Raw genomic sequence first — 288,358 nt, 5'->3', positions numbered from 1 at the left:
GATAAATATTTTTATATAAATACCCAATCTCATATGACCTACCACAACTTATTATAAAGAGTTTTTTTTTTTTTTTTTGAGGTGGAGTCTCACTCTGTCGCCCAGGCTGGAGTGCAGTGGCATGATCTCAGCTCACTGCAACCTCTGCCTTCTGGGTTCAAGTGATTCTCCTGCCTCAGCTGGCTGAGTAGCTGGGATTACAGGCAGCACCACCACGGCCAGCTAATTTTTGTATTTTTAGTAGGGACAGGATTTCGCCATGTTGGCCAGGCTGGTCTCAAACACCTGACTTCAGGTGATCCACCTGCGTTGGCCTCCCAAAGTGCTGTGATTACAGACATGAGCCACCGTGCCTGGGAAGAGTGTTCCTTATTTACTGGGTTGTAGTATCAGCTTTGCCAGCTTTCAGTGAACTGCAAACATGTGATTCCTTTTGGGACTCAGTACTGTTTCACTGGATTAATTGATTATCGTGTTTATACATCATATTATCTTAATTGTTGTAACATTATAATAAATCTTTTTTTGCTTCAAAATTGTCCTGGGGCTGGGCACTGTGGCTCACACTTGGCAATTTGGTAGACCAAGGCAGGCAGACTGCTTGAGCCCAAGAGTTGGAGACCAGTGTGGTCTCCAACATAGTAAAACCCTGTCTCTACAAAAAATACAAAAATAAATCAGGCACAGTAGCATGCCCCTGTAGTCCCAGCCACCTGGGAGACTGAGGTAAAAGGATCACCTGAGCATGGGAGGTCAGGGTTACGGTCAGCCGTGACCACGCCATTGCACTCCAGCCTTGGCGACAGAGTGAGACCCTGCCTCAAAACAAACAAACAAAATTGTCTTGATTTTCTTAGTCCTTTGAAGTTTCATATATATTTAAGAATTAATATGTTGAATTTTCCTACATTCTAACACAAAAACATGCTGAAAATTTGATTAGGATTGAACTGAATCAATCTAGGAAGGACTAACATCTCTACGACACTGAAACTTCTAATCAATGACCATGGTATATCCCTTTATTTATTTCGGGCTTTTAAAATTTCTCCCAACAATGCTTTGTAATTTTATGTGTAGAGGTCTTACATAATTTAGTTGAATTTATTTTTATAAATATTGTGTTTCTGATACTATTATTAATAGTACCATTAAAATTTATTTTCTTTTTTAGCTAGTATGCAGAAATATAGTGTTTATATATTTACTCTACTAATTTTACCTAATATGTCTAATAGTTTACTTATGAAGATTATTTTTGAATTTCTATGTTCAATATTGTGTAACTTCTGAATGAAAGATTTTTTACTTATCTTTAAGCTCTTATTTTTTTCATCTCTCATTGCACTTACATTTAGACATTGTATCCTTGACTCATTCAGTATCTCAAGGTAATTGCTTTCAGTCTTTTACCATTAAGTAGAATATTTGTTTAAGTCTTTTTAGACATAGATTTTGTCAGAGTAAGAAAGTTCCTTTGCATTTCTTATTTCCTAAAAGTTATTTTTTAAAGCATAAATATGTGTTGCATTTCATCAAATGCTTTTCCTGAATCTAATGAAATTATCATGTAATTTTGTTCCTTTTTGTTTTATTATAGAAATTTAAATTAATTGATTTTTGAGTATTTGTAAACAAACTTCATTTTTCAAATGAAACCACTTGGATATGATATATTATCTTTTAGATCACTGGTTTTACTTTGATAATTTTAAGATTGTGTATCTTTCTTTATGAGAGCTATTGGCCTGTCAGTTTCCTTTTTTGTCATATCTTTGTTCAGTTCTGTTATCAAAGCTATGAGGAACTTATAAAATAAGTTGGAAACGGTACCCTTCTTTTAAAAATATTTCTTGAGGAATTTGTGTAAAGTTAGTGTTATTTCTTCTTTAACTGTCTAGAAATATCCCCAGTAAATCTCTCTTGGCTTGGAGATTTCCCTGCGGGAAGATTTTTCCAGTATAAAATAAATTTCTTAAATAGAATTAGACAATTCAGGTGTTCTACTTATTTTTGTATCATTTTTATAAATTATATTTTCAAGTAACTTGTTCATTTCTTTTTTTTTTTTCTCATTAAACTTTTTTAATGGGTCTCAAAATTCTGTGACAAATTTTTGGTCAAGTTGTTTCCATTTAAAAAGTACTGATTTTAAAAACTAATAACTTAAAACTGCTGCATGCGAAAAAGAAAACCAAAGTGGTCCACAAAACATTCTCCTTTCCTTCTGAAGGTTTTATGTTGCATTATTATCATTAACCAGTCTTTTACTACTAAACTTAAATGGCCAATTGAAACAAACAGTTCTGAGACCGTTCTTCCACCACTGATTAAGAGTGGGGTGGCAGGTATTAGGGATAATATTCATTTAGCCTTCTGAGCTTTCTGGGCAGACTTGGTGACCTTGCCAGCTCCAGCAGCCTTCTTGTCCACTGCTTTGATGACACCCACCGCAAGTGTCTGTCTCATATCATGAACAGTAAAGCGACCCAAAGGTGGATAGTCTGAGAAGCTCTCAACACACATGGGCTTGCCAGGAACCATATCAGCAATGGCAGCATCACCAGACTTCAAGAATTTAGGGCCATCTTCCAGCTTTTTACCAGAACGGCGATCAATCTTTTCCTTCAGCTCAGCAAACTTGCATGCAATGTGAGCTGTGTGGCAATCCAATACAGGTGCATAGCCAGAGCTTATTTGGCCCGGATGGTTCAGGATAATCACCTGAGCAGTGAAGCCAGCTGCTTCCATTGGTGGGTCATTTTTGCTGTCACCAGCAACGTTGCCACGATGAACATCCTTGACAGACACATTCTTGACATTGAAGCCCATATTGTCCCCAGGAAGAGCTTCATTCAAAGCTTCATGGTGCATTTCGACAGATTTTACTTCTGTTGTAACGCTGACTGGAGCAAAGGTGACCACCATACCAGGTTTGAGAATACCAGTCTCCACTCGGCCAACAAGAACAGTACCAATACCACCAATTTTGTAGACATCCTGGAGAGGCAGGCGCAAGGGCTTGTCAGTTGGACGAGTTGGTGGTAGGATGCAGTCCAGAGCCTCAAGCAGCATGGTTCCACTGGCATTGCCATCCTTATGGGTGACTTTCCATCCCTTGAACCAAGGCATGTTAGCACTTGGCTCCAGCATGTTGTCACCATTCTAACCAGAAATTGGCACAAATGCTACTGTGTTGGGGTTGTAGCCAATTTTCTTAATGTAAGTGCTGATTTCCTTAACAATTTCCTCATATCTCTTCTGGCTGTAGGGTGGCTCAGTGGAATCCATTTTGTTAACATCAACAATTAGTTGTTTCACACCCAGTGTATATGCCAGAAGGGCATGCTCTCGGGTCTGCCCATTCTTGGAGATACCAGCTTCAAATTCACCAACACCAGCAGCAACAATTAGGACAGCACAACCAGCCTGAGATGTCCCTGTAATCATGTTTTTGATGAAGTCTCTGTGTCCTGGGGCATCAATGATAGTCACATAGTACTTGCTGGTCTCAAATTTCCACAAGGAGATATCAATGGTGATACCACGTTCACGCTCAGCTTTCAGTTTATCCAAGACTCAGGCATACTTGAAGGAGCCCTTTCCCATCTCAGCAGCCTCTTTCTGCAATTTTTCAATTGTTCTTTTGTCGATGCCACCGCATTTGTAGATCAGATGGCCAGAAGTGGTGGACTTGCCCGAATCTACGTGTCCAATGACGACAATGTTGATATGAGTCTTTTCTTTTCCCATTTTGGCTTTTAGGGGTAGTTTTCACGACACCTGTGTTCTGGCAGCAAACCCGTTGTGAAAAAGCTAACTTGTTCATTTCACATAAATTACATAATTTATTAGATACAATTTTTAATAGTTTTTTTATCTTTTTAATGCCTATAGAAAAATTTTATTTCTGTCCCTATTTTGTCTTCTGTCCCCTTTTTCCAATTTCTGCTTTCTTTTATTTCCCATTGTTCAGCCTTGTCGAGTTTTACTAATTTATCTAGTCCTTTCAAAAAAGTTGTTTTTGACTTTAACTTGGTCTGGGCCTACATGTCTGTTTAATTAGGTTTCTCATGTTTTTGTGGTCCTAATATGCCCTTTTTTGAAACGAGCATATAAGGACCACAAATAATATATTTTCTTTCTTTTTTTTCTTTTTTTAAAGAAGTGGAGTCTTGCTATGTTGCCCAGGCAGAAATTGAACTTCTGGCCTCAAGTGATCATCCTGTCTCAGCCTGTCAAAGTGCTGGGATTACAGATTTCTTTTACATTCCAATTGTTTTATTTATTTATTTATTTATTTTTATTTATTTATTTTTTGGGACCGAGTTGCCCAGGCTGGAGTGCAATGGTGCGATCTTGGCTCACCGCAACCTCCGCCTTCCAGGTTCAAGTGATTCTCCTGCCTCAGTCTCCTGAGTAGCTGAGGTTACAGGCATGCTCCACCATGCCCAGCTAAGTTTTTTGTATTTTTAGTAGAGATGGGGTTTCTCTATGTTGGTCAGGCTGGTCCTGAACTCCGGATCTCAGGTGATCTGCCCACCTCGGCCTCCCAAAGTGCTGGAATTACAGGCATGAGCCACCGCGCCTGGCCCTGTTTTATTTTTTTTAATGCCTCCTTATCCTTGACACTGTTATTCTTTCTGTAATTCCTATTCTTTTCTTAATACACCTGATTTGATCCTTTCAGATTTGCCTTTCTCTCTCTGTCAAGCCATTAAGACTACTTTTACTACTCAAAGGAAAATACAATTTTCTCTCTTTTATACCGTATAACAATCTGTCTACTCCACTGCGCTAAGGGATGCCTGAAGGTAGGAACCTAGGTACATAGCAAATTGCCCCATACCCTAGAGAGATAAAAAACGTGGTGTATTTAATAGAGTTTAGTTATCCTTATTTCTATCCTATTTCTTTTTTCTTTGAACTTTCTTTCTAAGAAACTGTATCTGAAATATCAAGCAGAAGGAACATGGTGAGAATTGACAGAGTATTTAGATTCTTATGTTAATAGCACACAAACCACAGTTAGCAAAATTTACAGGAAAAAAACTCTGTCAGTATTTATAAAATTCCTGTGCTTGTTCAGCAGCATGATCTAGACAATTGTATTTGGCTAAGGGCTTCACAAAAGCAAGGCTTCTAAGTCTGCACAGCGACACCCTAGTTCCTTGAATACTGTTGCTTAATTACTCATTGAGAGAATTCCCACATTCCTTACAACTGAGAATCCTATCACTCCTGTACTCTTCTGGAACTTAAGGGCATGTGCATGGATAGAAGTACATGGTGTTACAAATTCAGGCTGTGTCAACCTTACTAACTTGAATTCTAGCAAGGAATAGAGGTCACAGTCAAATTATAACATGTGGAGAGTTTAGTAGGGACTATTTACAAAGCTTTGGTAAGGTGTAGTGCAACTACAAGAGTTCATGCCATACCTTGGGAAAGTATAATGGCAATATTCTCTTACTAACTTTGGAGATAGGTGATAAGAGGAGACAGTGATTGCCTGAGTGACAGACAGGGGTGGCTATTTGGAGAAGGCTGTTTATAGGAGCTAAGACATTTGGCTTACAGATTGGACACAGTCTACCCATGATAACTGCTTGGAAGGATCTAAGGGACTAATACTGAGATGTTACTTTTCTTCCTCTCGCCTTTCCATCTGTCACTCCTCTCCCCTTCCCTCCCTGCCTTCCTCCTTCCACATCTCTTGCTAGGGTTCCCTATTGGGTAAACTCAATGGTAAGTCAAAGGATGTTGCTGTCTTCCAAACAGATCAGCCTCCCAGGGCACATAGCAGAGCCTGGGAGATTGGAGAGTGGATCACACTGAGAAAAGGCATCACTCCATTTTCCAAAAGTGAACGAAGAATTTTCACTTGAGGGGATAAAGGAACCCAGATGTCAGGAGCTGCAGTAGATGAGGTCAGAGGTTAGGGAGACTGTGTTCATCCTGAGGCAAAACAGAGAGTAGAAAGAGAGCCTGTGTCTCATTCTTTTTGTTTGCTGTCTCAGGTATGGTTTTGTTTCTTCTGCGTGTCCTGCAGTTTCTCTCCTATGACAATAAAAGGTGGGTGTTACTATTAGCATCGGCCCAATTACACAGAGAAAGCATTCTAACACAAGGAAACAATTGTAAACAAAGCCCAGTTAATTATACAAAACATTCTTGGCTGCCCTAATTAAGGCATAGTTCAATACTACTATCTGTGTAATTTAAAAAAAATTGTGAATAGATTTGGTAGGTACTTGTCTGGTGAACAAATAATGAGATCAGTGTTGCAGAAAGAATCTGATTAAGAAAAATTATTCACCAATCACTCGTTTTCTGCTGCTTTAGAGAACTCCTTCTCACTATGGCACGGAAAGAGAAGAATATGAATTTATTCTCCAAAAAGCCTGAAGCCTAAATTACAGGAAACTAGGGGATGTTTAATTCATTAAGTGGGAAGGGCTGAGGAATGGAGGATGATCCCACAGGGACATGTGTATTCTTTGTGCTTCTGTGCCTTTTCTGGCTGGTTTCTTCCCCAGAGAAGTTTCTAGATTTCACAGCTCCCATGCAGATGTGAACCATGTGACAATGTGAAAAGTGGGTATCCAAAACCTGTACTTTCTTTTTGTTCACATACAATAATAGAAGTGTAAAGAATAGTCAAATACCTAGTTTTATAGACCCTTTAAATAGTTTGGAGATCTAGGATATAATAGTATAAAACTGGACTTTGGACTTTGGTGTCACATAAAAGTACAAGCAAGTCCCTGGCAAATAAATACTTTTCCTGTATGAGTTCAGGCAAGTAGCTAACTTCACTGGGTCTTTAGGTTCTTTTCTGTAAAACAGGAGTTATAGTTGACTTTTGAACAAGGTGGGTGCTTGGGTTGCTGACTTCCTGCACAGTAGAACTTCATGTATAGCTTTTGGCACCCCCAAAAGTTAACTACTGATAGTCTACTGTTGACCAGAGGCCTTACCAATAATATAAACAATCAATTAACACATATTGTGTATGTTGTATGTAGTATATATAAGCATATAGTATATTCTTAAAGTAAATTAAGCTAGAGAAAAAATGTTATTAAGAAAATCATAAGAAAGAGAAAATTTATTTAATATTCATGAAGTGGAGGTCAGTCATCATCAGCCAGGCGCAGTGGCTCATGCTTGTGATCCCAGCACTTTGGCAGGCTGAGGCAGGCTGATCATTTGAGCTCAGGAGTTTGAGACCAGCCTGGCCAACATGGTGAAAACCCCGTCTCTACCAAAAATACAAAAATTAGCCGGGCATAGTCGTGTGCACCTGTAATCCCAGCTACTCTGGAGGCTGAGGCAGGAGAATCCCTTGAACCTGGGAGGTGGAGGTTGCAGCGAGCTGAGATCACACCAGTGCACTCCAGCCTGGATGACAGAGCAAGATTCTGTCTCAAAAAAAATAATAATCATCATAAATATCATTGTCTTCATGTTGAATAGAATGAGGAGGAGGAGGAGGAGGGTTTGGTCTTGATGTCTCAGAGGTGGCAGAAGTGGAAGATAGTCTGCGTGTAAGTGGGCCCACACAGTTCAAACCTGTGTTGTTCCAGTCAGCTGTCTATATTTCTCATGGTACATGGTACATACATAAATCTTAGGGTTTCTTTTTAATTTGATTTTCATTTTGAGAATTAAATGAGACAACACATGTGGAGAACGTTCCCATTGTCAGGCATTTGGTAGATGTGTAGTCACTCATGCTTTTATACCTCTTTGGTTCTTTCTTCTCTAATAACCCGTGTATCTTTTGTCATCCAAACGTTCGCATTGTCTATGTAGGGTACCTTGTAAATGAGATTTTTTTTTTAAGGAGAGGAAAATATTACTGAGCTGAGATGAGTGTGGAAAGAATGGGAATGCAAATTAAAATGTCCTATACTTAGAGTTTTCTTCATATTATGTTCTCTTACAAAACATTTTGGTTAATTTTAATTTCCTATTTTTAAGCCGTTAAGCATGTTCTGTAAGTAAACAAATGAGTTGGCAATTATGCAGTAAGTATAGTTTATGCTAAATTTAGATAGTGACTAATTTAGTACTTGAGTTTTAATGTACAGATCCAATCCAGAGGAGATAAAGGGAAATAAAGGGTATTTTAAAAATAAATTTAATTTACTCACAAAGGCAAATTCATCCAATTTATATATTTTCCTATAGGCATTTTTAGCAAGATGACCATCAAGTATCACCCTAATCAGTTTCTGATTCCTCTCAAAGCTATCTGTATTTCTTATACCCAATTTTGGTTTTCTGTCCTCTTGGCAGGATTGAAAGATGGCAGAATTTGTATTTTAGAGAGATCACTGTCTTATGGGGAGTGGATTCATGGAGGTGAGTTTGGAAGCACTGAATCTCCATAATAACTAACATTATGGTGCTCTACTCTATGGCCAGGCTGTCTTCAGGCCTCTCTACCTGATTTCCTTCACTGCTTATAACAGCCCATTTGGAAAGTACTATTAGTATTTACTACTTACTATTAATACTATTAGTATTTACCATTACAAGTGGGAAGAAGTGAATTTAGATTAGTTATCCTCTACCAGATCACACAGCTAAGAATTAGTTGCAAGTCTGAGACTTGAATGAAGGTCTACCTAATTTCAAAATTTGTGTGACTAGCCACTGTGTTCTGGAGTGGCCTAAGTGAGAAATGATGAGTCTGAACTAGGACAATGTTATTTAGGGTAGGGATGACAGCATGGATCTATAAATTACTTAGGAGGTAAAGTTTTCCAGACTTGGTAAAGCACTGAATATAGAAAATGAGAAAAGAATAGGAGTCTGGGATGATTTGCAGTGCTCTTTTCTGACAGAATGATGGTGCCAGTTACTGAGAATAAAGTAGGGAATGAATTGGGGTTACAGGAAGGATGGGAACAAATTACAGGCTAAAAATTAGGCAAGTGATAAAATTCGGAAGTGAACAATATGCTTTAAAGTTGTAATGGGATTGTGTAGCAGGAGCAATGCAGGCAGCGGACTAAGGATGGAGAATGCCAACTTTAAAAGAGAGGCAGAGAAAAAGGATTCAAGATAGAAGGTTGGTGTGGAGTAAGTAAGTGGTCAAAGAGGATAGAATCACTACAGGCAGTAGCAAATGTCAAGGAAGACACAATCAACAGTGTAAAATGCAGCAGAGAGGTATTAATTACCATATTAATTAATACATATATTAATTAGGGTAACATAAGGTGCTGTAACAAATACCCAAAGTGTTGTAACATAACACACTAAGTTATTAACCCTAATTATTCAAGTTGAATAATTCTGATTATCAGTCAGCTTTCCTCCTCCTGGTAATTCAAAGATGCAGACTCTATCCATTATATGGCTTGGCCATCCCCTAGCTTTTTGGAATTCTTGCTATCTGTCTAGCAGATGGGTAAAGCGAAGGTGCTGCACACTTTCTTCTGAACCGCATTGACCTGAGGTATCACACATTACTTCCACACAAATTCTATAGGAGAGGACTAACAAACACATGGGTCCTCTAGATGCAAGGGAGGCTGAGTATGTAGTTCTTGGCTGGCAGCCACTTCACAGAAACTATTCTAAATCTGGGAGATGGGGCACACATTTTTGATGGATAGCCATCTCTGCTAGGGTAGGATTAAAACTGAAGTGTCTATTCGAATTGGAAATGTGGAGATTGTTGGTGATGTTTGCCAAGTGTTGGGAGTGGGAACCCCTTATGTAGATAGACCCATTCTTGAAATAATCCCTAACTAGCCCTACCACTAGCATGCCCAAATGTGGGTCCAGTTAGTTGGTGTCCAAACTAAGCCAACATGTTGCACATAACTCAGGTGTCCAACTCAGAGTTAGTATCCTAAACTCCAGGGCCTGGTTTCAGTAGTAGCTGTTTGGTGTCAGAGTGCCCAAACGTGTTGGCATTATGGGAAGTGTAGTAGAAAACTGTTTTGGGGGAGTTTGTTTAAATAAGTTAGCAGAGGCACTGGTACCTCATACACACTTTCATCTTTTTAGGTAGGTCTGTTAACCTATCTAGAAAAATTGAGTAATATTTTGAACAAAGAGCAAAGAGAATGTTTGGCTTTGTAGGAAGTCTATTGAGGATTAAGATGGCAGATAGGAGGCAGGACTAGGTTGCAGCTCCCCCTTGGACAGACAGAGCAGTGTGTGGAGACTCACATTGTGAACTTTTTCTCCAAGAACAACGGCAGGAACATACCAGGAGACTCTAGAGAATCCACAGACCCTTTGAAGGAACTGAATCACCCCTGCAGGCTCCCTGAGATGCTGAAAAACTGACCACAGCTGATGCACTCTTGAAAGCATCACCTCCTTGATGGAGGCCAACCAACACGAAACCAGCACACTAAACAAACACACAACCAAGGCCCCTCACAGAATCCACCTCATTCCCCTGCTGCCTCCACCGGAGCAGGTGCTGGTATCCATGGCTGCAAGACCTGAAGACAAATAACATCACAGGACTCTGCAGACACTCCCCAGTACCAGGCTGGAGCCCAGTAGTTCCGCTGGATGGCTAGACCCAGAAGAAAAAAACAATCACTATAGTTTCACTCTCAGGAAGCCCCATTCCTAGGGAGGAGAGAGAACACCACATCAACGGAACACCCCATGGGACAAAATAACCTGAATAGCAGTGCTTGAGTCCCAGATCTTCCCTCTGGCATACTTTACCCAAATGAGAAAGAACCAGAAAAACAATTCTGGTAATATGACAGAACGAGTTTCCTTAACACCCCCAAAAGATCATACCAGCTCACCAGCAATGGATCCAAGCCAAGATGAAATTTCTGAATTGCCAGAAAAAGAATTCAGGAGGTCAGTTATTAAGCTAATCAAGGAGGCACCAGAGAAAGGTGAAGTCCAACTTAAAGAAATCAAAAACATGATACAGGATATGAAGGAATAAATCTTCAGTGAAATCGACAGCATAAATAAATAACAATCACAACTTCTGGAAATTAAGAACACACTTAGAGAAATGCAAAATGCACTGGAAAGTCTCAGTAATAGAATTGAACAAGTAAAAGAAAGAACTTCAGAGTTGGAAAAAGATCCAAGATGGCCAAATAGGAACAGCTCCAGTCTGCAGCTCCCAGGGTGAGTGAGGCAGAAGATGGGTGATTTCTGCATTTCCAACTGAGGTACAGGGTTCATCTCACTGGGGCTTATCAGACAGTTGGTGCAGTCCACAGAGCAGGGTGGGGCATTGCCTCACCTGGGAAGCGCAAGGGGTCAGGGAATTCCCTTCCCTAGCCAAGCAAAGCTGTGACAGACAGCACCTGGAAAATCAGGACACTCCCACCCTAATACTGCGCTTTTCCAATGGCCTTAGCAAACGGCACACCAGGAGATTATATCCTGCATCTGGCTCGGAGGGTCCCATGCCCATGAAGCCTCGGTCACTGCTAGCACAGCAGCCTGAGATCCAACTGCAGGGCAGCAGTGAGGCTCGGGGTGGTGTGGGGGAGGGTGTCCGCCATTGCTGAGACTTGAGTAGGTAAACAAAGCTGTGGGCAGGGAAGCTAAAACTGGGTGGAGCCCACCACAGCGCAAGAAGGCCTGCCTGCCTCTGTAGACTCCACTTCTGGAGACAGGGCATAGCTGAACAAAATGCAGCAGAAACTTCTGCAGACTTAAACGTCCCTGTCTGACAGCTTTGAAGAGAGTAGTGGTTCTCCCAGTATGGAGTTTGAGATCTGAGAACAGACAGTCTGCCTCCTCAAGTGGGTCCCTGACCCCTAGTAGCCTAACTGGGAGACACCTCCTAGTACGGGCCGACTGATAGCTCATACAGCCGGGTGCCGCTCTGAGACGAAGCTTCCAGAGGCAGGAATAGGCAGCAACATCTGCCGTTCTGTAATATTTGCTGTTCTGCAGCCTCCGCTGGTGATACCCAGGAAAACAGGGTCTGGAGTGGACCTCCAGCAAATTCCAACAGACCAGCAGCTGATGGTCCTGACTGTTAGAAGGAAAACTAACAAACAGAAAGGACATCCACACCAAAACTCCATCTGTACGTCACCATCATCAAAGACCAAAGGTAGATAAAACCACAAAGATGGGGAGAAACCAGAGCAGAAAAGCTGGAAATTCTAAAAATCAGAGCGCTTCTTCTCCTCCAAAGGAAAGCAGCTCCTTGCCAGCAACGGAACAAAGCTGGACAGAGAATGACTTTGACGAGTTGAGAGGAGAAGGCTTCAGATGATCAGTAATAAACTTCTCTGAGCCAAAGGAGGATATTGGAACCCATCGCAAAGAAGCTAAAAACCTTGAAAAAAGATTAGACGAATGGCTAACTAGAATAAGCAGTGCAGAGAAGTCCTTAAATGACCTGATGGAGCTGAAAACCATAACACAAGAACTACGTGATGCATGCACAAGCTTCAGTAGCTGATTTGATCAAGTGGAAGAAAGAGTATTAGTGATTGAAGGTAAAATGAATGAAATGAAGCAGAAGAGAATTTTAGAGAAAAAAGAGTAAAAAGAAATGAACAAAGCCTCTAAGAAATATGTGACTATGTGAAAAGACCAAATCTACGTCTGACTGGTGTACCTGAAAGTGATGGGGAGAATGGAACCAAGTTGGAAAACACTCTGCAGGATATTATCCAGGAGAACTTCCCCAACCCAGCAAGGCAGGCCAACATTCAAATTCAAGAAATACAGAGAACACCACAAAGATACTCCTCGAGAAGAGTAACTCCAAGACACATAATTGTCAGATTCACCAAAGTTGAAATGAAGGAAAAAATGTTAAGGGCAGCCAGAGAGAAAGGTCGGGTTACCCTCAAAGGGAAGCCCATCAGACTAACAGCGGATCTCTCGGCAGAAACCCTACAAGCCAGAAGAGAGTAGGGGCCAATATTCAACATTCTTAAAGAAAAGAATTTTCAACCCAGAATTTCATATGCAGCCAAACTAAGCTTCATAAGTGAAGGAGAAATAAAATCCTTTACAGACAAGCAAATGCTGAGAGATTTTGTCGCCACCAGGCCTGCCTTACAACAGCTCCTGAAGGAAGCACTAAACATGGAAAGGAACCACCAGTACCAGCCACTGCAAAAACATGCCAAATTGTAAAGACCATCAATGCTAGGAAGAAACTGCATCAGCTAATGAGCAAAATAACCAGCTAACATCTTAACGACAGGATCAAATTCACACATAACAATATTAACCTTAAATGTAAATGGGCTAAATGCTCCAATAAAAAGACACAGACTGGCAAATTGGATAAAGAGGCAAGGCCCATCAGTGTGCTGTATTCAGGAGACCCATCTCACGTGCAGAGACACAAATAAGCTCAAAATAAAGGGATGGAGGAAGACTTACCAAGCAAATGGAAAACAAAATAAAAGGAGGGGTTACAATCCTAGTCTCCGATAAAACAGACTTTAAACCAACAACGATCAAAAGAGACAAAGAAGGCCATTACATAATCGTAAAGGGATCAATTCAACAAGAAGAGCTAACTATCCTAAATATATATGCACCCAATACAGGAGCACCCAGATTCATAAAGTAAGTCCTTAGAGACTTACAAAGAGACTTAGACTCCCACACAATAATAATGGGACACTTTAACACCCCACTGTCAACATTAGACAGATTCATAAGACAGAAAGTTAAAAGGATATCCAGGAATTGAACTCAGCTCTGCACCAAGTGGATCTAATAGACATCTACAGAACTCTCCACTCCAAATCAAAAGAATATACATTCTTCTCAGCACAACGCTGTACTTATTACAAAACTGACCACATAGTTGGAAGTAAAGCACTCCTCAGCAAATGTAAAATAACAGAAATTATAACAAACTATCTCTCAGACCACAGTGCAATCAAACTAGAACTCAGGATTAAGAAACTCACTCAAAACTGCTCAACTACATGGAAACTGAACAACCTGCTCCTGAATGACTACTGGGTAAATAATGAAATGAAGGCAGAAATAAAAATGTTCTTTGAAACCAATGAGAACAAAGACACAACGTACCAAAATCTCTGGGACACATTTAAAGCAGTGTGTAGAGGGAAATTTATAGCACTAAGTGCCCACAAGAGAAAGCAAGAAATATCTAAAATTGACACCCTAACATCACAATTAAAAGAACTAGAGAAGCAAGAGCAAACACATTCAAAAGCTAGCAGAAAACAAGAAATAAGTAAGATCAGAGTAGAACTGAAGGAAATAGAGACACAAAAAACCCTTCAAAAAATCAATGAATCTAGGAGCTGGTTTTTTGAAAAGATCAACAAAATTGATAGACTGCCAGCAAGACTAATAAAGAAGAAAAGAGAGAAGAATCAAATAGATGCAATAAAAAGTGATAAAGGGGCTATCACCACTGATCCCACAGAAATACAAACCACCATCAGAGAATATTATAAACAACTCTACGCAAATAAACTAGAAAATCTAGAAGAAATGGATAAATTCCTGGACACATACACTCTCCCAAGACTAAACCAGGAAGAAGTTGAATCTCTGAATAGACCAAAACAGGCTCTGAAATTGAGGCAATAATTAATAGCCTACCAACCAAAAAAAGTCCAGGACCAGAAGGATTCACAGCCAAATTCTACCAGAGGTACAAAGAGGAGCTGGTAACATTCCCTCTGAAACTATTCCAATCAACAGAAAAAGAGGGAATCCTCCCTAATTCATTTTATGAGGCCAACATCATCCTGATACCAAAGACCGGCAGAGACACAACAAAAAAAGAAAATTTTAGACCAATATCCATGGTGAACATCGATGCAAAAATCCTCAATAAAATACTGGCAAGCTGAATCCAGTAGCACATCAAGAGGCTTATCCAACATGATCAAGTGGGTCTCATCCTGGGGATGCAAGGCTGGTTCAACATATGCAAATCAATAAATGTAATCCATCATATAAACAAAACCAAAGACAAAAACCAAATAATTATCTCAATTGATGCAGAAAAGGCCTTCAACAAAATTCAACAGCCCTTCATGCTATAAACCCTCAATAAACTAGGTATTGATGGGACATATCTCAAAATAATAAGAGCTATTTATGACAAACCCACAGCCAATATCATACTGAATGGGCAAAAACTGGAAGCATTCCTTTGAAAACTGTCACAAGACAGGGATGCCCTCTCTCACCACTCCTATTCAACATAGTGTTGGAAGTTCTGGCCAGGGCAATCAGTGAAGAGAAAGAAATAAGCGGTATTCAATTAGGAAAAGAGGAAGTCAAATTTTTTTTGACTTCTGTTTTGACCCTGTTTGCAGATGACATGATTGTATATTTAGAAAACCCCATTGTCTCAGCCCAAAATCTCCTTAAGCTGATAAGCAACTTCAGCAAAGTCTCAGGATACAAAATCAATGTGCAAAAATCACAAGCATTCCTATATACCAATAACAGACAAACAGAGAGCCAAATCATGAGTGAACCCCCATTCACAATTGCTTCAAAGATAATAAAATACCTACAAATCCAACTTACAAGGGATGTGAAGGACCTCTTCAAAGAGAACTACAAACCACTGCTCAACAAAATAAAAGAGGACACAAACAAATGGAAGAATATTCCATGCTCATGGATAGGAAGAATCAATATTGTGAAAATGGCCATACTGCCCAAGGTAATTTGTAGATTCAATGCCATCTCCACCAAGCTACCAATAACCTTCTTCACAGAATTGGAAAAAACTACTTTAAAGTTCATATGGAACCAAAAAAGAGCCTGCATTGCCAAGACAATCCTAAGCAAAAAGAACAAAGCTGGAGGCATCATGTTACCTGACTTGAAACTATACTACAAAGCTACCGTAAGCAAAACAGCATGGTACTGGTACCAAAACAGAGATATAGACCAAGGGAACAGAATAGAGCCCTCAGAAATAATATCATACATCTACAACCATCTGATCTTTGACAAACCTGACAAAAACAAGAAATGGGGAAAGGATTCCCTATTTAATAAATGGTGCTGGGAAAACTGGCTAGCCATATGTAGAAAGCTGAAACTGGATCCCTTCCTTACACCTTATACAAAAATTAATTCAAGATGGATTAAAGATTTAAATGTTAGACCTAAAACCATAAAAACCCTAGAAGAAAACCTAGGCATTACCATTCAGGACATAGGCATGGGCAAGGACTTCATGTCTAAAACACCAAAAGCAATGGCAACAAAAGCCAAAATTGACAAATGGGATCTAATTAAACTAAAGAGCTTCTGCACAGCAAAAGAAACTACCATCAGAGTGAACATGCAACCTACAGAATGGGAGAAAATTTTTGCAATCTACCCATCTGACAAAGGGCTAATATCCAGAATCTACAAAGAACTTAAACAAATTTACAAGAAAAAAACCAAACAACCCAATCAAAAAGTGGCCAAAGGGTATGAACAGACACTTCTCGAAAGAAGACATTTATGCAGCCAACAGACACGTGAAAAAATGCTCATCCTCACTGGCCATCAGAGAAATGCAAATCAAAACCACAGTGAGATACCATCTCACACCAGTTAGAATGGTGATCATTAAAAAGTCAGGAAACAACAGATGCTGGAGAGGATGTGGAGAAATAGGAACACTTTTACACTGTTGGTGGGACTGTAAACTAGTTCAGCCATTGTGGAAGACAGTGTGGCAATTCCTCAAGGATCTAGAACTAGAAATACCACTTGACCCGGGCATCCCATTACTGGGTATATACCCAAAGGATTATGAATCATGCTGCCATAAAGACACATGCACACGTATGTTTATTGTGGCAGTATTCACAATAGCAGAGACTTGGAACCAACCCAAATGTCCATCAATGATAGACTGGATTAAGAAAATGTGGCACATATACACTATGGAATATATGCAGCCATAAAAAAGGGGTGAGTTCATGTCCTTTGTAGGGACATGGATGAAGCTGGAAACCATCATTCTGAGCAAACTATCGCAAGGGCAGAAAACCAAACACTGCATATTCTCTCTCATGGATGGGAACTGAACAATGAGAACACTTGGACACAGGGTGGGGAACATCACATCTGGGGCCTGTTGTGGGGTGGGGTGAGGGGGGAAGGATAGCATTAGGTGATACACCTAATGTAAATGACGAGTTAAGGGGTACAGCACACCAACATGGCACATTTATACATATGTAACAAATCTGCACATTGTGCACATGTACCCTAGAACTTAAAGTATAATAATAAAAAGAAAAGACAAAAAACTTCAGAGTTTGAAGACAAGGCTTTCAAATTAACCCAATCCATTAAAGACAAAGAAAAAAGAATGAAAGATAATGAACAAAGCCTCCAATAAGTTTGGGACTATGTTAAACATCCAAACCTAAGAATAATTGGTGTTCCTGAGGAAGAACCGAAATCTAAATGTTTGGAAAACATATTTAAGGGAATAATTGAGGAAAAAGTCCCCAGCCTTGCTAGAGATCTAAACATCCAAATACAAGAAGCTCAAAGAACACCTGGGAAATTCATTACAAAAAGATCATTGCCTAGGCACATAGTCATCAGATTATCTAAAGTCAAGATAAAGGAAAGAATCTTAAGAGCTGTGAGGCAAAAATATCAGGTAACCTATAAGGGAAAAACCTATCAGATTAACAGCAGATTTCTAAGCAGAAACCCTACAAGCTAGAAGGGATTGGGGTCCTATGTTTAGCCTCCTTCGACAAAGCAATTATGAGCCAGGAATTTTGTATCCAGCCAAACTAAACTTCATAAATGAAGGAAAGATAACAGTCTTTTCCAGACAAGCAAATGCTAACAGAATTCGCCACTGCAAAGCCATCACTACAAGAACTGCTAAAAGGAGCTCTAAATCTTGAAGGAATTCCTCAAAATACACCAAAATAGAGCCTTCTTATGGCATAAATCTCACAGGACCTATATAACAACACAACAAAAAAAAACTCACAAGGCATTCAGGCAACAAGTGGCACGATGAAGAGAATAATATCTCATATCACAATATTAACATTGAATGTACATGGCCTAAATGCTCCACTTAAAAGATGAAGAATGGCAGGTAGAATGGATAAGAACTCACTCACCAAGTTTCTGCTGTCTTCAGGAGATTCGCCTAACACATAAAGACTCACAAAAACTTAAGGTAAAGGGAGGGAAAAAGACATTCCATGCAAATGGACACCAAAAGTGCAGGAGTAGCTATTCTTATATAAGACAAAACAAACTTTAAAGCAATAGCAGTTAAAAAAGACAAAGAGGGACACTATATAATGATAAAAGAACTAGTCCAACAGGAAAATATCACAATTCTAAATATATATGCACCTAATATTGGAGCTCCCAAATTTATAAAACAATTACTAGTAGACCTAAGAAATGAGATAGATGGCAACACAATAATAAGTGGGGGACTTTAATACTCCACTAACAGCACTAGACAGGTCATCAAGACAGAAAGTCAACAAAGGAACAATGGACTTAAACTATACCTTACAACAAATGACTTAACAGATACTTACAGAACATTCTACTTAACAACTGCAGAATATACATTCTATTCATCAACACATGGAACTTACTCCAAGATAGACCATATAATAGACCACAAAACAAGTCTCAGTAAATTCAAGAAAATCAAAATTATATCAAGTACCCTCTCCGATCATAGTGGAATAAAATTGGAAATCAACTCCAAAAGGAACCCTCAAAACCAGGCAAACACATGGAAATTAAATAACCTGCTCCTGAATGATAATTGCGTCAACAATGAAATCAAGATGGAAATGAAAAGATTCTTCGAACTGAACAATAATAATTACACAACCTAAAAAATCCTCGAGAATACAGCAAAAGTGGTGCTAAGAGGAAAGCTCATAGGATTAAATGTCTACATGAAAAAGTCTGAAAGAGCACAAATAGACAATCTATAGTTACACCTCACAAAACTGGAGAAACAAGAACAATCCAAACCCAAACCCAAGAGAAGAAAAGAAATAACAAAGATCAGAGCAGAACTAAATGAAATTGAAACAAAACAATACAACAGCTAAATGAAACAAAAAGCTGATTCTTTGAAAAGGCAGATAAAATGGATAGACCATTAGCAAGATTAACCAAGAAAAGGAGAGAGACGATCCAAATAAGCTCAATTAGAAACAAAATGGGGGATATTACAACTGATATCACAGAAATACAAAAGATTATTCAAGGCTACTATGAACATATTTGTGCATATAAAATAGAAAACCTAGAGGAAATGGATATATTCCAGGAAATATACAACCCTCCTAGATTAAACCAGGAAGACATCTGAATCTCTGAACAGACCAATAACAAGCAGTGAGATTGAAACGGTAATAAAAAGTTACCAACAAAAAAAAGCCCAGCACCAGACAGATTCACAGCTAAATTCTATCAGACATTCAAAGAAGAATTGGTACCAATCCTATTGACACTATTCCATAGGATAGAGAAAGAAGGAATCCTCCCTAAATGATTCTGTGAAGTCAGTATCATCCTAATACCAAAACCAGGGAAGGACAAAAAAAAAAAAGAAAACTACAGACCAATATCCCTGATGAACATACATGCAAAACCCCTCAACAAAATACTAGCAAACTGAATTCAACAACATATCAAAAAGATGATCAAGTGGGTTTCATACTAGGGACGCAGGGATGGTTTAACATATGCAAGTCAATAAATGTGATACACAACATAAAACAAAATATTTTTAAACATCACATGATCATCTCAATAGACACAGAAAGAACATTTGACAAAATCCAGCATCCCTTTATGATTAAAACCCTCAGCAAAATAAGCATAGAAAGGACATACCTTAAGGTAATAAAAGCCATCTATGACAAACCCACAAGCCAACATTATACTGAATGGGGAAAAGTCGAAAGCATCCCCTCCAAGAACCGGAACAAGACAAGGATGCCCACTTTCACCATTTCTATTCAACATAGTACTGGAAGTCCTAGCCAAAGCACTCAGACAAGAGAAAGAAATAAAGGGCATCCAAATCCATAAAGAGGAAGTCAAACTATCACTGTTTGCTGATGATATGATTGTATACCTAGAAAACCCTAAAGATTCATCCAAAAAGCTCCTGGAACTGATAAATGAATTCAGTGAAGTTTCAGAATACAAAATTAATGTACACAGATCAGTAGCTCTGCTATACACCAACAGCGACCATACTGAGAATCAAATCAAGAACTCGACCCTTTTCACAATAGCTGCAAAAAAATAAAATACTTAGGAATATACCTAACCGAGGACGTGAAAGACCTCTATAAGGAAAACTATAAAACGCTGCTGAAGAAAATCATAGATGACACAAACAAATAGAAACACATCTTGTGTTCATGGGTGGGTAGAATCAATATTGTGAAAATGGCCATACTGCCAAAAGCAATCTACAAATTCAATGCAATTCCCATCAAAATACCAGCATCATTTGTCACAGAGCTATAAAAAACAATCCTAAAATTCATTTGGAACCAAAAGAGAGCCCTAATAGCCAAAGCAAGACTAAGCAAAAGGAACAAATCTGGAGGCATCACATTACCCGACTTCAAACTATGCTATAAAGTTTTAGTCACCATAACAGCATGTAACTGATATAAAATATGCACATAGACCAATGTAACAGAATACAGAATCCTGAAATAAAGCCAAATATTTACAGCCAACTGATCTTTGACAAAGCAAACAAAAACATAAAGTGGAGAAAGCACACCCTATTCAACCAGTGATGCTGGTATAATTGGCAAGCCACATGTAGAGGAATGAAACTGGGTTCTCATCTCTCACCTTATACAAAAATCAAATCAAGATGGATCAAAGGCTTAAATCTAAGACCTGAAACCATAAAGATTCTAGAAGATAACACAGGAAAAACACTTTTAGACATTGGCTTAGGCAAAGACTTCATGACCAAGAACCCAAAAGCAAATGCAACAAAAACCAAGATAAATAGATGGGACTTAATTAAACTAAAGAGCTTCTGCACAGCAAAATAAATAATTAGTAGAATTAACAGCCAACCCACAGAGTGAAAGAAAATCTTCACAATCTATACATCCGACAAAGAACTAATATCTAGAATCAACAAAGAACTCAAACAAATCAGCAAGAAAAAATAAACAATCCCATGAAAAAGTGGGCTAAGGACATGAATAGACAATTCTCAAAATAAGATAAACAAATGGCTAACAAGCATATGGAAAAATGCTGAACATCACTAATTATCAGGGAAATGCAAATCAAAACCACAATGCAATACCACTTTCCTCCTGCAAGAATGGCCATAATGAAAAAACCAAAAAATAATAGATATTGGCATGGATGCGCTGAAAAGAGAGCACTTTCACACTGTTGGTGGGAATGTAAACTAGTACAACCACTATGGAAAACAGCATGGCAATTCCTTAAAGAACTAAAAGTAGATCCAGCAATCCCACTACTGGGTATCTACCAAGGGGAAAAGAAGTCATACGAAAAAGATACTTGCACACATGTTTATAGCTGCACAAATTGGAAGTGCAAAAATATGGAACCAGCCCAAATGCCCATCAATCACTGAGTGGATAAAGAAAATGTGATATATATATATACACCATAAAACTCTACTTAGCCTTTAAAAGGAATGAAATAATAGCATTTGCAGCAACCTGGATGGAATTGGAGACTATTATTGTGAGGTAACACAGGAATGGAAAACTAAACATTGTATGTTCTCACTCATATGTGGGAGCTAAGCTATGAGGACACAAAGGCATAAGAATGATACATTGGACTTTGGGGACTTGGGGGAAAGGGTGGGGGGTGGCAAGGGATAATAGACTACACATTGGGTACAGTGTTCACTGCTTGGGTGATGGGTGCACCAAAAACTCTTTAATCACCACTAAAAAATGTATTCATGTAACTAAACACCACGTGTTCCCCGAAAACCTATTGAAATAAAAAAATTAAAAATAAAAAAGAAAGTCTATTGAGAAGGCAGTAATTGTGCCACTATTGTTGGCTGCTCCATAAGTCATTAATAGTGCCCTATGCTGTTGATGTAATTGTTTGCAAATATATAGTTGCTGTTTTAATTTAGTGATACTCAATTGTCTACAATTTATGATTATACAAGGGTATACCTTATATTTTTAAACTTAATGTGGGCTATAATTGCAGGCATTAAATAATAGTAAAAACTATCTAGAGGAGGAGAAAAGTATGAGGAACATTTTTAGTTCAGTTCCACCAGTATCTATCAGCAAGCTGTACCAGATATTGTTGTGGGGATGAGCGGTGGGCAGTCCACAAAAGGATAATATGGGGCACTCGAATTCAAAGAAATTAGCTTGTTTTCAAGAAGAAAATACATAGTCACCTAAAATAAAGGGCTGCTGCTATCAGGCAGTGCCTGATTGTGTGCCAAAATGCAATGTGCAGAAAAGAAATTCCGCTAAGCACAAAGAAAGGAAAGACCCTTCGAAGTGGAGGAGCTGAAAAGGCTTTTGGAGAAGAGGGAAATAACATACATCAAGTGCCTACTTTGTGTCATAAATTGTTAAGCTTTTGCTTGTTAGCTCATTAACAGCCTTTGAAGGTAGATACTGTTATGTCAAGCTTAGGAAAATAAAGTTAAAAAGATTAAATATTCTATATTCCTTGAATACCAGAGCCAAGATTCGAACCGTCTCCTGGAATCACTCCAGTAAGGTTTTGGCCACATTGGGCTGAATTCTTTGGAAGACCTAGAGCTCATTATATTCTTGAGAGAATTTATGCTACCTATTTTCTACAGCTTCTCAGATCCAACTAGAGCATTTGTTTTTCAAAGTATCATTAGCCCTGCAGAACTTAGTCATCTGATATCTTTCCTGGAGTGCAGTAGGAATTGGCAATGCTGAGAATCACAGTTTGGATTATACTTCTGGGAATAAGAAGGGTTTATTATAAAGAATTTCAAGTTGAATTATCAGGGGCTTCTCCACTTTGCTATATCTTTTCAAAAATTTCTGCATTTTGAGTCCCTTAAGTTGGGAAATCAGGGTGGGCAGGGTACTTTACTAGGATTTTCTTACTGTCAATAGTCATTTCTTCTCCAGACAGACTCACAGCCATGATAATTAATTACTGAGTTTCTTATATTTGCCTGGATGGTAAGCAGGTCATACACTACGGTAAATAGCAGTTTGATGAAGAACAAAGACGCATCGGGGCCATTAAAATATGCTCACTAGCTTTCTGACATAGGAAAACAAATTATACAGCAGCAGTTATAAACATCAAGTTTGAAACATCAAGTTCTCACCATTGAGAACTGGTGGCTTTATCATATACATATCACAGTCCACAGGAAAGTTTCCCTGGGAATTAATTAGGCCCATTAGCATAATATATTGTGAAAATATTTCACAGTCATAAAACAGTTGAGTTTGAAATGTTAAAGTGGCAGAAGAGATTTAAAATAATTAAGACAAAAGAGAGATGGAAAGAAATGCATCAACTTAATGTTGAGCTGGGGCCTGCCTTATTGGAGATTTGATTTGAAACTCCAAAGCAGTGACCAAAACCAAACCCAAGACATTTGTTGTTTAAATGAGCCATAGCATGTGTTTGCAGGTATTTCTGAAGGTAGTTTTATTGAAATATGGTTTTTAACACCTGCCTGGAAAGTTTTACGGTAAAAACAAACTTAAGACTGGTTAGAAACATACATAAACACTCACGCACAATTTGGTAAATGCAGCTAAATGATTTGTGTTTGGAATAGTTCTTTTATAGTAACGGATGATAAATGATTCACTTTTCTACTTTTATTTTGAGGAGTGTAGAAATAGCATTAGACTTAAGGAAAACCTAGTTATGAGTGCTGGAGTCACTTATTCACATTCAAGAAATTATTTTGATAAGCCTTCAAACCAACCAAGAGAATTTATTCCCCCAATGATCAGGACTATTAAAGCAAGGTAGGAATGGAACGCTTACACCTGTGAATAGTTAATCTAGCCACTAATTCAAAGAGTCCTGGGTTGCCACAAAACGGCATTAAAATGTTGATTATTTTATGGCTTGTCCAAATGCCCAATTCCCGAAGCAATTGTTATAATTTACATAAAAAAAAGAAAGCTCAGGGAAAAGAATATCCATCTTTTAACATTATCCACAAGGGTCTGGTTCTGACTGCAGACGTAAAACAAATAGAAGTATCTAGCTCAGGCAATTAAAATGTCCTTGTTTTCCATTAAACAAAAATGTGTTCATTTGTGAGTGACTCCAAAAGGAAGACTTAGAAGTAATTGTCATAGTTTGCTTTGGTAAGAGCCCTAGATTTAGTAATGATATTCCAATAACTCTAAGAACAAATCTTCTGCAACTGTCATTTTTCCAATCCATTTACTATCAAATATTCACGAAATGTAAGTAGTAAAAATGTATCAGTATCAGCAAGTAAAATTTGCTTTTTATTTGCTGACAGGTGAAATAGGTAAAATAGAACCACAGAAACTAGCAGAAATATTAGAACTGGGATAATCTCAGAGATTCTCATTTTAAAGATGAGAAAACTGAGGCCCAAAGATGTTAAGTGATGTTGGTTACGTTATACTGCAAATTACAAACAGAACAAAAATTAGCACCCAAGATTTCTGACTTTCCATCTACTGTGGTTGTCCCTATGCTGGGCTGTTTTAGCATTAATAGTTCATGGCCAGAACTTGTTAGTTTTGGCTTTAGGAAGCAATTGGAAGTTCCTACAGGGAAAGAAGGAAAAGACTGGTGAAACCAAAGTGACTCAATGACTAGATTTTGTACCTTGGTTAAGAATCTATATTCTGAATATTCCGTTTCTAGTATCTGAACAAATTTGAAGTCTTAAAGCTTAACCCACATTTTTTCCACCTAATGAATAAATCAGTGAGAAAGATCAGTGGGTCCCCGGGCCCCACTGGAAATTCATCTGCTGTCAGAAAACTGTATTGTGTGCTCGCCTCACCTGCTATGTGCCCTCTGTAATCCCTGCTCTTTGCCCTGTCTCTCTGCCTGCCTTGTTTTATCTGCTTTCTAGTTTCAAAACCTTATGTGCAGCCCAGCATGAGAGTTTTCACAATCCATTCTACCTCGATCAGATTCTGTCCAGCAAGTCATTTATCTCCTGATGTGGCAACAAATCCTGCCACTGACCTATATTCAGTGTCATGTTCTCATAATGATCAATACCAACATTCACAGCTGGAAGGAACATCTGCCATGGAAGTAGTATTGAAAAGGTCAAGACTTATTCTTGGGAGACCTATTCCTTTTACTTTTTTATTTTTGTTTTTTAAACTAGTTCACTGTGGTTGTTTCTAAACAAGTGTGAGCTTCTTGAAGGCAGCACTCACAATTTTTTGTTTTTGTTTTTGTTTTTTTTTTTAGTAATTTAATGGCAAGCACTGAATGAGACATCTACTATCTTCTAAGAATTGTTTTTGAATAAATTTTCAGGAGATGTGAGTAATGAAATAATACAACCACACAGAATCCTGGATGATGAGGAATCCTTGGGCTGTTTGAGTGTAAATCTCACTTTTATTTTCATACCAAATTTTTGGCATCTGTCTTAAGAAATCTCTGTGGTAAGTCGGAACATCTGCAGCACAACCTGGCCAACAACAGGAATTTTCAGAAATTTCTTACTGGGAGAAAAGCCACACTTATTTTAACCTACTGTTTGCTCTTTAAAGAGTTTCCATTTTTTCCCTTTGTTTAAATAGCAATAAGTCTCTACACAACCATAGATTATTTGACCAAATCTGGTTATGAATTTTATGCTCACTTCTGACTTTGAAATGTATTGAACAATTTAGGAAAGCTTTTAAAAAAACAAGTTACCCAATATATTGTAACAGGACATATGAGGAACAATAAAATCTGAGACCAGCCAGGTGTGCAATTTTTAAACATAAAATTGAAGAGATATTAAAAATAAAAAATAATTCATATGGTTATTTAAAACTAATCAATCAAGATTTTTATTAATTTCTTATTTTTTATTTTTACTTATTTAATTTTTGAAATTTCATATTTCTTGACCTAAAATATTATAGTATTCTGTCTCTGTTTGCATACAATGAGATGCTTATGAAATACTGTCTAGTCTAAAGATTTCCATTCATAGTAATAGTGGTCAGCTTCTGGACATGTGCAGAAACCAGTGTTAATGAGAGAAAAAAATAAGAAGGGTTTTTTTTTTTTTATATTAACAACAATACATTTAACCACTTGGTCTTTGGAGGATGTAGGATGGAGGGAGGCCATCTATTAGTATTCAGGGAAAAGGACAGGTATATAGCTTCTAATTTTTCCTTTGAGGTTGTCTGCCAGACTAATTAATGTTAGAGGCAGAAACAGGGTAATAGCCCTAATAGAGAACTCACCATAATGGATGGGGTGGTTTGTAGGCTTATCTGTAGATCATAGAACTCTGGAAGGGAATGTGGCTGGAACCCTCTGCTAGCCAAGTCACCCTGTGAATTAAACTGAAAGTGCTTTATTTCTAAAGGATGACAATAACTAGGTTGCTATAAAAAACCTTTCTGAATGTGATTTTGAGAGAGGGCGTATATTACCTCATTTCTAGAGAAATGACTACAGGCCTAGGTCAATTGACTGAGGTCAGTAATGGTGGTAGCAAGAGACAAGAATAGGACCAGCCAAAGAAGATGGCCAATTCAGTTTCCATTTTTGCACAGTGCAGAGTTTCAGCATTAATATCAGAAATACTGATGATCCACCACTGGCATGGAGGTAGTACTGCTAAAGACAACAGCCCCTGGCCAGAAGGCTTCAGAGTTACAATTTTTTAACTAAAGAAAATGTGAGCTTATTTTGTAGTGACAGTATAGAACCAAATATGTCCACGCATAGTTCTCTAGTCACTCTTCTCCTGCCATAGTGACTGAGGAAACCATGTGTTCTAGAATATGCAACTAAAAGATGAGGCTCTGTCATCTTGAGTCCCCAAGGGACTATGTAGAACAAAGATCGTTGATAACCTGAAACATACATAGAGTATAAGTAAAAAATTAATCATTATGTTAGACCAGTGGAATTTCCAGGCTAATTTATTATGCAATATAGCTGAATTTATCCTGCTAGTAATAGATAGGTAGGTTCAAAACTGAATATACTCTTTGATTTGCTTCTTTTCATTTTCCAAAGTATTGTGAACATTGTTCAGTCTCTCAAAATATTGATATGAATTATTCTTAGATTCAGACAGATACAGAATATTTTAGTATGGCATGGTAGAAAAATATAAGCCATTGAGTTAATGTGTGTGTTTTTACTTATATTTTTGTTTCATGCTGCATTTCAATATCCATCAAGCGTGAGTTAGATAAATTTATCTCGAACATCAGCTTGGAAAAAGCCAAATTTTATAAGGTGTTAAGTTCTATTTTATTTTGGGGAGAAATTTGTCTGTAATACTTAAAGTTTACAAATACATAGCCTATTATTCCATAAATCTTAACTGCACACAAATGGTCAAGGGAAAAAGTTCAAAAATGACCAATGCAGTTTATGTTTTAGCCAAAAATGTTGGAGACCACCTAAATGCCTTTCAATAGAGAAGTAGCTTAGTAAAGTATGCATATGCATTTAGCAGCCAATAAGAAGAACATGATTTATATAAATATATTGAAATGAAAGATTGTTCATGATATATGTTGTATAAATAAAGGAAGTTATAGGACAACATATGTTGTATCATCTCATTTTTCGCTAAGCATTATAAATCGTGTTTACACATGCATAGAAGTGGTTGAAAGGATACACATCAACATTAAAAGTGCTTACGCTTGGTGAGTGGGTAGGAAGAATTGATAGAGATTGGCTTTTTACTTCACATACTTCTATGTCATTTTATTTCCTCTTTACAATGATCATATATTCTTTATGTGAAACAAAGCAATTTAAATAAAGACTGGTTAATTCTTTTTTTTGTGACACTGAATTCTTTATTTAAAAAATTTTTTGAATACACAGTACCTCCTCTTCTCTTCTATTTTTAGGAATAAGTTATAATGAGTTTTAAATATCTCAATTCTCAAAAACAATAGTCTTTTAAAAAATAAGACTTGATTACCAGACACAAGTAATAGGTAGTTACGTAACCATTTTCATATCACTACTCATACCCATTATTTACCAATTCATCTTTGATGTGATTTGGAAATAATTAAGCAGTCACTAGACACCTGTTTTAGAATCTGAAGAAATTATCCACCACAGGAGTCTAATGATATATATATTTGCATATATTTAAAATTTCATAAGGGAAAAAGTAATAAACTACTCTAGTTACTTTATACCAAATATTGATATTCCTAGTCTAAACAACAAGGATTAAGATCTTTCTCCAGGTGAACTGTTGACTATATAAAAGCTATTTCCAGCGCTTTCTTCTGGGGATTAAAAATGCTTTATTTCCCTGCTGGCTAAAATGATAAATTACATATTACATATTACAAGTAAGTCCTTCAGAAGTGAATATTAATTCCTTAAGAGAACAACCATAAAATGTATTTTTTAAAAATTATCTTAAAAACTGAAAACAATCCTTCTCTTTAAAACTTATGGCATTAATCCCTACTTGACCAAAAAAAAAAAAAAATCAGAAGGCCACGATTTTCAATGATCTAAGCATGCATAAATAAGGAAGTGAATGTATCACCATCTTAATAGAATTTGGCAAACCAGAAGAATGACCTAAAAATAAATAAATAAAAAAGAAGAGTATACATTATCTTCTAAGTATGAAAGTCTAATTCTGTAGGTCTATGTAGCAAACAGTGCCCCACGAGGGAAGGAGGAGGCAAGCAGCATATTCCTATATACATTTTCTTGATATTCTAGTTGTCTTTCAACAATACCTTATACATTACAGAGAAATATTCTTTTTTCTTTTTTTTTTTTTTTGAGACGGAGTTTCGCTCTTGTTGCCCAGGCTGGAGTGCAATGGCGCAATCTCAGCTCACTTCAACCTCTGCCTCCGGGGTTCAAGCGATTCTCCTGCCTCAGCCTCCTGAGTAGCTGGGGATACAGGCATGCACCATCGTACCCGGGTAATTTTGTATTTTTAGTAGAGATGGGGTTTCTCCATGTTGGTCAGGCTGGTCTTGAACTCCCAACCTCAAGTGATCCACCTGCCTCGGCGTGAGCCACCGTGCCCAGCCGAAGTATTCTTTTTATTATTACAAGCCATTCATTAATTGCCCTCTGTAGAGCAATGACTCAGATAAATGCCTTATGACTTTTAATAATGTAACTTACATATAAATTAAATCTAAGTGCAGGGAGTTTTTAATGATTCCCAGATTCAAGAGAGTGCTGTTAATCTGATTATGAATTTTGAATGTTTGTGCTCCTATATTTTAGGATATTTCATCTTACTTTCTTCTCTTTAAGCCATAAGATGTACCAAAATTATTTCATTTTCCCCTACATTCCTTTGTTTCATTTAGTTTACTTCATGGTATTTGTATGTAGAGAGAGAGGTATGTTAAAATATTGTTATAAAAAACTCAATTACTGTATAGTATAGCATTGTTAATCTTTGACCCAGTACATTAATTCCTTTGGTGAATAAATGTCACCAGTCATTTCTTTATAAAAGCATTTCGGTAAGAGGACCAGCAATATGGAGAGAGATTTCTCTCTAACCCCCGGAAAAAGATCAGGTCAAACAGTAGTGTAGAGCAGTTATGTAAAATATGAAAATACATAATTTGCAGCTGCAATTTTTCATATTAAAAGCATTTTAAAACTATGAGAAATTCAAAGACTTTCTGTCTTGGTTAAACAGGCCAGCTAATAAAACTGACAGAGATACTGTGAGAATTTATGTATATCTAGTCAAGATAGAGCAAAAATGTTATAATTTTTTAAAAGTGGCAATTGTTAACTAGCAGTATATAAACAGTGTCCACAATTTGGTGGTTGGCCACGGCTTTATTTTTTTTCAAGTTATTTCTATAGCAGACATATTTTTGAAGTCTACCCACCCATGAGTTCAGCAATTATACTTTTAGAGTGTAAAATTATATGCCCTTAATTAACAACACATACAAAGCTACAAAATGTCATCTATACAGATTAAAAACAATTTTAAAGTATTATTTACCAATTATTGATTGAATGGTTTTACTGGGGTACATATTTCAAATGTTTCAGCCAGCTGGCTTTTAGTTTTAAGCCCAAATTGATTCATAAATTCACTGCAGGGTATTTCAAAAAGAGTGCAACAATAAGGCATGAGTAAAAATAACATTGTAGTAGGAACAGATTTTGCATATGTGAAAAGGTAATTTACAAAAATACATGAATCACTTTTTAAAAAGAACTTAGTTGTAGTATTATTAACTCACATGGTACTGAGAATCGGACCTTTCAACAGTTTTTTTTCTATAGCAAATTTTATCTAGCTGTAAGCAAAGTCTTTTCAACAACAACAAAACAAAACACTCCAGGAAAACCTATATGGCTGTGTGAGACAAATAAGCAAACATACCATTTGATAGCGATTTTTGCCTAAATTTTAAAATAAAAATGTCCACACTCTTTCATTAAAACATTAAGCCTCTGTCAAAAATGTATTTCTTATTTTTGGGTACAGGATTAAAGGATAAGATGATACTTACAAGTAAAGAAAGTTTACAAGACAAAACTTAACAAAAGTTTTTCAATAAAAGTATTTTAACATTCAAACTTGACTTATAACAAAAGAAACAAGATTGCAAACAAAAATGTTTATGCATTTTCCAAACATAAATAAATGAAATAGTGTTTAGGCAGTAGGGCTCATGCTGACGGCTAGCAGGAAGTTAACAAAGTGTAACCTACTTGGAAAAAAATCTTTAATGTACAAATAACAAGGCCAAATTATGGACTGCACTAATTTATCATCACTGCCATTTTTCTTACTTCCAAAATAAAGCCTTGATTAAACCATTCATACCCTATATTACTCATACCTTTACTTCAGAGATTGAGGAACTATATACAACAAATGAATTTATTTTCACCATAGGGATAACATAGTGTACCTCTCTGCCAGTGTTACTTGAAAATCTTCCATGTCAACTTGACAGCAGATATAAACTATTAAATAAATAAGCAGTGATCTTTCATTACAGTCCTTTAAAGATGCATGATTATTCATGCTGTTAACCTTAGGATCACAGTGCACAGAATCCAAATATAAACAGTTGGGGAGGCTTTTAGAGTAATGTTGGATCCCTCACTTTATTTATATTCCCACTGTAACTGATAAGTTCATTTCATAGGCCCTATCATGCATTAATCCTTGAGTGGCAGGAGTTAATGAAAATTGTTCCTGTTACAACGTCCATTGCCGGCAATAAACGTACCAAAACCGCCAAGGAAGTCATTGTTATTGCACAATACGTGAGGACCTGGAGCTTTTCCAAAAGCTTAAAAAATAAAAATAAAAATGGAATTATATTTGACATTCCCTGACACCTGGATTAATACTGTATGACTAATAAAAGCATGTCAGTTGCCTGGACTGAATCAGCGATCAAAATGTGCCCAGAATGCACACAAGTAAAAATGCAGTAAAAGGATGTAGTCTTCATTGCCTATAGGTCACTTCCAGTCAAAGACTGAATGATCAAAGTGCTCATTTTCTCAATAGGACTATCTTCTGTAGGAGGATCATAACAGTGGCATCAACAAGCGTCTTCATGATACCACCATTTTGTTTTCTTTGGATTCTTGTTACGTGTTCGCACATAAAAAGAATTATCTGGTGGTCGTCTCTTTTCTTTGCAGCTGGAAAGCATGCTAATAATGCTAAGACAAACTGATTGGACGGAGAGCGCTGGGAACCAGTCTTCTGTTAGAATGGATAAACAGGTATGACCATTGCTATAATCATGAGGATGAACAGGAATATTTTCACTGGTAAACATGACTGTGTAATTGAATTTTGAACAGTCTTTTCATTTAAAGTCATCCCAGGAGGTGGGTCATTTTGCAAAGCCAACAATTATTTCTGTAGTCATTGAGACTGAAATAATTCTTCACCAACAACAGAAACGCAACACTTTGGCGTAACATACCTCAGTCTAGAAATAAAAGATATTGGTCTGAAAAGAAAATTATACTGCCTTTTTTTTTGAGACGGAGTCTCACCCTGTTGCCTAGGCTGGAGTGCAATGGCATGATTCATTGCAACCTCTGCCTCCCAGGTTCAAACGATTCTCCTGCCTCAGCCTCCCGAGTAGCTGGGACTACAGGCACACACCACCACGCCCGGCTAATTTTTTGTATCTTTAGTAGAGACAAGGTTTCACCATGTTGGCCAGGCTGTTCTCGAACTCCTAACCTCGTGATCCGCCCACCTCGGCCTCCCAAAGTGCTGGGATTACAGTGCCCGGCCTTAGATTTAAAATTTAATGCAGGAATAGAAAACCAAATGCTGCATGTTCTCCCTTATAAGCGGGAGATCAACAGTGAATACACACGGACATAAAGATGGAAACAATGCTGGAGCCTTCTAGCGGGGAAGGCAGAGAGAGGAGCAAGGATCAAAAAACCACCTATCAGGTACTATGCTCGCTACCTGGGTGACGGGATCATTTGTATTACAAACTTCAGTGACATGCAATTTATCCATGTAGCAAACATGTACATGTACCCTCTGAAATGAAAAAGTTGAGAAAAAATATTTATGATTTAAGGCCAACTGGGGGCCAGAGTTGAGGGTGACTAGTAAATGTCTGCTAATTATGGCCTCTCTAAGCTTAACCATATATACAAATGACACTGTGTTGGTAAAGTATTGATTTGGAAAATAAAGTGAGTCATAGGTAAAATGAATTTAAAATGATAGCCCCAAATGAAATAATATTATGGAAAGCAATTCCATAAATCTAGCTTGTTCAATACTTTATAATGTGAAATAGAATACTTAAAACAGCCACAGTCTTTGATACAATCAAATAACCAACAAATTCTGCCAATTTGGGCTTCCTAAAATTCTCCTGGGGGCCAAAATCATCCATTTTGTATGGTCATGTAGCTATACAGTTAATGCCAAAGATCTGGGGCTTTTTTCCTGCAATTTTTTACTTTTGGTGACTGAAAGGAAATGCCACTCACTACTCTTTGCAAAAGGAAGATTTTCATGGATATCTTGCTCTTTATGATTTCAAGAAGCAGATAAATATTCTTCACGAACTGTTTTAATGATATAGCAATCCAGAATAAAGATTTGGTATCACAAAGAAGTGATTCTATTCTAAAATTTCATTTTGAATTTTCTGGTCACAGTGTTGTAGGGAGGCATGGTTAAGTATTAAAATGAAGCACTTGCTTAAACCAAAGGGGATTTCCTAATCAGAAGTGAAAGCCTCCTGATACTCTGCTGCAGGCGTGTGATACTGCAGCCCTTCTCTAAGTGCATATCTCACATTCAAAGTCATTTCTCCATGCCTGTCAAGTGAACTGAACCCCCTGATTGTCTGTCTAGGACAGGGATCCATTTCTAATGTATGAGGCTACAGTTTTTGAACTCATAAACTGTAAACTGTATTAAATAAACTGTCTCCTGATTGATGAGTGCTGCTCTTATAGGCTAATTTCTCATCTAAACAGTGATATGAAAATTCTTGCTAAAGGGTTGGTGACAGGACTAAACGGGGGTAATAGCAGACTTAATCAAGAAAGACAAATGGGATTCATTAACAACTGGCACTCAGCAGACAGTCTTCAGAGACTTCTCAGCACAATCTCATTGGTCCAATCGAAAATAATTGTGTGCTGCTTTTATCACTGAATGCAGAACAAGGCCAATGAAAAATTCTATTGCTGATATTAAGTAGAATTCAAATTCGGATTGAATTTTGTGCCAGGCAGCCCATCTCTGGATGAGAGGAATGGAGGGGGAAAAATCGTGGCTTTCATGCTGGGATTTTTTTTCTCTGATTGATCAGTTTTCCCATATTGCTCATTCCACTCCGGTATCTTAATCAACTGGATCTTGCCCTAACTGGCAGGGATGTCTATGCCAGAGGCATCTGGTCTCTGGCTGGCTTAAGAATTGGCACATGGTTTATTTTGTCCAAGCTTGCTGAGCTCCACTTCCAGTAATGCCTGTCTTATTGAGCTGTTTAGATTTGGCTTGTGCGGTAGAGATGACTAACTCTCTACCAGAGCATGCTCCCCTTCCGCAGTACAGAGATTTTCCTAGGAAGTTCCTTCTAAATCAGGATCTATGTTTCCCAGTCCCCCTGCATTTACGTGAGGGAAGTGTGACTAAGTTGTTGCCAGTGGTTTCCAGGCCAAAGAAATGCGTGCCATTTCCAGACCTGTCATGTAATACTTTCACACTTAGTCTTTCACCCTCTATTTTTCCGATCTGTCAGCCAGAATTAGAGGATCCAGCAGATCCAAGCCACTTGTAAGTGATGAAGCCACAGACAGAAGGAACATGAGTCATATGTGGGAAGAGTAGTGGATTTTACATGAAGGAGAAATAGTTCTCACGTTACACCACTGAGAATTAGGGGTTTATTTGTTGTGGCATCTAACTTTACTTTGATTGAGGCAGCTAGTTTTAGGTCTGCCTTTAGGCCTATTGGCTTTGGTGACCTTACTTCTTTTTTTTCTTTTTTTCTTTTTTTTTTTTTCCCGGAGTCTTGCTCTTGTCACCCAGGCTAGAGTGCAATGGCAAGATCTCAGCTCACTGTAGCCTCCGCCTCCTGGGTTCAAGCGACTCTTCTGCCTCAGCCTCCCGAGTAGCTGGGATTACGGGCACCCGCCACTAAGCCCAGCTAATTTTTCTATTTTTAGTAGAGACAGGGTTTCACCATGTTGGTCAGGCTGGTCTTGAACTGCTGACCACGTGACCCGCCCGCCCTGGCCTCCCAAAGTGCTGGGATTACAGCTGTGAGCCACCGCGCCCGGCCATGACCTTACTTCTTCTTCTTCTTCTATTTTTTTTTTTTTTGAGACAGAGTTTCGCTCTGTTGCCCAGGCTGGAGTGCAGTGGTGCGATCTCGGCTCACTGCAAGCTCCACCTCCTGGGTTCAGGCCATTCTCCTGCCTCAGCCTCCAGAGTAGCTGGGACTACAGGTGCCTACCACCATGCCTGGCTAATTTTTTGTATTTTTAGTAGAGATGGGGTTTCACCATGTTAGCCAGGATGGTCTGGATCTCCTGACCTCGTGATCCGCCCACCTTGGCCTCCCAAAGTGCTGGGATTACAGGGGTGAGCCACTGCGCCCAGCCCTTACTTCTTAACTGACCTCCTTAGCTTTTGATTTTGTGTACAGTTGGGCTTTAAGGCATGTGTACCCTTCTGGCTTGGGCTTGTGAACTCTAAGCTCCATTTTTGGATGAGGATTTCCCATTGGCCTGCTTCCCCCCTAGAGCCCATTCTCAGGTACCCAGGTATAACGTGTGCCCCATCCCACCCCAAACTGTCAGTGAGAAAAATGAGATTGGACACACATAGTTGAAGCCAATTAACATCTTGTTTTTAGTTTTTTTTTTCTTTTTTTAATCTTTAGCATCAAGAGGTTATACAGGAATTTTATAGAAATAGCTATCTGGTCAGATTAAGGGGAAGCAGCAACTGCGGCCCAGAAGTTTTAAATGCTGCTTAACCCGCTCTCCTCTAGGCTGCACTTCTGGGGTTATTGGGCTGACAACAGCTGGACCATTCTGAGACACTTACTATGGCAGATGCTGTTGTGGCCTGCCCATATTCTTTCAACTCCCACTGTTCCATTACACATCAATGGTGTCTACTGCAAGATACTGCTATGCTCCTCCTAGGCGTTTTATCTTGACAGGTCTGAAGTGCCACTGAGGGCAGGCTGTAGCCCATGACAGATGAGGGTTAGGGGATTAAAAACGCAGCCTCCTTGTCCCTCAGCAGTGGATAACTCTGAGGCATGCTCTACGTTGTCTCTCGCAGTGCCTAGTGGGGCTGAGCCTCAACTGCAGCCAGCTATAATGCACATGTCATGGTCTCCCTTCCCTTCTACGTTTTAGTTCCCTGTTTCTCTACTGGGGCTTCCTAAGATTACCACCCAAATGAACTACTTGTGCTCAGATCCTTATCGCTAGATCTGCTTTTGGGGAATCCAGCCTAAGACACTGACAGTCTTCCTTTTCATTTTAGGGATTATGACATCAGCTATTTTTGAACATGAGCCAATCAACTGATGGGAAGTAGCTGCTGATCTCTGATGTAGTGAATTATAATCTGCTAAATAGGAGAAGTAAAAACAGCTGATATATAAATTTGATATGTAAATTAGTATGCTGCATTAAAGCTAATTAAAGCTGAGAATTATATAGAAAATAATTTTTTGGTGTATGTGGACACTGTGAGAGCTGTAATCACAGATACACTTCATCTAGTTGAAGCAACTTCAGGAAATGTGGTCACTCCATCTGTTTTTTCTGCTCTCTTTTGAGGGTTCAACTGTATTGTTCTAGATATGACATCAAGGGACATTATGGCGACTCTACACTTGAGGATGAAAATTTCCATTTGAAGAACAAGTTACCTGCACCTGGCAGGTGCAGTGACCTGGCAGCTGCCTCAGAAGTGGCAGCTCTTGCTGCCAGCTCTGCTCTGATCTATGCTTCTGCAAGCCATACTGCCTAGTGGATATGCCAGTGTGGCTGGGTAACGGTTTTTATCTTTCCTACAATCTCTCAGGTGCCTTATACCCCCAAATAAATACCCAATCTTAATAACAATTGTGTGCTTCTAGGATAATATATCAAGTCATTTAACATAAGTAAAAAAATAAACATAAAAACAAGTGAAAACATTAGGCTTGTTATCCACTGCGGTTTTAGCTCAAGTCCATCTCTCCATCCACTTTCTGCAGATAGCTGCTGTGAAGCCCTTCCGAATAAGAAATTCTGGAGCTGTTTCAACTCTAGGTACAAATACAGCCACAGCATGAGTGAGTGGCATGAACAAGTTTTACCCTAACTTCGTGCCCTCTCCAAGATCTTTGTGCTTTCAACTGCCCCTTCCCACACATTTGGCAGCCTCCCTCCAAGGCTTTATGCGAGCCGTATTTCCCATGCCTCTCCCATCACTAGATGATTGTGAGAGTGAAATATGAGTCTAGCCACAGAAGATAACATAATCTTTACATTTTCAGCAAAAGCAGGTGATAGCATATATTTGCCCTTCAGACACCTGAGGCGACTCTAGCCACACCCCCCTCAACTTCTCTAGGACCCATAATAATGAGTAAGTCAAGTGGAGATCGCAACTTTGAGGGTAAACAGCCAAACACCCCTCAGCACCTACTGATGCCTGTGTTATCGCCCTGAAGGATTTCTTCAGGTTTTGAAGAGCGACGTGAGAGAGTTTTCTTGCATTGATTCTAGCCCCTGAGTTGTTGGAAGGGACACTTCTCAGTATGGCAAAGTATTTCATTCCCTGAAGCTAAGGCTTAGCAGATGTCTCCTGATGAAAGCCACTAAGCAAAGGCTTGAAAAATCACCTAAAACTATAGAAACACCGGGAAGGTGCTAATTGAAGCAGGAGAGCCTGGGCTTCTAGTGAAATTCTCAGAAATAAAAAAAACAAGAATGTGATTAGAGAAGTCTCACTGGATGCCATGGGATAAATAACATGTATATAATATATGAGATGTGTATATATATTTATATATTTATACACATCATGCATAGTATATGTATCTATATCCTTTTATTTAAAAAATGATGGTACACTATACACTGTTATGTACACTGTTTAGCCACTTAATGCTAAATCTGGGGGACTGTTTCATAGCTCTCCTTATAGAAAAGTCTTGTTATTTTCTACATATATAAATATAATGAATTTATGAATATGGTTATTAATGTTACAAAAAGGTTATATCATTACTAGATTTGATCTCTGACATGTAATCATTGTTCCTGCAGTTAATCATAATGCAACTTCAAGCCAATTTAGTAATTTTCAAGTATTCATATTTTCTAAAGCACCCCAAAATTTAATTAAATATGAGTTTTAATGGTGAGACGAATGTGGAGACTGCTGATACCTCATGTATCTTTTAAAATAGATGTTTAGAACTCAAAATATTGTGACCATTAATAACGTGACTTAAAAAATATTTAGAATCAATCATTAGTAAGAAATCACATATAGTTAAAGTGAGATAATATGATTAAGTAGAACTCTATAATTTGTTAACAGGCTTTTGTGTTTGCCTAATATGACTAAGGAGTTTACATTAGAAATTTGAAGCTATTTGATTGAAAAGGCAAATTTGCACTGCAATTTTGAGTTTAGATTACTTTTCCTAACTTCTCTTTATACTTATACCTTGCTGTGGTAGAACCCATAATAATTAAAAAAAATTTAAAGAAAGAATTAACCGATGTTCTGGAGAGTGCGTAACATGCACATTTTGCCATGGTTTTTTTCATATGTAAATTGATATCTTATCATGAAGCAACCTACAAAAGATGATTTCTATTAATATGTTTGATGTATATTTTTTCCCACAGGTTCTCAGCTGGTGTGTGTTTTCTTCCTCTGTGGATTCTGCCCACCATCAAGTACCATGTCTCGCATATCATAGACACAGAGAAATAATAGTCGCTGAATTATACCATGCTAAATCTGATATTAAAAATCATTCTTTATTCGTGAACAGAAATAGCTTCCTATCCTCTAGGTAACAACGACAACAAAAATTCAAAGAAGTTTCTTTCTTTGGGGTTGCAAGTAACAGGAACTGAGTGAAACATGGTACCAAAATAGAAAACTATCTAATAGTGATCACTAAGTAGAAATGACACTTTACATGATTTTTGGGTCTGACTCATTGCTTTTGGGAAACTGGAAACTTTATTGAAAAGTCTGATCTTTACAGCATGACAAAAACTCCTTGGGAAATATGTAACAAAAAGTCCCAGAGATAATTTTGGCACTGAATAGAGAAAAATTTACTGGAGTGGGAAACCAGGAGTGCAAAATCGGAGATGGCCGTTGCGCTGAAAAGGGACAAGCAAAGGTCCATGTGGAAAACATCTCTCTGTCTTCTGTAATAGAAAGGATACTTTTAGAGAAGTATAACTGAGGCTGCAAAAGTAGATACAACTTATATTTGAGACCTATGATAATTCCCTTATCTTGGGGAAATTATTTAACTGGTTAGTTTCTTTATGTATAAATTGGGGATAAATATCTACTTATTTATTTAATCGTGAGGATTAAATGAGAGAATTTGTGCAAACCATCTAGCTGTTCTAGCATACAGTAAGTGCTCATCAGTGTTAGATATTGTTATTACCTATTCTATAAATGAGAATGGGGAAATTGTCCATTTGAGTAGGTTCCTGGCCAGACTGTGGAATGGTCTATTTCTAATCAGCATTCCAGCTGTCAATAGGGAGGGCAGTTGGCCAAACACTGCCTTAGGACAGCAAATGATGAATGATTGCCTTTCTGAAGGAAAATCAGATCCTCCTCCTGTTGATGCCACTGAAACACAACAAAGCATGCCAAGAGGGCCTCTGATGCTGTTGTGAAAGCAGAGGTATACAGTGATAGGTTCGAGATGAGTATGTTACAGCACCATGAGAGTCATTAGGACCTCTAAAACGAATCCTTAGGCTTCCCAGGATACTATGCAGACCTTCGCTAGTCTATCTAGTTCTTAAAAGGAAACACCAACATCTGTTCTACCTCTGTAGCATGGCAGTGAGCAATCATACAGAAGTGATAAAGAGCAGTTAAAGCTACAACTAGTTAATCCATTTCTCTCTCTATTTATGTTAATATAGGTTGACAGACTGGAATGCCAACCAGTGTGTGGACAGTAAAGGACATGCTTTAAGGAGGGGGTTGGCTTGAGTCCACTGGGTTGTGATGTGCCCAGAAGGGATGCCCATAAGAATACACAAGAATAGAGGTTCCAAGGCTGCCAAATTAAGCTCATTCATTACTAATGGAACTTGGGAATTATCAACTGTGAATTAGAGCTGGATGGTGCTAAGCATAAGCAGAAATGGAGGAGGAGGAGGAGGGTACGCCATAGAGACATCTGGTACTGAGAAGAGATAAGAGCTGAGGCCACAAATACTGATATTCCCTACCCGAGGTCAGGAGTTCGAAACCAGCCTGGCCAACTTGGCAAAACCCTATCTCTACTAAAAATACAAAAATTAGCTAGGTGTGGGTGTGTTTGCCTGTAATCCCAGCTACTCAGGAGGCTGAGGCACGAGAATCGCTTGAGCCTGGGAGGCTGAGGTTGCAGTGAGCTGAGATCACGCCATTGCACCCCAGCCTGGGTGGCAGAGCAAGACTCTGCCTCAAAAAAAAAAAAAAAAAAAAATGATATTCCCACACCTACCCGGGAAAAGGCAGGTTCTAAAAGAAGAATGTCAAATTGGGCAGAGACAGACTGACTGTCAGAGATTTCCAAGCAGTGCCCCTCAAATTCTGGATACTCTACAAAGGGCTAGAGGATAAAGGGACATTTCTTCTCCCCAGACACTCTGCTAAAATTTGCCCCCACACTGAACACTTGCTCATTCAGGCACTTCCCACTTGGTAAATGAATGGGAGGCATCAGACCCATTCAGCTTCGCCTGGACTGATATCTGGCATGTATCATTTCCTTCTTCCCTCAATTTTCCATTGTCAAATCATCCATTAAATTGGATTGAGTCTGCCTAAGCCAGCCTGTCTTGGAGTGCTCAGGGGAGATTACTTTGAAAGGAACAAGACCTTGGCTGTCAGGCAGGTTAGCACAAGCTCTCACCGCTTGGCTTCTCACCTCGCAGAGGTCCTGTGACATCTCAGAGGGCTCCAGCCACCTAGCATGATTTCTCCTCTCAATGCCCTTCTTTCCCTGGCTCAAAAACTGTGATTACCCTCTATTCTAGCCTCAAGACCTTTTTGTTTTCTTTTTTAAAGGAGACGTTGATAGGACAGAGGACAAGTAGAGAGCAGAAAATGTGAGGCATCCTTTGACGTTTTATGTTCAAGTCTCACTATGTAAACTTCTGAGATAATCTTCCCAACAGGTGTTAGATAATTTGGGAAAGAATTTTAACTATGAGACTTCAACTAGTGTTTCTGTCAAAAATCATTTGTTTAAAAATTGGAAAAGGAAAGTGGCATCAGAGCAAGATGAATTAGCTCCCTGCTTTTAGAGACAACTGAAACACATTTTTCTTTTACTGATCACTTTCCAGGGGAAGGTGTCTTCTCACCCAGGGCACGATGGCAGCATTGTGGTCAGTAAGCATGAAAGGCGTGCCAACTTCAGTGAAATGGAAAGCTGGCAGCTTTCATGATCTGTCCTTGGTCACACTCCGTGTGGGTGACAGAGCTGTTGCACTTCAAACAAGAGCCCATAACCATCAGGTACTGAGAGTTGGAAGGGATTGGTAGGAAGGCTTAGGGCAAACAGACACAAACTAAAAGCATGTATCCCAGTGTCGTAGTCCTGCTTTGGGTCTAGGAAAACTTTGTTTGCAAATTCATCTAGAGTCTTTTTTTTTCCCTTAAATATTGATATTGTAGTTTCACGAGGTTGAAGAGGTGATGGTTTCGCCTGTCTCAAATCCAAACTTAAAATTCACAGGATTCACAAATTACCCTATACTTTCATACATTTGTTATGCCTTTTAAAACTAGTTTCTATAACTCCCTCTGCAAACTAAATCTTAATAATATTTTGAATATGTCTAATATGTGTTTGGTCATAGTTGCCCTAATCTGCTCCCCTTTCTCATCTTTACTGTCTTCGTTCAGATTGTCATTATCACTCAGTTGTTGACATGATCTCTTAATTGGTGTCCCTACCAACAATCTTGTCCCTGCAAACCACCTTCTATAATGCTGAAAAAAAATGCAGTTTTTCTCCAAAATGAAGTTGATCATGCATTTTTCTCTTAAATATCCTTCAATCCCTTCTCATTGCTTATTATCTATTATACTAGACTTCCTTTGAATGAACACAAGCCAGTGCAAGCCAGCTTAGGGATCCCATGAAAAGTTACCATGAGCTGCTCTACTCCACCTCATGAATCCTTCCTTGGTGTTTCCTTACACCTGCTCTTTGGATTCTCTGCTTTGATTCCCTCCTTGGCCCTCCCTCAATCTTGTTGCTTGGATTGAAAACTCAGTTTTAGATATATTAACCTGGCTTCATAGTTGAACTCCCTCCAGACATAACTTCCCATACTGCAACTAGTTTCATGCACTACAAAGTTGCATACATTCATTTGTCCATCCATCCACCTATTCATTCACTTAAAAAATAGTGTCAAGCACTATATTAAACATCAAAAATGTTGAACGATATACCTTGCTCAACTTAAATTGCTTACACTGTGGTAGAAGATGAAGACAAATTGTATGGTATCAAAGGACATTCTCAGAGGAAATGATATCTAAGGTGACAACTCAATGATAAGCGGAAGGTAGGCAAGAGAAGAAAGAGGAAAGAGTGTTTCATAGTGTAGCAAGGTCTTGCAGAAGAATTCTCCAAGGGTAGAAACTGTATCAGAGAGAATAAATGGCAAGAGATGAGGCTGAATAGCTAAGCATCATTCACATCATGAAGGGCCTTACATACTGTGAAGGGATAGGACTTTATTCTGAGGCCAATGAGGAGTCATTGAGGCTTTCAAGAAGGGGAGACATTCATTCATTTGAATTGCAGGAGGATTATTCTAGCTTTGTATATAGATTGATTTGAGGTGGGTAACACTGAAACCAGGGATAACTGGTGAGTGTAAAGCACTGTGGTGAGCACTACCAGTAACTTAGGCTAGTATAGTAGCAATCTTGGTGGAAATGATTGCATGGATGTGACAGATATTTAGGAGACAAAATTAAAAGGATTTGGTGGCTGATAAGAAAAGGAGAATAACATAATAATAAAAAATTATAATGACTAGCATTTCTTGAGTACTTACATGTACAAAGAACTATTTACCTGTTTTACGTACATGATCTCATTTCATCCTCACACATTTTTTGGGGTAGATACTATTGTTATCCCTATTTTCAGATGAATAATCTCAGGCACAGGGGAAGTACATGACTTGACCAAGGCCATGAAGTCAAGAGGGAGAACTAGGATGCAAACTAAGGTAGTTTACTATCAGAGCCTGCATTATATTATTTTTATAGATTCTTCAGAGGATACATATGAAGGTATGTTACACAGATATATTGCATAATGGTTTGGATTTCTAGTGTTTTCATTACCTGAATAGTGAATGTTGGACTCAATAGGTAAATTTTTTACTCTTACCTTCCTCTTATTCTCCCTGCTTTTGGAGTCCCCAGTGTCTATTATTTCCCTATGTATGTCCATGTGTACCCATTGTTTAGCTCCCACTTACACGTGAGAATATGCGGTATTTGATTTTTTTGTTTCTGAGTTATTTCACTTGGGATAATGGCCTCCAGCTCCATTCATGATGCTGCAAAAGATATTATTTTATTCTTTTTTATGTCTGAGTAGTATTCCATAGTGTATATGTACCACATTTTCTTTAACCAGTCATCCATTGATGGACACAGGTTCATTCCAAGACTTTGCTATTGTGTATAGGGCTGCCATAAACATACAAGAGCGTACAATTTCTTTTCCTTTGGGTAGATACTCAATAATGGGATTGCTGGGTCAAATGGTAGTTCTACTTTTAGTTCTTTGAAAAATCTCCATACTGTTTTTCATAGGGATTGTGCAAATTTACATTCCCACCAACAGTGTCTAAGCATTCCCCTTTCTTTGCATCCTTGCTAACATCTGTTTTTTAACTTTTTACTAATAGTCACACCGACTGGTATGAGATGATAACTCATTTGGCTTTAACTTGCATTTCTCTGACGATTAGTGATGTTGAGCATTTTTTCCACATGTTTGTTGGCTGCTTGTGTGTCTTCTTTTGAGAAATGTCTGTTCATGCTCTTTGCTCACTTTTTAGTAGGGTCACTTGTTTTTCTCTTGCTGAGTTGTTTATGTTCTTTGTATAAAAATACGTAGAAATACATTTAACCAAGGGGGTGAAAGATCGCTATAAGAAGAACTAAAAAACACTGATGAAAGAAGTTGTAGATGACACAAATAGGAAAACATCCCATGCTCATGGATTAGAAGAGTCAGTGTTGTTAAAATGATCATATTACCCAAAGCAATATACAGATTCAATGCAATTTCTATTAAATAACCAACACCATTTTACACAGAATTAGAAAAAACAATCTTAAAATTCATATGGAACCAAAAAAGAGCCCAAATAGCCAAAGAAGTCCTGAGCAAAAAGAACAAAGGTGGAGGCATCACATTACCTGACTTCAAATTCTACAATAAGGTTATTTTAAGTAACCAAAGCAGTATGGTACTGGTATAGAAATAGACACATAGATCAATGGAACATAATACAGAACCAAGAAATAAAAGCCATGTACCTACAACCAACTGATCATTGGCAAAAAGTCCACAAAAATACATAATGGAGAAAAAACACCCTATTCAACAAATAGTGCTGGAAAAATTGGATAGCCATATGCAGAAGAATGAATGTAGACCCCTATCGCTCATCATACAGAAAAATTAACTCATGATGGATTAAAGACTTAAATGTAAGAACTGAAATTATAAAAATCCTATAAGAAAACCTAGGGAAAACTCTTCTGGACATTGGCCTAGGCAAAATATTTATGATTAAGACCTCAAAAGCAATTGTAAACAAACAAACAAAAAAAACCACCATGAACAATAACAAAAAAAAAACCCCAAAATAGAAAAATATAACCTAATGAAACTAAAGAGTTTCTGAGCAGCAAAATAAACTATCGATACAGTAAACAGACAACCTACAAAATGGAAGAAAATATTTGCAAATTATGCATACACTGAAGCACTAATATCCAGAACCTGCATTCTTGGCCACTATACTAGATTGCCTTAGGAAGATTAGCGATACCCACTCTTAACTCTGGGGCAGGCTGGCCCATCTCTCTTTCATTACATACTAGGTGCCAAAGTACTGGATATTTATAAATTTGGCTGGAACATAGTTTCTCAGGGGGACCATGGTGAGTGCTTCTTGGCAAGGCTCTAGAAATACCAAGTTTTATATTTTTCTTAGAAGAGGCCATCTGCTTTGCAATCTATCAGGTTGTGCTGGAATTAGTAATCGTTTGGTTTCAAGATACAGACATTAAGGAGATGGATACTCCATTTACCGTGAGGTGATTATTATACATTGCATGCCTGTGTCAAAAAATATCTCATGTACCGTATTAATATATACAGCTATGTACCCGCAGAAATAAAAAGTAAAAAATTAAGCAAAGTAAAACAATCAAACAAAAAGAAACAGATATTAATCTACACCACCTCAAGTAATCATGAGCCTAAATTCAAGGGACTCAATTACCAGGAATAGAGCTGAACCTAGACTAGGAACTGGAAAATCAGAAACAACTTTGGCTTCTCTCAGTCTCCGTGGACATTTGTCTCTTCTTGTAACATCAAGTTACTGGTTCTCATGCTTCTTTCCCTAAACCTATTATCTCTGCTTCTCTCAGTATATTCATGGATAAAAATGGCTTCCAGCTCTAAATCTATATGACCAAGGATGACAGTCTCTACCTCCCCAACCTCTGTACTTCTTAGAACAAATTCTAAAGAAAAGAAGCCTATTGGTTCACTTGAATCATGTATACAGCTCTCATCTCAGCTGTGATACAAGCAAGACCACACAGAATCACCATTTCAGAAGGCAATGAGGGTGAAGGTAGATTCGCTTAGAAGGAAGTGTGGGCAAGAAGGGAAAGATGGTGTTTGTTAGTTTAGTCTTAAATATTTCACTCTTTTTGCTTTTTAGGTGGGAGCATGTTGTTGGATGTGGTGATGTGGCCACATCTCTTCTTTATCTGTATTGTTCCTCGTGCAAAGCTCCCACTTATGGTTCTAAACAGTTCCATGTCTGACTTCTGACACATACTGTAGTATGTCATTTGACATAGCTGCCCTCTCCTATCTCTATAGTCACTGATTTAATTCTATCCCTTGTTTCTAACTGTATTACCATGAGAGCTCCATGACTGATCTCTTTGCCTTCAATTTCTCTTGACTCTAGTTCTTTCTGTTCTTCCTTCATATTGCTACCAAAGTGATATTTCCAGGACACCAATCGAATTATGTCATTTTTTTCATTTTAAAAATAGCTTTTACAGAGGTCTAAGAGAACGTGGCAAAAAAGGCCAAGAGGCAATTGCATGTGATTATTAAGCATTGCATGCCTGTATCCAAGTACCTCATGTACCCCATAAATATATATACCTATGTATTCACAAAAATAAGAAGTAAACAATTAAACATAACTATTTATTCTCTTCTACACTTTCCTAATGAGGCTACTTGCATTCCTTTTTGGGCATATTCTCTTACTACTCTGTACATATAAACAATGTGCACTTTTTCTTTTTTTGACTTGGGGTCTTGCTATGTCATCCAGACTGGAGTACAGTGACATGATCATGGCTTACTGCAGCATTGACCTCCTGGTGTCAAGCAGTCCTCCCACCCCAGCCTCTCACGTAGCTGAGATTACAGGTGCACACCACCATGCCTGGCTATTATTTTTTTATAGAGACAGGATCTCACTATGTTGATCAGGCTGGTCTTAAACTCCTGGCCTCAAGTGATCCTCCCACCTCAGCCTCACAAAGCACTGAGATTAAAGGTGTGAGCCACTGCACCCCACCCACGTATGAACTTTTAAACAGCAAAATTTCCCCCTTATCTTCCTCTTCATCCGGACAACTGCTACTTAATCTCAAAATCTAATTCTTATGTGATTTTCTTAGAAAAAAATCCTTGCTAGTTTCTCCTTAACATTAATACCCCTCACCTTTGCCCCACCCTATCCTAAGTTAGGTCTAGAAAATTTTGATAAAGACGCTCCCACCCACATTGAATGGGATTTTCCATCTTGCTATGCCGGTGACAGCTTTGAACAATTAAAAAAAACTTCCTCTATTGGATGACCTAATGAATGTGTCACTGTTAATAGATACATTTGAAATGACCTTGGCATTATCTAGTTCAACTCTCTCAGTTTGTAAGTTAGAAGGCCCAGAAAACAGAAAAGTTATACATTATTACGGCTACATGGAGAGCAATACCAGAACCAGAACTACTTTTTTTTTTTTCCTCCTGGCTCATCGTCATTTTCTTTCTTTCTTTCTCTTTCTTTCTTTCTTTCTTTCTTTCTTTCTTTCTTTCTTTCTTTCTTTCTTTCTTTCTTTCTTTCTTTCTTTCTTTCCTTTCTTTCTTTCCTTTCTTTCTTTCTCTCTTTCTTTCTTTCTTTCTTTCTTTCTTTCTTTCTTTCTTTCTTTCTTTCTTTTTCTTTCTCTTTCTTTCTTTTTCTTTTCTTTCTTTCTTTTTTCTTTTCTTTTTTTTTTTTTTGCTACAGAGTCTTGCTCTGTCACCCAGGCTGGAGTGCAGCAGCTCCATGTCGGCTCACTGCAACTTCCACCTCCTGGGTTCAGGTGATTCTCACGCCTCAGCCTCCTGAGTAGCTGGGATTACAGGCGCCCGCCACCATGCCCAGCTAATTTTTTTGTATTTTTTTGGATTTTTTAAAATTTTTAGTAGAGATGGGGTTTCACCATGTTGTCCAGACTGGTCTTGAACTCCTGACCTCAAGTGATCGGCCTGCCTCGGCTTCCTAAAGTGTTGGGATTACAGGCATGAGCCATTGCACCTGGCCCTCATCATCATTTTCACTACAACAATGCTGGCTCAAATGCCTCTTTACCTGTAAACTCTTCACTAGTCTCCACTCCACCAACCAGTCTCTGTCAGTGTTACCATAGCTCTTCCTCTTATTTTTGGCACTGGCGTTGGATTTCAGAATGCGGAGGCTAGTGCTCTGGTTGAAACTTCTCTATGAGATTTCAAGCTTTAATGACAGACATCCTGTACTCGGTATCTTCTTATTTCCTTCAATGTCTAGTGCAGTGACAGGTATATGGCAGGTCACCATAAAACTTGGCTGAAAAGTCAAAGATCATTGACAATTGGGAGTATGTGTTGGTGTTAAACACATCTGTAGACATGTAATAAATCAATGTGTATGCATGTGTGTGATCAGTGCAATTTCAATGACCTCCTTTGATTTGGAATTCAAGTGCCATGTGTTCTTTAGGCAGGCACTACTATCAATCCCCAAAACTCTGATTTTTGGAATCTTTGGAAAGCTAGCACTATTTATTATTGTTAGTATCATTCTAATATATTTTTACTATTATGGTCTTTTCACATTTATAGGGTACTTTTTATAACATACTGTATTATCTTGCTTATCTTTGATTCAGTCAACCACAGACTTAGTTTGGGAAAACCCCATTTCTAATATAAATCCTAGCACTAAATTATTGTATAGAGTACCACTAAGAATTAATTTGTCCATATTTTCATTGTTTTCACAATGAAAGAAATGCTGGGAATGCTAAGCAAATATTTAGTTTTTATTTTACTGGTGAGTGGTTTAAAATGGTTTGGTTTTGTTAATGTCAGAATTCAACAGCACATCTGTTGAGGGTGAATTTGGAGCTTCAGAAGTCAAGGGAAAAAAAGCCCCACAAATTATGACAAAAAAACTTAAAAAAATTATTTTCTTAGTCATTTACAGGTATTTCTTCATGCATTCCTTCCTTCTTTTAAAAGATGAAATTCAGTAAGAGAACACATCCAACAGCTAAATAATCCAGTGTGTGCACCTTCAGGGCCTTGTGCATGTAATAGAACATCTTGCCATGGTAAAGTGGCTCCTTCAGAACATACTGCAAAAACATTAAAACTTTTTATTGCATTATGTAGATCCAGATTGTGTAGAAAGCTCAGCTTTTAAGTAGTTCTTCTCTCCTTAAATCCCATTTTCCTCTCTTGGTAGTAGAAATTGTCTTCATAACCCTGGTTAAAATATCTGATATTCAGTGGGAAATTCTCCCCTCATTTATGGTTTCTTGTCATCAAGATTGGCTCTGGTGAGGCCTGCATGTGTCTCTTTCAGCCTTAGGGCATTGGAAAGTTCCTAACCATACCTGAGCAAAACAGGCCAGAAATGTTCCAGGTCTGAACAATGCCCTTTGTCCTGCCCTCAGTCACCAAGACATACCCCACTCAGCCGGCCTTATGGGGATGGGATTTCAAAGCTGCCATGGCCACGATAGAACACAGGACCCCACACACCATGATTTGTGATCATTTTCTTCTCTACAAATGCCGGTTGACTCATCCATTTTTGTCCCAGTGACTTTAGAGTCACACAAAGCTTCCTAAATTCAGTCACTCTAGAATATTAATAGCTAATATTTATTGAGTGCTGACTATGTAATAGGCACTGTGTCCAACATTTTACATAGATTATCATCTTTGATCTTCACAACAAACCTTTTTTTAAATAAGAGCTTTAATGAGGTTTAATTACATATCACAAGATTCACCATTTTAAAGTGTAGAATTCAATGGTTTTTATTTACAGAGTTCTGCAACCATCATCACCATGTAATTTTATTTTTTTAGTTTAATGATTATCTTGTTTTATTACTTAAATTGCAATATGCAAGTTGTAGCTTTTCCTTTTTAAAATTAATTAATTAATTAGTTTTCTATTGCTATTTAATAGCTGTACATATTTTTGTGGTACATGTGATAATTTGATACAGTCATATAATCAAATTAGGGTAATTGGGATATCCATCACATTAAATATTTAGCTTTTCTTTGTGCTAGAAACATTTAAATTATTCTCTTCTAGCTATTTTGAAATGTATAATAGATTAGTGTTAACTACAGTCACCTTACTGATCTATTGAACACCAAGTCTTATTTCTTCTATCTAACAGTGTATTTGTACCAAATTAATCAATCTCTCTTTATTCTCTCCTCTCCCACCCTTCCTGGCTTCTGGTAGCCACCAATCTACTTTCTATCTTCATGAGACTCTACTCTCTATCTTCATGAGATCCACCTTTTCAGTTCCCGCATGAGTGATTACATGCAATATTTGATTAAACATGAAATTTTTTTTCTGTGCTTGGCTTATTTCACTTAATATAATGGTCTCAAGTTTTGTTGTGAGTTATTTGAGAAATCTCCAAACTGCTTTCCACAGAGGCTGAACTAATTTACATTCCCACCAACAGTGTATAAGCCCTCCCTTTTCTCTACAGCCTTGCCAGCATCTGTTGCTTTTTGACTTTTTAATAGTAGCCATTCAGACTGGTGTTAGATGGTATCTCATTGTGGTTTTGATTTGCATTTCTCTGATGATTAACAGCATGGTACTTGTACACAAACAGACACATAGACCAATGAAACCCATTAGAAAGCTCAGAAATAAAGCTACACCTATAATCATCTGATCTTCAACAAGGCTGAAAAACATAAGCAACAAAGGACTCCCTATTCAACAAATGGTGCTGGGATAACTGGAAAGCCATGTGCAGAAGAATGAAACTAGACCCTTAGCTTTCACCACATACTCAAGATGAATTAAAGATTTAATTCAAGATTAACTCAAGATGAATTAAAGATTTAAATGTAAGACTCAAACTATAAAAGTTTTAAAGGAAAACCTAGGAAATACCCTTCCCAACATCGGCCTTGGCAAAGAATTTATGACCAAGTCCCAAAAAGCAATTGCAACAAAGCCAAAAATTAATAAGTGGGACCTAATTAAACTAAAGAGCTTATGCACAGCAAAATAAACCATCAATAGAGTAAATAGACAACCTACAGAATGGGAGAAAATATTCACAAACTATCCATCTGAGAAGAACTTAATATCCAAAATATATAAGGAACTTAAATGAGCAAGCAAAAAACAAATAACCCCAGTAAGAAGTGGGCAAAGGCATAGAGACTTCTAAAAGAAGACATACAAGCAGCCAACAAAAATGTGAAAAAAATGCTCATCTATGTCTTTTAATTAGAGAATTTAGTTCATTTACATTCAGTGTCATTATTGATAAGTAAGGACTTAGTACTACCATTTTTTTTTCTGGTTTTCTGGTTGTTTTATAACTCCTTTCTTCTTTTCTTCCTTTCTTACTGTCATCCCTTGTGGCTATGTAATTTTCTTAGTTGTAGTATGTCTTAATTTGTTGCTTTTTATTTTTAGTGTATCCATTACAGGTTTTTGCATTGTAGTTACCATAGGGTTACATAAAACATCTTATAAATATAATAAATTATTTAAAGAGATAACAACTTAGATTACAAAAAAAGAGTAAAGACAAACAAACAAAAAACCAAACCAAACAAAACAATCATGCACTTTAACTCCATCTCCCCCACATTTTGACTTGTGGTTGTCTCAATTTACATAATTTTAGATTGCCTATCTCTAAACAGGTTGCAGTCTGGTGATAATCTCAGTGTTGTATATATATATATTTTGGTTTTCTGTGTTAGGGAATGAATCCAGCTGTGTCTACATTGCCATTTTGAAACCATAAATCTCCTAATTTAGAATGCTTTCATCACCCCTAAAAGAAACCCCAAGCCCATTACTTGTCACTCCCTTTCTCCTTTTCCCCCAGCTGTGACAACCATTAACCTTTCTGTTCCTATACATTTTTTCATTCTGGCCATTTTATATAAAAAGAATCATATAATATATGACTTTTTGTGACTGCCTTCTTTCACTTAACATAGTGTTTTCAAGGTTTTTTTTTTTAACGCTGTAACATGAATCATACTTATTTTTCATCTGGCTCCTCAGTAGTTTCTCAGAAAGCCCAATCCCATAGTCTAATGTATAGTATTACATCCAAGTTTAAGAGCAGAGAGCAATTCAATGAAGGCAGGTAGTCAACTAAGAGAGAGATACAAGGCAGTCAATAAAATCTGAGAAACCACACAAAGTTTGTGTCCAAACCATAGAGAGATTAAAGCTGCTTAATTAAACATTTATTTTTTAACTGAAGATGTGTTACATGTTCAGTATGAAAAATATAGAATATATAAGGAAGCAAAAAGAAGAACATTTAAAAGATCTGTATTCTTTTCTCTTGTAACTCATTTCACCTTTTTGTTTTCAGTTTACAGTAGTCCTCCATTATCCACAATTTTGCTTTCTAAGGTTTCAGTTACCTCTGGTCAACTGTGGCTTGAAAATAGGTGAGTACAGTGCAATAAGATATTAAGAGAGAGAGAGGGAGAGAGAGAACCTTCACATAACTCTTATTACAGTATATTTTATTGTGCCTAATTTATAAATTAAACTTTATAATGGGTAGGTATGTATAAAAAAAAACATAGTATATATAGCATTTGCTACTATTTAAGGTTTTGGACATTCATTGGGGGTCTTGGAGCATATTCCTCGTGGATAAGGGGGGACAACTGTATTTTCTTCTACATGTGTACATATATCTTTTTACAGTATATACACATTTATTATTTATAATGGCATTATGCTATACCCAATTTTAATTGTTTCCTTTTTTTTACTAATTATATCATAAAGTTCTTAATTTTATTCAGTATTATTTTACCACCTAATTTTTACTAGTAAGATGGTATATAAGAATGTGCCATATTTTTTGATAAATCTTCCATTTCATGGTACATATATAGTAGTGTGGTGAACATTCTCATTCCTTTATTTATAAAGACTTCAGTAATCTAGGTTTTCAGCTGAATTTCCTGGAAGTGGGTTCGTGCTATATAGTATGACAACTTTTAATTCTTTTAATCCATGTTGCCAGATTATATTCTAGAAAAATGTTGCTAATTAATGCTCCAAGTAACAATTAATAAGAGGGCCTATTTTTATGCACCAATCCTAAATATTATTATTAGAAAGTCTTTTCTAAGTTGGTTGATGAAAAACAGTATCTTACTGTAATTTTAAAGTTGCATTTATTGATTACTAGTGAGGATGAGTATTTTATATACATTTCTAGACAATTTGTTATTCTTGTGTGAATTGCCTGTTTGTGTTCCTCATAATAATTTTAATTTATGAAGATTATCGGTGCTTTGAGGGCAGAAATACATCTCATTTTTGCTGGAGCCTGTTTTCATCAGTGTTGCACCCTGGATCTAGCCCATGCTGGGACCTAAAAGTATTTGTAGAGTGAATGAATGAATGATAATCCACTATTATATTTTTACTGGTTATTAATAGAAGGGAATCAAATTAATTTTACACACATTTATTTAGTGAGCAAAGAATGCCATTTTCTCCAAAAAAAAGTTTTTCTCTGAAGAAATTTTAACTTCTTTTCAACAATAACACCATTTATAGCCTGAATGGATAAATACAAGATTGGACAGATTTGGCTATTTTCATGTTTTTTTTTTCTTTTTTTCTCAGTAACTGTCAGATTTTTCTATTCTTGCTAGCTATTTTGGAATACTAAGACGCAAATAGGGATTTGTTATCTCATTTCATTATAGAAAATGAAAGCACCAAAATAAAACATTTCAAATACTCGTCATTTCTGGAATATTCTACAAATTTGTGCTTTCTCTGGATTGCATTCCACAACTGAGACAATACTCAAACTTTTTTGAGCTTAATTGTACTTAAACTGATCTGCTTTTTTTTCTCCAGAATATTTTGTTTTCAGCACAACTTCTATTTTCATTGAATCTAGGGATATGAAAGTGACATATTATAGATGTAGAGTCTTTCCCACCATTGCAGTTACATATATATGAGTAGGTGTATGTATACACACAAACATACATATATATATATTTCTTTGGGCAAATTATTTTTCTTGTTAACTTTTCTCAAAAATCCTGTTACGAGAGAAAGAGGCCACAATTTTCTGAGGCAGCTGCTGGTGTCATACATACAAACATACTCTCTGATCTGCATTGTTTAAAAAACCCTTGTTTACCCTGCATCCCACTTCAGTTTCTGCTCCAGCTCCGCTCCTTTTAAAAGAAAGCTGATCTCCATTTATCACCCTTACTTCCCATTTTCTCCCCAAACTATTCCAAGTGGGCTTTGGTTTTGGCATTGCTACAGAAGCAGTTTTTCTAGATCTCCTACTTCTTCCTTTCCAGAGCAAGCGTAGAGCTAGTTAACACTTTTCCGGTGTTCCACAGCCTCTCCTGGGACTCTCTAGGGCTGGGAGCAGGCAGAATTAGCAGGCCGTGTCACACTGGTCAGGCACATTTGAACCCACTCACCAAAAATTCATCATCAGCCTGGCCAACATGGTGAAACCCCGTCTCTACTAAGAATACAAAAATTAGCTGGGCGTGGTGGCACGTGCCTGTAATCCTAGCTACTCAGGAGGCGGAGGCAGGAGAATCGCTTGAAACCATCCAGGAGGCGGAGGTTGCAGTGAGCCGAGATCGCGCCACTGCAGTCCAGCCTGGGCAACAGAGCGAGACTCTGTTTCAAAAAACTCCCCCAACAACCACAACAACAACAAAAAAATCATGATGTAGACATAGCTGTGGACTCTTGATTTCCATAGTGGAATTTGAGAAAGTGCTCCTGGTATTTAGTGAGCAGGGGCCAGGGATACTAAACCATTTGCAATATATAGGACAGTTTCACCAAAATAATAGATGAAATGGAGTTATCCTGCACTGTTATCAATTATACCCTCCTTGAAAAACAATTATCTATAGGAAGAAACTAATTCCCTAAAAACAAAAGTTGAGATTGCAGAAATCAGAAGACTGGACAGAGTTAAAGGGGAAAAGCAGATATTACAACCAGGAAAGACAACTGGGAAAATAATATATACCCAAATCTAACTATACTTAACAAAGGAATTAGAAAAGGGGAAGATGCTTTGTTGTTATTAGATCGGAAACTGTGGCAGTGGTCCAAAAAAATCTTGGGTAGAAAGAGAGGGGAAGATATGTGAGAGCAGACTGAATTGTCTGTAGACCATGCTGAGAAGCAGGATCCAAAAAAAAGCTGTTGAGAAGTAGCTCTTAAAGCTGAATGTGAAAAATTCATAATATAGACAATTGGGAACCCACTATCTTAAGGACTGAGACTGCTATTTTGAGTAGTTACAAACATTCTGGACAGATTATAGAGAAGAGTAGGAAGATCAGTAGAAAATACTGGAAGAATTACAAGGGAAGTATCAATATGACAGTTTTGGGTGAACTTCATGCTGGATAAATAAATGGAATAGACTTCTAAGGGAAGACATAGCAATAATGAGGCATATTATGGGGAACCAGGCAGGAATAGAAGAGAATGAGTCCTGTTTGATGGGGGACAATCACTTGAGTGGGATTGTTCTACTCAGAGAGGAGAATGTGAACAAACTATTTGAACCCTGCATTCAGATTGGGTCTCTGAAATCTAAAGCTATAGCCGTGATCAGAGTCTATGCAAAATAACAAATCCAGAATTAACCTGAAGCCATGTGTTGGGAGTAATTCTTATGAGATTATGGATATATGCTTCATGGGTCCAAGAGCCTATTCCCTCCACAGCACCACCCTTGGCCTTGAATGATGAACAAAATAAATAGAATTTTAGGCAGCTTATCCACATTGTCTCCTATGCCTGGCACACATTTTTAAAGCTAGAAGCTTGCATACACTAAAGCTCCCACAGAACTTAGCATCAGTTTATAATCCTGGACTGCAAGCCTGACTGCAAAACACAGAAAAACTAAAAAATAAGTTTAAATCCCTATCATCTAGAAGGCCTGTATCAAACGAGACTATTGTGGCCAACTTCTGTACGTTGAATTTGCCCCCTCTCCCCACCTTCCTCTCCCCGGCACATAGGCTGATGCCTGGAGTCCCTGTCTGTGTAACAGCTTCTTACCTCTGCATAGTGCTACCATAAGCAGATGTGAAATGAACAAGGTCAAAATCCCAAATGACCTACAGTTTAAGGTCATTCACTCAGACCATAGCAGGTAAAAACCAAACTCACATGGCATAAAACAGGTCACGGCCAGTCTCCAAGCTTAAAACCAAAACCAAGTTGTACCACAAAATCTTAAATTCCTCACATGGCCTAAATTTTTCATGGGCAATTTACTCCCCAAATTGCATTTATCTTTGCAATGCTCTTAACTGATGCACCAGATGTCTAGTATATACACGTGGTCCCAGGTATGTATTTCCCTGCGGTAGTTTCCTTGGGTATCTGGTTTTCATCCATTCTTTTAAACATGGCTCTTCTGATCTCCATCTCAGGAATTGTTTTTGATTCTTGAAAAAAGAGAGTTGAAACATTGGGCTGTTTTGACAACTTACATAGGATCCTCAAATTCTAGAACCACCATTGTTACAGTACTTTTCTAAATAAAGCCATAAATAATTAAAGCCAAATATTAAGTATATAATTTGAAAGCACATCATATAGAAAGAATACCTGTAATTCTATCATATGGAGATAGTAGTCAATAACCATTTATTTTCTTTAGAGATGTATAGACACATTATGTATATGTGTGTATGTATATACATATATTTTATAAAATTGTAATAGTTGACAATAGCATGTATTGACATTTTCTGGTTTTAAAATAAGAATATATTATTATGGTGTAAAATTTGTTAACAACCAGATGTTATTTATATGATATTTTCCCTTATTTGATATTTAGGCTGTTTCCCTTTTTAAAACAATTATTATAAACAACTCTTTAACATTATTTTTAATTCAAGGGGACAGTTAGTTCCACCTGTAGATATTTATTTTTCTATCCCAAAATTGTTAATCGTATTCTATTGAATAACCAATCCATCATATATGCACTGATTTGAAATATCTTTATCATGTACTAAATTCATATTTGTGTCTGGAATTTTTATCAGATTAGTGTTGTAATAAATTCATAGTCACTGACTTCAGCCAAGTCCTTATTACTTATTTGTATATCTTCATGCTTGGCTTCCACTTTTATTCTCCTCAGGTATTAGTTTGGAACTTCACTACAGTCAACGCTCCCTTTTAATCTTGGTGCTAGTCCTTTAACTTCATCATCAGTAAGATAAAGGCCACAGTGTGATCTCTGCAACACCTTTGTACTCATTTCCTAAGGCTGCCATAACCAAGAACCAAAACCTTGGTGGCTATGACAACAGAAATTTATGCTGTCACAGTTCTAGGGGTTAGAAGCTTGAAATCAAGGTATGAGCAGGGCCATGCTCCTTCTAAAACTTGTAGAGGAGAATTCTGTCTTGCCTCTTCCTAGCTTCTGGAAGCTCTTGGCAATCCATGGTCATTCTTTAGTTTGCAAATGCAACATTCCAATCTCTGCCTCAGTTGTCATGGCCATCATCCCTCATGTGTCTTCACATTGTCTTCCTTTTGTGTGTGTGTGTGTGTGTGTGTGTGTGTGTGTGTGTGTGTGTGTCCAAATTTCCCTCTTTTATAAAGATTGCAGTTGTATTGGATTAGGGGCCCACCAAACTCCAGTACATCATCTTCACAAATTACATCTGAAGCAGCCTGATTTCTGAATAGGTCACATTCTGAGGGAGTGGGGCTAGGACTTGAATATATATTTTGGGGGAACACAATTCAACCCATATAAATCTCTCCTCCAACCACACACTACCCACATCCGCTTTCATTTCACTCTCCTTCTCTGGTATCGAAGGATGATGCCTTCTTTCTGTTCAGGTTAATTTCATGTTTTTGTTCTTTATTCCAACGCCTTCTATGTGTTCTGAGACTTTGCTCTATCAACCAACCACTTTTTTTGGTATTTTAATCTTCTGCCTTTCCATTAAAAACTCCCCTGCATTCTGACAACACGTCACTCTTATGTCCCTTTCTTATCCCTCTCCTATTCAAAATACCAAAGTTATCCTTTCCTTGAACTTGAACCTCTGTTTAGTCATAATTACTTCTTTCTCTTATTCTTTATACATTAGGTCTCTTCACTTCTATCAAGGGCATTAATGCTTAGGGTTTTCATAAAGAATTGCCGCTGTTGTCTTTTGACATGAATCATTGCGTGTAGAGGGCAATTAAAGAAAATCAAGACTGAGTTAAGATGTAAATATTGATTCATTTTGATTTGATTTTTCTATATGGTGAGACATAGAGTCTAGTTTTATTCTTTTGCATATGGTTATCCAGTTTTCTCAGCATCATTTATAGAAGAGGCTACTCTCTCCTTATTGTATTTTCTTCCAAAATGGGTTGGCTGTAAGTGTGTGGATTGATATTTGGGCTCTCTATTCTGTTCCATTGTTTTTATGCAGTACCAGCTGATTTGTTGTCAGGTAGTGTGAGGCCTCCAGTTTTGTTCTTTTCGTTCAAGATGTCTTTGGCTATTTGGGGTCTTTTGTGGTTTCATATTAATTTTAGTACTTTTTTTTCTATTTCTGTGAGGAATGTCGTTTGTATTTTTGTAGGGATTGCACTGAATCTGTAAATCGCTTTGGGTAGTATGGTCATTTTAACAATATTGATTCTTCCAACCCATGGGCATAGAATATATTTTTATTTAAAAATAAAGCTACTACTAGACAAAAAAGCTATGAAGCTACTAGAACAAAACACTGGAGAAATGCTCCAGAACATTGATCTGGGCAAAGATATTTTGAGTAAGCCTCAAAAGCACACGAAATAAAATCAAAACTAAAATGGGATTACATAAAGCTCAAAAGCTTCTGCACAACAAAGAAAACAATCAAAAACTGAAAAGACAACCTACAGAATGAGAGAAAATGTTTTCAAACTATCCATCTGACAAGGAATTAATAACCAAAATATATAAGGCACTCAAACAACTCAATAGTAAAAAACCAAATAATTGAATAAAAAATGGGCAAAAGATCTGAACACATTTCTCAAAAGAAGACATACAAATGGCTAACAGATATATGAAAAAATGGTCACCACCACTAATTATCAGAGAACTGCAAATCAAAACCACAATGAGATATCATCTCACTCCAGTTAGAATGACTTTTACAAAAAAGACAGAGAATAGCAGATACTGGTGAGAATGTAGACAAAGGGGAACCCTTGTACACCATTAGTGGGAATGTTAATTAGTACCTTCTTTTTTCAAAAAGACATCTGCACTTGTATGTTTCTTGCAGCACTATTCACAATAGCAAAGTCATGGAATCAACCTAAATGTCCATCAATGGTAGACTGGATAAAGAAAATGTGGTATGTATACACCATGGAATATTACACAGCCCCCAAAATGAAATTATGTCCTTTGTAGCAACATAGATGCAGCTGGAGGCCATCATCTTTTAAAAACATAACTAGTGAGATGGCTGCTGATGCTGCGAAAAGTGCTGCTGTGATTATCATCCTGATTCCAATAGGAATATTTTGGTTGAGAACAGTAAGGGTTGAAACTCAACCACAATTACCCCAATTTCATATGCCTGGAATGCATGTACAGCAAACTAACAAATATAGACGAAGAAGAATACAAAGAGTCTGAATGAACTGCCACTCCTGAAAGCTCCATAAAGTGATCTGTACCAACAGACAAATTAACAAGGAGTAAAAAGCAAGAACCACAGGATACTCAAACTAAAATCAACCACTCTTGCAAAATCAACACAAAACCAAGACAAGCATCTGAAGATATTTAGAAATAGTGTTACAGCATGGAACATCCACAAGTAGTATATAAGCTTTACTGTCTTTTGGAATTCTATAGGAATGTCAACAGAAAAATCCTGATAGAAACAAGGTTCTATAGGAAAATTGCTAAGAAGAAGTGGCCAATTATTTTTTCTACCATGTTGAGTGAGGTTTTGCATTTCTCATTCCCGATGACTAATTCTGCATCTTTTCTTTCTACTTCTTCCTGGTGTTTAAGTTCAGCTTGGGCCAATGCATGTTTTTTTGCAATCAGCGTATAAACTGGATGTTTCTCTGTTGGTTTCATTATTGCTGGTTGTGTATTGGGTATGTTAGGCATCCTCACACTGCCTGGTGGAGGCTTGAAGGGACTGTTGAGATCCACTCCAAAAGAAAGGAAATCAATATATCAAAGAGATGTCTGCACCCCCATGTTTACTACAGCACTATTCACAATGCCCAAAATATAGAATCAACCTAAGTGCCAATCAATGGATAAATGAATAAGTAAAATGTGGTATATAAACAATATTATCTAGCCATAAAAAGAATAAAATCCTGTTATTTGCAGCAACATGAATGGAAGTGGAGGGCATTATGTTAAGTGAAATACACCAAGCACAGAAAGACAAATATAGCATGTTCTCACTCATATGTGTGAGCTAAAAAGGTGGAGCTCATGGAGATAGATAGATTTCCAGAGGCCAGGAAGGGTGGGAAAGGAGGGAATAAAGAGAGATTATTAATGGGTACAATTATACAGTTACTAATAGATAGAAGAAATAAGACCTGGTGTTTGATAGATCAGAAGGGTGACTATAGTTAACATTAGTCTATTAAACATTTCAAAATAGCTAGAAGAGAATAATTTGAATGTTCCTAGCATAAAGAAAAGCTAAACATTTAATGTGATGGATATCCTAATTACCCTGATTTGATTATATGAATGTATCAGATTATCACATGTACCCTGAAAATATGTACATCAATTATGTCTCAATAAAAATAATTTTTAAAAATATGTAAATGTTGGATAGTTGGCTCAAATCCTTCTTGAGTATCCAGTTTTTTTCCCCATGAACCTGACAGCGTTAGGTTAATATTCATGAATCAGGAGAATCATGATGGTGTGCCCTGGATGCTTGGAATGTCCTTAAATTGTGGTAACAGAGAATTTTAGATACATTATAAATAATTGTCTTGTCACACTAACCTTAAGCTAACAAAGATTTGAGAACTGGATTAAGTTATCTTTCTATCCCCAGGACCTAGCAAAGTTCGGAACCTATTAGGTGACCAATAAATATTTTTTGATGAACGGGATCATGGATAAGCAAATGATGTCTATTCTGAGATAGCTGGTGTTACAAGATGATTTGTCCATATAAAGATCTGTTTCACACATTGATTTCATTAATGCAGTACTTTAACCAGGAAACAGGCCATTCAAGGTAAAAGTTATATAACACAAAAGAAAATGGAATTTTCCAAACAGATATTCTGTGAAGCATTGTTCATATACTATAGAAGGTAAAAATAAATTACTTTTAAAAAAAGTGCTGTGTGCAAATAAGTTTGGGAAGGACTGAGCTTTTTTACCCCTTATTTATTTAGGTCTTTCACATCTTTATTATTTTATTAATATTATTTTTAAATTGATAGATAAAATTGTGTATATTTATGGTGTACAATATACATATGTTGTGGAATGACTAAATCTAGCTAGGAAGGTTTTTCTTTCAGTGCAGAAATTCTTAGAACTCACAAATTATTTAGATTTGCATTTGGCTGCATGTGACAGGGATCTGATTGCAAAGATAAAAACAAGTAGGAGTTTATTTTTCTTATGTAGAAAAATAAATGCAGACACAGTCATCCAGAATGGAATGTCAGTTCCAGGATGCCTCCAGTACGCAGTCTCCTTTCTGAATTCTCCTGCAGCCTCCCTGGCATAGTGTGGGGCTTTCTTTCTCATGCTCATACGGTGGCTGCTGCACTTCTAGGCAGGAAACACCTGAAAGAGTCCAGGGTGGAAAGTGGAGAACAGGAAATATGTTCCTTTATTTCTGGAAAGAAATATATTTTTCTCAGTTGTCCACTTAGTTAACTTGTGCTTATGTCTCACTGCCAGGAAATAATAGGTCATGCAGCTATCACTAGCTGTAAGTGAGTCTGGAATAAGCAATATTTTTAATTGATGCATTGCTGTCCTAAAGCAAAATCAAGGCTCTTTTAGTTAAGAAAGGAAGAGGGAATGGGTATTGGTCTGCCAACCAACAGTGTATAAAACTAAGGTGTATTGTGACTTCCTAAAAACGGGAATATAGTCTTATGTGTTATTTCTTCACCTTGTTTTTCAAGATCTCCTTTGAGAAGGCTTTACAGGCATTCTGGCAAGAATATAATTGACATCATGACCGGAAGGTGGCCTGTCACTGACTTTAACCTTCCCAGCATATAATTCTGTCCTCTCTTAGGTAAATAATCAGAGACATTAGCTTTTTTCAGACTGCATTTCTGAAGAATATGGGCCTTACTTTTCTTAGGTTACAATACTCTAGGAAGGTCTAGGTCAACTGATAAGGATGCTCCCATATCAGGGAATGATCTCAAGCAGGAACACATAAGGATCTATTTAAAGCGAACAAACAAACCCTAAATAGAGGTAATCCCTGCTCTGTCTGGCTTCTTAATTCTCACAGTGAACGAAGTAAGTAAACTGGAAAAAGTATCCGCCAAGATAGTTTTTGTCCAACTGAGGTGGGATTGATGGTGGCAATGGTCTCGATTTGCTTACTCCTTCCATTAAAGACACTGAGTCTATACTAGCCTTGGCATAAATCATGTGTGGAACCAACAGTGTGCCAGTTCTGAGCCCAGGTCTTTAGAGGCCCTGTGTTTTTCTTCTTGTTGCCTCTTGCTGCTCTCACTTTGCCATGAGAATAAGGCTGGATGAGCCTGCTGGTGAGCAGTCATGTGGAATAGAGCAAGATGGCACACGCTTGTGAGCAAGTTCATCCAGGGTTGACTGTTTAATTGCCCTACAGCTGGCAATAGACACATAACTAAGTCTTGATGAGCTCAGCTTCGATCAATAAAATGCTTAGTCAACCTAAAGACTTGTGAGTAAGAAGAGTTTATTGCCATATGCCAGGGGGATTTTGTGTTTTCTGTCATGGCTGTTACACGGCATTACTGTGGTAACAGATAACTGATACACTAACCCAGCTGAGAAGGGGTGTTGAACAAGTTGTGAATAAATTGGAGTGTCTGGAATACCATTACTGCTATTGTGTCTCTTCTCTGCATTTCTTGCCTGAACTTGTTTTGAAAATTGCATCCTAACTTGTATATGAATCTCCTGAATACTCTTTGCTCTTTATTTAGTATTATCTTTACCACATCTTTTGAATGTTGTAGGTAACATTACTCTTTTAAAAATAATTTTTATTTTCAAAAATAAATATTTTAAAATCATATAATAAGCACTTCTGTCTCACCACACAGAATGAGTAGTTCTTAACATTTTGCTATATTTGCTTCAAGTCTCCTGTTTTATGACAGCATAATCCTACATGTAAAGTTGTGACCCTCTAATCTCCCAACTCCCCAGTCTCATAACCCTTCTCATTCCTGGAGTCAGCCATTTGACAGATTTAGTGTAAATCCTGCCAATGCATTATAAAAATACATTAACATACTATGTTTATAAATAATTATTTTAAAATGTAGGTTTTATTATTATTTGGGTATGGTGAGGCCAACAGATCAGGACCCAACTGCCATTGAAAGGATAGTTTATTACAGTTCCCAAGGGGAGGGCTATACCTCACCATGCAGGGGCTACAAGGGGAAGCACCAAGGTCAGTCAGAAGTCAGAGAGAGCTAGGGGAAAACACGGGCAAAGTCTTTATTGTGGGTTCTGCAGAAAGAAACAGGTGAGGCAGGGTGAATAGGTTTAACATTGACTAATTTGAATAATTTCAGCTGGCTCAAGGGTATAGGGGTTTTCTCTAGTTGTCTGGTAGGCCCTGGGGTGATTAGGGCAGGGGAATGGTGGCCCTGAGTGAAAGAGCCCTATGGGGGCCATATAAAGGAGGTGACGGTGGGGGGTCTGGGCTCTGGATTGGTTGGTTTGCAAAGGAAAAGTACACTCACAGGAAAGTCTTTTACTGTCTCTAGCAACTAGCTAGCCCTAGGAGGGCCAGTTTCTTCGGGGTCAGCAGAGCCCCCATCGTGTCATAGCATCAGAAATATAGAAAATAAAAAAAAAAGGATTACTACAACATTGCATATCTATAAATAAGGTATTACATTCCATGCATTTTTAATAGACTATTTTTAGAGAAGTTTCAGGGTCACAGAAAATTGAGTGGTAGGTATAGAGACTTCCCATATACCTTCTGTCCTCTACAGGTTCATCAACTTCCACATTATTAACATCCCCTATGAGAGTGGTATGTTTGTTACAATTGGTGAACCTACATTGACACATCATTATCTTCCAAAGTGTGTAGTTGACATTAGAGTTCCCTCTTGGTATTGTACATTCCATGGGTTTGAACAAATATATCATGATGTTTCCACCGTTGTAGTATCATACAGATTAGTTGCACTTTCCTAAAAATCCTCTGTGCTCTGCCTATTTGTCTCTCCCTCTCCGCCTCAATCCCCTAACAACCACTGATCTTTTTATTGTCTCGTAATTTTCTCTTTTCCAGAATGTCATGTAGTAGGAATTACACAATATATACCCTTTTCACGTTGGCTTTTTTCACTTAGTAATATGCTTTTAAGATTCTTCCGTGTTTTCATGGCTTGATAACTTGTTTTCTTTTAGTGCAGATAATATTTCATTGTCTGGATATACCATCTTTTTATCCATTCACCTTTTTAAAAACCTTTTGATTGCTTCCAAGTTTTGGCAATGATAAATAAAGCTTCAATAAACATTTGTGTGCAGGTTTTTGTGTAGGCATAAGTTTTCAACTTCTTTGGGCAAGTACTAAGGAGTGTGATTATTGATTGTCTAGTAACTGTATACTTAATTTTGTTAGAAACCACCAGAACGCTATCCAAAGTAGCTGTACCATTTTATATTCCCACTAGCAATGAAGGAGAGCTCCTGTTGATCCATATCCTCACCAGCCTTTGTTGTTGTCAGTGTTCTATATTTTTGACATTTGAATAGGTGTGTAGTGGTATTTTATTGCTGTTATAATTTGCATTTCCCTGGTGACATGGGGTGTAAATCATCTTTTGAGATGCTATTTAGCATCTGTATATTTTCTTTAATGAGGTGTCTCTTAAGGTCTTTGGCCCATTTTTAATTGTGTTGTTTCTTTTCTTTCTTATTGTTGAATTTAATGAGTCTTTTGTGTTTTTTGGTTAACAGTCTTACCAGATGTGTCTTTTGCAGATATTCCTTCCAGTCTGTGGCTTGTCTTCTTAGTCTCTTAACATTGTCTTTTGCGGAGCAGAAGTTTTTAATTTTAGTGAGGTCTAGCTTATTAATCATTTCTTTCATGAATTGTGCCTTCGGTACAATATATAAAAAGTTATTGCCATACCTGACGTCATCAAAGTCTCCTACATTGTCTTCTGAGAGCTTTATAATTTTATACTTTACATTTAGGTCTATGATGCATTTAGAGTTAATTTTTGTAAAGGGTGTAAGGTCTGTGTCTAGATTCATTTTTTTTTCTTTCTGCATGTGGATGTCCAATTGTTTCAGCACCATTTGTTGAAAATTACTCTTTGCTCCATTGTATTGCCTTTACTCCTTTGTCAAAATCAGTTGACTATATTTATATGGGCCTATTTCTGGACTCTATTCTTTCCCATTGATTTATTTGTCTAGTCTTTAGCCAGTACTAAACTGTCTTGATTACTTTAGCTTCATAGTAAGCTTTGAGGTTGGGTAGTGTCAGTCTTCCCAATTTGTTCTTGCGTTGTGTGCATTTTAAAACCTTATATACCTTTTTCCTTTTGTTTAATTCAAAGGTAAAAACAGTATGTTTTTTAAGAAATTTTTTATTTCCATACGTTTTTAGGGAAACAGGGGTATCTGGAACATACAATGTTTGGGTTTCCATTCCTGGAGTTACTTCACTTAGAGTAGTAGTCTCCAATCCCAACAAGGTTGCTGTGAATGCCACTAATTCATTCATTTTTATGACTCAGTAGAATTTCATCATATATATTTACCACAGTTTCTTTATCCACTTGTTGATTGATGGGCATTTTGGTTGGTTCCACAGTTTTGCAATTGCAAATTGTGCTGCTATAAACATACATGCACAACTGTCTTTCATATGATGACTCTTTTTCCTCTGGGAGATACTCAGTAGTGGGATTGCTGGATCAAATGGTAGTTCTACTTACAGTTCTTTAAGGAATCATCACACTGTTTTCCGTAGTGGTTGTACTGGTTTACATTCCTACCAGCAGTGTAGAAATGTTCCCTTTTCAATGCATCCATGACAATATTCATTATTTTTTTATTTTTGGATTATGGCCATTCTTGTAGGAGTAAGTTGGTAGTGCATTGTGGTTTTAATTTGCATTTCCCTGATCATTAGTGATATTGAGCATTTTTTATGTGCTTGTTGGTCATTTGTATATCTTCTTTTGAGAATTGTCTACTCATGTCCTTAGCCCCCTTTTTGAGGGATTGTTTTTTTCTTGCTGATTTGTTAGAGTTCCTTGTAGATTCTGGATATTAGTCCTTTGTTGGATGTATAGATTGTGAAGATTTCTTCGACTCTGTGGGTTGTCTGTTTACTCAGCTGACTGTTCCTTTTGCCGTGCAAAAGCTCTTCAGTTAAATTAAGTCCCAGCTAGTCCCATCTATTTATCCTTGTTTTTATTGCATTTGCTTATGGGTTCTTGGTCATAAAATCCTTGCCTAAGCCAGGCTCTAGAAGGGTTTTTCCAATGTCATCTTCTAGAATTGTTATAGTTTCACATCTTAGATTTAAGTCCTTAATCCATCTCAAGTTGATTTTTATATAAGGTGAGAGATGAGGATCCAGTTTCATTCTCCTACACGTGGCTTGCCAATTATACTAGCACCATTGGTTGAATAGGGTGTTCTTTCCCCACTTTATGTTTTTGTTTGCTTTGTCAAAGATCAGTTGGCTGTAAGTATTTGGCTTTATTTCTGGGTTCTCTATTCTGTTCCATTGGTCTATGGGCCTCTTTTTATACCAGTACCATGCTGTTATAGTGGCTATGGCCTTATAGTATAGTCTGAAATCAGGCACTGTGATGCCTCCAGATTTGTTCTTTTTGCTTAGTCTCGCTTTCGCTATGAGGGCTCTTTTTTGGTTCCATATACATTTTAGGATTGTTTTTTCTAGTTCCATGATGAATGATGGTGTTATTTTGATGAGAATTGCCTGAATTTGTAGATTGCTTTTGGCAGTATGGCCATTTTCACAATATTGATTCTACCCAACCATGAGCATGGGATGAGTTTCCATTTCGTTCTGTCCTCTGTGATTTCTTTCAGTAGTTTTTTGTAGTTTTCCTTGCATAGGTCTTTCATGTCCTTGATTAGGTATATTCCTAAGTATTTATTTTATTTTTGCAGCTATTGTAAAAGCTGTTGAGTTCTTGATTTGATTCTCAGCTTTGTTGCTGTTGATGTATAGGAGTTACCGATTTGTGTACATTAATTTGGTATACTGAAACTTTGCCGAATTCTTTTATTAGTTCTAGCAGCTTTTTGAATGAATCTTTAGGGTTTTCTAGGTATATAATCAAATCAACAGCAAATAGTGACAGTTTGACTTACTCTTTACTGATTTGGATGCCCTTTATTCCTTCCTCTTGTCTAATAGCTTTGGCTAGGTCTTCCAGTACTATGCTGAATAGAAGTGGTGAGAATGGGCATCCTTGTCTTCTTTCAGTTCTCAGAAGGAATGCTATCAACATTTCCCCATTCAGTATTATGTTGGCTGTGGGTTTGTCATAGATGGCTTTTATTATATTGAGATATGTCTCTTGTATGCTGATTTTGCTGAAAATTTTAATCATAAAGAGACACTGGATTTTGTCAAATGCTTTTTCTGTATTTATTGAGATGATCATGTAATTTTTGTTTATAATTCTCTTTATGTGGTGTAGCACATTTAGTGACTTGCATATGTTAAACCATCCCTGCATTCCTGTTATGAAACCCATTTGATCATGGTGGTTTACCTTTTTAATATGTTGCTGGATTCAGTTAGCTAGTATTTTTTAAAGAATTTTTGCATGTATGTTCATCAGGGATATTGGTCCGTAGTTTTCTTTTTTGGTTTTGTCCTTTCCTGGTTTTGGTATTAGGGTGATACTGGCTTCATAGAATGATTTGGGGAGGATACCCTTTCTCTATCTTGCGGAATAGTGTCAATAGGATTGGGACGAATTCTTCTTTGAATGTCTGACATAATTCAGCTGTGAATTTGTCTGGTCCTGGACTTTTTTTTTATTGGTAATTTTTTTATTACCATTTCAAACTTGCTGCTTGTTATTGGTCTGTTCAGGGTATCTAATTCTTCCTGATTTAAGCTAGAAGGGTTGTAACATTTCAGGAATTTATTCATCTCCTCCAGGTTTTCTAGTTTATGCATGTATAGGTGTTCATGGTAATCTTGAATGATCTTTTGTATATCTGTGGCTTCAGTTTTAATGTCTTCCCTTTTGTTTCTAATTCAGCGTATTTGGAATGTCTCTCTTCTTGATTAATCTTGGTAATGCTCTATCAGTTTTTTATCTTTTATTTTATTTTATTATTATTATACTTTAAGTTTTAGGGTACATGTGCACAATGTGCAGTTTAGTTACATATGTATACATGTGCCATGCTGGTGTGCTGCACCCATTAACTCATCATTTAGCATTAGGAATATCTCCTAAAGCTAGCCCTCCCCCCTCCCCCCACCCCACAACAGTCCCCAGAGTGTGATGTTCCCCTTCCTGTGTCCATGTGTTCTCATTGTTCAGTTCCCACCTATGAGTGAGAATATGCAGTGTTTGGTTTTTTGTTCTTGCGACAGTTTACTGAGAATGATGATTTCCAATTTCATCCATGTCCCTACAAAGGACATGAACTCATTATTTTTTATGGCTGCATAGTATTCCATGGTGTATATGTGACACATTTTCTTAATCCAGTCTATCATTGTTGGACATTTGGGTTGGTTCCAAGTCTTTGCTATTGTGAATAGTGCCGCAAAAAACATATGTGTGCATGTGTCTTTATAGCAGCATGATTTATAATCCTTTGGCTATATACCCAGTAATGGGATGGCTGGGTCAAATGGTATTTCTAGTTCTAGATCCCTGAGGAATTGCCACACTGACTTCCACAATGGTTGAACTAGTTTACAGTCCCACCAACAGTGTAAAAGTGTTCCTATTTCTCCACATCCTCTCCAGCACCTGTTGTTTCCTGACATTTTAATGACTGCCATTCTAACTGGTGTGAGATGGTATCTCATTGTGGTTTTGATTTGCATTTCTCTGATGGCCAGTGATGGTGAGCATTTTTTCATGTGTTTTTTGGCTGCATAAATGTCTTCTTTTGAGAAGTGTCTGTTCATGTCCTTCACCCACTTTTTGATGGGGTTGTTTGTTTTCTTCTTGTAAATTTGTTTGAGTTCATTGTAGATTCTGGATATTAGCCCTTTGTCAGATGAGTAGGTTGTGAAAATTTTCTCCCATTTTGTAGGTTGCCTGTTCACTCTGATGGTAGTTTCTTTTGCTGTGCAGAAGCTCTTTAGTTTAATTAGATCCCATTTGTCAATTTTGGCTTTTGTTGCCATTGCTTTTGGTGTTTTAGACATGAAGTCCTTGCCCATGCCTATGTCCTGAATGGTAATGCCTAGGTTTTCTTCTAGGGTTTTTATGGTTTTAGTTCTAACGTTTAAGTCTTTAATCCATCTTGAATTAATTTCTGTATAAGGTGTAAGGAAGGGATCCAGTTTCAGCTTTCTACATATGGCTAGCCAATTTTCCCAGCACCATTTATTAAATAGGGAATCCTTTCCCCATTGCTTGTTTTTCTCAGGTTTGTCAAAGATCAGATAGCTGTAGATATTCAGCGTTATTTCTGAGGGCTCTGTTCTGTTCCATTGATCTATATCTCTGTTTTGGTACCAGTACCATGCTGTTTTGGTTACTGTAGCCTTGTAGTATAGTTTGAAGTCAGGTAGTGTGATGCCTCCAGCTTTGTTCTTTTGGCTTCGGATTGACTTGGTGATGCGGGCTCTTTTTTGGTTCCATATGAACTTTAAAGTAGTTTTTTCCAATTCTGTGAAGAAAGTCATTGGTAGCTTGATGGGGATGGCATTGAATCTATAAATTACCTTGGGCAGTATGGCCATTTTCACAATATTGGTTCTTCCTATCCATGAGCATTGAATGTTCTTCCATTTCTTTGTATCCTCTTTTATTTCATTGAGAAGTAGTTTGTAGTTCTGCTTGAAGAGGTCCTTCACGTCCCTTGTAAGTTGGATTCCTAGGTATTTTATTCTCTTTGAAGCAATTGTGAATGGGAGTTCACTCATGATTTGGCTCTCTGTTTGTCTGTTATTGGTGTATAAGAATGCTTGTGATTTTTGTACATTGATTTTGTATCCTGAGACTTTGCTGAAGTTGCTTATCAGCTTAAGGAGATTTTGGGCTGAGACAATGGGGTTTTCTAGATATACAATCATGTCATCTGCAAACAGGGACAATTTGACTTCCTCTTTTCCTAATTGAATACCCTTTATTTCCTTCTCCTGCCTAATTTCCCTGACCAGAACTTCCAACACTATGTTGAATAGGAGTGGTGAGAGAGGGCATCCCTGTCTTGTGCCAGATTTCAAAGGGAATGCTTCCAGTTTTTGCCCATTCAAAGAAAAGAGAGAAGAATCAAATAGATGCAATAAAAAATGATAAAGGGGATATCACCACCGATCCCACAGAAATACAAACTTCCATCAGAGAATACTACAAACACCTCTATGCAAATAAACTAGAAAATCTAGATGAAATGGATAAATTCCTCGACACATACACCCTCCCAAGACTAAACCAGGAAGAAGTTGACTCTCTGAATAGACCAATAACAGGATCTGAAATTGTGGCAATAATCAATAGCTTACCAACCAAAAAGAGTCCGGGCCCAGATGGATTCACAGCCGAATTCTACCAGAGGTACAAGGAGGAACTGGTACCATTCCTTCTGAAACTATTCCAATCAATAGAAAAACAGGGAATCCTCCCTAACTCATTTTATGAGGCCAGCATCATCCTGATACCAAAGCCGGGCAGAGACACAACCAAAAAAGACAATTTTAGACCAATATCCTTAATGAACATTGATGCAAAAATCCTCAATAAAATACTGGCAAACCGAATCCAGCAGCACATCAAAAAGCTTATCCACCATGATCAAGTGGGCTTCATCCCTGGGATGCAAGGCTGGTTCAATATACGCAAATCAATAAATGTAATCCAGGATATAAACAGAACCAAAGACAAAAACCACATGATTATCTCAATAGATGCAGAAAAGGCCTTTGACAAAATTCAACAATGCTTCATGCTATAAACTCTTAATAAATTAGGCATTGATGGGACGTATCTCAAAATAATAAGAGCTATCTAAGACAGTTTTTTATCTTTTCAAAGAATCAGCTTTTTGTTTCATTTATCTTTTGTATTTTGTTTGTTTGTTTCAATTTCACTTAGTTCTGCTCTGATCTTGGTTATTTCTTTTTTTCTGGTGGATTTGGGTTTGGTTGGTTCTTGTTTCTCTAGTTCCTTGAGATGTGACCTTACATTGTCTATTTGTGCTCTTTCAGACTTTTTAATATAGGCATTTAGGGATAGGAACTTTCCTCTTAGCACCACCTTTGCTGTATCCCAGAGGTTTACATAGGTTGTGTCACTATTGATGTTCAGTTTGAAGAATTTTTAAATTTCCATCTTGATTTCATTGTTGATGAAATGATCATTCAAGATCAGGTTATTTAATTTCCATGTATTTACATGGTTTTGAAGGTTCCTTTGGAGTTGATTTCCAGTTTTATTCTACCATGGTCTGAGAGTACTTGATGTAGTTTCAATTTTTAAAAAATTTATTGAGGCTGGTTTTGTGGCCTATCATATGGTCTATCTTGGAGAAAGTTCCTTGTGCTGATGATAGAATGTATATTCTGTGGTTGTTGTGTAAAATATTCTGTAAATATCTGTTAAGTCCATTTGTTCCAGGGTGTACTTTAAATCCTTTGTTTCTTTATTGACTTTCTGTCTTGATGACCTATTTAGTGCTGTCAGTGCAGTATTAAAGTCCCCCACTATTACTGTGTTGGTGTCTGTCTCATTTCTTAGGTCTAGTAGTAATTGTTTTATAAATTTGGGTTCTCCAGTGTTAGGTGCATATATATTTAGGACTGTGATATTTTCCTGTTGGACAAGGTCTTTTATCATTATATAATGTCCCTCTTTGTTCTTTTTAACTGCTGTTGCTTTAAGGTTTGTTTTGTCTGATATAAGAATAGCTACCTCTGCTTGCTTTTGGTGTCCATTTGCATGGAATGTCTTTTTCCACTCTTTTACCTTAAGTTTATTTGCGTCCTTATGTGTTAGATGAGTCTCTTGAATGCAGCAGATAGTTTGGTTGGTGAATTCTTATACATTTTGCCATTCCATATGTTTTAAATGGAACATTTAGGCTATTTACATTCAGTGTTAGTATTGAGATGTGAGGTACTATTCCATTCATCATGCTATTTGTTGCCTGTATACCTTAGGTTTTTTTTTTTTAATTGTATTTTTGTTTTGTAGGTTCTGTGAGATTTATGCTTCAAAGAGGTTCTATTTTGATGTGTTTCCAGAATTTGTTTCAAGATTTAGAGCTCCTTTTAGCAGTTCTTGTAGTGATGGATTGGTAGTAGCAAATTCTCTCAGCATTCGTTTGTCTGAAAAAGACTGTTATCTTTCCTTCATTTATGAAGCTTAGTTTTGCTGAATACAAAATTGTTGGCTCATAATTGTTCTGCTTAAGGAGGCTGAAGATAGGGCCCCAATCTAGCTTGTAAGGTTTCTGCTGAGAAATCTGCTGTTAATCTGATAGGTTTTCCTTGGTTACCTGATGCTTTTGCCTCACAGCTCTTAATATTATTTCCTTTGTCTTAACTTTAGATAACCTGATGACAATGTACCCAGGTGATGATTTTTTGTAGTGATTTTCCCAGGTGTTCTTTGAGCCTCTTGTTTTTGGATGTCTAGATCTCTAGCTAGACTGGGGAAATTTTCCTTGATTAATCCCCCAAAGATGTTTTCCAAACTTTTAGATTTCTCTTCTTCCTCAGGAATGCCAGTTATTCTTAGGTTTGGTCATTTAACATAGTCCCAAACTTCTTGGAAGCTTTTTTCATTTGCCTTATTCCTTTATCTTTGACTTTGTTGGATTGAGTTAATTCAAAAACCTTGTCTTCAAGCTCTGAAGCTCTTTCTCCTGCTTGTTCGATTCTATTGTTGAGACTTTTCAGAACATTTCGCATTTCTCTAAGAGTGTCAATATTTCCTGAAGTTTTAATTGTTTTTAATTTATGCTATCTATTTCACTGAAGATTTCTTCCCTCATTTCTTGTATCATTTTTTTGATTTCCTTAAATTAGACTTTACCTTTCTCTGGTGCCTCCTTGATTAGCTTAATAACTGACCTTCTGGATTGTTTTTCAGGTAAATCAGGGATTTCTTCTTGGTTTGGATCCATTGCTGGTGAGCTAGTGTGATTTTTTTAGGGGGCTGTTAAAGAACCTTGTTTTGTCATGTTACCAGAATTGTTTTTGTGGGTCCTTCTCATTTGGGTAGGCTCTGTCAGAGGGAAGGTCTAGGGCTCAAGGCTGCTGTTCTGACTCTTTTGTCCCACAGGTGTTCCCTTGATGTAGTACTCTCCTGGCTTTCCTAGGAATGTGGCTTTCTGAGAGCTGAGCTGTAGTGATTGTTATCTCTTTTCTGGATCTAGTCACCTAGCAGGTCTACCAGGCTCTGGGCTGGTACTGGGGGTTGTCTGCACAGAGTCCTGTGATGTGTACCATCTGCAGGTGTCAGGAACAAAATGAACTCTACGAGGGTCCTTAGCTTTTGTTGTTTAATGCACTATATTTGTGCTGGTTGGCCTCCTGCTAGAAGGTGGTGCTTTCAAGAAAACATCAGCTGTGGTAGTATAGGGAGGGTCAGGCAGTGGGTAGGGCCCTAGAACTCCCAAGAGTATATGCCCTTTGTCTTCAGCGACCAGGGTGGGTAGGGAAGGACCATCAGGTGGGGGCAGAGCTAGGCGTGTCTGAGCTCAGACTCTCCGCTTGGGTGGGTCTTGCCACAGCTGCTGTGGGGGATGGGGATGTGGTTCCCAGGTCAAAGGAGTTATGTTTTCAGGATGACTATGGCTGCCTTTGCTTTGTCATGCAGGTTGACAGAAAAGTGGGAAAAAGCCGGCAGTCACAGGCCTCACCCAGCTCCCACACAATGCAAAAGGCCGGTCTCACTCCCACAGTGCCCCCACCAATAGCACCAAGTCTGTTTCCAGGCAGTGCATGAGCAGGGCTGAGAATTTGCCCAGGCTACCAGTCTCCCAGGTGCAAAAGCAAGCAGGGCTTTCATGCTTCCCCACCTGTGGAGTCTGCACACCAGAGTCACACCCTCCCCCAAGCTCAGGCCAAGAGACTTCGTGTTTGGGTGGAATTGTTACAAAGTTCAGGTGGAGACTGTCTTTTCCCTGTCAACCTTTCCCAGTTCCTCTGGCAGCCCTCCCTAGGGAACCCTGTGAGACAAGGCAGAAATGGCTTCCCAGGAGACCCAGAGAGTCCACAGGACGTTTCCCACTGCTTCGTTAACCCTGTATTTCCCTTGGCTCTCTAAATTGACTCAGGTCCAGGTAAGGCCAGAATCTTTTCCCATGATCTAGACCTTCAGGTTCCCCAGTGAGGGTGTGTGTTCAGGGATGGACAATTCCTCTTTCCTATTTCCACAGCTTGGGCACCCACAATATTTGAGATGTCTCCTGGGTCCTGCAGGAGCAATCTACTTCCTTCATAGGGTCTGTGAGTTCTCTCAGCTTTTCTGGTTTATCCCTGCAGTAGTTCTGGAGCAAAAGTTCATGATGTGAGTTTCCACACACTGCTCTGTTTGCATGAGAGCTGCAGTCTAGTCCTGCCTCCCATCCACCATAATTCCTCCAAATTCCCCTAACTTTATTATTTCATTCACTGCCATATTCAGTGAAACAAGAAATATGCATGTTAAGATGCATATAATTTACCTACCTATTTATTTTTCCTGCTGAACTTTTATGTCATGTTCCAACATAAAAATATTTCTCATTTTATTTATATGTTTCTTATTTTGGACGTTTGGATGACAGCTTTCTTACTCCTTTAAGGCTGCTATAATAAATACCTTAGACTGGGTAATTTATAACAATGGAAATTTATTGCTTATAGTTCTGGAGGCTGGGAAATCCAGGATAAAGGCTCCAACAGATTGGGGGTACTGGTGAGGGCCTAGTCTCTGCTTCAAAGATGGCAGACACCTTCTTGCTCTATCCTCACATGGTGGAAGGGGAGAACAAACTCCCTCAAACCGCTTCTATAAGGGCACAATCCCCATTCATGAGAGCTTTGGCCTCATGACTTATTCACCTCCCAAATGTCTATCTCTTAATGCTATCATACTGGCATTCGGTTTCAATATATAAATTTTGTGGGGATACAAACATTCAGAACATATCAGGAGGTAATGAGTTTTTATGTTACCAACAAGGTTGTGATGAGCATCCTTGTACTTGCCTCTTTGGACCTGTGTCTATAGGTATGCTGAATCGTAGAATGTGGCACCCAGAACTCTAAGATGGCTCCCACAATTCCTTGTACTCTAGTATACACAGCCTGCATCAACCTCTCCCCTTTAGTGTGACTGAGACTGTGACTATAAAGGATTTCACTCCCATGGTTAGAATACATTATAAGACAAAGATGAAATGAGTTTCAGATGTAATTAACATCCAAAATTAGTCGAGTTTGATTTAATCAAAAGAGACATTATTCTGGGTGGACCTGACTTATTCAGGCAAGTACTTACAAGGAACTGGACCCTTCTTAAAAAAAGAGATCAGAAGCATGAGGGAGATTTTCCTTGCTGGCCTTTAAGAAGCAAATTACCTCATTAACTGCTTATGGAGGGGGCTGTGTGGCAAAGACCTGAGAGTGGTCTCTAGAAGCTGAGAGAGGTTCTTGTTCAGCAACCAACAAGAAAATAAGAACTCAGTCATACAACTGCAAGGAATTCAGTACTGTCAACAACCAGTTATCTTAAAAGTGATCTTGAAACCTTACATCTAATCTACTTTCTGTCACTACAGATTGGATTTTATTTGCTATAATTTGTATAATAGAACTTTACAATCTATACTCTTTTTTTCTGGCTGTTTTCATTCAGCATAGTTATTTTATGACTCATCTGTGTTGCATGTATTAATAGTTTATTACTTTTATTGTGTAGTAGTATTCTAGTTTTTCTGTCCTTGTGAATATTTGATTTGGTCAGTCTTTTAAATTGTAACCATTTGATTTCAGCCTGGTGAGACCCTAGCAGAGAATCCAACCAACCCATACTCAAACCTCTGATTCATAGAAACTGTGAGATAATATGCTTGTGTGGTTTTAAGGTTATCTGTGCCCCAATTCTCCACAAAGGAACTTGATGAGGCCCAGATGTTTACGTGCATGTGCTAGGGTTTGGCACACAGGAGAAAAACCCTGAAATCATGAGACTTAGTGCTATATTGGGCAGCTGGTACATGTACCCCTTCTCCCACTAGAAAGAGAGACAAAACTTTACTCTGTAAACAAATCTCAGCAGAAGGGAGAGAATTACTCTGGATTGTAAGCAAATATCTCTGGAAGAAAGGGGTAAGTTGTTTCTGTTTATTACCCTTGGGATGTAAGCAAATGGCTCCAGGAGAGATATATCTCTAAACTGTATCCAGAGCAATTTGTGTTCTCTAACTTCCAAGGCATGTTTACCATTCAATCATGAAGTCTGGGTTATACAGAAATAGAAAAATATTCACGCAGCATTGCCTATGATCTATTTGTTAAGTCAAATGAAATGGCACCATAGGTTATATACACATGTACGTGTGTGCCTGTGTGTATATGAGTGTGTGCTAAAATCAGTGGTCCTTTTCCTTACTACTTCTATTCCCCAGTCCTCTCAAGAAGTAAATGGCTTCAACTCTTTCAGTCATTGCTTCTGATTCTTACCGCTATGTCTCTAAATAATCTGCATATCATATATTTCTTGATTTTGTAGTTTTATGGTTATCTTTTGACTTCTTGTTATAGTCTATTAAGATAATTAACTCTCTTAGATGTTCCTCCAACCCATCCGTGTTCCAAGTCTCCCTTTTCCTTTTTCTAGAAAAAGCCCTATCATAATTTGGGTTAAATAAATATTCAGATTTATATTTCCATAGTTATTGAAATATTCATTGGTGAATCAAATAGTGTACTGTGATAATAGCTTCTTTCTTGTATTACTTTTTGAATTTTTTGGAGTTTACTATTTCCTGAATTTTTCCTTTTTCTTATATTCTTAAATACCTATCAATGTTTAAACAATGTTAAGATATAATTGACATACAATAATTTTCAAATACAGTTGATAAGTTTTGTCATATGTATCCTACACATATGAAATTATTACCACCAGAAAGATAATGACCATTGGCATCAACCTCCAAGGATTGCTTGGGACTCTTTTTAATGCCTTCTTCCTTTTTATCCCTACCTTCTTCCATTTTCAGGAAACTACTAATCTAGTTTCTGTCATTACGGATTGGATTTTATTTGCTAGAATTTGTATAATAGAACTTTACAATGTGTACTCTTTTTTGTCCAGCTGTTTTCATTCAGCATAGTTATTTTGTGACTTATCCATGTTGCATGTATTAATAGTTTATTACTTTTATTGTGTAGTAGTATTCTAGTTTTTCTGTCCTTGTGAATATTTGGTCAGTGTTTTAAATTGTAACCACTTTAATAGGTATGTAGTAGTATCTCAATGTGATTAATTTTTATTTTCCTAGTGACAAATGATGTTGAATATCTTTTTATGTGCTTATTTGCTATCCACACATGTTTGCTGATGAAGTGTCTACTTAAATCTTTTGTCCATTTTTTAAATGATTTTTTTCAAATTACGTCTTGAGAGTTATTTACATATTGTAGATACACATCCTTTATCAGATAAGTAATTTGCAAGTCACTTTGTTTGTGATTTACAAACATTATCTTTTGGTCTGTGGCTTGTCTTTTTTACTTTCTTAATAGTGTTTTTCGAAGAGGGGAAGTTTTTAATTTTCATAAAATCCAATGTACCACTTTTTGTTTTTTGGATTGTGACTTTGGTATTGTATTTAGGAATTCTTTTTCTAAAATACCATCACAGAGATTTTCTTTTATCTTTTCTTCTTGAAGTTCTATAGCTTTCGGTTTAACATTTAGGTATATTATTCATTTTGAGTTACTTTTTCAATATTGTGGATAGGAGTACTTACTTGGTATATGGATATCCAATTGTTCTGGCACCATTTTTTGAAAAGACTATTCTCCAATGAAAATTGTTTTACACCTTGATTAAAAATCAATTCCTCATGTATCGATCTATTTCTTGACCCTCCATTCTTTTCCATTGTTCGATTAACCTTTGTGTCAATATCATGCTGTCTTGATTACTACATTTTTATAGTAAGTCTTGATATTGCAATGTCCCTTCTCACTTTGGCGAATCTCTGAAATTCTCTTACTTGATAATGCTTGCTTCCACTTGGCTGACTCTGGTCCAAAGGTGGGATGATTGCAACTCACAATTTTTTAAGGTTCTGATATCAGAATGATAGACCAGAGAATCAACAGCCCTTAGATAGCAATATTTCTCAAAGTGTGGCCTGTGGACCACTCACATCAGACATAACTTTGAAGTTTGTGTGTATGATATTACCATTTACATTCCTGTGTGTTTATGCCTGATCTATTTTTTTGTTGTTGTTGTTGAGATGGAGTCTCACTCTGTCGCCCAGGCTGGAGTGCAGTGGGGCGATCTCGGCTCACTGCAAGCTTCGCCTCCCGGGTTCACGCCATTCTCCTGCCTCAGCCTCCCGAGTAGCTGGGACTACAGGCGCCCACCACCACGCCTGGTTAATTTTTTGTATTTTTAGTAGAGACGGGGTTTCACCGTGTTAGCCAGGTTGGTCTCGATCTCTTGACCTTGTGATCCACTCGCCTCGGCATCCCAAAGTGCTGATCTATTAAATCAGAATCTTTAGGTAGGGGGCTCATGAATCTTCACATTTAGTAAGTTTACTGAGTGATTCTTATGGACATAAAAGTTGAAGAATTGCCTATGCTGGAAAAAAAAAACCCTTCCTTGTGTATTTTTCACATTTGTTACACAGATGAGTAAAACAGTAAAATGGATGTATTTAGTTAGGTGGAAATAAAGAAAATGCTTTAATTTACCTGTTCATTTATTTACTCACTCACTTTTTTGTTCAAACGTGACGAAAGATAAAGTATAAAATGTAAAATGTAAAAATGCAGGCCGGGCGCGGTGGCTTACGCCTGTAATCCCAGCACTTTGGGAGGCCAAGGCGGGTGGATCACAAGGTCAGGAGATCAAGACTATCCTGGCTAACAAGGCGAAACCCCATCTCCACTAAAAATACAAAAAATTAGCCGGGCGTTGGTGGCGGGCGCCTGTAGTCCCAGCTACTCGGGAGGCTGAGGCAGGAGAATGGTGTGAACCCGGGAGGTGGAGCTTGCAGTGAGCCAAGATCGCGCCACTGCGCTACAGCCTGGGTGACAGAGCAAGACTCCTTCTCAAAAAAAAAAGAAAAAAAAATGCAAAAACACAACTTGAAGAATTCATGGAATCTATTTTCAAAGACAGGATATGTTTCTCAAGTATTATTTATGCCTGTCAGATGATGACTCAATGCTCCCTGCAATCAGGAAACAGAGGAACACTGCGCTGGAAGAACTGCCCACAGGCATCCCCACTCCCAGGCTTTTTGCAGATTTCTTTTAAACAATCCCAGACTAAAACAAAACTAACTTATCCTTAAACCTCTTTAGGATGGGAAATTTTATAGCCTCCTTCAAACATTAGTTCTAGTGCGAATAATACCACTTCCTTCAATACAAGTTCCTGAGTTAAAACAGATAAAGATTCTTTATCATGGAAAATGCAAGGAAGTGGGGGGTGGGGGGGGGGGGTGCTGTACAGCCCATCCTGCCCTGAGAAATATGAGAATTATTAAGAGGCTGATCAAGCTGGTTCACTTTGTTTTTACTTTGGTCTCCTTCAGTGGTATGTCCACATCAGTATCATAATGTTTTCTTTGGTTCCCTATAACTCCCAATCCCTGCTAAGGATATGTTCTTGAAAACTCATTCACATCAATGGCAAATGATAGATAAATGCACAATATCTTACACTGTAGAACTGAAGTGTGGTACTTCAGATACTGTTAGTGGCAGTGAATCTGCATGGGTCTGCAATCACCTCAATTCTTGCCTCCTCAGAAGAAAGAATTTGACCAAGGGCCATAAGACAGAGTGAGAGATGGAGGCAAGTTTTAGAGCAGAAGTGAAGGTTTATTAAAAAGCTTTAGAACAGGAATGTGTGAAAGGAAAATGAATCTTGGGGCCCCCCAAATCACTAAGCTAAAGGGAAAAGTCAAGCTGGGAACTGCTTAGAGCCAACCTGCCTCCCGTTCTATTCAAAGTCACCCCTCTACTCACTGAGATAAATGCATATCTGATTGCCTCCTTTGGAAAGGCTAATCAGAAACTCAAAAGAATACAATTTTCTCTTATCTACCTATGACCTGGAAGCCCCCTCCCGCTTCAAGTAGTCCCGCCTTTGCGTTGAATTGTCCCGCTTTTTCTGGATAGAACCAATATTCATCTTATATATGTGGATTGATGTCTCATGTCTCCCTAAAATGTATAAAAACCAAACTGTGTTCTGACCCGCTTGGGCACATGTTGTCAGGACCTCCTGAGGCTGTGTAACGGGCGCACACCCTCAACCTTGGCAAAATAAACTTTCTAAATTAACTGAGACCTGTCTCAGATACTTGGGGGTTCACAAATGAAAGGAAGTAAAGTGCACTTCGAAGAGGGCCAAGCAGGCAACTTGAAAGATCAAGTGCACAGGTTGACTTTCCCTTAGGGTTTGGCATGCTTCAGGGGTCTTGTGTTACTTCTTCCGATTCTTCCCTTGGGATGGGCTGTCCTCATGCACAGTGGCCTGCTAGTGCTTGTTGTGGGGGCATATGCACAGGCATTTACTGGAGTTGTATGCATGTTCTCTTGAGGCTTTTCTTCCTCTTACCAGTCAAGTGTTCCTGTAAGGTTACATGTATCAGTTAAACTCTACCATTTTGCCTTAATGCACATGCTTGAGCCCACTCACCCAACTCCTGAGATCTTATTGGAAAGCTGATCAATAGTTTCAGGTTTTTCTTTTTTCTTTTTCTTTTCTTTTTTTTTTTTGAGATGGAGTTTCGCTCTTGTTGCACAGGCTGCAGAGCAACGGCGCAATCTTGGCTCACTGCAACTTCCACCTCCTGGGTTCAAGTGATTCTCCTGCCTCAGCCTCCCAAGTAGCTGGGATTACAGACATGCAACACCACACCCGGCTAATTTTGTATTTTTAGAGAAGACGGTGTTTCACCATGTTGGCCAGGCTGGTCTCGAACTCCTGACCTCAGGTGATCCACCTGCCTCAGTCTCCCAGTGCTGGGATTATAGGCGTAAGCCACCATGCCTGGCCTCAGGTTTTTCTATTGGGGGACTGCTTTTCCTTGGCACTGGCTGAGGCTAATTCTTATTTTAGAGAGATAGTTTAACAACTGCCTGACCATCACCTGATGGTGATTGACATTCCTAGTGCGGGGCAGGTGGGCCCTCTCCTGCCCGGCTCATGTTTGATTAGCAAACTACTGTGACAATATCAGAGCTGCATAAGATTGGTACTTTGTTGGATCCTCTCCCGTGTTTCTGAAATTAGTTGCAAAAAGCATTTTGTTATTCTGCTTTCTCATTAGACAGTCGTGGAGACTGTATGATATAAACTCTCAAAAGGGCCGATAGTTAAGAGCAGTCACAAAAAATGACTCTGTATTAGAGAATAGATATCACATCTGTTAGGTTTGCAAGATAGAGGACTTAGAGATCAAGAGAAATTTTACTTTCAGAGAATAACTGAGCATGCTAAAAGTTGGGAGGGGCCTTAATATACAATCATGCAAAGAAATTATCTGAGAAATGCATTGTTAGACAATTTCATCATGAACATCATAGAGTGCACTGACACAAACCTAGATTGTATAGACTGCTTCATACTGAGGCTATATAACATATAGCCTATTGCTGTTAAGCTACAAGCCTGTATAGCATGTTACTGTACTGAATACTGTAGGCAATTGTAACACATTGGTAAGTATTTGTGTGCCTAAACACATATAAACATAGAAAAGGTCCAGTTAAAAGATGGTATATTGGCCGGGCATGGTGGACCACACCTGCCATCCCAGCACTTTGGGAGGCCAAGGTGGGAAGATAGCTTGAGGCCAGGAGTTTGAGGCCAGCCTGGACAATATAGTGGGGCTGTATCTCTACAAAACATAATATAAAAAAAAAAAAAAAAAACTTAGCTGGGCATGGTGGCATGTACCTGTAGTCTTAGCTACTTGGAAGGCTGAGATAGGAGGATCACTTGAGCCCAGGAATGCGAGGCTACAGTGAGTTATAATTGCGTCACTGCACTCCAGCCTGGGCAACAGAGATAGACTCTGTCTAAACAAAAACAAACAAACAAACAAACAACTAAAAGGCAATATGAAAAACAAAATATGATACATCTGTATGGGGCATTTACCATGAATGGAGTTTGTGGGACTGGAAGTTGCTCTGGGTGAATCAGTGAGTGAGTGGTGAGTGAATGTGAAAGCCTAGGGCATTACTAAACACTACTGTGGGCTTTATAAACACTGTACACTTAGGCGACACTAAATTTACAAAATTCTTTTTTAATAATACATGAACCTTTGCTTACTGTAACTTTTAAACTTTATCAACTTTTACTTTTTTAAAAACATTTTGACTCTGGTAATAACACTTAGTTTAAAACACAAACACATTATACAGCTGTACAAAAATATTTTCTGGCTTGGCGAGGTACCTCATGCCTGTAATCCCAGCACTTTGTGAGGCTGAGGTGGGCAGATCACTGGAGGCCAGGAGTTCCATACCAGCCTGACAAACACAGTGAAACCCTGTCTCTATTAAAAATACAAAAAATTAGCTGGGCATGGTGGCACACGCCTGTAATCCCAGCTACTCTGGAGGCTGAGGCATGAGAATCACTTGAACCCAGGAGGTGGAGGTTGCAGTGAGCCGAGATTGCACCACTGCACTCTAGCCTGGGCAACAGAACCAGACTCTGTCTCACAAAAAAGGAAAAATTTCTTTATATCCTTATTTTTTAAGCTTTTTTTCTATTTTCAAAGGTTTTTTTTGTATACTTTTTAAGCTTTTTTGTTGTTGTTGAAAACTAAGACACAGATACACACATCAACCTAAGAGTATACAGGGTCAGGATCATGATTATCACTATCTTTCACTTCCATGTCTTATTCCACTGGAAGATCTTCAGGGGCAATAACATGCATGGAGCTGTCATCCCTTACAAAAAAGCCCTCTTCTGGAACACCTGCTGAAGGATCTGCCTGAGGATCTTTTGCAGTTATCTTTTTAAAAAATAAGTAGTAGGAGTATATGCTAAAATAATGATGAAAAGTATAGTACAGTAAACACATAAACCAGTAACACAGTTGCTTATCATCATTATCAAGTATTATGTACTAACCTATATTTTTGGCTGGCAGCACAGTACATTTCTTTACACCAGCATCACCATGACGATAGAAATTTTTCAGCTCCATTATAATCTTACGGGATTACTGTCATAAAAGTGGTCTGTTGTTGACCAAAATGTCATTATGGGGTGCATGACTGAACTGGCCTCATTATATAGATGAGGAAGCTGGGTTCCAGGGAGGTAAAGTGATGCGAGCTAAGTCACATAGATGACTAGGGACTATCTGTAATGTGGAAATCAGATACAGCAGCCTCTACATTACTTTGGTAACATAATTATCATGGGCTTACTAATAACCCAGAGCAAGTAAAGAGCATGCTAAATACCTTCTTGTTTCATAATCATGGCAAGAGCTCTGCAGTACAAATGCAAGATAATGTCCTCTGAGTCCAATCCTTTGTGGGAAGAGGCAGAGTATAAATAAATAAGCAAGTAAGCAAGTAACCTCCAACTTACACTCCCAACAATGAAGAGTTTTAATTTTTTTTTTAATGAGTGCATCCGTAGGGGTATGTATGTATATTAACTTATATTGTGTACTGACTAGAAAATGATCCACGATCTCTCGGAAGACCCATTCCCTTGATTAGTGGTAAGTTAGGTTAGTTAATTAAGGTTACTTTAATACTAATTAGTCAGGGCTTTAATTATGCTTTCAGAACAGGAACACAGGACTCATATGGTTCTTAGTGACCCAGTTAACTAAAGTGATAGGATTTTTGTCTTTCATCTAATAATGATTCATGATAAGGAACAGACGGAGAAAAGCTGATCCTAATGGGATTATAGAAGAATTCTTTAACCAGAGACAACCAGAGAGCAACAGAAGGTCTGAGATAAAAAAGCATCCTCTGTAGCTTCTGGAATAGCTCTGCAGGGAGAACAGCCAAGGGGCTGAAGCATGGCTGACTTTGTCATGAAGAGCTCCCAAAAATTGGCCCCAGTCTAGTGAGTCAATGGATTGTAGAGTATAAGCAATAAATGACGGCCTTAATTGCAGAAGGGGTGTCATGACAAACAGAAAACTAAGTGGAAAAAGCCTTTTCCCAATCATGGTAGTGGGCTTCACTTACTGAGTGCCCTTTGTATGCCAGACCATAAGACTTGCTGGAATTATGGAAATGAGTGTGTCAGGATTCCACTTCTCAAGGCAGAGATAGTCTGGTGGGATGGACAGATTTGCAGACAGATAAACTATGCTGCAACATGCTAAATGTGCTATTGGCAAATCTGTCCCTCCCACCCAAACTGTAAACAGACTGGAATGCATCCAATTTTCCATCAAATTCAGCATGAAAATGTGGTTAACTTCTTGCCAGTCCCAGTACTGTCTTTTGGTAGCTGCAGCCTCTTGTATTCTTGGATAACGTAGTAAGAACAATGTCCTCTAACTTGTTTAAGAAGACTTTTTGAATTCAGTGTCCTTTAGAAATGGGAATAAGCAATGTGACAACTCAAGACTGACTTGAAGAACTAAATTTGCAGCAAGTCATTGGATCTGTACGTGTTTGTGGTTTTAATGGATTATATCTATTTTCCATATTTGCAGAATACTTTGCAATCCCCATCCAGTAAAGCCATTTCCCTCTACCATAGAAATGGTAGCAGGATAATCTATAAAAATATTAATTTTTACTGTAACCTTCTTTCTTTTGCATGTATTTTCCTTCCTATATACCAAGTCTTTGTGATTCCCTGTCTGGGAGTCTTTTGTACTGTGGGCCAAAAAAAACAAACTAGTTTTGTTTTTAAAAGCCCAACCTCAATATTGTACTGGATCTTTGCTGCAAGGAGCCATAATGCAGGCGAAGTCAAGGCCAAAGCTTGGAGGTTGAAACATCATTATGGAGAGGGGTGGGGGCAAAGGGGAGGCCAGCCCTGGGCTTTACAGTTTCTAAAAGAATTGCACATTTTATCTGCTTGGGGTGGCTGTGGAATCTTTGATGAAATCTGTGGTGCAAGTGGAAATTTTGGATACTTTGATCTTGACAAAGACATATTGGAGTCCCCATTCTTAAAGAGCACCTGTTGACTTGAACAGTGAGCATACAGGCAATGAACTTCATGAACAGGAAACAGGCACTGGGCTTGGCTCTGGGGATCTCAGAGTCTGTGTAGCAGATCTTAGAGTCTGTGTAGCAAACTCAGTGATAACAAAGATTGAATTTATTGCCAGCTTTTTGGAATAGGAACTCAAAACACATATAATTTGTTTTAGGAAATTATAAGTAAAGTTGACATTAATCCTGTGTTGTGGCTTGCAAATTCTTACACATTACCCCACTCATATTCCATAATAAGCAAATGCATTCTTTGCTCCTGAATCAGGAACATATGTTCTCAGCAGTCTCATTTCTGTGTTCTTAGGACCCTTGATACCTAGTGCACAAAGCTCCCCTCCATTACCACTGGAAGACCCCCCTTTAGAATCTACATATCTGGCTAGAAAGAAGCTTAGACTAGTATTAGTTATAATGTGAACTCATTTCATACGTACTCGGAACATTCATGAATTCAATTCTACCTGCTAGTATTCTTTGGTACAACCACAGCTTTTATCTGGTACTCGACCACAGAACTAGTTTGTATTAATGCTGGAGCAAAATCAGTCTTCTTTGGACTTCTTGAGAAATTTGTATCTGTATAGGGTTGATATACAAAGGTTTCTGCTTTAGATGGACAATTTGGAAGATTTTCAAGGATAATTTTTGATTACTAAAATTTTGCCTTACCTTTTTTTTAATTCTAGAAACTAGGCTGGCACAAAAGTAATTGCAGTTTTTGCCATTACTTTTAATTGCTTATTGTCCAATTCCACATTGAAAGTAATGGCAAAAACTGCAATTAGTTTTGCAGCAACCTAATAGCTCACTAATATGACACTTCATCATTTTACATATATCTTTCTCAAATCACACAAATATTACTCATTAAATAAATAAATTCTAGTTTTTTCAACTCTATCCTGATGATATTACTGTAATCACAAAAGGAGATGCCACAGAAGTCTGAAAGTGAAAGGGAATGCAGATGACAGCAGCATCTTCAAGGAAAGGCATGGAGGATATTCAGGAGTTATAAAATCACAGATTAGAGAAGTTATAGGAAGAAAAAAGATAAGTGCAGATTTGACAAGTTTTTTTCTGGCTTTAGATCTCTGTTATTTAAGCTCGGTGCCTTATACAGTTCACGCCATTCTTGATAAGCATCCCCTTAAGTCTCTCTAAAAATCATTAATATTATCTTGCAAATAACACTCCGTGAGATTGTGAAACCTTCGTTTGCTTCTCCAGATCTCCCTCACTTATTTCTGGGACTGTTTCCATTACTGATATTCTGATGGCTTCTGAACTTAACTCTGTAGCCATGACCTCTCTCCCGACCTCCAGACTGTTTTTTAATCCAATTGCCTACCTGACATCTCCTCTGAATTTCTGAAAGGTCACAAAATAAATAGCCCTCTCCCTGAACCTATTCCCAGTTCTCTCCCCTTTTCAATAATTAGCCATTTCTCTAAGTGTTGCTTCAGCTAGAAACCATGCAGTGTTTTGTTTGTTCATTTGTTTTTGTTTGTTTCTGTTTCTGTTTTGTTTTGTTTTTTCTTTTGAGGTGGATTCTGTCACCCAAGCTGGAGTGCAATGGCACGATCTCGGCTCACTGCAACCTCCGCCTCCCAGGTTCAAGTGATTCTCCTGCCTCAACCTCCCGAGTAGCTGGGATTACAGGTGCCAGCCACCATACCTAGCTAAGTTTTGTATTTTTAGTAGAGATGGGGTTTCACTATGTTAGCCAGGCTTGTCTTAAACTCCTGATCTCAAGTGATCTGCCCACCTCAGCCTCCCAAAGTGCTGGGATTACAGGTGTGAGCCATTGTGCCCGGCCCCATGCAGTCTTTTTAATTCTGTTCTTTTCTCCACCCCAACATCCAACATGTCAGCAAATCCTGTCTACTGTTATTTGCAAAGTATGTCCCAAGTCAACTAAGTATTTTTCTGTTTCCAGTGCTGCTATCTTTGTCTCAGCACCCACCATCATTTTCCTGAAGTGCTGCCATAGTCTCTAGACTGATCTCTCCACTTCCCCTTCTGCTGCCACTTCCCTCCACATTCCAGGCTCTACAGAACAACTATGGTGAAGCCACAAAAACAAAATTCAGATCATGGCAATTCCTAGCTAAAACCTTCTAGTAGTTTCCTATTGCACACAGAATAAAGTCCAAATGCCTGATGTGGTTTAACAGTTTCTCCATGACTCAATGCCTACTCATCTTCATGAATCACCCTCTACCACTCTTTCACTTGCTCACACACTGTGGTTTCCCCTATGACCTTCTCTTGGGTTTTTGAAATGCCAAGCTTATTATGATCTTCAGGCCTGTGCCCTTGCTGTTAATGCTACCTGGAATGTTCTTCCCTCAGGATCTTCATAAGGCTGATTCTTTTTTGCTTTTCAAATCTCAGCTCTAGTAGCATCTTCTCAGTGAGACCTACACTGACTCCAGCTCTCAATCACATCAACGTGTTTAATTTTTTATTAAACTCATGGATACCTAAAACGCCCTTTGGTTTTTATTTGTGGGCTGGTTTATGATCTACCTTCACCTTCCTATGTCTGTCTTATTCTCTGCCATGTCCTTGGGACCTGGTAGGATGTAGTCACAGAGTAGACCCTCATGAACAAGTGGTAAATGAATGGATGAAGGTCTCTAAGGTGTATTTCATTTGGGTTCATTAATATGGTTTTTTGAACTAAAATGTGGCAATCTCCACATTTTTTTTTATCTTGCTTTATTTCCCTTTTGGGATGCCTGCTGCTAAAACCTCTTCTTGTCCCATAGCCACAGGGATGAGTTTCTGCAGCCTAACCCTTCTTCCCTCCTCACTTCCCCCACAGAGGGGCAGACAATGAACATTTCTAGCATGACCATTTCTAAAGCTGCATCAAGCTTTCTAGAGCTAGTTCAATGAATCCAAACAGTAATGAAACTACTTCTATATGAACCTAAGGAAAGTGCCTTTTGCTTTTCATGGCTGTGCCCAAACAATCTGTGCTCCTGTTTTTAGTGGCCCACTGAGCTCCCAATGAGATAGTTTTTTAGTATATATATTTTTTGCAGCCCTCATTCCCAAGGATTCAGATAGGAGTTTAGGGCTATTGTGGACCCGGGGAAATATTTGAGGAACAGACCCCATTTGTGCATAAAACATTTCTTCTCACAAAACTGGTTCTGGTCAGTGTCTGGGCCTGATACTTTCAAGGCCCCTCGTTCCTAGTGCAAATAGCTTCTACAGATCTTTCCGCTCCAGGCTGCCAGCCTTGCCTGGATATAGCTGGATCCCACCATGAACACAGCTTAAGCTCCAGCTGCTATCCCCAGTCCAATGCCAAAGTGATATTATAATCCTGACACAGGACTAATTAACCATGCCTAAGTGGTTAGGAAAGGATTCATGGAGGACAGAATATTTAAGCTCATTTCAAGGCGTAAGTTGAAGAATGTAAGGCAGAGAGGGAAGTGAAAGCAAAAAAAATGACGTATATATGTAAGGACATAGAAATTATACAATCAGGTTCTTAAGAGGAATTTAGTAGTGTTAGAGTAGAAGAGGAGGGAGAAAGGGCTGGTAAGGGAAGTTGGAATCAGGTCATTTAGGCCTTGCGGGCCCTGACAAGGAACTGAGTTTTAATGAATAGGGGAATGTCACTGAATGCATTTTTAAGCAAGAGACAGATGTCATCAAAACATTCTTTTATAAATATAACTCTGGTAGGAGCATATATAATAAATTAGTGTGGGGAGATTACTGGTAGAGAGATCAGAGAGGGGTCTATTACCAGGGTCAGGCAGGAGAAAAATAGAAGCATGGACTAAGGGGATAGCCATAATGGTAGTGGGGAAAGAATAAGAAGGATCTGATTTCAGGTGCATTTCAGAGAGGGCATAGACTTGATACTGGCTGATTGGCTCTGAGGGATTATGGAAAATAAGTTTCAAGGGTGATTAACCAAATTTTACTCTTGGAAAATTGTGAGACTTAATATGGCATCAATTGAGATAATTAATCCAAGAAGAGAAGGAATAGAGAAGAAGAGAGAAAGATGTTTGCCATGCTTCACTAACACAGCCCAGAAGAAAAGTCTTACATCGTAGATACAGTATTTAAGGTTGGGGTTGTAGTGCTACCAGGACAGGAAGATAGGCCACCCCATTGATATTGTTGATGGAATGGAGGGGTAATCTGACACATGTGGCATATTAGTAGTTTGTACTAAGGATTTTGATCTGTATTGAAAAGGTAAGTGATCCTCAAAGAGTCACTGATCCTTGTCTGACATTTACCCATTCTCTAACTTCCATTAGCAGTCTGTTGGCATTCTCGCACTGATATATACAGAGCTCTTTGCCTTTTCAGTCTCATTGCACAAACACTGAATCACTGTGCTGTAGGAAGGAGAAACCAATGTTTTGGTTTTTGCTTTTTAAAATTTGTGGTGCTTAAAGCAGAGAGGCATTAGAATACAGAACTAGGAGTCAAAAGATTTTGCTTCTTTTCCTAGTTGCTCAAGTTAGGTAGCCTTTCCTTTTTTTTCTTTTTACTTCCTTCCTTCCTTTTTTCCCTTCCTTATTTTTTAAAACTTTGGTTTCATCATCTGTAAAATGGTGATGAATGGTGGTGGTGGTTGTAACATTTTGGCTACTTGGCAGGAATCAAATGTAAGGATCAAGTGGGATAATGTTTACAATGATTCAATGTGTTGCTATTTACTTAAAGTACAGTAGCAGCAAATATTAGCCAATGAAATTACCTGGTATGTTGTACAGAATGCTCCATGATGCCTGGAGAAGATGACCACATTTCCATACCAGTCACTTTTGTGTAATAATAGAATAGTGATTGAGAACAGAGGCTCTGGAGCACACTGTGGCAAATGGAAGTCCCAGTCAGCCACTTTTCAGTGGAATGATCATACACAAGTTATTTGGACTCTTTAAATCTTTCTTTCACTATCAATAAAATAGAGAAAGTAATTCTTATTTCACAAATTTTATAGGATAAAGCAGATGATACAAGTATTGAGGATATTGATTTTATCCTATCACACTTGGGTGTAAGAAATGTCATATGATTCTTCTAAATAAAAACTAAATCTCACTATGAGCAGCCATTCACCAGGATAGTCAGACAGCTATTATCATTCATATTTGTTCTTTGCCTCTAGCCACAGATAGTTGTTTCCAAAGAATCTAGGAGTCTTATATTGTGTCTTGAAGGAAAACAATTCTCAACTCCTCAACCCATGGTAGTTGCTATTAGATGCTTATAGTTCAACTCTAATAGCAGAGGCTCTGCTAGTTCTGTGTCAAGCTTGGGTGTAGGGGCCTTTGCTAAGACTGGGAGGTTCAGCTTTTAGTGCCCCTAGCACAGCACACAGCCATTCACTCCAAGGCCTTGTATCTTCTGAGAGAGCAGAAACTGAATTAGGTGTGGATCTTCACTACCTGCAAAACCAGTCAAAACCCCCACCCCTTCCCAGGTTTGGGGTATCTCCCCGTCTTTCAGGTTCAGAATATTTGGCCTCGCTGCTTACAAACTTTCTCCACTCAGCCTTGGCATTTCCCAAGCAATTTCTCCTCAAAGGATCTTTAAAAACAATGTTGCTATTTCTTTCCTGGGGGCGTGGTGAAAAGCATATTTACCCAGTTGAAGTTGTCATGTGAAATCCCTGTTTTATGCATATAGATCACTTATCATACTTCCTAGCATGAGGTAAGTGCTCTATGAATGTGATGGAGAGCTGCTGTCTCTCCTGAGCCATCTTCCAGCTTCCTCAAGCTTTACAATCCTGCTCTGCGCCCAGGAGGCTGACATACAGGATGCATCATTGAGTTCCCATGTTCTCTGGCTTCTGGTTAGGCTCTGTCTATAGGGGGGATGAGAGACAGGGAGTACAGTTAGGTTGAGGAATTCATTCTCCTGGCTGCTCCCTGTGGAGTCACATGTGGCTGCCTCACTCTGTGGCAGGCTACAGCTTTTGCTGGATGGCCCATGCTTCATGGTCTTTTCTCTTCTTTTCCTGCCTCTTCATGCCTTAGATGTGGTGACACCTCCTGTGGTTACCAGCTCTAGAGTATTACCCCATCCTTTGTTGTTTTCCTCCTTTGGTAAATAGCTCCCATCCTCATTATTCTTAATATATATATATATTTTTTTTTCCCGAGATGGAGTGTCGCTCTGTCACCCAGGCTGGAGTGCAGTGGCGTGATCTTGGTTCATTGCAACCTCCATCTCCCGAGTTCAAGCAATTATCCTGCCTCAGCCTCTTGAGTAGATGGGATTACAGGCACGTATCACCACGTCCAGCAAATTTTTGTATTTTTAGTAGAGACAGGGTTACACCATGTTGGCCAGGCTGGTCTCAAACTCCTGACCCCAGGTGATCTACCCACCTCGGCCTCGCAAAGTGCTGGGATCACAGACATGAGCCACCACGCCCGGCCTCTTAATAAAATCTTTATTTTATTCAAGTATTGGGTTCTTAAGTGCTTCCTGGATCACTCTCAAAACTAGAGGAATAAATGTTGAGGCCAATCATAATCATTTTATTCCCATGTCAGCAAAAGATGGTCATGTGCTGCACTGCGGTCAGTTAAATAAAAGAAAGAGGGTTCCTGGGAGTACCTCAGAAGGTTTTCTTTACCCTTAAAAAGAGACACCTAATAAAAGCTTGTGCTTTTTATCTTTACATGTTGTGTGTATGGAAGTGATAGTTGGAGCCATTGGAGCCATCTTGTGACCATGAGTGAAAACCAAGAGAAAATCATAGAGAAATCGGACATTGTTAAGTTGCTGAATTAAGTCCAGAATTTCCTGCTGTCAAGCTTTTGTTATGGGATATAATTAATTTTCGGCAATTTAAATGACTTTAGTTGGAGTTTTATGTTACCTGTAGCTAAAAATAGCCTGGGGGATTAATCCCAATCTCTCTTTACACTTATTTGTTTTTAGTGCAAAAACAATTCCTAACAGAAAAATAATTATTTTCAATGTTTGGTAGCTGCTATTTTTTTCTATTGCATTGTATTTTCAAGTTAAGGCCATAAAATAATAAAGAACATTTGAATCTCTTTAAAGTGAAGACTTCCAGCGGTATAAAATTTTTGTATCATCTGAGAATTGGCACACTTCCGAGATGAGTGGGATAGGAAGTGGGAAATCTACAATTTCAACATATGTCTAATAGGGGTTAAATTTTTCTTGAGAGAACAAACAAAAAAAATAACATCTATAAGATTACAGAAAAAATGTTACCTTGCTTTTCTTAGAATTTCAGTTTTACTGTGGAAATTGTGGAGTCTGAAAAGGAAAAGCTATTTGCTTACAGAGTTAAAGGATAGACTATCCTGGAGACTCTGGAAAACTTTAGTATCAGCCATTCTACCAGTTACTGATTTACAATTTGCCAAATGCTTGGAAATTTCCTGGCCTATTGTTACCATGATGTAATTATTTGTTTAGCATATTTTCCAGCAAGAAAAGAGAGGTCGAAGACAGAAGTGGTAAGTTTTCAATTTCAGATACAGGTCAGAGGTAAAGGAGTCATATAGCTGAATTTTCCAGGAAAGACTCCATTTCTAATATGGATCAATTCATTCAGTTCTACTTCAGTGACTCAAGTATCACAGAACGTAAAGACCATAAGTCATATGAGTCATCTCTTTCATTTTTTTTTTTTACCAGAAACTCTATCAGTTGACCAGAAATAATTACAATTTCATAAATCCCCTACCTTCCTTAGGGAAGGTACATTTCCTTCTTTCTAATGCCTTTGTCATACAGAGACAGAAAATAAGGAAAAGATATCTGGGGATGGGAAAATGCTACTATCAACATTTATTCTGTTTCCTTCCTCTTTACTCCTTATTTTCAATTTTGTGTGCCAACTCAGGTAACCATCTTCCCACAAACCTAGACTGTGGTGGGGAACAAGGAGGGGGCAGATGTTGGCTCTGATAAATAGCTGCCCCTCTTTCTGTGCCTCTGCTACAAGGTACTTATTGATACAAAAATAAAAAAGTACTAAACATAGTAAACATAGTATCCAGTTTTTCTGTGTAAATCCAAAAAAGACATTATTATTGACTGGGTTCTATATCAAGTCTGGGCAAGTTATCCACAAACAGGATAAAGATAATAAACTCTTTGGGGCATCAGTATACCATACAGCAATCTCACTGTTCCCTAGAGCTGTGGAAGAATTCATTTACCTCACATAGGTGAACCTTTCTCTTCCCCAGAGAGCATTTTGTTCATCTTAGCTCACTACAAGATCAGATCCATTGTCAGCAGTAACAATTTGTACCTTGTTTTTTTTTTCCCCACTGGGTTGAAACTTAAAGCGTCTCTGAGTGGAAAATAACTGGCAATAGCTGTATCTCAATTTTTACAAAGGGGTCGAGAAGGAGAGAGGGAGAACCTTAGATTAAGATGTTCTTCTGAAATTACAGGTCCATCCAATCAGCGATAAAGCAAGAAACTAAAGCCAGACCTCAGAAAAACCAGTCCATTTATTCCCTAAAATCTTGTTTTCTTATTTGTTTCAGGTACATGGTAATTCTTGCCTCACTAGCACTCTTTCAAAGACAGTGAAAGGTCCGTTAGCATTTGGAAATAATTTTATTTTGCGGAATTTTGGAGCTGGCCTTGGCTGACTCTCTATTAATGTTAAAGAAAAAGTCAAATAACATGATTTTTCTATTAAAGCAAAGGTTTCTACATTAACACTGAACTTCAGGACACCACACAGAGCTGAAGACAGCAGTTGGAGTGACAGTGACACAGAAATGAAATGAATTAAAATTGCCACTGACAATGAAGCAGGAAGAGGTGGGAGGCGTAAAGGCTTGTCCCTGAAAATTTTACAGCATGGCTGATGCTGGAAGGAACAGTAATTTAAGACAGTTATGGACCTTAAAAAAAAGCAATAATGTTGAAGTCAGACCCAGTCTGTATGGAATGGTTATTATTTGGTTTAAAACTGTGAAGAATGCATTCACTACTTTGGTAAAAAGAGATACTGACCTTGATGCAGTGCAAATTTGATATGGGATTAGAGGTCCTTGTTCTTAGATTGCTGCTAAAGACAGGGGAGCAGCAGTAAAACAGCATCCTGGCGCTGAATAGGCACATGTGGGTGCAGCTCCACTTCAGTCAGGGCTTAGAATCAGCAGACGCTTGCATTTTAGGGATATAGTCTCAAAGCTCTGAGAGGACTGAAGACGTACTTTAAGAACACATATGCATATGCTCCCTCCGAGGGAGGTGCCCTGTTCTATTTGGGATCACTGTGCATTATGCAGGAAGTTGGTCACAGAATAAGGAAACGGGATTCCCAGACAGCACATCTGCATACCGGTCAGATCATAGCTCTCCTTTTACTGCCTGTGTTATCCTGGGCAAGATATATTCCTTCTCTGATTTTCAATTTTGCCATCATATGGGATTATAATTATATTTTGTTTATAATGTTAAGTAAATGAAGATACTTTTTCAATGTTGAGCACTATATAAAAGCTGAAAATTGTTCCCACTAGATTGGACTGACAAGGGAATGTAGGTTTCCCTTTTATTAAATATATGTGCATATTTTCATATACGCATTTGATATCAGTTGCTATCTGAGACTTGGACAAAATTGCAAAGAAGACAGAATTTGAATATTTCTAATTTTCCTATGAGCAACTTATCTACCCATTTCTTTTTTTCCCCTTTCCAGAAAACTAAGTCAGAGCAGAAGGAGAATTGAAATGGTGATGAGGTGAGTGGGCAAAGGTAATGGCGTGTAGGCAAAGTGTCAAGGGCGTACAAGATTTCAAGAGCTACAATGAGGTGTGAGACTTCAAAAAATAATTCTGGCTTCACTGAAGCTTAGCCCAACTTATACAAAGTTACTATACTATGTATTTATTGTATGATGTGGGCAAATTTTAATATGTTTTATATTATGCCAATTATGTGCCTAGAATTTTAGAAGATCTTAAAAGAACTTAGTGGGGATGATAAGGAAAGACCTGTTTGCATGGTAAGACCAGCATCTCACCATGGGAGAAAATGTTCAGCTGGACCAATAATCGGTGTACGTGTGTGTATGTGTGTGTTTGTGTGTGTGTGTGTGTGTGTGTGGTGGGGGATGAGGTGAGCACGCATCACTCAGCAGTAGCTAGGGGGACATTTTAAAAATTCACACATTTCTGTCTCTCCATGCAGGACATAAGGTAAGATGTGGGAAGTGACATTCCAGGCTATGACAGTTTTTTCTCCTCAATGTATTTCTAGCTCTGGCAAAGGTCTTAGCACACATTAGGCTCTCAATAAACACTGAGTGGATAAATGAATGGGTGGTCTAAGTCAGGGGGTACCTGGTGATGCCAGAGCAGGTAGGAGTAGAGGGAGGATGGTGTTAGGGTGTCCTGAGTCAAGCACTATGAAGTGACTAGCCTGAGAGTTACCCTGAATGAGATGAGGCAGCATGGGAAATTGGGTTTTTGGAAGGGATACTAAATAATAATAATAATACATTAACAATGACATTTTGAGTTTACCATCTGCCAGGTGTTATAATAAAAAACTTACATTCAGTATCACATTTTCTTATTATATCAGCTCTATAACACAGGCAGTATTACCATAGCCATTTATGGATAAAGACATACAGAAGTCAGGTTAGTTACCCAAGGTCACAGAACTAGTATGTGACAGAACTGGGAGTTAAACCCATGTTGGTCATACTTCAAATCTGAGCGCTCTTAATGACAACAATGTAGGAATCTGTAGGGCATACAACAAGCATACAAATAGAGCTCCAATTGTAGAGGGTGCTGGAATAGTTATTATAACACAGGTTATTGAAGCAGAAAACTGTTTTGAAGGGAAGGTGTCGGAAACTCATTTTATTAAATAGAAGATAAGGAAGAGACTTAGTTATAGGAGTAAGAAAGGAAACTGATTTGGAACTGGGTTGATTCCAAAGCTTAGACTGGAGGTCCTAGTTAGGAGATCAGAGTCACTAGTTGTAGAGAGTACTGGATCTCACATTCAGGGCACTCATGCTGATGTTGAGTTGTAAAGTTCTGTGTCTTATTTGAACCTGTCCTTTCTAAGTCTAATCACTCCTCTTTCCTTACAGAGGAGTCTCTCTAATGGGTCTAGACTATTTCTGGTTCTTAGCCAGAAATGCTTACAGAAGTACCTGAGTAGTTCATGAAAATATCTGTGTTTGAGCTTCACCTCAGACCAGTAAAATAAGACCTCCTGTGGGTGAAATCCTGGCATTATGGTTTCTTAATAGTTCCTATAGTCAATTTAAATGTGCAGCCAAGGTTAAGAACCGTGGTTGTAGGTTAACATTTCTGATCAAATTAACCACTATTCATGTAAATTTGGTTCATAGTTCTTGGGTGGCATATATGTATGTATTTGTATAGTTATTTATGCTTTTAAATATTTTTTCTAATTATAAAATTAAGACAAATTTATAGAACAATAAATATTTTCAAAAGAAGAGATATTTATTGTTTCCTGACAATGTGATAGAAATCCAAAAGACTCATGTACAAGAGCTGAAATTGCTATCAAAAAGCTCTTTTGAATAAATACAAGGAGGAATTTCTGAGAAATCAGCAGAAATTGCCAGAAATCAAACTGAAAAGAGAGTTGAAACACACATTTCTAGGCTTATGTTAATACTACGGATGCACTGGGGCCAGGGTTGGGTGATAATGGCCCAACGCCTAATGGAGAAAATGTCCTAGGACTGTGGAAGATGAAGGCTTGGAACTGAGACCCCCTGGAAAAGACAGGCACTTGAAAGCCTATTGCCTCAAAGAAAAGGTGAGCTAGGGGCCAGGGGGCTGGGTTGGGGAAGGTGAGTTGTCTATATTAGCCTGGGCTCCAGATAGAAGAAAATTCCCCTCTTGCAATTCATACCTTTGACACAATGCACTGGACACAATTTATGTACAATCTCATATTTGGCTGATCTTTCTCACCTCTGGAGCCTGGTGGCTGCTTCCTCGTGGGACTCCTGGCTGCTGCCTCTGTACCAGGCACAGCTGCCACCACCTTATCTGCCAGCCTCTGTTATGATTACTACACTTTCCATGGGAGCCGTAGCAGCTCTGGAGACCAGGCCCAACCAATTGCACCCAGGGAGACTTGGCTCCCTTAACCACTTCTGGATTCAAATAAAACACTATGACAAATTGTTTGGGAAATTCAAGTTAAAATAATTAACATAATTTTGTTCATAACACTCTGGCAAGCCTGATGAAAGCAAAGAACAAATCTCTTTTAAGAGAACCCAGATAAATTCAAAACCCAAATCTTGCAAGAGTCTCATAAATAAATTATGCAAAACATAAATTCACAATTAAACAACAACAAAAGAAACACACACATACACACACACACACACACACACACACACACACACACACACAGTAATAAGCCAACAAAAGCATGAATCAAGAGGGAAAAAAAACACAGCAAATGTACCATTCAGGAGTATCATGTAAAGGGAATATCAAATGGTGAATGTAAAATAAAATTTTTGTTTCCCTCCAGAAGCTAACTGCAAGGGAAGGATTCAAATGCAAGTAGTTTATGTGGTAGATGGTCCCAGAATATATCAGTAAAGGATTGGGAAAATTAGACAGAAAAGAGAAAGAAGTCAGTAGATGATATATCATCAAATGAGTTTCTACTGTGGACAATTGAATCTCAGTATCACTGGGAATGTTGCTAGCAGAGGTGGAACATGCTTCAGAGTTATCCTAACTAAGATACAAGGAAGCTGGGGATGCTTATTTATCAATTTCTTATCCATCATTAAATAAAGGATGCTTCTGGAAACATTAGGTCATTCACCCTTTGAATTTTCTTTGTGCCTGGGCTGAGTGTGCCCTTAGGATCAAGCAAAAAGTAATCAGGCAGAGAATAGCAAGATCCAGCTAACAGATTTTGGCATGTAGGGGTGAATGTCAAAGGGTTAGGAGCAAGAATATGAGGATTTGATAACTAAGAATGTTTGAAGAAATAAAGACTGCTATATATATATATTATTAAAATATATAAAATTATTAAAAGATAGAAAACTTCAGTGTCAAGAATCCTTCCCAAAATTCAAACAGGAATAATAAGAAATCTCCTTTTGAACACACAATCAGGCCTATCCCAGAGACTATAGAACATTAGAGACAAACAAGAGGTATTACAAGTGGTCGGAAAGAAAAGACAAATTACAGCAGATTTCTCACAGACAAAAGAAGGACAGAGCATAGTGTCTTCAAAATACTTAAAGAACATGCTGTCAACCTAAAATTGCATTCCTTAGCTAAACTTTATTCAAAGAAAGAATAAAATAGAAAAATTTTCAGACAAACAAAAATAGAGTTTACCACCAACAGAATGTGCCATATCTCACAAAGATATTTCCAAAATGCTTCAAAAAGATGAAAACCGACCTCGAAATGAAGATCTCTTAGATCAGAAGTCAAGAAACTATGGCTTAGAGATTGAATCCAACCTACAGATGGATTTTGTAATTCCTGTGAGCTAAGAATATTGAAAAAAATAACTTTATATTTTATAACAATATTAGATTTAGAGAAAAATCAAAGAGATAGTACAGTGGGTTCCTATATATACGCTTTCCCACCTCTGATCTAATTTGTTCTATTATTAGTTCTTATATTCATGTGGTACATTGGTTAAAACTGATGAAACAATATTGACAGACACATATATATATCTATACATATACATACACATTACTGTGTGTACATACAGACATACACACATATGTATGTACATACTTCTACCAATACACACACACATTATGGATTTTAATGTCTTCTTGGAGAATGACCCCTTTATCACTGTGTAATGTTCCTTTTTATTCCTGTTACAGTAGTTTCCCTTGAGGCCAGGGCTTTGTTAAGAAAAATGAAATGCTCTGGGCATATTTCAAAATGTTTACTTTTTCTCTCCTCCTGCCAAAAAATGGGAGAGGATTTTCCTCCAGTCTGGGCCCCTGAAAATAAAACTCACAAAGGTATAGGGATCTCCCTAAGACTGGATCCCCAGGAATTTTTAACTCTCAAGCTAGTCCACACTCAACCTCCATCAATTCGTCAATTACCATTTAAGTGTTCCTACCAGTTACCTGCTGCAGCTCCTGGTAAGTTGTGATTCTTATATTGTCCTCCCTCTCTAGTTTTCCAGGTGGTGGTATGTTCTGTGTCCTCAATTCTCTGATGGATCTAAAAGGAGTTGTTGATATTCAGTTTTTTAACTTGTTATGAGGTTGGGAGTGATGACTTTAAAACTCTTGATATGTCTCATCTGAAATAAGAAGTCCTCTAAGAATGTTTTTTATGTTTTAAAATGGTTGAAATAAAACAAAAGATGAATATTTTGTGGTACATGAATATTACATGAAATGTAAATTTCAGCATCAGCAAATGCAGGTTTATTTGAGTTATGCTCATTCTGTTTTTTTTTTTTTTTTTTTTTGAGATGGAGTCTGGCCGTGTTGCCCAGGCTGGAATGCAATGGCACGATCTTGGCTCACTGCATCCTCCGCCTCCTGGATTCAAGCAATTCTCTTGTCTCAGCTTCCATAGTAGCTGGGACTACAGTCACATGTCACCATGCCTGGCTAATTTTTGTATTTTTAGTAGAGACGGGGTTTCACCATATTGGTGAGGCTGGTCTCGAACTCCCGACCTCAGGTGATCCACCCATCTTGGCCTCCCAAAGTGCTGGTCTCATATCTATTGACTCTGGCGGCTTTTGTGTTACAAAGGCAGAGTACAGTAGATTGTGACAGAGACCATATGGTCTGCAAAGCTTGAATATTTACTCTCTGATCCTATACAGAATAGTTTTGCCATGGGAAATCTCTGTGTAGTTAAACAAGGAACAGTGACATGTGGATAAATATAAACAACCATTGACAGCATAAAGCAGAGTCATGAGCGGCCTCTGGAGCCAGGTTGACTGGCTTTGAATCCTGGCTTTACCACTTAATTAGGGGGTCACAATTGGGTGACATAAGGCAAGTTCACTAACTGCTTTCTACTTCAACCTTCTCATATCCAAAATATAAGGAGAACATAATTCCTATTACATAAGTGCTAAAACTTCAGGGGGTGGCTATGAGGCTTAAATGACCTAATATTGATAAAATGCTATAAACGGGGTCTATTTGTATAAAACTAAATACACAGTAATAATAAGTGATTTGATAAAATTTAAAAAACTAAAATACTGAAAAAAGTGATAATTTGTAAAAATGGAGGCAATGACCAAAGTTAAAACATTCTGAAAACCTTATAATGTTTGGGTAGAGGTAGAGATTTGAAAACTTCAGATTTGGTTAAATATGCTATTGTAGACATGGCTAGCTATCCACCAAGAATTTGTTCTCAGACATAGTATAGAGTTGATGCTGGGAGGGATGCCTGTCCACCAAAGACTATTATTCTATCCAGTAAAATATAAAAGGTAATGATGTTGGTCACCCAGTGGCCATGGCTCTTAAGAAGGGACTCAGTCTTCTTACTCTGTTAAATGAAGAGATCACCTACATCCTGGGGATGATGAAGGTACAAGAGCGAAAGGACCTTGATTCTTATTTTATCCTATAAAGAAAAGCCATTTGCTGATTAGGAACACTTGCATTGGGCTGACAGGTGTCTAAGGAACACATTTACATTGTATTAAGCAACTGAAACAAGAAGACTAGTTACAAAAGCTAGTTTTATACTACCCAAATGCATGTATTATATAACTACCTAGCCATTGGTGGAGAGAAAATAGAATGTAAAATGCCTGATAAATTCAAAAGCAAGCAGGAGAGGAGAAAAGAAAAAGAAGCAGAGAAATAGCCAGATAAACATAAAGCACCAAGTAAGTGGTAGGAATAACTCAAAATATACTATTAAACACAATAAATGTTAATGGAGTAAACATGCAGGTCAAAATATAAATATTCTCAGTTTAGATAATTAGTAAAATCTAAGTATATGCTATTTTTAAAACATACCTGTGCATTAGACACATAAAAGTTCCAACTTAAAGGTTAAGTATGTTAGGCAAATACTAAACAAAATAACCTGGTATAGCTATGTACATATATAGATCTCTATTACAGAAAATTATCTTCAAAGTAAAAACTTCCTTTTGGGAGGTAAAGAGTGCCAATATTTAATGATGAAAGGTACAATTCTCACAGGAAAATACAAAAAAAAATCTAAATTTATAAGTTCCTAAAAACACAGTCTTTATATCTATATATACAGTTCTCCTTCAATATCCACAGGAAATTGGTTTGGTTCCAGGACCTTTGCAGATACCAAAATCTTTGCATAATCAAGTCCTGAAGTTGGCCCTGTAGTACCTGCATAAAGGAAAAGTTGGGCCTTCCTATCCATGGGTTTCGTAACCCACAAATATTGTATTTTTGATCATCATTTGGTTGCTGATTCAGAACCCACAGTTAAGGAAGTTCAACTGCATTTATTGAAAAAATATCTGTGTATAAGTGGATCCATATAGTTTAAACCTGTTTTGTTGTAGGTGTAATATATTTTATATATATATATATATAAAAAATGGATGAAATTATGAGGAGAAATTAATGGATTAACATTCATAAGAAATCTTTAACTTATTCTTAATATGTAATAGAGAAAGCAGACAAAAACATTAGTAAGGACATGGAGGATTTGAACAACACAATTAACAAGTCAGATCTAATGGGCACCTACAACTCTATGCCCAACAATTAGAGAATGTATATTCTTCACAATACACATGGATCATTTGTAAGAACTGAGTATAATCTAGAACATAAGTCAGGTATCAAAAAATATCAATTTTTTGTTAAATATATTATCTTTTCTTTAAAAATGTATTTAGGCCAGGTGCAGTGGCTCATGCCTGTAATCCCAGCACTTTGGGAAGCTGAGGCTAGAGGATCGCCTGAGGCCAGGAGTTTGACACTAGCCTGTGCAACAAAGCGAGATCCTATCTTTATGAAAAAAGTATTTAATTTAGAAATGTAAAATGATAACTTAAAATCTATTTAGAAATTATAATAAAATACACTTCCAAATCATTCCTGGTCCTAAGAAAAAACCATATTGGACATTAGAAAATATTTTAAACTGAAAATGCACAAAAACATTACATTCTAAACAGTAGGGGATATAAGTAAACCATTACTTAAGATAGTTTTAACACCCTGATTATTTGTATTATAAATAAAGTTTGAAATCTGGTAATCTAAGTACCAAAGTTAGAGGAGTTAGAAAAACAACAGAATAAACTCTAAGTAGAAAGAATGATATCCTAACAATAAGAAAATAAATTAATTAAATAGGAAAAAACAAGAAATAAAGAGAGTCTACAAAGCCAAACACTCACTTTTTGAAGAGTTTAATAAAATAGACACCCTCTGGCAAGTCTGAGTAAGAACAACAAAGAAAAAGAGAATCCATTAAAGAATACTAACAGTGAAAAGAGTAGTGTCATAACCCCAGAAACAGAAGAGCAGGTTTTTTTTTAAGAAGATATAAAAATTTTAAGCCATTAAAATTGAAAACAAGCAAAATTTTCAATTTTTTGGAGACATATAGCTAGGTGACTCAAGAAGAAATTACAAACCTAATTCTTAGTGATGAAAAAAAACAAAATGATGGTGAAAAATCTCACTCCCCGAACCCCCATTCAAAATTGGATATCTAAGCCAGTAAAATAAGACAAAATAGGGCAAAATTTCAATCAGAATCCCAACTTTTTTTTTCCTCCTTGTAACTTGACAAGATGATTTTAAAATATGTGAAAGTGCAAATGGTTAAGATAGTCAAGATAATTTTTAAAAACAAATACAATATAAGGAGGCTCCTCTAATATATACAACTACTTATTATAAACTATAAATGATATAAACCCATAAACAATAAAGACAGTGTGCATTGTTCTAGGAAAGTTAAGCTTATGGAACTGAACAGGGAGATGAAATATGGCAATGCACAGGTGGAAACTTGATATATGGCAAAGGAGACATTGCCCACCAGTGGTGAAGGATAGGCCAATGATCAAACAGTGTTCAGACCTTTGATTATACATATGAAAGAAAAAATTGTGAATCCCTGTCCCCAACCAAGCACCATAATTAATTCTATGTAGATTAAATATTGAAATGTGATAGCAACAGTTTAAAATATTTTGAAGGAATTACAGGAAACTATGACATCAGAATAGAGAAAGTTAGATATTTTAGTCAATCATCTGTTTACTTTGTGATATGAATCCAAATATTAGGATTGCCTAGTAATTTTGACCAATGAAATAATTTTATACTATCATTATTATTTTCCTGCCCTGGTTGGTTCTCTATTATATATACAGAGCATTGGTGGATCACATTTATTCTTCCCTTGAGTGGTTATTGTTTAGAAGAATCAGTAACATTTCATAGTTCAAGCCAAGTAACTTGACAGCAAAGTTTAAATAGAATTCTTTAAACTTCACATATTAAAGTTTTCCTCTAAAGCAGGGTAAATATGAGTCAGAAATATACCTTAAACTAATAGGAGGAAATATTGTAGCATTTAATTTTGACTTTAGAAGAGTAACAAAATTTGTGCTTTTAATAAACTTATTTTTAAAAATGCAATTTATTGACTAAATCATATGAATGATGAACCAGAATATATTTATAAAGTCTGCATTGCAGTGGTATAGTTATTTGGAGCAGAGTGTTACAGAATATTTATAGTGATGTACATTACTGTTAATCCTTTTTTGATCTAGTATAGCACTTATAAATACAAATTTGAAAATTGGCATACAGTGCTTTTTATATCATACTTTTGCCAATGAAACATGATGATCGTATATTTTTATAAAATTGTTAATGACAAACTTGACTATAACATGATTTAAAAGTAAGATCTATTTTTATATAGTCTAGTTTTACAGTTTTCTGTTCATCTGACGGCGCAAAGGAAGCAAGTGTGAATGCTTTGTGCGTTTAAAGAGACAAAGCCAAGATAAGAGTGCAATTTGTAATAGTCCTCCTTTCACCCTTTTAAGAAACAAAGCAATTTCATTAATGCACTTATTTGGGAGTATTAGTAGTTTCAAATATTCTACTAATTAAAAAAATGTGAAAACTATATTTTTCATAGATGAGTGTGATAAATCAACATATTTTCACTAATATTTTTCTGTATCTGTCTTAGGAACACTAATCCTTTAACACACCTGCAGGTTTTTGGCTGCAATAAAGAAGTCAAGTAACTTTAAATGCTGTTTAGTCATCCAGGAAAAGGGGCCATCTATAGCATGCTACACCATAGTTTTTTCTTTTTGATTAGCATGGGTACTTCTGAGTGACCCTTGCATATTTAGATATGCAAGGAATTTGAATGAAAGATGGGAACAGACAATATATTCAGTGCACTGACTTTGCATGCTAATTTTCATTATCACAATTTCAAGGCTTTAATTCATTGTGCAGTATAGGGAAATAAAAATATTCTATTGTTATTTTTTGTTAATTCAAAGATGAAAATAATATAAGGTAATCAATAAGACTTCTGGTCTTTAGAGAGTGATTTTGATATCATAGTATAGGATGGTGCCTGGAAATCATTTTGAAGGGTATTTTTTGTTGCCTTTCTGGCATGTATTCTCTCTTCCCCTTACTATTTTTTTTAAGCCAAGAATATCTTTTATTATTACTATTATTTTATTTTATTTTACTTTAAGTTCCAGGATGCATGGGCAGAATGTGCAGGTTTGTTACATAGGTATACATATGCCATGGTGGTTTGCTGCACCTATCAAACTGTCATCCAGGATTTAAGCACCTCATGCATTAGGTGTTTGTCCTAATGCACTCCCTCCCGTTGCTCCCCCTACAACGGTCCCCGGTGTGTGTTGTTCCCCTTCCTGTGTCCATGTGTTCTCATTGTTCAACTCCCACTTATGAGTGAGAACATGTGGTGTTTGGTTTTCTGTTCTTGTGTTAGTTTGCTGAGGATGATGGCTTCCAGCTTCATCCATGTCCCTACAAAGGACATGATCTCATTCTTTTTTATGGCTGCATAGTATTCCATGGCGTATATGCACCACATTTTGTTTATCCAGTCTATCATTGATGGGCATTTGGGTTGGTTCTGTGTCTTTGCTATTGTAAACAGTGCTGCAATTAACATATGTGTACATGTGTCTTTATAGTGGAAGGATTTATATTCCTTTGGGTATACACTCACTAATGGGATTGCTGGGACAAATGGTATTTCTGGTTCTAGGTCCTTGAGGAATTGCCACACTGTCTTCCACAATGGTTGAAAGAGCCCGTATAGCCAAGGCAATCCTAAGCAAAAGGAACAAAGCTAGATGCACCATGCTACCTGACTTTAAACTATACTATAAGGCTACAGTAACCAAAACAGCATGGTACTGGTACCAAAACAGACATATAGACCAATGGAACAGAACAGAGACCTCAGAAATAACACCACACATCTACAACCATCTGATCTTCAACAAAGCTGATAAAAACAAGCAATGGGGAAAGGATTCCCTATTTAATAAATGGTGCTGGGAAAACTGGCTAGCCATATGCAGAAAACTGAAACTAGACTCCTCCTTCCTTACCCCATATACAAAAATGAACTCAAGATGGATTAAAGACTTAAATGTAAAACCCAAAACCATAAAAACCCTAGAAGAAAACCTAGGCAATACCATTCAGGACATAGGCATGGGCAAAGACTTCATGATGGAAACACCAAAAGCAATTGCAACAAAAGCCAAAATTGACAAATGGGATCTAATTAAACTAAAGAGCTTTCTGCACAGCAAAAGAAACTATCATAATAATTAACAGGCAACCTACAGTATGGGAGAAAATTTTTGCAATCTACCCATCTGACAAAGGTCTAATATCCAGAATCTACAAGGAAATTAAACAAATTTACAAGAAAAGCAGCCCCATCAAAAAGTGGGCAAAGGATATGAACAGACACTTCTCAAAAGAAGACATTTATGCAGCCAACAAACATATGAAAAAAAGCTCAACATCACTGATCATTAGAGAAATGCAAATCAAAACCACAGTGCAATACCATCTCATACCAGTCAGAATGGCGATTATTAAAAAAATCAAGAAACAATAGATGCTGGTGAGGCTGTGGAGAAATAGGAATGCTTTTATACTGTTGGGAATGTAAATTAGCCAATAATATCTTTATATTTGAGGGAGAAATTTGCTCCCTCCACTTTTGTAATCAAGCAATTTGGGAAAGACTGAATATATGACTTGCTTTAGGGGTGAGCATTTGTTGTCCTAAAGCCAGTCCAGAGTATTGTAACTTTGTTGCCATAGTTATTGTTTCAAGCAAAGGCTTGTGGTCCAATTCAGGCCAATGAGAGGAAGTGATTCCCAGGACATATACAGCAGCTACTACTGTTAAGAGACTCTTCCCTCCCTGAGAGCTTTTCTGTGAGGGTCTGACATCTGGAGTTGCTACAAAGATTTGCAAAAATTCAGGAATACTCTGGAACTCTCAGGGGACTACCAGGGCAGTGTGGTAATACAGCTAATGGAGAAGCAGAGTAGAATGACCATGAGATAGAAGGTCCTGGGAAATCTTATTTGAGGTGGGAAATCAAGCCTCATTTTGACTTTTCAGTAACATAGGTTAATATTCCCTTTATATTTTAAAGTCATTTTGACTTTAGAACTTTTAACTTAATTTCATTTTTTGTCACTTGTTACTGAAACATTCCTATTACAAATGATATATGAATATTTTGACTTTGAGGAACTAGTGAGGGAAAGACATCTTGATTGTTATTCCAGGATTCTTTGGTTGCAAATAATGGAAAGGTACAAACTGGAGAATAAGAATTATTGGAAAGATTTGTAGACATATGGAACCAAACTGCAAAAACCAACCAACCAACCAAACAAAAAACCTAGCTTTTCGCCATATTTAATGGGATCTCAAGCTTCGGTCTCTCTCTGTCTCTCTATCCCTATCCCTTTCTTTCTTCTTCATCACGTGCACATACTCATGTCCTTTCTCTGGGCATGTCTACTCCAACTTTGGTGCTCGAATTCAATAGGCCTACCTGAATATCCATGATCTTCTTTCTCTAAATCTTCCACCACAAACTACATCTCCAGTGTTCTCTTATCTGATGTTGGAGCAACCATACATCGTTACACTAAACAGAAGATTTTCAGTTATTTTTATTTTACCTTTCTCTCAGCTTTAAGCACATTCAATACATTACCAAGCCCTGTACTTTTTTACATCCAAAGTAATTTTCAAATTAATCTATTTCTATGCCACTACTGCTAATACCCCAGGATAATACTAATCATCTTGAGCCTTGTCTATTACAATAGCCTCTTTTCTATTCTAATTTCTACCTTCAGTCCATTTTCCACGTTGTAGCCAGGGATAAATCAACCACCTTTAAATAAGTATCTATTATATTTAGAATATCGTTGAAACTTCTTGCCATGGCCTAACAGATTCTGAATGATTTGGTCATTCTGAAACTATGCCAGATTCTCTCCCATCTTGGGACATTTACACATGCTGCTTCCATAACTTATTTATTATTTATTTTATTGAATTTTCCCTGAAATCTGCAAATTCCTAGAGTCATTGCATTCCCTGAAATTTTGTCCAATATGTAAGAGCTTTATTGAGATAAGATTCAAATGCAGTGACACTCTTTTCGTCTGTTACATGGCATAAAGAGCCCCAAAAGTTCAGAAGGTGATCTTAGCTTTAATTCGGCTCTAACTCTGTTTTCTGGTGGAAGAATTCTTCTAGCTGGCTCTAATACCACCTGAACTACTGAATCTAAGTTTGAAGAAAGGGAGGAAAAGCTTTCTCTAACAGTTTATTTGGAGTAATAATGAGAGGAATCATTCTCAGCTCTATAACTTGATTCCCAGACCTGTTAATTCTGGCTATAGGGTAGTGGCACTAACTATCAACTGCTGGTTTAGGAATATACTTTATCCTTTTAGTTAGATCCCTGGTTTCCCATGATGTTGTTTTCTACTCAGTGCCCAAATTGTGGCTTCAGCAGTACATTTCACCATTCCGTTTAGCCATCTGTTTTCTGGGTGATGATGGCATATGGCAAGGGCCAGTCAGTTACGTGAACAGAAGTCTACTGTTACACATCCTTTTCTGTAATATATGTAGCCCATTATAAGGTTATTTCTGTGGTATACCATGGCTGAAGATGATAAGGTATTTGGAAGGGTGGTATCGGCAAAAGTGCTGTCAACAGTTAAGGTACTTATGCATCCAAAATGTGTGTCTATCTCTGTGAGAACAAATCACTGTCTCTTCCATGATAGAAAAGTTTATTGTAATCAACTGTCACCAGGTAGCAGGCCAGTCTCTGCTGGAGAATGGTGTCATATCAGATTTCTCGTGGCAGGTTGGCCATTTGGCATGGTGGCAGCAAAATCAGTCTTTATGAGGGGAAATAGAAGGTGTTGAACATGTGAATAGCCTTCAACTTTACTCCCCACAAATACTCTGTATGTAGGTCATTTTAGCAACCACTGGGGAAGCAGGAGAATGAGGCTAACTGAGATAGCCACAGGAAAGAACACCCTGACAACCTGATTATTGAAAGCATTCTTTATAGTGGATTTGTTCTGGTGGGCATTTATGTGGAAAAAATATTTTCACACTTTGTACTCTTTCCAGGAAGTTCTGTTGAAACTGTCTCAGAAGACACCACTCTTAAAATTTTATTCTTTCCATGTTCCCAATCATTTAGACAACCTGGTGGCCACTATTTATAAATCAGTATGGTCCTGAACCTGAGACTATCTTTCTGTGTAAAACAGGCAATCAGATGTGCTACCTCAATTTCTGACCACAGGAACTATTTCCTCACTCTATTTTATTTCAAGGCTTTCTCTGAGTTGGACTACATTGCAGTGACTATCAACTTCTGATTTAAATGAGCATATTAAGCAGGTCTATCTATAAACCATAGCCCTGTTTTTCTTTCCCCATTTATTGGTCACAGGGAATTCCCATGAGGTCACATGTGTGGGTTGTGGGAGTGTCATAGTCTGTTTTCTGCTGCTTATGACAGAATACCTGAAACTGGGTAATTTGTAAGAAACAAAATCTATTTCTTACAGTTCTGGAAAATGAGAAGTCCAAGGTCAAGGGGGCACATCTGGTGAGAGCCTGGTTGCTATTGAGAACTTTCTGCAGCATCCTGAGGTGGCACAGGGAATCATGTGAGGGGTGAGGGGGATAAGCATGGTCACTCAGGTCTTTCTTCTTCTTCTAAAGTTCCCATGAACTACTTAATTCTTGAATTAATGGGTTATCATGGAAGTGGGACTGGGGACTTTATAAGAATGGGTTAATGGATTAATGGACCTAATAGCATTTTAAAGGCTCCACCTCTCCATACTGCCACATTAGAGATTCAATTTCAACATGAGCTTCGGAGGGGACTTATGTTCAGTCATTGCAGGAAGGGGTGGTGAATTTGCAAGCTTGCACACAAAAAAACTAGAAATCTGTACAGGTTCACATATATGGTTTATGTTGCTTCCCAAACACAGAGAAACTTACCAAGAATTGCACTTTTGTGTGTGTGTGTGTTTGTGTGTGTGTGCTCTCAGTACAATATATAGCAACTTGTCTTTTACTAAGAAGAGGATATACTGACAGTCCTTGGACTATTAGATCTTCAGAATATAATATTCTCCTGAATTTTTATAGGCCTTATTTTCTACTTTCTGGCATGCACATGTCTCACCAAAGCATCGAAAATGCTTGCCCTTCCTGTTCATTAGATCCAGTTAGCAAAATGTCACAAGTGTAATGGACCAGGGTTATGTTCTGTAGGATACCAAGATGATCAAGGGGCCCTCAAGACTATATTATGACACCACGGGAGAGGTGCCATAGCTTTGAGGCAAGACCATAAATGTATGCTGTGGTATCTGTGAAGGCAAATTCTTGATTATCTTTGCTTAAAGGTATAGAAAAAGAATTCCAGGTTAATTAGGTCAATAGCTGCATGCTAGCTGCCAGGGATTGGGCTGATTTCCTTCATTAAAGACATCACATGCAGAAAATTCACTTGTTATTGGTATTTCCCCCTAATTAAGTCTATAATAATCTACTTTCATTTTTCCATGACCCATTTGGTTTGTGAACCAGACAAACAACTATGAGAAATTGGAATATTATAGATCTTACATGAATGTTTAAAGTATTTAAAGATTTTACTAACCTCTATAATTACTCCAGGAATGCAAAATTGCATTTGGCTTACTTTTCTTGACAGAGGAAAAGAGAGGAGGAAGGTGGAGAGTTCTATGGGTTTTCATGTAACATTTTCTACCTGCTATGTTTCCAAACCTTCCTGATCTGAATGTTCCCAAAAATTGTATGTTGAAACCTAACCCTCAAGGTGATAGAATTAAGAGATGGAACCTTTGGGAGGTAATTAGGTAATGAGACCAGAGACCTCATGAATGGGATTAGTGCCCTTATAAAAGAGGCCTGAGTGAGGGAGCACTTTTACCTTTTCACCATGTGAGGACTAGCTAGAAAGTACCATCTTAGAAACAGAGTGAGCCCTCACCAAGTACTGAACCTGCTGGAGCCTGGATCTAGCACTTCCCAGCCTCCAGAACTTGGGTAATAGTTTTTAAATTACCCAGTATATTTTGTTATAGCCACCAGAATGGACTGAGACACTATCAAAATAGATTTAACTCAACGGTTCTCCTTCTTCCCACTACTAACCTGATTTTAGCACAGGGCATTTAAGCATCTAATCTGTATTGCCATCATATAACCCTTTAACAATCAAGTTTTGGGCTTGGTTGGCAGCCGTTATCTTCCCTGTGATGACAATAGATGAGAGGTCTCTCAGAGCTGCCATTAAGGCTTATGATTTTTAGCTCAGATCTTGAGTTAGAAATTCACAGCCTTCAATTTTTTCTTAGGTAATCTCTGTAGGATCATCTGAAACATTCAGCTGATGTCATAATCACTATAATCATTATTGCTGTCACAGTGATCAATTAACATAGCCATTTGTTCTCCCAGTGTCTTGTTCTCCTGCGGTACTTCCTCTTATGCTATCATTAAAGTCCCTCTGGACTAGTAAGGGTGGGGAGGCTGTTACTACTCCTCGGCCTAAAAGGGTAATAAGAGGGAATTTTTGCTACAATTAGAAAAAACAACTGTACAGAGAAAGGCAACTGACAGGAGTTATAGCCTTTAGTAGAAAGGCTTAATAAAACCCATGCCTTAATAAAACAGAAATAAATAAATAAATAAAACAGAAAATAAATACCTAATTTATTTTTCTCCCATCCTATAACATCCTTTATCCATTGGCCAAATTCAACCTGAAGTCAGAGGTAAAGGCAACCCCATTAACAAAGTCCATGTGAGTCAGCTTTCTGCTGCACAGAGCAGAGAGAAGGGTGAATTTGGTAAGACAAAGAGAAAATATCTACAACCCAAATCTTCAGTTGGCTAAGTCAACTCACCTTTTGTTTCTTAGCTCACATGTTATTTTCTCATAGCTTTCCTAAAGCCCTAAATACAAAATTGTGCATCAGCTGTCTTTACTCTTAGGACATCGTTGTTTATCTTTCTAGGTCTTGTTACATTATCTAACTATATATGATTTAGTTGGGTCTATAGGTTAATTTACATAATGACTCACTTCTTTCTCTCTTCTTTTAACTTTTATTTTAGGTTCAGGGGTACATGCACAGGTTTGTTATATAGGTAAACTGTGTCACAGAGGTTTGTTGTACAGATTATTTCATCATTCGGGTACTAAGCCTAGTACCCAATAGTTATTTTTTCGACTCCTCTCCCTCCTCTCACCCTCCATCCTCAAGTAGACCCTGTGTCTGTTGTTTCCTTCTTTATGTTGATGAGTTCTCATCATTTAGCTCCGACTTATGAGTGAGAACATGTTGTATTTAGTTTTCTGTTCCTGTGTTGGTTTACTAGGGACAATGGCCTCAAGCTCCATCCATGTTCCCACAAAAGACATTATCTCATTTTTTATGGCTGCAACTAGGGACAATGGCCTCAAGCTCCATCCATGTTCCCACAAAAGACATTGTCTCATTTTTTATGGCTGCATAGTATTCTGTCTTATGTATGTACCACATTTTCTTCATCCGATCTGTCATTGATGGGCATTTAGGTTGACTCCATGTGATATAATTTGGCTCTGTGTCCCCACCCAAATCTCATCTCAAATTGTAATTCCAACATGTTGAGGGAGGGACCTGGTGGGGGGTGATTGGATCATGGAGGCAGTTTCCCCGACACTGTTCTTATGATAGTGAGGGAGTTCTCATGAGGTCTGATGGTTTTAAAAATGGCAGTTTTCCCTTCACCTTCTTTCTCTTCTGCCACCACGTAAGACATGCCTTGCTTCCCCTTCACCTTCTGCCATAATTGTAAGTTTCCTGAGGCCTCCCAAGCCATGCAGAACTGTGAGTCAATTAAACCTCTTTTGTTCATAAATCACCCAGTCTCAGATTGTAACTTTATAGCAGTGTAAAAATGGACTAATACACCATATTTTTGCTATTATGAATAGTGCTGCAATGAACATTCACATACATGTGTCTTTATGGTAGAATGATTTATATTCCTCTGGGTATATAACCAGTAATGGAATTGGTGGGTTGAATGTTAGCTCTGTTTTTAGCTTTTTGGGGAATTGCCACACTGCTTTCCACAATGCTTGAACTAATTAACACTACCCCCAACAGTGTATACAAAGTGTTCCCTTTTCTCTTCAACCTTGCCAGCACCTGTTATTTTTTGTCATTTTAATAATAACCTCTGTGACTGGTGTAAGAGGGTATCACATTGTGGTTTCGATTCGCATTTCTCTAATGATCAGCAATATTGAGCTTTTATTCATATGCTTGTTGGCTGCATGTATATCTTCTTCTGAAAAGTGAATGACTCACTTTTTTATTTCACGTTTTTCTCAGTTGTATTGCAGTGACTACGTTGGTGTCTTACACACAGTAGATGCTTGTTAAATGTTTGTTGAAAAAAAAGAATAAAATAATTAGACCCATGTGGATTGGTCTGTGGCCTCAACCTTCATAAATAATATTATCTCTTCCAGAAAATAACTTCTGAAATGTAAATCATTGGGGATTTATGTGAAATCCATAAAATTCATGTAAATTACAAATCCATGAAATTTTTTTAAATCTATGAAATTTGTAAAGTTTGAATCTTTCTAAATTATGTTTAATGTGTGTATAGTTTATACCCAACCTCATACGGTTGCTAAAAAATTTTGTAGCAATTTCTGTGTCCTCATTTATTTTTAAGTTCTTCCCAGAATTGTAATATATCTGACTTTCCATAGAGTCTAGACAAGTATTGATAAAGTGATTTTATTTTTTGGCAAATTAATTAACACATCTAGAAATGAATAAATGTTTCTGAAATGATGAAAGACAGCAATTTGACCCATCGTGGGAACCCAGAAAGAAATGTGGACTAAATAAGAAACTAACAATTAAACATTATAGTATTTGCCAGACAGGATGCTTAACACTTTGCATGGTTAAATTTAGGACCACAGCTAGTAAATAGATGATTTTATTCCCATTTTACAGATTGGAAAATAAAGGCTCAGAGGGGTTAAATGGTGGAAGTCCTTCAGTATACTGAAAAAAGGAATTTTCTTTAGAAGCACATATCTTCCCCTCTTTTCTGGTTGGTCTCACTGAAGCATATGCCAATTATCACTATACATTTGTATGCCAAGAGTAGATATATTTTTCTCAATTTTTTTTAATTTTTGTTGATAATTTAGCAACGTGTAGAAAACTGAATCCCTCTCAGATGACGCCCTCTGTTTTATCAAATAGTAAAATACATTCTTTAAGAGGGAAACATGATTCACAAGAATCAGCTTAGTGGGATCAAACTAAGAGCCAAATAATTTATCATGTGTAAAATATAGAGGTTTCCTGATTACATTCATCCAGATCTTAAAAATCGTTATTATTGTAACACTTCAAAGTTATTTGATACCAACACCGAATGCAGCTTCTCTAATGGGAGTTATCTGGTCTGTGAGGCTCTGTTATGCAATGATGTCAGTATCTTCTGTAGTTTTAATTTCATAAGGACCTAACTTGAAGTAGTTTTCTTTTGTGGTTCTGACATACATATTTCAAAAAGATTAACATTATATTATTGTCCATGCCACAGAGCCATGGTCAGCCTTTGACAATGTTGAAGCATCTTACATGCATAATTTAATGGTGGCACAGTTCCACATATGTGATTAGTACCTGCAGACAATGTCCAGTATAGTATAATTCAATAAGAGAATAAGATGTGGCAATAAAAAAGCTTTGTGCAAAATACTCCAACTAAATATATTTTAGAGGTTCAAAACATTGACAAGTTGAGCTTTAGCTAAATGCACATAAATTCTTTAGCACTAAAGCATTGTTCTAAACAAAGGTCAGAAAACTTTTTCTGTAAAGAGCTTGTGGGTCATATGTTGTCTGTCACAACTAATCAACTATGCCATTGTAGCGTGAAGATAGTCCTAGACAATATGTAAATGAGTGAGTGTAGCTGTATCTCCACAAAACTTTATTTGTAACCCCTGAAATTTGAACTTCATATAGTTTTAATGTGCCAGAAAATATTCTTCTTTTTCCCACCATTTATAAATGTAAAAACCATTTTTAGTTCATCGCATATAAAAAACAAACAACAGGCTGTATTTGGCTCATGCATAGTTTGCTGATCCTCCAATCTGATTGGGACAGGTTTTGCCTTCTTTTATGGTCAAACTTTAGTTTTGACAAAAATAGCTAAATGTCCACCAATAATTTGTGCTGTTTCTTCTATTATAGCTGGGCTTGGAAAGAAGCTGCCCAGCGAAGATCTCACTGTCCCCTCCCACTGGACCTACACCCCTGCTTCTATTTGGAGCAATGTGGTTGGTTCTGGATGTAAGTGAAAGCAATGTGTGTCACCTCTAGACCACAGCACTTAGTTGGTCATTGTGCCTTCTCTGTTTTCAATTTTACTTCTGCATGGATCAGAGGACCATAAGACCTTAGGGAATGACACAGTCACAGCAAAAAAAGGAATGGCACAATCCTGAAGTCTTGAATCACAGTATGGGGGAAAGATGCCTGTAGTTCAGGACACCTACACCGAAGTGTTATGTGAGGGAAAAATAAACCTATTTTGTTCAAAACAATGAAATAGGCTAGGTGCGGTGGCTTACACCTGTAATCTCAGCATTTTGGGAGGCTGAGATGGGAGGATCACTTGAGGCCAAGAGTTCCAGACCAGCCTGGGCAACATAGGAGAGAACCTATTTCTACAAACAAACAAGCAAGCAAGCAAACAAACAAACAAACTAAAAAAGTTAGCTGGGCATGTTGGCACATGCCTGTAGTCCCAGCTACTCTAGAGGCTGAGGTGGGAAGATCGCTTAAGTTCAGGGAGATTGAGGCTACAGTGAGTCGAGATCATGCCATTACACTCTAGCCGGGGTAACAGGGTGAGGCCCAGTCTGAAAAAATATAAATAAATAAAACAATGAAATAGTGAAGTTTATTTTTTATAGCCACTAGCGTTACACCAATGAATGCAACAATAATTGTATTTAACACCTGCAGGGTACAAATATTTCCCTAGAAGTGAAAGTTGATTTTTTTCTGTCTTTTATTACACAGTCACAGGTGGTAGGATGAATGCTGTGCTGGGAGAAGGCCAAGAGGACATACAAACATTTGGTTGTACTATGATCTTCTGTCCACTTTGACTATTTTACGTCAAACAAATATTTTCTGTGGGCTCATTTCTTAATATAGGCCATCGATCATGGCCCATCAATAGTTTTCCTCTAGAATTTCTCCAAAATTCAGCTAGAATGAACTTCAAAGAAAAAATTCTGATCATCATGCCACTGGCCATCCTCCTTAAAATATCTAAGTGTGTATTTATTGATCGTTTAGATTAAATCCCAAACTGTTTTGATTTTGCAGGTCTGGTTTTCATCCTCTTCTCCAGGCTCATTTCTACATCCATACTCCTCATTTTCAATACTTCAGACTTATTTTTCTCTCATTAGTCACTGGGTTTGTATATCCTGTTTCCTTGTTGAGGAAGTTCTACTCTTTCTTCAGTTGACTTCTAATCTTCCTTTAGATCTTATTTCCATGAGCACCTCTCCAGAGAACATTTTGCGTCTCCCTAAGCCAGATTCTACTATTGTTTATCATATCACCTTATACCTTTTATTTCTGGCATTTATTAAAGATGAGATGTTAAGCTTAACATGTAAATCTTTAAATATATGTTTTAAGTTTCATGAAGATGTGGCAATGACTTTTTTTGTTAAGTCATAATCCAAGCACATAGTCTATCAGAGAAGAGGTGATCAAAAATTTGATGATTATTGATTATCAGGGAAATGCAAATTAAAACCATGATAACATATTACCTCACACCTGTTAGAATAGCTACTATCAAAAGATGAGGAATAACAAGTGTTGACAAGGATGTGGAGAAAAGGGAATCCTTGTTCCATGTTGATGGGAACATAAATTATTACCAGCATTATGAAAACAGCATGGAAATTCCTAAGAAAATTCAAAATAGACTACCATATTTTTCTGAAATCGCACTTTTGGATATATAGCCAAAGGAAATGAAATCAGCACATCAAAGAGATACCTGCATTTCCACATTCACTAAAGATTATTCACAACAGCCAAGATATAGAATCAACTTAGGTGTCCATCAATGGATGAACAGATTTTAAAAATGTGATATGTATATACAATACTATTGACCCTTAAAAAAAGAAACAAGTCCTGCCATTTGCAACAACATGGATGAACTTGGAGGACATTATGTTATGTGAAAGAAACCAAGCACAGAAAGGCCAAAACCACATGATCTTACTCGTATGTGGGAGCTAATAAAGTTGAACTCATAGAAATAGTAAAATTATGATTAGCAGAGGCTGGGAGGAAGAGGATTGAGGAGATGTTGGGCAAATGGTATAAAATTTCAGTTAGAAAGGAGGAATAAGTTCAAGAGATTCATTGTATATTGTGGCGACTATAGTTAATAACTATATATTGTATACTTAAAAATTGCTAAGAGTGGATTGAAAGTGTTCTCAACACAAAAAATAAGTATGTGAGGTAAGGTAATGCATATGTCAAATAGCTTGATTTAGCCATTCCATAATGTATACATGTATCAAAACATTATGTTTTACACCATAAATATATACTATTTTTCTTTGTTGATTAAAAATAAAGAAAACAAATTGTTGAATAAATGAAAGAATGAATACTAAGTTCCAGATATTTTGTATTACAGGAGTCTTCCACTTGCAGATAAATTTGTGTTTTGTACAATGCTTGATATCTATTTTCTTACTTTACTTCATAATAGCCTTACAATTTATGTGGACCTTATTTTTTAAAACTGTGGAAGCTGATGCTCAAAGAAATTGAATGCTTTGCCCAAGGTCACTAGCTACCTAAGTTCAGAGCAGGACTCGGCTTCTGATTATTTTTCCCTTTAATTATTTCAAATTTCATGCAGAGCCAGGTGTGTACAAGCCATAAAAACAAAATGAGCATGATCTGTGTTCAATATAAAAAGTAAACCAAATGTCTTATGAAATTAATCTGACACGCTTAAAGATATGCATAAATGTTATTGTGTTGCATAGTGATTAGGTACAGATTCTAAGACATTTGGATAAATTACAATAATTAGTATTACTTTTCCTTAGACACAGCCACCAATTGGGACACTTGGGTACCCCAACAAACCCATAATCATATTCAAGTGACAAGACCTGCTGTCTAAGACTCCTCAGGAGACAAACACTACAGATAGCTTCCCTTTGATAAGACAAGTGACAAGAGAAAAATACCTGTAGGAAGGGCTTTTAACCCAGAATCTCCTGGAATAGATTCAAAAAGAGGAAAGAAAGGGATGAGCTGTGAGGGGAGGTGCAATAGAAGAGGGATAAAGGGGGCAGTGTTAGGTAGGGAAGTTTGGGTCTCCAATTAACTCTGTGTATGCTTAGGAACGATTAGCTTTCTCATTTTGAACCTGTCATATCCATCATGTCTTTGGAGTCAAGACCGATTTTGAAATTCAATTGCAAGGACAGGCTATTCCCCATCAAATGAACCGAATTATATGACCTACAAATTTTTGTAGCTCTGAGGGTTAGTGAGAACTATGCTTATGGTTGCTTGCTCTTCATTACTTTTTAACATCCGTTTTTCTGCCATTTGATTCACTTAATAAACAATTACAGTATATCTTATTTCCCTTCATATTTCCTTCTCCTTTTCTTTTTACTACCATAAAAATGGAACTCGATTACTACCTGTCATGTAGGTTCTATACTGTGACCTCCAGGAGTTCAAAGTGTAAAATAGGAATTATTGATGCAGTAAAAATAGATTAGGAGCATATGTTCATTCATTAACAACTAGCCCAAGAACGACAGAAAATGGAACCAAGGTACACATACTATATAGCTATAGATATTGCATAGAAAACTCTCTCTACTTTATTAGGAAATACATAACTTTTCTTTCTAAAACACCAGCACCTGAATAATAAGGCACAATTTTTTTGTGAGAATATTGGTATAATAGATGGAATCTGTGGTATATATGTAGGAAATTACACTCCTTTCATTTTTCTACTTACCTCTCAGTGATAATGCATGTATATGGCAATGTCCTCTTGCATTTTTAGCAGGTGCTTGGATGAACACAGATTCAGGTGAATAAGTTTATAAGTTATTTTTAGATATTATTATTTTAACTATATTTACACATATTTATATATGTATATGTTTGTGTATGTATATATGTATACATATATCTTAATAAGCTTTAAAAATTTGGTTGTTAAATTTGTTACAAACTATTGCAAAATGTCAACAATAGCAAATAAAATAATAGTGAAATGAGTACAGACATTATCAAAATGAAATGAAATTCAGATGTGACTAAATCTTATTTCCAAAGTCTACTTTTATTTTGTCCCAAGATTCAGCTGTATGGTTTTAATAGTTGTACATTTTATGAGCTCTAAGTGGTAGTGGTTAGACATGATGAAATAAAAATAGCATTCATATATAGACTGGATAATTCTTTTACCTATCAGAGAATAATTCAGCTCTAATATATGCATGGCACCATATTAGATATTTACTCAAAGAGATATAAGTTAAATTTACAAGTGACATAAGAAACATCTTATTCTTTGAAAAATTATGACAAATTCAACATTGATTAAATATCATGGACAATTAAATGCAAGGTAATTTGGGAAGTAATATACCATAGCCACACACACACACAAACACACACAAACAAGCCTGTTAACAAAAATAAGCATTGCATTAAGCCTTATTATGTCCTAGAAACTTTGCTAAATGTTTTACTGCATCATCTCATTTAATCCTCAGAGAGACTCTATGAGGTTTTATCTCCACTTTAGTGATAGGGAAACGGAGGCACAAATAGGCGAAGTAACTAACCCAATGTTATACAGGTTTGTCGACCCAGGATTCAATCCCAAATCTTCCAGACTTCAAAGTCCACATAGGACTCAGTGGGTCATGCTGCCTTCTCAGTGCACTGCAGCTTACACAAGTGAAAACGACACATGCAAGACTTGAGGAGAATGGACCACCTTCCAGGTAACAACCTAAGATTAGTTTGTTCCTTGTTTCTAAGAGAATGGAGCCTTTTATGGAAGTGGATTTGAACTGCACTTTGAGAAAAGTCATAGATGTGGAATAGAATCAATGGTGAAGAAAAATTTCCAGGAAGATGGCCATGATATGAGATAATGCATCAAGAAGTATGAGAAATGAGAAGTTACAGCAAGGACCTGGAGCTAGTGTCAGTAGCCAGGTAGGTCAGAATTAGAGAAAAGCATGGGGCAAGTTAGGATAATGTGGTGGAAGAACTTCTGAAATGAGGGGTCCTGGAAATGAGGGACTGGGGAGAAGGGTGTCAGAGTGGATCATGTCTGCACAGGGAGTCTGTGAGGGTCAGGACCAGGAGCTGGAAATCGAGAATACTGGAGGAATGTGCTGAGCCAGAGTCAGAGAAGAAAGCCATTAATGCAAGTTACAGGGTTATCACAGCAAAGCAAGTGTTAAGTATAAAAAAAAACACACACAAACACACAAAGGGAAAGAAAGAGAAAGAACTAATGTGTATTCAGTACCATCCGTCTTAGATTTTATGCTAAAAGCTGCTAAGGCATTATATCACAATTGTTATATTATTTGCTCCTTACATCAAATTTTCAACATATATATTGTTATTTGGAAATGAAGGAAATCAACATCAGAATGCTGAAGTAACGTGGCAAACACTTATATGTCTAGTGTTTAGTGATATCAGCATAGGCCCTCAAGCCTGTGTGCTTACAAAGCCCACATTTTCTCAAATAACAAACGTGTATTAGAATATTAGCAAGGGGCTTCCTAAACACTTCGGGGAATATAAAGATGAGAATGAGTCACTTCCTGCCCTCAGAAGATAAATGAGCTAACCGCACAACTCAAGAAAAAATGTCAGAAGTTCAAATCTTTCTTCTTCCATGTACTGAGTCCTTGTGTGGGAGGCCATTAACAAATATTTGCTCACATCATTCAGATATTTCTACATAAAATGTTTTCTTTTAAACATATGTTCTATGAAAGGTGGTTACATCCATTTTGGTAGATGGCTTCCTTTTTTAAATTTGCAACTTCTCCAGTGTATCTCATTTTGGGTGGCAATCAGCTTCTGTTTTGTGAAGTTGTTCCAGAGGCTTCCCCACCCACTGTCTCCTGGCAACTTAGTAATAGGGTTGATATCTGCATCATTTTCAATGATTACCACAATCAAATGTATTAACATATCCATCACTTCACATAGTTATCATTTTTTTGTGCTTGGTGAGAACATTTAAGATTTAATTTCTTAGCATTTTCAAGTATACAATACATTATTATTAACTATAACCACCCTACTGAGCAATAAAACACCAGAACTTATTCCTTCTATCTAACTGTCACTTTGTACCCATTGACTCATCTCTCTCCATCTTCCCATTCCCCCTCCCCTCTCCAGCCTCTGGTAACCACCATTTTACTCACTACTTCTATGAGATCAACATTTGTTAAAGATCCCATGTGTAAGTGAGACCATGTGGTATCTATCTGTCTTTTTGTGTCTGGCTTATTTTTGTGTCTGGCTTATTTCACTTAACATAATGTCTACCAGGTTCATTGATGTCACATATGACAGGAGCTCCTCCTTTTTTATGGCTGAATAGTATTCCATTGTATATACATATTACATTTTCTTCATCTACCACTTAAGTATCTTAAAGAGATGAAATACTCCATCTCAGCATTGACTAATAGCCTCATTTTTTCACTCAAGTGGGTAAGTTTTATAAGCCCATTAAGCAAAGCCCTCAATATATTTACATCTCTGACTTCTTTGTGTGTCACAAACACATACACAGTTATACACAGGTACTGCATACTCATTTGGAAATCGTTCACTTTGAAAGAGCTAGTCAGAGAAAACTGAGGTCATTTAGCTAAAAGTCTATTATCTTTCTGCTCTTCCATCTGCAAGTGCATATCCATTCGTATTCTTTTTTTCCGTCTTTTCTCCAATCAGTGAAAGATAAATTCTTTCTTCTTTACTCTGTGAATCACCCTCCTATACCTACTTCGAAAAGATCTTACTTCATTAATTATTTCTTCCCTTTTCCCTCATCTCTCCTTCTCTCTACTGACATTTCCCCGTCAGCATGTGACCTTCTGAAACCCCTTTCTCTCTAAATCTTTATGATAGTACTTTCTCAGAGTTTACTATTGCCTTTGGCTTCTTAGTCTTTTAATTTTGACGCTGACGACTTGTCCTATAAAATGTTGGAGCTCTCAAATGCTAGGTCCTCAGCCCTCAGCTGTCCTCTAGACATGATTCCTTAATCAGCACACTCACACTCAAGGATTCCACCACAATTTATTTGTCAAAGACTGCAAATGAATATTCCTGTGACTGGCCACCCAGCGGAGGCCCAGAGCTACACGATGCAATTGATTACTAGGCATCTCTACTCAATTGTTTCACCACCATTTCAAATCCACCATGACCAAACTCCCCCAGCATTTTTTATATCATATGTTCTCCATTATTGCTAATGTACCAAATCTTAGCTTGGTAGCAAACTAGATGAACTTAGGAAAGTTATTTCTCATCTTTAAACCTCAGTTTTTTCATATGTCAAATGAAAATAATAGTAATCGCCATCAGTTTTCCATAAGGTTTTAAAATTGGCTATTATATAGTCCACGATCATGAATGCTAACTACATAGAAGGCACAAGTGAATGAAGCAGGCACTAATACTGTCCTTATTTTATAGCTGAGGAACTGAAGACACAATGTGCTTAAGTAAATTGCTCCAGGTTACTTAGCTAATCTGTGATGAAGCAGCTTTTAAATGAAGTCTGGATTCAGAGCCTGGTCTGTTAATTGCTGCACTATCCTGTTTGTTACAGCAGTACAATATCATATACAAAGCACATGGCATGATCTTTAGTACTTATTAGACACATCAAAATCACAGCGATGGGGAGGGGCACTTTAAATGCTCTGGAAATATGTATTTTAAAAAGCTCCCTGGCACATCTAATATTCAACTTGGGTTAAGAACCAACATAGTAGACTCTCAAAAGTATTTGTTCCTTTTATCCAAATGAAAATAATTGAATCAATTTGACCCTGGGAACACTTTCACAAATGTTATAACCATTAAGCCAAAAGTATCCTTTAGAAGGGCTCTGTTAGAAATTCTTTTCTAAAATGACAATAGAAGAGCAATAATAAAGACATATATATAAAAGCCCTCGGTGTTAATGCAACCAGAGGCATTTAATACATGCATTGTGTTTTCATTTGCATTGCATGATTTTATCCTTAGGAAAAAGAGCTCTAAAAATATTAGGCTTGTATATAACTCAGAAAAATCACTTTCTCTTTTTTAAAATTAATGGAGTGTCTCACTTTGTTACCCAGCCTGGAATGCAGTGGTGCAATCTCAGCTCATTGCAGGGGTGCAATCTCAGCTCACTGCAGCCTCGACTTCCTGGACTCAAGTGATCCTCCTGCCTCAGCGTCCCAAGTAACTGGGACTACAGGGACGCAACATCACACCTAATTTTTTTTTTTTTTTTTTTTTTTTGTAGAGATGGGGTTCTGCCATGCTGCCTAGGCTGGTCTTGAACTCCTGAGCTCAAGTGATCCACCCGCCTTGGCCTCCCAAAGTGCTAGGATTGCAGGTGTGAGCCACTGTGCCTGGCTAAAAAATCACTTTATTAAGATCATTATGCTCCTGGGTAAAATATTCTATCTGGGCTGGGTTTGGTGGCTAACACCTGTATTCCTAACACTTTGGGTGGCTGAGGCGAGAAAATCGCTTCTCTTCTAGCTATCAACACTTCTTCCAATTGTTTCTTATACAATTAAAGTAGGATATCTCATCTTCAGTGTATATATCCAGAAAAAACAAAGAGACCAAAAGGACATGAAAGAGAAAAAGCAATAAATTCTGTTCTCTTTTACATGAGTTCTGTGTGTGCGCATATATATATTTGTGTGCATGTGTACATGTATAATATACTCATCTCTAGTACAGAATTTCTTATTGGCATATAAGCTATTTTTTTTTGTTTGTAAGTAACAGGATATAATGTTTTTTAACAGAAGCAGAAAGAGAATTCACTAAGTTGATTTGGGGTGGCTCACTTAAATAAAGAAATGAGTATATAGATGTAGAATCCAGATAGAAGGGGAACAAAGAAGCTATGGAGTCTATAGCTCACTAGCGGGCTATAGGAATGAATCACTCCAACCTTTCCTTCTAACTTGGTATCATTTGATTTAATTTCAAATTCTAGAGAGAATCTCATTTATTTAACCTAGTTCCCATGCCCGGCAATTAGGTAGAGCACCTATTGGTATTTCCACGAAGGCTGCACACAGTGGAGTAGAAGTGAGTCTTCCAAAGGAAACTGAAGATGCTTCTAACCAGAAAAAGGAGAATGGATGGGGGATTCTCCAAAGCTACAGATGTCTCCTCTAGTTAAATATATCACAAATAGTGTTGATGTAAAAAACATGTAAAAAATATATTGATTTTATTTCACCACTGTCTTCTAATTAAAGTTTTTAGGTCATTACTGAATGCTTCCAAATAGCTTTTTTTTTTTTACAAAAATATTATCTTCATATGTTTTTGACAAATAAAAATTGTAAATATTTATGGTATACAGCATGATATTTTGATATATTGTGAAATAATCACCACAATCAGGCTAAATAACATGTCTCTCACTTCACATTGTTATTTTTATGTGTGTGGGGAGAACATTTAAGCTCTGATCTCAGCATTTTCAAGTATACAATACATTATTATTAACTATCATCACCATGCTGTACAATAGATCTCTAGAATTTATTCATCCTAATTGAAACTTTGTACCTTTGACCAAAATCTTTCCATTTCTCCCCACACCGGCCACTGGCAATCACCATTCTAATTTCTGCTTCTGTGAGTTCAACTTTTTTAGAGTCTACAGATAAGTGAGATCCTGCAGTATTTGTCTTTCTGTACCTAGCTTATTTCACTTAATATTCTCCAGGTTCCTGCATGTTATCACAGATGACAGGATTTCCTTCATTCTTAAGGCTGGATAATATTTTATCGTGTGTCTATACCACATTTTCTTTATCCATTATCTACTGATGGACACTTACATTGATTCCATATCTTGGGTATTGTGAGGGATGCTTCAGTGAACATGAGAGTACAGATAGGCCACAGCTGATTTTATTTCCTTTGGCTGTATATCTAGAAGTGAGATTCAGGATCATGTGGTAGTTCTATTTCTAATTTTAGGGGGAAGTTTTATACTATTTTCCATAATGGCTGTAATAATGTATATCTCTACCAACATTGCACAAGGGTTCTCTTTTCTTCATATCCTCACCAATACTTATCTCTTTTTTGATATTAGCTTTTCTAACAGGTGTGAGATGATAACTTACTCTGGTTTTAATTTGCATGTCCCTGATGGTTAGTGGTGTTGAACATTTTTTCATATACTTGTTGGCCATTTGTATGTCTTCCTCTGAGAAATGTCTACTCAGATTCTTTACCTATTTTAAAATCAGATTATTTGTTTTCTCGCTATTGAGTCATTTGCATTCCTTCTATATTTTGGATACTTAACCCCATAACTTAGGTGTATGGTTTGAAAACATTTTTTTCTCAAACCATGGGTAGTGTCTTCACTGTTGACTGTTTCCTTTGCTGTGCAGAAACTTTTTAGAATTTGTTTTTTTTTTTTTTTTTGGTTACTGTGTTTTTGGGTTCATATCCAAGGAATCATTGCCTAGACCAATGTCATGGAACTTTCACCCTATGATTTTTTTCTAGTATTTTTATACCTTCAGGCCTTATGTTTAAATCTTTAATTCATTTTTAGTTGATTTTTGTATATGGTGTGAAATAAGCATTCAATTTCATTCTTCTGCATGTGGATATACAGTTTTCCCACCATCATCTATGGAAGAGACCATCCTTTTCTCATTTTGTGTTCTTGGCAACTTTGCTGAAGATCAATTGACCATAAATGCATGGATTTATATCTGGGCTATCAATCCTGTTCCATTGGTTGATGTGTCTGTTTTTATGCCCATACCATGCTATTTTTATTACTATGGTTTTGTAGCATATTTTGAAATTTGGTAGTGTGATGCCTCCAGCTTAGTTTTGTTTTGATTTTTTGGTGTTTTTTTTTTCCCCTAAGGTTCCTTTGGCTATTCAAAGTCGTTTGTGGTTCCATAAAAATTTTATGATTATTTTTCTATTTCTTTAAAAAATACCATTGGAACTTTAGGGATAGCATTGAATCTGTAGATCACTTTGGGTACTATGGATATACAAACAATGTTAATTATTCCAGTCCATTAACACAGGACATTTTTCAATTTATTTGTGTTTCTTCAATTTCTTTCACTAATGTTTTAGAGTTTTCATTCTATAGGTCTTTTCTCTCCTTGGTTAAATTTATTCCTAAGTATTTTGTTTTTAAAATGCTATTTGCCTGATGGTTAGCAATATTGAACATTTTTTTCATATACTTGGCCATTTGTATGTCTTCCTCTGAGAAATGTCTACTCAGGTTCTTTGCCTATTTTTATTTTTATTTTTTGAGACAGGGTCTCACTCTGTCATCCAGGCTGGAGTGCAATGGTGTGATCATGGCTCACTGCAGCCTCAACCTCCCAAGCTCGAGTGATCCTCCCATCTCAGTCCCTTGGGAAGCTGGGACTACAGGTGCATGCCACTATGCCTGCATAATTTTTGGATTTCTTATAGAGATGGGGTTTCGCCATGTTATTCAGGCTGGTCTTGAACTACTGAGCTCAAGAATCTGTCCACCTCAGCTTCCCAAAATTACAGGCATGAGCCACCATGCCCAGCCTCTTTGACTATTTAAAAATCAGATTATTTGTTTGCATTCCTTATATATTTTGGATATTAATCCTTCATCAGGTTAAACGATGAGATTATTTTCTTGCTTTCTTTATCAGATAGGTTGTTGTTAGTGTATGGAAACACTGCTGATTCTATGTTGATTTTGCCATTTTACTAAATTTATTATTTCTAACAATTTTTGGTAGAGGCTTTATGATCATGTTGTCAGAAAGCAGATCCAATTTCATTTCTTTCTTTCTTATTTGGATACATTTTATTCTATTTTCTTGTTTAATTGCTCTGGCTCAGATTTTCAGTACTGTATTGAAAAGAAGTGGTAAGAGTGGGCACTTCTTGTTGTTTTCTTCCTGTTCACATGAGGATAGCTTTCAGCTTTTCACTATTGAATATAATATTAGCGGTGGTTTGTCATATATCAGCTTTGGGCTTTATCATGTTGAAGTACATTCCTTCTATACCTAATTTGTTGAGCTTTTTTTTAAATTATGAAATCATGTTGAATTTTGTTAAATTCCTTTTCTGCATCTATTGTAATGATTGTATAATTTTATCCTTCTTTCTATTAATATCATGTGTCACATTTATTGATTTGTGTATGTTGAACTATCCTTGCATCCCAAGGATAAATCCTACTTGATCAGGGTGTATGATACTTTGAGTGTGCTATTGAATTCCATTTGCTAGTATTTTCTTGAGAATTTTTGCATGTATGTTTATCAGCAATATTAACTTGTATTTTCTTAACTTGTAGAGTCCTGTCTGGCTTTGATATCAGAGTAATTCTGGCCTCATAAAATAAACTTCTTCATTTTTTTGGAAGAGTTTGAGAAGTAATCATGTAATTCTTTAAATATTTGGTAGAATTCACTTGAGAAGCCATCAGGTCCTGGGTTTTTCCTTGTCGGAAGGTTTGTAACTACTGATTCACTCTCCTTACTCCTCATTGGTCTGTTAATATTTTCTGTTTCTTCATGATTCTGTTTTGGTAGGTTGCATGTTTCCAGGAAGTTATCCATTTCTTCTTGGTTATCTAACTCACTGGCATGTAATTATTCATAGTAGTTGCTTATGATTCTTCATGATCTTTTGTATTTCCATGGTATCACTTGTAATGTCTTTTCTTTCACTTACAATTTTGAGTCTTTTCTTTTTTCCTACTCTTGCTAAAGTTTGTCAATTTTGTTTATTTTTTCAAAAGAAATGATTAGTTTTGTCGGTCTTTTCTATTTGCTTTTTTCTCTATTTCATGTATTTCTCTTCTGATCTTTATTATTTTCTTCCTTCTGATAACTTTAGGCTTGATTTGTTCTTGTTCTAGTTTCTCGAGGTGTAAAGTTAAGTTGTTTATTTGAAATTTTTTTTCTTACGGTAGGCATTCATTACTATAAACTTCCGTTTTGAAACTGTTTTTGCTGGATCCCACGATTTTTGGTATGTTGTATTTCCTTCTTTATTTGTATCAGATTTTTAAAATTTTTCTTTTGATTTCTTCTTTGACTCATTGGTTCTTCATTGGTGTGTTGCTTAATCTCCACATATTTGTGAATTTCCCCTCTGTTACTGATTTCTAATTTTATAGCACTGCTGTCTGAAAAGACACTTGATATAATTGCACTCAAATGCATAAAAACTTGTTTGGGGCTTAACATATCACATATCTTGGATAATATTTATGTGCACTTGAAAGCAATGTTTTCTGCTGCTGTTGGATAGGATCTATGCAATATGTCTGTTATGTTCATTTGGTCTAACATGTTGTTCAAACTGCTGTTTCTTTATTAACTGACTGAATGGATGATCTATGCATTATTTGTATTGAGGTATTAAAATTTCCTACTGTTATTATATTTTCTCTATTTCTCGTTTCAGTTTTGTTACTATCTGTTTTATATTTTTAAGTGCTCTGAAATATGTATTTCCAATTGTTATATCTTTTTGAAAAATTGACCCTTTTGTCACCATATGTTGACTTTCTTTGTCTCGTGGCCATTTTTGGCTTAAAATCTATTTCATCTGATAGAATTACAGCTACTCTTACTCTTTTTGTTTATATTTTTATGGAATATCTTTTTCCATCCCTTCACATTTAGCCTCTGTGTTCTTCAAGCTAAAGTGAGTTTCTTATAGGCAGGATATAGTTGGATTTTTAAAATCCATTCAGCCACTGTATGCCTTTTGATTAGATGATTTAATCCATTTATATTCAAAGCCATTTTTGATAGATAAGGACTTACTACTGTCATGTTGTTAATTATTTTCTCTTTTTCATTTCCTTTATTCCATTCTTCTTCTTTTGCTCTCTTCCCTTATGATTTGATTATTTTTATAGTTGTATGCTTTTATTTTTTTTCTTTATCTTTATCCTCATGGCCTTGTGTTACCTACTACAGGCCTTTTGTTTTTGTTCATTTACCATGAAGCTTACCTAAAACATTTTGTAAATATAATTAATAGTCGATGTTAAGTTGATAACAACTTACCTTTGAATACAAAAACTCTGTGCTTTAACTTCTCTTCCCTCCATATTTCATATTATTGATGTAGCAATTCATATCTTTTATATATCATGCATCCATTAAGAAATTACTGTAGCTATAGTTATTTTAATACTTTTGTTCTTTAACTTTTATACTACAGTTAAAAGTTATTTATGCACCACCATTACAGTATTAGAGTATTCTGAATTTGACTATATTTTTATCTTTACAATGAGTTTTATGTTTTATACTTTCTTATTTTTTCATGTTTTTAATTAGTATCCTTTTATTTCAACTTAAAGAACTCTGTGTAGTTTTTTTTTTTTTTTTTTGTAAAAAGGAGATACAGTGGTGATAAACTCCCACAACTTTTGTTTGTCTGGAAAATCATTATCTCTCATTCATTTCTGAAGAACAGATTTGCCAGGTATAGTAATCTTTGTTGTCAGGTTTTTTTCTTTCATCACTTTGAATGTATTATTTCACTCTCTTCTGGTCTGCAAGTTTTCCACTGTGACATCTGCTGATAGTCTAATGGGGGTTCTCTTACAGTTAATGAGTTGCTTTTCTCTTGCTGCTTTCAGAATTCTCTTTTATGTTTGATAATTTAATTATAATATGTCTCAGTAATAATTTTCTTATATTTAATCTATTTGGAGTTCTTTGGATTTCATAGATCTGGATCTTCATTTTTTTCTTCAGATTTGACAAGTTTTCTGTCATTATTTCTTTAAAGAAGATTTCTCACGCTTTCTCTTTCTCTGCTCCTTCTGGAACTTTTTAACTTAATATATTGGTTTTCTTGATGGTGTCCCATAAGTCCTACAGGCTTTCTTTACTCTTTTTCATTCAATTCACTTTTCTTTTTGTTCCTCAGACAGGATAATTTTAAAGAAGCTATGGTCTCACTTTTTTGTGCTGCTATAACAGAATACCTGAGCCTGGATAATTTAGAAAGAATAAAAATTTTTTCTTACAGTTCTGGAGGCTGGAAGGTCCAAGATCAAGATGGCAGCAGGTTTAGTGTCTGATAAAGATCTGATCTCTGTTTCCAAGATGGTACCTTGAACACTGAAATTTCCAGAGGGGAGAAACACTGTTCCTTACATGGCAAAAGATCAGAAGGACAAAGAGAGGGAACCCACTGCTAAAAACTCTTTTTTTTAAAAAGTATCCAGCCTACCCATAAGGGTGGATCTCTCATGATCTAATCACCTTTTAATGGTCTTACCTCTTGAAAATGTTTGCAATAGCAATTAAATTTCAACTTGATTTTTGGAGGAGACATTTAAACTATAGCAGCTGTCTTTTAGCTCGCAGGTTCTTTCTTCTGCTTGATTGAGTATGCTGTTGGAGCTCTCTGTGGAATTTTTCTGTTCAGTTCAGTTTATTGTGTTTCTTAGCTTCAGAATTTCTGTTTGTTTTTTTTTTTATTCTCTGATATCATTTTTGAACTTCTCATTTTGTTCATACATTGTTTTCCTGACATCATTTTGTTGTCTGTGTTCTTCTGTATATCACTGTTTTAAAAACAATTATTTTGAATTATTTTTTAGATTTGTAGATATTCTTTCCTTTATGGTTGCTTACTGGTGCTTTATTTGTTCCTTTGGTTGTGTCATGTTTCCCTGATTATTCCTGATCCTTGTGGCCTTGTGTTAGTGTCTGCGAATTTTAAGATATAGACACACCTCTTTTAGTTTTATGAACTGGCTTCATTGGGGAAATCCCCTCAACAGTCAGCCAGCCCAGAGATTCTCAGCAGCCTGTCTGAAAGGGTTTGTTGATGGGATTGCTGCTGGAATCCTCAGGCAGGCTGACCTAGTGTCTTGGTCAGTGAGTGTGCCAGATTGGGACCGGGGTCCATAGGGCCAAGCCTGGATCCTGAGTCCATAAGTAAGGGTTCTGGCCTGCAGCCTGGAGATATAAGGGCTAACCTGGAGCCTGAGGCTGTGGGGACTAGCCTAGTGCTGAATTTTGCTGGTGTTCCACAGTGAAGTTAGATACTTACTTCATTCTTACTTCATTCTCTTTTTTCTAGGTGAAGAGTATCTTCTTTGTGCTACCTGGGTTCAGGGAATTGGTGATGTGATAATGTGAAACTGTTCTTACTCCCATCAACGCCTCTTTTTTTTTTTAATTTCTGTGCTCCACTGAAACAATCTAACCTCTCACCTGGATTCTTTAGCTACTATGAAAACATTTTCATGCATGGATAGTTGATTGAATTTATGTTTCTGCAAGGGGATGAGTGCTAGAAAGTCTTTCCTCTCCATCTTGCTGATGTCACTCCATCCTAATAGCCTTTAATAAGATGTTTATTTATTCCATTTATTGTGTCAGACCTGTCCTAGAGATAGAAGAGCAGAAGCACAAATGTTGCCTGAGTCCAATATGACTATTGAGCTGCCATACCAATGGTGAAATATTTACATCAAGACTTTTAAGTGAGAAAGTAATAGATGTTTATCTTATTTAACCCATTTTATTTTGGGTATCTATTACATATGACTATGTATTATAACTAACAGTCACTTAGCATTACTAATTTCACTATAATGTAGTATATGTATATATACACATATTAGATATAACCCTGAACAAATGGTATTGATTCCAAAAACCATAAATAAAATTGAATCCAATTTATTCTTTCTCACAACATGTGTGGGACTCACTGTATGTATGTTACTGTATTTATATTTTCTAAGCCTGTACCCAAGACTGTTTTGAAATCGTGGATAACAGAATCCAGAAATTAGCATTAACATTTTTAAACTGCAGTTTTATTCCTTAAGAATTATATTTTAAAGCACACTACTCCTTTGATATGAAAGATCACCTTAACAGACTATTTCTGCAGAGAAAATTGCAATCCTATGTTTTGTTACAGAGGTTTAACCCCATGGTGAAAAAAGTGCTTTGCATGATAATACTGAAGTGGTCTTCAGTTTGAGTGAAATTGCATCCATGGAGATTATGTATCACTAGAGAAATGGTTTCTAAACATAAATACGTGTGTACCCATGTTTAATCACTTACCATCTACAAACCTAGGCAGAAACCTGATGATGAAAAAAACATGAATTTTATATTTCTCTCATGGTGGCAGAGACTCTAAAGAGGATAAGAGTGAGAGTGTTAGAGCTCAATTTGTACTATTCTGATAAACACATTCTTCAAGACCAGGAATTGTCAAACTATGTCTTGCTGGCCAAATCCAACTCAAGGCCTGTTTTTGTATTGCTCATGAGCTATGAATAATTTTTAAATCTCTAAAGGATTGAGAAGAAGAAGAAACCCACAGATTACAAAAAATATTTGCAAACCATACAGCTGATAAGGAGCTAATATCCAAAATATATAAGGAATTTTAATAACTCAAGAACAAGAAAGCAACTCGCTTAAAAAATGAGCACAGGACCTGAACAGACGTTTCTTAAAAGAAGACATACAAATGACCAATAGATTAATTAAAAAATGCTCAGTATTCCTAATTATTAGGAAAATGCAAATTAAAACCACAACAAAATATCATCTGCACCTGTTAGAATGGATTTTATTAAAAAATGAAATATAATAAGTGTTGGCAATGATGTGGAGAAAAGGGGATCCTTATATACTACTAGTGGGGATGTAAAGTAGTACAGCCATTATGGAAAACGATATGGGGGTAGAACTACCATATGATCCAGCAATCTCACTTCTGGGAATATATCCAAAGAATTGAAATAGATATGTTGAAGGGATGTGTAAATTTTCATGTACATTGCAACATTATTTACAATAGGCAAGATATGGAATTAACTTAAATGTCCATCTAACTGATGAAGAAAGAAAATATTTAAAAAATATATATACACTATGGAACACTATTTAGCCTTTAAAAAAAGAACAAAATCATGTCATTTGGAACAAACCAGGCACAGAAAGACAAATATGTACTTTCCACTTATCTCCAGTTTTGCTTTTCAAAATTTCAGTTATCTAGGCTCAACCATGGTCTAAAAATATTAAATGAAAAATTTCAGAAATAAACAGTTGATAATTTGTAAATTGCATGCCATTCTGGGTAACATGATGAAATCTCTTGTCTTCCTGCTTCATTCCACCTGGGATATCAACCATCCTTTTGTCCAGCAAATTAACTTTGTATACACTACTTGCCCGTTAGTCACTTAGTAGCCATTTTGGTTACTAGACCTAAATAACTTAGTACACATAAGGTTCAGCACTATCTGCAGTTTCAAGCATCAACTGGGGGCCTTGAAACATATCTTTTATGCATAAGGGCGGACTGCTGTACTGGATGATCTCACTTATATATGGAATCTCAAAAAAGTTGAATTCACAGAAATAGAGAGTAGAATGATGGTTACCAGAAGCCTGGTGTGGGGGTGGGGAGGTGGGTGGGAAGGCAAGATGGGTTTGAGGACTGCTGGTCAAAGGGACAAAGTTTCAGCTAGACAAGAGGAATGTTTTAAGTTTTGGTCACACAGGGTGACCATAGTTAATAGTAATGTATTATATATTTCAAAATACATGAGTAAATATCAAATGTGTCATCACAAAAAATGTTAAACAAGTAGGTGATGAATATATTAATTAGCTTGATTTAATCATTCCACATTACATATACATGCCAAAATATCACATTGTGCTCCATAAATGTAATATATTATGGTTTGGCAGTTAAAAATAATATAAATTTTAAAAAGCAGCAGCAAGAGATATATATGTGGCCCCCAATGTCTAAAATATTTACTGCCTAGTCCTTTACAAATAAATCTGCTAATCCCTCAGACTCAATAACCCAACAATATGGAATACACTGAAGTTAGTGTGTATTATATAGATCGTCCTTGCATATAGTAGAATCGTAATGTTTGATAATAAATGAATTAATTAGTGGAGGGACACTATTTTTTCAATGATGGTAAAGGCTATGGACTACACATCATTTATGCACCAGTGTACGCCATGATTTGGTGTGTTATGTAGCAGGTAAAAGCAATGGAGGTTTAAGACATACTTGAAAATGGAGGGAGTTGTTTTGTTTACATTTAAAGCTATAGGATAGGGTTTATATAATTTCATCAAATAGCATTGTTTTATGGTTTATATTCTGATTGGTGGTTGGCATTGTGTCTATAGCAAATTTGGGCCAAATTTGTAAATTCACTTGGCACTTTGCAGTGTCTTGTATATAGCACATTTTAATGTTTGTTCAATAGGTAAGTGAATATTTAATACTGTTATTATACACATCATTCATTCAAAGATTACTGGTGTTTTTTCCAGTGAAATATTAACCTTGGAAGTCAGTCATTTTATGCCAGATAGTTGCTTTTTCTTCTCTTCATCTAACAAATATTTTTCTCATATATTTTCTTAATTTCAAAATTCCTTTAAAAAGATGACAACAACAATCAATTATAATTGACTTAAGAATAATTTCTCTGTTGTGTGAACCATAAGGCCTATGTGACTTAAAGGAAAAATGTCGAAAAATGATCAAGACCATAGGTGTTGGCATTTCTCAGGGTGATAATGAGACATGCCTTTGCTTTCCCTATGTTGGTGCAATTGTCTAGTGCATACTCTTTTTTCAGAGGGATTTCAAGAGATGATGTAACACAAAACTCAGGCTCATGGGCAGGCTTTGTTCACAGACTTCTTATTTATGATAAACTTTAAATATTCATGATCCTTTTCCCTTTCCCAGTGATATTTCCCGCTTTAACCTATAAAGTAAAGGGAGGCTGCACCTGGAATGGAATTTAAATAAGTTTTTAAAAAAATCTGTTATGACCAAAGCATTCCCTAAGAGATACTTCAGTCAATTTCAGGAGTTTGAGCCTAAAGGAGTACTTTCTTCAGAGTAAGGTCAAGGCAGAGAAAAAAGAAACATCACAGCTGTGCACTGCTCTGCTGTCCAGATAGAGTCTTTGAACATTTTCTTCTCTTCATCAAAGAACAACTGGGAAGGCAACACAGAAAATAAAATCCATGAGACCTTGGCAAATGTTATGAAAAATGAAGATTAGGATCAAAAGTTTAAAAGGACAATCTAGGCTTAAAAGAAAAATATGAAAAAACTTTCACTGCCTTCTGTAGCATATGAGAAGGTGTTTAAATTGTTTGGTCTATTGGTCTACAGACACCTGGATGATACTTGTATTATGAGTTCAGCATAGCAGAAACACACCTGACCGATACAGATCATTTATAATCTGCTTCTAAAATAAACTCAATGGCAAACACAGCTTACTGAAAAAAAAGAAATACAACTGGCTCTTAAAACAACTAGTGGATTTTTTTAAAATTTTTGAAGATTTGATAAGTTGAAATCTGAATAAAGAAGTACTTGTGAAAAGACAACATTAGATAATCAATAGTAATAAAGAAGGTAAAAATGAATTATTTATTTAGTCATGTAGCGAACACTGATTGTCTCTTATTAACCAAAAACTGAGCTAGGTGCTGACATAAAGAGATGAACAAAACAAAAAATTACTGGTTTCAAGGAGTTAAAAACATATTAACTGGATAAGGAAAATCTACAGATTCAGGTCTCATTTGCAATAGCTTAACTTCTTCCCCCTGCCATGGGTCTTTGGAAATAAATTTTCATTTCATCTCACTGAATTAACAATTTTGGTTGTATGCAATTAATTTTGCATTTATCCACCAATGCAATTAGATACCTTGTGTGGGAATATCTCAAGGCTGGGGAATAAAGATGAGGAAGACATTTCTCTCTATCAGGGAATCTAGTCAGGTACTTATGTGCTTAAATAACAAAGTTTTTAATAAAAAATGCCATAATATTACTAAAACTATTACCAAAAATATCTAACCCTTATGGAATGCTTATGTGATTTATATCCATTATCTCATTTAATCTTTATATCAGTACTGTGACATAAGTACAAATATTATCTCAATCTTATAAGAAAACTGAGGCAAAAGGAAGTTAGGTAACTTGTCTAAAGCCATGGTGAAGGTTGATTCTAAAAGCTCCATATTCTGTGCTCTTAATCACTACATTCATAAGAATTTAGTTGAGATAGTGATTTTTTCTGATGAAAGAATAAGAAAAAAAGCTTTATGGAGGAGTTATTATTAACATAGGATTATAAAAAGTATCTTGAACTTTATATTCCCAGCTAAAAAGAAATAGATCGTAGCAGACCACCTTCTCAATGAGAGCAAAAATAAAAGCTAGATAAAAATTAAACCTGTTTGAACCCACCAGAAAGTAATCAAGGCAACCAAACTTGGAGACCCAGGATTCCAAAGAGAAGGAAAATTTGCTAAGAGTATTTTTCTTGGCAGCTTTTCCCTTTGAGTCATTAGTTAGTGCATATGCAATGTGGGTAGAAAGGCTCAGAAGCTAAAAGAAGGCAGATGGATGCTAAGAGGCAGAGAATTTCAGTGCTGTTTGGAGATTTTTAAATGAAGTTCAAAGCCCAGCAAGGGGGAAAACCACAATAAACTTTCTAGGTATTTCTCTAACTCTCCTAAAATAGCATATACTAGAAATAATAGCAAATTAGAAGACCAGGCCTAAAACCAGTTATAAATAGCTTAATATCTAATTGTATTAAAGTGACTGACTTTTACACTAACTGGCTATCAGAGAGTTGCAAGACAGAGGATTAGTGATTTTGAAAGATGTTAGTAAAAAAAAAATACAAAATAGGATGGCAAACACAAAAAGGATAATATGACTTGTATAATACATAGAAAATACATATATGTGACAGACTCTCAGGACTGCAAAAGAGACCGAATAAAGGGCAAAAATTACCCAAAACTGATTAAAGACATTAAGCCACATATTCAAGAAACACTATAAAGCCCAATCAGAATGAGAACAAAGAAATCATTTTCAGGCACATTATGGTAAAGTTAATGAAAACTAATGACAAAGAGCAAAATCTTAGAAACATCTAAGAAAAAGATAAATTACTTTCAAAGAAACAATTTTATAATTATTAACTTGCTTCTCAACAAAGACAATAGCAGTTAGAAAAGACTGACATGGCATCTTTAAAATGCTGAAAAAAAATAGTTGTTATAGTAGAATTCTCAGAGTAAATATTCTTCAAAAATGAGAGTAGAGAGATTTCCTTATAAACAAAAACAAAATATATATAAAACGACAACAATAATAATAATGTATTGTGACATTTAATCAAAACACATGACAAAATAACAAATGGAAAAGGGGTAACTGAAGTGTTGTAACATCCTTGCCTTACCTAGGGATGCTAATTTATATGAGATTTAGAAGTGAGAGATCTACAGGAGAGCCACCAAAAGGACAAATAAAAAAAATTTTAAAAGTGAATTAATATAACTTAAAACTTAATAGAGAAAATATGATAACAAAAAAATACTCGATAAACCCAAAAAACGAAAAGGAGAGAAGTCTAGACCAAGTGGAAGAAATAAAATAAAGCATTAAGATGGTTGATTTAAATCCAAATGTATCAGTAATTACTTAAATTAATAATAGTTATTAAATTTCTATTAAATTATCCAATTAATAGTCAAGATTTTCAGAATAAAAACCACTGCCAATTATATACAGTGGTTTTTAAAAGAGATAAAAACTTAAATAACTACACAAAAATTGTAAAGTCAAATAAAAGAAAAAAGGTATAACATTCAAAGGATAATCAAAATAAACATGTAGTTATGCTAAGATAAGAAATAGTAGACTTTAAGACAGGAAGTATATTAGAGGTAAAGACGGGACATTTTGTAATGATAAAAAGATCAATTTAAAATTTAAAATTTTTATGCAGCTAATTACATACCTTAGAAATCAAAACTGAAAAAAATTAATGAATAAATAAGTACGCAAATACGGTGAAAGATTTTTAACACAAAATTCACAAAAAGTCGTAGGATAAGGCACGTAAAAAAATCAGTAAAAATATAGAATACTCAAAAAGTAAGATTAATAAGCATTGGCCTAATCGATCATATAGAGCACTGCATTCAACTGTACAATATACAGGAGTACACATGCAATATTTCTCAAAATGTTTATATCCTGGACTATATATGTACATGAGGCAAATCTCAACATATATCAAATAATTGAAATAATACAAAGTGTGTTTTTTTACTACTATGGAATTAAATTTGAAATTAGTGACGGTTAACCCCCTAAAGTATGAAAATTAAATAATCCATAATTTTTTAAAGAATCAATAAAATAATAAAAAATATTTTGAAGCAAAATATAACCAAAAAAGAATATATAAAATTTGTGGTATGGCGTTACAGCCATTTTATAGCCTGCAAATTATATATTTTATATAATTTGCAAATTTTATTTTAATATAAAATATTAAATATAATATATAATATATAAAATATTAAATATAATTATATTAAATATAATTAATATAAAATATTAAATATATAAATTATATATTTGCAAATTTTATAGCCTGCAAATTATATATTTAAAGATAAAAACCTGAAAATTGATGACCTGTGTGTATCCATTTGAAGATGTTAGCAAAAGAGCATAAGTTTAAACCTAAATAAGGCGGAATGAAGAAAATAATAAGGAATCAAATTTAATAAAATAGAAAACAAGCACACAATAGAGAAAATCAGCAAAATCAGAAGTTGTTCATTTCAAAAGCCAAAATTTGATAAATACATATGAAGACTAACCAAGACAGTGGAGCAAAAAGGTACAAATTACCAATACTAAGTAATAAAAGAAGGGGTATAACGATAGAGCCTAGAAACATTAAAAGATATTCAATGACTATCATGAACACCTTTTTTCCTCAAAATTAAAAATTTAGATAAAATAAATGAGAATCATATCTGTAATTTGTTTTCAAAATGTGCAAAAGGAAAAACAATTTTCAACTAATCTTTAAGGCCAGCATAACATGATACAAAACTTGATAAAAACATGTTACTGGTCAATCTTTGTTATGAACATTGATTAAATATCTTAAAGTGATATTAGCATTCCAAACTCAACAATGTATATAAAGGATAATATATCACCACCATGTTGAACATTTTGTAGAAATGCAAATTTCATTTAATATAAAAAAATCAAGAAATTGTTAAGTCTACAGTGGAAAAGCTTGGGAGACCCCAGTTTAACCAAGTGATCACAGTTAATGTTGCTATTACTGGGAAAGGATATACCATGTTTAGAGATTGAAAGATCCAATATTTTAAGATGTCAATTCTCTGTACATTGATATATAGACTAAAATTCCCCAATTGTGTAAAGTAAAATTATTATTCTAGAAATTACAAGGAAAATTAAAGGACTCAAACTAGCCTCTCTAAGATGATAAAGTCGCAAAACATATTACCACATATGAACATTATAAGCCCACTGAGATTACACAAGTGTTATTGAAATTAAGGACTGAAAAACAGATTAGTGGATCAGAACAATTTAGAAACGAAACTACATGGTCACTTGATTTATTACACATAACCCTGCAGAACAGAATCTTTTCAATACATGGTGCTGGATAAATTTAGTGTCCATATTAAAAAAATAAAACTGCCAGCCACTTCCCAATTATAAATAAATTCCTCATATAGATTTAAATTCAAAAGATAAAAAAATTAAAGTATCTATATAAAGCTGCGCTAGTCAATAAGGTAGCCATTAGTCACATGGGTATTTAAATTTACATTTCAATTAATTAAAATTAAAAACAATTAAAAATTCAGTTCCTTAGTTGTATTAGTCACATTTCAATTGTGCAATAGCTAGCTTTTGCCACAATCCTGTGGCTAGCAGCCACTGCATTGAGCAACAAAGATATGGAACATGTCCATCACTGTAGAAAGTTCTGTTGGACAGTATCAGCAGAGGTTTACATAAGATACCATCTTTATGACTAGGGCTAGGAGAAAAGAAACCAACCATAAAGGAAGAACTGACAATATATATAGAACTCTTAAAAACTGACAACAACAATAACAAAAAAGAAAAATGGACAAAATCATGAAATGTTTATAATAAATGATACACAAATAGCTTTTTAATATATAAAAGAAATGCTTAATGTTACTCATAATAAGAGAAAAAATGATAAAAGTACACTGATGTATTATTTTTAACTGTCAAATTACTGGCCAGAAGATTGGCCACAGGCTGTTCAACAGAGGTGGGGGAATGGGCACTCTCCTAGTGGGGGTGCAAAATGGTACAGCCACAGTAAAGGTAAACTTGGTAATATATATGGAAATTATATATTCTTTGCCACATGACTCAGCAATCCCACTTCTAGGATTTTAGTCTGAAGATACAAAAAAAAAAAATTTGGTACAAGATTACTCGCAAGTAAAAATTGGAAGCAACCTAAATACCATATAGAAAGTCAAATACGCTCTGGCACATTCACACATTGGAGTACTATGTAGCTGCCAAATATTAATTAGTAAAATAATCAGTACAAGCAATGATAAAAAAATCTCTTTAATATGACATTAAAGAGATTTAATTTGACATTAAAAATCTCTTTAATGTGAGTGATTTCTAGGATGCATTGTTATACGAAAAAAGCAAGATGCAAATGAAAAACCTACAATATGCTACCTTTCTTCTAAGAAGCAAGAGGAAATTAGAATATGTATGTCTATACTTGTTTAATTTCACTGAAACAAATACAGGAATAACGAACTAGAAAGTAATAAAATTGATTACCTACAGGGTTGTGAGTTAGGTGGAAGGGGTATAGATGTGAGTGTGATTTTTTTTGCATATATATTTGATATAGTTTTCATTGTGAACTATGCTTTTTTTAAAACAAATTTTAGAAAATTAAATCAACAAAGATGAAGAAAAGAAACTTCAAACTGGAGATAAGCAGAAACAAATAAACTGAACTTTGTAGCTCACTAAAAAAAACTACAAAAAAGAAAAAAAGAATTAATCCAGGTAATTTTGGAATGCTGTATTCTGACTATACAGCCTCAGAGGGATATATTCTAAGGACTAAAAAAATGCAAAGAAATTCCTGACTTTTATGACAAGGTTTGTTTTGCTAAGCGGTATGGATGTAGCAATTCTGAAATTATGTTTTATATATTATAGGATAGAGCAAATATGTTAACGTTGTGGGCAAGACAGGATGTACAAATGGTACAAGTCAGAAACACAGGGATGAAGTACAAAGTCATGAAGCAGATGAGATTGCCCAGGGTATAGTGAGAGGAAAAGACTGTTTTTAAGAGGTGGGAGAAATTCCTACATTTCAGCAGTGGACCGCTTTTGAGGAACTCGTGGTGTGTTTTTTCTCTTCCCCTTTTTCTTGTCAGGTTGAATAAATGTGTTATAGACAAAAAATGACCCTTTAAAATGCAAAAAGTCCGGGTGCAGTGGCTCACCCCTGTAATCCCAGCACTTTGGGATGCTGAGGCAGGCGGATCACCTGAGGTCAGGAGTTTGAGACCAGCCTGGCCAATATGGCGAAACCTTGTCTCTACTAAAAATACAAAAAAATTAGCCGGTTGTGGTGGCGGGCGCCTGTAATTCCAGCTACTTAGGAGGCTGAGGCAGGAGAATTGCTTGAACCTGGGAGGCGGAGGTTGCAGTCAGCCAAGATCGTGCCACTGCACTCCAACCTGCGCAACAGAGCGAGACAACACCTCAAAAAAAGAAATTGCAAAAAACAAAAAAAGAGAAACCTCTTGATGGTCAGGCAATGTCTTTTAATATAATGTGTAAGATACAAAAAAACTCAGTTCAGGGTTTTATTATGAATATTTTTGGAGATACTGAGCAGTTTCTTGAGGCAATATATTTTTTTTTAATTAGAGACTTCTGACGACTCAAGTTTTAAAAATAAGCTGTACATTAAAAGATATGAATGAAGAATATTATTGATTTAAGTAAAAAAGTTCACTCAGGTTCATAAAATGGAACAAGATCATGTCCTTTGCAGGGACATGGATGGAGCTGGAAGCCATTATCCTCAGCAAACTAACAGAGGCACACAAAACCAAATACTGCATGTTCTCACTTAAAAGTGGGAGCTGAACAATGAGAACACATGGACACAGGGAGGTGAACAACACACTGGGGCCTGTCATGGGAGTTTGGGGGAGGGAGAGCATCAGGATAAAGAGCGAATGCATGCATTAGCTATTGATAGGTGCAGCAAAACACCGCGGCACATGTTTACCTCTGTAACAAACCTGCATATCCTGCACGTGCATCCTGGAACTTATAAAATAATAAAATAAAATAAAGTATTTTAAAAAGTTCACTCAGGATCAAAATATGCATACACATTGGCTTGATTGCAAATACAGAAAACACATTTGCCTTTTCTGAAGTGCCCTGTGATCAGTGCATCATACGTTTTGTGGGGTCGTCAGGCGGCTTGGTGGGAAGTCAGTCACCACATCAACAGGCACAAACATTTTGAAAAGAATTCTTGGGGTTTTAGAGAGTCAATGAATAACCATCTTCTCTCCTGTATTCTAGTTTTGAAAACAATGAGAAATAACTGACCAAAAATGAGATAAAATTTACACCTTTATCATTGGTAAACATTTGATTGGCAGTAATGGGCCCGCGGTAGTTCAATGGTCCTGCAGCACTCTCAGTCCTTGGTGGTCTAGACACTCACCTAAAGGAACGTGTGGAATGGAAGAGGTGACACACTCATTGCTGAGTTACATCGGTCAGGGTTGGAGATGGAAGAAAACATAGAAATAAATCCTTGGTCATTTTTTAATAGATTTCCCAATCATTCAATGTGGACACAAGAGTCAGTAATTTCACTTTTATTTCATAAGAAACAATGAGTAAGAAAATGAGACAAGATACCAGGAATGTTAATCTAGAAGCAGTCCCTCTCCTTGGAAACATGAATAGGAGCAAGAATCATTTTAAATTCTTGTGGTTGCCTTTGGACTGCAAATATCAAGAATTAACAAGTATCTGTTTAATGAATGTGACCTAGTTTCAAATAAAACTGATTTGGTTAAAAACCAAAACTATTCATTAAAAAGCGATGATATTTTATAAATACAAATATATTTCTTAGAATTACTGCAAAGTTTTTGGCCTTAGAATTATTGTGAAGTTACTGTAAGCAACTTTTACATCTCATGGGCTTTTGAAAAATACATTTTTTTTTACTATAAAACTGGTAAATTTGGCAGTATTCATGATGTAAAGAAGAGTCAGAATTGTGATATTCCAGGGCTAAATGTATCTTGCAAATTTTAAGAATGTTTGAGTAGTCATGTAGAATGACACCCTGCAATAATAAGCCTCTCCATAATATGAATTTGGAGATACAGTAGCACAATTGGAGCTTGACTCCTATTCTTCACAGTAAGCTCATCTAGGCCATTTCATTAGCCTCATGATTTCATGATCCTGAATTTTTTGTAATCAAAAACGGTTCTGGTAGAATTTAATTATATGTATTTATCAAAATTATATATTGACCAGCATTAGGCCTACAATTCTGCATCATTTATGGCTAAAATATATTTATTATTGTTTATTTGTTTTGTTTTTTGAGACAGAGTCTTGCTTTGTTGCCCAGGCTAGAGTGCAATGGTGTGATCTTGGCTCACTGCAACCTCCGCCTCCTGTGTTCAAGATATTCTCCTTCCTCAGCCTCCTGAGTCGCTGGGATTACAGGCACCTGACACCAAGCCCGGCTGATTTTTGTATTTTTAGTAGAGATAGGGCTTCACCATGTTGACCAGGCTGGTCTTGGACTCCCAACCTCAGGTGATCTACCTGCCTCGGCCTCCCAAAGTGCTGGGATTATAAGCATGAGCTACTGTGCCAGGCCATTATTGGATAGATTAACTAAGCTATATTTCTCTGTGATAGGGTTACATATTATATATTGTTTTCTGATAAAGTAAATGATTAGTGAAAATATTTCGATGTCCCTAATCAAAATGGCAGTTGTTGATGATGACGTAGATTGAGCATTGTATCAGGATGTGTCTAATTATGCCTCATGTTAACAGAATAATAAACCTACTTAAGGAAAAATATCTTAGTTTGGGATTTCTAGAAACAGTGCCTGAGATGAGGGTTCTTATGAAAGTGATTTATTAAGGAATACTCCCAGGGATTTATTGAAGGGAATGAAGATAAAGAGGAAGAAACTAAGCAAAGATACAGTTTTAGCAGAAGTACAGACTCAATCAGATCACACTGCAAGTGCTGAAGAGTACATCACATTACAGAGTTTGGTCCACCCAGAGGCCAGGAACTGGGCTTTTAAAGACCCTGCCAAGCAGTGGTCACGCGCCAGGGTAAATCCCAGGCGTCTTCCAGCAAGGCAGCGCCTATCAACTAAGGGCAATTTTCGGCAGAAGGTGCAGATGTGATGATCCTTCGCAGCCAATGCCTGCAGAAGTAGGGGTATAGACTTCACAGGCTGCTAAAGGGAATCTGGGTGAGTACCCGGGTAATTTTTAATTATTAATAATTATTAATTATCTTGACTGTATTATGTTATATAGCTAGAAATCAGCTCATCTCCCTTACCCCTCATTTGAATTTCTGAGCTTTGCTCTTGCTTAAGACTTATTTAGAAACACCTACGCTTCCTTTTCTGTATCATGTTCATTGGGCACAAAGTGCGATCTGTTTTATCCACTAGTAAGGAGTTGCACAGCAACTATATTTTAAAGGTGCATGTCTCCTTTTGGATAATGCAAAGATAATACTTGAATATAAAAAGTTAAAGAGTTTTGAATCCACTTGGATAGTTTCTCCACTGATGGGAAACCTGCACCTCTGTTTACGGTTACTTTGGAAATCTGGAAGGTATGTGTTTAACAAAATGGATTTTTCACATAAGTGGAAATGTCATTATTTATTCAGGCTCACCACCTTCTCATTGGTTCATGGAATCTTAAAATTGTTCTCACACGTTTTTAGATGTTATCCATTCTGGATAGGAAATATAAGCTGAAATTCAGCCACGATGTATGCAGAATATGGCTGGTTATTTTCCAATTATCTACTCTTCCCTTTCTCTATTTTAATAGAGCTCCTGAATTTTACATGACCACCCAGAATAAAGATTATACATTTCAAGTCTCTATTGCAGTTATGTGTGGCCACATGACTAAATTGTGGTGAAAAGGGTTTGATTGGAAATGATAATTTCAACTTCTGAATCCTGACCTTCAAAGGATGCATGTCTCTCCCCCACCCCTTCCCTTATCCTTTCTCCCTCCTGCCAACTGGAACATAGATATAGTGGTGATTCCTCTTGGATCAATGGATATAAAGCAAGTTTCTAAGGATGGCATGGTAACAAGATAGAAGAAATCTAGTCCTAGACACAGCAGAACCTGCATACCAGCCTGAGATACTTCAATCTAGTTTGTTACATGTGACAGAAGTGAACTTGTATGACATTAAGTCACTTTATTTTGGGTTTCTGTTTCAGAAGGATGTATCCTCTATCCAGCAAGCCTTTTTCAATAAAATCATTATGTACTCCACCTGCAACAAGGTAGGAATGAATCCCTCTGATATTTTAAAAGAATAACTACAAGCAACATTTTGACCTATTGCTTTTATTTAAATGCTTATTTATTACTTGAAATTGGAGATAAAGCAATGACCCACAAAAATATTTTATTAACAGATATTTAATCCACAGTTTGAATGAGAATCAACTATTGGTATACTGTGTTACAAAGGGATATATATTAGTTCAGGTTTATGAAAAGCTCTGAAAATGGTACACACATAAAAGCACAAGGTATATATCTTAAGAAAATGAATTATGCTGAGAAAATTTATCTAGAAAGAAAGAAGAAAAAATATATATATAAAGAAAATAGAAGTGAATGTTAAATGCTATTTCTACAAATTATCTCTACACACCTCAAAGTCACAAACTATTGTTAGGAAGCATTATGGTCTCACGCTTTATGAAATGAGGTGTTTGAATTTAGGATGTCTATTAGACATCAATTCTCAATAGCAACAAGATCTTTGAAAAAGTAGTATTTATTTATGTTTATTGCCCTAAAGCTAGGACATATACCAACACAGAGAAAGAAATTAACTTTCTCAGTAGAAACCTCAAGTTCGTTAAAGTACAACATTTTAAAAGATGCTGTCAAGACTAGAGGTTGCATTTTAAATAGGTTGAATTTAAAATATTTTTTGTTATACAACAACATAACCTCCTCTTTAATATACCTGGTTTCAGGAAAGAAAACAAAGTTCCGTGAATAACTAAATCATCATAATGAAGCAAAACGATAAGCAGAAAGCAAGAGTGTTTTGAAAGGTGAGCTGAATTATTAACTTCAGACGATCTTTTTTTAAACAGCATATAACATGAACTAGGTATTTGTTGTGTCAATAATTCACCCTAGAGTAATCCAATAGCGGAAAGAAAGCAATAGTTTTAGTAATTTCCCTGTATTAGAATGTGAGCTAAAACAAAATGATTAAGTGTAAAAAAGAAACTGCTCATACTATGTTCTCATTTTATGAAAATTGTTACTTAGGTATCAGATCATTCAAATATTTAGAAATTACTTTTTTTTTGCATTTCCATGGACTGAGTTTCTGCTAAAGTTTATGAATGTTTTGAGCCATGACTATGTTCCAGGAGCTGAGTAAATCGTAAGAGATAGAAAGATGAGTGGGACAAGATGCTTCCTTCAAATCTATTGGAGGGGTGAAGACACACAGTGGGGGTGTGTAGACTGGTACAGGTATTTGAGAGGGCACTGTGTCAGTAGTCAGCCAAATTAAAAATACAAGCATTATACAAACTAGGAATGTCTCTCCTCCTTACATGTTTCAGGGAAAATTTTATGTGCCCATTAGAAAACATGTAGTAGAGTATTCACTACAATATTTGTAGTAAAAGAAAGTTGGGGGCAATTTAAGTAACTGTCACTAATAGTGAGTGTTCACTATAAATGCTGTAAAGCAGTTGAAGGCAAAGGAACAGATGCGTATAGATATATAGACCAAAATGATAGACCACAGAAACATAACTTGAGTGAGAGAGTAAAAATCAAAAGTTTAAAGTGTAATAACATCAATGTCAGGTAAAACATACACATGCAAAATAATATTGCATGTTTTACAGGGAAACCTAAAAATGAAAGAAGAGACCTTAAACACTTTCAAATAAATGACCATTAGAAAAGAAGAAAAGTGAAGTGCAGAACGAGAATAAGAGGAGAGAAATAAACTAAACAAACAAAATAATAAATAAATGAAAAAGAATAAACAAACAAGAAACTCAAAATGAGGGTCATTCATTGGAAAATGACAGTATTTGATCATGAGCTAGTTGAAGTGAATAAACTCTCCACCACTAATGTAAATATAACCCTGAAATTTAAACAACTATGAGATGGATTTCTGAAAATAGGTAGTCTAGATATTCAGAAAAAATTTTATTACCAAACAGTTGAAATTGCCAAACTTGAAAATCAAAACCCTAGATGAATTTGCAAGGAAAAGAAAAGTAGGAAAATACTGAAGAAGGACATGTCTATCAATGTGATAAACAGAAACTGATGTTGAACTTACTTTGAGAAGCAGAAACCTGTTTTTCATTTTGTTTTTGTTTTTAATGTAATAGCTATATGGGGAAGCAGGCAAGGCCTTGGACCCACCTGAGGTAGTGTTGGAACTGAGAATATCATTAAAAAGCCCATATCTTTTTTTCTTTTTTAAATTTATTTATTTTTTTTAAATTATACTTTAAGTTCTGGGGTACATGTGCGGAATGTGCAGGTTTGTTACATAGGTATACATGTACCATGGTGGTTTGCTGCACCAATCAACCCGTCATCTACATTAGGTATTTCTCCTAATGCTATCACTCCCCTAGCCCCCCACCCCCCGACAGGCCCCCGTGTGTGATGTTCCCCTTCCTGTGTCCATGTGTTCTTATTGTTCAACTCCCACTTATGAGTGAGAACATGTGGTATCTGGTTTTCTGTTATTGTGTTAGTTTGCTGAGAATGATGGTTTCCAGCTTCATCCATGTCCCTGCAAAGTACATGAACTCATCCTTTTTTATGGCTGCATAGTATTCCATGGTGTATATATGCCACATTTTCTTTATTCAGTCTATCATTGATGGGTATTCGCATTGGTTCCAAGTCTTTGCTATTGTGAACAATGCTGCAATAAACGTAAGTGTGCATGTGTCTTTATAGTAGAATGATTTATAATCCTTTGGGTATATACACAGTAATGGGATTGCTGGATCAAATGGTATTTCTAGTTCTAGATCCTTGAGGAATCTCCATACTGTCTTCCACAATGGTTGAACTAATTTACACTCCCACCAACAGTGTAAAAGCATTGCTATTTCTCCACATCCTCTGCAGCATCTGTTGTTTCCTGACTTTTTAGTGATCACCATTCTAACTGGTATGAGATGGTATCGCATTGTGGTTTTGATTTGCATTTCTCTAATGACCAGTGATGATAAACATTTTTTCATGTTTGTTGGCTGCATAAATGTATTCTTTTGAGAAGTGTCTGTTCATATCCTTCACCCTCTTTTTGATGGGGTTGTTTTTTTTTCTTGTAAATTTATTTAAGTTATTTGTAGATTCTGGGTATTAGCCCTTTGTCAGATGAATAGATTGCAAAAATTTTCTCCCATTCTGTAGGTTGGCTGTTCAACCTGATGATAGTTTCTTTTGCTGTGCAGAAGCTCTTTAGTTTAATTAGATCCCATTTGTCAATTCTGGCTTTTGTTGCCGTTGCCCTTTGTGTTTTAGTCATGAAGTCTTCACCCATGCATATGTCCTGAATGGTATTGCCCAGGTTTTCTTCCAGGGTTTTTATGGTTTTAGGTCTTACATTTAAGTCTTTAATCCATCTTGAGTTAATTTTTTAATAAGGTGTAAGGAAGGGATCCAGTTTTTTTTTTGTTGTTGTTGTTGTTGTTGTTTTGAGACAGTATCTCATTCCGTCACCAGGCTGGAGTGTAGTGGCACAATCTCGGCTCACTGAAACCTCTGCCTCCCGGGTTCAAGCGATTCTCCTGCCTCAGCCTCTCAAGTAGCTGAGATTACAAGCGCGTGCAACCATGCCCAGCTAATTTTTGTATTTTTAGTAGAAACGGGGCTTCACCATGTTGGCCAGGATGCTCTTGATCTCCTGACCTCGTGATCTGCCCACCTTGGCCTCCCAAAGGGCTGGGATTACAGGCGTGAGCCACTGCACCCGGCTGAAAGCCTATATCTTCAGGTAATGGAGAATTTGTAGCTATAGTGCTATCCTTATGTGGGTGTGCCTGAGTGATACAAAAATCTCAAGTGAAAACATTATTTTAAAGTAGAATTAGATTTTTCATGCCCAGAGTGCCTGGCAGTAACAAGCACACAGCCTCTCTAGAGCACTATACCTCAGTTCATACTCCAAATATTTCACAGATTCAGTTACTCATACAAACCAAAATTAAAATCACATGAGGAAATAAGGTATGAGAAAGAATTGAAGAAAAAAATTATATAAAGAATAATTAAACTCCTCCAAAAGTTTTATATTTTAGAATAATTAAGCAAAGAATATAAAATGACTATATTAAAAATGATTAAAGAGACAAAATGTGGGTTCAAAGCATAAGTAATGAAAAAAATACCATAAAAATGATTAGATAGTACCTTCAGAAAAAGTACTGCATGTAACTCCTAGAAACGGCAATATATATAGAATGATTGGAATGAATTTGAAACCAATGTTGTAGACAAAAGAATACACGTGGTTGAAGAGTAAATTTGTTAAGTGGTAGATTAATCAAAAGAAATTGTCAAATGAAGTACAGAAATAAAGGAAATGGAAAATTAGAAAGATGTTAACAGGCATAAAGATAAGAATAGTTATTCAAAGATACACCTAATTAAATTTTTAAAGGGAAAAAATAGAGAGAATGGAGGCAAGACAACAATAAGAGAGAATGAAGATTCCAGACTGATTAAGTGTAAGAATTATCAGATTCAAAAGGCAGAAATGAAACCTCAGTAGATGACTGCAGGAGACCAGACAACCAGAAAATCTTAAATTTAGCCATCAACAATCAACTATACTAGAAGGTGACTTTCTCATAGTAATGATAAAAACCACAAGAAAGAAAAATAATAGCTGATGGACAATGACTATCAACATAAAATTCTTTACCCTGTAAAATTATCAATCCGGGATATGGTTAAAATAAAGTCATTTTCAGATGAGAATTTGTCAAGTATAGACTTAAGGAAATTCTCAAGGTGGTAGTTAAGGAAAAAAGGAAAATAATCAGGTTATAATGATGTGAGATATAAGAAAGCATGGTGAGTGAATAACTTTAAAAATCACATGTATCATTCTTAACAAATATTGGCTGTGTAAACAGTAATATTAATCTCTACATAAAATGATAGAGACTAAAGATGATATTGACTACCCATGACAGACAATACGAAGTTGGAATTACTGGAGTTAAAAGAGTTCTGAAATATGTGTATTATACTGAAGTGTAGAAATGTTAACTGTAGATTTTAAGTATACTATATTAAAGGTTTAGAAGTAAGAGAATATGAATACAGTATATAATTTTTTAAAATAAAGAATAAAAATAAAATGAAACATCAATTTAAAGAATGCAGGAAAGTTAGATAAAAGAAACATGGAAACACAAGGGAAATATAAAGCTGAAAAAAGATGGCAAACTTAATTCTAAAGATATTATTAATCACATAAATGTAAAATTACTAAATTCATCAGTCTAAAGACAGAGTCATCAGACTAGTTAAGAAAATATCTAGCTAAAGGTATGTTTTAAAAGACACACCTAAACAAAATTATAGAAAATATGAAAGTAAATGAATGGAAAAAAGTAGAAACACAAACACTAACCCGAAGAAATGAAGGGTAGCCATAAAAGTTTTAGAAATATGCTCCATAAATGAAAAAGGGTCATTAGTAATAAAGTAAACAACTACACAATGATAAGAATGTTATTAATCTGATGAGGAGTAACATTGAATCTTTTATGTATTTTTTTTGGCTACAGGCAAATATTTTTGTACTATCTATTCACATATATTTTCTATTTTTATAGGTTTATCTTTTTATTCTTGAGTTATATAAATCTTTTTATATTTGGATTCAAGTCCTTAGTAAGATACATGCATTATAAATATCTTCTCTGTTTACGACTTACTCTTTTAATTTTAATTTTTTGGAATAATTTCAGATTTTCAGTAAAGATGCAGAAATAGTACAAAGAATTTATTATATTTTTCACCTAATTTCCCCAAATGTTAAAATTTTATCACATTTGCTTTCTATCTTCCTTCTCTCATGTACATACATATGTAGTATGTATACATACATACTGAGAGAATATTGTGCAGAAAAAGTTCTTTATCACTACATAATTCAGTACGTTTTCACTAAAAACAAGGACATTGTCTTAACTACAGCACTATTATCAAACTCAGAAAATTTACAATGGTATAATATTACCATGTAGTCTATAGCTATTATTCAAATATTGCAAATTGTTCTGCTAGAGCATTATATAACAAAAGAAAAAAAATTGCTGTGATCAAGAATTAATTTTATTTCTTTGTCATGTTCCTTTAGTATCCTTTAATCTAAAATAGTACTTCCTTTCTTTGTCTTTCATGACCCTACATTTTTGAAGACCAGTTATTTTTTGGTAGAAAAAGCACAGACTTGCACCCGCCAGGGCCATGCCTCCATGCTAATAACATCACCAGTGTGACCATGTGCAGTCACCAACGAGGGCTCCCTTTCCCTGCAAACTGTGCTACCTCCCCCGCTGCCGTAAATGCCCACACAAAAGCAGGCACCCTGGCCCTTGCTGTCACCTGCTGCAGCTGACAAGCACGTACCCCATTACTCTGCTGCTGCTGCACCACTCATTGGAGTGTAGTGACCAGTGGTCTGGGAACACCTTGGTCACCTCAGCACAATGGATTCCTAATTGCAGGGAGCCAGAGAGCTAAGTTGAGGCCTGATACAAGATCCCCAGTGTTAGAGCATACAGTCCAGGAGTTGGGAGATGAGCCTTGGCCACCTAAAATCTTCTAGAAACAAAGCTAGTTGAATGAACCCACCTTATACCACAATCGAATCCTCAAAATCATCAAGTAGGCTAAAAGTAAAAAACACCCATCCAAAGGACAGCAGCTTCAAAGACTGAAGGAACACCAGCCCATATAGATGAGAAAGAACCAGTCCATGAACGCTGACAACTCAAAAAGCCAGAGTGCCTTAATTCCTTCAAACAACTGCACTAGTTCTCTAGCAAGGGTTCTGAACTGAGCTGAAATGGCTGAAATGACAGACATAGAATTCAGAATATGGACAGAAATGAAGATCATCAAGATGAAGGAGTACTTTGAAACCCAATGCAAGGAAGTGAAGAATCACAATAAAATGATATACGAGCTGACACACAAAATTGCCAGTATACAAAATAATATAAACAACCTGATAGAGCTGAAAAACACAGAAGAATTTCATAACGCAATTGCAAGTATTAATAGCAGAACAGACCAGACTGAGGAAAGAATTTCAGAGCTTGAAGACTGGCTTCCTGAAATAAGTCAGACTGACAGTAATAGAAAAAAAGGAACAAACAAAACCTCCAAGAAGTATGATATTATGTAAAAAGACCAAATCTACAACTCACTGTTGTGCCTGAGAAAGATGGGGAGAATGGAAGCAAATTACAAATAATGTTTCAAGATATTCATGAAAACTTCCCCAACATAGCTAGAGATGCCAACATTCAAATTCAGGAAATGCAGAGAGCCCCAGTAAGATACTTCACAAGAAGATCATCCCCAAGACACATAATCATCAGATTCTCCAAGGTTGAAATGAGGGAAAATGTTAAAGGCAGCTAGAGGGAAAAGTCAGGTCACCTAAAAAGGGAAGCCCATCTGACTAACAGCGGACCTCTCAGCAGAAACCCTACAAGCCTGAAGATATTAGAGGCCAATATTCAACATTCATTAAGAAAAGAAATTCCAACCAAGAATTTCATATCTGGCCAAACTAAGCTTCATAAGCAAAGGAGAAATAAGATCCTTTTCAGACCAGCAATGCTGAGGGAATTTGTTACCACCAGACCTTCCTTACAAGAGCTCCTAAAGGAAGCACTAAATATGGAAAGACGATTACCAGCCACTACAAAAACACACTGAAGTACATAGACCAGAGACACTATAAAGCAACCACACAAATCTGCATAATAACCAGCTTAACATCATGATGACAGGATCAAATCCACACATATCAATACTAACCTTAAATGTAAAGGGGCTAAATCCCCCAGTTAAAAGACAGAGTGGCAAGCTAGATAAATAATCAAGATCCATTGGTATGCTGTGAAGAGACCAATCTCACATGCAATGACACACATTGACTCAAAATAAAGGAATGGAGAAATATCTGCTAAACAAATGGAAAACAACAAAAAAAAGCAGGGGTTGCGATCCTAATTTTAGACAAAACAGACTTAAACAAAGGTCATAAAAGACAAAGAAGGGCATTACATATGGTAAAGGATTCAATTCAACATGAAGACCTAACTATCCTAAATATATATACACCCAACACAGAAACACTCATATTAATAAGGCACGTTCTTAGAGACCTTCAAAGTGACTCAGACTCCCATAAAATATTAGTGAGAAACTTCAACACTCCACTGACAGTAGTAGTCAGATCACTGAGGCAGGAAATTAACAAAGATATGCAGGGCCTGAACTCAGCACTGGATTAAATGTACCTAATGGATATCTACAGAGCTCTCCACCCCAAAACTACAGAATATACATTCCTCTCATTGCTACATGGCACATACTCTAAAATCAATCACATAATCAGACACAAAAATACTCCTCAGTGAATTCAAAAGGACTAAAATCATAACACCCACTATGACTCTGACTCCAGAGGAAAAAATTAGAAATCAAAACTAAGAAAATCACTGAAAAACATAAAATTACATGGAAATTGAATAATCTGCTCCTGAATGACTTTTGGGTAAAAAATGAAATTAAGGCAGAAGTCAAGAAGTTCTTTGAAACTAATGAGAAAAAAAGATACAACATATGAGAATCTCTAGGACAAAATTAAGGCAGTGTTAAGAGGGAAATATACAGCACTAAATGTCCATATCAAAAAGTTAGAAAGATATCAAGTTAACAACCTAACATTACAACTAAAAGAACTAGAGAACCAAGAGCAAATCAAAGCTAGCAGAAGACAAGAAATAACCAAAATCAGAGCTGAACTGAAGGAGACTGAGAAACAAAAAAACATTCAAAAGATCAATGAATCCATGAGTGGATTTTTTGGGAAAAATTTAATAAAATAGATAGACTGTTAGGTAGACTAATAAAGAAGAAAACAGAGAAGATGCAAACATACACAATTAGAAATGATGAACCGGGTATTATCAATGACCCCCAGAAATACAAATAAACATCAGAGAACATTATGAAAAACAAATAACGATCAGAGAATATCATGAACACCTATAGTTTGTGTGCTCATAAGCACACAAATCTAGAAGAAATATATAGATTTCTGGATACATACACCCTCCCAGGACTGAACTTAAAAGTGATTGAATCCCCAAACAGACTAATAATCAGCTACAAAATTGAATCAGTAATAAATAGCCTACTAACCAAAAAAAAGCACAGGACCAGATGGATTCAAAGCCAAATTCTACCAGAGAACACAGAAGAGCTAGTACCATTCCTATTGAAACTATTCCAAAAGTTTGAGGAGGGACTCCTCCTTAACTCATTCTATGAGGCCAGCATCATCCTGATACCAAAACCTGGCAGAGATAAAACAAAAAATGAAAATCACAGGTCAATATTCTTGAAGAACATCTATGCAAAAATCTCCAACAAAATACTGGCAAACTGAATCCAGCAGCACATCTTTTTTTTTTTTTTTTTTTTTTTTTTGAGATGGAGTTTTGCTGTTGTTGCCCAGGCTGGAGTGCAGTGGTGCGATCTTGGCTCACCGCAACCTCCGCCTCCCGGGTTCAAGCAATTCTCCTGCCTCAGCCCCCTGAGTAGCTGGGATTACAGGCATGTGTCATCACGCCTGGCTAATTTTGTATTTTTAGTAGAGACGGGGTTTCTCCATGTTGGTCAGGCTGGTCTCGAACTCCCGACCTCAGGTGATCCGCCTGCCTTGGCCTCCCAAAGTGCTGGGATTACAGGCATGAGCCACCGCGCCTGGCCCAGCAGCACATCAAAAAGTTAATCCACCACAATAAAGTAGACTTCATCTCTTAGATGTGAGTTTGGTTCAACATATGCAAATCAATAAATGTGATTCATCACATAAACAGAACTAAAGACAAAAACTATATGACCATCTCAATAGATGCAGAAAAGGCTTTTGATAAAATTCAAACCCCTTCCTGTTAAAAACTCTCAATAAACTGGGTATTGAAGAAACATACCTCAAAATAATAGGAGTCATCCATGACAAACCACAGCCAACATCATAGGGATTGGGCAAAAGCTGGAAGCATCCCCTTGAAAGATGGTACAAGGCAAGGATGCCCTCTCTCACCATTCCCATTCAACATAGTATTGGAAGTCCCGGCCAGGGCAATCAGGCAAGAGAAAGAAATAAAGGGAATCTAAATAGGAAGAGAGGAAGTCAGACTATCCCTGTTTGTATACCACATGATCTATAGCTAGAAAATTTCATAGTCTCAACACAAAAGCTCCATAAGTTAACAAACAATTTCAGCAAAGTCTCAGGATACAAAAATCAATGTACAAAAATCACTAGCATTCCTATATACCAACAACTGTCAATCCAAGTTCCAACTTAAGGGAACTTCTTTAATTCTCAAGGGAAGCCTATTTTCCCTGACTTTCCAGAGGCACATCCTTTCCTCTTTCCTTCTAAACACCTAGCATGAGTTCCTCAATTACCAATGGCATTTGGAAACAAAAGCCAGGGAAGAAACTTCATGTTAGCCTATTTTTTCCTGTCACAAACTTCTCCTAGGGCATTAATGAGAAAAGGGAAAATATAACATTAAAAAACTAAATTAGTATCTTAAAATATTATCCTGCAAAGTCTCATCACCACCTCTTTTGGGCTAATTTGTTTATTGCCTATCTCCCTCAATACACTGGGAACATTATGAGGGGAGGGATTATCTCTGTCTTGTTTATCACCTATCTTTGGTGCCTCCACATATAATAAATGATCAGTAAGCATCTGTTGAATGCATGAGTTAATGTGGTATGTAGTATCATTTATCACCTTTCTCAATAGACTGTTAAGTCTATGGTGCTACTTTGCATGTGGCCAGGAAAGCTTGCTAAAATTAAGTGACCTGGAATCTTTTTTTTGAATCATGAAAGATTCAATGGTTTTTCAATAAAAAGAAAATATATCCACAAGAATTGAAACCTGAATCTGTTACTAATGTTTTAGCAGAATCAGTATATGTTGATCAAGGCAATGCCTTATAGATAAGGGGTACAGAGTAAGCACCTACGAGAAAACAAGGGCTCTGAAGAGAGGAGAGAAGCCTGAAGAAAACAGTTCTTTCCAACAAAGCACTTCCCTTATGCTTGAGCCCTGGGCAATCATCAGGAGGGACACCCCTCTCCACTGCCCACACACACAATCATCAGCCAGAACAAGAGGGTGTACAATGAGTACCCCAGTGTTAGTAGGCCTTTTTTGCAAAGGACAACATAATCAAAGCTAGTTATTAATATAAAGTAACCAGAAAATGCAAGTTAAGAGTAGAATTAAATGGATTCATAGATGATTATAAGGCCATTCATAAACAACATTAATAGTTGATTGATGTTTCCTTGATTTTTATTACTGAGAACTACTCTGCTTTGGTCCTAGCCTAAAATATATAAAGTGTTGATTATCATATTTGAATATCACATAAAGGAAAAGTATTAAATATAAAACACTTCCTATATTCTAGGCAATGTGCTTGGAATTTTATATATGCTGTGCTATTTAATCCTTTCCACAGTTCAGGTCAAAATTTTATTTTCTTTATTTTATATTCTGTGCACTCAGCAAAAGCACAAAATGATTGCCAATATCTTGTTGACCTTGTACTTTGAGAAAGTTAAGAAAAAGCTAAACCCAAGAAGAAGGATAATTGGATTAAAATGAAAATGTTACACATTCCTTCAAAATGACCAACTGTACAAGATTAGAATGATAGAGACCTGGATTAGAGAACTTCATTCACAGGTGACCTAGGGGTTTTAGTCAACTATAAACTCAATATAAATCAATAGTGTTACGAAGCTGCCAAAAAATGAATGTAAATGTTGTTGCTGTAATGGAAAATTGGTGTCTCATAAAGGAAGGACATCATCCCACTGGAATCTGCACTACTTTGTCCACATCTGTTATGACCCATAACATTCTGGACACTCTGTTACTAGAGAGACTGTTATAAACTGAAGTGCAGGGACTTGAGGGTAGCCAGGATGTTGTAGAAAATTTTGTATAGGCCAGGCACGGTGGCTTATGCCTCTAATCCCAGCACTTTGGGGGGCCAAAGTGGGTGGATCACCTGAGGTCAGGAGTTTGAGACCAGCATGGCCAACATGGCGGAACCCCATCTCTACTAAAAATACAAAAATTAGCCAGATGTAGTGGTGCACGCCTGTAATCCCAGCTACGTGGGAGGCTGACGCAGGATAATCCCTTGAACCCAGGAGGTGGAGGTTGCAGTGGGCCAAGATCGTGCCTGGGCTATAAAGCGAGACTGTGTCTCAAAAAAACAAACAAAAAAAAGGGGGACATTTTATGTAGTTAATTATTGAAAGACCTAAGAGTTGTTTAACTAGATTTTTTCTTTTTAGTGTTATTTACCTGGCACTGTTTTAGGTTCTTTACATGTTTAATTTTATCTAGTCATCATTACAACCCTGGGAGGTTAGTGCTATTTAAAGATCTGAAAGAATGGTTCCATTGAAAGATTTAAAAAAGAAAGAAAAACCAATGGGTCTTTGAGGGATTAGGTAATTTACCTCAGATCTCAGATTTCAAATGTTTGATGATTTGTTTTACGAAATCAAGTTAACCTTATTCTTTAGCCTGTCAGGGCATGTTCTGACTCCAAGACTGGCGGAGAAAAGATGAATTAACAGAGAAAAAGATTTTGGTTTGATTTACAACAAACAACAAACAATAATATTTTCACAATTATAAGCATTCAAGAATGGAGTGGTCTTCCTTTTGAGACAGTGAATGCCTCCTCCCTGAAAGTCACTTGTCAAGTATGTTAGAAAAACTGAGGTTTGTTTGTTTGGGAAGAATAAAATACAAATGGTCTCTGTGGCCTCTATAATCTAGGAGGCAAAAGCACATATAAAATTCTAACTATGCATTTATTCCAGGGAGATTTATGTACTGTGTGGGTTTTCTCACATAAAAGACAAATCCCAGAGTATCTCTCTTCTTGCAGAGTTCTAATCTGTACTTTCTTTTCATAACTCAGCCCCTCGGTCATTTACCATTCATTATGCTGCTATTTGGGGTCTCTGAGAATTCCAACAGTTCCCTGGCCTCAAGTAGCTCACACTTTTGATGAAAAACTGACACATGTAGACAGTTGTTCTATAGTGCTGTGAGTTCCAAGAAAGAAGTAGGAAAATAATTCTGAAAGAATACAGTGGAGAGCTCATTAGTATCTCCCAGTAAGTAGGCTACAGGGAGGACAAATATTCACAGAGGAGAGTTTGAATTTATTATGGAAGGGGAGTAAAAACTTGCCAAGTGGAAAAAGAGAAATAAGAAATATCAGCCACACTTTAGCTTCTGGATTTGAAAACTGCATAGATTTAACAAACCACAAATAATTTAGTATGACTGGAGGACAAAGACCTATGGAAACAGAGAGGTCACAGATCACAAGGGGCACATTAAGAATTATTGGACTTTATCCTATAGTTGATGGGAACAGTTGAAGAGTTTTTAAGGAGAGAAATTATTCAAAATTATGAAAGTACATACTCTGGAGACAAATCATAGAAGATATTTCTAAAGTCAAAAAATTATTTTTTTTACCATTCTCTCAATTTGGATTGTTTACCCCATTGCTGTTCTCTGTTAGTGCATATAATTGAGAATCAACTTGAGTACATTTCTAGCTTCATGATCATCATTATTCTGAGGAACATTCATCATATGAGAAGTTTCAGAAAATTTCTTGTGACCTTACTTAATTTTGTTGCTAGTTATAGATGCTTATTGACAGCAAAAAAAGGAAAAAGGCAAAGTGTGTTTAACCAGGTTAAAATGTTAAACTTTGTAAATGTTATTATAGAAGCATGACTTCTTCAGAGAGGAAAAACGTTACAGACAACCTTTAGAAGTTTCAGTGTACATCATTTCCATAATAAGGCTCCATTGTCCTTGTTTGAAATATTCATTCTGCCCACACTACAGCCTGCACACCAGGCAACCCAACAGGGCTTTGTTTCATCTGTGTTCTTGGCCCCCAGTTCCTAGGAGGCTTCTCAACCCATTGATCAGAGTGCTGCCTATGTGTTTGCTCTGCAGCCCCACTAGGGAGTTTCCCAGTGACTTGCTGAGGATTGCACTGCAGTAAGCAGGGAAACTTTATGAGGCTGACCCTTCATGTAAACCTCTAACATAACATTAACCTGCCCACTGGCCAATATGACTGGTAAAAAAGAATAATATTCTTTTAGGCTTCTCAGAAGAAATTACTACTATAATTTTCACAAAATGCTCTCTGTCATCTAATCGTGCTATTCTCCATGCTCCTGCCTTCCATGAGAAGTATCAGAAAAGGAGAGAGAGCAACATGGCCACTAGATGCAGACAAATGGAACAGCTCCCACACAGGACTGAGACAACTGGTGTACTCTGAACAGATGTTCAGAGGGAAGGTTCCAAGAGTGGACAGAGGGAAGACACAGAGAGTGGGCTGAAGCAGGAGAAAGCTGGGAACTCTGCATGGGCTACCACACACTGGGACCCATTTTTGAACCACAACAGCTCCAGGGTAATGGGTGAGTTGAGCTGGCAAGGAGCAACCTGCTCTTGCTACAGGCCTCTGGAAACCCAGCAAGAGGGGACCTCTTGACCACCATGGACACTTTAGGTGGCAGGGAGAGCTGTTTAAAGAAATGGTAGCAGCAGCAAGCCAGCTGATGTAGAGTCCAGAAGATTTGGTGCTGGAGCATCTATAGTAGAGAGCAGCCAGGGAAGGCCATCTCCCTGGGCTCAACTTGCTCCTATAAGAGACTTTAGCCCTAGGGAAATTATTGGACCTGATTGCTGCAGAGCAGTCTTGCACATCAGATGGGGCTAGTCCAACCCATGTATCCTTTGGTCTGGTGACCTCTCCTGGGGCTCCAGCCTGGCCATACCTGCTCACAGGGCAGTCTCAAGGGCCCTGGGGGCCCACATCATAGCTTCTGTGCTGGTGGACTGTGCCTGACCTGTGAAGAGCTCCAGCAAGGTGGCTTCTATGGCCATGCATCAGATCTCATGCTCCCTTCACATACTACAGCTTCCGCCAGGGTCCGTGGCAACTCCCCACATCACTTTGTGGGCACATGTCTGCATGAGTAGGTTTTTCTTTACCTACCAACATGAGGGAGTACAGTTTACCCCCCATCCCCCTTCTGACTGCCATTGCAGAAAGAGCTTTGGTAGCCACAGACCCAGCAAGCCATGCCTCTACCAGTGCCCGACTCTGCACTAACACTAGGCAGAGAAGAGTGGATCCTCCCACACCCTAAGCAATCACTTCTGCTTGCAGAGCACAGAGAAGGCACCCAGACCTGCACCTACCAGTACTCTGTTCCCAAGCCAACACCACCTCCAGTGCAACTGCTCATGCAGTCTCCAACAGGGGCCCCCTACAGCCCCACTCTCACAGTTCTGTTGCCTCCACCACTGTGGTGAAAGTCCACAGGGAGGCAGGCAGCCCTGCATCCACTAGCACTCTGCTGCTGCTGCTGCACCTCAGCCCACCACAGCGCAGCAGACTCCAAACCTTGAGGAGCCAGAGAACAAAGTCAGGGCTCAATGCAAGTCCCCCCATGCCAGAGTTAGAGTATGCAGTACAGGAGCTGGAAGCTGAGTATTGAACCCCTAAAAATCTTCCAGAAACAAAGCCAGTTGACTGAATCCACATTGCACCACAATCAAACCCTCAAGGTCATCATATAGGATAAAAGAAAAAAAAAAACTTATCCAAAGGTCAGCAATCTCAAAGATTGAAGGTAGGTAAGCCCACAAAGATGAGAAAGAATCAGTGCAAGAATGCCAAAAGCTCAAAAAGCTGGGGTGTCTTCTATCATGCAAACCAGCAAATCACCTCTCCAGCAAGGGTTTGGAAACTGGGATGAACTGGCTGAAATGAGAGCAATAGAATTCAGAATATGGATAGAAAGGAAGATCATTGAGCTACAAAGATATATTGAAACCCAATGCAACGAAGCTAAAAATCATGATAAAACAGTGCAGAAACTGACAGACAAAATAACCCATATAGAAAAGAATATAAACAACCTGATAATAGAGCTGAAAAATACACTATAAGAATTTCATAATGCAATTGCAAGTATTAATAGCAGGATAGACCAAGTGGAGGAAATAATCTCAGAGTTTGAAGATTGCCTTCTGAAATAAGACAAACAGACAAGAATAGAGAAAAAAAAGAATGAAAATCAACTAACATACCTCCGAGAAATATGGGATTATGTAAAGAGACCAAATCTATGACTGATTGGTATCTCTGAAAGAGAAGGGGAGAAGGGGACCAATTTGGAAAACGTATTTTAGGATATTATCCATGAGAACGTTCCCAACCTAGCTAGAGAGGCCAACATTTAAATGCAGGAAATGCAGAGAACTCCAGTAAGATAATTCACAAGCAAATCAGCCCCAAGACACATAATCATCAGAAACCCCGAGGTCAAAATGAAAGACAAAATGTTAAAGGCAGCAAGAGAGAAAGGTCAGGTGACCTACAAAGGGAAGCTCATCTGACTAACAATGGACCACTCAGCAGAAATCCTATAAGTCAGAAGAGATTGGGGGCAAATATTCAACATTCTTAAAGAAAAGAAATTCCAACCAAGAATTTAATATCTGGCCAAACTAAGCTTTGTAAGCAAAAGGGAAATAAGATCCTTTCCAGACAAGCAAATGCTGAGAGAATTTGTTACCAACAGAGCTGCCTTACAAGAGTTCCTAAAGGAAGCACTAAATATGGAAAGGAAAGATGATTGCCAGCCACTACAAAAATACACTGAAGTAGAGAGACCAATAACACTATAAAGCAACCACATAAACGAGTCTGCATAATAATCAGCTAACATCATGATGACAGGATCAAATCCACACATATCAATACTAACTTTAAATGTAAATGGGCTAAATGCCTCAATTAAAAGAGATGGTGGCAATCTGGATAAAGAATCAAGACCCAATGTTATGTTGTCTACAAGAGATCCATCTCTCATGCAATGACACCCATAGGCTCAAAATAAAAGAATGGGGAAAAAAAGTCTACCAAGAAAATGGAAAACAGAAAAAAGCAGGGGTTGCAATCCTAATTTCAGACAAAACAGACTTTAAAGCAACAAAGATCAACAAAGACAAAGAAGGACATTAAATAATGGCATAGGGTTCAATTCAACAAGAAGACCTAACTATCCTAAGTATATATGCACCCAACACAGAAGCACCCAGATTAATAAAGCAAGTTCTTAGAGATCTTCAAAGAGACTTAGACTCCCACACAATTACAGTGGGTGACCTTAACACCCCACTGACAATATTAGACAGATCATTGAGACAGAAAATTAACAAAGATATTCAGGGCCTGATCTCAGCACTGGATCAAATGTACCCAATAGATATCTAAAGAACTCTGTACCCTAAAAATACAGAATATACATTCTCATTGCCACACGGCACTTACTCTAAAATCAACCATATATTTGTACACACAACACTCCCCAGCAAATGCAAAAGAACTAAAATTATAACAAACAATCTCTTGGCCCACAGAGAAATTAAATCAGAAATCAAGACTAAGAAATTCACTCAAAACCATACAATTACATGAAAATCAAATAACCTGCTCCTGAATGACTTTTGGGTAAAAAAAGAAATTAAGGCAGAAATTAAGAAGTTCTTTTAAACCAATGAGAACAAAGATACAACATACTAGAATCTCTGGGACACAGTTAAGGCAATTAAGAGAAATTTCCTATTAAGAGGGAAATTTATAGCACTAAATGCTCACATCAAAAAGCTAGAAAGATCTCAAGTTAACAATTTAACATTACAACTGAAAAAACTAGAGAACCAAGAGCAAATCAACCCCAAAGCTAGCAGAAGACAAGAAATAACCAAAATTGAAGTTGAGCTAAGGGAGATAGAGACATAAAAAAACATTCAAAAGATCAACAAATCCAGGAGCTGGTTTTTTTGAAAAAATTAGTAAAATAGATAGACTGCTAGGTAGACTAATGAAGAAAAGAGAGAAGATACAAATAAACACAATTAGAAATGACAAAGGGGATATATCACTGACCCCACAGAAATACAAAAAACCATCATAGAATATTATGAACATGCCTATGCACATAAACTCAAAAATCTAGAAGAAATGGACAAATTTTTAGACTCATACACCCTCTCAAGACTGAACCAGTAAGACATTCAATCCTTGAACAGACCAAAAATGGGCTCTGAAACTGAGGCAGCGATAAATGGCCTACCAACCAAAAAAATGCCCAGTACCAGATGGATTCACAGCTGAATTCTACCAGATGTACAAAGAAGAGCTGGCACTATTCCTATGAAAATATTCCAAAAAATTGAGGAGGAGGGACTCCTCCTCAACTCATTCTGTGAGGCCAGCACCATCCTGATATCAAAACCTGGCAGAGACAAATGGAAAAAGAAAATTTTAGGTTAATATCATTGATGAATATCGATGCAAAAATCCTCAACAAAATACTGGCAAACCAAATCCAGCAGTGCATCAAAAAGCTTATCCACCACAATCAAGTAGGCTTTACCCCTGGGATACAAAATTGGTTCAACCTACACGAATCAATACATGTGATTCATCACATAAACAGAACTAAGAATAAAAATCACATGATCATCTCCATAGATACAGAAAAAAAAGTTTTATATAAAATTTATGTTATAAACTCTCAATAAACTAGGTATTGAAGAAACATACCTCAAAACAATAAGAACTATATATGACAAACCCACAGCCAACATTATATTGAAGGGGCAAAAGCTGGAAGCATTCTCCTTGAAGACTGGCACAAGACAAGGATGCCCTCTTCTACCACTCCTATTCAACATAGTATTGGAAGCCCTGGCCAGGGAAATCAGGCAAGAGAAAGAAATAAAGGGAATCCAAATAAGAGAGAAAGTCAAATTATCCCTGTTTGCAGACAATATGTGCTTCTACCTAGAAAACCTCAGTCTCAGCCCAAAAGCTCAAGCTGATACACAACTTCAGCAAAGTCTTAAGATACAAACTCAATGTGCAGAAATCAGTAGCATTTCTATATACCAACAACCATCAATCTGGGAGCTAAATCAGGAATGTAATTCCATTCACAATTGCCATAAAAAATACTTAGGAATACAGCTAGCTAGGGAGGTAAACAATCTCTACAATGAGAGTTACAAAACACTGCTCAAAGAAATCAGAAATCAGAGATGACACAAACAAATGCAAAAACTTCCATGCTTATGGATAGGAAGAATCACTATTGTTAATATGGCTACAGCACCCAAATCAATGTATAAATTCAATGCTATTCCCATTAAACTACCATTGAAATTCTTCATGGAACTAAAACCAACCAAACAAACAAAAAGCAAAAAAAAAAAAAAACCCTATTTTAAAATAGTAAAATAGTTAAAAAACTATTTCAAAATTCATGTGAAACGAAAAAAGAGCCTGAATACCCAAGGCAATCCTAAGCAAAAAGAACAAAGCTGGAGGCATTACACTAACCGACTTCAAATTATATTACAGGGCTACAGCATGGTACTGGCACAAAAACAGACACATAATAGAGAATTGAACAGAATAGAGAACCCAGAAATAAGGACACATGCTTAGAACTATCTGATCTTTGACATACCTGACAAAAAACAAGCAATGGGGAAAGAATCCCTATTCAATAAATGGAGCTGGGATAAAAGACTAGCCATAGGCAAATGATTGAAACTGGACCACTTTCTTACACCATATACGAAAATTAACTCAAGATGGATCAAAGACTTAAATGTAAAACCCAAAACTAAAAAACAAACAAACAAACAAAAACCCTGGAAGACAACCTAAGCAATACTATTTAGGATATAGGCACAGGCAAGCATTTCATGATGAAGACACCAAAAGCAATTGCAACAAAAGCAAAAATTGATGAATGAATCTAATTGAACTAAACAGCTTCTGCACAGCAAAAGAAACTATAAACAATAAAAAGGCAACCTACAGAATGGGAAAAAATTTTTGCAAACTATGCATCTGGAACAAAAGTGTAATATCAAGCATCTATAAGGAACTGAAATCTACAAGAGAAAAACAAGTGACCCCATTAAAAAATGGGCAAAAGACATGAACAGACACTTTTCAAAAGAAGACATACATGTGGCCAAGAATCATGAAAAAAGCTCAATATCATTGATCACTAGAGAAATGCAAATCAAAACCACAATGAGATACCATCTCACACCAGTCAGAATGGCTACTACTAAAAAGTCAAAAAATAGCAGAGGCTGGAGAGGTTGTGGAGAAAAAGGAATGCTTATATACTTTTGGTGGGAGTGTAAATTAGTTCAACCATTGGAAGACAGTGTGATGATTCTTCAAAGACCTAGATAGAAATACCACTTGACCCAACAATCCCATTACTGGGTATATACCCAAAAGAATGTAAATCATTCTATTATAAAGACACAGGCATGCATATGTTCACTGCAGCACTATTCAGAATATCAAAGACATAGAATCAACCTAAATGCCCTTCAGTGATAGACTGGGTAATGAAAATGTGACATATATACACCATGCATACTATGCAGCCATAAAAACAAATAAGACCATGTTCTTTGAGGGGACACGGATGGAGCTGGAGGCTGTTATTCTTAGCAAGCTAACACAGGAACAGAAAACCAAATACCACATGTTCTCACTTATAAGTGGGAGCTAAATGATAGAACACATGAACACATAGAGGGAAACAACACACTGGGGCCTAACAAAGGATGGAGGGTAAGAGGAGGGAGAGGAGGACAGGAAAAATAACTAATGGGTGATAGGCTTAGTACCTAGGTGATGAAATAATCTGTACAACAAACCCCAATGACACGAGTTTACCTATGTAGCAAAACTGCACATGTACCCCTCAACTTAAAATAAAAGTTAAAAAAACAGAAAAAAAATCCATCCCTTTTGTTTTTTATTCCTAATTGGCTTCCATATCATATAGTTCCATCCTGCTTAGACTGGCTCCTATATTTACAACACAAAATTCTGCCATCAATACTGCCCATGCTCTCTTGGTTAAAATCTTCCCATTGACACTTGAAAACAACTCGGTCACAATGTAGATTTGATCCACATAATATTTCAACACCAGTGTTTCTGAATATAGAGCAGTTCTTTTGTTTGGATGCTTACCTGCCAAACCCACATTTACATGCTCGAGTTTGCTTTAAAATCTCCTACTATTTGTTTTACTTTTCTGCAAACCTCAGAACTATTACTTAGAGACCAAACAACTATAATTAAAGAAAGGCTTTCAAATAAATAGTTTTCCAGTTTCATTGTTGGAAATGTGTGTGACAAGTCTCTAGCATTAGCAATAGTGAAACCAACCTTAGAGATGAACTTGTCAGGCCACCAACGGGGTGGGAAAAGGAAGACACCTTGGTTAGTTGTATATTTGTACTCAACATAGAAAACATTCAAGAACACTAGCCAACATCATCTCTAATTACTGTTGTGATTAGTATCAAAGAACTGGGTCCCAGGAGGCTTGCTTTTCTGAAGAAAATACAGTGCCATATGTTGTGACTTTTTTTTTGTACAATTCTCTTGCGTTAGTAAGGATTTCTCTGTCCTGCAATTGTCCTTTCAAATTTTTCTTTATTTGAAATATATTCTAAAGAGCAAATTTTCCCGGTTGCTTAGAGTTGATCTTTTTAAAAAATAAACTGTCATTTCATTAAAAAAAAAATTTCAGTTTTATTCTGGAGGTGTATAAGCAAAATGTAGCTCATTTAAAGACCAAATAGAAGAAAAAAGAGAGTTTGATAGAAGCCTCAAGGTCTTTTCTCAACATGGAGTCTGCTTGTCAAACAATGTTTCAGTAATTAATACAGTTTAGTCCTGCTGACCAAAATATTTTCTGCTGAAAAAAATATTTGTTGTAAGTCTTTCTATTTAAATATGAGATCAAAGTTTCTCAAACATGAGGCAGCATGACTTAGTAAAAAGCATACAGTACTGGATACTAGGTCTTCTGACAACTATCTTATAGATATGTTTTATCTTTTAAATAATATACCATATATAAATAGTACAGTGTCCAGTACATATTAAGTGTAAGGATTTATCATGTTATTTCTTCTAGAATGTTGCTTTTACAAATATTACCCTATATAGACTTCTGAAATCAGATCCAGCATGAAAAAAAAGCTTGGAAAACATCACTATCATCCTTAAAATAAGAAGTTGATTATTCAATCCTCTATAATTCAAAGGAAAAAAAGTTGATCGAACTGCAAATTAATTACTTTCCTTAGACCCATCAGAGATATAAGGTCACAGGGCACACTACTACCCTGAAATCTGGAGACAAGTGAAATTAAGGTCACAAATGAAATTTGTTTACTGAGCAGAGAAACCATTGGAATCATATTTTGGTGAATTATTGGAGGCTGAGTGTGTGTGAGTATGACAGTGAGAAAGCGCTACAGACCACAGTCTCAGGGGAGGCCTACATTTTTATAGTTTTACTCTGAAAACCCTGTCAGGTCCTCATATTGAAGTTCTGAAAAAGATCTCATGACTGGCAAAAGGAGAGTTAGAGAAACCATTGTGAAATATCCCCAGCATGTTCTCCATTACAAAGACATACTTTTTAGAGTAAAAGACTTTACAGGAGCCTTATCCTACTTGAGGAAAATGTATTTCTCTTGTTCCAGCTGCCAACCCCCACCCCTTAACCTTCTTGTCTCATCTCATCAGTGAAAAGGGGTGTGGGGGGACAAAAAACCTAAGAAGCACTTGTAATAGTCACAGACCAGGGACTCGGGCTGAGATTTAATCATAAGATTATCGAATGTTTCCCCTCCCCCACACTTTACCATTACACCAATGGGCTCCAGCATAACAGTGGATTATAGATGGAAGAACTGCAAGACACAGATTATCTCTGAGAAGTACTTAGTGAAGACTGAGGTCGAGAGGGGAGACAAAAACAAGGGCATTAGATTAATTTAAAACCTCTGAAACCTACAGCTCTAGCCAGATTAAGATAAAATCTCACACTAAAGACATATTTACCTTAGTTCCTATTACTTTTATTTTTGCAATCATTTTTATTATTCATTTATCATGCTCAACTTTCAACAAAAATTATATGGCATGCTAAAAGGAAGACAATACAAGATATGAAGAGGAAAAGTAAACATCTGGTCAGGCTCAAATATGACACACATGTTGGAATTATTAAATAAGGAATTTAAAATAATTATAACTAATATATTAAAGGCTTTAATAACAAATATACAATGTACAAAAACAAATGGGAATGAAAGCAGATAAATGAGAACTCTAAGAATGTTAAGAAAATGCTACAACTAGAAAAATGCCTTTGGTGGACTAATCAGTTGACCAAACATGGCCAAGAAATGAATTAGTGAGCTTGAATATATATCAGTAGAACTTTTCCAAATTAAAATACAAAGAAAAACAGAATAGTAATAATTAAACAGAAGAGAAAAATCCAAGAACTGTAGGACAATTTCTGAAAGTATAACCTACATATCATTGGATTATCAGAGAGAGAAGAGAGAAAGAATGAGGCATAAAAATCTTTGAAATATAAAGGCACAGAACTTTCCAAAATTAGTGACAGACACCAAACTATAACACAGGGAATCTCAGATAATGTGAAGCTATAAACACCAAAAAAATGACACCTGGCCACATCATATTCAAATTGCAAAAACAAACAAAAAACAAAACAACAAGAAACCATACCTGTAGAAAAACAAGGAACACCAGACTTTTATTTAGAAATCATGCATCCAAGAAGAAAGGAGAATAAAGCAAAGTGTTGAAAGAAGAAAAACATCAACCTAGTATCTTATATTCTGCAAAATCATCATTCAAAAGTGAAGGAAAAATATAACTTTCACAGGAAAACAAACCTGAGGGAATTTATCACCAGTAGACTATCTGGCAAGAAATTCTTCAGGTACAGAAAAATGATAGGTCAGAAACTCAGATCCACATAAAGAAAGGAGGTGTTGGAGAAGAACTAAATGAGGTTAAAATAGATATATTTTTATTTTTTCTATTCTTAATTGATCTAAAAGATAACTGTTTATAATGATAATAGTAACAATGGATTGGGTGATGGTAGCATATAAGTGTATGAAACAAATGACAGTATTATCAGAGATAAGAAGTAAGAATTGGGAATTCTCTGCTATAAAGTACTTGCATTAGAATAAAATAGTATACTTTAAAAGTAGACTTAGTTTAATTAGATCCCATTTGTCAATTTTGGCTTCTGTTGCCAATTGCTTTTGGTGTTTGAGACATGAAGTCCTTGCCCATGCCTATGTCCTGAATGGTATTGCCTAGGTTTTCTTCTAGGGTTTTTATGGTTTTAGGTCTAACATTTAAGTCTTTAATCCATCTTGAATTAATTTTTGTATAAGGTGTAAGGAAGGCATCCAGTTTCAGCTTTCTACATATGGCTAGCCAGTTTTCCCAGCACCATTTATCAAACAGGGAATCGTTTCCCCATTTCTTGTTTTTGTCAGGTTTGTCAAAGATCAGATGGTTGTAGAAATGGGATCTAAGTAAACTAAAGAGCTTCTGCACAGCAAAAGAAACTACCATCAGAGTGAACAGGCAACCTACAGAATGGGAGAAAATTTTTGCAATCTACTCATCTGACAAAGGGCTAATATCCAGAATCTACAATGAACTCAAACAAATTTACAAGAAAAAAACAAACAACCCCATCAAAAAGTGGGCAAAGGATATGAACAGACAGTTCTCAAAAGAAGACATTTATGCAGCCAAAAGACACATGAAAAAATGCTCATCATCACTGGCCATCAGAGAAATGCAAATCAAAACCACAATGAGATACCATCTCATACCAGTTAGAATGGTGATCATTAAAAAGTCAGGAAACAACAGGTGCTGGAGAGGATGTGGAGAAATAGGAACACTTTTACACTGTTGGTGGGACTGTAAACTAGTTCAGCCACTGTGGAAGTCAGTGTGGCGAATCCTCAGGGATCTAGAACTAGAAATACCATTTGACCCAGCAATTCCATTACTGGGCATATACCCAAAGAATTATATATCATGCTGCTATAAAGACACAGGCACACGCATGTTTATTGCAGCACTATTCACAATAGCAAAGACTTGGAACCAACCCAAATGTCCAACAATGATAGACTGGATTAAGAAAATGTGGCACATATACACCATGGAATACTATGCAGCCATAAAAAATGATGAGTTCATGTCCTTTGTATGGACATGGATGAAGCTGGAAACCAGCATTCTCAGCAAACTGTCTCAAGGACAAAAAACTAAACACCGCATGTTCTCACTCATAGGTGGGAATTGAACAATGAGAACACATGGACACAGGAAGGGGAACATCACACACTGGGGTCTGTTGTGGGGTTGGGGGAGCAGGGAGGGATAGCATTAGGAGATATACCTAATGTTAAATAACGAGTTAATGGGTGCAGCACACCAACATGGCACATGTATACATATGTAACTAAACTGCACGTTGTGTACAAGTACCCTAAAACAAAGTATAATAAAAAAAAAAGTAGACTTAGATTAGTAAAAACATATATTCCACAGACTGAAATCAAGAAGATAGCAGAATAGAACTTTCCACCTCTCTTTCCCTTGCAGGAGCATCAATTTGAACAAATATCCATGCACAAAAATATTTCACAAGGACTAAGGAATCCAGGTGAAAGATTAGAGCACCTGGGTATAGCACAGAAATAGAAAAAGTCACATGGAAGAGGATAGGGAGGACAGTTTCACAAGACCCACATCACCCCTCTTCTAAGCCCAGTCAGCACAGCACGGGGAGAGATAACCTTTAGGTTGTGGGGAGGAGACTAAAATGAGCACCTGATTCACTGTGGATCTCAGGACTAGGCCGACTCCAGTTAATCCCAGTGTGAAGTTTTCCCCTTTAGCACCCAGCCAGTCCTATAGTTGCAAGCTGTAGGCCCACTCCTGATGTCCCAGACTCCAAGCCTGCTCCATCACCAGGCCAACTCCTATGTTCTCAGGCTCAGGCCTGACTCTGTGATTCTAGGCTTTAGACCTGCCTTAGCATCAGGCCAGACCAGCCCAGGTTCCAGACCAGCCCCCAAGTCCCCAGTTTCCAGCTTGACCCTCACAGCCCTGGACTCAGGTCTGCCCCTGGAGACTCAGACTCCAGGCCTGCCCTAGTTCCAGGTTAGCCCTCATAGTCCCAGGTTTCAGGATAGCCTTATAAATCAAGGATCTATAAAACTCTGTGTTCTCAAGCTCCAGCCTGCCGTTTGCAGCTTCAGGTTCAACAAACATCCTAGTGCCAGGTTAACTCTTGCGGACACAGACTTCAGGATGATCCTTGCATACATAGTGTCAGGCCTCTTCCTACTACCCTGTGGATCCAGACTTCAGGCCTGTCTGTGGGGATTGAGGTGACTGGCTCGACAAGTGGACCTGGTACAAAGCAAGCTACCATGGCCTCAGGATCCAGGCCTACTTGGCTACCATGGCCTCAGGATCCAGACCCTAGTCCTAGGGCCACCCTTGTGGAACTAGGTACAGGCCCACCTTCCAACTGACCCAAGCACCAAGTCAGCTCATCCAAAGATTCCAGCAGCAAGCCAGCCCAAGGAACCTGCCAGGCAGCCTGCCCAGAACCTATAGATTGTCTGATTGGTTGAAGGGCTTTTCCTGCCAAAAGTAGTCTGTAAAGACTTGCAAAGTTGTTCATTTCTTCAAATGCGCAGACGTCAATGCAAGGACACAAACATCATTAATAACCAGGGAAACATAACACTACCAAAGGAACACAGTACCTACTGATAACTGGTTGTAAAGAAATAAAGATCTACAAAATGCTTGATATAGAACTCAAAATAATTATTTTAAAGAAGTTTAGTGAACTACAAATGAATACAGATAGATATCAAATGAAATCAGGAAAATAATATGTGAACAAAATGAGAAATTCGACAAAGAGATAAACTTCCTAAGTACCAAGCAGAAATTCTGGAGGCAAAGAACACAATGATTGAACTGAATTCAACAGATAGCTTCAACAGCAGACTCAAACAAGCAGTGGAAAGAATCAGTGAGCCTGAGGACAGGTCATTTGAAAATACTCACTCAGAGAAATGACAACAACAAAATGAATGAAAGAGTGAAGAAAGCCTATAGAATTTGTGGGACACCAGCAAATGAACCAATATATGCATTATAGGAGTTTCAGAAGAAGCAAAGAAAGAGAAATAGGGAAAAGCAAATTTCAATAAATAAGAACAGAAAACTAAAGACTCCATTGAAAAACTATTAGAACTAATAAATGAATTCAGTAAAGCTGTAGGATAGAAAATCAACACACAGAATTTAATAGCATTTCTATACACTAATATATTAGTCTGTTTTCATGCTGCTGATAAAGACATAACCAAGAATGGACAATTTATAAAAGAAAGAGGTTTAACGGACTCACAGTTCCACATGGCTGGGGAGGTCTCACAATCATGGTGGAAGGTGAAAAGCATGTCTCACATGGCAGCAGACAAGAGAAGAGAATGAGAGCCAAACGAAATGGGTTTCCCCTTATAAATCATCAGCTCTCATGAGACTTATTGACCACCACAAGAACAATATTGGGGAAAACAGAACCATGGGACTGGTTCTCCCATTGGGTCCCTCCCAACATGAGAGAATTATGGGAACTACAATTCGAGATGAGATTTGGATGGGGACAGAGCCAAACCATATCATTCTGCTCCTGGCCATGCCCCAATCTTATGTCCTCACATTTCAAAACCAATTATGCCTTACCAACAGTCCCTCAAAGTCTTAACTCATTTCAGCATTAACTCAAAAGTCCACAGTCCAAAATATCATATAAGACAAGGCAAGTCCTTTCTACCTATGAGCCTGTAAAATCAAAAGCAAGTTAGTCACTTCCTAGATACAATGGGGATACAGGCATTGGGTAAATACAGCTCTTCCCAATGGAAGAAACTGGCCAATACAAAGGGGCTACATGTCCCATGCAAGTCCAAAATCTAGCAGGGCAGTCAAATCTTAAAGCTCCAAAATGATCTAATTTGACTCCATTTCTCACATCCGGGTCATGCTGATGCAAGAGGTGGGTTCCCATGGTGTTGGGCAGCTCTGTCCCTGTGGCTTTGTGGGGTACAGCCTTCCTCCCGGCTGCTTTCATGGGCTGGCATTGAGTGTCTGTGGCTTTTCCAGGCACACAGTGCAAGCTGTCTGTGGACCTACCATTCTGGGGTCTGAAGGACAATGGCCCTCTTCTCAGAGTGCCACTGGGCAGCACCCCAGTGGGGACTTTGTGTGTGGGCACCCATCCCACATTTCCCTTCAGCAGTGCCTTAGCAGAGGTTCTCCATGAGAGCCACACCCTTGCAGCAAACTACTGCCTGGACATCCAGGTATTTCCATACATCCTCTGAAATCTAGATGGAGTTTCCCAAACCTCAATTCTTGACTTCTGTGCCCCCGCAGGCTCAACACTACATGGAAGCTGCCAAGACTTGGGGCTTGCACCATGGCCCGAGCTTTACCTTGCCCTTTTTATTCACACCTGGAGCAGCTGGGATGCAGCGGACCAAGTTCCTAGACTGTACACAGCAGAGGGACCCTGGTTCTGGCCAGTTCCTCCTAGGCCTCCAGACCTGTGATGGGAGGGGCTGTTGCAAAGGTCTCTGATATGCCCTGGAGACATTTTCCTCACCGTCTTGGTGATTAACATTCTGTTCCTCATTACTTATGCAAATTTCTGCAGCTGGCTTGAATTTCTCCTCAGAAAATGGGATTTTCTTTTCTATCACACTGTCAGGCTGCAAAATTTCCAAACTTTTATGCTTTGTTTCCCTTTTAAAACTGAAACCATTTAACAGCACCTGAGTCATACCTTGAATGCTTTGCTGCTTAGAAATTTCTTCTGCCAGATACCCTAAAGCATCTCTCTGAAGTTCAAAGTTCCACAAATCTCTAGGGCAGGGGCAAAATGCTGCCAGTCTCTTTGCTAAAACATAACAAGAATCACCTTTACTCTAGTTCCCAAAAAGTTCCTCATTTCCATCTGAGACAACCTCAGCCTGGATTTCATTGTCTATATCACTATCAGCATTTTGGTCAAAGCCATTCAACAAGTCTCTAGGGAGTTCCAAACTTTCCCACATTTTCCTGTCTTCTTCTGAACCCTCTGAACTGTTCCAGCCTTTGCCTGTTACCAAGTTCCAAAGCTGCTTCCACATTTTCAGGTATATTTTCAGCAGCAACCCATTCTACTGGCATCAATTTACCGTATTGGTTGTATTAGCCTGTTTTCATCCTGCTGATAAAGACATACCTGAGACTGGGCAATTTACAAAAGAAACAGGTTTAATGGACTCACAGTTCCATGTACCTGGGGAGGCCTCACAATCATGGCAAAAGGTTAAAGGCACGTCTCACATGGCAGCAGACAAAAGAATAGAATGAGAGCCAAGTGAAAGGGGCTTCCCCTTATAAAACCATCAGGTCTCGTGAGACTTATTCACTGCCACAGGAACAGTGTGGGGGAAATTGGCCACATGATTCAATTATCTTAAAATAATTGGGACCCACTGGGTTCCTCCCACAACATGAGGGAATTATGGGAGCTATAATTCAAGATGAGATTTGGTTGGGGACACAGACAAACCATATCAACTAACAATAAACTATGTGAAAATAAAACCAAGAAAAAAATTCCACCTACAATAGCAAGAAAGAATATTTCAGAGTAAGTTTAACCAAGAAGGTAAAAGATGTGTACATTGAAAACTATAAAACATATATGAGAGAAATTGAAGAAGACACAAATAAATGGAAAGATATCTGTGTTCATGGATTGTAAGTATTAATATTGTTCAAATGTTCATATTACCCAGAGCAATGTATAGAGATTCAATGCAATCCATACCAAAATTCCAATGTCATTTTTTCACAAAAATAGAAAAAGCAATGCTAAAATTAATATAGAACCACAAAAGACCCTGAGTAGCCAAAGCAATCTTGAGCAAAAGGAACAAAGCAAGATGTATCATAATACTTACAGTATTTGTTCTGTACTGTAGTATAGTATAACATTGTATTGCAATTTCAAATTATACTACAAAACTAAAGTAATCAAAACAGCATGGTACTGACATAAAAATGGGCATATAGACAATGAAACAGAATAGAGCAGCTCAGAAATGAATTCATGCATTTATGGCCAATTGATCTTTGACAGAGATGTCAAGAGTATACAATGGAGAAAAGATGGTCTCTTTAATAAACAATGGGAAAATTTGTTTTCTACCCACAGAAGAATGAATTTGGACCCTTATCTCACACCATAAACAAAAAATCCACTCAAAATGGATTAAAATCTTAAACATAAAAACTGAAACTCTATAATTACTAGGAAAAAAATTGAGGGAAAACTACATAACATTGGTCTGGGCAGTGATGTTTTGAATATGATCCTAAAAGCAAAAATAGATAAATCTGATCATTTCAAACTAAAAACCTCTGTGCAGCAAAGGAAATAATCAACAGAATGAAGAGAAAATCTACAGAATAGGAAAAATATTTGTAAGCCATACATCTTATAAGGGGATAATATTTAAAATACATAAGCAACTAAACAACTCAATAGTGAAAAAACAAATAACCTGATTAAAAAGTGGATGAAGGATCTGAGTAGACATTTCTCAAAAGAATACATACCAATGGCCAATAGGTGTATGATATGATTTGGATTCGTGTCCTCACCCAAAGCTCATCTCATGTTCAATTGTAATCCCCAGTGTTGGAGGTGGGGCCTGGTGGGAGGATTGTATTGTGGGGGTGGTTTTTCATGAATGTTTTAGCACCATTCTCTTGGTGCTGTTCTCGTGACAGTGAGTGAATTACTGTGAGATCTGGTTGTTTAAAAGTGTGTAGCACCTCCCTTCTTTGTGCTTTTTCTGAGGCCTCCCCAGAGGCTGATGCCGCCTTGCTTCCTGCAGAGCCTGCAGAACTGTAAGCCAATCAAAACTCTTTTCTTTATAAATTACCCAGTCTCAGGTATTTCTTTATAGCAGTGCAAGAACAGACTAATACAGTATATGAAAACATGCTCAATATAACTAATCATCAGGGAAATGCAAATTAAAACCATAATAAGATACCACCTCACACAGGTTAGAATGGCTATTAATCAAAAGACAAAAGATGATAAGTGTTGGTGAAGATGTGTAGAAAAGAAAACCCTTGCACACTATTAGTGGGAAGGTAAATTAGTACAGCCATTATCAAAAACAGCATGGAGGTGCCTCAAAAAATTATACACAACAAAACTATCATATAATTCAGCAATCCCACTTTTGAGTATATATCCAAAGGAAATAAAATCAGTATGTTGAAGAGACGTCTCCACTACTGTGTTCACTGCATCATTATTCACAGTAGTCAAGATATGGAATCAACTTAAGTGTCCATAGATGGGTGAATGAATGAAGAAAATGGCATATATGTATATAGATATATACATATATACATATGCATGTATATACATATATACATATGCATGTATATACACACATATATACATATGTACACACACACATATATATTCTACCACATGAAAAAATATTCACACAAGAAGTATATCTTGTAACTGCAACAACCTGGATGAACCCGGAGTATATTATGGTAAGTTAAATAAGCCAGGTATATAAAGGCAAATACTGCATGATCTCACTTAAACCTGAAACCTAAAACAGTTGAACTGAAAGAAGCAGAGTGTAGAATGATAGTTGCCAGGGGCTGGGGAGTAGGGAAAATGGGGGATGCTGGTCAAAAGGTACAAGGTTTCAGATAGATAGGATGAATAAGTTCTTGAGAATGATTGTACATCATGGTGACTATAATGATACTGTACTCTACACTTAAAATTTGCTAAGAAAGTAGAAATATTCTCACCACAAAATAAAAAAGATAATTATGTGAAGTGATGGATATGTTAATTAGCTTGATTGTGGTAATCATCTCATAATGTTATACATATATCTGAACATTTTGTTGTATGTCATTAGTACATAAAATTTTTATTTGTCAATATACATCAATGCAGCTGGAAAAAATGCACATTGCAAACTCCAGGGCAATTACTATGTTTTTAAAGTGATAACTGATGTGCTAAGAGAGAAGATAAAATAGAATTATATAAAATTGTTAATTAAAACCAGTAAAGGCATTAAAAGATGATAAACAGAAACAAAGAATAAATGCAACCATTAGAAAACAATTACAAATAAGTTAAACATTAATCCAGCTCTACCAATCATCACTTTAAATGTAAGTGGTCAAAATGCATTAATTAAAGATGCAGATTGTCTGAGTGGATGAAAAAATAATCCAACTATATTTTATCTGTAACTATATGTTGTCTACAAGAAATCCACTTTAATTATCAAGACACAGCTTCAATGTAAAGGGATGGAGAAAGATAAACCATGGTAACAATAATCAAATAAAAATTGGAGTATGTATATTAATTTCAGACAAGCAGACTTCAAAACAAAGGTAATTATTAGGAATAAAGTGTGGTATTACATAATGATAAAGTGATCAATTCTCTGAGAGACAAAACAATCCTAAATAGGTAAACACGTAACAATAGAATGTTAAAATATGTGAGACAAAAATTAATCACACTGATAGGAGAAATAGCCAAATTAATTGTTATTGCTGGAGACCTTAACACTACTCTATAAGTAATTGATAGGTCAAGCATGCAGAAAATCAGTAAGGGTGGCTTTGACCTGAAGAGTACTATTGATCAATTTGATCTGATTGGTATTTATAGACAACTCTTTCCAACAACAATAGATTATACATTTTTCTCAAGCTCATATGAAACATTCACTAAGATAGACAACATTCTGTATCCTAAAACACACTTTCCCAAATTTAAAAGAATTGAAATCATACAACTTACTTTCTCAGACCACAATGGAATTAAACTAGAAATGAAAATAGCAATGCTAGTTAATGGTAAGAATGAAGCACAACAGTAACTTTCATTCATTGTTGGTAGGAATGGAAAATGATACAGCCACTTCAAAGACAATTTGGCTGTTTTTTAAAAAACAACACATTCTAACCACATAATCCAGCAATCACACTCCAAGGTATTTACTTAATTAATTAAAACAATTATGTCTACATAAAAGTTTATAAAAACTTTATTTACAATCTCCCCAAACTGAAAGCAACCAAGATATCTTTCAATAAGTGAATGGATAAACAAACTGTGATTCATGAATACAATAAAATATTACTTATAACTAAAAAGAAGTGAGCTATCAAGTCACAAATGACATATATAAATTTTTTAACTTTTAAGTTTATGTACATGTGCAGGTTTGTTACATAGGTAAATTTATGTGACAGCGGTTTGTCATATAGATTATTTCATCACCGAGGTACTAAACCTCATACCCGTTAGTTATTTTTCCTGATCTTCTCCTTCCCAACCTCTACCCTCCCATAGGCCCCAGTGTGTGTTGTTCCTCTCTATGTGTTCATGTGTCCTCATCATTTATCTCTCACTTATAAGTGAGAACATGTGGTATCTGGTTTTTTGTTCCTGTGTTAGCTTGCTAAGGATAATAGCCTCCAGCTCCAACCATGTCCCTGCAAAGGACATGATCTCGTTCTTTTTTGACATATATGAATCTTAAATGCATACTGTAAGTGAAAGAAGCCAGTATGAAAAGGCAACTTATTGTATGACTCCAATTAAGTCACATTCTGAAAAGAGCAAAACTATAGAGACAGCAAAAAAAATTAATGGTTGCAAGTGATTATTTGGTAGGAGAGAAGGGAAGGATGAATAATTAAAGCACACAGGATTTTACAGTGGTGCAAATGCTTAGTGTGATGTATCCACCATTACAGCATAGTATTCTATACTGTATTATCCAGTATTCTATGCAGTATTATACTATATTATAATTATACTGTACAATATTATACTATGCAGTATTATATCTGGTCAGAATATTATACAATACAGAAATTATACAATATTATACTATACAGTATTATATCTGGTGTAGAATACTACACTGTAATGGTGGATACTGTCACACAATGCATTTGTCAAAATCCAAAGTACTTTACAGCACAAAGAGTGAACCCTGATGTATGCAAATATGAAAATGAATTTAGGAGGTTTGGGGAACCCAAGATAGAATGCAGAATGTGATAACCACCTAATTGTATTCTAAACATATGAAACAACCTTACTGAAGGGGGTGGAGGAAACGGTGCCTACCTAAGTAGCGTTGGAAATGAGAAAAGTCAGTAAGGCCGAAGGCACAAGAAACTAAGGTACAGGTTAATAATTCTGATGCCACTGTTCACATATACTGAAAGTAAGCAACTAACCAAGTGGATGGTGTATGATGTGAGCCAGGTTACTTGACACCCAATGGGAGTCTAAAGATAAGCAAGGGTGAGAGGCCGCAGTGATGTGTGTTGCCAGAGTGGAGAACATCAGAATGAACTCACGTGTAGCTTAATACGGATACAGATAGTTACATACACAATATATATAAATCTATATATGTGCATATACATACCTTAGCTTATACACATGTAGTTCCTTGATCTGGTCAGTTGACAGGGCCAAGAATCAATGACACTCCAGTATCAACAAGCACATCAAGCTCTTGATCTTGGTTTCTAACATTCTCCAATAAAAGGAGAAAATGTCATTATGAAGAAATGATTCCAGACTACAACAAAAAATATATAAGATAATCCTGGAGCATCTTATAGTGCTAGAAAATAAGGAATTTTTTTTAAAGCCCCACAAACCCATAATTATGGGAGTATATTAAAGTGAGACAGGACCAACTGAAAGAGCTCTCAATGACCAAAGCTGGAACAATTTGAGCAACAAAATAAAGTTGTATTGGTTTATAACCTAGACTATAAAATAAATATTCATGGACCCACACAGATATGAATAAATAAATAAATTAGTGGATAGAAGAAAATCTCTGACTTCGAAGAATTCCAAATTATTTATGTAGCTACTGTCTCTCAAGGAGGTGGAGCATAACTCCCCACTCATTAGGTGCACAGTGACTGAATTTTCTTCATTCCATTATGAAAAGGAGGAAAAAAGATTAAACTTTAAAACGGAAAAAACTGTCAAGTACTACCTCAGCCAGGTGGTGAACATCAAGAGTGGTAAATCGGCCGGGCGCGGTGGCTCACGCCTGTAATCCCAGCCCTTTGGGAGGCTGAGACAGGCGGCTCACGAGGTCAGAAGATCAAGACTATCCTGGCTAACACGGTGAAACCCCGTCTCTACTAAAAAAATACAAAAAAATTGGCCAGGCGTGGTGGCGGGCGCCTGTAGTCCCAGCTACTCCGGAGGCTGAGGCAGGAGAATGGCGGGAACCCGGGAGGCGGAGCTTGCAGCGAGCGGAGATCGCGCCACTCCACTCCAGCCTGGGAGACAGAGAGAGACTCCGTCTCAAAAAAAAAAAAAAAAAAAAAAAAGAGTGGTAAATTATGTTAATAGCGCATAACCACGATACGATGTGATGAGAATGGCATTTTATCTCTGGGTCATCCTCCAAAGAATCTGTAACTCCAGTGTAATTAGAAAAACGTCAAAGAAGTCCAAAGGAATAACATGTGTAAAATACCAAAAAACAAGGTAAATCTAAGAAACTGTCACAGCTAACAGAAGCCTAAAGAGGTAGATGGTTGAATGCAAAGTAGCATCCTGGATGGGATCCTGAAACAGAACCGGGACATTTGGTAAAATCTAAGGCTATATGAATAAAGTATGGACTTCAGTTAATAGTAATGTATCAGTATTGGTTCATTAATTGTAACAAATGTACAATCTGTTCACTAATGTAAGGTGCTAATTTAACAATGGGGGAAACTTGCTTTGTGGGTATATGGGCACTCTATCTTCCAATTTTTCTATAACTATAAAACAAAACTAAATTAACTAAAATAAATAGTAAACCAAATAAAAATAAACTAAAAATCCCATAAGGATAAACTTTAAAATAAACTTAAAAACCTTAATGATTAAAATGAAGTTTAAAAGTATTTTACCCTACGGAGAGCTCAATGTTTAATCCAAGGAAAAAAATTTTATTGTGCAGTTTCAAGCAGCAGTAGGCAATTTCATGTTTGTATGGTGATGATCATGTCATGTCATAGTCCTCAGCATGTCATTAACAAGCAGAAAGCAATCTATGAGGTATCTTTAAAAATAAGTCCCAAATTATAGAGTCTTTAGATATCTTCTGCTGACATTACAGGTGCCATAATTCAGCAAGATACTCTGGGTAATGCCTTTTGCAATGCCAGAGCGTAAGAGTTGGAGTGTATCTCTTTGCCAGTTAGCATTCTAGGGTTGCAATAATAGGATGAAAAAAATAAATGTGCTAAAATTGATACCCACAATAACAGGATTAAATATCAACATTTATTTTTTCAAATACATTTCACATATATTAGAAAAATTGTAAATATTTTATATTAAAAATACTTTTGTATTATATACTAGAAGGAAAACCAAAAAATATAAAAGTTGGTATAAAATTTTGGAATAATTTTCTTCTGTGGGGTTAGAAATTGTAGTTTGTGTGTTGCCCATATTGCGCTGGCTCCAATGTCTAAGAACTACACTGTCGCTAATCGTTGTAAATCACGTTTGCACAATTTAAGTAAAACATCTTTTAAAGGTAGAAAAATCAATTTATTGCCCTGCAAAGGGCAATAAATGACTTCTGCATTGAGGATAAAGTACTGAAATTGCTTGTGCTACTCTGGTGACTCAAATTAAGCTGTTGGTCTTTGCTACACTGGCAGGTGTTACCCTGAGCTACTGCCATGTATTTATTTAAAAATCTACTAAAATAAAGCAACAGCTACTCTTATGTCCTAAACATTTTCTTTTGAAAAATAGGGGTGGGGGGAGGGGGTAGGTATAGCATTAGGAGATATACCTAATGTTAAATGACGAGTTAATGGGTGCAGCACACCAACATGGCACATGTATACATATGTAACTAACCTGCACGTTGTGCACATGTACCCTAAAACTTAAAGTATAATAAAAATAATAATAATAATAAAAAGAAAAAAATAAATAAAAATACTTTCAGTCAAAAAAAAAAAGAAAAATAAAGACCTGTGGAATTTAATGACTCCTAATGTGCTATATGTTTTTTGCTTACAAATTCCACAAAGTGGAGTTCTACAATTCCACTCAGAATTGTACAATATCCATATGGAGCAGGGTTGTTCTGTCTCTATCCTTTCACCATGTGGATAGGGGCACCATGGTTTTAGGAAGCCAACAGTGATAGAGCCAAATGGATATGTCTGATTCACAGCATCCAAGGACAGAAAACTATTTTTAACAGGTAGAACTGTACCCCTGTAGGGTTGATTTATTCTCTCTTAATAAAAAAAGATTTATAATTGGGATAAAATCAACTGAACATATTTAATAAGTTTTGACATATGTAGAAACCTGTGGAACTATTACCGCAATAACATAATGAACATGTTCTTCATCTGTAAGAGTTTTCTTATGCCCTTTGTAATCCCTTCCACCTGCCACCCTCCCATCCTCCCTCAGACAACCACTGATCTATCACTATAGATTAGTTTACATTTTCCATAGTTTTAAAGAAATGGAATCATATAGTATGTATTTTTTTAGTAAGGTTCCTTTCATTCAGCCTAATTATAGAGTAATATTCCATTGTATGGATATATACTCCATGATTTGTTTGTCCATTCATCGATTGATGGGTATTCGGGTGTTTATTCAAGTACAACTTTCTAGAAGGATATAGGCTTTCCTTCTTCTTGGCTAACTGCCTAGGAGTGGAATAGCTGGTCCATATGGTCGTCGTATGTTTAATTTTTTTCTTTTTAGAAATGGACAAACTGTTTTTCAAAGTAGTGATATTATGTAAAATTCCTACCAGCCGTGTATAGAATTTGTTTCTCCAAGTCCTTATTAACACTGTTTATGATCTGTCCTTTAAATTTTAGTCGTTCCAAAAGGTACATAACGGTATATCTTTGTGGTTTAATTTGCATTTCTCTAATGACTAATAATTTCTCTCATTATATATATAATATATATAATTCATTTTACATATAATATATAATTCATTTTATATATAATATATATAATTCATTTTATATATAATATATAAAACTCATTTTATATATAATATATATAATTCATTTTATATATAATATATATAATTCATTTTATATATAATATATATAATTCATTTTATATATATAATATATATAATTCATTTTATATATATAATATATATAATTCATTTTTATATATAATATATATAATTCATTTTTTATATATAATATATATAATTCATTTTATATATAATATATGTGACTCATTTTATGTATATAATATATGTGATTCATTTTATGTATATAGTATATATGATTCATTTTATATATAATATATATGATTCATTTTATATATATATTATATATGATTCATTTTATATATATAATATATATAATTCATTATATATATATTATATATAATACATTATATATTATATATAATTTATTTTATATAATATATATAATTTATATATAAAATATATATAATATATTTATATAAATATATTATATATAAATTTATATAATATATGTAAATATATAGTACATATAATATATTATACATTATATATAATTATATATATTATATATATAATTATATGTATAAATTATATAAATATATATAATGCTATATATATTTTTATGTGCCTTACTTAAAATTATTTTTCTTCATGCACTCTTTGGACAAGTGTCTGTTTAAATCTTTTGCTCAGTTGTTTATTGGGTTGATTTCTTACTTTTGAGTTTTGAGATTTCTTTGTATGTGCTGGGTGCAAGCCTATTATCAGACATATACTTGCAAATATTTTGTTCCAGTAGAAAATTATGTTTTCATCCAATTAGCAATGTCTTTAAGAACAGAGGTTTTAAATTTAGATAAAGTCTAATTTATCAATTTTTAATTTTTTTCTTTGCCTAACCCAAGGTCATAAAGGCTTTCTCGTTTGTTTTCTTATACAAGTTTTACAGTTTTAGGTTTTATATTTATGTCTATGATCCATTTGGGATTAATTTTTATATAAATTAGATTGTGTATGCATTGGTATTTATTTATGTTGGCATATGGATAACAGGTTTTTATAACAGCATTTTTTAAAGCTATTCTTTCCCCACTGAATTTTTTTTGCACCTTTGTCAAAAATAAGCAGTCCATATATGTGTGGGTCTATTTGTGGCCTGTATTCTTTCCCATTTTATCTGTTTGTCTCTCATGACATTGATACCACATTGATATTGTTTAGCTGTGTCCTCACCCAAAGCTCATCTTGAATTGTACTCCCATAATTCCCACATGTTGTGGGAGGGACCCAGTGGGAGATAATTGAATCACGGGGGTGGTTTCCCCCATACTGTTCTCATGGTATTGAAAAAGTCTCACGAGATCTGATGGTTTTTTTAGGGGTTTCTGCTTTTGCGTCTTCCTCATTCTCTCTTTGCTTGTTGCCATCCATGGAAGATGGGACTTTCTCCTCCTTGCCTTCTGCTATGACTATGAGGCTTCCCCAGCCATGTGGAACTGTAAGTCCAGTTAAACCTCTTTCTTTTGTAAATTGCTGAGTCTCAGGTATGTCTTTATCAGCAATGTGAAAACAGACTAATATACACATTGTCTTAATTACTGCAATTTTTATTCATTTACTTATTCATTAGAGATGGGGTCTCTCTCTGTCACCCAGTCTGGGGTGCAATGGTACAATCATAGCTCACTACAGCCTCAAATTCTGAGCTCAGGCAATCCTCCTGCCTCAGCCTCCCAAGTAACTAGGACTACAGGCATGTGCCACCATGCTCAGCTAAGATTACTGTAAACTTATAATAAAGTCTTGAAATAAATTATATAATAAAGTCTTGAAAGAGCTCTCAATGACCAAAGCTGGAACAATTTGAGCAACAAAATAAAGTTGTATTGGTTTATAACCCAGACTATAAAATAAATATTAATGGACCCACACAGATATGAATAAATAAATAAATTAGTGGATAGAAGAAGCAAATCTCTGACTTCGAAGAATTCCAAATTATTTATGTAGCTACTGTCTCTCAAGGAGGTGGAGCACAATAAATAAGTGGAGCATATAATAAAGTCTTGAAATCAGATAGTTCTGGCTTGTCAACTTTGTTCTTTTTCAAAGTTGTTTTGGCTGTTCTAGGCTATTTGTATTTCTATATGAACTCTAGAATCAGTTTGTCATGTTTTACAAAACATTCTCCTCTGATTCAAACAGAATGCTTAGAAATACAATTAATATTTTACTTTAATCTTACATCCTGCAAACTTGCCAAATTCATTTACTAGTTCTAGTAGCTTATGTGTAGATTTCATCACATTTTCCAAGGTGATCATGTCATCTATGAACAAAACAAATTTCATTTTCTTTTCCTAGGTTACTTTCCACTGCTTTTATTTCTTTTTCTCACATTATTCCACAGGCTACAACTCTCTAATTCAATGCTGAATGGAAGAGTAGACACCCTTATTTTGTCCATTGTTTTAGGGGAAAATATAGCATTCCATCTTTCATCATAAAGTATGAAGTTAACTGTAGATTTTTACCTTTTGTACAGTTGATGAAGTCTTCCATCCTTAGTTTTTTGAGAATATTTACCAGGCATGAATGCTGGATTATGTCCAATGTTTTTCCTGCATCTATTGAATGATCAGGCTTTACTTTTTAAATTTGTTAACATGGAGAATTACATTGATTGATTGTTGAATGTTAAGTCAAACTTGCCTTCCTGGCATAAAGCCTATAATTACTTTTTATATACTTTAGAATTTGATTCACTAATTTTTTTTGTAAGAAATACTAGTTTATAGTTTTTTCCCCAATGTCTTTGTCTGAGTTTGGTATCTGGATAATGCTATCCTCATAAAGTGAATTAGGAAGTACTCTCTCTTCTTCAAGTTTTTCAATCTGACAATCTCTGCCTTTTGATCTGAGTGTTAAGAACATTTAAATTTAATATGATGATTGACATCATTAGAGTTAAGTCTATCATCCTGTTATTTCATTTCTATTTGTTCCATTTGTTCTTTATTCACTATTTCAGCCTCCTTTTAGAGTAATTGAATATTTCATTCTATTTTATCTCTTCTGTTGGCTTATTAACCATAACTTTTTGCTATTTTAGTTGATGCTTTAGGATTTATATTATATATCTTTCATTGATTATAGTGTACTTTCAAGTGAGATTATATTACTTCATGTAGAATAATTTTTCAATAGTGTAGTTACATTTCCCCTATGCTACTGTTGTTATATATTTCATTAATGCATGTTATAAACTCTCAATACAATATTATTATTTTTGTTGATATAGCCAATTACCTTTTAAAGAAATTTAAATATTAAAACTTTTTATATTTACCCATGTAGTTACTATTCTAACTGATGTTATTTTTCTTCTTCCTAGAGTACTTTATTTAAAATATATTTGGTGTAAATCTACTGGTGAATTCTTTCGGCTTTTGTATAGCCAAAAATCAATGTTTATTTTACCTTTGTTTTTGAAATGTATTTTTTCTTTTTTTTTATTATTATACTTTAAGTTTTAGGGTACATGTGCACAACGTGCAGGTTAGTTACATATGTATACATGTGCCATGTTGGTGTGCTGCACCCATTAACTCGTCATGCAACATTAGGTATATCTCCTAATGCTATCCCTCCCCCTTCCCCTCACCCCACAACAGGCCCCGGTGTGTGATGTTCCCCTTCCTGTGTCCATGTGTTCTCATTGTTCAATTCCCACCTATGAGTGAGAACATGCGGTGTATGGTTTTTTGTCTTTGCGATAGTTTGCTGAGAATGATGGTTTCCAGCTTGATCCATGTCCCTACAAAGGACATGAACTCATCATTTTTTATGGCTGCATAGTATTCCATGGTGTATATATGCCACATTTTCTTAATCCAGTCTATCATTGTTGGACATTTGGGTTGGTTCCAAGTCTTTGCTATTGTGAATAGTGCCGCAATAAACATACATGTGCCTGTGTCTTTATAGCAGCATGATTTATAATCCTTGGGCATATGCCCAGTAATGGGATTGCTGGGTCAAATGGTATTTCTAGTTCTAGATCCCTGAGGAATCGCCACACTGACTTCCACAATGGCTGAACTAGTTTACAGTCCGACCAACAATGTAAAAGTGTTCCTATTTCTCCACATCCTCTCCAGCATCTGTTGTTTCTTGACTTTTTAATGATCGCCATTCTAACTGGTGTGAGATGGTATGTCATTGTGGTTTTGATTTGCATGAAATGTATTTTTTCTAAGTGTAGAATCCTTGATTGGTAGGTTTTTTGTATTTGCTTTTACCATCAGTACTTTAATGATTTTTCACTTCCCTCTTTTTTTCTTGCATTGTTTTTGATGAGACATATGCTATTATTCTGATCTTTATTCCTCTGCATATAAGGATTTTTTTCTCCAGTTGCTATTAAGATTTTTTTATCATAAGTTTTTAAAAATAATTTGACTATAAAGTACTTTGGTATGGTTTTCTTCAAATGTCTTGTGCTTGGAGTGAATTGAACTTCTTGAATCTAAGTGCTTATAGTTTTCTTAAAAAAATTTTTTTGAACATCTTTAAGCCATTAGTTCTTCAAATATTTTTACTGTGTTTTAGGGAACCTTAACACTGGGCTGCTTGAAATTGTACAAATCCTTAATGTTCTTTTATATTTTTATTAGTTTTAGTTTGGATAGTTTCTATTACTATGCCTTCAAATTCATTAGTTTTCTATGACGTCTGATCTACCATTAATTCCATCCAGAGCACTGTTTATTTCAGATTTTGTAGTTTTTGCCCTTTGATGTCCAATTTGTGCCTTTTTTAATCACCACCAATAATACTGTTATAATTACTGTTTTAATGTCATTGTTAGCTAGTTCTAATATCTGTGTCAGTTCTGGATTGGTTTTAATTGGCTTTTCTCCTCATTATGGATTATATTTTCCTGCATCTTTGTATGCCTCTTACTCTTTGATTGGATGCAAGATATTGTGAATATTATTTTGTTCAATGCAAGATATTTTTGTATTCTTATAAACAATTGGTTACTAAGAAATAGTTTGATCCATCCATGTCTTTCTTTTAAGAATTTTAAAAAGAAGATTTACAATCTACTAAATGTAGGAGCAGGTCAGCATTCAGCATAGGGATAATCATTTCCCATTACTGAAGCAAGACCCTTTTGAATCACTCTACCCGATGTGCCATGAATTATGTTTTTCCAGTCTGGGTGATGGAAACAGGAACTGTTCTTGGTCTATGTGAACACTGAACATTGCTCTCTGTAATCCTCTGGGATGATTCTACCCATCCATGAGGAGTTTCCTCATACATGTGCACTGACTGGTACTCTGCTGAATATTTGAGGAGGACCCTTCAAGGTCTCTGGAGTTTTTTCTCTCTGTAGCTCTCTTTTTGCCAATATTCTCTCTGGCAAAATCTAGCCACTTTGTTTTCCTCACATTTTCATCTCTGTCTTCTCAGAGAGTTGACAGGTTTTACCCGAGGTTACTCTCCATGCACCATGGTTTCCCCAAACAATTAAGCCACTACACTGGGGAAATCAGAGCACATCTCACTTGCTTCTCATCTCTCTGGGTTTATTGCCCTTAGTTACCAGATATCTAGTGTCTTCAAAATGGTTTTATTGTATATTTTGTCTGTTTTAGTTGTTTCAGGCATGAATAGGTTCCATTTGTTCCCTCCTACTCTATCTCATTTTATAGCAAAACACTTATCCCCTTTTCAGGATACAAATTGATAACCTTATACCACTTTATACATCAATATGTCAACTTACAATGAGTCAATCCTATGTTTTACGATCTGTATACTTTGTGTGCACACCACGTAGAGTGTGGATCTCCCCATATGTTTTTCTGCTACTGGCTGGGTGTTTCCATCAAACAAATGAAAGGTAGTCCTTACTTGCAAAACTCTAAGAGCTCTTATTTTAATATGTATCAAGTGTTAACATATGGGAATTTAACGAAAGCTTAAAGGTTATGTTGGATTGCAGTATGCTTTCCAATTTTATGATAGGAAAATTGATGTTTCTTCCATTAATTTTTGTGAAACAAATTCTATCAGGTAAATCAAACCTCAAAATTTAAAGAGAAAAAATGGGGAATAAGAAATTAGGTCATGCCACAGTAGCTGTAAATTGTGGGAGAAAAATATCCTGATTGCTCAGCTCAAGTTTGAGCTTTAAATCTTTTACTAGCTTCTTAGCTTTGCCTGTGAAGTGCTGAGTCCTGGCAGGTGGCTCACCACAGGGACTTATCTGGGAACATTCAATTGCACAGAGAGCTACTAATCCCTGGAGGTTAATGGTGCAGACTGAACTGATTGTCTGGCATTACCCACAGCCCTAGGAAGCATTGTTTGGGACTCAGGACCAACTCAACGGGATGGAGATGGGATTGGAGGTATTGTCACCAGCCTGAAGCCCCAGAGGCACGCATAAAGTTAGAATGGGTTACTAAACTTGTCCTTAAAAACTGGAAAACAACCTTACATGATCGATTATCTTTCAACTATTTAAATAATAAGATTAACTAAAAAGCAGGCTACGTAAGTATGGAAGGAATAATCTACTAGAGCAATTATACTGTAAAAATTTCTCCCAAAGTAAGGAGAGTAAACTAGCTTGAAACTCTGTTAAGCAGCCTTCTTTGTTTCTCTTGCTATGTGGGAAATTCCTTGCAACCAACCATGTAGGAAATTTATTTGATGCCTCATATTTTCTCATGAAATTTCAGGAGCATTTTGTACTCTGCAGTATAATTTTTCTGTATGTGCTTTAATATAAAAACTATGTCTTCAATTACTTACTATTAAATTACTTAACTTGCCCTACTTCCAAATCATTGGATAAAATTGTAACTCCAGGAAGATGTGGTGCATTTATCTCATGGCATCCTGCACCAGCACACAACCACATCCCCTTAGGTGCATGCGTAATCTAATCTGAGAAGATCTTTGTGAGAATAAAGTGCATCAGGTCTAGGAAATACTCTTCTTTGTGCTTTGTGAGGGCAGTCTTAAGCCTAATCTTTAATAAAGGTGCACAAAAAAGATTTTTCAACTCTCTTACTGATTAAATTTTGCTCATTGATTTTTGAACTTTAAAGTTCTACTCACAAATCTCAATCTTATGTTTCAAAATAACAAGTAAAATACCAGCAGTATAATCTTTATTTATACTCTACTTGGACATGTGTGTGTGTTTGTGCATAGTCAAAGAAACATATTCAATGTATGTGTATTTCCTTAAAGAAAATTGCCACAGATAAACTACAGGGGTATTTGCTTTATTTCACTTTTATTTTCTGTTAAATGTCTCTCTCTTTAGCTTAGAAACTCTGAATATACATACGAGTTTCTGTAATATTTGTTGAAAGTCATTAAGGTTGCTTTAGTTAGGCAGATATCTATTTCTTTTTCTGTGTAAGACATAACCATATGAGAACCCTAGTGTCTCTGCAGCTGGTTCACTAGTTGAAAAGCTTTTTTTCATCCTTATTGGAGAAGTCGGATGAGTTGTTTTTTTTTTCTCTTGATAACTCTCCTATCTAGACACACTGCTCTATTCTTTTTTCCCTCCCCTCAAGCAGGATGGGAATGATTTTGTTTTTGTCTCTGATCATATTCTCCATCCCACAGTCATGCACCTGTAATGCCCTGCTCTGAGTTCCTGCTTCCCTGATCCCTGCAAACTATTCCAAGCTCAGCCTTGCACCTCCTCTGGACTCTCCCGTCCACCCATGTCAATGACTGTTTCCCTTGTGTGAATCTCAGTAGGAATTTTTGTTTGCAATTTTCATTTGACATTTTTACACTTATCAGGTTGTATGTTGTATTTTTAATAATTCTTTTGTGAATGTATATTCAATCTCTCCAACTAAGCTAATGAGTTCCTTGGGAGAAGTTGTCTATGTCTTGAATGGATTCCTTCCCTATCAGTTTTTAGTGACAATGCACAAAATAGGCATTGATAAATATTTGAATAATAAATTTTATAGTTTTACTATATATTTTAGCTTTGACAGAGGCTATGATGGCTGAGATTCAGCATCTGCTTCTACATGTTCATGCTAAATGGGAACTATTGACTGGACAATATGTCATTAATTGCAGACACGAAATGGGTTCTTTAAAAAAATACTAGTTTTCAATTTTGTGTAGAGACAAGGTCTTGTCATGTTGCACAGGCTGGTCTCAAACTCCTAGACTCAAGCAATCCTCCTGCCTTGTCCTCCCAAAGTGCTGGGATTATAGGCCTGAGCCACTGCTCCAGCATGGAATGTTTTTTTTAAAATCAGTCGAAGCAATTTTATATGATTTAGGCAGCTGTTTTTAAAAGCCACACAAAACTTTTATTTTTTTCTGACCTTGAAAGAGCATGAATATATACAAAAATATAACTAGGACATTTTATTGTTGAATTAAATTAATCTGTATACAGCCAAAAGTCAATTTAACTTTTAAATCTTTAATAATTCCTCAGTGAGTAGCATGAGGAAAAGTCATTTAAGAGAAGTTATTTGATCCCATGTTATATTTTCTCACATTGATTTAGTATAAGAAGTTTAACCAGACAAGGATTCCAACGTAAAGAAAGTTTGCAGGAGTACAGTTCTCCTGGATGTTTATATTATTTAAATATTAATTTCTCTCCCAATGCATGATTTGGCTGATGACATCATTCAACTATGTCAACATGTGCAGATTTTTTTTAGGAGGTTTTTGGAGGGGTTTTCTATAGGTCTTTATGCTTTTTCAGTACGAAACTCTAAGCATGCCATAAATTCAGGTTGCTGTGTCTTAGCACAGAGGGAGAACACCAGCATGGGTACTTAGAAGCATTTAAAAATATATCCCTTTCCCCTCTGTCTTTGTCGCGTATCTTCTCTTTAGCACCGTCCCTTAGAAATCAAGTTTTTAAAATAAAACTATCCAGACAGTGTGGAAAAAAAGAGAAAGCAGGTTAAAAAAATACAAGGCCAAAGTATGATGAGAAAAAGAAGCAGGTTATTTGAGAAAATTATTGAGAGGAGTGATGGGAAAGGAAGAGGCAGAAACACAAAGAATTTTGTGGGAGTTAGGAGTCAAGGTCTGAATACTGAAATTACTTTGGAGAAAATGGATAGAAGACTGGGTCAAATAAATATAGAAATTAAATTTTTTTTGAAGAGAGGTTTACTACCAATTTTTTTTGAAGAAAAGATCACTTGGTATCTTTCAGACTTGATGAAATTTCCAAGCTAACATCTTTATGAAAACCACAAGACAGGGATAAGAGAGAGGCTATGTGGCAATTTGTTTTTGTTTCAACTGCTTCTATGAAACGTGGGATGAGAAAAACTCTTCTGTTTGGATGCCGGGATACTAGTAATGTGTATTATCTTAACTCTTATAGCAGTAATTTCAAAGAAGATGAAGCCAAGGGATTAAGAAAAAAAAATGAGACATACAATAGATACTTGGCAGAATGATTTTAAACTTGCAAAAATAGTAATGTCATCTTATTTTTCCGTTGCTGGTTAATTTTGTCTGTGAAGCTTATGAAAGACAAACTGTCCACAGGAAATTCAATCCCTGTTGGACAGTTCTGGTTTTGCAGGGAGACAGTAAAAAATTGAAGCAAAAGCAGAACAAAAAGAATAACCAAATCTAAAATGTCATTAACCTTCCTCTTGGGTCTCATGAAGGAATTTTTCCTCCTTTTCTCAGCTTCTTATTAAAGGTCTGGGAGGTTGCAAAAGTTCCACCTTATGATGGTTCTTGCAGTTTGTAATTTCTTTGTTGACAGTGAAATTTTATCTTATTTCTTATTTACAGAATAAAAGAAATATTTGTCATGAGTTGGACTTGTCTTTATTTGCAGAGATTTTCTCCTAACCATATATTAGTCAAGACTCTGGCTGTAAATAAGAGAAACCAGTCTGAGCTACCTTAGGCAAAAAAGGAGAATTTATTGTATATAAATGCAGAGGTGACTCACATAACTCAAGAACAGAAATGCAAGTGGATCGCAATAGATGATGATAGCTAGGAGCAGGAAAGGGATCAGGAATCTGTTTATTGTCTCTAGTTTCCTCTATGTATCCTTTTATCTTCTTTCCATTTAAACATTCGCCTTCTATCTGTATGCCCATGTTCATTGCAGCATTGATCACAATAGCCAAGAAATGAAGCAATCCAGTATCCATCGATAAATGGATGGATAAAGAAAATGTGGTACATACATACAACGGAATATTATTCAGCCTTAACAATGAAGGACATCCGGACACATGCTACAACATGAATGGACTTTGAAGACATTATGTTAAAAGCAATAAGCAAATCACAATAGACAAATACTATATGACATATGATTCCACTTATATCAGGTACTTAGAGTAGTCACATTCATAAAGACAGAAAGTAGAATGGTGGTTTCTCCGGGGAAGGGAAAGAGAGACTAGGGAGCTGTTGTTTAATTTGTGAAATCAAAAGAATTTTGAAGATTGCTTGCATAACATTGTGAATATATGAACACTACTGAACTATGTGCTTTAAAATGGTTAAGTTAGTAATGAACTATATGCTTAAAAATGGTTAAGATAGTAAATTCTGTTATTTTACTGATGTTTTTTTCTCTTTCAAGTTTTATTTTAGAATCAAGGGGAACATACACAGGTTTGTTACAAAAGTATATTGTTTGATGCTGAGGTTTGAGGTATGATTGAATCTGTCACCCCATTAGTCAGCACAGTACTGAATAGGTAGTTCTTCGGCCTTCACGACAGTTTTTTTAAAAGTACACAAACAATTGTAGGTATTTAATTTGTTACTGTGCACATGAATATACTAAACAGGAAAAGGTCACTAAGCTGTGGATATACACATTGTTTACAGTTCAATGAGAATTGGCTTCTGTTGGCTAGCAATAAATGTCAAACTGTTCAACATTGATTAATCATGAAGGAATATTGCTTAACAAAGAATAAAATATCTTTCTGAGGTTACAAGCAACAACTAGCTTTCTCTGACTTACTGATTGACATGATGCAAAATGCCTTCCCAGCCTCAGCATCTGACTTATATGATATTCTAGTCACTTACAAAGATGACAACTGTATTAGTCCACTTTCATGCTGCTGATAAAGACATACCTAAGACCGGCCAACTTACAAAAGAAAGAGCTTTATTGGACTTACAGTTCCATGTGGCTGGAGAAGCCACTCAGTGGCAGAAGGACAAGATTTCAGGCACATCTCACATGGTGGAAGACGAGAGAAGAGAGCTTGTGTAGGGAAACTCCTGTTTTTAAAACCATCAAATCTCTTGAGACTTATTCACTACCACGAGAGCAGCATGGAAAAGACCTGCTCCCATGATTCAATTACCTCCCACTGGGTCCCTCTCACAACACATGGAAATTCAAGATGACATTTGAGTGGGGACACAGCCAAACCATATCAACAACAGTCTTCCAGATACTAGGTAAAGAAAATCTGACCCAGTTTGTTAAGGTATGTTTACTCCTTTATCTTACCTTATTGGAGGTAAGATAAAAGATAGGTAAGATCTTACCTTAAGATCAGGAAGGGTGGTTCATATAATACCAGTATGGCTTCCAATTGGTATACCCTTGTGGATCTGAGGGAAGAAATAAGAATGTCTGCCCCATAAGAAGCTAGGAGACAGATTTTGGAGTCCCTGAGTCCCTGAGACCCTGACTTGGTTACAACAGCCAGAGAGAACTGTGGGAATCCCTGAGATGGCAGCCTCATCTTAAAGGGTGATTACTAGAGATAATAAGGGGGAGAAGCCTTGGTGAGCATCCTGGACCATTTTGGTTCCAAAGAAAGAAAAAGGACCTAATGAACAAAAGGAATGATGAAAGCAGAAAGCTGAAAACCTGGTCTAGTTCTCACTAGATGTAAATGAAAGCAGAGGCCAGCGATGAGAATTCCAACATCAGACACATGTGGGGAGGTCAGAACTGAAAAGAAATTCTAGAACCAAAGAGCAAGAAGTTGAAGAGTTTGAGATAAATTGTGTCAATAAACCCAGATGAAATTCTGTCTGTTTAAAATAGCACCATGAATCACCCTAGCACATTTAAAGGGTATTGGCTCAAATCACTGCTTCTATTTGTTAGCTGCCAATTTGGTCAAAAACAATTTGCCTAAAACCAAACTAGTAAAAATGATAAAACATGACTATTCTTCTATAATTGGTTATTCATATATTATTAATGTGGAAATAATGTGGAAGGTGTTTAGAATTGTAATGGTTTGTTTTTTCCTTTTTCAGGATTTAGAAGATTTTTCTCCAGTTTTTTAAACTTCTGTTTTCAATTTATGATGCATTTTCATCCCATTATGTTTGCTTTTCTGATTTAGCAATACTTTTATGATTTTGTACCAAATTGCTCAAACCGACCTAGTCTAAATCTGTTTTAATTAGTCATTTGCTCTTTTGTAACAATTGTGTGTTCCAAGGAATCTGCAGAATTAAAGACGTGATGTGACAAAAGATGATTCTGAAGAATAAAGTTACTGGATATCGTTGAAGTTGTGTTAATCACCACATTGACTTAGAACATTCTGCATTTTTCATTTCAGTCATGAAGGCTTTCAACTATAAAGTTAATGTAGTGATTAACTGGATCAGAAAAGCTAGCATATATTTCTTTTCCTAGCTTTCTTCAGTGAAGTTACTAGGGGCCCAGAGCCAATTGCTATCAAGAGTTTTACCCATGAAACATTTATTCATTGTTAGGTCAACAAATTTTAGCCTAAGCTTATAGCTGTCTGAGAAGCCACACTGAGACTTTACATGTTTTTCATTACAGCTTCAATCTGACAGCAACCTTGAGTAGTAAAAATGCTGCTCTGTAAAATTTGCTGAAATACGTAAGAAATGTGCAACCAAAATGGAACACAAAATAGGATTAAGTAAATGAAGTTAACATCACTGGCTGAAAATGAATCTAAACATTTTAAAAAGTGAAATTATGTAGTAAGAAGTATAACATAAAAAATATGGATAAAAGTTCTAAGAATTATAACAAATTTCAAAATTATAAATAATGTTAACTGGCAGTTGGAAACATTGATTTTTAGAATAATTAACTTTAAGACAAATGAGCAGAGCAGACATAATTGACTATATGAATTAGAAACAAAAAAGAAAAGGAACCTTTGTTCCCCTGAAAATTGTGGGGAATAAAATGACAAAAAAGCTTAATTACTCATGAAAGCTAATAAAACTTCTTCAAGTGCATCAAAATTACTAAAATGAAAAATCTGTATTAGATGATTTTTTGACCAATTTATTCTTTCCAACACTTAGACTTTGAGAAAATTGTTTTAGGTCAACTTGTTTTTGACAATTCACTTTAAGTTCCTGGTTATTCTCAGCAGCCCAGTTCCATCTGGCATTCTTTTTCGTTAAAAGCAATTTTTTGTCAATGCAGTGAGAAGACTCACCCTTTCCCATTAGCTGTTGGAATAAAATTGGGGAGAGTATTCTTCTCAGGATTCATTAGTGGTTAGCAGTTAGGAGACACTTAAGATCATGAAGTCCAAACCTTGCTTTACAGTGAGGAAGCAGAAGCCTGCGCATATCAGGTATCTTGCCAGAAGTCATAGCAATGCACTGATACAAATAAAACTAGAGGTTAGAGCCCTTGCCTCTCCTGCAGTTTTAAATACTGGAAAGCAATGATGTGTTGTAACAATGGGTGCACTCTTTGGCTCAAATTTTAAGATATGACTTAAAAAATCATGATAATATCATTGTTCCCCATGCTAAGAAGGTGACAAATTGTTGTCCTGTCTGGGTCTATTAAGATATCAGGATAATAAAAACAAACAAACTCTTAAATAACACTGCACATCTGTCAGACACTATGCTAAGGGCTTTGCATACAATAACACGTTTAATCTTCAAAATAACACTAGGTAGTAGGTACTATTATTATGTCCATTGTGATAAATTGAATGCAAAATACCCTTTCACCCAGATAGTCCTATAACTGCCCATTTAGTATAACATTGTAGGTTCTTCTGTCAAGCAGTAAAGTCTGTTTTCTTAAACTCTGAATTTGAGTTGATCTGATTTGCATTGGCCAATAGAATGCAGTGGAAGTGATGTTGTACCAGTTCTGAGATCATGCCACAACTTGCATATTTCTGCTGTCTCTCTCTCAGATGGCTCCTGCCATAAGCCTGAGCTAACCTCCTGGTAGTTGAGAGACCACATAAAGGAGATCTGTCGCAGTCAAACTATCTAGAGTAGCTTCCATCCAGTTAACCTCAAAATATGTAAGAGAACCAAGCCAAGAGCAGCAGGTGATATAATTTATGCTTGTGAAGCCATATGGCATAGTGGTTTCAGAGCATGGATGCTGTACTCAGACTGTAGGCCCATGAATAAGCCCAACTGAGACCAGAAGAATCCCTGAGTTGAGACCATAAAAAATATCTAAAGAAACCAGGTAACTGTGAACAAGAATAAATGCTCTTTGTTTTAGGGCAACAAGTTTTGGGTTGGTTATATTACGTAGCAACAGATAGCAGGTTGTCAGCTATTCTTCTTTTAGAAATTTACAAAGTATAAAATAACTAACCCATGGTTCCGAAGCTAACAAGTAGCAGATCTGGGATTTGAACCTAGCAGCCTGACTGCAGTCTCCATGCTTTACAACCTGCTATCATCCATCCCATTAGTCTTGAATTGTTAACAGTAACAAACTGGAATAAGGAATTCCCATGTCTTTCCACTTGCAAATTTAAGTCTGATATCTATCTCTTCCTTATAAGGTTACATCACTCCCATTTCACTTCACTGAACGCCTTTTTCAATTATGATTCAAATTCTGCTTCCATTTATGCTGCTATTGGCTACAATGATAAACATCTTACCCATTCTAATTCATTCTGAACCCAGGGGAGATTCCAGTGAACATAGATGACAAATCTGCTATTGACCAGTTCATAATCACATTTTCTAACGGCTCTGCCTTCTTAGAAAATCTGCCACTACATGGCAAGTGTAGCATAAAAGGATGGTTACTCCATGTTTGGACCCTAACTTCCTAAACCATGTACCTCTTCACTATCTCATCATTTGTTTCTGTTTCTCTAAACCTCTCAGCCTTTTTGCTTATCTTAACATTGCTTCCTCACTTCGCCACTAAGATCCACGTACTTCCTCTTGGGTCAAATTCGTTTCACTGCAAGTGACTAAAATCCACTAGGTTGGCTTAAGCAGAAAAGGGTAATTCCTCTCAGAGTATTTCACAAAGCCCGGGGCAGAGATGCAGCTGGGCCTCCAAAAGGGACAGAGTCTGCTTCTTTCCAGGCTATATTTTTTTTCTCTATAGACCAGCTTTGATTGGATTGAATGATTGGAGCATATTGCAGAACACATGGAGCTGACATTTCCCAGTTTCCTAATAAAAACCCACCACTTCATCTGAGACTGAATTTCTTTTCCTTACTCTGTTTGGTTTAGGGACCAATCATCCCTGAAAAAAAAAACAATTAGGGTCAAAGAATGAAATAGGGAGAAAGGTCATCAATTGTCTCAACCATGTCATATACCACTTCTGGCCCAATCAACCTTGGTCATAAGGAAAGGATCACAGAATTGCTCTCAGGAGCACACCAATGTTACTGTGTGGATTTGGAGGCTCTTCTGGCTATTCTTAGAGAATGTGAGGATGGTTAGGTGAGGCAGCTTGCTAGATATCTACTATCCTGTCTTCCCCAGACATAATCTTAGCTATTCCTGGTTATGGCAGGGAAACCAGAATAATGTGGAGAAAAACAGAACAAAAGAAAAATGGTTTTAGGATTCTGATGGTCTGTGTTTGAATTTCAGTTTGTTCATCTGTGCAACAAGTGACAGATTGCTTTATATCCTTGGGTCTCAGTTTTATCTATAAAATAAGATTTATCAACCTCTTTAGATAAGGCATACCATACTTATCTTACTCATCTGCTAGGATTCTCTTTTGGTATTCACTCTTACATTTATGCTCCCTCTCAGGTCTTCTTTGTGAAACAGGAGGAGGCTCTGGACATTGACACAGAGTCAGTATTGCATACTTTAATATGGATGATGTGTAGTTAAATTTTTTTTTAATGAATTGAAGTTTCTCTACCCATATTGACAATACTTTGTTTACAGTTTTGTATTTGGTCTTTTAGCCCTTCCTTTGTTAATTATGACAACATTACGGTGAACCACATTACTCTGTTTTCTCCTGAGATTCCATGTATATATCCTACAATATTTTACTGTCTCAAATGTGTTCCATGCTCTTAGAAGGGAGGGGCACTTTTTCTGAGGTCATTTTTGTTCTCTCTGGCACTTGAACTTGGGCTAGCACATAGTAGGCATTCATTAAGCCCCTGTTGAACCACGATTACATTGAACATCAACTGTCGTATGTAAATGGATTGCTGATGGTCCACAAAGAAATCAATTGTGGTGTGTCACTGAAATAGGATTATCTTTTCATCAGAGCATAATGTTGGTTCTTTGATCTGGAGGAGTCTTTTTTCCTCTGACAAAGATTTAAGCACACTGGGTGCTTTCTTTCAATTAATGCTAATGGCAGGGTTTCCAATGAATACAGCAAATAAGAAGGATAAGAGACAAAGACAACTTCCAAAGCTACTTTTATTAAAAAGTAATCTGCAGCTTATCTTAGCTCTTTCAACATCTAATATCCAATGATGCTATTTGAATATTTTCCCCACCAGCATCCCTAAGGTTCTGAAGCCAGGACATCACTGAGCTTCACTCTTATTTCTGGCTCAGCAAAATGTGCTGCATGCACAACCGACTCGCCTCCTCCTCCTCCTCTATTCCCTCTTCTGTTGCTCTTTGCCACTTCTCCATATTTATGAGAGGGGAAGGATGAGGGGTGGCTGTCATGGCCTTATTATCTGTTTCTACCAAGTATGCCTCTGCCTTTTACACTCTCTCATTGTTTCTTTTTCTGCCAGCCCAAACCCCATTTTTGTGTGTACCAAGCTAACTCTGCCAGACTTTGGGGTTGACGACCTTAAATTGGAAAAGAGAAATACAAGCACATGCCAATACCACACGTATAATTGTGACAATCTGTCTTTCTGCACCTGAGACCAATATCTAGGCTTGCATTTGCAAAAATATGGTAGTTGCTTATCAGCTGTGTGAATTTGGCCAAGTTTCTTAACCTCTCTCAGCATCAGTTTTCTTGCCTATAAAATGGAGATAACAGTAACTACCACATAGGTATAATATTAAGAATAAAAGAAATAGTCATATACATCTGTTATAGTTTCTGGCACATTACTAAGCGCTCAAAATTTTTAGTTATGTCATTGTTATTATTATTAATTGTATTATTAGTCGTTAGCATAATGCTATTCCAAGAACGATCATTGAGTTTAATATAAATGAAAAATCCTGTGCAAAACCCTGTAGAAGATACTAAGATCCAATGAGATGGTTCCAAGTTTAAAGGAGATTGTAACCTGGTAGGGATGAGATATATATATATATATATAAACTAATCATACTATTAGGCAGAAGATAGTAAATGCTAGAAATAAGTTAAAATTCAAAATTAATGGTACTGAGCAATTAATCACAAGCAGTTAAATCTGGTAAGGCTTTATTGAGGAGGTATTATTTTAGGTAAACTTTGAAGAATAACATGGGATGAAGTAGATGAAGAGGGAGAAAAATCATTGCAGTTTGAGCAAACAGAAGGGAGTATAAAATGCACAGCCTATGCAAGAAATGTTAGATAATAATTTCCCATTCATAAAATATTTTATTGCACTTTTAGTTACTGATTTATTTTGGTAATAATTCACATGCAAAGAGAAAGGAAAGCACTGCAAGGAACATTCTGAAACAATGTTTTCAAAAGTATGTTGACTAAAAGAGATTCCAGGAAAAATGATTTTGTGGTCATGTATATTTTTATGTTTTAAAACATTTTGCTATTCTTTCAGGTTCTGTTAACAGTTTCCTCAATATTTGCAACTGAACCATGTGTATTAGTCAGGGTTCTCTAAAGGGACAGAACTAACAGGATAGATGAATATATGAAAGGGAATTTGTTAGGAGGATTGACTCACACAATATCAAGGTGAAGTCCCACAATAGGCCTTCTGCAAGTGGAGGAGTCAGGAAGCCAGTCCCAGTCCCAAAACCTCAAAAGTAGGGAAGCCGACAGTACATCCTTCAGTCTGTGGCCAAAGGCCTGAGAGCCCCTGGCAAATCATTGGTGTAAGTTCAAGAGTCCAAAAGCTGAAGGACTTGAAGTCTGATGTTTGAGGGCAGGAAGCATCCAGTATGGGAGAAAGATGGAGGCCAGAAGACTTAGCCAGTCTAGTCCTTCCATGTTCCTCTGCCTGCTTTTATCCTAGCCACTCTGGCAGCTGATTAGATGGTGCTCACCAAGATTGAAGGTGGACCTGCCTCTCCCAGTCCACTGACTCAAATGTTAATCTCCTTTGGCAGCATCCTCACAGACACACCCCGGAGCAATATTTTGCATTCTTCAACTCAATCAAGTTGGCACTCAAAATTAACCATCATACCATGGAACTCGTGCTACGTATTTTAGGGTATTGTTATACCAGCACCTCACTTTTTTCTTTTCAAAATCCTGTGTGACACAAAATAAGCTAAGTTATGCTGTAGTAACAAACAGCCTCAAAATCTGGCATACAATAACACAATATTGATTTCCCAATCATGAGTACCATATCGAAACAGATCAGTAATTTTTGTCAAGGTCAAGATGGCCAAATAGGAACAGCTCCGGTCTACAGCTCCCAGCATGAGTGACGCAGAAGACGGGTGATTTCTGCATTTCCATCTGAGGTACTGGGTTCATCTCACTAGGGAGTGCCAGACAGTGGGCGCAGGACAGTGGGTGCGTGCACTGTGCGTGAGCCGAAGCAGGGCGAGGCATTGCCTCACTCGGGAAGTGCAAGGGGTCAGGGAGTTCCCTTTCCTAGTCAAAGAAAGGGGAGACAGACGGCACCTGGAAAATCAGGTCACTCCCACCGGAATACTGCGCTTTTCCGACGGGCTTAAAAAACAGCGCACCAGGAGATTATATCCCGCACATGGCTAGGAGGGTCCCACGCCCACGGAGTCTCGCTGATTGCTAGCACAGCAGTCTGAGATCAAACTGCAAGGCAGCAGCGAGGCTGGGGGAGGGGCGCCCACCATTGCCCAGGCTTGCTTAGGTAAACAAAGCAGCCGGGAAGCTCGAACCGGATGGAGCCCACCACAGCTCAAGGAGGCCTGCCTGCCTCTGTAGGCTCCACCTCTGAGGGCAGGGCACAGACAAACAAAAAGACAGCAGTAACCTCTGCAGACTTAAATGTCCCTCCCTGTCTGACAGCTTTGAAGAGAGCAGTGGTTCTCCCAGTATGCAGCTGGAGATCTGAGAAGGGGCAGACTGCCTCCTCAAGTGGGTGCCTGACCCCTGACCCCCGAGCAGCCTAACTGGGAGGCACTCCCCAGCAGGGGCACACTGACAGCTCACACGGCAGTGTATTTCAACAGACCTGCAGCTGAGGGTCCTGTCTGTTAGAAGGAAAACTAACAAACAGAAAGGACATCCACACCAAAAACCCATCTGTACATCACCATCATCAGAGACCAAAAGTAGATAAAACCACAAAGATGGGGAAAAAACGGAACAGAAAAACTGGAAACTCTAAAAAGCAGAGCGCCTCTCATCCTCCAGAGGAACACAGTTCCTCACCAGCAACGGAACAAAGCTGGACGGGGAATGACTTTGACGAGCTGAGAGAAGAAGGCTTCAGACGATCAAATTACTGTGAGCTATGGGAGGACATTCAAACCAAAGGCAAAGAAGTTGAAAACTTTGAAAAACATTTAGAAGAATATATAACTAGAATAACCAATAAAGAGAAGTGCTTAAAGGAGCTGATGGAGCTGAAAACCAAGGCTTGAGAACTATGTGAAGAATGCAGAAGCCTCAGGAGCTGATGCGATCAACTGGAAGAAAGGGTATCAGTGATGGAAGATGAAATGAATGAAATGAAGCGAGAAGGGAAGTTTAGAGAAAAAAGAATAAAAAGAAATGAACAAAGCCTCCAAGAAATATGGGACTATGTGAAAAGACCAAATCTACGTCTGATTGGTGTACCTGAAAGTGATGGGGAGAATGGAACCAAGTTGGAAAACACTCTGCAGGATATTATCCAGGAGAACTTCCCCAATCTAGCAAGGCAGGCCAACGTTCAGATTCAGGAAATACAGAGAACGCCACAAAGATACTCCTTGAGAAGAGCAACTCCAAGACACATATTTGTCAGATTCACCAAAGTTGAAATGAAGGAAAAAATGTTAAGGGCAGCCAGAGAGAAAGGTCGGGTTACCCTCAAAGGGAAGCCCATCAGACTAACAGCGGATTTCTCAGCAGAAACCCTACAAGCCAGAAGAGAGTGGGGGCCAATATTCAACATTCTTAAAGAAAAGAATTTTCAACCCAGAATTTCATATCCAGCCAAACTAAGCTTCATAAGCGAAGGAGAAATAAAATACTTTACAGACAAGCAAATGCTGAGAGATTTTGTCACCACCAGGCCTGCCCTAAAAGAGCTCCTGAAGGAAGCGCTAAACATGGAAAGGAACAACCGGTACCAGCTGCTGCAGAATCATGCCAAAATGTAAAGACCATCGAGACTAGGAAGAAACTGCGTCAACTAACGAGCAAAATAACCAGCTAACATCATAATGACAGGATCAAATTCACACATAACAATATTAACTTTAAGTGTAAATGGACTAAATGCTCTAATTAAAAGACACAGACTGGCAAATTGGATAAAGAGTCAAGACCCATCAGTGTGCCATATTCAGGAAACCCATCTCACATGCAGAGACACACATAGGCTCAAAATAAAAGGATGGAGGAAAATCTACCAAGCAAGTGGAAAACAAAAAAAGGCAGGGGTTGCAATCCTAGTCTCTGATAAAATAGACTTTAAACCAACAAAGATCAAAAGAGACAAAGAAGGCCATTACATAATGGTAAAGGGATCAATTCAACAAGAAGAGCTAACTATCCTAAATATATATGCACCCAACACAGGAGCACCCAGATTCATAAAGCAAGTCCTGAGTGACCTACAAAGAGACTTAGACTCCCACACATTAATAATGGGAGACTTTAACACCCCACTGTCAACATTAGACAGATCAACGAGACAGAAAGTTAACAAGGATACCCAGGAATTGAACTCAGCTCTGCAGCAAGCGAACCTAATAGACATCTACAGAACTCTCCACCCCAAATCAACAGAATATACATTTTTTTCAGCACCACACCACACCTATTCCAAAATTGACCACATACTTGGAAGTAAAGTTCTCCTCAGCAAATGTAAAAGAACAGAAATTATAAAAAACTGTGTCTCAGACCACAGTGCAATCAAACTAGAACTCAGGATTAAGAATCTCACTCAAAACCACTCAACTACATGGAAACTGAACAACCTGCTCCTGAATGACTACTGGGTACATAACGAAATGAAGGCAGAAATAAAGATGTTCTTTGAAACCAACGAGAATAAAGACACAACATACCAGAATCTCTGGGACGCATTCAAAGCAGTGTGTAGAGGGAAATTTATGGCACTAAATGCCCACAAGAGAAAGCAGGAAAGATCCAAAATTGACACCCTAACATCACAATTAAAAGAACTAGAAAAGCAAGAGCAAACACATTCAAAAGCTAGCAGAAGGCAAGAAATAACTAAAATCAGAGCAGAACTGAAGGAAATAGAGACACAAAAAACCCTTCAAAAAATTAATGAATCCAGGAGCTGGTTTTTTGAAAGGATCAACAAAATAGATAGACCGCTAGCAATACTAATAAAGAAGAAGAGAGACGGCCGGGCGCAGCGGCTCATGCCTGTAATCCCAGCACTTTGGGAGGCCGAGGCGGGCGGATCACGAGGTCAGGAGATCGAGACCATCCCGGCTAAAACGGTGAAACCCCGTCTCTACTAAAAATACAAAAAATTAGCCTGGCGTAGTGGCGGGCGCCTGTAGTCCCAGCTACTTGGGAGGCTGAGGCAGGAGAATGGCGTGAACCCGGGAGGCGGAGCTTGCAGTGAGCCGAGATCCCGCCACTGCACTCCAGCCTGGGCGACAGAGCGAGACTCCGTCTCAAAAAAAAAAAAAAAAAAAAAAAAAAAAAAGAAGAGAGAGAAGAATCAAATAGACGCAATAAAAAATGATAAAGGGGATATCACCACCAATCCCACAGAAATACAAACTACCATCAGAGAATACTACAAACACCTCTACGCAAATAAACTAGAAAATCTAGAAGAAATGGATAAATTCCTCGACACATACACTCTCCCAAGACTAAACCAGGAAGAAGTTGAATCTCTGAATAGACCAATAACAGGATCTGAAATTGTGGCAATAATCAATAGCTTACCAATCAAAAAGAGTCCAGGACCAGACAGATTCACAGCCGAATTCTACCAGAGGTACAAGGAGGAACTGGTACTATTCCTTCTGAAACCATTCCAATCAACAGAAAATGAGGGAATCCTCCCTAACTCATTTTATGAGGCCAGCATCATTCTGATACCAAAGCCGGGCAGAGACACAACCAAAAAAAGAGAATTTTAGACCAATATCCTTAATGAACATTGATGCAAAAATCCTCAATAAAATACTGGCAAAACGAATCCAGCAGCACATCAAAAAGCTTATCCACCATGATCAAGTGGGCTTCATCCTTGGGATGCAAGGCTGGTTCAATATACGCAAATCAATAAATGTAATCCAGCATATAAACAGAGCCAAAGACAAAAACCACATGATTATCTCAATAGATGCAGAAAAGGCCTTTGACAAAATTCAACAACGCTTCATGCTAAAAACTCTCAATAAATTAGGTATTGATGGGATGTATCTCAAAATAATAAGAGCTATCTATGACAAACCCACAGCCAATATCATACTGAATGGGCAAAAACTGGAAGCATTCCCTTTGAAAACTGGCACAAGACAGGGATGCCCTCTCTCACGACTCCTATTCAACATAGTGTTGGAAGTTCTGGCCAGGGCAATTAGGCAGGAGAAGGAAATAAAGGGTATTCAATTAGGAGAAGAGGAAGTCAAATTGTCCCTGTTTGCAGACGACATGATTGTATATCTAGAAAACCCCATTGTCTCAGCCCAAAATCTCCTTAAGCTGATAAGCAACTTCAGCAAAGTCTCAGGATACAAAATCAATATACAAAAATCACAAGCATTCTTATACACCAATAACAGACAAACAGAGAGCCAAATCATGAGTGAACTCCCACTCACAATTGCTTCAAAGAGAATAAAATACCTAGGAATCCAACTTACAAGGGATGTGAAGGACCTCTTCAAGGAGAACTACAAACCACTGCTCAAGGAAATAAAAGAGGACACAAATGGAAGAACATTCCATGCTCATGGGTAGGAAGAATCAATATCGTGAAAATGGCCATACTGCCCAAGGTAATTTACAGATTCAATGCCATCCCCATCAAGCTACCAATGCCTTTCTTCACAGAATTGGAAAAAAACTACTTTAAAGTTCATATGGAACCAAAAAAGAGCCCGCATCGCCAAGTCAATCCTAAGCCAAAAGAACAAAGCTGGAGGCATCACACTACCTGACTTCAAACTATACTACAAGGCTACAGTAACCAAAACAGCATGGTACTGGTACCAAAACAGAGATATAGATCAATGGAACAGAACAGAACCCTCAGAAATAATGCCACTTATCTACAACTATCTGATCTTTGACAAACCTGAGAAAAACAAGCAATGGGGAAAGGATTCCCTATTTAATAAATGGTGCTGGGAAAATTGGCTAGCCATATGTAGAAAGCTGAAACTGGATCCCTTCCTTACACCTTATACAAAAATCAATTCAAGATGGATTAAAGACTTAAACATTAGACCTAAAACCATAAAAACCCTAGAAGAAAACCTAGGCATTACCATTCAGGACATAGGCATGGGCAAGGACTTCATGTCTAAAACACCAAAAGCAATGGCAACAAAAGACAAAATTGACAAATGGGATCTCATTAAACTAAAGAGCTTCTGCACAGCAAAAGAAACTATCATCAGAGTGAACAGGCAACCTACAAAATGGGAGAAAATTTTTGCAACCTACTCATCTGACAAAGGGCTAATATCCAGAATCTACAATGAACTCAAACAAATTTACAAGAAAAACAAACAACCCCATCAAAAAGCGGGCAAAGGACATGAACAGACACTTCTCAAAAGAAGACATTTATGCAGCCAAAATACACATGAAAAAATGCTCATCATCACTGGCCATCAGAGAAATGCAAATCAAAACCACGAGATACCATCTCACACCAGTTAGAATGGCAATCATTAAAAAGTCAGGAAACAACAGGTGCTGGAGAGGATGTGGAGAAATAGGAACACTTTTACACTGTTGGTGGGACTGTAAACTAGTTCAACCACTGTGGAAGTCAGTGTGGCGATTCCTCAGGGATCTAGAACTAGAAATACCATTTGACCCAGCCATCCCATTACTGGGTATATACCCAAAGAACTATAAATCATGCTGCTATAAAGACACATGCACATGTATGTTTATTGCGGCATTATTCACAATAGCAAAGACTTGGAACCAACCCAAATGTCCAACAATGATAGACTGGATTAAGAAAATGTGGCACATATACACCATGGAATACTATGCAGCCATAAAAAATGATGAGTTCATGTCCTTTGTAGGGACATGGATGAAATTGGAAATCATCATTCTCAGTAAACTATCTCAAGAACAAAAAACCAAACACCACATAATCTCACTCATAGGTGGGAATTGAACAATGAGATCACATGGACACAGGAAGGGGAATATCACACTCTGGGGACTGTTGTGGGGTGGGGGGAGTGGGGAGGGATAGCATTGGGAGATATACCTAATGCTAGATGACAAGTTAGTGGATGCAGCGCACCAGCATTGCACATGTATACATATGTAACTAACCTGCACATTGTGCACATGTACCCTAAAATTTAAGTATAATAATAAAAGAAAAAAATACTTTAAAAAAAAAAACAAAAAGCAAAACAGATCAGTAGAGAGGAAACACTGCTCAATATTGTCAGTCAGCAACCCAGACTGACTGAAGATCCATCTAACTTATGCTTCTGCAATGTCCAAGACAGGAAAAGGGAAGTGGATCTAGTGGTTCCACCAGGAAATGTCACATGTCACTTCATTCACTTTTTTTCCCTAAAGCAAGTCATATGACCATATCTAATTTGAAAGAGTGAGGAGGTAAAACTTACCACCTCATGGAGGAAAGGAAAATTGAATATTTGTAAATAGGCCAAATGATTACCATAATCAGATTATTCAAAAGTAAATGAAACTGCAGAATTTCTGAGTCTTTAATATATTAAAGTAAAATGTGACTCTCCCAGAGGGTGTTACACTAGGCAGACTGCCACTCCTATTTCAATCTGGGACCTTTTTTGTCTTCAATAATTTCATGGCACTAGTGTTTCATGAAATTCATATTAAGAAATTGTATATACACTAAAGGCTATTTTTAATTGACTATGTCTAGAAACAGAAACAGATAATATTGAATTCACAGACCCGAATAGCTGGTAAAATAATATGAACGTTCTTCAGTACAACACATAGATAATCCACATTGTTTGCTACTTGTTGATCAGCTACTATATGCCAAGTTTTGTACCGTATACTTTTGTGTGCATTTTCCCATTTAATTCTCATAAAGAAAAATACCAGGAAGATAAGTAATATTACTCCCATTTTATAGTTGAGAAAATTGGGACTTAAAGAGATTAAATAACTTACACAGGACCTCACTAATAAGCAGCAGTGCCTGGGTTTGAATCTTGGGCCACGTGGTACCTGAAGCCATCATGCCCTTTTAGTACAAGGCTGAGTGTAATCAGAACCTGTCTGGGATGACTAGTGTGTCATTCAGGATTCTCCGGAGAAACAGAAGCAATTATATGTATATACATATTGTATGTGTATGTCTGTGTGTGTACGGAGAAAGAGATTTATTCTACGGAGTTTGTCCACCCAATTATGGGACTGACAAATGTGAAATTTGTAGAGTGGGCCCGTGGGCTGGAAATTCAGATAAGAGTTGATGCTTCAATCTTAAATGCAAAATCAGTAGGGCAGGCCAGCAGGATGTAATCTCAGGCAAGACTTCTATATTATAGTATGAGGGAGAATTTCTTCTGGAAACCTCAGTTTTTTGCTCTTAAGGCTTTCAACAACTTGGATGAAGCCCACCTACGTTATGGAGGGTAATATGTTTCACTGAATGTCAACCAGTAGTGAATGTTAATCCCATTTACAAAAATACCTTCAGAACAGCATTAGACTAGTATTTGGCCAAACAGCTGGGCATCATAGCCTAGCTACCTTGGCACATAAAATTAACCATAACAAATGGAATAAAGTAATTTCTCTACCAAAGAAAAAAATAATACATAAAATATATAATCCACATTTTAATCTTGCTATATCTAAGATTAAAAGTTCCATTCAAGAAAGAGATTTTTGTCTTTGTTTCTGTACTCCTGTTCCTCATCATCTAAATTAATTTCATCCTGCGGTGCAGCAAAGCTGCCAGGATGCGGCTTTCACACCCGCACCCTCACCTATTCTCCAGCAAGATGCCCAAAGGACTCAGCATTAATCAACCCTCTAGTTTGAACTTGGTTTCATTCTTCCTTCATCTCCCTTTCTCCAGTTTCCCAACACTAACCCTTTCTATCAGAGCAATTTTTTTTAAAAAAGTTGCTTTTTAAAAAAGTAGTGAGGCCCTTTCTTTAAATAGTCTTTCTCAGAAGCCCCATGTGTAAAACAGATGATCAGATCTGCTGTTAAATTTGGAGTAGAGATCCTGGGACTCTCCCACTCCAGTTTTACAATCCCATCAACTTCTCCAAGCTGCTGTTTCATCCAGGGAAGGCAAGTGAGTATCATATTAATAACGCCCAGCTGTTCCCTAGGCTGATATGAGGGTCCCAGCATGCCTATGGGAGGTTGCCCCGCACAGCATCATATTAATCCCAAGCTGTCCCTGTGAATGGGGCTCTGACTTCTGCTGGGCCCTATATGAATGTTCCTGCTTTTGCCCTGTGTATGTTTTCCAGTTACCACCAGCGACTGCTTCAGAGCTTGTCATAAACTACCCAATATGACTCTGTTATGGAAGAATTTACAAGAGCTGCCCTGAAAATGCTGTGCTTTGGATCAATGACTTTTCAAGTGGCTTAGTGTTACAATGGCTCCATAACCATGTGTCAAACACACGCAGGAAAAACTAATAGTTATTGTTTGTTTACAATAGTCATGATTTTCTTGTACTAATAACACATTTACTTCAAAAGCGCCTCACGAAAAGCTGATGTCAAAAGGGCTTGTGGCCTGTGGTACAAAACCTGACAGTTGAAAATTTTTATTTCAGAAAACAAAGGCCTCCTTTTCCCTTGAATGAGTAGAAAATTAACAGTTCCAAAACAATAAAACTGACTTAATTGCTATATCATCAAAACATATTATTCATGCTTTAAGTTCTAAGTTAATTCCCTCCCCCATAAAAAGTTCTATCAATATTTTAGAAGTCCTCATTTTTCATAATCAATGTGCATTTTGTCAGCAACTGCATTCTGAGAATAAATCAGTAAAATGGAAGTTCTGTGTTGAGTGGCCTATGACATGGCATGAATACCCTTTATTCACCTTCTGAAAAGTGTGCCAAGGTCTTCTGAAGAAGATGTAAACTGTAAGAGCAAAACTGTCACATTCTTCACTTCTCCTGTGTTAGTATTTGTTTCATTTAGACTGAAAGAGTCCTGGTCAGACACCTTACCTATATTACATACTCGCTCCGACACAAACTGTTGCCACTGCTCCTAATGCCACAGTTAAAGTAAATAGCGATGCTCTTTTGATAAAGAGGTGCCTTGAGACCCTGAGGTTTGTCAGAGCCTGGTTCTGTTAACTGGTTCCTTGCCCGTCGTCCTTTATGCACTCCTAATGACAGTCAGGGATACCTGGTGGCCATCTACCAGTGAGTACAGTAGTCACTGTAAATTGATGTCTGGGTGAGATGACATGAGGCCCTGCAGAAAGGTGATCACCCAGGAAGTCATGTGGTACTACTGGGTCCCAGAAATGGTGTCTGAAAAAGCACTAAATAAAGCAAAAGACCTACTTTAAATGTGTAGCTGAGTCCTAGTACCAGTTGTAGTAAGCCTTGGGCTAGGTAGGGATAGGGTGGAAGGGAGGGTTACAATGGGGGTTGGCTGGGGATCTACCATTGTAAAAAGGTCTTACCCTTTACACCTTCTCTATTTTTTTTACGGTCTTGATTTCACACCACTCTGACTCATAATTTTTTATTGTGCTTTTCACCATCAGGTCAGCATATTTGTTTATAAAGTTATTTAATCTGCATTGTATCTCCCTGCTACCATATCTATAGATATATTTCTCACACACCTGTAGAATAAACTAGACATAGTAAGGCTACAATGACAAGGCCACTAGGGATGTGCTGGTGATGATGATGATGATGATGAAGATGATGATGATTTTTAGAGGGTTCATCTTCTTTGTGCCAGGCATTATTTTAAGTACTTTACATGCAGACCCTGGACATACGATTGCACAGAGTGATCCCTGCAACAGGATGGCCAGGAAAGGGTCACGTGAGCTGAGATCTAGCGGAAGCTTTGCTTGCCATGTTCTGTCTCCTAGAGAAGGGAGGTGTGCACCCTGAGAGGCATCTTTGTCTAATCTCCAAATGTGCTTCTGGCTAGTAGCAGCTATGTTTATATGAATTCACTCATTTTATCACCACAACAGTAGTTTGAAGTATTGTTATCAAATATGTTAAAATAAGAGGCAGCTGGTGTTCAATAAAATCCCTAAAAATATAAAAGGATGTGTTGGGATTTGAAAACACCAATAAGAGCAGAGTTCATGCTTTGGTGAGCAGCAGCCCAGGATACAGGGCCACTGCATCCTGACACTGCCCTTTTTCTCTGTGATGGCACTTGAAATGTTTACAAAAGCATGTGCATCTTTGTTCATGTACCCACCTTATAGCTAAAGCAAACTGCACTTCACAGAATTTCTGCAACATGCTCTAAAATATATCCTAAATTCTTTCTGTTCTTAATCTTTAGCAAATGGACATCAAATATGGGGAGAACACAGGTTCTCACACGTAGCTATGAGAAAACAAAATGTACTTTTAGCTTTTTATATTTGGCAGTGTCACCTTACTTATTCACACACTATCCAGTATACCCAGAAAGCTGTCTGAATGCACTGAAATGGTTTGTAAATCTTGGTGATAAGTGGTTTTTATTTAAATGTAGAAATGACACCTTTGTCCTCAGATAGTTGACATTAAAAGGTTTCTATGAGGAAATAGAGCAGTAAGAAGGACATCAATGTGATTTCGCCACCTTGTGGCAGCTGATTAATTTTCAGCTTCTTTAGATCTCTTGAATTTCAAGGACTTTCTTGCTGTTGATTATCTCCAGTTCATTTCTGAGGCAAAAATTCCTATGTGAATTTATCGCTAAGATTCAGCCTCTTTTCATTCTCAGGGTCATTCTCTATTCACAAGTTGTGCACGACACATTAAGCACATCACTGCTGATGGCCAGTACCCTCCCATTTCCTTGGTGGCTAAAAGCACAATGTAATGTATTAAAGCCAGAAGGAGTGCTATGCAAATACCAGCTAAAAGCAACCTACAGCCTATCTTAGGACACTGTATAGTTGTCACATACTCAAATATTGCTTATCACTAGAAAGTGGGTCATGGTCAAATCTCAATTAAGCATTTCTATCAAGACCTCCCACCTGCTACCTAGGCAGCATGCTGGATTTGGTGCCTTGCAGGTGCTCCAGTGGTGTCAAAGCATAGGGGTGACTCTCAGAATTAGAAAATAATAGTAGTAACATCTTCTGTGATTAAAAATTCATAACAACCTCAGAAGGAATGAGTCTGTGGGAGGAAAATGCTTCTAAAGAAAGGCAAACTTCTTCCATACAGGTCTTTGGCAAACACAATCATCTCAAGAAAAGAAAGGGGATTACAGTTTAAATATATAATAAAAAAGAACCGAAAAGTAATAAAACTTCAAAAGCTGTAATACACTGTGTTAATGCCACAAATGTTTCTATGGTATTTCAAAGTAACTAGAATGAGTACTTTTAGTAATTTATTCGAGTCAAGGAGATAAGAGCCTTAAACATACTCATTCTTAGCAAAAACATGCTGTGGAAGTTATTGATCTTTCTGATCAGAAAGGAGTACGTTTAAATGAAGAGAGTACATTCTTGAAGCCTCGCAGATTTACAGTTTTGAAGCTTTTAATATAATGTGAGGATATACCTTCAACTTTACTGAAAGGAGATGACTCCAAGAAAAGAAATATCAAGGAAAAAGGTCTGAAAAGAAAGCAGGTTATCTCGGGTGATTGTTCCGTGTCGTCAAGAAAAAGAAGAAAATAAATCTGACCAACATCTGAAGACAAACTCAAACCATTTCAAGCCACAGGGCAAAGGGACAGGGAGGCCCCTGGATACTTGAACAGACCCTCTGGACTGGGGCATCTGTGTGTAACTTATCAGAAGAAAAAAGGGTTTGCTATGACTTAGTGATAAGTGTGTCACAATGAGGGGCTTTTGGAACACAACTTTCCTAAGGCCCACTTGCACAATTTGAAGGCCTGGGAGGGGTTTCCATGGGAGGCAAACTATTTCTTAAGGATGAGAGAAAACTAGAGAGGAAAAGAATAGAGGCTATCACATGAGATGAATTGAAATTTGGACTCACAGCCAGACACTGAAGACCATAGAAAAAAAGCCCCAAGGACGTGAAAACCTGTTACTGTTTAATAAAAGGCTTCTGGCCAGCGAGTCTTAGAATAGATAAAAATGAAGCAATAATTAGCAGGATTTTAAATATCTCTCTAAAATATAGTACAAAGATTTTCCTCCCTTAGGAGGTCTATAACTAAAGACGGACATAAAACTGGAGGAAAATTCTGTTTCCAAGTGTCTGAGTGGCAGTCTGAGTAATTTACCAGGTTTCTGAGAAGAAAAAGAGAAACTATCCAAAATTTCAGTCAATATTTATCTCTTAGGTTAATAAATCTTGCTCTTGACCTCAAAAGAAGTCAATATCTCCTGATTATTATATGCAAGTGCCTCCTGGGCCTTTCTATTTGTCCAGACTCATTATGGAATGAGTCACCAGTTTCCCGAGAGCCCCTGTCTGAGGCATGGGTGTAGACTGAAGAATCGCTCGCATTTCAAAGGTGTGGGCGGGCTGCCAATAATTGGTGCTATCGCTCAACATTTACTTGAATCTCTAATTCTGACATGTTTGCTTTTTCATTTTAGGCTTTCGGGCTGGTGCTCAGAGATGAAGTGGGGCTGAGATATATTTGTGAAGCATTCAAAGGCTGTAAAAGAGACAGTAGCATGAGAGGCAAATGCAGAGGAGAAGAAAGTATGTAGAATTTAGAGAAAGAGGACCTAACTTTGAATCTGGCTTATGCCACCGAGTGGCTATGAATTAATCACTCAGTTTCTTTGCACTTTAGCTGTTGCGTCCGTTAAAGAGGGTGATAACAAACTTAAAAGGTTTTTGTGAGAATTAAACAGATCACAAAGATGGAAGTGATTTGTCAACTAAAGCATATCAGACATTGCCAATTGAATCCTAAGAAGAATATAAGTTTGAATTCGTCCCAATGGTGAAAGCTTTAAACGGGAAAAATAAAGCAGATCTTTTTTCTGTCTCTTTAGAAAAAAAAAATGAATTAAAAAATTTCATTAAAGGTGTATTTATCTGTTAGGGACATGATACTTAGAGACAAACTTTACAGTAGAATTAGGAAGTATGTATTTCCTTTTCTTCATACATTTCCTCTCACTTGAACAGCTTTTGCTGGGAATCAGACATCTTGGCTCAGAAATGATCAAGGTCAATGATTCTTTCCTTTCACCTTCCTCAAAACATTTTTCATTTAAAAAGTGCAGAGATGCTTATGTCTTTAAAGTTCTGTTTGGTGCATCAAGTTGACTTGAGGAATCTAATTTTGCCAGGGCAAAGAGAATATAGAAACACGGGATGACTAAGTCCTGTCATGTGGTTTTCTAGGGAATTCTACAGTTTGCCAGTGGAAGTTCAGCAAAACTCTCGCTCATTAGCCCATTGTTAAAATGATGCTCACAAGATCTTTTGCACTTTGTCCCACCACGATTCAAAAAAAAAATACTGATATAAAGGGACTAGACAATGAAATTTGGTGTATATTTGTTCATTTTATCTCAGATGTGTGTACAATATACAGACATTTCTTTCAGTTCTACCAGTTTGCATTTCAGAAATAAGATGTCAGCTGACCAGATCAGAACTGGAGAGCTGAGCCCTCTTCCCAGTTTAACCAGGAACTCGTTGGATAATTGCCTGAGTCTTTTTTACCTTTCTGTGACTGAAGTTCTCAGGGATAGCATTTGACCATCTTTCCCATCAAGCCCTGCCCAAATATAAAGAATGCTTTAAATATTTATTATTTCATAGACTAAAGATGCTCTGCACTCTGATGGAAAGCATGTGTTTTTCACATTTTAAACAGCCCTCTGAACAAACCTCATGATCAGATTGGTGAGTAAAGTCCTGTTGAGAACAACGGTTCCTTATCTATATCCTAAAGGTTCATTTATGGTTTACTTTCCATTTTCAGAAGTTAATTAAACATTTTTTAAACTAAAGTATCTAATTTATCTATGGCCACTGCAAAATTTAAAGAGATGTGGAAAGAACAAAATTAAAATTTTATTATCAAAATGTAATGTTTATCCTCCCCTGCCCCCCCTTTTTTTTTTTTTGATATGGGGAGTCTGGCTCTGTTGCCCAGGCTGGAGTTCCCTGGCATGATCTTGGCTCACTGCAAGCTCCGCCTCCCGGGTTCACGCCATTCTCCTGCCTCAGCCTCCCGAGTAGCTGGGACTACAGGTGCCCACCACCATGCCTGGCTAATTTTTTGTATTTTTAGTAGAGACGGGGTTTCACCATGTTAGCCAGGATGGTCTCGATCTCCTGACCTCATGATCCACCCGCCTCGGCCTCCCAAAGTGCTGGGATTACAGGCGTGAGTCACCGCGTCTGGTCCCCACTTTTCTTTAGTTTACTATATATTCTAAAATTGTAAAAGTAGCACATCTTCTTCATATGATGCAAATAGTACTAAGGTATTAGTTGTCTATTACTAGTACTAGGTACTGGTTGATGAGGAAAAGTTTACAATCTTTCCCATGCTCCTGAGGTAACCGAAGTGACAGTCTGATATGAATCATTTGGCACCTTCCTCCATACTCAAACAAACATGTACAAACAAATGATAATTTTAGATTTTTTTAAACAAAAATTGAGTCATACTATATGCATTATTCTGAAATCTCACATATTTTATACTGTTAAACAGTTAAATTTACATATCCATTATAAATTTATATGAATATATTTAAATAATTCTTTTTCCATAGTAGTGTATGCTTGATTGTATCAGTGTTGGGGCTAAAAATGACAAATATTTATATCTTATAGTTTCTGAGTATCAAGAATCTGGAAGAAGCTTAGCTGGGTGGTTCTAGCTTAGAGTCTCTCATCAGGCTGCAGTCAAGGTGTTGGCTGAGGATGCCGTAATCTGAAGGCTTGAAGAAGGCTGGAGAATTTGCTCTCAAGATGGCTCTCTCGCATGGCTGTTGGCTGGACCTCTTAGTTCTGCTGTTCAAGAAAAGAGGCCTTCATTTCTTGACACGTTGGCCTCTGCATAGGACTGCTTAAATGTCCTTACCACACGGCAGTTGGCTTACCCCAGGGTGAGTAATTCCATGAGAACAAGGCAGAAGATTATCTTTTATGACCTAGCTTTGGAAGGCTCACAGCATCATTTCTATAGTATAACTAAGGAACACCTAAGTTTTTTCTCCTTTTTACCAAGACAAAAAGAGCTGATAATTTTAGGGATGGATATTATCATTCTTTTCATATTTCCTTTTATAATAGTACAATTGGGCAGGGTCTAAAACTAAATAGGTCACACAATTTGGGGGTGCAATTGTAAAACTATAATTCCTCTAGGAATGAATATATAAAAGTTTCTATCAGAAGACAAATAAGAGGAGCTTATTGTTGATAAACAATACCTTTTATTATTCTTGATTATTGTGGTTTCTATATACCAGAAAACGAAGCTGTTTTACGCTCTTGCTATCCACTACCAGGTGCAAAACTTTTATTCACTAAATTTTGTAATTATCATGTTTTCTTTCTAAGGGCATCTGTTTGAAAACCAGGATAAGAGTTGTTCCTGTAGAAGCCTTCTCCTCTTAATAGTACTAATTAACATTTATTTAGCCTTTACTTTGGTGCCAGGTTATCTGCTAAATACTTTGTAGGCATTATTTCATTCAAACCTCTTAACAATTTATGTGTATAAACCATTTTTCAAACAAACAAACAAAAAATGAATCTTAAAAAGTTGAGCACTTACCCAGAATCTCACAACTAGTACATGAAGCAACTGGGGTACTGACCACGTAAATCTGACTCCAGGGCCCAAATTGGCAATTACTACCTGATATGGTTTGGCTGTGTCCTCACCCAACCCTCACCCTGAACTGTAATAATCTCCACGTGTCAAGGGTGGGGCCAGGTGGAGATAATTGAATCATTGGGGCAGTTTCCCCCGTACTGTTCTTGTTGTAGTGAATAAGTCTCACCAGATCTGATGGTTTTAAAAGTGAGAGTTCCCCTACACAAGCTTTCTGGCCTGACACTGTGTAAGATGTGCCTTTGCTTCTCCTTTGCCTTCCGCCATGATTGTGAGGCCTTCTCAGCCATGTGGAATTGTGAGTCCATCAAATCTCTTTCTTTTATAAATTACCCAGTCTCGGGTATTTCTTCATGGCTTTATGAAAATGGACTAATATACTACCCCATTCTGCGTCTCAGTATCAGTACCATGAAACATGCCTAAAGTTGAGAGTATTTGAAGACATTTGTAATATGTAATAATTGTAGGAGGGGAGGTTTTTACTTTCACAATAATTTAAAGCTTCTTTATCATCTGTTTTGCTTTGGCAATGAAGTTTTTCAATGTTAATAATTTCAAGGATAGATTTCTGCATGCAGGAAAGATTATTCAGAGTTTTAGTTTAGCTAAAAATATGTTTGAATTATTTGACTTAAAATTTGAAAGCTTAGCTGTTGCATAATGTTGTATTTATACGTCTAGCAAATGTAGCAATCACTTTTATGAGGCCTTTGATTAATGTTTAGTTCCATTTACAAACTAGTTAATTAAACTCCTTTAAATATTTTACACCAAATTTATAAATTAAATGTATTTGATTTCTATTTAGATACTTCAAATGTGTGATTTAAAAGTAAAATTTTCCAGAACATTTAAAATACCTCTAATGCTTCTAATAATTAAACCTGGAAATATTATGAACCTTAAGTTCTCTTAAATGTTTTAATACTATATAAGCTACTGCAATGACTATATAAACTAAATAAAATTTCAACTTCAATTCACAGGCCTAAATCAATTACCTATTTACACATTTTAAATTGAATCACACGATTTACCTGTTCTCTAATAGACTAAAATATCTTAAACATTATAAATACCCCAAAGTCAAGCATGCTTCCTTAATATATACTCATATTAATACTGTGTTTGATTTTCTTAACTAGTTCTATAATTAAAACTTCCAAGCTAAGAAAATAATTATCTACTAGGGAAACAATTATAATATCCTAAGCAGTGTTGGGGCATGTTTTCCTAAGTAGTCAAGAGTGAATATCAAGAGATAGGGGATAGGGTGGTGAATGAATGATTTCTGGTGACCTAGTGAGATCCATAGAGCCCTATTCACAGTCACTGTATCTCATGGGTACCCAAATTTAAAAAAAAAAAGTTTGGTCTCATAATCTAAGTACCCTTAACCTTGAGCTGCTCAAGAAATTCTGTTGCCCCCACCTAAGTTGCGACTTCATTTGAGTGGCTTTGTATTTCTTTTGATCTTAAGTTATTAGGACATCTTTTCACCTAGCTCTGTAGACTTTTCAACTTGACAGAATTCTGAATTGATTAGTGTTTTTTCTACTTGTTAACTATACAGATTAAAATAGGAACCGATGCAATCTCTCATGCCTTTTCTTGACAATGGGCCACAGCCATCAAAACCATCCAGCCAACATACTCCATTTAGGGTAGTGATTGTTAAGTTAAATAACTCACACAAAACTCATATCACAGTGTCTAAATATAGTGTGCTTAGTAAATACTAGTAACTATTACTAATTCTGCTAGTACAACAGCTGTTGTTACTGGGAGCTATTACAAAACACTGTTAAAAATATTTAATTTTGGTTACAGACCTATAGAAAAATTTCCTCCTAAGTCGTACTCATGTTTTATTTATGGTAACAAAACTGTGAGGAGGTGTGGCATGCACGTGTGTAGCTACACTCCCAAAACAGAAGTATCGATTTAACTGGTCATTGTTGATAGTGTTCAAGAAGTAACAGCACAGGATGCCAGAAGGGAGAAGAAAAGTAGCTATCAGCTGCGAGTTGGAGACTTCCCAAAAAGGAAAAGTATAAAGCTAGAGATTTTATAATAGCCCAAGGAGCTCCTTTTCACTAGGGCAGAGTCTGATAGCACTGTCCTTTTAGAACAGTTCATGACCCAGTGGTCAGAATCCAGGCTTCCAGTTCCAAGAGGCCGGTATAGAGGGAAATGAGGAAATTAGGCATGGAAGACCTACCACTGCAAACTGGGTGGGACCACAGTTAGGTGAGTGAGGTGTCCAAGTCACAAAATGTTATTTCACTCTTCCAATTAGGAAGAGTGATAAGAATAAGAGGAAAATTCAGCATGACTGATAAAACTTACAGGATCATGGGCTGACTCTTTACTAAGTCAGATGGCTCTTATGGCAATAACTTAATTTTTCACAATAGAGATATGTTATTATGTCCTATATAACAAATAAGTAGCTTGGATGCAAGAAGTTCCAACATTGGTTAATTCAGAGACACAACGTTATCTATAGCTCAGGTGTTTTCCAGCTTTTTCTTACTTGCTGTTGGCCTTTATGTTCAGGCTTGTCCCTCATCGTCTCTAGAGTTACTGAATCATTAAGGGTCCCAGGCAAAATAGTTGACCTTTAAATTAGGAAAGCTCAAGATTATTTATTAAAAAGTATGGGCAGAGTGTAGGAAACCACAAGGGATAATGCTGTTCCCCAAGAGGCCAGTAACAACAGCAGGACTGCCACCATTCCCAAGCGTGGTAAGGCAAGAGGAGGGAGCAGCTATAGCTACCAGAACCAGGAAAGAGGAGGCATGTAGAGCAACTGACTGAGAAGAACTGTGACCTTCAGTACGAGGAAATAGCTATCATCTGTGAAGACTGTGGGGAGAGGGGTAGAGGAATCACTGCTTCTCTCACTTTCTATTCTTCCAGTCACCTGCCAGAGCTCCTTATGGGTTAAACTCAATGGGAATTCAGAGAGAAAGGGAACCCTTTAACTTGTCCATGTAGGTCAGCCTTCTCTGAGAGCAGAATGCAGAAGGGAGGGGAGTGCATCTGGAGAGTGAAACAGAGGGTATCCAGCTTTGCTGTCATGCTCTAGGCATCGTATCCTCACACAGCCACTTCTAGGGACAGGAAGGAGAGTCTCTCTTGGTGTGTCTTTGTTAGTATTATTATTTTAGACTGAAACTTTCTCAGAAGCTTCACAGAAAATTCTCTCACGGATCTCATTTTCTGGTCTTGAATTATGTGTCAATTTTCTAGCTGCAAGGGAACCTAGGGAAATTATAATAATATCAGTCACTGTAATGGGCGTAGAGGAACATGCAGGAAATCACAGTTGTGTGGGCAATCAGTAGTTGTGCATGTTATAAGAAAAATGCATTTCTTTTCAAAACTCAGAAAATATCTAATAAACGACGATTATTAAAAAGACTGGCCACACCAAGTGTTGCAAGGGTGTAGAGCAGCTAGAACTCTCACAATCTGGTAGGAATGTAAAATGATACAACTACTCTAGAAAAAATATGAAAGTTTCTTAAAAAGCTAAATATATACCTACCATAGAATCTAGTTATTCTAGTTGTAGATATTTACCCAATAGAAGTTGAAGCATATGTTAGTAAAAAGACTTACCAACAAATGTTTATAGTATTCTTATTTCTAATAGCCCCCAAATGAAAACAACCCAAATGTTACTAAACAAGGGACAGGATAAACAAATTATGGTATATCCACACAATGAAGTATAATTCCGCAATAAATAGAATGAACTATTTGTACCTGCACTAATATGGATGAATCTCAAAATAACTGTGCTGAATGAAAGAAGTCAGCAAGAGAATATATACTATCTGAATCTATTTAATAAAAAAAACTGTAGAAAGTAAATGCAAAGTCATCTGTAGCGATGGAAAGCAGTGGTTTCTTGGAGGGCAGGAATGAGGAAGGGATGGGTGAGGGAGTACAAAGGGGCACAGGGAAACTTGGAGGGGTGAGGAATATGCTGATTATCTTGTGAAGGTTTCACAGGTCTATTCATATGTCAAAATGGATCAAGTTGTACACTTTAAATATATAAAGTATATACATTAAAATATATCCAGTTGATATGTCAATTATAATACAACAATGCTATTTTTGAAAAAAATTAATTTTAAAAACTAATCAAATACTTATAGAAATTTTAAGATTAAAGCATTGTGTAAGTCAAGGTATTCTGTGGCAGTCATGAATCTCAATTCGCACAGGTGTCTGAGCAGAGAAGGTCAGTTTCCCTGCTGAAGAATTCTCAGTAAAAGTCTATGAGGCCTGGCCAGCCAGAGCTCTGAGGACTAACCCCTTACACAGTCACAGGGACCGGCCAAGGTCTAGTATATGAAGGAAAAATTATATAAATTTTATTTATTTTTTTCCTTGTAGATGATGTATACAAGTAGTTTCTGTACCACTTTTTATTTGAGCATTGAGCATCCTGGACTGGTGAATGATATTTATCTTTTTCTTTTATTCCCTCTCTTGTTTTCCTTTTTTCTATCTTCAGGAGATTTTCTCACCTTTCTTTCAACTCTTCTGTTGAATTTAAACATTTTTTCTATTATAATTTTACTTTTCAAGGCTCATGTTTCCTCTGTGTTCCTTAAAAACAAGTCCTCTGTTCTTGTTTCGTAGTAATAGTAGTTTCCTTATATTGCTAATGATTATGAATCATAGTGATGTGTTTTTCTTTTCAACTTCTCTCTTTTCGTTATCTGTTCTCCAAGTAGTGTTCACTTTTGATTGTTTTGGACTTCATTTTATAATTTTCCACTGTCTGATCCTTGATGGCTCATATTTAAGAACGATTTTTTTTAAAGGCTGGTTGGAAGTTCATGGTGTGAGATTAGCTGACTGAAGTATTTACTGCAGGAGATCTGGCAAAGCCATTTATTTAAAGAACCTCAAATGTTGTATTCTTTGTCTCTTTGGGGGCAATCCATTCCCCAGTCCTCTACTTAGGCTGAAAGCCTGATTGCCTGTGTTCTGGGAATCACAAAAGTAATTGGATCCCCGATTTCAAGGATCATATGCAGACATTCACATAGGCTTTCTTTTTTCTTTTTTTTTTAACCAGGGGAGAAGCAAACGCAGTCTCCCACTACCACAAATTATGCAGACGAATTTCCCAAATGTGGTTAAATCATAGGGTCAACATATCTGAAATGCAGCATTTAAGCCTCACCCTGGGAAAACCACCTTTGTGATAAGGGTGTCTCCCCTGCCAGGTAAATACGCACGTACGCTTTCTAAGTTCAGTGTATAGAACCCCTGACCTTAACACTCACTCCCTGTACGGAGACCCTCTGCTTTATTAACTCCAGGGAATATGACTTTATTCTTTCATTGTACTGACAGAGGAGCAGATGCCCAGCTGTGTGAGGTTGGGAAGGGGCTCCGACTACTAGACTTTTTAAAATCAATCCTCTTCCTCAGAGTCTCCTTCGCCTCTTCCTTGTTTCTACAGAGATTGAGGCTTTTGGAGGATTCTGCAACACAAAACATGTTGGATTTTAGCTTTCTCTGTTGCTAGTTTATGATTCCATTCTTCTTCAGGTCTGCAAACTCCTTTACCAATTGTTCATTTGTTTTCCAACTTCAAAAATGTTGTTGCTGTTGTCCCCTCTCCAAGTCACCCCCTACTTGGGTATATATCTTAAGAAATGCCTTTTCTGATGAGTAGGTGTAGTTTCAGAATGGAGCAATGTTAGCTGTGGAGTGACGTTAGCTTTTTTTACATTTGTGGACATGGTCCTGGTCTGCCTCCTGTGGTTCTTAACCATGGTGGAAGTCCCATCAGTAGGCATCTGTGACAGACTGTGACCAGCTGAACTACGGAACAAATAAGAAGTTTCGAGTGCAACCCTCCTATTACAAGAAGTCAAAGGGTTTAGATTATATCCTTTTCTGGTCTTTACTTAAAGAATACGCATGAAAGAAAGAGCAAGATTATATATCTTAGCAATAATTAAAAGTAGTAAAAAGTCAAAGTAAAATTTTTCAGTTTTTGTAGAAAATTTAATCTATAAACAGATAAGATAGATATATTTAATTTGTGTAATGGGGTTGGTAAGATTAAAAACAATTTTTTTCATAGTGGTATCCCAGAGCTGTCCTCTAGCTACATTCTTGCCTCATGTACTTTCCTGTGTTTATGATGAAAACACAGATGTTTTGGTGTATAAACCTGGATGCATATCTATAATAGTATCAATATTCTGTTGCATGATTATGAGAGGTGACAGCGTGCTGGCAGTCCTCACAGCCCTCCCTCGCTCTCGGTGCCTCCTCTGCCTGGGCTCCCACTTTGGTGGCACTTGAGGAGCCCTTCAGCCCACCACTGCACTGTGGGAGCCCCTTTCTGGGCTGGCCAAGGCCAGAGCCAGCTCCCTCAGCTTGCAGGGAGGTGTGGAGGGAGAGGCGCCAGCAGGAACCAGGGCTGTGTGAGGCGCTTGTGGACCAGCTGTAGTTCCGGGTTGGGCGTGGGCTTGGCGGGCCCCGCACTCAGAGCAGCCGGCCAGCCCTGCTGGCCCCAGGCAATGAGGGACTTAGCACCCGGGCCAGTGGCTGCGGAGGGTGTACTGGGTCCCCCAGCAGTGCCGGCCCAACGGCGCTGCGCTCAATTTCTCACCGAGCCTTAGCTGCCTTCCCGCGGGGCAGGGCTCGGGACCTGCAGCCCGCCATGCCTGAGCCTCCCACCCACTCCATGGGCTCCTGTGCTGCCCAAGCCTCCCCAACGAGCACCACCCCCTGCTCCCCGGCGCCCAGTCCCATCGACTACCCAAGGGCTGAGGAGTGCGAGCGCATGGCACGGGACTGGCAGGCACCTCCACCTGCAGCCCCAGCGTGGGATCCACTAGGTGAAGCCAGCTGGGCTCCTGAGTCTGGTGGGGATGTGGAGAGTCTTTATATCTAGCTCAGGGATTGTAAATACACCAATCAGCACCCTGTGTTTAGCTCAAGGTTTGTGAGTGCACCAATCTACACTCTGTATGTAGCTGCTCTGGTGGGGCCTTGGAGAACCTTTATGTCTAGCTCAGGGATTGTAAATACACCAATCGGCACTCTGTATCTAGCTCAAGGTTTGTAAACACACCAATCAGCACCCTGTGTTTAGCTCAAGGTTTGTGAATGCACCAATCGACACTCTGTATCTAGCTGCTCTGGTGGGGCCTTGGAGAACCTGTGTGTGGAAACTCTGTATCTAACTAATCTGATGGGGACGTGGAGAACCTTTGTATCTACCTCAGGGATTGTAAACGCACCAATCAGTGCCCTGACAAAACAGGCCACTCGGCTCTACCAATCAGCAGGATGTGGGTGGGGTCAGATAAGAGAATAAAAGCAGGCTGCCCTAGCCAGCACTGGCAACCTGCTCCGGTCCCCTTCCACACAGTGGAAGCTTTGTTCTTTCGTTCTTTGCAATAAATCTTGCTACTGCTCACTCTATGGGTCCACGCTGCTTTTATGAGCTGTAGCACTCACTGCGAAGATCTGCAGCTTCACTCCTGAGCCCAGCGAGACCACGAGCCCACCAGGAGGAACGAACAACTCCAGACTTGCTGCCTTAAGAGCTGTAACACTCACCGCCAAGGTCTGCAGCGAACTCACCAGAAGGAAGAAACTCCGAACACATCTGAACATCAGAAGGGACAGACTCCAGACACGCCACCTTAAGAGCTGTAACACTCACCGCAAGGGTCCACGGCTTCATTCTTGAAGTCAGTGAGACCAAGAACCCACCAATTCCGGACACAATTAGATGGCTCTTCTGTACTACTTGGGTGTGTTCCCATTGTAGAACTATTTCCTTCTCACTAAAAACCACAGATTCTAAAACTTAATTGAAGTGATCAATGCCTCTGGCTAACCAACATTTGCCACATTTCCAGTGGCTTTGGAATTATTGCAAATTAATTACCGATTTGTCTTGAGCTATGATTCATTGTAAAGTACTTAAAACCAGTAAAGACAGACCTGCCATTTAGTACAGAGGTGTCTCTGGAGCTTCTTAGCACTATGAATTGTTGTGTGAATTTATGTGGATGAACCAAATGAGGTTGTTTATGAGAAACTTATTCTCAAAGTTCATAAAGGCTTTAAGGCTGGAACTGGCTGCTGATGGCAAATGCACAAGTAGATGTAAATGTAATTCAACCATTAAAATCTAAAGCCATAAAAGCAAGGAAATTCAGTTAAAGGAGGAAATGGGTTGTGCAGTGCTTTCTCCAGCCGTGATGCACAATGGGGTGTATTAAGGAATTGGAGACACCCCATAGTGTGAGACGTTCAAGGCATCTCTCATGTTTCATCCCTAACAGATTTCTGAGCATTTATGGACTTGAATATTGCTTCTAAAGTACTCTCTTTTGGGAGGAGCCTAGAAAGGAAAGAAACTTCTGTGTTTTTCCTTCATTATTACCATGTAGCCAGGGATGGAGGTAGGAGTGTGGATTCATATGGCGTGAAGGAATTTTGGGCTGGTAATCTGAAACATGGATGCTCTGGCTGACTCTTTCTCTAGGATTTCATGCATTCATGATGCTGTGTGCAGACCTCAGTTCAGGCAAAACTACAGAACAGAGACTTAGTATAGCCCTGCATGCTCTGTTCAGCTTGGATGTACAGAATTTAATTTTTTATCAACATGAGAGCTATTTGGAACAAAGGGAAATTGTTTTCCATTTCTACTTCTCTCAACTATAGAAAAATAAAATCTCAATTTGGCTTTCTGTGAATGGCTGGTTGGTGATGAATAGAAAGTCTTAGAAATGACCTAGCTTGCATATATTTTGCGGTTTCAAAAAACCCCTCATTTAAAATATACATTTTTAAAAAGTCTTAATCTTTAATTAATTAATTTATTTATTTATTTTTGAGAGAGAGTCTTGCTCTGTCGCCCAGGCTGGAGTGCAGTGGCACAATCTCGGCTCACTGCAAGCTCCACTTCCTGGGTTCATGCCATTCTCCTCCTTCAGCCTCCCGAGTAGCTGGGATTACAGGCACCTGCCACCACGCCCAGCTATTTTTTTGTATTTTTAGTAGAGACAAGATTTCACTGTATTAGCCAGGATGGTCTCGATCTCCTGACCTCGTGATCCACTCGCCTTGGCCTCCCAAAGTGCTGGGATTACAGGCATGAGCCACCGTGCCCAGCCAAGTCTTAATCTTTAAAAGTTACATGCTTTTTAGATGACCTAGTAAATACAATAGCTCATCTGAGGGGAAGAGTCATCTTGCAATGTGCAGCCTAGAAGGAAGTCTTTCCATTGCCAGAAAATGTAAGGCTGTTGGGAAGATGTCAACTGCTTTCTAGAGAAACAAATGATGAGTGTGTTTTCTATTTTTTTTAAACAAAATTTTATCATACAAGCTTGTGTATTCCACATTTGAATTTGAAATTAATCAGGATAAGAGGGCCTAAAGTGCAGGGAGAAAGATGGTTGAAACGGCGAATGATGAACCGGGTATGTGATTGATGTCATGTGAATAGCCACTGTTTTAATAAGCCAAGGAGCCTGTATTGGCCACCACCATGATATAAAAAACATATGGCCATATGCATTTAAGGTCTTAAAAATGACTCCACCCCTATCTACACCAAAAGAAAAATGTTTATAATAATACATATATTGACTTCTGCTTTCTAGTCAATAACAAGATTTATTGTCTCACTCTTCAGTCAATTTTAACTTCTTTGGGTCAACAAATCTTGATATTGATCTCAACAGAAGTCAATACCTGCTTATTACTTACCTCCACATTTAGACGCCTACCAACAATTCTTACGGGCATTCCTTTGACACAGAAAAGTGAATACTGGCTGTCTACATTCTATACAAGGTGTATACCTGTGGGCTTCATATATAATGTCACTTTTATAAGCCTTAATTCAGATCTAGTTATAAAACTAAATGAGGAAAAAAGATAGATGGTTTCCAATATCTGTAATTATGAACTAGACAGACATTTAGTATTCCCTTTTAATTTCCTAAATAATAAAATCATGATCTTTTATATTAATTATGCTGTAGTCATTTCCTACATCAAAGATAATTAGGCAACATGATATTTTTCATTCACCAAAGAGAGAACACAATAAATATTTTTAACAACGAAACCTTAATGTGATATAAGGTTAAAATTCTATAGTATCTCAAATGTTTTTAAAAACAAGAAAAGCAGACTAGTTACCCATTGCAGCAATTACCCAAATGTCTGCCAACCTCTAACCTCTAAATGTTGACTTTAGTCAAAGACATTCTAGGTTAGATAACTAAGTAACTATCAGGAAGGGAGTTTTGTTTGTTTGCTTGGCAACTGAAAAGAAATAAAGATCAAGGAAGCAGCCTTGCCTGGAGTTTTTAATGAATGTGAGACAAGCCCTACCAAAGGCAATTACTAAACCATCCCCCAAAGTTGTTTGTTCCGCGTACAAATGCAGTCCTGGTTCCATAAGACCTCTAGGTGTAAAACAGCATCATCAGCCTTCTTGCCACCCTCACCTGTTGAAATATTAAAAAGGAAGAATAAAACACCAATATGTACAAACCCAGGGGCAGACAAAGCAAAATACACTCAAGGCTGTAAGATATTAATTTTTCAAATTCAATAAATAAACCTTCATTACATACCTATGTTAAACTGCTTAAAATTAAAATTCAAGAGTTCTTATATTTTGTACTGCTCTTGAAATACTTTACCCTCTCTACACTGACTCACACACACCATAAAGTCCACATTTAAAACTTATGTTTTGCTGCAGGCGAAATGCCAATAAATAATAACAAAAAGGGAAGAAAAGAAAAGACTAATAGAGCCAGGTGACACAGATCACTTTATCACCAGCCCAGGTTTGCTTCTGCATAGTCCTATTTTCCAGATCATATAATTGCGAACAAATTTGCAGAAACTGAAAATGGAACATTAGGAGAAAAAAGAACACTTAAGTACATAAATGTGTGTTAATTCCAAATACGTATATACTTTCATAATAATTGAAAGTTGTTTTCTAAAAGATGTGAAAGCATGTCCTGTCAATAGCCACTACTAGCTTGTTAATCAATTTTTACAAGCTTTGTCTGAGAGAGTTAATTTTTCAAAACTGTGTCACTAATTTCACATTGTGCTTCCTGAATAAACTCATTAGCTTCCCCTGTAAGTCTTAGTTTCTATTCACCAAAATTGCCTGCTCAAACGTGAAAAATACAGTAGGGAGAAAAAATAAAGCCTGTTGTTTTACTGACTCTGAATTCCTTTTGAAAACTTAATCACTTAGTTTGTGAGTTTAGATCCAACTCTAAGGTCATCCTGCAGAGTCAGTTCTCATTTTTTCCTCCCCTCTCCCCACAGAAATCAGGAGAACTAGGGTCATGTGCCCTCCATTCAACTTTGCAAGGATGGACATGTGAGAAGACTAAGTGAGCAGGACAGTAATGAAATGGCTATATTGTATGGTGTTTTTAAGGCTAATTTGTTATGGACTTAAGAAAGGTGAGGAAGGAAAATTGTTTTTCAAACTCGACACTATTGATATCTTGAGCGGAGAATTCTTTGTTAGAAGAGAGAGGAATTGTCCTGTGCATTGAAGAATGTTTAACAGCATTTCAGATCTCTGACCACAAAATGCCAGTAATACCACCCTAGTAGATGTGACAACAGAAAGTGTCTCCCGAGATTGCCAAGTGTTCCATTGGTGACAAAACTTTCATACCAAGATACATTCTTATAATATATGTAAGTAAAGAATCAAAAAATATTGCAAAATCATCGATTACTATAACCACGAGGGACTGGTTAAATTGAGGTAGCCATTGTGAATTACTGTAGACAAAACAAAACAAAAAACACAATTACTGCATCATCTCATCAAATGTGTTCATTCTTATGAATTGAGTCCTAGTTCCATAAGACCTCTGGGTGTCAAACAGAATCACTAGCCTTGTATTAAGTGAAAACACAGAACAGCATCTTTGAAAGTCAAGTCTGCAAGTCCATACAGAGAGTAGAATCTGAGAATTTCAGAGCTGGAAGGCATCTTGGAGAACATCTATACAAACATTGTCTTTTTACTGGTGGCCACTGAGTCTAGTCAGCGTATCTGACTTATCCAACATTACATAGCTAGTTAGTGGCAGTGGTGAGATAAGAATCCAAATCTTTGAAATCCAAATCCAGATTCTCTTTTCTATATCAAAGTATAGGTCTATTTAGTATGGCAGTTTACTGAAGTTTTTCATTGAATGTTTTCCAGCCCCATTCATATACGTAATTTAAAGCATGGTAATAGTCTAGTTAAAATTTGCTTCAAATTTTTAAGAATCAAATCTTATGGCATTATCATCTCAGATAATAATTTTCCAGACATCAGCTTTTATTTAGCAGTAGGCATGTTCATCTTGAGATCCATTTTAAAGCATCTTGGCACTTTCTTTTGGAAAATGTTATGTCATAATAATAAAATATGATTAGGTATTTCCACTTAAATATTTCTGAATCTCCTAAAACTTATTCTTCCTTCAAATCTCCCTCTAGTTTTCCCTAACTCTATTATTCTCCTAGTTTAAAAATTCACATTGCCTTTTACTAATTTTTTTTCTGAACACACAATAGCCAAACAATTTCTAAATCCCATTATTCCTTTTATTCATTGTCTTTTTGAAAAACAATTATTTCTTTTCAGCTCCATTGCCATCGGACTGTAGAGATCCTTATCAGTATGTCTACAGACTAGTAAGCTGAGACAAATGTGTTTTGCCATATTTAGTCTTTTCTCCATCTACTACCCAACTCACTTTGCATATCACCATCTGAGGATTCTTACTAAAATATTTATGTCATAAATCCACCAATAAGTAAATATTCATTGAACAATTCCTGGGTCCAGTTAATGCTTTAGACACAAAAGATGGGTAGAAGTGGTGGGGAGAGGAGGATTTGTAGCCAAAAAAATTTTAAACGAGCTTCCTGCTTCTATGAGTTTATTTTTCAGTTGAAATGCATATTGCAGTAAACTAAGAGGCTTAATGCAAGAGCACACATACATGCAAATAGGTAAATACAGAAACTTCACACTTGCCATTTCAAATTTCTAAGATGTTTATCCTGATTTCCAGTTCAAAGATGAATCTTAGTGATAGCTTGAAAAGTAATAACTATACACATGTATTAACCTTTATAATCCCATTTGTGATAATCTCAACACTTTGTTCTTTCCCCATGTGTGCTTGTTACAGCAACCAATTTTTCCAGTGGTAGCAACCAATGTGCAGTAGCAGCTGATGTCCCCATCTGTTTCTGCTTGCTTTCAATTAAATAAATCATTGTATCACATGCTCAAGCTGACCAATGAACCCTTGGCTAAGGCAGTTTTGGGAGGAACCTTCCAGCAATGTAGAAACTATTGGCCGAGACCAATATTTATTCAGGGATATTTATTCACAAGTCACCTCTCCATCAGGGTTCTATCTTCTAGGTTGCCATTTTCTGTCTTCCTGTTAAAGATGGAACCCAGACACTTACTTGTAAGATAATAGAGCAGAAATATAGGAAACAATGAGGCTCTGAGACCCTATCTAAACGGCCTCAGTGTGGCCTAAGCTTTGGATGGCGATTTAGCATTCATGTGTAATAAGTGCCCTTCTAGTAAAAATTATATATTCCCTTATTAAAAGATGGTTGAGATGGTCACTTCTGTGTGTAAGACACATTTCTTCTCTGGTGGTCCATCCTCAACTTTTCTAGAAATATCTCCCCTTGGCATTCACATTTTTAACATAGGAGCAATGATTTTATACAATATGACTCTGCCTCACAGAGGGTCACAGTTGACTTCTAAGAAGTTAGAACCTGAATCAATCTGGGCCACTGAACCCCTTCTCTGAGATTGTGAATTTTAGAGTGAGAGTTCTGGCATTGTCTCCTGAAACTAAAGTTGTTAACTGTAAATTAATCTGAGAGTTCCTCACATTAATTTTGTGCCATAGAATGTAAATCAACTGATTTACACAAGGAGAAAGAAAAATGGAGCAGATGAATAAAAAGGTACAATGACTAGAGATAAAGAGAATCCTGACATTCTTCTATTCCCGGATAGTTCCTGAGCCCAATTGTATCATTGACATTTCCATAGCTTAGATTTCCCCTGGATTCTCGGGGATATCTCATTATTCTCCCAATAAATTTTCCTATTTCAGTAAAGCTTTTCAAGCTGAATTCCTGCCACCTGTAACTAAAATATGTATCATGAATACATTTTGCCTCCTGCAAGTCCATTAGAGGAAAATGTTGTAGTTTTGAATAGAAACCAGTCTAAAGGCCATGAATAAACAGTCACATATACAAACACAGATGCACACGCACACACACGCTAAAAGCTAGGCCTATATAAGTTTAGATTCTGTCTTACAAAAAATGAAGGCTACAGTAGCAGCATAATTAAGAAGAAGCAAATTAGAGTTCGCCATGTCATTATCTGGTTCAAAACATTTACTTGTATCCTATTATCATTAGAGTGCAAACTCTTGAGTCTGGGGTTCAAAGTCTCTTAACAGAAGCCCCTAAGCTACCTGTGGCAGTACTTGCCATCATTTCTACACAATTCCTCCCTACCTGTTCTCAGCTAAGTTCTTTTGCCATGCTTCCTGACTGAGAGGACTGCCTCTTCCCCTATGCCCAATAAAACTCTTATTTGTCATTCTTCTGGGCCACATTTTTTAGTTTCTACCTCTTGAGTTCTTGAGTCTACAGAAGGATCTCCATTCTCTGAAATCTTAGAACTCGTGTTATTTTAACCACTTCTTTAACATTTACTACTTGTACCATATATAATTAGTCAACTATTTCAGTGGTCTTGGTTTTAATTCCTGCTGGGAAATTATACCTAAGCTCTCTGAGGGCAGAGACCATGCCTTTCTTTTTACAACACTTCCTCCCTTCCCCGAATCCACTGAAAGTGAGCATTTGGTAGAGTGTATTTTATTTGAATTAACACATACAAGAGTAAAATATAGCATATTCCCTAAGGGAACCAATTATAAATTTTGTTTAAAGGAGCATTAAAAAGTTAAATTAAAAAGCTCACATTGGCAGAAGATAAAAAAGTTTTAACCACCAACTGCTGCTGATATAGGGACATTTGATAATGAAAAACAGAAATATAACTTAAAGGAAAAGAGCTCATGAGTAAATTGGAAGGGATGACGGTGAAAGAGGAGAAAACATACAAATCCTGTAATATACTTATTTTTTAAAAATCAAGTAAAGTCTGTGCATCCCCTCCCCTTGTAGACTGTAAACTCCATGAGGCCAATTATCCCATCTGCGTTGTTCATCACAGTAAAGCCAATACCTGACTCTCAGTCGAGAGGGATCCAGTAAGCACTTCTGGAATGTTAAACCACTGTTGTACAACCAGAATACATTTTAAAGTAAGTATGTCTATAGAGGTGACAGGCACTTGATGGTGCAGTGCAGAATTTGCACCCAATTCCTGCAGTGGCATCTAGGGACTGACTGACACAAGCAAAGTATTAAAAACACTACCGATGAAATTTGTATAGTCAGGGAAAAAACCTCTGTACCAAGGAGGCTAAAGCCACATTAGTTGCAGGCTGGAAGACTGAGAGCTGTCATTAACAGAGGGGCTCTGATAATAAAAGGAATGATCAAAGCAACATTGAACAACATGGAACTAGACCAATGTAGATGAGCAGAGGACATAGAAACTGATGTGAAGAGTGGACGTAGAAGAGACTCAAACTAGTACCAAAGAGGAGTGTTCCCTAACTTCTCCTACTATGGGCTTTAATAGAATCTTAATGAAGAAAAATGATAGTTTTATCAGTAAGCTTTTTCTAGATTTTACTACAGAAACAAATGACCCTCAACTCTAAATGGCTTGATCACATTTTAGGTTGGCTGTAGGTCTGCTGAAGCCCTGTTTACTTTCTCTTTATTCTAGAACACTGGCCAATACAGCAGCTATTATCTGGGATCCTGCCAAACTTGGATTGCAAAATTTAGCAAATGAAAATACAAAACATCCAATTAAATTTGGATTTGAGATAAATAGTGAACGATTTTTGGGTACAGAAATATGGCCGTTGCAATATTTGGGATAGACTTATGCCAAAAAATATTTGTTGTTTATCTGATTCTGATTTAATCATGTGCCCTGTATTTTTTTTTCCTGGCAACCGTTTGCCAGATTCATGAAAGATGAAAAATGTGACCTCATGAAGGTTTTTACGCCTTTTACTCAGAAGTGTCATTTGGTGGGTGCAGTGGCTCTTGCCTGTAATCCCAGCACTTTAGGGAGGCCAAGGTGGGCAGGTCACTTGAGGTCAGGAGTTTGAGACCAGCCTGGCCAACATGGTGAAATCCCATCTCTAACAAAAATTACAAAAATTAGCCAGGCATGGTGGCACGCCTGTAATCCCAGTTACTTGGGAGGCTGAGGCATGAGAATCACTTAAACCTGGGAGGTAGAGGCTGCAGTGAGTCGAGATAGTGCCACTGCACTCCAGCCTGGGTGACAGAGTGAGACCCTGTCTCAAAAAAAAAAGTGGCATTTGACACTTCCACTCTTCTCACTCATTGGCCAAACAACGCACATGATTAAACTAGTATTATTGGGGTAAGAGGCATCATCCTCCCTTGGAGATAGGCCTGGAAAAGAGGAGCCATATCAAAAGATATCACTCATTTATACTATGTGTGTATAAGTGTGTGTGCGTGTGCACACATTGGGGTGGGGTTGCTTTCATCTCTATAAAGGAGCTACAATAACTCCTTCCACTAGTGTTAAGAAGTAGCAGGAGCGGGAATGGCCGCTTGACATCTATACCCTCTCATTCTCTGAGCTGTCAAGGGAACAGCAGTTCCTGAAACTCTGTTCTAGTTGAGGGGACCACTTTAGTTTGACAGTGAGGGGTCATTTCTGTTAGAGTGATTGCCTTAGGTCTCATTATTTTAGGGCAAGTCTCTTGATACTGGTGAGCGAGCAGTGACTGAGAAAGCAAATCTGAGTGGGAGAAGAAAGTAGTTTGCTAGCAGAGGCTAACCCATTTCTGAAGGGTTCATGTTTGCCTGTGGCCCATGGCATCTTCCACCCCTCCTCCTTGGGGGCCACCTTCCTTCTTTACACACTCATTAGCTGGCTCTTCTTTGTAACAATTTTTCCAATTAAATGCACTCCTTGTTCATGTTTCACTGCACGTCAAAGGATATTTTTCTAGAGGAAAGGGTGACGGTAGATAGAGAGATGAGCTGGTGACACACAGGATTTTCCTGGTTCCCACAGCCTTCTTTGTTTGGCCCAAAGTCTTACATATATTCAAATTCTTTCATAAAAAACTAATTGCTAACTTTCTTTATTCTTTTGTGTCTGCAAGAATTCATTATTTACTTAGTACAACGGGTGAAAATTGTTCGCATTTCCAAGGTCAATCATAATAGAATTAGATTCCTGAAATAGCCTGGAGTATGATAAATACATAGATCTACATGGACTTCTGTTTTGCTGGGTTTTTCTTTTCTGTTCAAGGCTGTTTCTAAATATTATTTTCCTACTTCATTATAATATGCTTCTTATTCAGAGTTTGCCTAAACAGGACATTTGGCTAATGAAGTGAGATAATGGGGAATTAAATGGTTTTCAGTGTGAAGAGAACAACGTTATTTACAGGGTATATTGCTGATTAAGATTTATTTTTCTTTTAAAAAGTGACAAAATGATAATTAAGCTCTCAAACACAAAGTCATTCCCAACTTGTGATATGGTGTGATCACATGGGATTTCCTAATTTAATACCAATCACACATTTGAATGGGCTGGTATAAAATGAACTTACACACTGGTTGTCACAATTGCTGACGATAGGTGTGAATATATAGGCGAAAAGTATGGCTCATCTGAAAACACATGAGTTTATCCAAAACTTCATAAATATCTTTATTTGAGTGGAATTACTTCATCAAAGTGCTATCAGCACATAGAAATAGAAATGAACTATGTGGCTATTGATTTCAAGCACTAGGAATTGGCAAAATGTTTGTTTTAGATGATGGGGCAAAACTTGCAGATATTTAAAAATACATAAAAATAAACTAGGTGCTACAGGCCACAGTAAACCTCACCTGATCCCATTATTACTCATTTTACTTTGAATATATAAATAAGTCTTGATAATTTTCAGCTTTCCTTAAAATATAAAGTATTGATAATTTTCAGTTTTGTGTGTGTGTGTGTGTGTGTGTGTGTGTGTGTGTGTATAATACATGCAAATTATTCTGTGGCTGAGAATTAAGATTCCAAAACTCAAAGGAGCATTTTAACATCATCTCATTCTAGGGTGGCAGAATCTGGTCCAGGTCCTGCTGGTCCAGGTCCTTGCCTCTGGCAGATGTTGCTGAATAATGGAAATTTTTTTCTGCAGAGCACAGACTGAGAATCACAGTCCATTTTAAAACAGCAGTGCAAACCTGGGCAACATAATGAGAACCTGTCTCTACATAAAATTTAAAAACTAGCTGGGTGTGGGGGATGTGCCTGTAGCTACTCAGGAAGGTGAGGTGGGAGGATGGCTACAGCCCAGGAGTTCAAGGCTGCAGTGAGCATGATCACACCACTGAACTCCAGGCTGGGAGACAGAGCAAGACCCCATCTCAAAAACAAAAACAAACCAACCCAAAAAGACACAGGAGTTCAGGTAGCACTAGCAATTGGTCTGAGTTGACCTGCAAGAGGGAATCAGTTTGTTGTTGCTGAGAGCTCAACCCCTTTATCTTACAGGAGAGGAAGCTGCACTAGGTCGGATTTGGTTTACAAGTCCATTGTACATCCACTTCACCAAGCTGTTTAGGCAATTTAATTTCACACAGATACTTTTGAATGACATTTTCTTTTTGCGTGGCATTATTGATATAGAATAGTATACAATCATTATCTCTTCCAAAATATTAGAAAAGAAATAAAGGAGAAAATTGTCCTTTTATTTAGCATACATAATTAGTGAAAAAAGGGAGTTGCATAAAAACAGAAAAACAACATAGAGACATTTTGTGAGTAATTCAAGTGAATTTCAGCATTGTTCTAAGCATTTTATATTGTCAGTTGTTTAAAATGATTTGGGGGTGGGGAGAGAAAGACATAGACTTTGAAATGGCAGATTCTGTATATAGAGGGCCTAGTGTGGATATTCCTGAGTCTAAGACTGATCTAATCAGTAATCTGCCATCTGATGATGCATTGCTCTTCTGAAGAAAACAGGAGGTAAATAAGAACTAGGAGACAGAGGGAACCCAGCATTCCTGTTAAGCACCACAAGATGGGAAATCTGTATTTTCACTGTGTGACTCAATACCTTCTGTGCATATTGTCCCACGCTGGGAAAATAGCTCTTAGTGCTTTTTTTCAGTTTTGAATTTAGTGGAGTGTATACAAAGAAAGATTTATTTTAGAAGTACCTGTGTTGTAGTCTCAACTTCTGGGGATGCAATGGCAAAAGCAGGGTAGCTCAGGGCATAATTGGTAAGCAAAGAATCAAATTTTCAGTTTATTCAGCTTCCTGTTATTATAACTCCCCTGCCTGGGCTTCCTACCCACCCTCCCCAATTAGTTGACACACTCTTCATTCTTCTGAGGTACCCTCTGTCATTGGTCTCTTAAGACGTGGATTAAAATCTGTCTGGTGAGAATCTGATAATATCATTATTATTGAAGTGTAAATGACTAATAAACTGTTATCTTCCATAGAGACATTTGCATTTTAACAGGGACAAAGCCTTAAGCCAAAATAATCAGGGTCTTTTGTTTATTTTGTTCCCTTTGTACTTTTATCACACTAATCTTCCTATGCTGAGAAAGATAGTTAAGTGTAATCTTCAAAGGTTGTCATTATGTAAGTCAAGCAGCTTTGATGCGTTTGGGGATCAACTACCCACAATAATGCATCTAGTTTTAAATGTAGAAATAAATTTTGTCCCGTGAAAAATAATTTTTTTTTTCTGTTTGCCTACAGTATAAGGAACTCTCTATTTTTGTGATCTGCTTGAAATGGTTACAATTTCCTCACTGGCCCCCAACCCAGAGGGGAAGTTTCTTTTTCAAGATCTCTTCCTTCTCATAATGCGATTCTCAACCCTTCACAAAGATCTCTCATCCTCCCTCTCCAAGCTGGGGCCCAGAGCATGGTCCCATTAGAAGTATCATGCATAAATGCTATTTGATAATCACTGCTGTTTCTCTCCTTCATCCCCAACCAAGACTCTTTCTCATATTCCCAAATGCATTTTGTAAACTATAAAGTGCTAAACAAAAGTGAATATACATTATCTCTGTGGTTACATTATCATTTCAAATTTTTATGGAGTCAGGAGAAACTGACATTGGGTAATCAGATTTTCATGGATTGGATTATTAAAAGTGAGTCAAATAAAAGAGTTTGTTAGTATTTGCAGGGACATATTCTTAAACATATACTTTGATAGCTGTCATTAAATGTTTAAACTTCTAACTAATAAATTAAAATGACCCTAGAATAGGACAGGGATAAAACTTAAAAGGAATATGCAGCTTAAGTTTTGATTATTATGTGACTAAAACTTCAGCTGGAATAAACTCCAGCAATATTGCAAACTGTAGGCAGGCTAATGAAGAAAAAGGGACACACTGACTCATGTACTCTGCATTTGGCAAAAAAGATTGTTGAAGTTAAAAAGAAAATAATGGAGTAGAATAAGACCTCTAGAAGAAATATAGGACTGAAATATTATGTATTTCCTCAATTTGAAAGGGAAGGCAATTATTTCTTGTTTTAAGTGGACGCTACTGCTCTTGAGGCTGTCCATGGTCATTTCCTGAAACAAACGCATTTACAAAGTGACCACTGGGTGTGTGTCAATGATCTAAGAACTGAGGGATATGGAAAATTGTGGATTGATCTTTACTCTTGCTGAGCTTCCTATCCTTTCTCTCAAAATGTGTGTCCAGTGTTAGTAATGCAGATCAAATGAACTTCCACCAACAGGGAAGTCGGTCAAGGGCTTAAACAGTTAAATAAATTTCGGTGTGTGTACTTATTCCCCCTTTAAAAGCAACATTTGAAGGAAAGATGCAGAGCAAAATATCTAGAAACACAAATTTAAAAATCAAAATAGGAAATGAATCACTACAATTGTAAGAAAAGACATCGACAAATGAGATGCTGCAATGTATTTCCCCTCTGGACCAGCAGTCCGAGGAAAAAAAAATATATCTAAGCTTAAGCCTTCATGGAACCAAATTGTTCAGGTGCTGGAAGCGTTATGCCTTGAGATATTTTGCCAAGTAAGTGGTGTTTCACTCTACACTATAGAAAACCGCATTCTTTCTCACACTCACCAAAAAATGAAAAAAATAAATCACACCTCTATTCAGAGCTCAAGTTGTCATCAGAAAGGAAAAGGTGGGAGTTCATTTATCATGTGCATTTCTATGGCTACAAAGATAATTGGGTTGATTCCATCTAGCCTTTGCTTCTCTCACATTTTAATTGAAAAGCCTCCAGAGTGTTGGAAGCACAGAGCTGGCCTGAGACTTGAGGAGACTTCAGTTAGGCAGAGGTGGACTAAAATGACAACCAGAAGACAGACTAAGCGGTCTGTTGGACCAGGAGCCTGTTGTGTAAATGCTTGAAACTTACTGGGAAAGGGACTGACGGAGGAAGCCATACATTCTATATCTGTTTTCTGCGAGGAAATCCAGGTTTCATTTCTGGCTACATTTAATTTAACATTTTTATCAAAGCATTTGTGTCAGAATGAATACCTAACTTTGGGACAGTTTTTAGCCTGCAGAATTTAAGGAAAGCTTGGTTGATTAAAAACGAAGGGCTAGACAGCAAATGGCATTGGAGCCAGCAGAGAGTGAAACCAGTCTGAAACTTTTGGGCAGTGTTAAAATGGGCATACATTTAACATCATTTTCATTTTTCATCATCAAACTCACCCCTATTAAAACTTTGCAGGTTCAGTTGGTCAAGTTTTTATGACTGAACGTACTCTCTAAGCATGCTCAAGGTGTACTTAGGAGATTAATTTATAAGCTCTTCTGACTCTGAATCTCCAAGGTTTATTCTGTCTATGTGTTGTTTGCATAATGCACTTTTGTACAGCTAAAGAACTACCTATGAAGGGATTATTTTCATATTCAGCACATAAAAAACCAGCTCAATTCACAGATCCCGTTCTGTGTTTATGCCTGAGATAACAGGTGAAAAGTATCTCATTACAAATGTCCATGAAGCAAACATAAGAACGCGAATGTTTGGGGAGAGAATGTGCCCCTACTGAAATTAATTCCCCAATGGTTTTATTAAAGTCTGCAAATTGCATTATTTTCCCATCATATTTGAAATATTGCCCTCCTTTAATGCCTGCTCTAACCCATGCCATACCATCTTCCCTGGAGTGTCTAGACATGGTGTCTTAGATTTATGTGTATGATCTCAGTGTGTTACAACATCACTCCTGACTAATGCATTATTACAATACTTACAGATATTCCCAAGTGCCACTGTATTGATTAGAAAATCACCAATCTGCATATGCACACCATCTGTGCTGCAGAGAAGCAAAACACGCAGGATGACATTTGCCTTATTCGAAGGCAGATTCAGAAACCACTAATAGAACGAAGAGGGAATTCTCCTTCGCAGGGAAGGGATTTGGCTTTTTAGAATAGAAAAAAAATGGACAATATGAATTTTTATAGAATTATACAGTATAAAGTGTTTAAAACTAGTCACCTTTCTCTCTTTTCAGGTCTATGGAAAGCCCAGGTCTCAGCATACAAACAGCATGCTTAACCATTTAGATCCTGAAAATGATACCATGTCAGGACCACTGGTGCCATGAAATTGATAAATCTCAGCTCAACTGCAGCAGCCCTTTGGTAGAAAAGCTGCCTGTAGTGAGCAGTCGGTTGTGTCTCAATGGAAAGGCCGAAAGCATGCCTGCAAAAGATGAATGAGACTCACCTACTGGGCTGAAATGCTTTTAAAGGACAGGAATCTGTTTATCTTTGATTGATTGTTCAGTCTGATACTTTCCTTTATAAAGTTTATTGACTACAAGCACATAAATCAAAGAAAAACAAATCACAGGTTCAATTTTGGGGGCATTGACATCCTGCCATCTCTGCAGCAACTGCTCATACAAGTCAAGGGGGCAGGAAGAAGGATGCAAGTAACTAGGGGAAAAAAAATCACATGATGGAAATGGCCAACAAAGTCCTACCCTTATTATTCTCCTAATGGCTCTTTAGATGGCAAATGTCTTGATACATCCTGCAATGCCAGTAGTTTAGGCAGCTGTTGGAATGTGGATGATAACAAAAAAAATGAAACAAAAACAACAAACTAATTTGAAAAGCAATTACAAGCAAATGACACTCAGATCTGCCATTTTTGAATGTCCCCTATTATGGATCACCCAATTTGTCCCCAGTCTTGTTTATTAAAGTACATTTATTCAACTCCCTCAATGCTTAAGAAAAAAATATAAAAATATTAAGGCAAAGATTATGACTTTTGAGTGAACAGAGAGAATAGCAGCAGTAGGCTCTAATCACATTCCTCCAGTCCTGCCCCATCCCAATGTAAGAAAATGTTGCCATGCCAGCCTGGCCTAAGGAGGAGCTCTTTCCACCAGAACTGTGGGGGTAAATTCTAACCGTGGTATAACCCAGATGGATTTGTGTTAGGAAGCGTAATGATGCATTACATTGTGTCTCCTTTGAAACTAAGTGTACACAGACTAGAATATCTACAAAAAGTGCTCTGTTAGTGTGGATATGTGCCTTTCTCACAATTTAGTTAGAACAACAACCACTTTCTCACTGTGAAGAGTCAACAGCAGCCTTCTCAATTTGTTTTTTTGAAGTATCCTTGAAACATGTTTTAAAAATTAAAAATAACTGCATTCTTTATTTCTTGTGCATTTCTCAAGTTTATTACTTTCAATTTGTTGCCTTTTAGATGAAAATTACTGTGGGACACTACAGAATTCAGGGTGGTATTAACTTTCAGTGCCACAGGCCTGTCTCTGAAAACATTTTCTGTATTTCAAATAAAATTAGAGAAAGGGGAGAGATAGGGCCAAAGTGGGAGACAGAAACCAGTCCTCTATATGTGGCTATCTGTAAGAATGTCCAAACGACCACCCCAGGTAGCAGGAGTCATGGTATAGTATCTGAGCCATGGAAGGTAAAGCCAGCCCCAACTGACAGCAGCTGTAGAAAATTGAGAGAAGGAGCTGGCTGCTGGGCAGAGTGTAAAATGCAGCCTTGTTTCTCCCCTGCAGGAACTCAGAATACCTCACAAAGCCTTCCCAAGAGCAAATATCACTTTGCAGTGGTCACCACTGTCGGAGTCACTAATGAGGCCTAATTGGAGGACAGAGTCTGCCTGTGCACATTAGCATCTCTAAGTTGTCCCAATTAAGGAACAAGATACAACAGGGTGGGCATTGTTTGGATACTGGTGCCCTGCTTGAGTGTGCTGCGAGGAACAAGGCCAAAGGCTGAGTGCCTGCAACCACCCAATGTGTGACCTAATTGCTAATTGATGCACAACCTTAGGTGGCCTGCTGCTTCTTAATGATGTTTGAGACAGTTTGGGGTCCTAGAACAATAAGCTTGTTTTGGAACAAAGCCAACAATTTATCTTCATTTATCAGTGCTTTACCTGTATTATCAGGAAACACACACATACACACATTGCGGGATGGGAATAAGAAACACAACTCAGTACTATACTGTAAGTAAGAAGCCCATCATCATTAACAGGCAGAAAATCTAGTCTACTTTGGTGTGTAAAGCCACGTTAAAGAATATACTTCTGGAGCATCAAGGAAAAATAGAGAAATGAATAGCACATTATGGATTAAAGATGAGATCATAGCAAGAATCTTTTAAAATTTAAGGAATTGATCTCGGAACCCAACGCCTATGAGAATGTCTTCATTATCACTTTTGCCTCAGTCCATTTCTGATCTTCACATTTTCAGGCAACTGTGGAATGAGTAGAAAAGTTTTAGATGGCTTACATGGACTGAGGAAGAAGAGTTATTTTTGACAAGATAAAAACAAGAATAGACTGAAACTTTTTACTCATTACTTTATTCATTTAATAATGAATGTTCCAGGCACTCATAGGTGCTAGGGCTTACAGGATGGACAAAACTGACTAATCTCTGACTTCACAGATTTTAGACATTTCCAAACAAAAGTCATTCAGTGTAACAAAAGTAGCAATAGTTGAATTTTATTATGTTTTCAAGGACATACTAGGCGAGGAGAGAATGTTAACTCAATCTAGGGGTCAGGGAATTTCCTGAAGAAACTCTAAGACATTGAGGAGGCCCTTCCTCTGCCATTGGAATACAACTGATTTGTACTTTCCCTTAGAGTCATTGCATTAGTCCATTATCACACTGTTATAAAGAACCTTCCAAGACTGGGTAATTTATAACAAAAAGAGGTTTAATTGACCCACGGTTTGATATGGCTGGGGAGGCCTCAGGAAACTTACAATCATGGTGGAAGTCGAAGTGGAGACAGGCACCGTCTTCACAAGGTGGGAGTAGAGAGACTGGCTGAAGAACTTAGAAACCAGCAGATCTCGTGAGAACTCACTCACTATCGTGAGAACAGCATGGGGGAAACTACCCCCATGATTCAATTACCTCCACCTGGTATCTCCCTTGACACGTAAGGATTATGGGAATTACAATTCAGGATGAGATTTGGGTGAAGACACAAAGCCTAACCATATCGGTCATATGAAGTGATATTTGGACTGGTTTTAAAATTATATTTGACAAACATAGCACAGTGGTTTTTAAATACACTTGATTTCAAATGACTGATTTAAATAGGAAAAGGTGTGGATTTTGAAAAATGATGAAGTAGAAAAATAGTAAAGAAAGGAAAAGAGCCAGGGAAGGGGAAGAAATAGTGAAAGAAGAAATGTCCCTCCCCACAGCAATGAGGACACTCAATGAGAGATATAAAATGAAGAAGAAAGTAATTGGCAGTACAGATAGGAAAGGAGCAGAAATAGAAGGAAAGAGATACGGACATGGAATAAGGAAATGGGACACTGGAAAATATAAAGTAGCTCCAGGGGACAATTTCTAGTTTTATATGAACTGATCTGGTTAGAGCTTCTGTGTTCTGTACATTGTATTTCTGGTAGTAGTTAACTTTTCTCATTAACTGTCTTCTAAATGCTAAATTGCTAGTCAAACCCTATTTACAGTTCTTCAATTGGGACAGAAAAATAATGATCTTTTTGAATGATGTCCAATCAAGGAACATAAACAACAGCCTGAGAATTATTACCGATATTTGTTGGCAACAAAAATTAATTACTAACATGTTCATGGCTCAATTCATTTATTCAACAAATATTCATTGTTCAACAAATATTTAATATAGTAAAAAATATTGTCCAAGGTGTCACTGAAGAACAATCATTAAACTCCACAAATAGTTTTAATTTAATTGTCCAGAGCATGATATTAAACACACACTAATTTTTGCTCACACTCCTCTCCTCCTCCTCCTATTTTTACCTGTATCCTATAATACTGTCCGTTCTGTCCTGGCCCAATCCAACTTTCCCCAGTCGCACAATTCAAGATTCATGTTCTGTGTGGAACTTTTTCCGACTGTCCTTTTTTTCCTCTCAAAACTCCTGTGATCAAAACCCCTCAATAAGGTCATGTTACTACTGTCTCTGCTGATCTTTGATGCTTTCAATTCTCACCAAATCACTATAGTGCCAAAGTCAGTTTTAAAGAGGGGGAGGGGAGTGCTTTATCTCTATGTATAATGCTCAGAAGGAAGTCCCATAGTGTGATGTACCTGGAGCCCCCAAAATATAGAGTAGATTGCAGTAGCTCTTTCTAGTCCCATTATTAACTATTTTTCCAACTTCAATGGGGTGATTGGGCTCAATTGTGGCCCCTTCCACAATTCAAACATGAAAGCCCTAACCCCTAACTACTTCAGAATGTGACGATATTTGGAGATAGGGCCTTTGAAGAGGAGATTAAGCTATTATGGTGGGCCCTGACCCAATCTGACTGGTGCCCTTGTAAAACAAAGGAAATTTGGACACACAGACACCTGTGATGTACACACACACAGGAAAAACCATGTGAGGACTCAGGAGGAGGAGGCCTTCAGCAAGCCAAAGAGAGAAACCTCTGAAGAAAACAAACCTGTTGACAATTTGATATTGGACCTCCAGCCCACAGAACTGTGAGAAATAAATTTCTGTTGTTTAAGCCACCCAGTCTGTGATATTTTGTAATGGTAGCCGGAGCAGACTAATACAAGGGATATATCACAGCCAGGGAGTTAATATAGAACAGGTTTCTTTGAACCTACTGTACTGGGCTTTACTCACTACTTACAATCAGGACTGGATCTGCTCTGACTTTTCTTACTGAATTCTTTCTTTCTGGTACATTTTATGTGTGGGGCTCTGCTGTTAAGTTTTTAAAAATTTGCTTAAAATTTTTATTTTCTATTTATTAGAGTTTGAAAATAAAAAATTCATTTTTAACCTTTTTTCTCTAGTTTCCTCAAGTACATGGTATTTTTGTAATAATATTTAAGTGTTACATACCCATAGAAAAGTGTACAGATCATGAATATACCAGCTCAATGAAGTTTAATAGTCTACACGTCTAAATAACAAGTACCTGGATTCAGAAACAGAATATCTTCAGGAACTCAGGAGCCTTCCTTGTGACCTCTTTTCTGCAAATAATCATTATCTGATTTCTAATACCATAGGGTAGATTTGTCTACTTTTGAACTTTATACGAGTGGGACCACAGAGTGTGTACTCCTATGTGTAGATTTTTTGGTCAGCATTGTGTTGGTGAGATATGCATAATGTTGCATACGGCTCCAGTTCATTTATTCTCATTGGAGTACAGTATTTCATTTTATTAATACTTCATAATTTATTCATTCTACAGTTGATAGGCTTTGGGATTACTTTCAATTTATAGAGATAGTCTGAATAGCACTGCCACAAAAATTACTGAGTCATTAGCTATGTATATTCAGTTTTAGTTAATTATTCTAAACAGTTTTCCAAAGTGTTTTCACCAGTTTACAATTATACTAACATTGTATGAAAGTTCTAGATGATGCCAACTCTCCAATACTTGGTACTGACAGTCGTTTTTATTTTAACCATTCTTAGTTTGTACAGCTGTATTAACTGTGGTTTGAATTTGCATTTGTCTGATGACTGTCATCAAAATTGAACATGTTTCAGTTTGTCATTTTATTTTGGGACATGCATGTTTAAGTTTTTCTACATTTAACAAAATGATTATTTCTATTTTATTGATTTGTAGAAGATCTTTATATGTTCTGAATAGGACTCCCTTGTTGGGTATATGTATTGAAAATAACTATTACCATCTTGTGGGTTGTTGTTTTATCTTCCTTAGGAGTATTTTTTGATCATTTAAAGTTCTCAATTCTAACGTTGTCCACTTTGACTTCCTATTTTTGTATCCTATATAAGAAAATTTTGCTAACCCAACTCATTATGATGTTCTCTTATATTTTCTTCTCAAAGCTTATTTATTTATTTTAAATTTATTTTTACCTGTCCTACTTATATCTATAATCATACTGGATTTGGTTTTATGTATGGTGTGAGGAAGGGGCCGCAAATGAATATCCAGTTGGCCCATCATTTATAAAATTATCAATGTCTATCCCCACTGCAATGTAACATCATTTTTATTTCACTTTTATTACTATTCAGTGTAAATCTCTTTTTGGAATTTGTATTCCGTTATTTTTGTCTGCTTTTTTTGTTTGTTTTTATGCCAAAACTTCATGGTTTTGATATCTTTATTTTATTATTATTATTATTATTTGTTTTGAGACAGGGTCTTACTCTGTCACCCAGGCTGGAGTGCAGTGGCGTGATCTCTGCTCACTACAAGCTCTGCCTCCTGGGTTCACACCATTCTCCTGCCTCAGCCTCCTGAGTAGCTGGGACTACAGGTGCACGCCACCATGCCTGGCTAATATTTTTAGTAGAGACGGGATTTCACTGTGTTAGCCAGGATGGTCTCGATCTCCTGACCTCGTGATCTGCCTGCCGTGCCTCCCAAAGTGCTGGGATTACAGGCATGAGCCACCATGCCCGGCTGGTTTTGATATCTTACAGTGTAACTTCTCCACCTTCATTTCTCTTCTTCAAGATATCTTGGCTATTCTTAGACCTTTGTATGTCCATATAAATATTAGAATCATCTTGTCAACTTTCACAAACCAACCTTTTGAAATTTTGGTTGGGTTTGTCATGAATCTACTGACTAAATAGAGAACTCTTGTCTCTAAAACAGTTATCCATTTCATGAATATGCTTTATCTTTTATATGTTTAGGTCTTCTTTACTCTTCCTCAGTAATATTTTATGGTGCTATAAGCAGAGGTCTGGCACATCAATTATTAGATTGATTTCTACATTTCTGACTTTCAATGCTTTTGAAAATTATATTATTTAAATTTTTTAATTTTATGATTGTTTGTTGCTAGTGGCTAGCATATAGATACACAATTTTTGTCTATTGGCCTTGTGCCCAGTGATATTGTTGAATTCATTTCTTACAGTTTGTAGACTCTTTTGGATCTTCTTTATACACAAGCATATCCTCCAATAGCAACAAAATTTTATTTTTTATTTTCTAAATTAAATGGCTTTTATTTAATTTTCTTGTCTTATTTCACTGACTAGGGTCTCCAGTGTGATATCGAAAAGGAATGATGATATTCAGCCTCTTTTCCTTATGACTGTTCTCAAGAGAAAAGTTTCCAATAATTCATTATTAAATATAATGTTTTATGTAGGATGTTTTTGTAGATACTATTTATTAGACTAAAAGAGGACCATTCTATTTTTAATTTATTTAATTTAATAAGTTTTTGTTTTTTAACCATAAATACTCAATTTTATCACTTTTTCTATATCTGTTAAAATGTTCATGATTGTTTTGTTTTTGCTGTTAATAAGGCAACTTATATCTATGGATTTTTAATATTAAATACACACAGCCCTGGTTGTGATGTATAATCCTTTTAATAAATTATTGAATTTGATTTGCTAACAATTTACTTAATAATTTTTTTCAAGTATGTTATTAAAGATATTGGTCTGCAGTTTTCTTTCTTGTAATGTTATTGCTAGATTTTGTTATCAAGATTACATAAAATTATCTGGGAGTATCTTCTGTATTCTGAAAGAGTTTGTGTAAGATAGTGTTGTTTGCCACTCTTTTTAAAGTCGGTCTTCATAGCTCACTGGCACACACACACATAGTTGGCCTGGTATGATTATACACTTCAATGTTGATATAGTTGACATGTTACTCCCATCTCCTCACTCTCCACTCAAGGCTGTCTCTCTAGATAGTGGAAATCAATAAATGTCATATGACAGGTTTTGTACATTACACATTAGCCATATTCAAATCATAGTATTGTACTCCTTCTTTTGACCCCTACATCTACAGCTTTTTTAAAAAAAACTTAAGATACTTAAAAAGAAAAGTCATCTTTTAATAACTGGAATTAGATAATTTTTTAACCTTCCAATGACTCTCATCTCATTCACAATCTAGAAGCTCTTACCTCTACAAGACCCTTGATTACTTCCCTCCTTTGCTCACTCTGTATGAGCCACATACCCTTCTTAATGTTCCTCAGACCATTCATATTTGGCCTTTCCACTTCCTGTTCCTTTTCCCCATTACTCGCTTCCTCCAGATGACCACATGGATCACTGGCTCCTGTATTTCAGGTCTTTCCTCAATTGTCGCCTTCTCAGTGAGACAGACTTTCACCAGCCTTTTTAAGACTATAACTCCCCTGGTGCCTCATCCCACACTGCCTATGCTAGCATTCCCTATCTTCTTTCCCATTTTTATCATTATTTGACAAATAGCTCTAGAATCATGTGTATTTGTTGATATTTTGTTTGTAGATTGCTTGTTTCTCTTCTCTGAGAAAATGTGAGCCTCATAAGAGCAGAAGTTTTTGTTTGTTGATTACTGTATCCCAAGCACCTAACATAATGCTTGGTATATAATAGCTTCTCAATAAATACTAGATGGCAGGATACTCAAAAAATGTATTCTGCAGCTTGCTTTATTTTTGAGGTTTTTGAAGATATATGTAAATCTATTTATTCATTTTAACTGACGATATGTATTATTGCATTCTCTGAATATACCAGAATTCATTAATTCAGTTTCCTTTTGGTAGACATTTAGTTTATTTGAATACTATATGTCACCCTACACATTTTTAAGTTAACATCTATTTTTTAATTCAAATTTAAGAATTGCAAAAGATACATGTTTCAGCATATTATATTTTGTATTCATGCTTTAAATATATTTTGGTCAAAACCTTGGAGCAGATTTGGTGAATCTGATTTGTAGAAAATATGTATCATTTAACTTAAATGGATACCCAGTCTTCATTGTCAAAACAAACAGCTATCAGACTTATTTTCTGTCAGAAATATATGACTTTATGTTTCAATTCAAATAAATATGCTTTCATACTCATCTCCATGACAACCATCTCATTTTAAAATTCTATTTCTAAGATAGAAAGAAGGATAAATTAAAAAGATAAAGACAGGGTCCTTTCTTCTAGTCACTTGGATGAAAGTAACCACCGCCCTTCAATATTTCATAACCAAGCTTAATGCTTGCAGTCCTGGGACTCTTGTTCATGAGCTATGTATTCTTTTTTTTTTTTTTTTTTTTGAGATGGAGTATAGCTCTGTCGCCCAGGCTGGAGTGCAGTGGGCGCGATCTTGGCTCACTGCAAGCTCTGCCTTCCGGGTTCACGCCATTCTCCTGCCTCAGCCTCCCAAGTAGCTGGGACTACAGGCACCTGCCACCACGCCTGGCTAATTTCTTATTGTAGTTTAGTAGAGACGGGGTTTCACCATGTTAGCCAAGATGGTCTCGATCTCCTGACCTCGTGATCTGCCCGCCTCGGCCTCCCAAAGTGCTGGGATTATAGGCGTGATCCACTGCGCCCGGCCGAGCTATGTATTCTTGAAATGTCTCTTTGGCATGCAGAGATTTTTTTAGACCTAGGCCAAGCCATCATATTAAGGTTCATTGGGGGAAACTGTTTCCCTTTCTTTTAAAAAAAGAATGATTGTGAAGGTGAGGTAGGTAAGAAACTAAAATAGGTAGGTCGAGCATGGTGGCTCATGGTTATAATCCCAGCACTTTGGGAGGCTGAGATGGGAGGTTCACTGGAGCCCAAGAGCTCGAACCCTGCCTGAACAACATAGCAAAATCCTGTCTCTACAAAAAATTAAAAAATTAGCCAGGCATGATGGCACACGCCTGTGGTCCCAGCTACTGGGGAGGCTGAGGTGGGAGGATCAATTGAGGCTGGGAGGTTAAGACTACAGCCTGGGGTACAGAGCAAGACCCTGTCTCAAAAAAAAAAAAAAAAAGAAAAAGAAAAAGAAAAAAATAGGCAAACCTGTTTTCTAAAGACTCATTTCTAAAATTCTAAAATAAAGTTGAATATCTAAAGGATAGTGTATTAGCCTGTTCTCCCACTGCTATGAAGAACTACCTGAGACAGAGACTGGGTAATTTATTGAAGAAAAGAGGTTTAATTGACTCACAGTTCTGCAGGCTTAACAGGAAGCATGACTGGGAGGCCTCAGGAAACTTATAGCAGAAGGCAAAGGAGAAACAAGCATGTCTTACCATGTTGGAGCAGGAGAGACAGAGAAAGAGTAGGAAGAAGTGCCACACACTTTTAAAAGATCAGATCTCTTGAGAACTCACTATCATGAGAACAGCGAGGGGGGAAATCTGCACCTACGGTCCAGTCACCCCCCACTAAGCCCCTCCTCCTATTCAACACAAGATTTGGGCAGAGACCCAAATCCAAACTATATCAGATGGTTCCATAGAACCATACCTGTGTATCCCCTAGAATGTTGATGCACATTCCTCAGTTGTATGAAATCACCAGTAGGACAGAAACTGCTCTATCATATACATACACTGAGGTTGAATTATTGAGTTGAAAGTGTGTTTTGTCCTCAACTCTATTAAATATAATCAACTTTCTAGAATGTTTGACCTTTCATTCTATAATTAGAGCATGAGAATTGTAATTGTTCTACCTCTCCTTCTACATGGTCACACTTAAAAATTTTTAAATCATATGATGTATGTGTAGTTTCATCACACTGTAATATAAATTTGTATTGCCTTTATGAATTGTGAGATTAAGACACTTTTCATATTTTTATTGCTATTAGGGGTACCTATTCTGTTAATTGATTGTTCATATGCTTTGCCAATTTTTCTTTCAGATGATATGATTTTTAGTTATTGATTTGTTATACTGTTTTACATATCCTAGATGCTAATCTTTACCTGTTACACCTATTGCAAAAAATTTCTTCCACACTATGGCTACCTTCTCTTTTTAAGAAAAACTTTAATGCTAGAACAATTTTAGAGTTACAAAAAAAAATTACAAACATAGTTGCTATGGTCTGAATGTTTGTGTTCATATTTATATGTTGAAACCTAATCACCAATGTGATGGTATTAGGAGTTGGGGCCTTTTGGAATTTATTAGGTCATGAGGGCAGAGCCTTCATAAATAAAACTAGTGTTTTTATAAAAGAGGCTCCAGAGAGCTGCCATGTCCCTTTTCCACTACATGAGGACATAGCAAAAATGTGCCATCCATGAACCAGGAAACAGGCCCTTGCCAAACACCAAATCTGCCAGTGCCCAGATCTTGACATTTCCAGCTTCCAGAACTGTAAGGAATACATTTCTGCTGTTTATAAACTATGAAAGCTATGATTTTTGTGATAGCGCCTGAATAGACTAAGACAATAGTACAGAAAATTCCTACATACTCACACTTAGTTTTCCTTATTATTATCTTACATTAGTATGGTACACTTGCCACAATTATTGAACAAATATTATACATTATTATTAAGTAAAGTCCATATTTCATTCAAATTTTCTTACCTAATGTTCTTTTTCTGTACCAGGATTCCATCCAATAGATCACACTCACACTACATTTAGCCATGATGTCTCCTTAGGCTCCTCTTAGCTGTGAGTTTCTCAGACTTTTCTTTTGTTTTTGTTTCTGATGCCCTTAACAATTTTGAGGAGTCTAGTCAAATATTTTGTAGGAAACTCTTTTACTGAAATTCACATGATATTTGTCTCATGGTGAAATGGGTTTATGGGTTTGGGGAAGGAAAGCCACAGATGAAAAGTACCATTCTTATCACATCATATGAATGATACCTATTATCAACATGTCTTGTAACTGTTAATATTAACATCCTTCACCTGGCTGAGTTTGTCGGATTTCTCCACTCTAAAGCAAATCATTTTTCCTCCCTTTTCATACTGAACTCTTTGGAAAGAAGTCACAGTAGACATTCCAAACTTAAATTATGTTCCATCTCTTTTGGAATTATTTTGCATGGGAGATTTGTCTATTTTCTGTCATTTATTTATTCAATCATTGAATTATATCAATATGGAGTCATGAATATTTATTTTATACTTTAGATTATAATCCGATACTACTTTATTTTGTTTTTCAATTGTTTCATCTTTGTCTATTACTGTCTTATTTTACTTTACTTGAGAATTTGTATTATAATGTAAGCATCTTAAAAACCGACACTATTTAGTAACATGTTTTTTATGGTTTGTATGATTTTATATCATTTTAAAGACATTCTACCCAATCTTATCTTCTCTTAAATATATACTATTTTGCCAGTTTTAATACAAATTAGGAAATAATTTATTTCTGCTTAAATTTTTTGTTTATAATGAGATGTAGAGATCCAATTTTTATTTTGTGCCTATCTGACCAATGTTTCCTATATCACTTATTTAATAGACTGTGCTTTTCTTACTTATAATGTCACCAGAGATATATATTAATTTTGTATGTACACTGCTCTGTTTCTGGGCTTTTAATCTTTTTAAATTTGTTTATTTATTTAGCACTGCATCAGTATTATGATGTTTTAATTATGATAGAAGTATAAGTTTTGCTATGGTGAGCAATTACCCAGAAGTTGTTATTACTCAAAATTGTATTAGCTGTTCTTGTTCCTTTTCTTTTATGCATAAATTGTCAAATTCCATAAGATTCCTTATCAGGAAATTGATTTGAAAGTATTGATTTCTTCTTCTTTCTCCTTTTCCTCTTCTTTGTCCTTCTCCTCCTCTCTCCTCTTCCTCTTCCTCCTTTCTCCTCTTCCTCTTCCTCCTCCTTCTCTTTCCTCTTCTTCTTTTTCCCCTTCCCCTTTCCCTTCTTTCATCTCCTTCTTTTTAGAAACATTTTAAATTAACATTTTTAGGATATTGGGCCATCTCACTCATGAACTTAGCACATCTCTTTGTTTATTCCAGTCTACTATGTTTTTCTGTGTATAGGTTTTGTTGCAGTTATCTCTACATACTTCATAATTTTTATTACTACTGGAATAAAATATTTTATTTCCAGTAATTTTTATTATTAGTCATGACTATGTATAGGAATGCTTTTGAATTTTGATCTTATTTGCAGGAATCTTCATGAAATTCCTGTTTATCTAGTTTAAATGAAATTCCTAGTTTAATTTATCTCAAATGACCTATGTATGGAGTCATTTACAAATAATGACAATTTGGTTTCTTCTATTCTACTGCATGTATTATTTGTTATTTGTTTCATAAGCTAGGATTTCTAATACAATATTCAACTGTGGCATTTAATTTCTAAATATTTGGGGATTTTAGATGTAGCTTTCTGTTATTAATTTCTAAATTAATTTCATTGTGATAAGAGAACCTACTCTGTATTAGTTTATTCCTTTAAAATTTAAGGCTTGTTTTATGTTCCAGCATATGCCCTATCTTGGGGAATATTCCACATGCACTTAATAAAACCCTGTATTTTACAGTTGTTGGGGCAGTGTTCTATGAATGTTAGTTAGGTAAGATGGTGATAATGTTTTAAATCATTATTACTATTGATTTTCTATTTTTTAAAAATCAACATCTGGGAGAGGAATGTTGAAATGTCCAACTACAATTGTGGATTTATTTATTTCTTCTTTCAATTTTGTTAGGTTTTCTTTTAGGCATTTGAAGCTCTTTATTGGGAGGTGCATATATATTTTATATTTATATATATAATATAATGTATATATAATATATATGATTGTTATATTTTCTTTATGATTATGAAATGTCTCTCTTTATTCCTAATTTTATTTCTCTTTCTGAAGGCTACTTTGTCTAATATTAATATAGCTACTTTAGCTTTCTCATTATGAGTATTTTCATAGTATAGCTTTTTGCATCAATGTCTGTCTACACATATATATAAAACTATACTTATTTTTAAAGTTGTTTGTTGTAGACAGAATATAGTTGGATTTTGCTTTCTTTTTATCCAGTTTGACAGTCTATTCCTTTTAATTAAATTGTTTTCTTTTTCCTTTAGTGGATATATGATTGGTGCAGCTGGTATTAAGTCTGAAGTCTTTATACTTATTTTCTATTTGTTCTAGCTATATTTTTCTCTGTTTTCCTCATTTCCTTTTCTTGTTTTGGTTTGAGCACTTTTATAAATTTCTTTTACCTCCACTATTGATTTATCAGCTCCTGCTCTTTGATTTATACTTTCAGCAATTGTGCTAGGATTTAAAAGGTGCATGTTTAACCTGTCACAGTTAACCTTCATATTGTGTTACACCTCATTACATGGGATATAAAAGTCTTACAACAGTTTGCTATTGTTTTCCCATTATATCCATTATGCTGTTGTCATATATTATTTTTGACATGTTACAAATCTTATAACAATATTGTTTTCTGCTTTAAGTAATCAATTATCTTTTGAAGATATTTTTAAAATGAGGAAATAAAGTCTTCTATGTTCTGATATTCTTCATTCTGCTGTGTTGCTCCAAGTTTTCATCTGCTAATAATTTATTTCTGTCTGAGGAACCTCATATGACATTTTTTGAAGTGAAGACCTGCTGGCAATAAATCCTTTCTTTGTATTATTAGTTCGTTCTTACATTGCTATGAAGAAATACCAGAGATTGGGTAATTTATAAAGATAAGGGGCTTAATTGGCTCATGGTTCTGGAGGCTGTACAAAAAGCATGAGGCATCTGCTCAGCTTCTTGGGAGGCCTCAGGAAACTTAAAGTCATGGTGGAAGATGAAGGTGGAGATGGCACTTCACATGCCAGAAGCAGGAAGAAGTGGGAGAAAGGGGCTACACACCTTTAAACAACCAAATCTTGTGAGAAATCTGTCACTATGCAGTACCAAGGAGGGATGATGATAAACCATGAGAAACTGCCCCCATGATCAAATCACCTCCCACCAAGCCTAACCTCCAGCATTGAGAATTATATTTCAACATGAGATTTGGGTGGGGACACAGAGCCAAACCATATTATTTTGCCCTGTCCCCTCCTAAATCTCCTGTCTTTCTCACATTGCAAAATCCAATCATGCCTTCCCAATAGTCCTCCATAGTCTTAACCCATTCCAACATTAACTCAAAAGTCCACAGTCCAAAGTCTCATCTGAGATAAGACAAGTCCCTTCTGCCTAGGAGCCTGTGAAATAAAAAACAAGTTAGTTATTTCCCAGATTCAATGGTGGTATAGGCATAGGGTAAAAACTCTCATTTCAAAAGGGAGAAATAAGCCAAAAGAACGAGGCTAGAGGTGTCACACAAGTCTGAAGCCCAGCAGGGCAATCATTAAATCTTAAAGTGACACAATAATCTCTTTTGACTCCATGACTTACATCTAGTGCACACTGGTGCAAGGGATGGGCTCCCAAAGCCTTGGGCAGTTCTGCCCCTGAGGTTTTGCCAGATACAGTCCCCACTGCTGCTTTCATGGGCTGGCTTTGAGTGCCTGCCATTTTTCCAGGTGCATGGTGCAAGCTGTCAGTGGATCTACAGTTCTGGGTTCTGGAGGATGGTGGCTTCTCACACCTCCACTAGGCAGTGGTCCAGTGGGGACTCTGTGTAAGGGCTCCAACCCCACATTTCCTTTCCATACTGCCCTGGTAAAGATTCTCCATTAGGAATTCACTCCTGAAGCAGGCTTCTTCTTGGACATCCAGGCTTTTCCATACTACCTTTAAAATCTCAACTATTGCACTCTGTGCATCCACTGGCTTAACACCACATGGAAACTGCCAAGCCTTATGGTTTGTTCCCACTGAAGCATTGGCCTGAGCTGAACCTGAGCTCCTTTGAGCCACAACTGGAGCTAGAGCAGCTGGGATGGGAAAGCAGTGTCCTAAGACTGTGCAGGAGGCCCCTGGGCCTGGCCCATGAAACCATTCAGTCTTCCTAGGCCTCTGGGCCTGTGATGGGAGGGGCTGCTGTGAAGGTCTCTGAAATGCGTTGGAGGTCTCCCATTGTTGTCTTGGCTAATTGTACTTGCCTTCCTTTTTGTTAGGCAAATTTCTGCAGCCAGCTTGAGTTCCTCCCCTGAAAATGGGCTTTTGTTTTCTACCAGGTAGGCAGCCTGCAAATTTTTCAAACTTTTATGCTCTGCTTCCCTTTAAAATATAAGTTCCAGTCTCAGGTCATTTCTTTGCTCGTGTACATGAACTTAGATTGTTAGATGCAGCCTGGCCACATCTTGAACACTTTGCTGCTTAGAAATTCTTCTGCCAGATACCCTAAGTCATCACTCTAAAGTTCAAAGTTCCACAGATCCCTAGGTCAGAGGTACAATGCACCCAAGCTCTTTGCTAAAGTATAACAAAAGTGACTGCTTCAGTTCCCAGAAAGTTTCCCAGAAAGTCTCCCAGAGACTGTAAAGTTCCCAGAAAGTCTCATTTCCATCTGAGACCTCCTCAGCCTGGCCTCCACTGTCCATATCACTATCAGCATTTTGGTCACAATAATTTAACAAGTCTCTAGGAAGTTCCAAAATTTCCCTCATCTTCTTGTCTTCTTCTGAGCCCTCTAAACTGTTCCTCTGCCCATTACTCACTTCCAATGCTGCTTCTACATTTTCAGGTATCTTTATAGCAATGTCCCACTTCTCAGTACCAGTTGTCTTTATTAGTCTGTTTTGCACTGCTATAAAGAAATACTTGAGATGGGGCAATTTATAAAGGAAAGAGGTTTAATTGGCTCACAGTTCTGGAGGCTGTACAAAAAGCATAGTGTACCTGCTCAGCTTCTTGGGAGCCCTCAGGAAATTTACAATCATGGCTGAAGGCAAAGGGGGAGCTAACACTTCACATGGCCAGGAGCAGCAAGAAGAGAGCAGGGAGGTGCTACACACTTTTAAGCCAGATCTTCTGAGAAATCTATCACTATGCAGTACCAAGAGGAAATGGTGCTAAACCATGAAAATCTGTCACCATAATCCAATCACCTCCCACCAGGACCCCCCTCCACCATTGGGGATTATATTTTAACGTGAAATTTTGGCAAGGACACAGGTACAAACAATATCACTCTGCTTGCTTTTATTTTCCCAGAAAATAAACAATCTTGTTTCATCTTCATTTGTGAAATATTTAAATTTATATTGAATAACACATTTACAGGTCATTTTTAAGCACTTTAAAGATGGCATTCCATTGTCTTCTGGATTGCTAAGATTCTGATAAGAAGTCTGTTGTCATTCTTATCTTGTTTTTCCCTGTGTACATAATGTATATTTTTATTGGCCATTATTAAGAGTTTCTTCCTATGAATTCTTTTCAGAAATTTTATTACGTGTACCTTAATATGTGTTTGGTTGTCTTCATCTTTATTAGAATTCTGTATGTTTCTTGGATCTTTAGGTTTATTTTGTCATTAAGTTTGAAAAAAAAAGCCATTATTTCTTTTCTATTTTGTTTTCCACATTCTCTTTCTTTTCTTGCAGGGACTTTCAAACATATGCAAGAGCACTTGATACTACCATATAGGCTATTGAGGTGTTGCTTTTGTTTGTTTGATTGGCTTTTTCCTAGATATTTTCTTTGTCAGCCTCATTCTGAATGGTTTAAATTGCTATTTTGTCAAGTTCACTAGCATTTTTTTCCCTGAAATGTCTATTATGTTGTTAACACTATTTAGCAAAATTTTCACTTCAGATATTTTATATTCCATCCCTAGATGTTTCATTTGGGTCTTTGCAAAAATATTCTTCTCCATATTTATTCACATTTCCTTTAACCATTTGAGCATACTGATTACCATCCTCACCTACTTACTTCCATTATCTCTGCCATTTTTGACTATGTTTCTATAAAATGATTTCTTTCCTGGTTATGAGTCAAATTTTCCTGTTATTTGTTACACATAAGAATATTTGACTGCATGCCAGACATTGTGAATCTTATACATTTGAGGGTTGGATATTGCTGTATTTCTTTAAGAACAGCTGAATTACTTGAGAATTAGTTTGATCCTTTCAAAGCTTGTTTCCGGAATTTTAAGGTAAGTCTAGAATAAGGTTTATTCTAGGCCAACATTAGCCCTATAAATAAATTGTAACCCTTCTGAATTTTCTTATGAATGTCCCATATAGTCAATGAGATCTCTCCACTCTGGCTGGTGGGAATTTGAATGATTTCCTGCTTTGTGTGAGCTCTGGGAATTATTTGTTTTGTAGTTCTCTAGTAATTTTTCTTTTTCTAAAGGTAGCTTTTTGCCTGACTTCATGGAGTTTCCACATAGGTGTATGCAGATTAGTATTCATTTAAAAACTCAAGGAGACTTTATGCAGATTTCTGAAGCTCTTCCTATACATCTCCCTTCTTTCTTGGACTCTGTCTTGAATATTCTAGCTTTTATGGTGTTTGTTTTCTCATTTGGGTAAGACCACAAGTCTGTTTGGGTTCTCTCTCCCTGCACCATAGCCTGGAAACTGCCTCCAGGCAGAAATATGAAGTGATTGCAAGGTTCATTTTATTTTTATTTTTTCTTTCTTCTCAGGAATCATAATTCTGTGATGCTGACTGTCTATTTTCTAAAATCTATTGTATCATATATTTAGTTCCATTTTCTAAATATTTATGATGAAAGGGTAAGTTTGGACTCATTTATTCTCTCATGGCCAAAAGTAGAAGACCACCTGGTATAGTTTTTAAGTAATTTTTGTTGCTTTTATTGATGTTGTTCTTATGGATATTTTATATATAGTTTCTTCAACTCAGCCATAATTTAGATGGTAATTCTTAACAAAAGAGTTTAGTTTCAGCCAGAAAATCCTAATGAGTTTCTACCAGATATTTTTTTCCTGAGTGGATTTGTGATTAAGGCTAACAAGGCCTTTCTTTAGGGAAGCTAAATAATGTTTATTTGAGTATGTGTTAGCTGATTTCTAAGCTTCTCTTTTAATTGGATGTCTATATATTGTCTTACATGTAGTTTTGCTTGATTTCTTAACTTCCAGAATGAAAAAAACTCAAGAATTAAGTGAGATACTATCTTACATCTGGACTTCATTGTATTCTTCCAGTGTTCTGAAAGCAAATGCAATTAAAACTCTACAGTTGGTACTGGAATTTAAGCACCAAATGGTGCCTCAGTGTCTGAGGAGATGCTGCCTTTGCTATTTCCCAAAACTTATAAGTTTTCTTTTGCCTTGCAGAATGTAGATTTTTTAAAAATTCTAGAGTTTTAATCTTTCTCTAGTAGAAACTCTTATTTAGTGTAACTATTTGAAATAAACATCTCAGGAGACAAAAAGCTATTTTAAATAGATGACAACATCTTGTGACATAATTGCATGCTAGTGCAATTTAAATGAACACTATCTTTCATAGACAAAATCTATTTTAAAATTCTATCTATAAAACAGTTGAGGAAGAATTGTAAACATAAGAACATTCTGTTATTTTCCTTGGCATTTAGAAAGTACTGCTTTTGAAACCTTTATTTTAGGTTCTGAAATAATTTTAGAAAGTGTACATAGTTTTGCTTTCAAAGGTCATGAGCAAGTATAAATATACCCATTTTAGTACAAGGAAAAGCTTTCAATCTCCCCCACATCTTACCATCCTTTTCCAAGACTAAAAACTAATGTATATCTAAAAATTTCCAATATCTGCTCATTTCCCAGAGTTGAACAAAATAGAAAATATTAAGATTCGATCAATAGTATTCAAAAATGAAGATGTAAAATCTTATCTGTGTTGGAGGATGAAAGCAAATTTTTTGGCTGCTTCTCGGATTTGATACCATAAGTTCACTCTCATTGAAGGGACCCATATTCCTTTGGGTTCATCCTCTCAGATCCCTTTGGTAACAATAATTCATGGTCCAGCAATATCTCAGTAAAAGCATCATCATATCATGATGAAGATGATGATGATGATGATAAGTAAAACAAAAAACCCACCCACTATAACAAAACAGACAAAAAACAGAATACTGAGAAAATAAGCAGTCTAGAAACCTGAGATAATTATCCACACGAAACTATAAAGTGTTTTTGATACCCATAGTAATTCTAAGTTTCATAGTAGTATTGATTACTAATGAGTTTTTGGCTCGTGCTATTATTTTTAATGATTGGTAGAGTGAGAGGAGTGCTCAAAGGAAATACAGGTTTGCATACATAAATGTGCATTGTTTGAAATCCATAATAAGAAAATGTGTACAAAATGTGTACTTTCTTAAGGGACAAAGTTTTCAGGTAAAGTTTCTACTAGTCAGATTTTTACTGAGAGGTAATTTGAAATGTGATGGCAGAAAATGTGCAAACTAGAGATATGTTCATTCTCTTACTCCTCTCTATTCAGAGACTAAAGGCAGTATGAGCTGCTTTCATATTTGGTTGAAATGCCTTCAAAAAGCAAACATTTTTAAGAGAGCTGCTTATCTGCTGCTTCTTTCAACTACCCTGACTCTCCTATAATAATTTGTCTTATAATCTCTTCTAGCGGATACTCCATTCCGATCCCCTTACCAGTCCCTACTAATCCTCCCAGTCCTAGACTGCTAGACAGCTCTAAACATCAACTCTGTGTGAGGCTCCACTTACTGTGTAATTAAAATGATTGTCACTGTGATTATCTTATACTCGTAGGTGGATAAGGAAGAGTTAATCATCTGAATTATGGTGTACCTAAGTGTTCTAAAATTGTACCACAGAGAGTCAGACTAAAGCCAAGGTGAACTATTTTTAAAACTATATTTTGTTTTTACCTGAAAAGCAATATACAATCATTGCACATTATGAAGAAAACATGAAAATCCAGGGTCACCCCTTCCTGTCCCATCTAATCAACTATTTCCAATTAAGACAACAGTATACAGACTATCCAGTTATTCCTTCTCCAGGAGTCTTTTAGATTTTAGGGAATCTGTGCAATGAAATATTGCTCAACAGAAGTGAGAGACTTGGAACTTCAGACCGGGTGAACCTGGAACCTCACTGGCAGTCCTTAGTAAAACCAGATTTGATCCTTGTAAACAGTTTCTGGAGTTCCAAGTGCATGTCTGAAAAAAAATCATATTTATCCAGACTAGATGAAAGGAGACAAGTCATAGAGTATAAATTTTTACAAGATTCCGTGATTAAAATTCTCTAAGCTATATTGGACTCTGTTTTGTTATTACTATTTGACTTTGAAATCTGTAGTCAATTTTGGATAACGCATTTCAGTTCACTTGTGAAGGAAAAAATCATCCTATTTAAGTCTCTGGTAGAAAATTATTGTGAAGTATGGGTGGGCAGCTTTCCTCCTCTTTACAGTAAAAACAGTGGACTTCTTCTGTAACAGGAGTGGTTTGAATTAGAAAGAAACCCTTTGTGACTAAGCAGTCAAATGCTAAATTGGGCTTCTTAAGGCAGTGGTGAAAGCTTCTAATAGAATGATGTTTCCAAAACAATTCAGGCTTCATTCACTAGGAAATATTTTGAAAATATGGGGCCTGTCATAAAGTTGCCAACTCTTTATTTTTTCCAAGTAGGTATGTTAAATTAAAAAAAATTTATTTATTCAAATATATACATTGGAAATCTATTCTCAATCCGGCACTGTGCCAAATAAAATGTGGGGCTGTGGTGGTAAATCTGTTTCCTCATGTCCTTATAGTTTCGATGGGGGATTATTATCAACCAAACGCATAAATAAACATAAAGCTACAGTTGTGATTAGTGCCATAAAGAATATGTAGCTGTATTAAAAGAGTCTAATTTGGCCATTTAAAAACTAAATATGAAGGAAAGAAACATGGACAACATCCTCATGGCTAAGAGTGATTGAGCACTTACTCTGTGGCAGGCACTGTTCTAAGCATGTATGTAAAACATCATCTGGTTCCCACAGAGACTCTAGAAAGTGGGAATGTTATTACCCCTATTTTAAAGTGTGAAAATCTTAAAAGGCATATGAAGATTAATTAACTTGTCCTGGTTTTGTAGCTCAACAGTAGGACAGCCTGTAGTCAAACTCTGATAGTCTGATTCTGGAGTTCATGTTCTTAACCATCAAAAAGAGGAAAATTTTTCATAATTTTCATAAATTCCTAACTTTATGAAACCTGTATTACCTTGTTCCCATTTTTTCTTTTAGTGGCAGAGTGCTAAAAATTTGGGTTCAGGGACTAGTCATGGATCAGCAATGGAAAGACACTTTTTGAAGGTGGCTTTTCCAATGAGGATCCACTGAATAGGATAGTCTAAATAAGTTCCTGCCAAAAGAAAGGGGAATAAAATAGATTGCTTTTAGAGGACAATTCCAGCCTTCTAGTCTTAAATGCATTTTCAATAATGTGATATGCAACCTTAATCTGACTCTTAAAGGTATTGCATTGTGTGTTCCCTTTAACTTATTATAAACAAATGAAAACGTAAGATGCACCAAAGAAGATACGTAGAGCATTCCTTGGTGCTTCTATTCCAAAAATGATTTGGAATTTCCTTTGTTTAAGCAAGTTTTGGGGTGCAGTGGCTCATGCCTATAATCCTAGCACTTTGGAAGTCTGAGGTGGGAGGATCACTTGAGCACAGGAGTTCAAGACCAGCCTGGGAAACATAACAAGACCCCACCTCTATGAAAAATAATATTAAAAAAAATTAGCCAGGTGCGGTGGTATATGCCTGTAGTCCCAGCTACTCAAGAGGCCAAGGAAGAAGGATAACTTGAGCCCAGGAGATCAAAGCTACAGTGACCTGAGATCATGCCACAGCACTGCAGCCTGGGCAACAAAGTGAGACCCTGTCTCAAAATGGAAAGCATTTATTTATTTGGTTTGTTTGTTTAAAGGGCAAGTAAGTATGCATTTTTTTTTAAAGTTTCATATCACTTGCAGGTTTTATCCACTTTTGTTACAAAGATGAAAGGATGCTAGCAATAAGGAAAAGTCCCAACATTTTCCAATGAACATTTAATTTTACCTTCATGGGAATTAATTGATGTGAAGGAAATAAAAATTGATTACTATATTCCTGAGGATTAAGAACAATCTGAGAGAAAAACATTCCATTTTTATGAATCTGAGATGAAAAAGTTCCTGACAAAGAACCTTCCTTTGGTAGCTTTCAATTTATCAGACCATTTCCAGAGCCCAGGTCACTTTTCAGCTCTAGTAAGGAAGACATTAATGCTTTATAAAAGCAACTGGGGTATCTCACCACAGTGGGAAACCACTTTTAAACTGACATCAGGAAGCCTTCACGAAGCCTTGTTTCTGGGAAAACTTACATAAATCACTGCTTTTCCCAGTTGAGATTGGCTGCCTGTGGTGGTGATGACAAGGTCAAAGATACGGACTAGGGACCCAAGGTCAGGCCTTAGAAGGGGTAAACAGAGAGTGTTCCCTTTGCTTTTGTCCCATGCATTGAGAATGCAAGCTCATCAAGCAAAGCCCCAGAAGGTAGGCTGGCAGGTCAGATGTATCATATTGTTATGGTTCCTTTCTGTATTTGTATTTGTTATGGACTATAAACCATGATGATGCAATAAAGGGCTAGGGCCATGAATTCCAATTGGCTGTGCAGTGCTATTTCATGGAGGGGCAAGTCCAACTATTATGAATTCAGACAACTTAATAATTTCAGTTTCACTGCGTTGCTCTGCTCCCCAGGAACCTGCAGAAGATAAGTGATTGGGCACTATCATAAATCCAGACATACATACAACATGAAAATAACTGGTGAAGCTTTAAATCAATGCAGAATGTTAGACTAATAAAGGTGTTGATCATACTATTTGGTGAGAAATATTAACTAGGAAAAGTTGATAAAATGTATTTTTTTAAAAAGATGAAACTAGTCAAATATATTTCTTTGTGCTTGTTTGTATCTGCATGAATATAAAATGCCATTGGTTCTTCAGCTTTAACACCTAAGGGATTTATAAGCATATTGCTTCAATAAAACTTGGTTCATCTGTACAGTACATGGCTCAGATATGCATATTTAATTACTCTGAAAGTAATTTACTTGTACAGATGGTGGTATTAGAGGGTCTTACTTCAATTTAAATTACTTTCATTGGGAAAAAAAAGTGTTCTTTGGCTACGATTTCCAAGTAAAAATTTAACTTTTATAACATATGGAACATACCTGCTTGTAGTAATTATACATGAATAATCCCACACATGCAAAATAAACATTATTGTAAAATTTTGAAACCACTCACAGGGAGTAGCAGTATTACAAGATAATTAAAGACCCTCACATGCAAAGCTCAGGGTGTTGCAAAGTAACCTAGCAGGCAAAGTATATAAATGAGCTTAGAAAAAAGCATGGAGGATCTAAGTTGCCGCTGAAAGCAACGAACAGCCTCTTCAGCAGGCCACAGTGTCTTAGCTCTCACATTCGGTAAAACCATCAAGCCCCTCCTCCCTGGATGAAGTGCAAAACAAAGTAGTAGATAATTTGCGAGCCATATACCTGGGCATACCTCAGAGACTCACATGGATCTGTGTGCTCACTAGGCAGGGACTCCGAGTCGTTTTGTGCTCCCCTTTCTAGAAAAGTAAAGGCTACCTTCCCCCCATCACAGCTTGATGCCTTCTGAAATGCAACATTCATCCTGTTGAAACAAGCACCCAAATAAAAATTTTCACTTTCAAAGGCAAGCCAGTCACAAAGAAAGACAAATGGCTTGTGGCATATTGTATTGATTATCACACAGTAGCTGGGTATTAAAAATTGGGAAAATATAAATGCTTTTGAAAAAGATATTGTTTTCTATTATGAGATTGTAAAAAAGTGCCCATGTGTTTGTTCATTCTTCACTGCAAGTATTTCTTTATTAAGCATGGTATCTCAGAGGCAGCACTTATACTATCTACTACTCTGGTTGCTATGGTAAGTAGACGTGTTTTATTGAAGAGTAAATGGCCACCACCCACAAGAATAGCTCCCAAGTGGCCTTAGCATACACTCCCTCCCCCACCCTTTCTTTTTGAGCCAACCTAATTCTTTTTAAATAAACATGAATTTTACCCTTATTTAGAGTAAGACAAAAATCTTTCTACTACCTTCTCTCTGTCTCTTTCTTCCCCTTCTTCCCCCTGCCCTCCCCCGGCCTTTTTTTTTTTTTTTTTTTGAAACAGTGTCTCACTTTGTCACTCAGGCTGGAGTGCGGTGGCAGGATCTCAGCTCACTGAAGCCTTGACCTCCCGGGTTCAAGGGATCTTCCTGTCTCAGAGCCCCCACGTATCTGGGATGACAGGTACACACCACCACATCCAGCTAATTTTTTTGTATTTTTTGTAGAGATGGGGTTTCACCATGTTGTCCAGGCTGGTCTTGAACTCGGGAGCTCAAGTAATCCGCCTGCCTCGGCCTTTCAAAGTGCTAGGATTATAGGTGTGAGCCACCACGCCTGGCCTCAAATCTATCTCTTAAAATGATTCTATTCATTATGGACAACAAACGAAGTCACATCAATCAGTCTTAAGAATCTTTGTGATGACACATCCAAATATATATATATATATATATATATATATATATATATACACACACACACACACACACACACATATATATACACACACACACATATATATACACACACACACATATATATATACACACACACACAATAAACCTATTTAGTAATATATTGGGGATTATATTATAGGATTCCTTTTAAATAGTGAACCTAGAATACAAATAGAAAAGTATTTTGGTGATATGTGTGCATGCTTGGGGATTCTATCATAAGACATCTCTATAATGTGAAGCCATACCCATGAAGACATTTTTCAAACTACCTGTACTGTGTAAATGAATAGTTTAAATGATAGTCTGTGTATCTATCTATCTATCTATCTATCTATCTATCTATCTATCTATCATTTATCACCTGTCTATCTGAGCAAAAAAGTATTTGTCATATGGTGGTAATCTGACTGATTGCCAGTCTTTAGGCCTTGAAGCAAAGTGGAGTTTGAGTTAGGTCAGTTCTCACTTTGAGTCGTCACTATTTGTTGTGGGTTTTACCCCAGAAATGCTCTACCAGAAATGCTTTATCAAAAATTTGGACCAGGTATGGTGACTCAGGCCTGCAATCCCAGCACTTTAGGAGGCTGAGGCAAAAGGATTCCTTGAGCCCAGCAGATTGAGGCTGCAGTGAGCTGTGGTCACATCCCTGCACTACAGCCAGGGCAGCAGAGTGAGAGTCTGTCTACACACACACACACACACACACACACACACACACACACACAAAATGGCTTAAGAAGACAAAATCTCTGAGGACAGTGACAAAAATTTCTTGGACTAAAAAGCCTCCAACTAATCAATGGCATCCAGTTTCTTTAACAAATTCAGCTAGCAATTTCTGACCTCTGCCATATTTCTATTTTTGCTTTATGTGCCTCAAATTTGGCCTGAAAATGACTAGGTTAGTTTACTCACTTGGACACCGCATGTACCTGCGACTCTGTGCACAAGTTTTCCTATCATTTGGGGTTCGCTGAATTGTTATTTTCTCAACAAGACTGAAAACTACTACCATTTCATGAAGAAGAAAAACACAGGCCAAGGTGAGAAGAAAAGATAATGGGGAGCAGTGGAATGAGAAGAGTGTTTCTTAATTACGGTGCAGACTGTTTCTGCTGGTTCCTTTTTCTACCCTGCACTGTGCAAAATAACTGTCACACAGTGGCTGCTACAGAGATGATGCAGCAGCGGCAATGGATAATACAGCTGTACCTCTGAGACATACAGGAGGTGACTTTTTACTTTTAAGGAGAAAAGCAAGAGATGAGAGGAAAAAAGATCAAACTTGTTCAAGAATGTTTTTTTATTTTACTCTCACTCTTGTTTATTACATATTTTCAGTCATAAGAGGATTCCCCCCATATAATTCTTTTTATTGATTTTTATATTAAAGCAATCGAAAGCAATGTGGTATCATTTTCTGGTATAATAGAGCCATAGAAGCATGACAGCAGACACCTCACTGGGGAAAATAACATGTAAACACTATACAAATTAGCCTCTTCTAATGCAGTTAATAAAAGAAAGTAAACACTTGCAGATGGAGTAGAATTAAACAATACATTAGCACACAGTGTATGAGTGTACTGTAGTCTTTGTTTTTTATTATAAATGACCATCACTAAAATGATCCTAAATATGCCATTAAAGAAAACTTACTTGCTAATAGGTGAAGACTAATGAGGCAATAGAAAGTATAATTGGAGAACTTGCTACCTCAACCACAGAAGATTATACTAGTATGCACGAACAAATACCAGTGTCTGTTAAAATTTTTAGTTAATTCTGAAAAGTGAAAAACACAGTTTGAGTCCAGCCTGGGCAACATGATGAGACCTTATCTCTCCAGAAAATACAAAAATTAGCTGGGTGTGGCAGCGAGTCCCCATAGTCTCAGCTACTTTGGAGGCTGAGGTGGGAGGGTCGCTTGAGCATGGGAAATTGAGGCTGCCATTGCACTCCAACCTGGGTAACGGAGCAAGACTCTGTCTCAGAAAAAGAAAAAAAAAAGTGAAAACACACATATACTTCATTCATTTATTCATTCAAATTTGATTTATTACTTACATTTGTGTCACTGTTAAATGCTACGGAGAAAAAAAGGTAGCAATAGTCACTGAAGTTATAGAAGTATGGGAAATAGGATTCTTTGCTTGTCACATAGAATTGACTGCTTCTTTAAGGCTTACAAAGATGTGAGAAGCTCTGGGCCTTCAAAAGAGAACTCAAAATGGTACAAGAGTACAGCCATGAAAACAAATCTGAATAGAACAAGTGCATATTACCATTACTTCTCAGGTTTGCCTTTTTATTAGATTCCTCTCACCACAATCTCATGTTTTCCCGTGGACTTTTATGCTCAAACATGCCCTATATGGATTTAATGTTTCTTGTTCCATTAGCCACATCTTCAACTTTGCTTCCACCGACCAGCATGAGTGTGGTTTTGCATTTTGATAATTCTTTAGTATCCAATTCGTGACCCTCCCCTGATTTTCAGCTTCATTACCCTCACATTTTGCTGACAGGTGGTAGTGGTGTGCCCTGAAATGCCATCAAGATAAAATAAATGAAAACAAATGCAATTCAAGATACAGTGTGATAAGTGCCCTTAGAGATGTATAAACAGGATGCTACAGAGTTTCGAGCTGGAAAATGCCCAATCAGGGATGCCAAGGAAGACTTGATTTAAAAGATACAATGACATCGGAAACTAAATCCAAGAGTCTTAAAATGTGTTAGCAAAAAAGCTGCCTCAATATATTTAGGGGAGAATTTTTTATAAACCTAACAGAAAATTCTGACCCATAGAGCTCTTTGATCACTTAAGAATGGTCCATATACATAGCTATGCTCAACAAAACACATATACAGAATTCTCACATTTTGTTCAGAGGAATTCACAAATGTGAAGATGAATTTTACAAAGAAGTAAGCCAATTATTTCAGCTTGAGTGCTTTCTTACATGCAAGTTAAAATTCTTAATAAAATTGAAATTAACCCCATTACTACTAGATCTGAAGGAATTTAGGAGGTATTTTTATACTCAAATCATCAGGAGAAAGCACAATTCAAATAAAGAACAACATATTCTCATGCATTTAGATGCAGTCCGCAATTTTTCCAGTTACATGCTTCTTGAAAGCAGGAAATTGGGAATCTTTATTTTTAAGTCACTGCAGGTAATTTCTGAATCAGGAGGCTCATGGGTTTCCAGATGAGAAACAATGCTCCATGGACTTCGTCTCTCTGCTTCTGGGACTAGGCTGGCTGGGCAGGGGCTGTGGATCAAGAGAGTCAATCTCAGACTTACCTGATTTGTTTGGATGTGTCTGAGGAAACAGCCCATCAAAAGGAGAGAATGTATATGATGAATCCAAAAGAATGGAGCTAGAGTGAAGGCCCACAGCAGTAAATGGCCATGAGAACTGGATATGGGAGGCCAAGAAGGAAGTGGAGAGCCAGACTAGTGATGGTGGTTGAGGGGAAAGTAAGCAAAGGGGAGCAAAGGAGAAGGTGGGTTGCAAAAGGGCTTGTAAGCAGCCCCAAGCCTGCCTGACACTTTCAAGGATAGAGTGGGGCTAGGACCAGGGAGGCTAATCTCTACTTAGGATACCTAAATGAGGGGTAGTGTTGCTGGGGGAAATCCTTTGGTAGAATTTAGTTAACTTAGCAGAGATCTGAATAAATTATGGAGGTGAATAAACACTGAATTAACAAGATCATACTGTACTCCAGAAAAACTTGATTGAATGACTGATAGATGCATTCATTCTACATTCAAGCATCCAGTGTGTTTTGTACATGCTCTAGGCACCCTTCTAGACCATGGGGAATCAGTAGAGAAAAACATCAGCATATGAACACATTCTTAGCTATGGTCTACTTAGTCATGATTTGTTTTTAAGTATGAAAATAATAAAGCTGATTGGGTGCAATAGCATGCTCTATTTTGGAAACACATTAACTAGTCAAAACAAGGTATTATTAAATAGTAAACAAGTAGTATAAATCATATTTAATTGCCAAATGAATCCATCATCAATTAACTTTGAAATGGAAGAAATAAGCAGCATGGGCTATTGATGTTAGTAGATATTCCTCGAATAATCTTTTTCCTTCACTCAACAAAATCTTTCTTGGAATTGAATAAAAATGATGAAGTTACTTCATTGAAAAAATATCTCCTATATGAGTCACAAAAAGTCGATAATCTAACTTATAAAGTGGTCAGAATCTAAAATAGTGAAGTAGTCAAAAGACAGAAAGTGGGAAGACAGTGACCTGGCTTATCTTGTGGAATGGTGCTCCTCATTTATGCCTAAACAGTGCCTAGTACTGGGAGCAAGGCCTTGATGGGTATGTCTCCTGACCTGCTTGGGTTAGGCATACCAGGATTCTACCTATTTAAGGGGCTGTGGAGACCATCAGGAACCAATACCACCTTAGGGAAGAGAAAGCAGTCTAGATTTTACCCAATAACCAGTATATCAGTTGTCAGAGGGATTCTACCTATAGCAGGGTCTCTGTCATTCATTTAGTTGCATATCTAAGGCCCAGAGGAAGAAGGGTTGTGAATAAAAACTGAAAAATGTAGTTCACTAGAAACTCTTAAATTAAGGTATAAGCAGCACAGCTTAGAAGCTTGTTTCAACAAGGTATTACATGACAGAGAGACAGAGAGAGAGAAGCATTCTTTATTTTGCCACAGAATACATTGGAACTTCGGCTCCATAAACACTGCAACGCATGAGCAGCCCCAGCAAAACGGGTGGTAATGGTACCAGAGGACAAGGCAGGAAAGCCTGGCATAGACAGCCACGCTGGACAGGTCTGGATAGTGGCGGGCGGGACAGCATCCGTGCAAGTGGAACTCATACTTGATGGATCTCATATCTAGGCACATGTGAGGTACCCCTGGGGGAGTTCCAGAAATTCTTCGGTGGTGGGGAAAATGTTAATGATACTTGAGGGCTCTGCAATAACAGGTATAAACCAGAGCAAGCAAGTCAAATAAGAGTTACTAATGTTAAAATAACCTATTTATTATAAATCGGCCATCAATGGATCACAAAACTGACTGAGAAAGGTTTCACCACACATATAATCAGTTGCTAAACAAATAAAATGTGAATATTATGGCTCTGTTGGATAAACTATTGTGTAAATGTTTTTGAAATATTCAGCAGAGAGCTGTAGAAACTAGTAAAATCTCAGGACCTTTAGAACTGAAGAATTTCAGTGGATGCCACATATTTATCTATTATAAAGAAAGTATGAGAGCCAGAGAACTAAAAACCATAGTAGAGTATAGAGGCTAGGGTATATTAAAAAATAATTTGAAGACAAATAAATATCTAGATAACATTTATATAATAGCTATTGCCAAAGAGGCAGATGGCTTATAGAGATCAAATATAGACTCAAATCCAGGGCATTTTAAGTGACTAGAAACTTTGTAACTAAGAAAATAAGCATTTTCTTGAAGCAAAAACCCAGAAAATCAAGTTATTTACATAGCACTTGATAATATTGTTTCCAGATATGCTATTTTATAACATTTGCCATAATTCTATTATCATTGTTTCTCTTTCTACTTCCTATTTTTTCTTTTCTTATTCCTCCTTTTTTTTTCTGTCCCTCTCTTTTTTCTCCTTCTTCCTCTCCTCTGGCCTTCTTCTCCACTCCTTTCTCCGTTTCCTCCCTCTCTCCCTTCTTTTTCCCCTTCCTTCGTTCCTTCCTCCCTCCCTCCATCCCTCCCTGCCTTCCTTCCTTTTCTCCCTTGCTTCCTTTCCCCAGAAATGCCTAATTCAAAGCCTGGATCACATTTCTTAGGAATCCACAATTTACCCGAATAAATTTTAAGTGGCATTTCACTCCAAAATTCAGAGTGCCTCTACATACCTAGTATGCAGTATCAGCTAATAACAGGATAGATCAGAGTTTAAAGGGAAAGAAGCAACTCTGATTGCCATGGTAGAAAAAAATTGTCCCCATAAAACTAATGTATTTCATTAATATTTAATCCCAATGATATTGTAATACAGGTGTTATGGAACTGGATTCAAATATCTATTCCTAAAATGTTTAATGTTGGCATGTCAAAAGAAAACTAACAAAAATAATTGCTATCTGACTTTTACTTTATTGACTTCAATGAACTATGTGAATTTACTTCTTTACACATATGTGCTGCATTCCTCATTATCTCTTCAAGCACTTCAAATAGTCTTGGCCACATTGCAGCATTAAAACATATATTCCTGTGTTTTCAGTTCAATTAAGTCCATTATGCTTTGTCTTACAACTTAATAAATGAAGAGGTTCTAGTATGACTCAAGCCAAAGTACATACAGAATTGTAAAATGAGAAGTACAATAAAGTTTAATTTATTTGGATTTATTTTGCCCCCCAACTCTGATACCCCTTCATTGTTTTATTTTTCTTCATATTATTTGTCACTTTTTAACATACTGTATATTTCACTTATTTTTCTTAATGTCTGATTCCCACACATAGCAGAGGATCAGGGAATATATGTTTAATGAGTTTATCTCACTTTTGGGGAATTTATTATTGTTGTGCTGTGTTAAGAACATTTGCTAAGCAAATGATTAATATAAATAAGACTAAAAGAAAATCATTTATCAATAGCAGCAAATATTACTTTCAAACATTTCAGAAATAATCATGAGTGTGGGGGAAAAGTTACCTAGAAGTCATTGAATACATTATTATGCCCTGTTACCAAAAAAAATCTGTGTGTAACATAACTCAAAGATAATATATCAACCGCGGCATTACAGGACTTTTCTTTTACAAGTGTTTTAGAATTCAGACATCTCTCATCAATCTAGACTGACTATTCCAGATCTGAAAGAGTTATTAAACCCCACGCCATCTGTAGGGTCAGTCTACTAGGCAGTATTAGTTCACTAAACATTTTCTGTTTACTGAGTGAGAGGCCTTTAATTACAATGCTGTGGGGAATAAAAAAATGAAAAAGACATATTCCTCATGGAGGCTAAAAGAGCAATGAATTTACCCTGAAAGAGTAATATTGAAAATGGAGAAGGCAATAATGAAATAATGGAACTATTTCTTAAGCACTTAGGATGAGCTGGATTTTAACAGAAGGATGTGAAAGGCAAGGATGCAGTGGACTGAAGAACCAGCATGGACAAAGACATGGATGGGGTAAAGTGCATGGAGTTATTTAAGAACCAAGATCAGCTTGTGTGGAGGGATGCAGGTATATTAAAAATGGGGTCACTTTTCATAAATGTGTAGTGTTTTTGAGAATAAATTATGTAATAATCTGCCTCAGAGATGCTATCTAGGAAAGGTTCCCTCTGTGTTGCCTTCTTACTCCGAGGTTTTCTAAGGCCCTTTGGCAAATGCATACAGAGAACAAATGCATTCTGGAAGCACCAGAGAATGCAGGATGAGAGATTTGGAATTCCCATAAACAGAAGTGATAGACACAGATTTGCTAAGGCACTGTACAGTTGGTCAGCTTATCAATTATTAAGTGAAAGACCTGACTGGTTGTAAAAGGCTCTGCCAGATGAAACGAACCACGGGGTAGAACATGGAACACAAAGGAGAGAGAGATGTTCATCTCGAATGGAATTGAGAAGTCTGAGAACCACAGAGCTCTATTATTCTCCAAATCTTCACATTTGAGCTTGAAGTAATGAATACATAATGAAGATGAATCATTACGTTTCTAGTCACCACTCCAGAATCAACAGTGTTATTTTTCTTTAGCAAAATTAAGTCGCTCTTTATAAGGAATCATAATATGCAGTACGAGTCTCTGAATTCTCATTTTAGAGCTATCATTCTTGCCAAATTTCCCTAGAGAAATGGTATACCTTTCTCTGACTTTTTAAAAAAAAATCTCTTATTGTTTTGTCTCTTTTTCAATATTGATTATGATAGTAATACATAATGACTATATTAATTTGTAAAAATACCAACAAGTAGAATAAAATACTTGAAATACCATGGCTGCTATTATTTTCTATGTAATTTTATCACTCTTTTCCTTTCAGCTAATGATGAACAGTCAGCAGGAAATCACAGCATGAACAAACACACACGTATAGAGCCACCCTAAACTGAACACCTGTATAAATTATTTTTACTTAAAATACATTATAAATATTTTCATATCAATTATGCTTCCTTCAGAACATAGTTGTTAATTATCAGATAGAATTTTAATACACAAATATACCATAATTTATTTAACCAACCTCTAGTCTTTGGTCATGTAATTTTTTTCCGATTTTTATATTAAAAATATAGTGATATGTTGTACATAAACATTTAGCATATCCAATATCATTTCCTTATGATAGAATTGTAGGGTAAAGAGTTTGCAAAATGTTTAGGGTTTTGACACACATTGCTAAATCACCTTGGAGCTGAGCATGAATGACTATTTTCCTGAATCCTGTCCAACACTGGACATAGTAACTAAAAAAGAAAAAAAGAAATGTGATGTATTATCTTAATGTTATCTTGACTAGCATCTTTATTACCACTGAGATTGAACATTTTTAATATGTTTATTAGCCATTTGTATTTCTTAATTTGTAAAGCAGGTGCCTATTTGGAAACTTGGGTTTTATTGATTTCTAAGAGCTCTTTAAATGTCAGAAAGAGTAAGCCTTTATTCGTTATATGTGAATTCTTTTTTTTTTCTTTTATTATTATACTTTAAGTTTTAGGGTACATGTGCACATTGTGCAGGCTAGTTACATATGTATACATGTGCCACGCTGGTGCGCTGCACCCACTAACTCGTCATCTAGCATCAGGTATATCTCCCAATGCTATCCCTCCCCCTTCCCCGCACCGCTCAACAGTCCCCAGAGTGTGATGTTCCCCTTCCTGTGTCCATCTGATCTCATTGTTCAATTCCCACCTATGAGTGAGAATATGCGGTGTTTGGTTTTTTGTTCTTGCGATAGTTTACTGAGAATGATGATTTCCAGTTTCATCCATGTCCCTACAAAGGACATGAACTCATCATTTTTTATGGCTGCATAGTATTCCATGGTGTATATGTGCCACATTTTCTTAATCCAGTCTATCATTGTTGGACATTTGGGTTGGTTCCAAGTCTTTGCTATTGTGAATAGTGCTGCAATAAACATACGTGTGTATGTGTCTTTATAGTAGCATGATATATAGTCCTTTGGGTATATACCCAGTAATGGGATGGCTGGGTCAAATGGTATTTCTAGTTCTAGATCCCTGAGGAATCGCCACACTGACTTCCACAATGGTTGAACTAGTTTACAGTCCCACCAACAGTGTAAAAGTGTTCCTATTTCTCCACATCCTCTCCAGCACCTGTTGTTTCCTGACTTTTTAATGATTGCCATTCTAACTGGTGTGAGATGGTATCTCATTGTGGTTTTGATTTGCATTTCTCTGATGGCCAGTGATGATGAGCATTTTTTCATGTGTTTTTTGGCTGCATAAATGTCTTCTTTTGAGAAGTGTCTGTTCATGTCCTTTGCCCACTTTTTGATGGGGTTGTTTGTTTTTTCTTGTAAATTAGTTTGAGTTCATTGTAGATTCTGGATATTAGCCCTTTGTCAGATGAGTAGGTTGCAAAAATTTTCTCCCATTTTGTAGGTTGCCTGTTCACTCTGATGGTAGTTTCTTTTGCTGTACAGAAGCTCTTTAGTTTAATGAGATCCCATTTGTCAATTTTGGCTTTTGTTGCCATTGCTTTTGGTGTTTTAGACATGAAGTCCTTGCCCATGCCTATGTCCTGAATGGTAATGCCTAGGTTTTCTTCTAGGGTTTTTATGGTTTTAGGTCTAACGTTTAAGTCTTTAATCCATCTTGAATTGATTTTTGTATAAGGTGTAAGGAAGGGATCCAGTTTCAGCTTTCTACATATGGCTAGCCAGTTTTCCCAGCACCATTTATTAAATAGGGAATCCTTTCCCCATTGCTTGTTTTTCTCAGGTTTGTCAATGTGAATTCTTACTTAGAATCACAAAAATGCAATTCTACCCACCATGGATATAGTATAACCTGGATATATTTTGATATTCGCATCAAGTAAATTATTTTTAAAATAATTTATAGGAATAGAAAAAATCCAATGTGAAAATAAAATATATTTCATGATTCTCATGAACAAACAGATCTTAATTGCTCCACTAGAGATTTTAATACCAGTCTTTTAAGTTACAAATAACAATAAAAAGGATAATTCACTCCATAAACTGGCTAGCAATCAGAATGCAAATCAGAGGATGAGCCTTTGCTTCATCAGGAAAGCAGTGACTAGGTTTTTAATTGTCACACCAAATTTCATACAAAACTGGGGAAATATGACTGACAGCACATTGAAGACATGCACAAGAGTGAAAACCAGAAATTTGTGTAGATGGAATTCATTTTGTTTTTATTTCAACTTCTGATCAAGATTACATTGGGGTAGGAAGAAATTATAGATTAAAAATAAATTATTCTGATAGCTTTATTACAGCATAATATTTGATGATAAACTACCAAGATTTTTAAACTAGATTTGACTTTAAATCCTTAAGTTGGTTCTTGCTTTGTCTTTCTGCTTGCTTGGTTTACTTAAATGGCTCTATACATACTGGTACTTGTGTAAAGTTTTACTTCTAGAAACAAGATATTTAAACAAAAAATCAAGACCTAAGCCATCTTCCAAAAATCCCTATTCTACAGCATTTATTTTATTCAACCTGAAAATTGCATTAATCACACTTATTTTTTTTTCCTTTCTTCAATTACTTCCTTGATAAGAAAATCTCTGAGTACCAGGAGAATGCCTTCTAGGTAGATAAGGTTCTTCTCCATGATCACTTTTGAATCTAGTTAAGACTCTTAGTTAAAAATATCCACCCCAAATGATTTTTTAAAGCTGTGGTACATTTATACCAGACAGTACTACTCAACAATAAAAATGACCTATTGATACATACAACTTGAGTGGATCTCAAGGGCATTATGCTGCGTGGGGGAAGCCAATGTAAAAATCACAATCTATATGATTCCATTGATATATCATGTTTGGAATGAAAACATTATAGAGATGGAGAACAAATTAGCTAGAAGATGGAGATGGAGAACAAATTACCACCAAGGATGGTGGCAGGGAGGGAAGTGGACAGGATTATAAGGGGCAGCTTGAACCACATTGTTGTAGTGATGGGATCGTTCTACATGTTTATTGCAGTGGTGTTTACATGAGTCTACATATGTGATGAAATGGCATCAAACTATTTACACACATTGTCCCAATGTTACAATATCAATACAATATCAAACAACATCAATGTTTGATATTGTATCATAGCAATATAAGATGTAACCATTAGGAAAAGTTAGGTATACAAGATCTCTCTGTAGTACTACATTTACAACTTTTGCTGAATCTATAATCATTTCAAAATAAAATTTTTTTAAAAATCCACTCAAATGGAGAAGGGGGTAGGAGAGAGCCTTTCTGAAGGTTCAGAGATGAGCAAACTTTAACCAATCTTCAAGACAATTCTGTGTTAAAAAATAAAAACAAAACAGACAAAAAACTGCATGCACAAAGTATTTACCATTTCTCTAAAGTATATGGTCATAATTCTTATTTTTGAGGTTTAAAAATATATATCTTTAGTTTTCCCTAGCAATTTTATAATGCATGCTTTTAATACAATTATTTTAAAGAGATGAAATCTTACTATGTTCCCCAGGCTGGCCTCCAACTTCTGAGTTCAAGCAATCCTCCTGCTTCAGCTTCAAGAATAGCTGGGACTACAAGTATGTAGCACCTTGCCCAGGTTTTTAATATAATATTAGAAGAATTTTATAATGTATGCTTTTTAGTAGATTATGGATATTATATTTCTATTTTTACATATTATAGTCTCTCTTAGCAAATATATTGTATGTACTTTATAGAACAGTTTTTCTTAGGAAATTTATCTTTCTAACATTTAGAAATGTTATCATGGTAACCATGGAAGTCTGTCAAAATTTCAAAAGGTGCTATCTACAGACCTTTGAGTAGAATCAACTACCCTGAAATTATATAAACCTGAAATTTTGATTTGAAGATGTAGTTCAGCATATTAATTTACTTTTGAGTAAACTGAATTTAAATATATTTGAAATCCTTTTTTGAAGATATAGAATAGGATGTCAGTTGGCTTTTTCATAAACTGAATTTACTTAAACTTGAAGTCTTGATTTAGAAATATAGTTAAGTATGTCAATTGGCTTGTGTGTGTATTTGTGTATAATTTGCCTAATGTGGCCAATTATATAATTTGCATATTTAATCACAATAGTTGGATGACCTGGGGCAAATGACTGCAAGTCCTCTACATTTCCAAAATATGTAGATGATAATAATACCTGTCTTACCTTCTTCACAAGGTAAAACACTAAACAAAGGTTATTATTGTTACTAATAAAAAATAATTGCAACAGGGCTGTTTTGTCAACCTGTGGAGTATGATCTATTCATAAAGCCTGTCTTTTCCACCTCTGAGGAAGAATTTAAATGAAGCATACACAAAAGAGTTTTCTGATTAGTTCCAAGTAAATACCATCAAATAAAACCCCTAAACAAGCACATAGACAGTGTAAAAATAAAAAAGCAGCACTCTTAACAATGGCACAGGGCAGATATGTTCCTTCTGTTATGGGAGTTGTAACCTGCCCCCATTTTTAAAATTATTTTCTTTTTTTAGTATCAAAAAACTTCAAGTTATGCTTGTTCATTTGAAAACTGCTTATTGGCCTGCTGTGATGGCTCATGCCTGTAATCCTAGCACTTTGAGAGGCCAAGGTGGGAAGATCACTTGGGCTCAGGAGTTCAAGACTATCCTGGGCAACACAGGGAGACATGTCTTTACAAAAAGTAAAAAAAAAAAAAAAAAAAAAAAGTTACTCGGGTGTGGTGTTGTGCACCTGTAGTCCCAGCTACTCGGGAAGCTGAGGTGGGAAGATTGCTTGGGCTCAGGAGGTAGAGGCTGCAGTGAGCTGTCATCATGCCACTGCACTCCAGCCTGGGTGACAGAACAAAACTCTGTCTTAAAAGAAAGAAAACTGAATCCAGTCTTAGAAAATAATGGCAGTATTGCTTCTAAAAAAGTAAACATTCAAAATATTCAACAATTAGAGAATGGATAAGCAATGATACATATATTGCAATAATGTGGCATTTTCAGAGACATAATAATAATTGAAAACGAGATATGCAGCTATTATTTCAACTATATAAAAATTTGGTTTAAAAGTTAGTGTGATACTTCAGAATATTAACTGGGTTTCCTAGATAGTAGAACTATAGATGGCTTTTTCTTCTTTTTTACAAATTTGTTTCCAAATTTTCAGTAATGAGATTTCTTACTTTTATTATTAGAGAAAAACTTGTTTGAAACTGTTAATTGTTGTTGCGGTAGACAGCCTCTAAGGTGGCATCCAGTGAATCCATTGATACACATGCCCTTGAGCAATCACTCCAGGAGTGTAGGCTGGACCTAGTGACTTGCAAATAATAAATAGAATATGGAAAAAATGATGGAATGTTATCCTGTGATTAGATTACAAAAAATAGTGTCTTCCATCTAGGGTGCCCTATTTCTGCTTTCTTGTGCACTTACTCTGAAGGAAGTCAGCTGCCATGTTGAAAGCTTCCTTATGAAGTGGTCCACATGGCAAGAAGTTGATGTCTCCAGACAATAGCCATCAAGGACCTGACACCATGGTGAGCGAGTTTGGAAATGGGGTCTCCCCTGCTTGAACCTTGAGATGTCTACAGCCCTGACCAGCAGCCTTGAGAGAGATCCTGAGACAATGGCATCTCGCTGTTGCCAGGAATCTTGACTCATAAAAACTAGGATATAATAAAGATTATTATTTTAAGCTGCTAAATATTGGGGTAATTTGTTATGCAGCCACATTTAGCTAATACTGTCATTATTTAAAATGAGCATTTATTTTGTATTCTAAGATCTGTAAAAGTGTACAAGTTCCTCCACAAAAATGTACTTGGTTTTCCTTCAAAAATATACCTGGTAATCTAAAAGTATTAGAAGTAAAATAAATTCTTGCTATTAATATATTTAATCATCATGTAAATATTGTTTTCAGCTTTTTACTATGTCATAGCTATGTGCTTATGAACTTAAGAGCCAAAAGTGAACAAGACAAGTTAATGCTATCAAGGATCTTATAGGCTGGTCTGGTCAGGGGAGAAAGGGGTTGGGAAGGATAGAGATACATAAGTAGACAATAATTTCAATAAAATTGAAGTACAATAGCAGAGAAATAAATATAGTGTCATGGGAGCACAATAGAAGGAGAGACTATCCTTCTCAAAATAAATAAGAAAAAAATCCACAAAGGATTATACATCTAAGCCAGATTGTACAAGATGATGAGTACATGCAGGATAGGGGATAGGTTGTGGAGAAATGCTAGACTCAGGTAATAGCATGTACAAATGTGGAACTGATACTGTAATAGCCATGATGGGAAAGAGCAGGTGACGGGACATGTCAGTGCAGAGTCCACAGAAATAGTGAGAGATGGGTCTGGTAAAACAGTGGAGCTAAGTAATGACAAGTAATAGAAGTCAAATAAAGAAATAAAAATGGGAGGCTGAGACAGGAAAATTGCTTGAATCTGGGAGGCAGACGTTGCAGTGAGCCAAGATCATTGCATTTCAGCCTGGGTGACACAGCAAGACTCCATCTTAAAAAAAGAAAGAAAGAAAAAAGAAATTGAAATACTATACTATAGGTATTGAGCCATCATTAAATCCTTTAATGATGGGAGTCAACTAATTTATGTTATGTAAGGATGATTCTAACATGAAATGAAAGTGGAGAATGGTTAAAATGGGAATGGCTGTCAAGACAATTAAAATAGGAGGCAATTAAAATAATACACCATGGAAGATCATCACCTGAGTCTGGGAGGTCGAGACTGCAGTGAAATCATGCCACTGCACTGCAGCCTGGGTAACAGAGAAAAATCTTGTCTCTAAAAAGCAAAAAACAACAACAACAACAACAACAACAACAAAACAAAATAATAATCCACCATAATAATAGCTACTATTGATTTAAAACACTGTAGAAAATATTACTTGCATTTGGTCTTAACAATTAGCTTGCCTAATAGCAATCATTGTTTTTCACTTATGAGGAAAGGAAGGCCCAGAAAAGTTAAATGACTTGCCTCTACCTCACAGCAGCTAAGTAGCACTGCTGGTTCAGAGAAAAATAAACTATAAAAAATGAATCAAATGTAAACTCTAGAACTGAAAAATATAGCATCTAAAATAACAAATTTGTTGAATTGAACAAATAGCAGAATGAAGATAACCAAGGAAACACAGTCAGTGAACTTAAAGATAAATCAATGGAAATTATCCAGTCTGAAGAACAAAGAAAAGATTGAAAAATATTAAAATATCCTCAGAGAGCTGTAGGACAATATTTAAATATTTAACATACATATAATTGGAGTCCCAAAGGGAGAGCAGAAAGAACATGAGTTATACAAACATTTTTTTAATGGTGGCTTACATTTTTTTCAAATTCAGTGAGTGACATAAATTTACAGATTCAAGAAACTCAATGGACCCCAGATAGAATAAATACAAAGAAAATCTCATATAGGCCCATAACAGTCAAACAGCTGAAATTTTTTTTTAAATTGAAGACAGAAAAAAATAACATGTATATAGAAGGAAATGATACAAAGGAATCATCAGAAACAATGTAGGCCAGCAGATAGTGGGAGAACATTTGCAAAAGTTGCTGAAACCATCGGGAAAGAAGCCCTCTATTCTTTTTCCTGAGGATGGTAAGATGGTAGGATAAAGCCTGAATATGGCAGCGCCATCTTACTATCAGACATGGGAATGGAAACCAGATTCTGGATGGCATTGCTTGAGTGATTAGATCAAATGTGACTCTGATTCATCGAAACTATGCACTTTTTTTTTTTTTTGTATAAAGCATTTTTAGGAATGTTTCTGTCATTTACAGGCAAATGAGAGCCTATTAAAATAATCATCCTTTCAAATGTAGTCGAAATATTCTCTCCTTTTAAAAATCTTTCCTGTACTGGGGCGGTGGCTCACGCCTGTAATCCTAGCACTTTGGGAGGCCGAGGTGGGTGGATCACCTGAGGTCAGGAGTTCAAGACCAGCCTGTCCAACATGGTGAAACCCCATCTCTACTACAAATACAAAAATTAGCTGGGCATGGTGGCGGGCACCTGTAATCCCAACTACTCAGGAGGCTGAGGCAGGAGTATCACTTGAACACAGGAGGCGGAGGTTGAAGTGAGCTGAGATCGCGCCATTGCACTCCAGCCTGGGCGACAAGAGCAAAACTCCGTCTCAAAAAAAAAAAAAAGTCTTTCTAATCCTTCCCATTCTTTTATCTCTCAGAAAGAATTAGTTGCTCCCCATCCTCTGTACTTTATTAGTGTCTCTTCATTGTTGAACTATTTATATTGTATTTTTAAAAACAGAGTATGATCCCCTTGAGGGGTGGTATTGACTTAGTTTTCTTTGTATCTGGATAACAGCTGTAGCACATAGTGAACCACAAATATACATTTTTTTCAATTAGACTTTTTCTTAGGGGATGCGATAGTTTTTCTTAATTGATTGGATCAGTTAAAACGCCTCTGGTTAAAAGCAACAGAAATCTCCAAAGAAATGGACTTAAATGTTCAAGAGAATTGATTGGGTCATGCCACTGAAAAAAATCCAGAGGGAAAGTACCTTAATCAAGGTCGACTACAGGGGATGAAGAAGGAATCATACTAAGAAAACTATCAGGTACCCTCCTCAGAAACTGGAGGAATTTTTGTAGAATTAGCATATGTGGTCTATATCTTGGATGAAAATACGAGAGAAAGAATCCTACACCTCTTTCTTCTTTCCCAGAGTCTAATGCACAGTGGTTGCAAAGTCTTAAATATTATTGCATGGAGAAGTACGAGATATCTGATAAAAGCGTATCACAATTTTTTTCCTGTCTTGTGATTCAGATTTTTTTAGTTACTTAATGTCTTTAATTTTTAAATTTATTTATTTTAAAATTTTTTTGTAGAGACAAGGTCTTATATGTTGCCCAGGCTTGTCTTGAACTCCTGGCTCAAGCAGTCTTCCCAGCTCAGCTTTCCAAAGTGTTAGGATTACAGGTGTGAGCCACCACGGCAGGCCAAGAAATTTTAATGATTATAAAGATCATTCATAGTATGTTATTTTCAGCAACAAATTATAAACAACTAAATATTCTTTCAAAGTGGTAACCCAAGAGATAATTCCTACAGCAGACAGATTACCAATGTCAGCATAGGCATAAATTTAAGTAATATGGAGAGAAAGACTAGACCTAAAGTTGAAGGGTAAAAGAAACTGCTTCTGGAGTATGGGACAGTGGGCATAGGGTACATAGAATAACAGCTTCTCAAAACAAGTTATTTTCTATCATTGGATTTTCTAACCATGTTTATGTACTTATTTGATAAACTTAAACATTCTAAAAATTAAAGAAATTTAAAGTAAGGCAATTCTAAAGATTCAGTAAGTCTTAAGAAAAACCAAACAAACAAGAATTTGGCAAACAGATCTAATCCCAATGCTTATGCTAGTCAAAACAGCTCTCTTTCTGTGCCTAAAAATTATTCAGATACTTCCTATGTTTTCTCCCTCTTGCCTGCCTGGACTTCAATGATTCTGCTTTTAGTTCAGCATCTGAACCCTAGTCCTTGCCTTTGCCACTCCCTAGACTCAGCTTGGTTTTCCATTGTTTCAGTGATCTCCATACTTGTGGCCACCCCAGTGGGATGCAGCCAAGAGTGTTTATCAACTGTGCTGAAGGCATGTCTTGGCTTGGCCCATGGCTTTCAGGGATGGGTGCAGTGCACATCATCATTACCATCTGAGAATTATGTTTGATTATTTATTAGGTAATATATTTAATTAAAGAACATGGCATCATGAAGAAATCATGGTTTAGAATTTACTGGCCATCTCTAACTTTTCATGTTAAAATAATTTCTGACATCATCAAGAGAGAAGGGAGCCAAATAGGAAGAAGGGCTACTTCAAGATCACCTCACTGTTCAAACAGAGAAACAATCAAGAGTTGTAATGCCTGAAGCTTCCCTCACTCCTCCCATTCCCTGGGAACATCTACTAAATCAACAATGTGTTTTAATTATAATGGAAAGGGTCAGTAACACAATCTTCTTAAATTCTGCTCTCAACCTGGCCAAAATAAAGGGCACAAGCCTCTCACTGATGCCATTTTGATTACACAAATTCAAACATGCCCACTTTTAATAGCTAGCAAGGTAAATTCTCCATGTCCATTAAGATTCAAGATATCATTACAAAGTTATATTGAAGGGTATGACACAGCACAAATATTTGCAGGAGGCTAAACTATTTGTTACAATACTTATTTCTAAATGAATTACCTTGTGGTTGATAGTAAAGCTGAAAACTAAGAAATAAGGGTCAGATTCCTCCTGTGAGATCTCCCTTGTAAAATTATCCCGAATGTAATAATACCACATTATTGACTTAAGCACACTTCCCAGTGACATGCCATAGCTGACCTGTAATTTTTATTCTACATGATGCCAGCCCTAATAAAATGACGCTTGTGAATGTAAATTAAGCTCGCAAAGGGGACAGATTGCATGATTCTGGTTTCTTTCAGATGCCTGTAGGCTATCACAGGTTCCATATGTGAAGTAATTATGTTCACTGAAGGAAAGAATAAATGCTGTCAAATTGTGTACTGAGAGAGAAAGCAGCTATTATATTTCAGTAGTCGCTAGAGCATTGCCCCCAGACAGTAGCAAGATGTATAAGAAAATAAAAACGGTGCCAGCCATATATTACACATCTGCCTTTACATTTGTAGCTCCCTTTAAATGTATATTATACAAAGACAATAACTTACCCATGAACGTTTTAGCTGTCTTCTTCGGCATCTTTTCTGTGGAGCCATTTTGAAATATGTGGCATGATAGTTATTGAAGGGATAATGAATACAGATACTTAGTTCTGTTTCTCTTGCGTCGTACTGAGAAGCAACAACCCTGTTGGAACTTTGATGTGCGAACTTTGCTTTTTGCTTGAACGACATCTCAAATTCAAGCCCAGCCCTGCCCACAGCTGTTTTCTTCATAACTTATGGGAATGGGGGCGAGTCTTTCTCCATTTAAAAACCTCCTTACTTACTGAGGGCATTTTAAAAAATGAATTTGAATAGTTAGAATAATATTTGGTACTTATTGTGTATTGTGTAATTTATTAGTTGAAGTCTCATTCTTTCTCTTCCTTAGTATCCTAACTGAAAAAGTGATTGATACAGATCTTTTTTAAAAAGTGTATGGTTTCCAGCATAGACCTAATGGGACCTAGCTACACCTCTGTCCTTGCCTAGGGGAAATTGTATTGAGACCTGAGAGGCACAGCCGACATGCATTAAGTCTAAATAATCCTGGGAGGAGGAATGTTCTGTATTTTTTTTTTTTTTTTTTGGATCTTATCCCTACCCTCTGAGAAAGGTATGCAACTTTTAAGATTGGTTACCATCCCTCTTCTGCAACCCTCTGAGGACTCTGTTTTATGCTGCTTTTTGATTGACCAGACTCCTCCAGTCAGGCTTCTAAACTTAATCTAAACTAATTTATGTTTCAGCCGCCTTCTCTATTCTCTGAAAACCAAACAAAACCAAACAAAACAAAATCTACCCTAACACTTCAGAATAGTTTAAGTTGGGTATTAATAATAAAAAACAAAAACTAATGTATACTATGGTGTTAATAAGTGGGAGGTGGTTATAATTATTTGTACTTTACAAAGGAATATTCATTAAACTAAATGAGTGATTCCAAACTGCATGATAAAATGCACTGGAGAATCTCAGATGGAATAGATTTTAATGTTCATCTACGTAATTTAAGAAACAGAAGTTTATCAGTTTCAGTGTGAACAATCCCAGTGCCTGGGAATATGAAACCTCAGGAGGTTCTATTCCCTTCAGTGTTGACTGCTAAAAGAGTTCTTTATAATGAGGTAAAGTCAAAACTGTCAGTGGAAATATCTATCCTTTGATGCCAGTTTTACCTTTTACAGCTGCAAAGAAAACTCAGCTCCCTCTCCTACAACCTTCCAATCTGTGAAGGCAGTAACCACAAGCTCACTTCCCAAATGAATTTTCAGTACAAAATCTCCCCATTCCTTCAATGCTTTCATCTTTTAATATTGCTTATAAGCCTTTCCATGCCTTGAATATATTCAGGAAGCACAAGAGAGAAAACGTTTAGAGAACATTGTCTCTTTTAAATCACACCACTTTAGTGGTCTCCTACTATGGTAATACTAGCACTTTATGCTGTAAACTGTCTTGGATGGTTATCAATGAATGCTGAAGTCAGTGAGAGTGATATGAAGAGTCCTTATACTTCCAATCAGGTACTTCCTGTTTTTTTTGTGTGTGTTTTTTTGTTTTTGTTTTTGTTTTTTTTTTTTTCGGTATCTGTAACTGGACTAGGGTATCATGCTGGAATGTATGAAGAAATAGTGACTGGCATGCCCATTAAAATGTCTGCTTTCTTAAAGTCAAAAGAGAAAAAGAGATCTCCTAAGAAAATAGATTCTACTTTGAGAATAAGGCAGA

The 288,358-nt window shown here is 36.9% G+C and overlaps 1 long non-coding RNA gene and 4 pseudogenes across 1 annotated transcript, besides 3 other annotated features; 1 reads left to right on the top strand and 4 right to left on the bottom strand.

Moving 5' to 3' along the window:
- EEF1A1P11 (eukaryotic translation elongation factor 1 alpha 1 pseudogene 11) lies at positions 2,069 to 3,816 on the bottom strand (annotated as a pseudogene).
- On the bottom strand, positions 31,770 to 32,094 carry UBE2WP1 (ubiquitin conjugating enzyme E2 W pseudogene 1; annotated as a pseudogene).
- Positions 59,294 to 60,032, bottom strand: LOC101060164 (secretory carrier membrane protein 1 pseudogene; annotated as a pseudogene).
- Positions 76,558 to 196,614, top strand: LINC01787 (long intergenic non-protein coding RNA 1787). The gene is made up of 6 exons (NR_110693.1): positions 76,558 to 76,601; positions 95,416 to 95,457; positions 97,451 to 97,529; positions 146,345 to 146,410; positions 147,119 to 147,199; positions 194,933 to 196,614. It is a non-coding gene; the product is annotated as a long intergenic non-protein coding RNA 1787 (long non-coding RNA).
- Positions 86,749 to 87,948: an enhancer, noted in NCBI's record as "P300/CBP strongly-dependent group 1 enhancer chr1:96828291-96829490 (GRCh37/hg19 assembly coordinates)". NCBI's record gives its function as "activates an origin of replication core promoter dependent on BRD2, BRD4, P300/CBP, MED14 and CDK7 cofactors, with strong dependence on P300/CBP, by STARR-seq in HCT116 cells {active_cell/tissue: HCT116}" and the evidence as "EXISTENCE:reporter gene assay evidence [ECO:0000049][PMID:35650434]".
- Positions 190,794 to 191,434: an enhancer, noted in NCBI's record as "OCT4-NANOG hESC enhancer chr1:96724805-96725445 (GRCh37/hg19 assembly coordinates)". NCBI's record gives its function as "activates a minimal SCP1, AML or CMV promoter by ChIP-STARR-seq in naive H9 embryonic stem cells {active_cell/tissue: H9 hESC(naive)}" and the evidence as "EXISTENCE:reporter gene assay evidence [ECO:0000049][PMID:30033119]".
- On the bottom strand, positions 224,623 to 224,782 carry RNU1-130P (RNA, U1 small nuclear 130, pseudogene; annotated as a pseudogene).
- Positions 226,129 to 226,629: an enhancer, noted in NCBI's record as "H3K4me1 hESC enhancer chr1:96689610-96690110 (GRCh37/hg19 assembly coordinates)". NCBI's record gives its function as "activates a minimal SCP1, AML or CMV promoter by ChIP-STARR-seq in naive H9 embryonic stem cells {active_cell/tissue: H9 hESC(naive)}" and the evidence as "EXISTENCE:reporter gene assay evidence [ECO:0000049][PMID:30033119]".

The sequence above is a fragment of the Homo sapiens genome, chromosome 1, assembly GCF_000001405.40.
Source record: "Homo sapiens chromosome 1, GRCh38.p14 Primary Assembly".
In the NCBI taxonomy this organism is placed as follows: Eukaryota; Metazoa; Chordata; class Mammalia; order Primates; family Hominidae; genus Homo; species Homo sapiens.
This window is presented reverse-complemented; position numbering and strand designations above follow the sequence as displayed.